At 39.4% G+C, this 288,358-nt stretch overlaps 2 protein-coding genes across 3 annotated transcripts; one reads left to right on the plus strand and one right to left on the minus strand.

Annotated features, from left to right (window-relative positions):
• The first annotated feature begins 15,300 nt into the window (after positions 1–15,300).
• Positions 15,301–192,855, plus strand: uri1 (URI1 prefoldin like chaperone). 2 transcript variants are annotated; one of them, XM_028809670.2, is made up of 11 exons: positions 15,301–15,730; positions 100,047–100,081; positions 129,434–129,512; positions 131,670–131,805; positions 151,472–151,563; positions 151,948–152,008; positions 169,684–169,861; positions 178,114–178,363; positions 179,027–179,169; positions 184,630–184,873; positions 191,748–192,855. In XM_028809670.2, exons 1-11 carry the CDS (start codon positions 15,659–15,661, stop codon positions 191,934–191,936), a joined length of 1,479 nt encoding a protein of 492 aa, XP_028665503.1. In that variant the 5' UTR covers positions 15,301–15,658; the 3' UTR covers positions 191,937–192,855. The 2 variants fall into 2 exon arrangements, with proteins under 2 accessions (XP_028665503.1, XP_051788144.1); XM_051932184.1 differs by lacking the exon at positions 100,047–100,081 and having other exon boundaries at positions 15,302–15,730.
• On the minus strand, positions 70,266–71,581 carry LOC114657782 (zinc finger BED domain-containing protein 4-like). The gene is made up of 2 exons (XM_028809671.2): positions 71,305–71,581; positions 70,266–71,066 (listed from the first exon to the last, which is right to left on the minus strand). Exons 1-2 carry the CDS (start codon positions 71,547–71,549, stop codon positions 70,562–70,564), a joined length of 750 nt encoding a protein of 249 aa, XP_028665504.2. The 5' UTR covers positions 71,550–71,581; the 3' UTR covers positions 70,266–70,561.
• Positions 192,856–288,358: the final 95,503 nt, after the last annotated feature.

Raw genomic sequence — 288,358 nt, forward strand, 5'->3', positions numbered from 1 at the left:
CCAAGGATCAAATGGTGGAAGCTGAAAAAGGAAGACTGCAAGGTTGAGTTTAGGGAGGATGTGAGACAGGCACTGGGTGGCAGTTAAGAGTTACCAGACAGCTGGGAAACTACAGCAGATGTAGTAAGGGTGACAGCAAGAAGGGTGCTTGGTGTGACATCGGGAAAAAGGAAGAAGGAAAAGGAAACCTGGTGGTGGAATGAGGAAATACGGGAGAGTATACAGAGGAAGAGGATGGCAAAGAAGAAGTGGGATAGTCAGAGAGATGCAGAAAGTAGAAAAGAGTAAAAGGAGATAAGGTGCAAGGTGAAGAGAGGGGTGGCGAAGGCTAAAGAAAAGGTGAATGATGAGTTGTATGACAGGTTGGACACTAAGGAGGGAGAAAAGGACCTGTACCGATTGGCTAGACAGAGGGACCAAGCTGGGAAAGATGTGCAGCAGGTTTGGGTGATAAAGGATAAAGAAGGAAACGTACTTACAACCAAGGAGAGTGTGTTGAGCAGATGGAAAGAGTACTCTGAGAGGCTGATGAATGAAGAAAATGAGAGAAAGAAGGGGTTGGAAGATGTGGAGATAGTGTATCAGGAAGTGTAATGGATTAGCAAGGAGGAAGTAAGGACAGCTATGAAGAGGATTAAAAATGGAAAGGCCGTTGGTCCAGATGACATACCTATGGAAGCATGGAGGTGTTTAGGAGAGATGACAGTGGAGTTTTTAACCAGATTGTTTAATAGAATCTTGGAAAGTGAGAGAATGCCTGAGGAGTGGAGAAGAAGTGTACTGGTGCCGATATTTAAGAATAAGGGGGATGTGCAGGACTGCAGTAACTACAGGGGAATAAAACTGATGAGCCACAGCATGAAGTTATGGGAAAGAGTAGTGGAAGCTAGGTTAAGAAGTGAGGTGATGATTAGTGAGCAGCAGTATGGTTTCATGCCAAGAAAGAGCACCACAGATGCAATGTTTGCTTTGAGGATTTTAGAGAAGGCCAGAAGGAGTTGCATTGCGTCTTTGTGGACCTGGAGAAAGCATATGACAGGGTGCCTTGAGAGGAGCTGTGGTATTGTATGAGGAAGTCGGGAGTGGCAGAGAAGTACGGAAGAATTGTACAGGATATGTACGAGGGAAGTGTGACTGTGGTGAGGTCTGCAGTAGGAATGAAGGATGTATTCAAGGTGGAGGTGGGATTGCATCAGGGATCGGCTTTGAGCACTTTCTTGTTTGCAATGGTGATGGACAGGTTGACAGACGAGATTAGACAGGAGTCCCCATGGACTATGATGTTTGCTGATGACATTGTGATCTGTAGCAATAGTAGGGAGCAGGTTGAGGAGACCCTGGAGAGGTGGAGATATGCTCTAGAGAGGAGAGGAATGAAGGTCAGTAGGGATTTCAGTGGAATGGTGAGGATGCAGGGAGTAGAGTTGGCGAAGGTGGATGAGTTTAAATACTTGGGATCAACAGTACAGAGTAATGGAGATTGAGGAAGAGAGGTGAAAAAGAGAGTGCAGGCAGGGTGGAATTGGTGGAGAAGAGTGTCAGGAGTAATTTGTGATAGACGGGTATCAGCAAGAGTGAAAGGGAAGGTCTATAGGACAGTAGTGAGACCAACTATGTTATATGTGTTGGAGACGGTGGCACTGACCAGAAAGCAGGAGACAGAGCTGGAGATAGCAGAGTTAAAGATGCCAAGATTTGCACTGGGTATGACAAGGTTGGATAGGATTAGAAATGAGTACATTAGAGGGTCAGCTCAAGTTGGATGGTTGAGAGACAAAGTCAGAGAGGTGAGATTGCGTTGGTTTGGACATGTGCAGAGGAGAGATGCTGGATATATTGGGAGAAGGATGCTAAGGATAGAGTTGCCAGGGAAGAGGAAAAGAGGAAGGCCTAAGTGAAAGTTTATGGATGTGATGAGAGAGGACATGCAGGTGATGGGTGTAAAAGAGCAAGATGCAGAGGACAGAAAGATATGGAAGAAGATGATCCACTGTGGCAACCCCTAATGGGAGCAACCGAAAGAAGAAGAAGAAGAGTTAGAAATTCAATGATACTGTAGCACAATACATTATTTTCTTATTTTTGGCATCTATATTCACTTGGTTTTGAAATAAGACATATTCACTATAAACTCCAAGGGCTAAAAAAGTGCAGTTCACATATAGTAGCACTAGTCTTTTTCCATTTACAAAATTAGCACTGTAGTAGTAGCTCTTTTACTTTCATACTTAAAACTTTGTTTACCCCATATGTTTTTATTGTGATGGACAGCCAGGGCCCTTACCTGGCTGGGATGCCATCTTAATGGAAGGATCAGGGAGCAGATACGCACAGAGAGCTAGATGGCAGAGCCCCTGAGTTGCCACAGTGCCTATGATTTCCACAGGGCTCCAGAGGGATTGGAGTTTGGCACAGTCCTGTTGGGTTCCGTAGGGGCAGCCAGGGGGAGTGGCAGAGCCCTACTTTGTGAGGGTTCCGCCACATCTGGGAGTACTTCTGAACTTCACTAATGAGCCGCCTAGAGTACTGCATAAAAGCATAAGGTGCAGAATAGAAGGAGCTGCCTGCCTTCATTCAGAGAGCCATAGTTGGGAGGAGGAGGACGAAGCTTGCTGGAAGAGGACTGGAGGCAGAAGGAGGCAGAGAGAGGATGAGAAAGAAGAGAAGTGCTGTGTGTATTTGCCTGTTGGTGCTTTGCTGTAGTGTGTTGTGCAGATGGGAAACAAAGGGAAAGCGTTTTCCCCATCAAAATAAAGCCGTGTGTGTTGTTATACTTGTGCCTAATGTCTGTCTGTGTCAAGTTTGTCGGGCTGGTCCAGGCCACATTATATATATTAAAATATAACAAATGTTTATTGTGTATAGTTCCTTTCACAGAATGCACCATCATAAGTCATAAAATTCAAGGTAAAAAGATAAAAAAATGCAATATTAGATAAGTTAAATATACAGTGTCACTGATTGCTTCTGAATTTGTTCACACCTCAAGGGATTCTTGGAATTGATCCAGAAGTGTACTTCAGGTTTGTAGGCTGATATGTTCCACTGCATCAACTCCTCAATATTAAGAAAGTGAACTGATTGGACACTGTTTGGTTGAAAGCAATGGTATCAAGAGAAATTAGTGAGTAGGGGCTATTTTGGGGAACTGAGAATTGGGAAGCCATCCCAACTTGCAGATACTGTAAGTACTGTATAAAGAAGTAGTTTAGTGGGGTAGTGGATTTTTTCTGAATTTTTTTTTTATTTAACAAACCATTGTAACTACTTTATTTATCCCTCCTTTATATTTTTTTCTGAAGCAAAATACACCAACTCTGATATTCTTTTGGATGCCTTGCCATGGTTGAGCTGTAGAAACACCAGGAGACGGCGCTCTACTGTTACAAAGCTCATACAATAGGGCTTCTACATTTTACTAATGTAATCTTTCATCAAGGCTTAATGATTATTTCTAAAAATATGACAGATTCAAATTTGGATTCCTTTTCATTATTTAAATGGTTATAATCTATTGAAGCTTCTTATTTCAAGCACCATTCCCATGACAGAAGACTCCACTGTTTGTCTTATGCTAAGACTAGTCACCTGACCAGCTTCTATTCTGTTCTGGCCCAGAGGAATTACCTCAATCAACTTGTTCGCCATCTAATTGGGCAGAAATGAAAAACAACCCAATTACCTCAGATAGTTGGCATTTAACTTTCATTTCAACTGGGATGCCAAGATGCAAATGAAAATCTGATGGGTCTAACCAGGTTCAGTAGACAACAGAATTGAGCTCACGTTTAACATGCTGGGCTCTCCCAGGTCACATATTGTTTTGTAAATATCATTTCGCATTAAATGCCTAATCAGAATGTTCTTTGAGGAAATTTTGAAATGTCAAGAAATGTTACTGTTACTTAGCAAATATCTTCTCTAAGTATAATCATTTATTTATCATTTACTGAGCACATCAATTTTAATACAAGGCAGTCAGGTGCAGGATTCTATTCTGACAGTGTCAGACACAAGGAAGGAACACAACCCTGACGGGATACTAATCATACTTTTTATTAATTTAATGTTTGGCAAATCATTTTCTATACTATAAAAGAAGCATGATTTAATATGGAAAAATATTTGTACATTTAGAGTTATATTTAAAATCAAACACAGTTTTTTCCTTGCGTGTTCTTTGCAGTTAAATATTTTAGTAAATTTTGATTTGCTGAAGATGCAGATCAGTTTATGCTTGCTGTATATGTAAGGTTTTTCACAAGTCGGGCCCATCTGCAGTTTTCTTTATAAAATAACATTCAAAGAATTTTTTTATTCTTGACATAGCCTGGCAATGCAATAATTGTGAATATTAAATGAAACAAAAAGAAAATGAACACATTTATATGCATCACCCTCTTCCACAAATCACTGCAAACGTGATATACACATGGCCAAATAGAATGTTGACTTTTCAGATCAATGACTTGCAATCCATTGGCCTCGTGTGAGCTGTGCTGCCAAGTCAATCCTTTAATATTTGAATATAAAAGTACATTTGTTTACTTGATGAAAGGATTCAAATCCATCTGACTCTGTATGCACTGTTCATTAATGTTACATTAGCTTCCAAGTTTTATATCATCTCTAAATTTGGATATAGTGATTTCACCAGTGTTAGCCAAAGATTTTGAATTTGACAATAAACAGTCATCTGCTTATCCATCTGCTGACTTGGTTCTTCCTGGCTGAGGTTGCTGGCATCAGAAGCTCATCTTACTTGATACCTGTGAACATCATTAAAATAGCCTTACTAGTTACTAAGAACAGTCTCTGGGCTATCTGAAACAAAATGTATCCAGTCCTATCCTTCTTTCCCCCTGGTTTGGTGCTTCATAATCCTAGCCCTGGGCATCCACTGTGGCAGATGGCGTTTATTCCAATGAGTGTCTCAATCAGAGCTTAATGCTTGCTTTTAATTTAAAACCTTGATGCGATTTATGTTAATCTTTTCCCATTTAATTTTTTCATTCCAAAACACATGTTATACTTTTCTTAGGAACTTAACAGCGTAAGAATGCATTAGCTCTCCTGTACTTCTCCATTCTCCCATTATCATAATATTACATTCTCAAACTCACTTAATTTAGTTCAAGATCATATGAGCAGGAGCATTTTCTGTCCAGCATTGGGTGCCAAGAAGGAACCAGCCCTAGACAATATGCCAGCCGATTGAAAGGAATACCTATGATGAAAAGTCCCAAAACCGTGTTTTAGAGTGGATAATTAACCTGACATGCCCCTTTTTTGGAAGTTTAGATTCAAACACAGGATTCTCAAGTCATGGTTGCAAGTCATGGATTTGAAAAGGCTAATCAAAATAAAATCATATAATAAAAAACTATTGTGGCATCATGCCATCATCCTCTTTTGTGGTTTGAAAGATTTAACTATTATCTTTCTCACTATTTTACAGCAGCCATTTTACAAACAGAGGAGTATATATTGTCTTGAAATTGATTTTTCTCTGTCATGAATAATCGCTCAGAATTATGACAATATAGTTATGATTTCTTTTTTTTACCTCTAGGCAGGCACATTAGTTCAACAGGCAGTATTGCCGGCACATACTGTTTGACACAAATCTGGACTGGTTTTAGTGTGGAGATATCATAGTCTGACCACAATCCTGTAGATTTAGACTGAGGGTTCCATGATCCTCTCATTCTGTCCAAAGACATGTCATTTGGTTGACTATCAGTGTTTAAGGGGTCTAGGTTATTCGGTGTGTGTACATCTCATTCAAGTTTTACTCCTGTTTCATACCCATTGCTTCTAGGACTCTGGCCCTGAATGGGAGAAAAGGTGCTTAGAGAATTACAGATTTTGTTAATCTGTTCTATACATTATCAATGAACACAAGCATTCCCATTGATAGTTTAACATACAAAGAAAAAAGTAAAGTTAATGAGATGAAAATGTTAAAAACCAATTGGATTTAAATAACGCAGACATATGCCAGGGATGAGTCTTGTGTACAGTTATAAATACTGCTTTTTTGTTTAGATTTTGTGACTAAATGTAATTAACAAAAACAGCAAGCACATTGATTCATGTTGTATACAAACAAAGTATACAAAACGTAATACTCTTGGCATCTGCCCACAGATATTAATTTCATTCTTTCAGCCCTCAAAAACCATCCAACCCAACCACACATTGATGCTCTTATGCTCCTGACACACAGTTGAAGAGCAAATAGAAAAATGGAAGTAGTAAACAAGTAGTTGTAAACTATATAGCATTCTCTAATCCACTTAGTACAATTCAAGACTGCAGGGGCCAGGGCCTGTTCTGGCAGCTTCAGGTACAAGGCAAAAAGCAAGCTTTTATAGACCATTCCGGAGTTAGAGAGCTTCATATTGCTTAGCCTATAAGATTAGTGCTGCATACTCACCAGTTCTGTAGATTTCACCAGATAAAATAATCTATTGGAATGAAAACCATCAGCCACTGTTCTTACAGGTTGTGTACTGATAGATGGAGGCCACCATTAGAAAGCACTGTATTTTCTGATTGTGTGTTCAGAAAAATCTGTAGAAAAAATGTATCAGGTCTGCCTGATTCTGTAAACAAATCTTGTGTACTCTTCAAAATATATGTATTTTTTAGCATATTATATTATAGTATTTGACATGGGCATCATAGTGGCACAGTTCTTTGTGCAACCTCCTTTACACATCCAGTACCATGGATATGATTAACACTATGCTTTGTACTTTCCATATGAAGTATGCACATTTTCCTCAAGTTTTCCCACCCAATTCCCAAAGATGGCCTTTTAGGCTATTGTTGATTCCAAATTAACCCTAAGGGTGTATGAATTTGCCATGTGATGAACTCTCATTCTGTGGAGATGGTCTATCTATTCATCATTAGTTCTATATATCTCAGTTTGAGGCTATCAGGAACTAGACCATATTTTATTTTAGTTAAGGCAGTTTTTTAATCACTCTTTAGTCACAAAGTTTATTTTTTTATTCTCAGAGAGCAATTTGGCATAAGAAACAGATTACTTGCATAAGCTTGTTCATCAACTGTCATCATCTGTTCATTCATTATAGAGTCATGGGGCCTCATGTATAAACTGTGCATACACACAAAAATGTTGCGTACGCCCATTTCCACACTCAAATCGTGATGAATAAAAACTAAACTTGGCGTAAAGCCACTCACATTTTCACACTACCTTAATTCCTGGCGTACGCAAGTTCTCCGCTTGGTTTTGCACACTGGCGGCACCCACCGTCAAAGCAGTGCTTTTGTTCCAGTGTGGTTTCTCTTTCTTTTTTAGATCCACATCCCTGATGTGGCTTTATCAAATACACTGAAATTACCTGCATATTGTTTATTAGTTTAAGGTATCTGATTGTAATTAACCTGTAACAATATAATGGTCCACAGAATGGTCAAACTATTCCAAATACCATAGCTGCTTTAGCATTGTTACTCTCAAGTATTTATCCCATTGTATCTGAGTGTGGAATCACAGCTCTACAGCAGCTGATCGGAAAGAGAATTATCGGTGTACAGCATCAAGCACACGCTGCTTCAGCCTGTTCTATTGAACTGCTCTCATACGACAAACACTTCAGAGCCTTTTCTGTAGGGACCTAGTGGTTCATAAACAGTTTCATCCCAAGAACTATAAACGCACTCGATCAGTCCATCAAGTGCTCCTTGTAGAACTGTTTGTACTTATTAGTACAATTACCTCACTGTAAACTTGCGATACAGTTATAATATTGCACAACCTGAGCAACTTTATAAAGTGCGTATTTACATATGATGACGATATCATTTTTAAGATGAAATGCAGCAAAATATCTTTATTACATTATACAGATAAAATGTTAACATAATTTAAATAATCTATTTTGTTAATAATTAAACATGTGAGGACATTTTGTCGCAGTGCTAGCAACGAGCTGGCGCCCCGTTCAGGGATTGTTCCTGCCTCACGCTGTATTCTTGCTGGGGCTGGCACAACACTGGAAGGATAGATTGATTGAATAATTAAACACGTACTACGAAGATATTTCAATGTTCCTTAAAAGTTTTGAAGAATCTGCGTTCTAAGCTTACAGATGGCTTGACATTTATTAGAGAGCAGAATGTGTGGTGATTGGGTACTTGTAGAAAGAAAAGGAAGGACAGGAATTGGGGTTAGTACGTTTGAAAGAGACAGTACTGCTGCAATAAATTATTTCATCGAAGGTTGCGCATGCTGCAGCAAGCATCTTGCAGGAGGCAGGAACAATCTCTGGACATGGCGCAGCTTGTCACTATCACTGTGCCACCGTGTTCCCATGTTTAATAACATGCTTTAATTCCTATCATCATGAAAATTATATGAAGTATACATCTCAGTAATTAAATTATTCAGACAGCTGTAATATCACGAATGTAATGGATTCTGTGTCCTGTCGGAGAAAGAGAAAGTTTGTTTAAGAAACACGTAGTGATTCACACATATAGAGCACATAGAAGAACAAATACAATACAAAGCATTTAACGTGCTACTTTAGTTATGATGGTATTTGAGAAACTAGTAAATTAAAGATTTTAAGATGAAGTTTATGATGTTCTACTTTAATGACAAATAAACTATGTGATTAAAGTGGAAATTTCGAGATTAAAGTTCCATGCTTTTTCCCCACTGTGTGCCTATTTTTTCTTTCTTTTCTCTGTACCATAATAAGCTTTCATACGACATTCAGACAGTGGGCTACGACTCGCCTTGTCATGGCGACTTTGATATCTGTCAAGTTTTTTTTTTTATTTTGGGCACTTTGCGACTTTGTGAACTTGAACTTTCGAGTATCTCCGACACTCTATTTCACTCAATCAACTGCCTTTGTTGTTTATACCACTGTTTAAACCAACAAATAGTACATTTTTCCTTGCCTCCACTTGGCATTCACTGAAATTCTTCTATTTTCTCCCATGCTTTTGCCATTGTCTTTTCACAGAATGCTGAGCTTAAGGGCAATTTATATTGATTTGCATATTCAAAGAGGGGTAATTCTGAGAGGAGTTGGGGAGTGGCGGCAGGCGCATGCACATGCGTTACTTTTCAGGCTGACCTGGATTTATGGAGTGGAAGAATGTAGAAGTTGGCGTATGCACAGATTTATGCATCTGGATTTTTTTGTGCGTTTGCACATTTCCGCTTTTGTCCGTGTGCCATGTTTTAGTGTGAATTCTACGCACAGCGTTATGCATGAGGCCCATGGGGAGCCAAAAATTATCCCAGCAGAAATGGGCACAAAGCAAGAACCATCCCCAGACTGGGCACACACACACACACACCCATGTTAAACTAACTGGAAGCTTTTCCAGACATGTGAAACGAGTAGAATATGTAAAGTCAGTCATTTTATAACCTGCTTATTCCTGAACAGGGTTGCAGATGCCTGTCCCAGCTAGCATAGCACACAAGGCAGGAACAAACCCTGGACAGGGTGCCAGTCCATCACAGGGCAAACACACTCAAACAAACACACCACAACCACACACTATGGCCAATTTAGTATTGCCAGCCCCCCTAATCTGCATGTCTTTGGACTGTCAGAGGAAACTGGAGCACCCAATGGAAACCCACGCAGACACAGAACATGCAAACTCCATGCAGGAGGAAGTGGGACATGAACCCTTCTCTCCTTACTGTGAGGCAGCAGTTCTACCACTGTGCCACTGTGTCAAACAAAACATAAAGTGCATTCAGTAATTCGGTAAGGATTCACACTGAGGACTGTGCCATCATGCCACCCTATTAATCAGTACTCCATACATTCATCCATTTACTCATCTGATTATTTTATTAAATTCAGAGATGTTGGGGAGCTGGTGCCTAACCCAGCAACACTTCACACAAGGCGGGAACCACCCTAGACTTGACATTAGTCTATTGATGGGTACAAAGCCACATTCATTTGTAATAGACCCATTTTGAGATGCCAGGTAGGCTAATGGGCATGTCTTATACAGACACAAGCAGAATGTACAGACCATCCATCCATCCATCCACTATATCCTAACTACAGGGTCACGCGGGTCTGCTGGAGCCAATTCCAGTCAACACAGGGCGCAAGGCAGGAAACAAACCCCGAGCACGGTGCCAGCCACCGCAGGGCACACACACACACACCAAGCACACACTTGGGACAATTTAGGATCACCAATGCACCTAACCTGCATGTCTTTGGACTGTGGGAGGAAATCCGAGTACCCGGAGGAAACCCACGCAAACACGGGGAGAACATGCAAACTCCATGCAGGGAGGACCCTGGAAGCGAACTGAGGTCTCCTAACTGCGAGGCAGCAGTGCCACCGTGCCGCCCTGTACAGACCATAAAATATTAAAAATATACTGTATATAGGTTTTGTGTCAAACAAGCAAATGCAATGGTTTCATGACAGAGCTCACCAACTCATCAGCTAAACAAGAAGGAAACAGAAATACTTTTCTTATATTGTCTTTTCTACATTTTTTTCTCATCAAATCAATAAAATTCAATACAAATAACACAGCAGGATGCAAGGTATCAAGAAACATATTACAAAGATATCTACAAATATGTAAATATTCTGGAATTATTTTAAAAAACTGAATAAGTTAATTAAATTTTTCACATTTTGTCAGGTTTGTCTACAATGACTACTACGTCTCATGTATTTGATGTATTGAATTACCATATGTACTGGGTATAACATTAAACTACAACTGGCCCTGCAAGCAGTCCTCCAATTTACAGGGAAGTCATGTGGGTTGGTGTCAGGATTGACATTCCAGGCACTGTATAAAAACTTCATGCAGCTCTGAAACGACAGACAGGATTCCTATCTGCTCTCCACGGGAGTAGCTCTGCTGCAGCCACCCACAGGAAGGCTGCTTGCATTGTGAAGGGGATTGGGGAAGGCCCACGGGATCACCATCCCTGGAAGAGTCAAAACCGTCAGAGAGCCAATGGGTTCAGGCTTGTTGGGGATCTGGACTGGTGTGGTGCTGAGGCATCGCCCACTGCACGGCAGCACTCGGGTCCCAATTTGAGGTGGCCCATCTAGGTAGGCGCGTGGAACATCTTGTCTCTCTGGCATAACAATCATCTTCCTTTGCTGTTGGAGGAGCTTGGTAATCTCTGTATTTCAGTGGTAGCATTCTCTGAGGTGAGCAGACCTGGGATTGGCCAGATCTTTGTAGGCGGGTATACATTTTATTGGTGTGGTCGCTCTGATGGCTTTCATACTCAGGGAGTAACTGTTGCTGTGACAGATTGGCTCCATCCAATGGTGTCCGATGTCACTCCTTTCAACGAGTACAGTATATTATGAGACTCAGATTGTATGCTCTGACCACAGTGAGTGATGTCTCGGTGAGGGAGACATCTTATTCACAACTTCACTTATTGGTTAATGGGTGCCCGTGAGGTGACACTCCTCTGGTCATGGGTGACTTCAGTGCAACCACTGCCACTGACACGACTGGCTATGAGGATTGTGTCAATCCCCATGGGTCTAGTGACCATGGTGAAAGTAGCTCCATGTTTCTTGATTATGCAAAAGGTCCAGGGGCTGCAGATGGCTGGATCCTGGTTCCAGCACCCTGAGTTGCAACAGTGGACTTGGTACTCCAATACTGATGGTGCGGTGAAGGACATTGATCAAATCCTCGTAGGCAGACCCCAGAGGCTCTTACAAAACTGCAGGGTCTACAGAAGTACCCAGTTTGTGAATTCTTACCTCAGACTTGCTGTTGCTATCCTGAAGATCCAGCAGGCTACCACCTACTAGGAAAATTAAGATAGACCTGGCAAGATTTCACAATCAGGCTGTTTCACACATCCAGCTTACATAAGAACTGAAGTATTACACACATCTGAATTTGTTCCTGGGAGAGTCGCAGTCAGGGCGGCTGATGGAACGGTCCTTACGGATGACACTGCAGTTGTGACCCGCTGGGCTGGCTGCTTTGAGCAGCTGTTTAAAACTGAACATCCGGCTAGGATGTTAGACATCTCTGGGTCCATGATTCTTGAGGCTGATCCTCCAATTAGCTGTGAACTACTCAGTTTCACTGAGATTGCACATGTGGTGAACCAGCTGAGGGTAGGGAAGGCTGTAGGGATCTGTGGTATCCGGAGTGAACTTCTCCAGGCTGGTGGTAAGGCTGCCCTTCTGGCATTGCAAGAAATCTTTGCTTCCATTTGGGAGACGGGCATCTTTCCAACTGACTGGAAAACGAGACATGTCGTCCCTATATGGAAAAGTAAGGGTGATTGCCTGGATTGCAGCAACTACAGGGGGATAACATTGCTGTTGGTGCTGGGTAAGGTCCTTGCTAGGGTCATCCTCAATAGGATCCGTGATCACTTGCTCACCTATCAGTGACTGGAGCAGTCTGGTTTTACGCCTAAGAAGTCTACCATCGGCCGCATCCTGGCACTGAGGGTTCTCATGAAGCGCAAAAGTGAATATTGGCAGAGTTTCTTTGCAGCTGTTGTTGATTTTCATAAATCATTCGACTCAGTTGATCGAGCTGCCTTGTGGGACATCCTGACACTTTGCAGGACCCCCTCAAAGTTGCTGGCCAGCCTGTACACTGGTACTGTGAGTGCTGTGTAGAGTGGAGGCAGAACCTCTGCATTTTTGCCAGTTGAATCTGGGGTTAATCAGGGATGTGTTCTTGCTCCTACTCTGTTCCATGCTTTGCATGGACTGGGTGTTGGGCAAGGTTGTGGGGTCCAGCAGCTGTGGGGCATCTGTTAGTGAAGAATGATTCACTGATCTTGATTTTGCTGATGATGCTGTGATCAATACATGCTCTAATTGGAGCTCTCGAGAGACTGAGCGATGGATCTGAGTGTCTGGGCTTGCAAGTGTCCTGGATAAAAACCAAGATCCAGGTCTTTAATGACCTCTAAGGCACAGCCATCATTAGTGTGTCTGTATGTTGAGAGAGTGTCAACCTTGTCGAGGGGTTCACTTACCACAGCAGCAACATTCTTCCTATGAAATCAATAGATGGATTGGGAGAGCATGGGGTGTCATGAGGTCGCTGGAAAGGGGTGTGTGGCGCTCCCAATATCTATGCAAAAGGACGAAGGTCCAAGTCTTTAGAGTCCTAGTGCTTCCTGTCTTGCTATATGGTTGCGAGACATGGACCCTATCCAGTGAACTGAGACAAAGACTGGACTTCTTCAGTACTGTGTCCTTCTGAGAATCATTGGGTACCGCTAGTTTGACTTTGTGTTGAATGAGTGGTTGCTCATGGAGTCCTGAATGAGGCACATTTCCTGCACTGAGAGGGAGTGTCAGTTATGGCATTATAGCCATGTGGCGCGATTCCCCAGAGGGTGATCCAACTCACAGGATCCTCATTGTTGAGGACCCGAGTAGCTGGACCAGGCCAAGGGGATCCCCATGTAACACCTGGCTGCAGCAGATAGATGGTAATTTCCGGAAGGTGGAACTGGACCGCGTGTCTGCCTGGGGGGTTGCCAACCAGGATCCTGAGCTGTTTCGTCGTGTGGTGGGTGCGGCAACGTGCTGTACCAGAGCATGCTCCCCAACCTGACCTGACCTATACTCAAGAAAATTTGGTTTCCGATCAGTAAATTTAATGGTATGAATATATTTTCCTGATTATAGTATGTTCATAACAAATTACCATCAGTGAAGTCATTATGTCTATAACCAAAAACCATATGTTCAGTTTTCAATATTAATTAGGTTCATTCCCTTATTATGAAATTTTTTTTATCAATCCAGAAAATTTGAGCATATTGACATTCCTAAAATAGGTGAAATAATGTTATATAGTTTTACAAAATGAACCATGTACATCTGAGTTACATTTCCACTTAATAAAATATATTTTAACTCCGTTATGCTGCACTTTGAACAATATTGCTATTACTTTGTAGGTGAAACAATTGTTAGGTAAAATCCAAATTATGCACATTTAATAATTGTTACACATTGTTCCAAGAAAAAATAGCAAGAGCTTTGCAAAAGTTTCCTTCAACAGTATTTTTATGCATTTGTTTGCATTTCTGGGCATTATAAATTAATGTGTTATTAGAATTTAAAAAGGGAATTGACAAATTCTTCATTCTAGGAACACAAAACGATCCGTAGCACTGAACCAGTTCTGCCAGGTTCTGCAAAAGCTTTCACCCCTTTGCTGTCTGTACTCTGAATTCTGTTTTGCCCCCCTTCTCTCAAATCTGCTCCTAGTAGTATGCAGTACATTTGTTACTACTGTTGTTTTTCATTATTTTTTTACAACTATCAATTTCAACTTATTACTATCCATTCATTTACATATAATTTATTTGTTTATAGTATAGTTTAGTATACTATATAGTATAGTATGTTCCTTACTTGTCTTGCACTTTTCCTATGTTTATGTAGATGCAGCACCCAGGGCAGTCTTAACAGTATCCTAGGCCCTAGGGCAAAGTAGTGTGCTGGGGCTCCTCTTTTGATGGCAAAACAGAAGCAACATAGGCATCAGAAACATTGTAGGCCCCTATGCTCCTGAGGCCCCGGGAAAGTGCCGATTGTGCCAAAACGTTAAGACGGTCTTGGTTGCACTGTGGTTCTCAAGAATGTTATTTCGTGCCAATGTATGCTACTATACTGCGTATGGATGTTTGACAATAAAGCCACTTTACCTGACTTGAAAAAAATAATTAAAAAATCTCACATTTGTAAGAGCTACATGCACCATAGGAGAATATATGCCTTTGTAAATTTTTTAATACACTGCTGATTGATAACATTTCTCTGCCAGACCAAAGTGTATGTTTATTCCTTAAATTTCATACCCTCATTGTATTGCTTTGTACAGAAATACCAACATTGTTTACTTCTCTTATTCATTGATAACTTGACTCGTGTAATTTGAATCTATAAATAACGAGTCAAAATTGCTACTAGGAGTAAAAAGAAACGGTCTTTACTCTTCCGCGATGAACACAAAATCCAGCGACAGTGTCAGAAATGTACCCGTTAGTTCTGTACAGTCACTCGGAGTAAACGGCAACATTGTGTCATTTGACTCACTGGTGTGCAGTTCGAATGAATCAGTCTCCAAAGGATCGACTTCTCAAATTAAAGGATGGTATTGGTTCGAATATTATTGTCCTAAATCGTATTTGTGTTTAACTGGATCGAGCCTGCTTCTTCTCAAGTCAGACTAAGCACGCTGTAAACACTCTCAGCACGTGGCTCCGTGAATTGCCTCAGTCGCACACTTTTACCCAGAGTTCCACAGAACCCAGGAAGAGATGAACATGGCGCAGGTTGCAAGGAGCTTTTAAAAGTCCGTGGAATGAAATATAGCAGCGGGGTTATCGTGCAAGCATTAACAGAATCAAGAAAGAAAGCACGGTGTTACACAATAATGCGAGTGTGAAATGATTTCACTCCCGAGGTCCTGGATAACAACCGGTGCTCCATTGATGAATGACAGGAGACAACAGCGGCTGAGGAATTGCTTCAATTGCATTCATAAACATTTTTTTAGGACTCACAATCCTTGAGTTTCCTATTTCCTCACTCTTTAATTCAGATACCACGCATATTTTGTATGTAGAAAACCAGCGGAAGCATGGCAGAAAAAAAAGAAAGGGAAAACATTCAGCGACAAGATTTTTCTAGGCTCCGAGAAGAACAAGGCAAGGTAAAAGTAGTGGAGATGAAAGGAACCGACGCGGGGCTTCCGCGTGATCGCGCTTATGTCCAGTATTTATTCTAGACGTGCGCCTGTTTTTCAAATGTGTTATTATGAATAAGTGTCTGCAGTGGTATGTATTTGTATCGCTTAAAGTGTGTTTATTCGTTTTACAAGTAAAACTTTTAACGCCTTCTGGAAACTTCCTTATCACGTGTTGCATCTTGTTTACAGCGATAAGATCTGAACATTCGTTGATCACATGCGGACACATATCCTTATTTTGTTGTTTTTTTTATGTACTCCAGCAATATCCATTAGCAATACAGCTATGTTATTTATCATGTGTGGTGCAGAAAGCGTCAAAGGACACGAGGCAACCACAACTGCCATTGTGGCGATTAGGACTAAGCTATTGTCGCCTGCTTTTGGCCGGTATTATTCAGTATTCCAAAGATAAGAAAAATCAACAAATAAGTGATTCAATAGCTTATAGAAATAGACATCCCTGCACATAAAAAGCATGCCTTGTAAACATCCATTACTCGATAATTTGAAAGATCAGTTATTGGGGGTGGGGGGAGGGTTCGGGGGTGTGATGCATGTGATTTATTTAAAGCCATCCAGAGGTTAACATCGTGTTGAAAGTCCATTTTTGAATCACAAGAGTAAATGGTCAATTTCTACTTCGAGAATCGCGTGGATTTATCGTGAAATGTCTGCACGGCCACGTTTCATAAAGAAAAACGTTCTTTTCCGGTTGTTTTGTCTCATTAACATATTAAACGAAGGGAGGGACAGCACGACTTGTTGATAAAGAAAGCCAAAGCTCCGAATGAACTAATGATGAAGTGTTTTTAATAGTTTTTCATAAATTTTTCGTGTTTATCCAGGTATTAATTTATGTTGCATTGTAAAACTAAAAACGCATGTGCATTTTTAAGACTTAAATTACACAGGCCAAGTTTGAAAAGTGATCAAGAAATGGTGCCATCTGATCACCATGTGTCATTTTTGATATTTCTCTGGTGGTCACAATCAGAAACTTGCATGGATTCCCATATTATTCATTTAATAAGCTGTTATTGTCAGGGCACCGCGCTGGTACAGTGGTAAGACATGATTGTATTACCAATTCAGAGGTAGGATTTGAATTCTGTGACAAGGAGTTTGTATAGTCCCCCTGTGTCTGCTTGGGTTTGCTTACTTTATTCTAAAGATGTGCTGGTTAGTTTAGTAGGTAATTCTAGACTGGTCCCAGTGTGCATGGGTTGGGTGTATTTGTCCTGCAATGAACAAGTATCCCGTGCACACCTGCCTTTACTTCAATTGGAAAAACAAATGTAACCAATTGTATCTCAAATGTTGTAAGTCACTTTGGATAAAGGGTTAGCAAAATTAAATGGGTTTTGAGAATGTGTATTTAACTAAAATTTAAAAGGTGAGATGATGGCAACAGAATATTTCCTACTCCTATTCTGACGTACTGCTCATCCACAACTATATCGTCTTTCATTCATGCTGAATGTTAGTCATATTTAATATTTTAATATTTATATTTGCTTAAGTTTCATTTTTGTTGATTAACAGCATGTTTCCTACATTCAGTACAGCTTAAAGAATTTTACACAACCTGTATTTCAGTTTTCGCTTGTCAAAATGTACAGTCATCCTGTTGTGACTCGATGTTATTTGTTTCATTTTATGGCTTTTGTGGGAGTACCTTTGTAACGTGCAGCTATGTATAATGAGAAGAAAAAATAAATAGATCTTTAAAATGAATAAATGGTTAGGTATGTGATAATTGTATTACTCTTCATATTACTGATTTGTGTGCACCTGCATACAGCTGCCTGTGTGTCTCCAGAGTGGTCCTTTTCTGCAACTACTTTGGATCATGAAAAGGACAAGACCAAGTGGTTAGGGATTTGGTGTTTGGTGTTTTGATGTAAAGTACATTTACCAATACATTAATGGAGGCATATTTTAAAACATATAACAAAGCAAATACATTTTGTAGATTTCCGTATGATTAACCTGTGAGTTGTGACTGAAAAGTACTAAATTTACACAGTAGTTATTTTAACCTAACCAGCTACTGTCATCCCTCTTCCTGGATGATTGAAGTTACTGCAAATTTTCCTTCAAACTTGAGAGACAGTCAGCTTTTGGTAAACACGTTCTACAGATATCACATCTCTGCAAACTCATTTGTTTGTCATGGTGAAAGATAGGTGCTAGTCCCTTGTTGTCCAGTAATCAGCAGAGCATGGCCCTGTTAGTGTGTTGAATGTGTGGTAGGTAGTTTTGGTTAATTTTTGGAATGCAGTTGTTACTAGAACCGCTAATTTTTATGGAGCTGATAAATACATTTTGGGAAAAAAAAAGACATTGAATGCTGTATTTAATACAGTTAAGTTCAAGACTTGCTGACAGTCCAACACATATTTGAAAGACATTACAAATAAGCATTGTATCTGCTGTAATTTTGACCAAATTCTTAAAAGAGTTTTGTAATAGAGTACTATAATCTTTTTAACACTTGTATAGAATGTTACATAACCTAAGCTTTTGGGCACAGTTATTCTAGTAACTGAAACTTTTATGCTGACACATTTAATCTCATTTTGTTTTGTTAGGGAGCAAATGAGTTCTGTGGCTGCCCCCTACAATAAACGTGTTTATAAAATTGATACATACCTTTGACTGAGTGAATGTGTGGATGTATGCATTAGGGCTGTCAAATTGAACATCAGTATTCAAATATTATTTGTATTTATTTAAAAAGACAGTTATTCAAAGACAAAAAGCTGGCATTCAATTGTAAAAGAAAGATGTTTTAATCTGTGCAGATTTTAGCATTGGGTTACTCCAGAGGTGCTATGTAAAGATACAGTATTATATTTGTCTTCTTTTGTACTTCACTTTCAGGATAAGCATTTTTGATGATTTTGAGTGGTTAGCTTATCTCCATTAGTAAAACTTACAACCAGACCATTGTTTTTTTTTCTTTCCATACTACTACTTTGTTAAAGAGACTTCTCAGTGTCAGCCAACACACAGTGTCCCACAATTAGTCTCAGTTGTATGTGACTGCTGGAAGCAGCTGCTTGGGATGTTGATGGTACATATAGGTGCCCAAGTACCGTTAGGGTTGTTTTTTTTAATTTTTTTTTTGTTGCCACCATTTGTTCTTGCCATGACTACTAGCTTGGCTGTTACTATAATAATAAGGTTTAAACAAAGCTACATGCTAACATACATGTAACACCCAGAATCATTAACCTAAGTTCAGATTTATTTGAAAATTTGCTTATTCTTAATGGGAATATTTAAACTTCAAAACTAATTTTTTGTCTAATTTGATGGCTCTATTGTGCTTGTTGTTTTTTTTTTTGTCCCTTTTATCCAGTCGTGAAATTTCATTTCTTTCCTGCAGAGAGTAAACCAAACTATAAAATAATTTTAGACTATTGATTTCAAGTTCTGATATAAGTAAATAATGCTGAATTAAGAGATTTTTTTTTGTTACACAGACTTGCCCAAAAGGAACAGAAAGTATGAGCCAAGAATCAAATGCTCTGTTGTTAAAGATAGTAAATCAATTCCCATTTCTTTTAAGAAGCTGTTTATGAGAGGACAATGACTGCTTAGTTCCTTGTGGTGTTTACACCTCTTAATCCAGAATGAAGAAAATTGGGTAGTATAATTCTTTTCTATGGGGTACCTTTAACCTGTAAAAGGAGTGTTAAAAGTCAGAAAATGAATGAATGGTTGAGGCATTCAACTGTATTTTTAAATACCATGGTTGAATAACCAAATTCTGAAGTGGTGAAAATTCATATTCTTAGGATAAAATTAACATAGCATATTACTTTTGGTGTTCATCTTTCGTTATTATTAAGTCAAAGAATACATAAAGTGGCGTGCAAAAGTATTAAATCCCCTTGAAAGTCGTCATCATTTTCTGCATGACAAAGGATTTGTACACACATTTTTCCATTCAGTATTTTTAATGTGCACTCTGAGCACTAAGTCCATGAAGTTTGAAAACATCTGTCATCCTGCATAGTTTTTACACATTTACTGCAGAATGTGGAAACATGATGTGTCATTTGAGACTTTTGTTTACCCTGAATAAGGTCATACATATGCAAAATAATGAGAGTGTTTTAATTCCAGTTGGTACTGTTATCTTTGTATTGAGAGAAAGTCAAAATTGTTACATTAAGGGACTATTGCACCTCTGGCTTTGGGAAACCAACTAGCTGCGGTTATTTTTAAGTTCAGATAAAACATTTACTTAGCACATTTTTTGAAACTCATGAAGGCTGAATGTTGGGGGATTGGTTTGCTCTTCTACCTTATGGTTTCAGAAGCTTATCCAGATAATGTCTGTTAGTGCTTTTAATGTTTTTCTTCTTTTTTCTTTAGGTACTTGTATTTTCCTCTTACAGCCGAAGTGTATGCTTTTCACGTCAATTAGAAAGTCTGTATTGGCCAGGTGTAATTAAATTTGGCTGTGTATATGAGTGCTCATCGGTTGGTTTCAGTCTTATGTTCAGTGTGATCCTGAGCTAGATTAGTGAATTAGAAAATGAATGGGTGAATGAAATATCATATATTTTAAATTGTGCATTTGCTGGATGGTAAGTTTACAGGTAAAATGGAAAAAAGCAAAGTTACAAGCCATGTGCCAAGTTGACTGACTACATATACAGCCATCATTCATAATAATACTTAATACCTTCCAGAAATTAACAAACATTTAAGCGATCCCTTACTCTACTTAACAGGATTCAATTCAGAAGTTTTTGCACATATAGTAATCCCCCGCTCTATTGCGGTTCAGCTATTGCGCCCCCACTATATCGCGGAAAAATTCAATAAGTACATCCTACCTGTAGTGTACTTTGCAGCCAATTCATAACAAGGCATACGGTTTTCAGCAGACAAAGAGTTTTGCGTTACAGCACCCAGATGATTTCTTACAAAGCCTGTTATTGGCTGAAAGAGGAGACTCAACCAATCAGAGCAGATCTGATTCTCTTGTGCTCTGATTAGCTGCTGCTAACATGGTGTAATCTCACAAGAACAGCGAACGTGGGTCCCTGACGAATCGCGTACCTTGCTTGTGGTCCAACTTTTGTGAGCAAACTTTTGTGAGCTTTTCATTTGTTTTAAGCCCTATGATGGCTCCCAAGCGTCCTGCATCTTGTAAGCCTTCTGGTAGCAGTGAGCCTAAGTGCCAGAGGAAGACCTTGACCATACAGGAGAAGGTAAAACTGATGATGATTATTATTATGTTACTCATATATTCTGCCCGACATCCGTGTATAACGTGTATCCAATGTGTGTTTTAATAAGTTTACATGTGTTTAAAGCGTGTGGGAGGGGTATTTTAAGGCTTAAACTATAAAAAAAAGTGGTCTTTCTATATCACAGATTTTCACCTAGCACTGGTGGGTCTGGAACATAACTTCCGCGATAGGCGGGGGATCACTGTATATTCACACATTTTTTAAAATTGTACATTATTTAGGTAAAAAATTACACGTGTGATGTAAACACAGGCCGGTTGTGATATCCAGCAACTTATGGGGGGATCCTGCAAAGTCTTAGGATGTCTTACAGTGCAGCTCCATCAACTGAGTCGAACACTTTATGAAAATTGATAAAGGCTGCAAAGAAACTCTGCTGATGTTCATGTTTGTGCTCGATGAGAACCCTCAGTGCCAGGATGCAGTCGATGGTAGACTTCCATCCATCCATCCATCCATCCATCCATCCATCCATCCATCCATCATCCAACGATGGTAGACTTGTTACGCATAAAACCAGACTGCTCCAGTCGCTGGTAGGGTGAGCAAGTGATCATGGATCCTATTGAGGATGACCCTAGCAAGGACCTTACTTGGCAAAGAGAGCAGTGTTATCCTCCCGTAGTTGCCGCAATCCAGGCAATCACCCTCCCCTTTCCAGGTAGAGACGACAAGTTCTGTTTTCCAGTCAGTTGGAATAATATCCATCTCCGAAATGGAAGCAAAAATTGCTTGCAATGCTAGGAGGACAGCCTTAAAACCAGCCTGGAGAAGTTCACCCCAGATATCACATGGCCGGCCTGTACACTAGTGCTGTGCAGATTGGAGGCAGAACCTATTTGTTTTTCCCAGTTGATTCTGGGTTTCGCCAGGGGGGTGTTCTTGCACCTGCTGTGTTCAGTGCTTGTATGGACTGGGTGTTGGGCAGGGTCATGGGGTCCAGCGGCTGTGGGGCATCTGTGGGTTTGGAAAGAATCACTGATGTTGACTTTGCTGACGATGCTGTGATCCTTGCGGAGTCAATAGAGGCTCTGATCGGGGCTCTCGAGAGACTGAGTGAGAAGTCTGAGTGTTGGGGTTTGCGAGTGTCCTCGATAATAACCAAGCTCCAGGCCTTTAATGACCTCTTGGGCATAGCCATCAGCAGTTTCTGTCTGCAGAAGGAATGTCAACCTTGTCAAGAGGTTTATTTACTTTAGCAGGGACCCTGGTGACTCTTCCTGTGAAGTCAGTAGATGGATTGGGAGAGCATGGGGGGGTCATGAGGTTGTTGGAAAGGGATGTGTGCAGCTCCCAGTATCTTTGCAAAAGGACGAAGGTTCAAAGTCTTTCGAGTCCTGGTGCTTCCTGTCTTGGTATAAGGGTTCGGGTTAGATATGGAGACATGGATGCTATCCAGTGACCTGAGGTGAAGACTGGACTCCTTCTGTACTGTGTCTCTTTGGAGAATCCTTGGGTCCACTGGTTTATCTTTGTGTCAAACAAGTGATTGCTCATGGTGTCATGGTGGTGAATGAGGCAGATTTCCTGTATTGTGAAGGAGTGTCAGTTTCAGCACCACGGCCATGTGGTATGATTCCCCGAGGGTGATCCAGCTCACAGGATCCTCATTTTTGAGGACCCAAGCCAAGGGGACATCCATGTAACACCTTTCTGTGGCAGAGAGATGGTCATTTCTGGGGTGGGACTGAACCCTGTGTCTGCTGGGGGGTTGCCAATCGGGATCCAGAGCCATTTTGTCATTTGGTGGGTGTGGCAATGCTCTGTACCAGTGCATGCTCCCTAACCTGACCTGACCTGTGATGTAGATGTAAGTTTTGGAAGAAATGTACATTTATATTAATTTTATTTAAAATTTGATAGCATACTTATGAGTAAAACATGTTTACTCAAGTGTTGTATAGACAGTTCAGGTGTAATGGTAAATGGTTTAATATGTAGCATTCACTATATTTGAACTGTTATGCTCTGTTCTGTAAAACTACCCATTGTGTTATAAATTTGAGCATGTAGCAATAAGAAGCATGTTACTATTTTGCTGCCTCAGTGTAAAAGGACTCACAACAGTGTAGCTTCATTGTTAGGAGTGTAGGTTACTAGGTAATATTATTTAACCTTAGGCAGCTGTTCATCTCTATTGATTGGTATTGACTAGTGTTTGATAGGCTGCATTAGAAATCGGACAATCTTCATCCTTGTACACTGTCTCGTTACACTTTATGCTATAGTTGGTGTCCAAGCAGTCCTTGAAAACTTCTAAATCAGACCACAAAATGTCTTCTCTTTTATAATTTGTCAGTTTACTTTAAATTGGACTGCACTTGTCTTAATCTGGCAAAATGTGGGTCCCCATATTTGGACTTAAATCTTGGTGGACTTCATGCTGGTGTCCTGCTTGGAGCAAAATATTGTGCAGTCTGCCTTCTGAAAATGTAGTGCCAGTTTGTCATAATTGAGTACATTGAGATCTCCTGAGCTTCATTTAAATTTTTGTCATTTTACTGAAAGGCACCAAGCACAAATCCAAAGCAAATAGTAATGGAATGAGACATAATACTGTCTATTCTGGCTCCATCTTACTTTCCCACCATTAAACAATTAGCTTATTATCAACCTGAGATTTTAAAATTAATGTTACACATTAATGCTTCAATTTTAAGACAGATAAAACTTCTACTTGGTTTGATGTGGATTTGAGCCATTTACTTATTCAGAGAAGAGTTCTTTTTAAAAAAAAAATTGGAACAGAATTTCAGGTCACAGGGCTTCATAAACAACCCATTTAATATAGTTGTAAAGAGTTTGCCATTATAGTAAACAGTTAAAACTGCAGGTGGTAATTTCATAAATGAGGGAGTTAATCACATTATCACTGGCTTATGAGTCTGCGTTTCAAGGCCATTTAGCAATAAAACATCAAAATGCACAAATAGTTTTCATGTACCAGTTTGATAAATATATGTATTTGTGTATGAATTTGTGTCTTGTTTTTCATTTTACTCAGTGTTTGGTAAATGTTTATGGTGCTTTGAGTTTGTCAGTAGATTTATACCTATCAGTATAAACAAATGGCAGTAAAACAGAACAGGTTCAATTTTCCAGTATAATTTCATGAAAAATAATACATTTATGTTCAAGGTCAAAAAGCTTTTATGTGTCACTCAAATAAAATGCTTTTTCTTGCTTGTGCAATTTCTCTTTTGTAACTGATTGACATCTTCATCTTTGGCATTTCATGTTTAACTAAGGTAGACCTTCAGATTGGGAAACAGGTGATAGTCAAATGGGATTGGCTGTACAGAATAGAGTAGGTGTGTCTTCTTTCATATTCAGAGCTTTTCACAATGGCCTTTGCAACCCATGTACTGTAAACAGGGGTATTTTTGTTAAAGTAGTACTCCACCCAAAAACAATACTTTATGTAAATGTTACGTACCCGATGTGCTTCATAGTGACAGCAGAAAAAAAAATGTATTCTCATGTTTTTATGAAGGTGGAGATAAAATTGTTTATTACAGAACATTAATGGTGACCAGTTCTGTCCAATGACAAACACTTTGAGAACATTCATTGAAAAAAAATTAAAACGTTTCACTCAACTCATGTTGCATATTTCATCCATGCATATGGTCAAAACTTTTGCAAAATATTTTTGCTTGTTTGCCATTGGACAGAACCGGTCACCATTACTGTTCTATTATATCATAAACATTTCTGGATAACAGCATTAGATTAAAAGTTTTTCTCACCCATCACTACAAAACACATTAGGTAAGTAGCATTTAAACAAAGTATTGTTTTTGGGTGGAGTATTCAATTAAGCAGATGGGAAATGGTTAACATCTTTTTTCACTGCCATGTACTGGTTTACTGACCCAAACTCCAAAGCACAATCAGTGTAATATTAGCTGATTATGTGAGCTTTTTGCAATCTGTAATCGGTAATGTGAATTTTATATGCATCTTGCAGGCACTGGCTTAGACCTGGAATTCTTTGGTACTGCAGAATCACCATGGTTTTATTGTTAAGATTGCTTTCAGCCTCTTAATGATATCCAGGTTTTATTACAACATCTATATATATATATATATATAATTCACTAAGCCGGGAGACAAGTAGCCACCCATGGAAAGCACGCCGGAAGGGGCGTGGATTCACTAAACCGCCAACAAGTAAGACGCCAATGGCGCACGCAGGAAGGAGCCATGCCCACCAACTCTTAGACCATTGGATACGACGGAAAATCACAGCCACGCCCACCAACTCAGACGCCACGCCTCGGAAAACATGCCGTCATTTCTGTTTGTCAGTGCCACAGTCCACTTGCAGCTCTGAGCCACGTTGACTTTTCATTAGTCAACCTCAGTGGAACCAGAGAGAGACAGAGGCACACACAGGCAATGCCAGAGAGAGACAGAGGCACACACAGGCAGCGCGAGAGAGAGACACGCGCACACACACAGAGGCAACGCCAGAGAGAGACAAGCGCGCACGAGAGCCACGCACACACACAGAGGCAGCGCCAGAGAGAGACAGAGGCACACACAGGCAGCGCAAGAGAGAGCTGCGAAATCCTTTAAAACTGAAGTTAAAACACAATGAAGGAAGCAGTCTTTAAAAACCAATAAGCCCTGTGCCTCTTTTTCATTAGCGTCTCACCTGCTTCAGGCCCTGCAACAGTCGAGACGCTCTCTCTGCAGCTGACCTTCTCTGTGCCTGACGCCACTACTGTCAGTCGCCTGATTAAAAATGGCCTTTTGAAGGGGAGCTATGGACCCGCTATACCACAGGAACACATTGCCTTCGAGCCTGCTCTCGCTCACTCTAACGTACCGGCTTTCTCTCTCTCTCCTCACTCACTCACACACTACACGGGAGAAATGCCCGAAGCACGGGTCTACCTGGAAACCGTTTCAGCCACACTTCCATGCCCCTGGCTACACTGTGAGTGCGATGATTGAAACTCATCAGGGATAAATCGGTTTTTCAAACGCAGTCGTGTAGCAGATTAGCAGGATGTAATAATCCGAGATGAATGCGCGCCTCCGCGCTGAGTGAAAACACAATGTATATTGCTGCAACAAAATGATGAAAGAACGGGCGTATTTTTTTCACACAAGCAGAGTGGGTGGGTGTTAGTTAGTTAGTTAATTAGCAACTCGAAGGATTTCAAGATATAATATACACAAGAGGTAACACTGCAAAAGAGGCCCAAACCAGAAAAGACCGCTGGCAAAAAGTGGCTGACAAATTAAACGCGTGTGCATTGTACTTACTGAAAGCAGCGTTACGGATTTTGCAAATGTTCATTTTTTTCCCTCTGCTTAAAAAACATTGAAAAATCGGCGTGGATTGGTTTGCAGCGTGTAAAACAGTTTGTTTGTCGCGGATAATTTGCTCTCCACACAGGGAGGAACCGGGAAGTGAACCCACAATCTTCCACTGTCTCCTTACTGCAAAGCAGCCGTACTACTACAGCGCCACAAGGCAGTTAAAGAATGCACGGGGCCACATATTAATTTTTTTCCCTGTGCTTAAAAGACATTAAAAAACTGTTTCTCAACTGTGACTCCGGAACAACTCAGCACGCGAAAAGCGGCCATAATCGCAAACAACAATGAAAACTCTACGTGACTCACAGGTAGTGATGGGCCGCTCGATACTAAGGTTTCGACACTGTGTCGAGCTTTCGAAGCACTGCAGATTTTAATACTTCATCGAATAATGACATCTGTGATTTAAGGATTTCACATTTTCTTTCTCAGATGTGCTTACCTATATCATGGCAAAGTACAGGGATAAACCTTTATTTTCTGTCTACTCCGTTTTAATTAACTCTTTTAGGGCTAATTTTTTTTTTGTTTCTTTTCTCCCAGGGCTGAATATTTTTCCAAAAACTAACATTTTTTAAAAAAGAACACAAAGCAATTGTTTAACATCAAATCAACAAAAAATATTTACTTTTGACAAATGTTACTGTCTTGCATGTTGTATGAGCCTGCATACTCAATGATTTCACATACATATCACATACATTTTACACAGCAAAGTCTGATCTCGCTCAAAGCAGCCAATTTCAGTCATTGCCACATTGCACTCCTTACAATATGTGTTGTTTTGATGCCTATTTTTCAATTGTCTGTTGCTGCATTTTCTAACATATATTGTTAGTGTGTACTGTAGAGAGAGACAAGTCACCCATTTGCCATCGTGCCATGCCACTGCCACCAAGTTTTCTGCCTGCATGAAAACCGTATTGTCACCTCTTTTCATCTTCTGAAACTTTATGAACTTTATGTATGGCATTATAGCCTGGCTCACCCCATGGGATTTGCTTCTGTTTATTACAGAAGTGAATAAAACTTTGCAGCAGCACGTACCTAAGCCACCAGGGGACAAAACACGTTTGGACCAATGCTCCCTGAAGTTATATCACCAGTTCTGTCCCATCTCTATTTGTAATGCCACAGCGCGCTTCATCTCGTCTTTCGTTGTGGGTTTCCACTTTGAAAAACGAGAATGCGATGCAAACGCAGCCCGCGATTCAAAAAGAATCTCTGCCTACCTGTTTGTCTCGTCTGACAGTAGCTGAAAAGCAGCATCAGGAGAGAGCAGCCTGAAGTACAGCAGCTGGTGATCTGTCGTGTCCAAAAGCAAGCCATGCCGTCTTGTAAACTCCGGTAGCCAGATCGGCTCTCAACGGATCAATGTATGTGTATTTATCCCATGCGAACCTTGCCATAGATGCATCGGCTGCGCGTAGGCACTCAACTGGCAGCAGATCCGCTGGCGCGGCATCGGCTGGTGTCTGATCAGCTGATGCCTGCTTCTAACTCTCATGCGCAAAACAACGTCTGCCAAGTGTTTTCTTTTCTGCACTTGCTTCGCTGCCTTTTCACATGTCGGTGCCATCTTGCCTTTGTTTACATTTTGCAACTCACGCACACGCAATGTTTATTTGCCGAGTCAACGAGTCTAGCATTCCTCCAAGCACAGAGGGAATGCCTGTGACATGACAGTGAGATTTGTCGCCATTAACAGCTGATTGTCGCCCTCTATCCCTGGATGTCGACTTTTGTCGACATTCGCCTTCAACCCCTCCTGTCGACAAAAGTCGACATCCGCCCTAAAAGAGTTAAGACAGACCAAAGAAAACATTTAAGGCTATTAAATGTGATCTCAAGAAAAGATCAGGGTTAATTATAATACTAATAACAGGAGCGATTATAATGATACAGTGCAAAAGTAAATACTAATTGAAAGAACCGTGAATGCATGAGGTGAGGCGTCTTATTTTGCTTAACTCTTGCTATCGTATAGTGCATTCTGCCTGTCGGTGTTAGGTATATTTATATTTTTTAGACATCACACACTACAAGCTGCTGACGAACCCTTCTCTTCGTTGTCAGTCTGTAGCTACAAAAAAATAAAAGCAATACAACTTTTAACAGACGTCGTTGAAGTGTATCATAAGTTTCTGTAACGTTAAGGAAAATGGCCAGGAGGTGTCACTAGAGAGGTGAGTGTCAAATGCTTCGAAGCTTCGATACGATTTCCGACACAATTGCTTCAAACGTGTTGATGCTTCGCGAGGCTTCACTCCGCCCATCACTACTCACAGGTTACTGAACGAGAAATCAGCAGGCTAGCATGACGGATGGGGCGTAATGGGCGTCCTTCCCCTCTCCTCCGGATTTTTCGAATGTTAATTTTTCCCTGTGCTTAAAAATCATTAAAAAAGCGGCCTGATTATGCGGCGTATGGTACGCCGTGGGTTGGCTAGTTAGCATAATTGTGACAAGAACAGTCCATTCAGCCCAACAAGTTCAACAATCCTATTCACATAAATTTTATATATATATATATATATATATATAATATATATCCATCCATCCATTTTCCAACCTGCTGAATCCGAACACAGGGTCACGGGGGTCTGCTGGAGCCAATCCCAGCCAACACAGGGCACAAGGCAGGGAACCAGTCCCGGGCAGGGTGCCAACCCACCGCAGTGTATATATAATATATATATATAATTCACTAAGACCATGGCAAGCAAGACGCACGCAAGACAGAGCCCCGCCCACCAACAATTCACTAAGCAGCCGACCATGGCACGCAAGACAGACCATGGGATATGCATGACAGAGCCCGCCCGCCCGCCAACTCTAACCCTCCTCCTGAGTCCACCCTCTCTCTCGAGGCATGCACACTGCCTGCTCAAGGGCCAGCACAAAACACCTCACCAAACACCGACTCAGTCGCTTTCGTCTCTTCTACAGTCCACGTGCGCCTCTAAGCCACGTTGACTTGTCATTGTTCTTTTCGATTCTGGCTGCTTTGCTATATATAAAACACCAAGTCGCCCAACCATGGGATACGCATGCACGCAAGACAGAGCCCCGCCCGCCAACTCTAATCCTCCTCCCGCGTCATGGGATACGCACAACAGAGCCCCGCCTGCCAACTCTAACCCTCCTCCCACATCCATTACCTTCACATTGTTTTCTTTTAATTTGTGAACCTGTTCAACAACTATATGGCGACATCGACTTCTCAACTGTGACTCCGGAACAACTCAGTACACGAGCTATATTAAACGTCACCAACGAAGACTCACTACACTTTAATGAACAAGTACTGAAACTTAAGCCTACCGACGAAGTAACTTTCACCAGCATTGACTCCATCGTCACAGACGAACCCGCAGATCGAGTTTCATTCCCCGAAGAATTTCTTAACAGTCTTACTCCCACTGGCATGCCTCCGCATAAACTCAAAATTAAAATAGGTTCAGTTGTCATGCTTCTCAGAAACCTCATGCCAGCAAGAAGTCTCTGTAATGGCACTAGACTGACTGTTACCAGCATTCACCACAATGTACTGGAGTGTAAGACTATCGCAGCTCCTACCTCACAAACTGTCCTTATTCCCCAGATATCCGTGACCCCATCAGATTCAAATTTGCCTTTTACTTTTACACACAGACAATTTCCTGTTAGATTGGCCTTTGCAATGACGATTAATAAGGCACTGGGCCAAACTTTCAAAAAGATATGCCTGTATCTGCCAAAACCAGTTTTCAGTCACGGACAATTGTATGTTGCTCTCTGCAGAGTTCCATCTTTTCATTCACTCACAGTCATATCCTCAAACCTACCCCATTTGGACAACTGTGTCTTTCAGGAAGTGTTCACCCATCAATAAATAATTATGCGGTGTACGGTACGCCGCGGGTTGGCTAGTACAAAATAATGTCAAGTCAAGATTTGAAGCTTCTTAAAGTTCTGCTCTCTACCACACTACTTTGTAATTTATTCCGTGTGTCTGTGGTTCTTTGTGTGAAGAATTGTGTGTCTCAGATTTTGAAATGTTTCCTAAATTTATCCCAGTTCAAATTCATTAGCTCAAATTTTCCTTGGAATTTTGTATGTGGTAATTTTAGGAGTCAAAATTTTGATCACTCGAAAGTGTTCATGTTTAATTGTTAATAAAGAACAGATTCATCTGACACGCAACTAATTCCTGTAGTAACTTGAGCACCATCACTGTATTTTCTTCTGTCATCAATGTTGAATCCTGGCAAGATTTTGGGTCACCATTATAATAATTTTCAAAAAATGTTAAAAAAAAAAAAAAAAAGAATAAATAAGTAAGCTGAGAAATTGAGGGGTTCTTGTCCCCTACAGTCCAATAAATATTTTCTTTACTTTATTTTCACAAATGTAACTCTGAAAGTACTTCTGTCACAGCAGAATGATAACTAGAGCAAGGAAAACAATATGTCAAATTAAATATTGTGTTCCAGCAAAAAAATAAAAAGATTTGAAATTAGTTGGTATGAAAGCCTGCAGTCACTTATACACTTTGGGAGGTGGAGGATTTGCATTGATTATGTTTAAAACTGTTGGCTGAGGAAGTCACACAACATTAATAACAACGTTTACTTATATAGCACATTTTCATATAAATGGTGTAGTTCAAAGTGCTTTACAAGATGTCAAAGAAAAAAGGTACAAGAAAAGAAAAGCAAATAAGATTATGCCAGAATATTAATAAATAATTAACAAACAGCAATTAAATCTATATGATCTTATAAAGCAGATATGTAATTAGTAGAAGGGTAGCATCCTTATATACAATATCATGATGTAAGTCTCTAAAGAGGAGTCCACAGATAAGGCCAGATGGCAGGGAGGACAGGAAAAAACAAAACAACTGCAAGAGGTTCCAAGGCCAGAACAGCCTAGTTCTACCTAACATAAATGTTCTTAAGTCATTCGCCTTTGTTTCCAGGCTTTGTCTGAGTGGATTTGATGAATAATAATAATAATAATAATAATTCATTACATTTATATAGCGCTTTTCTCAGTAGCGCTATCCACACAGGGAGGAACCGGGAAGCGAACCCACAGTCTTCCACAGTCTCCTTACTGCAAAGCAGCAGCACTTCCACTGCGCCACCTGTGAGGACCTCGTGGACAGTTGGGACACCCATCTTTGCAGCATCACAAGTGGCTGCACAGTGCATTGATCAGGTGCTGGTGGAGTAAAACGCCACCACAGAAGAACCAGAAAAGACCACTGAGAAAAGTAGAGATTAGTAAAAATTGCACATCCCTGGACTTTATTTCTAAAACCCTCACTATTTCTGTATTCTGTATCTTAGAAATCACTAAGAGTTCTTTTTTCCTTATTTAGTTTGAGAAGCATGTAAATTGGGGGAAAAAGCAGAATAAGATCCTTGTGGTACATCATATAGAATACTGGCAAAATACCCGCGCTTCGCAGCAGAGAAGTAGTGTGTTAAAGAAGTTATGAAAAAGAAAAGGAAACATTTTAAAAATAACATAACATGATTGTCAATGTAATTGTTGTAGGCTTATTTTAGTATTGAGAGTGAATTTGATGATTGTAAAGAGTTTAATTTATGATTGTAAATATTGTGTATGAGAAATACACATTTTTAGGATGTAAGGATCTCTTTGTAAACGACGTTTACAGTTCTGCCCTCAGGCTGTAAAATGACCAAGCTGTCTGCTGAGCTTACTGTTGAGCATACAATGTACAGTTGGCCATGTGAGAAGCAATCTTGTGTCAAGTCAATGCCGACCTTTTTTAGAGTCTGGCCCTGTGACTTATTTATTGTCATAGCGAAGCAGACCCTTACTGGAAATTGGAGGCGTTTGAATTGGAATGGGAAGTCAGAGGGTATGAGAGGGATGCAAGGAATAAATACAGTCTCCCTCGAGCTAGTTCCAGTGAAGACAGTTGCCTCAATGAGGTTCTTGTGCAGAGATTTGATCTGAAGCCTGGTGCCGTTACAAAGATTTGGTGGTTGTAAGTTTCGTAGTAACATAATTGGTGCGCTGACCTTCAAAAGTAGAGTATGTAGAGGCATGCCCAGAGGATTAAGAGTGTGAAGAAACTCTACCGGATAGTGCACCGCGTCCTCTAGTTCTACAACAGAGTCAATAGACTTGTATGTTTCTGTTTTGGAAGTTAGTTGGTGAAGTAAAATGCTGTTTATATGTGAAGTCATGTAATTTTTTGGTGTTAGAATAGCTCTCTTCCCTCAACCATGAGACGTCCTTTTCATGCAGATTTTGTAGGTTGGGGTAAACATTTGATGCGCGGACAGCGGCCGTGCAGAAAAGGAAGGGGGACTGAGGGCAGCCCATGTGCGTCTCTGCCATGAAATAAATCATCTGTTAACGGAAATGAGAAATGAAACCGGCAAAAGGAGAGATCCGTTCTGAAAATTCCTTACAGCAGGCATGTCAAACTCACTACCATTGGTGGGCCGCTTCGACTGCCATACGTGCATCAGCGGGCCGTACTGTAACAAATACTATTATACTATTATACAAAGTTACTGTAGCATTCTTTCCAATACTGAAAACTTTAAAAAATGTAACACATAAAGTTTAAAGTTTAAAGAAAAGCAATTTATTTCCATGCAGTCTCCATACAACAGTGTAGAATTAGAGTCTTAACCTCTTAGGTAGGTCCTTATTATATTACTAGGCTCACCCGCCTTTTAAGGCGACCGACTTTTATCCTCAATTTGTGTGCGCTCCATGTGTACATCAGGCATGTAAGTGTAGGGAATGAGAACATCAAAGTGCCCATTCATAACATCTCCCGAAAACCTAAGTTTTTTTATCCCCTCGAGTGCCTGTCCAAACTTGGAGTGTAGGACTCCATAATAATATACTTGAAACTCATTGGGGAACAACTCTCCCGCTGCCATTAGCTCAGAAATGGTACCATAAGTTTGAGACTTTGACATTTCAGTGAGATACTGAAGCTCATTTGTAGGCCTGTAAGAGATTACTGACGGCATCATTGTAAATGGCTGAAACCTTGACCAATTACTTAAAACATGTTGTACAATGTCAGCCCGAATCTGTACCGCTAAAGACGGAATTTTCATGCACTAAATAAGCTATAGATGAGAATAAGCAAGCACCATCTCCCCTGATATTTACTACGCGGTGAGGCATTTGTACTCCATCAACATTAATTATTTCCAGAGACATAATTTTGTCTATTTTTCCAGCGCATTGCGCTCACAAAAGCAAGGGAACGATGGGAGCACCAGAACTCTGCTCACATCGCGTCGCTTTGTACCGCAAGTAGTAAGTCTGTGATAAGCGGAATATCGCTACGCTTTCCCGACCGCTTTTATATAGTGTCTTGATGATTGATATTCATTATATTCATTGCTTATATAGGAGCCTTACAGTGTGATATTTATTTCTTTTGTCCCGACACTTGGCATCTCTTGTTAGTAACCAGTTCGTCAAAATCAGGCTTGAAATCTTGTGCAGCTGCAACTTTTATAAGGGATGAAAGGTGCTCGATGGTAAGTCTTGAGCGATGTGGGGTTTTGGTAGCTTTCATTAACAAAAACAATTGCTCAAAATGGTAAGTGCTTCCGAACATTGACAGTACTCTCGATGCCAACTTACGGATCTGCACATACGAGGGTGGCAGGTAAGCATACAAGCCTGGCACACCAACTTCGTTGTATTTTGCCTTCAGAATAGAATCTGACTGCACTTCGATCAATTCCATTTGGATATTCTCAGGCGCTTTCTCAACGTTGTAAGAGAACAGCGCAATGCCCTGTTTGTGTGAACTGAAATCACGAAAATGCTCACTGAATTCATTGCTCAGTAATTCAAGTTGGAAAACAAATCCTCCAAAAATCAAATTTTACTTTACTAAGTTTACTTCAAAGTTTATATTGTAAAATAAGCCGATATGCAAAAAGCCACTTGACCTACAATAATTATACAAACTCAAAATCACAAAAATATGTTAATAAACAACTCACCAACTTCTCGCGTCCACTTCAGATCTTCAGCTGTAGTCCGCACTAACTGTTCGTTACAATACTATCACAAAATTACATGAAACTAGAGCAAAAAACGTGAAAATATGTGGGCTATTACTACTCGTGATGGTCAGTTCTGCCCAGTGGTCAGTCTCAGCAGCCCAGCCAGTAGTGTAGCCTACCAGGGGCGGCTTTAGGCTCGTGGCGGCCCTGGGCAGAGAAAGAATCGGCGGCCCCTTCGTCTGGCAATGTCAATATGGTATCTTATGAAAGCGTTGTGGACACTGCATAGCCGCCTCGTGCTCATGACACGCTTCTATATACGCGTGTCCGTAACTTGAAAACCAAGTGGTGGCCCATGATATTCTCATTACGGCAAAACATTATAATACTACATATAGCTTACTGCTCCGACTCTAGCGACATTTGTAAATACAGCGTACTAATTAACAAGAAACAGAATGTTTTTCGGCCACATTGCCGTCAGCTGTGTCGTTATTTTCTCTTTCTGTTTTATATTCAATATATATTGGCGTGGTGGCCCCTGGGATTTGGCGGCACTGTGCAGGTGCACAGTTTGCACATGCCTAAGGCACCCCTGTTGCAGCCTAGCACTTCAGTTGTGACGCTGCGACTCATTAACTTTGGACAAGGCTCGTGGCTATACTAGCAGACTAACGCACTTTTGTCAGAAGGCAGAAGTAAGAAAAGTCAATAAGTAACACCGAAGATGCAGAACTATTCAATCACAGACGATAGTAATAATTTTGTACAAGTTCAGTGCTAACTAGAATCTGTCATGCGGGCCGTATAGATTTCTGTTGTGGCCCGCGAGTTTGACATGCCTGCCTTACAGCATAATGGTGAGAACCGCCAAAAAGAAGACGCAAGAAATGAAACATGCTTAACATTTGTAAGTACAGTGTAAAGGATAAGCATGGGAAATTTGGGCTTCCTACGTATATTGGAAGTCGCAGAAATAGTGAGGAGGGGGTTCTTCTATCTATATATACAGTTTATGGGATACACCCGTTCAATGGGTGCTGCAATAGGACATGAAACATTCGTAACTTTTGTAAGTACACTGCAAGGAATGAGCATGTGAAATTTCAGCTTCCCACCTATATGGAAAGTGGGAGAAATAGTGATGAGTCAGTGAGGGCTTTGCCTTATATATATATATATATATATATATATATATATATATATATATATATATATATATATATATATATATATATATATATATATATACTAGCAAAATACCTGCGCTTCGCAGCGGAGAAGTAGTGTGTTAAAGAGGTTATGTAAACATATATATACATATACATATCTACATATACACATATCTACAGATACATATATATACATACATATACACATCCACATATATATACATATACAAATTTACATATCTACATATATATATACATATGTACATATATATACATATAAATATATACATATCTGCATATATATATATATATATATATATATATATATATATATATATATACATATATATATACAGTGATCCCTCGCTATATCGCGCTTCGCCTTTCGCAGCTTCACTCTATCGCGGATTTTATATGTAAGCATATTTAAATATATATCGCGGATTTTTTGCTGGTTTATTAATAAAAAACCGGAAAACCTTTTTTACTATTTGGAAGGTGGTGCACTCAGAGGGCTTTAACCAACCCGCCACCGTTTCCCACAGAGCATCAGCCACTCAGGATTTACCCTCCAAGCCTGTAATGACTTCATCTGCTGGTCTGGGGAATCCCCACTTTGCTCTGGGGCCTTGGCCCGTGTGGGGAGGACAGCTCTCTCCTCCGAGAGAGCATAATAAGTCCCCTTCGCTTCCCCCATAGAGACTAGCCCACATCTGTGTGTCCCATCGACACTCTCCCTATTTATTTTATGTGGCCCGGAATTAGACAAAGGGAGCGGAGTCGGTTCCATTCAATAAGGGCGCGCACAAAAAGGCGAGCTTCAAAAGGGTGACCTCAATTGGGTGCGCGTAAATAAAGGCGAGCTTCAAAAGGGTGACCTCAATTGGGCGCAGCGAATAAAGGCAAACGCAACAAAATTATTACAGAAAATTTATTAGATAAAGGCAATGATTGAACGTATAAAAAGGCGAAAGCAAGAATATTAAAACGTCCAATTAATTAATGCACGAACTTCTAACAAACTATTTCTAAAGCTCTCTCTATTTCGTTGTTTTCTGCTCTTACTCATTGTTGTGTTACACTTGAAGCTGTAGATTATGTGCAATGCCACGTAGATATTTTATTATCTACTATTATTATCTATCTATTATTATCTAAATTATCTACGAACGCCTTTATTCGCCACGCTCAATTGAGGTCGCCCTTTTGAGGCTTGCCTTTATTTACGCGCGCCTTTATTCGCCGCGCCCAATTGAGGTTGCCCTTTTGAAGCTCGCCTTTTTGTGCGCGCCCTTATTGAAGGATACCAGCGGAGTCTGCACCGGTTCTCTCCGAAATCTGAGATGAAACCCCCACCCGGAAGCTTGGCCCCGATACTCTCCCACCTGGTCATGATTCAGGTCCGGTCACATTTTCTTCTGGGCTTTACCACTGTAACAAGAATGACCATAAGACATTGAGAAGGTTTGGGGCAGCCCCCCATATAATTTTTCCCGGCTGCAAAATTGATTCAAGAGAACAGACATGTTCACACAACTGAGTCCAAAACAGAACTGATTTAGTTTCAGCAAGATGGCGGCTTTAAAGGGCAGTAAGAGAAGTGATGTCATCAGGACCGGAACCGGAAGTGACGTTATTGGCTGCCCCAGAGCTGGGTGGGATTTCCCTAGAATGGCTCCAGCAGACCCCGCGTGACGCTGTACTTTGCCACCCCCTGGTCCGGCGTGGAATTACATGTACTCAAGCCCTTTAGTTGTCTACTAGGGGGCTCCGCCCCCTGCTCGCTTCGCTCGCCAACCCCTGGTCTTGGGTAACCCGAAATAGATTTGAAAGAGATTATTGTCTGTCCTGGTAATTTTCACATATGTATCATGTTCACCGTTACGACATCTGTAGGTCTATGTAATAATATGTAAATGACAATAGCAGTTTAATTGTTATGTAAGTATAGAATGTCTTTGAGTTTGTGCAGATCTATGCATGAGATATATTGGAGTGTAAAGGTGTAGATGACGTACAAAGGATATCTTCACACACCACATTTGTAGTAAAGACGGCGTGTTGTCCTTGAATGAGTTTTCCTTGGTCTGGAGTTATTATAATGTTGACGTTAATGTCACATGCATGCCGAACTCTTGAGAAGGCTACATAAAGTTGTCCATGTCTAAATACAGGCTCAGAGAGGTAAAGGCCGACTCTGTCCATGGTCTGTCCTTGGGATTTGTTGATTAGGTATACGTTGTTTACTGTTAGTAATATGGATAATTGCACTCACTGTTAAAATTACCTATTTCCGTTAGTTGAACTCTTTTGTTTCTGAGCCGTGGCTCCTTCGCTTGCGGTGCATAGGCGCATGCGCCTTCCGCACTATCTCGGGTTTGACTATGCTGTGTTTTGTGGACGTTTGGGGACTCCGTACTTTCTCTGGTTTGACTGTGGGGCGGGACGCCGAAGCCTCTTCTGTTTGTGTTTTCTGTGAGTACTTATAGTATTGTATTACTGTACAGTAATCCCTCACTTATCGCGCAAGATAGGTTCCAAGGCCGACCGCGATAACTGAATTTCCGCGAAGTAGGGACACCATATTTATTTAATTATTTAACGTGTATTTGGACGTTTTTAAACCCTCCCTGTATTGTTTACAACCCACCCTTTACTCTATTAATAACAGGGACAACTGCTAAGCAATATGAAATTGGTAGATAATATGATAGCAATACCAATAATATAATAGCAATATGAAATCGGTAGATAATATGATAGCAATACCAATAATATAATAGCAATATGAAATCGGTAGATAATATGATAGCAATAATATAATAGCAATATGAAATCGGTAGATAAGTTTACACTTACCGCGTGATGATGGTGATGAATATGCTGCGCAGTAAAAATGATGACGATGAAGGATGATGATGACTTTTACTGCGCAGCCGATGACTGTATTTTACGTCTCTTCAGACGGTGGTGCCATTTCCTGGGGCACCCCCTCCATGGTTTCCGAAGGTGTATCCGTAGTTGTAGGAACTGGCTCTTTTTTGCGAGGCTGAAAAAACATTGTGATCGGCAGTTGCTGCCGCTGCTTCTTTTTCTGGTTGAAGAGCAGCTTGTAGCTGGTCATGACGTCGTTGATCTTGTTGCAAAATTGGACCGATCGAACCATATCGTCGTCCCATTCCTGTGACCGCTCTTGCAGATCCTTAGCTAGTCTGCAGATCTTGGCGAGCCGTTCCAAAGTCAAGCCAGTTGGGGAGACAACTTCTTCTGTTTCTTGCTGCTCTTCTTCTTCTTCTTCACTCGCCGACTTTATCACCTCTTCGAGGTCTTCTTCGGTTAGCGGCTGGGAGTGGCAGTCTAGTAGCTCGTTGACATCATCCGCAGTCATGTCTGCAAAGCCCTCACCTCCAATGATCGCAGCCAACTGCACAGCTTTCTGTACTGCCGAGTGTTGGATTTCGGCAAGTGTAAATCCTTTGTCTTCGTAAACAACCTCGGGCCACAACTTCTTCCAGCTGACGCTAACGGTGGCAGGCTTCATCTCTTGTAATGCCTTCTGGATATTTTGGAGGCACGTAGCAATTGTGTTCTGCCGCCAGTATGCCTTCAAGTTGAAATCGTCATCTTCTTGGGCGGCATCCACGGAAGAAACCAGGTTCGCTAAGGAATTCCTCATGTATAGGGTGTTGAATGCCCTGATAACCCCCTGATCCATAGGCTGAATTAGTGACGTCGTATTGGGCGGCAGGAACTCAATCTGTACCCCCGAATACGACAGATCAGTAGCGTGACCACCAGCGTTATCCATAATGAGAAGGACTTTGAATGGCATGCCCTTCTCTGCTAGATACGCCTTCACTTGCGGGATAAAACACTGGTGGAACCAGTCGGAGGTCAGCATCTTCGTCATCCAGGCTTTTGCATTGTGCATCCAATGTACAGGAAGCAGATTCTTGTTTTTGTTTTTTAAAATTCTTGGGTTTTTCGACTTGTAAATAAACCCTGGCTTTAACAAAAATCCAGCAGCATTGCCACACATCACGAGGGTCACACGATCCTTGTATGCTTTAAAGCCAGAGGCTTTTGCTTCTTCTTTGAACAGGAAAGTTCGCGATGGCATTCTTTTCCAAAACAAGCCCGTCTCATCCATATTAAAAACTTGTTCGGGCCGATATCCACCTTCGGAGGTAATCTTCTTGAACGTTTCATTCACATACGTTTCAGCAGCAATCGTGTCAGCCAAAGCAGCCTCGCCTTGCAGGGAAACACTTTTTAAGCCATAGCGTTTCTGAAACTTTGCAAACCACCCTTTGCTAGCAGAAAATTGCCGTTTCTTACGTGGTGAATCACTGGAGGTCCCTGGTTGCGGATCTTCTACCTCTTCTTCATCTTCTTCGCGGTCGCCACTGTCGTCTTCTGGTTCCTTAGCGGCAAAGGTCTCGTACAGACTCTTAGCCTTTGCTTGGATAATGTTCGAATCCAATGTTATGTTCTTCTTTCGGCAGTCGGCTATCCATACGGCCAAAGCAGATTCCATACGGATGATTGTTTTATTACGAGCCGTAACCACTCTCTTCGCTGACTTTTGAAAGGTGATGGTAGTTGTCTTCCTAATGTTCGCCTCTTCCTTCTTAATGTAGCGAACGGTGGATTCGTTCACGCCATATTGGCGGGCCACAGCCGCGTACATTCTCCCTTCCTTCAACATATCCAGAAGTTTCACCTTCTCAGTGATCGTCATCATTCTTCGTTGTCGCTTAGGCTCAGCACCAATCTTGGAAGAAGTAGCACGTTTGGGAGCCATTGCAGGAGGTGAAAATTGAAGCGAAGTTCAACATACAGTAATCCACAAAAAAATCACACACAGCACACTGTAAAGTAAACCGCTCAGCGATAAAGCTTGAAGCGAATGACAAGGGGAGATACTGTGGGATCTAGGCATCAGTCAAAGCACCAATCACAGGCCCGATTAGAAAGCGGAAAGCTGTGATTTGTCGTCTCCCTCCCATGTGACAATCACAGCCCGTGCTACAACGCACGTAGTCACCAAACTTGTTTTGTTGTTCTTAGACTAGGAAATACTACTACATGTACTATATTTAAAAACCCGCAAAGTCGTGAATCCGCGAGAAGTGAACCGCGAAGTAGTGAGGGATTACTGTAATGTGATTCACATATGCTGTGGATTCCGGATCTTTGGGGCTTCTGTACTATCTCGGGTTTTTGCCTGCGGTGCTTTCGAAGCGCGTTGTAGGCGCCTGCACCTTGCGTACTATGTCGGGTTTGACTATGCTGTGTAATGTGGACGTGTAGGGTTGTGTACTCTCTTGAGAGAGCTACATACTGTTGTACATGTGTAAAGTGCTTAATATTGTATTACTGTAATGTGATTCACATATGTTGTGGAGTCCGGATCTGTGGGGTTTCTGTACTATCTTGTGTTTATGCCTGCGGTGTGTTAGAAGCGCGTGGAACATGCTGTGTAGTGTGGACGTTTAGTTCAGAAGCGCGTTGTAGGCGCCTGCGCCTTTCGAACTTTCCCACGCCTTCCGTACTATCTTTGTGGACCTGTGGGGCCTCCATAGCCTCTTCCGTTTGACTCTGGGGTGCAGCGCAGAATCCTCTTTTTTGTGTGGCTGTGTCATTAGTCGTTAGCTATGGGCGCGTTGTTGCTTCATGTCTTATTTACGTTAGTTGAGCTCTTTCGTTTTTGAGCCATGACTCCTTCGTTCGCGGTGGATCAGACTTCGCTTACGGTTTATGAGACACGCGCTGTAGGCGCCTGCGCACTATGTCTCATGGTCCCATCGCCGTGTACCTGCGTCCATGCCTTCCATTCTCGGTTAGTATTATGGATATATATATATATATATATATATATATATATATATATATATATATAAAATATAGTCATATGAAAAAGTTTGGGAACCTCTCTTAATTCTTTGGATTTTTGTTTCATTGGCTGAGATTTCAAAGTAGCAACTTCCTTTTAATATATGACATGCCTTATGGAAACAGTAGTATTTCAGCAGTGACATTAAGTTTATTGGATTAACAGAAAATATTCAATATTAGGTGCATAAATTTGGGCACCCCAACAGAGATATTACATCAATACTTAGTTGAGCCTCCTTTTGTAAATATAACAGCCTCTAGACGCCTCCTGTAGCCTTTGATGAGTGTCTGGATTCTGGATGGAGGTATTTTTGACCATTCTTCCATACAAAATCTCTCCAGTTCAGTTAAATTTGATGGCTGCTGAGCATGGACACCCTGCTTCAAATCTTCCCATAGATTTTCGATGATATTCAAGTCAGGGGACTGTGACGGCCATTCCAGAACATTGTACTTCTCCCTCTGCATGAATGCGTTTGTAGATTTCAAACTGTGTTTTGGGTCATTGTCTTATTGGAATATCCAACCCCTGTGTAACTTCAACTTTGTGACTAATGCTTGAATATTATCCTGAAGAATTTGTTCGTATTGGGTTGAATTCATCTGACCCTCGACTTTAACAAGGGCCCCAGTCCCTGAACTAGCCACACAGCCCCACAGCATGATGGAACCTTGGACAATAGAAGGTTGGAAAAATGTTGCCTGTTCTGATGTGTCTTGATTTCTGGTGCAACATTCGGATGGTAGAGTCAGAATTTGGCGACAACAACATGAAAGCATCTCTCCATCATGCCTTTTATCAATGAATCAGGGTTATAGTGGTGGTGTAATGGTGTCGGGGATATTTTCTTGGCACATTTTGGGCCCCTTTGTACCACTTGAACATCGTTTAAATGCCACAGCCTACCTGAGTATTGTTGCTGACCATGTCCATCTCTTTATGACCACATACATATAGTAACGGAGCAGGGTAGAGATTCACAAGATTGATCTTGACACTTTAAGAATCTAATGAATTGTTTAATGAAATAGAACGATTAATTGGAAAATCAGTATGTTTACCCTGGCCTAATGTCCATTCCTTTGTGACCACAGTGTACCCATCTTTTGATGGCTACTTCCAGCGGGATAAAGCACCATGTCACAAAGCTCAAATCATCTCAAACTGTTTTTTTGAACATGACAGCAAGTTCACTGTACTCAAATGACCTTCATAATCACTGGATCTCAATCTAATAGAGCACCTTTGGGGTGTGGTGGAACTGGAGATTTACATCATGGATATGCAGCTGACAGATGTGCAGAAACTGCGTAATGCAGTCATGTCAGTATGGACCAAAATCCCTGAGGCATTTCTCCAGCACCTTGTTTAATCTTTGCTACAAAGAATTACAGCAGTTCTTAAAGCAAAAGGGGGTCAAACCCGATACTAGCAAGGTGCACTAATTTAAATATATTTGTAGCTACAGATCCACAAAGAGAGAAAATGAGTCATGTATGTTAAAATAGTTGTTAATTCCAAAGATTTCGACAACCTGCCAGGTGTCATCAGAGAAAAATGATTATACATACAGGAGTTAAAGGTAGTATATAGCTGCTGAAGGGTGGGGGTAGAGGTAGAGGTTGTAAGGGGGTTGGGGCTGGACTAGTAAGGTGGGGTTCGGAAGGTGTTGGTCATGAGGTCTTTTTTTTATTATTTGAATGTTCTTTTTAAGCTTGGATATGCTGGGTTCATGTCCAAGTGTCTGTTAATGGTGCTTTCATTAGAGAGTCTCGATTCAGCCAACTCTCTGGCACTCTTATCCTTGGCTCTGAATTTTACTTTCACAGTGTCCCAGTTAAACGTGTGTCTGGTGGAACTTGCATGTGTGTAAATCAGAGAACGTGGGTCTTTCCTTCTGACGGCATTGCAATGTTCCTGTGTGCGTGTTGTGAGTCTTTTAGATGTTTGTCCCACGTATACCACTGGGCATGCATTGCATGGATTGCTGTAAACTGTGTTTCTTGTCTCTGTGGATGACTTATTGCTTTTAGCATTGAAAAGGACAGTCTGTAAAATATTTGGATGTTGAAAGCTTAGGAGTAAAAAACTATTTTAAGATATGCGACTCATTTTCTCTTTGTACTTTAACAAAGTATTGAGATGAAGTTTTGTTATTGACCAAATACTTATTTTCAACCATAATTTGCAAATAAATTCTTTAAAATCAGAAAATGTGATTTTCTGTTTTTTTTTTTTTCTCATTTTGTCTCTCATAGTTGAGGTACAGTATACCTATGATGAAAATTACAGGCCTCTCTCATCTTTTTAAGTGGGAGAACTTGCACAATTGGTGGCTGACTAAATACTTTTTTGCCCCACTGTATGCCACACTAGTCTAATGGTGGTGAACTAACCCAATTCTGAAAAGGTGGGGGGGGTTGGGTTCCATCCCTTTATAATCAGTTTACTTCGACACATAAACTAACTTACATACATTTCACACATCCCTGGGGATTATTTCTAAACCCATAACAACAAAAAAGACACAAAATCCATTAGCAAGTAAAGTATAACTTCTACCTCTCCTGCACTGCAACTACTATCCCCCTTTCCCATTTTGCTGCTCTTGACTCTTGCAAAATCAGCTGCTTTCTGTCTTTTAGCAGCATAAAGGAAGTAAGTAGACGCTCGTACACAAGATAGAAACTGCCTGTCAACTGACTTGAATGGTAGCAAGTCTGCTAAAGAAGAGGACTTCACCAAGCCGGTAAGTGAAGGCATATTCTGAAATCTAAAAATCAGTTTCCTGCTAGAATTATGCACTAACATTAATCGTCTTGTGAGGATCCATTTAAAATTATTTTTCAGTACTACACCTGTCAACTCCATGCTATATTATATTTGGTTAAATAGTGGCCGTTACTGGTTATCAGAATGTAGTGACAATGCTACTTGGAACAGTTCAACAGTTGCTGCCGTTGGATAGTGACATGCGTTTGGTTACGTACCTCCACCTCGGCAAGCTGAGTCCATTTTTCCCTAATCTGGACCTTGAATGTCTGGAGTTCTGCTGTCAGGGCCTTGATGAAGACTGCCATATGCTGTTGCTCTGACATCTCAGCAGCAAATTTTGATGACTGTGCCACTGTAAGAGGTAAGACAGACCACAGTAAAGAGTTGGGGCACCACCCAATGACCCTGTATAATTGGAAAGCAGTAGATCAAATAAACAAGCAGTAATTGCAAAAAGAACATCTCTTTAGACTGGAGTTCCACAGTGTACTGATTTCAAAATGGCAGAACTTCTGGTCATATGTATTTCCTGTAGGAAGAAGTGGGTCCAGGTGACTAGACATTGGAAGTGACGTCAGAGGTGCTGCAACAGTCAATCCTCCGTGGCTGCATAGGAATAAAAAGAAAAGGGATTATAACACAGTCACAAACGTTGGAGCGTTGTGTGACTACAATCACCAGAGCCCTTGATCCGCCGCCCTATGCACATACATGTAACTATACAGAATATATAAATATACAGTGGAACCTCGGTTTGCGAGAATAATTCGTTCCGGAAACGTGCTCGCAGTTCAAAGCACTCGTATATCAAAGTGAATTTCCCCATAAGAAATAATGGAAACTCAGATGATTCGTTCCACAACCCAAAACTATTCAAATAGAAATGATTAATACAAAATATAAAGTAAAAATGCATAAAACAAATTAACCTACACTTTACCTTTGAAAAGAATCATGGCTGATGTGAGTGAGTTTCTAAACTCTTGTGGGATTCCACTGTCCCAAAGCAATCGCAGTCTCCCAGCGCTGTAGTAGTTCGCTATAAAAGCGAATCCGAAAAGATCGCGGACATGCTATAAGCACCTGCCGTCGATGGGTGATACAAGGAACATTATGAATGCGCAAGGCACAATTCTACTTGGCCACAACCCTGCCTGACTGCTGTGTCTGTGTATAGGAGAGTGGCAGATCCTGCTACAATAAATAACCGCGCTGTTGCTGTTTCAAGCTGAATAAAGCTGGTGTTGCTAAAGTACTGAGACTCAGCTTCGTGTTTTGGGGTGCAAGACGGGGACTCGCACGTCACAGCACACACACACAGTCACAGTGCTGTAGTAAACAGTATACGCTCGTACGGATGTTGACTATATGAGTGAGGCACGCCGACTCAGATGGAGAATAGGAGACGATTGCCCACAATAATGCAGTGAGAGAGAGAGAAAAACCATCAGCTCAGTTGTGATCACATGCCACTCAGCAGACAAAGCGTATACATACTACTTGTATTGCAAGACCTCGCTCATTTATCAAGTCAAAATTTATTAAAAATTTTAGCTCGTCTTGCAAAACACTAGTAAACCAAGTTACTCGCAACAGAGGTTCCACTGTATATGTGTATGTATGTACGTATATATATATGTGTATTTGTGTGTGTGTGTATATATATATATATATATATATATATATATATATATATATATATATATATATATATATATATATATTTATACAGTAATCCCACCTCCATCGCGGGGGTTGCGTTCCAGAACCCCCCGCGAAAGGTGAAAATCCGCGAAGTAGAAACCATATGTTTATATGGCTATTTTTATATTGTCATGCTTGGGTCACAGATTTGCACAGAAACACAGGAGGTTGTAGAGAGACAGGAACTTTATTCAAACACTGCAAACAAACATTTGTCTCTTTTTCAAAAGTTTAAACTGTGCTCCATGACAAGACAGAGATGACAGTTCCGTCTCACAATTAAAAGAATGCAAACATATCTTCCTCTTCAAAGGAGTGCGCGTCAGGAGCACAGAATGTCAGAAAGAGAGAGAAAAGCAACGGCACAAAGCTGTTGAAGGTGGCAGCTCACACCCCCTCTGTCAGGAGGAGAGAAAAGAGAGAGACAGAGACAGAGAAAAACAAACAATCAAAAATCAATACGTGCCCTTCGAGCTTTTAAGTATGCAAAGCACCGTGCAGCATGTCGCTTGACGAAGCAGCTGCACAGAAGGGAGCAACATGAAGATAATCTTTCAGCATTTTTAGACGAGCGTCCATATCGTCTAGGTGTGCGAACAGCCCCCCCTGCTCAATCCCCCTACGTCAGGATCAGAGAATGTCAGCGCAAGAGAGAGAGAGAGAAAAGTAAATTGGGTAGCTTCTCGGCCATCTGCCAGTAGCGTCCCTTGTATGAAATCAACTGGGCAAACCAACTGAGGAAGCATGTACCAGAAATTAAAAGACCCATTGTCCGCAGAAATCCGCGAACCAGCAAAAAATCCACGATATATATTTAGATATGCTTACATATAAAATCCGCGATAGAGTGAAGCCACGAAAGGTGAAGTGCGATATAGCGAGGGATTACTGTGTATATATATATATATATATATATATATATATATATATATATATATATATATATATATATATATATATATATATATATAATAAATAAATAAATAAATAAATGGGTCATACTGTATTCTTTGCTCTTTCTGGTTTCTCTTCTTCAGCATATCGTGATGCTTGGATTTACAGTGTCTCTCTGCAACAAAAAAATGTTATACCCTGAGGCATCTGGAGTTTTCAGTTTCCCTTTTACTTGTCTCCCCTTACTGCCATGGACAGCTCTAGTGTAAAGAACATTAAGTAAACCTTGGCACTGTACATTAAAAATGTAAATAATTATGGGGGTGGTCATGTAACACATCTTTATGTAAGGGGTGGTGAAAATTACCTATGATGCAATAAAGCAAGTGAATGCTGATGGTAAATGCAAGCTGTATGAATAGGTGTTGAATGGATTCTCATTGAAACTGTAATGATACAAGCAATTCTTTGTGGTGTTTCTCAAAGGTGTGCAAATTGTATGTTTGTACAGAAATGCTTTTATATATGTATACATTATGTATATTTTTCTATATGTTGCAACAGGGGCTCTCTGGTTATGTCATGTGCCTCCCTGTTCATGCTTAGTAACCAGTTCTATTTAAACAAATGAATAAGTGGCATTTATTGCCTTTAAGATGTATTTCTTTAGCCTCCTTTGGGCCTTGTTTTTTTGGTTTATTTTCACTCAAGGATTCTAGCTTAGTACTTAAAAAGTCTTTAGCATATAGTGCAGCAACCTCACCTATATGACCACAATTCTAACTAGGTTCCAATCAGTCTGTAAATCTTACCCAAGAAATAACCTTCCCTGCAGGGAGAAGTAAATTGGGATCTCATGAACATTAGAAGTAAGACTGGGTATTATCTTTAGCATTTACAGCTCAGCCTAATAGCGGTTGCATTTTTATCTTTGGGACTGCAGCAGTTTTTATTATAATGTTGCTTCCTCATGGGTTTGAATTATAAGAAATACAGTATCTAACTTTGACAGGCATTTTGTAATTTTTACTTTTGATTAATTTTTTAAAGATATTATATAACTTATTCATTTTATTACATGGTAGGTATAGTACACTTTGCCCATAATGAACAGTTTACAACTTCTCTCATATTATTTATACTACAATAATAAGCCGACAGCTACCTACAGGGAGAAATTTTCTTTTGTAAGCAAGAGTTCTTTGGTGTCCTGTGGGGTGATGTTTTAACTGTGTATTTGTTTTTAATCTCTTACTATTTTGCCCAGAAGCATCATTGTAAAATAAGATGTATTTGCTTTTGATAAATGTTTAATTTCCTTTGTTAATAGAAGCACTGCTGGAGAGACTTTACATGTACAATTAGTAAAAGTGTGCCAAGAGGCTTTAGATTTTTCAGTAGACAATCTTTTTATTGTAATGGTTAAGAAATATATTTTTAGTTAGTTCCTCCTTAAATAACGTGATTGAGTTTATCTTTACTTTAAACTTTCATTGTTTTTCAAACAATCAACTGCCTATGAATATTATCATCAGCATTCTTAGCTCACTAGCCCAGACTCCTGTGTTCTATTGTTGTTCTGCCTACCTTTTGTGTAATGGTTGCTTTTATGACCATGTCCATATGGATTTCCTCTGGGGTACCCTTTGATCAATTTTAGGTGAGCAGCAGTATTCCTTACACCAGGCAAGAGCAGTTTTTGAAGTACAAAATTGGGGAAAAAAGGTTAATCTCAATTCTCTTGAGATTTTTCAAGTAAGGATAACAGAGTTGGAGGTAAGGTAGTTATTTAAGGTGAGGAAAACACATGTTTCAAGGTAACATAGATTTACTCATTTATCATTGTGGTGGAGAATGGTAACAATTTGCATGTTAATTGGGGTTTCCTTACTCTTATTCCAGTGAGTGCCCTTCAGAATTGTAAGAGCTGTTACTAGTTTTGCATCCTTTTGAGATGAAGGTGAACTTCATTTTTAGAATAAAAGAGTGACCCGCTTTTAAGGGCTTGTTGCATCTGAGGAGAAGCTTGCTCCTCTGCCCAGGTTTGTAGTTGCCGAGTTTATAATGAAAGAATCAAATATGGACCTTGTGTGCGTCGTCATCATGAGACAAAACATTTATTAAATCCAGAAACACCTCTATTAATTTTTAAAAAGGAACCCGTTAACAACCAGCACCGTTCACTAAGATAATTTTCTACAGGAAAGACTGTTAATACTGGTTAAATATAATTTCAAGTACAAACAGTGCTGCCTACATAAAAGAATTACAATCCAGCCAAATGTTTACTCACCTGTCACTATGTTGAGAACTATGTGGTGTCTGCTAACAGTGGTTTCATCAAGTACAACATAAATTTTATTGCCGTGAATCTTTCGAAGAATGGTATCCATTTTGTTTGTTGTTCAAAAACATAGGGCAAATGAGTTTGATGAATAGTGCTCTCATTTTCTGGCAGCGCGTCTCTTTGTTTACAATGCTTAATAAAGAAAGGACGCATCTTCGTCATTTTTTTGAGCGGTGTGTCTGATTTCTCCTTGTTTTTGAGATGGGTTTTAGATTTGACGTGGTCATTGCAAGTACTCTTTTTGTCGATGTTGACGGTTCCCCAAGTTCCCCAATAAATTGTTTTTTTGGTGGCAATTGTGGGTATTTGAAATTTAAAACAGTGTATTATAATATGTTCTGTGGTCATACGTAATTTCCGTTTCAAACGCTTATACGTAATTTCCCTTTGAAACGCGAGAAGAATTCTATATATTTAGATGGCACACTCTTGTGAAAGGTAAGAATCCACATTACTAACCGAGAATGGTAAACCGGATGGACGCAGGGACATCTGGCCATGGGCCGTGGACGCAAAAGACGTACTGCGCAGGCTCCCCACAAATCCCACCCCCCCTCCAAGCAACCCCCCCCCCCCAAGCAACGGGAACCGGATGGAATACAACGTAAAATAAGAAATGAGGCACCGCGACCACAGAAAAAAGGAGTCAGACGCCGGCGCCGCAGACAGCGCCGCACGAAGCCCATTGCACACGAAACGGGACACACAAAGAGGAGGATTCAACAAGCCCCTAGCACACAAAAAAAAACAAGCCGCGAGCGCCACACAAAGCCCATTGGACACGAAACAGGACAGACTGCGGACATAGCACACGAAACGTACACAAAAACGACGATTCAGACCCACGACCACACTAACATAAATAAGAAATGACACACAAAGCCCCATTTCTGAAGGAACCGTCCGTATTAAACATACGTCATCTCAACACGTTCACACTATGCAGCATAGGTGGATCTCATTACAATGAGGCACTATTAACCGTTCAACCGCAGAAAAGGCTCCACATTAACAGTAAGTGCGATCCTCCTTATTACTTATCCATATTCCTCACGCTGAAGAACAAACAAGTCATAAATTCACGATCACAGGTACAAAACGATATGGCTCGGAACCAAACACAAACCCACATGAAAAAACAAAATACACATCGGCGCCTACAGCACGCTTCTGAAACTCCGGAAGAAAAAATGTCTCGGCTCCAAAAACGCAAAGCTCAACTAACACAGTTACAGAGACGAGCCCAAATGGACAGACACAATGAACGTAGACGCATGCAGCGCGCGTCTCAAAGTGCTGCATCGAAACATGCATGGGTTCAAAACGAAACACTTCACGTCTCAGACATACAAAAACGGCAGCGAAGAGACAACATAAATAAACGCAGATGTCTACAACGCGCATGTGAAATGCCGGAAAACAAGCAGGCAAGGCTCCAAAAACAGAAAGCTCCACTGACTGACATACAAAAACGGGCAAGGCTCAATACAAACAATGCACGACGTAGACTACAACGGACTTCTCACACAGCACAGGCGAATCGATTACAGCTCCAAAACAGCACGTCCCAAATACTGGACATGCAATGACGCGTCTCTCAAACGGCACAAGCAAAAGATACACGTCACGGACATCAACGCCAGACACCTGCTAAACTCTTGCGCCACTTTGCTCACAACGCGTTCAATAATGAGTCCAGTATTCAGGAAAATTCATTGGGATTAATGAATGTCATTTGCAATCATTGTCATTCACTTAACTTCCCTGAAGAAACAACTGGCAATACAAGTAATGAATTTACACGTTGTTGTCAAAAAGGTCAAATTAGACTGCCTCCTTTACATTCATATCCTGAATATCTACAGAAGCTTCTAACTAACGAAGTACCTGAAAGTAAAAACTTTATGAACTGCATTAGATCCTACAATAGTTCATTTGCTTTTGCATCTACCGGAGTAAATATCAGGCCACCAAAAGGCAATGGCCCATACTGCTTTTGCGGTTCTGTTCAATAAGGGCGTGCACAAATAGGCGACCTTCAAAAGGACGACCTCAATTGGGCGCGGAGAATAAAAGCGCACATAAATAAAAGCGATCTTCAAAGGGGCGACCTCAATTGAGCGCCGAATAAAGGCGCGCGTAAATAAAGGCGAGCTTCAAAAGGACGACCTCAATTGAGCGCCGAATAAATGCGCGCGCAAATAAAGGAGCGCTTCAAAAGGATGACCTTCGGAGCGAATTAAATTAATTGTCCTTGATTATGCTAATAGACCGCATCTCGAATATCTACGTGGCATTGCACATAATCTACAGCTTCAAGTGTAACTTGCTTTCACCTTTTTATACATTCAGTCATTGCCTTAATCTAATTTTCTGTAATTTTGAAAACAAGGAAATATAGAGAGCTTTAGAAATAGTTTGTTAGAAGTAGTTCGTTAGAAGTTCATGCATTAATTAATTGGATGTTTTAATATTCTTGCTTTCACCTTTTTATACGTTCAATCACTGCCTTTATCTAATAAATTTTCTGTAATTTTGTTGCGTTTGCCTTTATTCGCTGCGCCCAATTGACGTCACCCTTTTGAAGCACTCCTTTATTTATGCTCGCAGTTATTCGGCGCTCAATTGAGGTCATCCTTTTGAAGCGCTCCTTTATTTGCGCGCGAATTTATTCGGCGCTCAATTGAGGTCGTCCTTTTGAAGCTCGCCTTTATTTATGTGCGCCTTTATTCGGCACTCAATTGAGGTCGCCCTTTTGAAGATCGCTTTTATTTAAGTGCGGTTTTATTCGCCGCGCCCAGTTGAGATTGCCCTTTTGAAGGTCGCCTTTATGTGCGTGCCCTTATTGACGGATACCGCTTTCGCGTATGTGGACAAATATTACATCGCATTGGAACAGTGCACCCTGAAACAAATCAAGAACGCAAATATGCACAAATCACATCAGCACCTACAACGCGCTTCTGAAACCGCGGAAGAAAAAATGTCTCGGCTCCAAAAACACATGTCACTCCTTATTCAAAATACCGGTCCCAATCACAGAAACATCGGTATCCACTATGAAAATGAACAGTAACACTGCACGTCACATCCGTCTTGTCACACTATTAATTATAGATGAATGTACAATGGCATCCAGTCACTTACTCAACACCATTGATAAACTTCTACAAACGTTGATGAATAATAATATTCCCTTTGGAGGAAAGGTACTTTTATTAGGAGGACATTTTAGACAGTGCTTAACTATTGCTCCACATGCAATGTGCTCAGTTATTGTTCAGTCCACCTTAAAATACGCGGACAATTGGCATTGCGTTGATGAATAATAATATTCCCTTTGGAGGAAAGGTACTTTTATTAGGAGGAGATTTTAGACAGTGCTTAGCTATTGCTCCACATGCCATGCGCTCAGCTATTGTTCAGTCCACCTTAAAATACACGACGACGTCATACATAAACAACAAGAGAGCGAACTACAATACATATACAGGCGCGAGACCTGATTGGTGATAATACGAAGAAACGAACAGTTCGGATATTAACAGTGAGTGCGATACTCCTTATTACTTATCCATATTCCTAATGATAAAGATCAAACAAGTCATCAATTCACGATCACGGGTACAAAAGTAGACGGCTCGAGTAATGGGACCACAAACATGCACCCGCATCAAAAACAAAAAATTCACGTCGGCACCTACAACGCGCTTCTAAAACCACGGAACAAAAAATGTTACGCGGACAATTGGCATTGCTTTCAAAAGATACACTTGGTACAAAACATGCGATGTCCAGATCCCGATTATATAACAGTTGGTTATTACAACTGGGAGATGGTACACTCACCAATACAGATGTACTTCACCTTGAACACTATTAACCCAGCCGGATTACCACAACACAATCTTCACCTTAAAAACGGAACAATAATCATGCTATTAGGAAACCTTAACACTACACAGGGTTTATGCAATGGTACACGTTTAGTCGTCAACACCATGACACACAATGTTATTCAAGCAACAGTTCTTACAGGATCACATGCTAACAATACTGTTCTAATTCCTAGAATTGACCTTACAAGTTCTGACCTGGAATTACCTTTTACACTTAAACGGCGACAGTTCCCCATTAAACCTGCCTTTGCCATGACCATCAACAAATCACAAGGACAAACCATGGACAAGGTTGGCATCTACCTCTCTGAGCCCGTTTTTGGACATGGACAACTTTATGTGGCCTTCTCACGAGTTCGACGTTCATCTGACGTTAAAGTTAAGGTCATAAATACTCCATGCCAAGGAATACTCATTCAAGGACAAGACACCATCTTTACTACTAATGTTGTGTACAAAGAAATTTTCCAATAAACCTTTACACTGTGCCAAACACTTTATTGTTTGCTTCCTATATACGTCATCTACACCTTCACACTATGCTATATCTCATTCATACATCACGCTCATTGTAATTTCCCAACACCAGGGGTTGGCGAGCGAAGCGAGCAGGGGGCGGAGCCCCCTAGTAAAGTTCTATTTGACATGCTTGCATTTAATGACTAAAATTTCTATTTTTTCATTAATGCAAAGATTTTAATTCATAAACAACTGAAATTTATTGAAGTAAATTCATTATATACTGTATTGGGTGTTGAAAATGGTATCAAAGTTCAATACTTCGATTATACTTCAAATTTTGGAAGCCCTAGTATATACCACATGTTAAAAAGCCATGGCTATATTTTGGGATGTCATTTTGCATTTCCAGTTAGATGGTAATGTTGACCAATTTCGTTTGTGCTTTTACTGGTGTCATTAGGTAGAATTGTTGATTTGAGTTTTTTTTTTAAATCTGCACCTCTTGTGGCTCTTCTTTGTCAGGTTTATTAAGGGCAGTCCTTTTTGCAGTGTGTGACACTTTGTGAATGCTAATTTTACAAGTCATATTTTCACAAACAATTCATTGTAAACAGTGATTGGTCTCTGCTCCTCCAGGTTAACAAGAGCACCCCTGCTTTCAAAATCACTGCCTTTTCTTTGAACGCCACCTTCATTAGCATTGAATTGATTTAGAAATGTGACAAATAGTGAACCATCTAATTCAGTGTTTCCTATCCATTGTTGCTTTACGAGTCAGTTTTTCACATGCCAGTGTGTTTGTGACCTATTTTGAGTCCCCCTCCATGAATTTAGCACAATATTTTTGAGTGTGGGTGGGGGTGGAGTTCCTATGCAGTCACCAGGGCATCTGAGTTAAATCAAGCATGATCATCAGTGCTTTTCCTCCTTGGTGAGTCAAATTTGATCGTCAGAGCGGGGTTGGGAAGTTGTCCATAATTGGCTGCTAAACATCTGCGATGCTGCTGCTGTGAATTGAGTGTGATCATTGGACTGTTGGAAGGGGTTTCGTCCAGGCTCAGCTGCAATCCACCTGTGATGACTCCATTGTGAATCAAAATTGAAAGTGTGTGGGGTAGGGGGAGTCAAAAACCCACAATTTAAAGAGAACTTTGATAGTAATATTTCAGGCCTTTTTTTAATGTTACAACTTATTCTTTCTGAGAATAGTTTATAAAATTTTGAGTAGATAAGTCAATCTTCAAATAATAAGTCAATCTTTCAGATAATTTGCTATTCATGTTATTTTAACTTTTAAAGAAATATTTATTTAGCTTTGCACGTGGAGATTTCCAATAATATTTAGCCAGTAAAAACAACATATCAAGGAAAAATTGCATTATAGAGTAATACAGTGATCCCCTGCCTATCGCTGAAGTTACGTTCCAGACCCATCAGCGATAGGTGAAAATCCCCGATATAAAAAGACCATATAAATTAAAGTTTTTTTTTGTTTTTTTTTATAGTTTAAGCCTTAAAATAACCCTCCCACACACTTTAAACACATGTAAACTTATTAAAACACACTTTGTAAACACATATTATATCTGGATGTCGGGCTAAGGATATGAGTAACATCTCTCTATTATAAAACATTTTAATGTCACACAAGACAAGGCAGTGAGACAGAAGGTCAGCTGCAGTACAGGCTTTTAAATGATTGCGGCGCAGAATGACAAGCATTTTGGCAGAAGCAGCACAAAGTCCACTTCTCCTTAGCATGCATTCAGCTCCCCCCCTTCACAACGCAAAGTGGCAGGAGCGTAGCGTGCCTCTGTGGAGCGATCGAGACCAGATCATCTCGGACAAACACTTTGATGACACGCCCTACTTACAAACAATTTAAAACACGTTCACTGACATCGAACCTAGCAGTTGTTGGAATGCTTTTGGCAGACAAACTTCAGGTGCTCCCAGCTCTTAAAACAACAACAAGCAGAACATGCAGCTTGTCAGCAGCAGCTGCAGAAACCCAGCAGATGATCCGAGCACTTCTCCTTAGCGTGCATCAGCTCTCACCATCACCACCCCCCGTTCAGCTCCCCACCTTCACAAAGCGAGCGGCAGAGACGCGAAGTGGCAAAAGGATAGCTGCTGTACAGGCTTTTAAGTGATTGACGCAAAGCATGACAAGCACAACACACAGCAGCAGCAGCAAGACAACAGCTGAACCGATCGCATCTCTTTAGCGTGCGTTCAGACCCCCCCATTCACAACGCAAGCAGCGTTATATGTGCCACGAGAAAGAGATGTAACCATGTCTGGGGCAGGAAATAAAGGACAAATAATTGTTTTTACAAAAGTTTTAAAGTAAAAATGAAAATAATGCATATGTAACAATTCCTATGAAAATAATCTCTTTAAATTGTTTATCTGGTAAACCAAACCTGGGGGTGGGCGAGCGACGCCCCTACTAATAATAATAATATTAATAAATCCGCGATGTAGCGGGGGTGTGATAGCTGAACCGCGATATAGCAGGGGATCACTGTACATGCTAATTCAGTTCTACACAGCAATCATCTAGTCTGTTCTATGCCCATCCATTAGTGTGGTTTGGATCAGCAACTAAGTATGACAAGGACAACAAATAATCAGATCTTCCAAAAGATTATTGACACCAGTCTTTAAACCTTACAGGACCAGTACTATTCCAAAGTCACGAAACATTTAGGGAAAATCATTGCTGAATCCCTCAACCATGCCACAATCTTTTTGAACTTCTCCTATCTGCCAAGCATTATAGACTAAACTATACCAGAACAAACACACATATAATAGTTTCTTTCTACAGGGTATTCAACTCACAAATGGTTAATTTGGCTATCCTTGCTCATTCTGGGCACCACCCCCAATATCTTGCAATATTCTTGTATATAGCTAATGCTTACTCTGATTCAGTATTTATTTCAGTATATCTTTGTGATAAGAGGCCTGTGGCGAAGCGCAATTTTAAATAATCAGGAGTCCCAGAGCCTGCATTCCCAGACTGGGTGCAGGTGCACTTGTGAGTGAGCATGTGCCACTCCAACGTTAATTGGGGTCCTTGGCTGATCGCTCATTCACGTGCAAATGGGTCAGTCAGTTGCCTCATTCACACCTCGGAGTAGGTGGAGGTTAGCCCCTGCACCAGTTTATCTGGTAACAGCTGGTAATAACTTTACTCTGCTTTTTACTGTTTAATCTTTAGTGTATTATGCAAAGTCAATTATAATTATTTAACTCCATTATTTTCATGAAGGTGTTATTGAGTAGTAATATGAAATTCAATTTATTTGCTCTTTTATCTTAATTTTAAGGGTTTTATATTAAAGAACATTTCATTGTAGAGGGATTTATTGGGTTTCATATTAGCTATATTTTAATATAAAAGACCTATTCCTTTTAACATTTTGTTACCACAGTGTTATTGTACAGTAGTCTTAAAAGTTTGTAAGCTTGTCTAATAAGCTTTGCTTTCCGATTGTCTTTTGGACTTCTTTTAAGATGCAAAACACATTTTGTTGGCAGAATTTCTAAAACTCTGAGCCGGTTTACTTTATAATGGGGATAAAAATACTAGTACACATTGACACCATGCACATTCAACAGATAAAGCTACATGGCCGTAAATTGAGCACAAGTTCCAAACATTGAGATAAGACAGACATCTAAACAAATAACAAAAGTTGAATATTTCTAATTTAAAACATTTTAAGTTTGACAGTCAAGAAAAGACTAGTCGGTCCATCAAGCTCATGTCCTTAGCTCATAGCTAGGTTGATATATTATGAGATGAAGTGTGAACTGTTTTTGCACCATACCTGAGTAAAAAATGAGGAAATGTCCTAATGATTTGTTTACACACACAATGGAAGACACATTTCTTTTAAAGCCAAATACATGTTTTTTTTTCCATTTTTTGGTTTTATTTTGGGATACTGAAGATTTTTGATTTCTTATCTATCATGTTTTCTTTTTTTAACCAATGTAAAATTGCATTTGGTCTTATTGGTTGGGTTTTTCAATTTGGATCCCAGTTTATTAAGCCATGGCACCCAGGTAATTTGTGAGCAGTGTCTTGTACTTATTTGTAAATAATATTTTCTTGATAATAATATATTCCATTTCTAGTCCTATCTTGGATTCAGTTATTATTACTATCACTTCTTCTAATCTTTGAAAAGCTCAGTTCTGCTCTTTAACAGGTTTGCTATACTAACTATCCCCATGAATTATCAGTCTTTTCTCATCAAGTTCAGCTTCTCTTTTTTTTATTTAAACTGTTTTCCAAATTGATCCCTCTAGGTGGATTAACATTAACATAGCCCCACATTTGCCAGCTGCATCAAGGCATGTCTTCTGTGTTTTGTTACTTTGTTAAGATGTATGAACATCCATGGGATTTTCTCTCTTGGAGGCACCAGACACTGAGATGTTTTCCCAATGATGTTCCATTGGTGATCATCATCCGTTATATTATTCTATCGGCCAATGATTACTTTTCACCACACCTCGTCTCCTTTGCCAGGTTGTCTCCTTAATCTATAAGCTTCTTTTCTTTTCATGTATTTAGCAGAATGGATCAAGGGTCTATCTCTGGCTGCATTTAAAAGTCTAGCAGTAGAGGAATTATTAATGCTTTTTAAATGCAGCGGTACCATTTCTGTCAACTAGCAGTTAAGGAAATTAGATTATCCTTGAAATCAATGATTTCCATTTGGCCAGTACATCAGTATCTGGTTGTAGATTTAATTTGTGGTTTGTTTAATTGTTAGAACAGGATATGTGTGCCACTGTAATATTTGGAGACTTTTGAGTATAATATTACATTGGTACCAATGCTCTACTCAACCAAAAACATAATTAGAAGTGGCTATACCCTATTAAATACCATACAATTTATTGTATTTTCTAAATAATTTGCATTGAACCTTTTTCCTGTAATTTTTCGGTTGTGTTTTTTTATACTTGTGTGACAAATTGAAGAAATACCACACCTCTCCTCTATTCAAATGAAAGGAAATGTTCTTGAGTCTTATATACAGTGCACTTGACAACATTGTGTCACATTGTACATCTGTTTAGACAGGACTTTATTAACAGCTCAGATAAAGTTCATTATATTATAAATTTAAGTATCATGTTAAGTGTTTTGAGTGTTCCATTTTAGCATATTAAAAGATGGTGAAATAGTGAAAATATGACAGAAGTAGAATCTGATAATATTTTAACTCAGAAGAGTAAGGAAATATGGGTGTCAATATAAATGTTATTCTTCACAAAAAAGTATACTTTTTGACTGACTTTTTGCTTAATATACACCAGATTAAATTTAAATAAACAGCATTAGTTTTAATAGTATTAGTCATAAAACAACCCCCTTTAAGACATCATCTTTCATTAAATATTGTTTAATAAAGCTGTGTACCTAAATTTTATCTCTTTAACTAGCATATTTAAGGAAATGGATGCTCAAGGTAAAGCAAGGTGATATCTGAGCAGCACATGTGATAAGTTCATGGAGCCATAATAAATCATTACATGTGAACCATGCATTAGTTGTGATATGGGCAGCGACTGAGAGTAATTGGGGTGGGGTTGGATGATGCTGAAATGTAAGCAGTCACCAATGTGGTGTTCCTGCTGCATGTAGTACGGTCTATTTTGTTGAACTGAAGAGATGAACAGGTTTTAGCAGTAAAGGTATGAGTTAGCAAATCATCCCAGACTTGGTCTTCATATTCAGAAAAATTCCTCTTCTTTGTAGTTTGTAAGATGAAAATAAGGTGTTAAAGGATAAGTTTAGTGTTTTTCAAGTCAGTTATTTCTTCACAAAAATGGTATATATGTATTTGCCATGCACAATTATGTTCGAAAAGTTTAGTGCTTTCTATAAATTAAAAAAAGTATCTTCCTGCTCTGGTGCTTTACAATAGAGTTTATGCGGCATGGAGGTAAAGTTTACAAACTTAGCAAATATGTTCATTTACCAAGCCAAATCATGTTAAATATTGATCTGTGTTTACGACTTATTTTTGTGATAACAAAACATGGATTTGAAATACTAATTTTATCACATAATACTGGTACTGTTTTTCTCATGGTAAGGATACATTTTCTATTCACTTGTACAAATTCTCATGTTAGTACGGAATAAAATGAAAACAAAACCAACAATGTGACACAAAACGTTTACTGTGATTTTGTCTGTCAGAAAGAAACCGCCCCCTCATGGGATGAAAGGTTGTTGTGCAGGAAGACTAAGCGCTGAGCCTTATCATGCACAGCTGCCTCTTTTTTTTTTTTTTTTTTTTTTTTTTTTAAATTGGTAAATCTCATAATATTTTTTTTTTGTACAGTGTCTTTTTTTTGGGGGGTCAAAAATGACATGTATAAACTATTTTACAATATGTATATAAACATAAGACGTGGATGAATACTCGATAGCTGTTTAGTTTTTTAAAATTGACATATTTGGTAAGTTTTTAAGTTTTTCCTCCTTACCCCATAGACTGCATTGTAAAGCCCCAGTACTGGTAAGAGATTTTCTAAATTTAAAGGAAGTGATTAACTTTCATCTTTAACTTTATGCCTTTTGGTAATCAGTTCATCATCTGCTCACTTAATTATTTACAGTTAACAGACATTTTAAACAACGGTGCCCAAAGTTTTGTGTGCCTCTATATACCTAAATTTTCATAAGGTGGTTGTTTGCAAGTTATGTATCTTTTGCTATAGCATTAAGGTGACTAAAGTACCAGCATTCTGTCTTATCAGCCTTGCATGTACATCTCACCATGGAATATTTTCCTGCTTGTCCATCTAAGATTTGATGTAGAGTGAATTCAAGTCTGTGCAAGTGGAAATCTTTTCTCAATAGTATGTGAAGTGTTCCTGTATTAGCATTTTCCCCTTTTTTTCCCTAATTTGTCAAACTTTCCTGCACAACCGTCTGAAGGCAATCATAGGGAATTGTCAGGCAATTCCAGTCCTCCAGAGATGCATAGTACTTTAACAGTTTTCTGGATCTACCCGTGGATCTCGGGCTGGGCCTGGTACAGCTTCTGTGGGAGGTAGCCAGTGATCTACTTGTAACATCTCAAGAAGCTTTGTCATGGTCCATGTAAGTACCTGTTCTACTCAGTAGTCTACATATACCGTTGAGCGCATTTTCTGTCATGGAAAGACTGCATTCTGTCTTTCCATGAATGCAGTTTTCATTCTGTCTGCATTCCTGTGCAGAAATCATATGTTGTCCACTTGGCTTGAGAAATGTGTCTTTCAGTCACTTTTTCCAATGTTCTTTGCACCTGTTTCATAAACCAGTCTGGGGCAGTGCTTGCAAACTTAACATTATTTTCAGTCATTAATCAGTCCCATGATTAAGTCTTTACTTAATGAAATGGAGATACCTCAGAGCCTCTTGTTCACAAACAGTTTAGTTGCTCTCACATAACCTTGTAGGGAGCCTTTTGGGGTTTTTTTTTTGTATTTTTTGCCTCTGATGTATAGGTGCCAGTTCTCACTTGGAATTCCACTACTCTAATTTGTGAATTGGTTAAATATGAACCAGGGTAGCATCCAAGGCAGAGACAACAGTATCATATACAAAAAGCACAAATAAAGTAATCTGTTTGCCAAATTGGTATACCCTCCAAACCTCAACAGATCTTAATGCTGGTGAAGTCAAACATTACATTTAAATTATTAGCCTGAACTCTACTTCTGCTGTACAGTTATGGGAACCAGGGGACATGTAATAGTAGCCCCGGAACACCATAATCTTGGAGCATTATCTTTCTACTACAAAGCATATATAAACAGGTTTGGCAAACTCATAGACGTTGAGATATGTAGCAAGGAACTAATATTGTGATACAGAGCTGTTTTTGGAACCAAAAACCAGGCCTGCCAAAATTATGAAAAATATTCAGTTATTTTTTTCCTCCAGGAAACACAGACTATACTTAAGTGTACATATTAGGAATTTTGGATGGAAAATGTTGCATCCATCCATCCATTATCCAACCTGCTATATCCCAACTACAGGGTCACGGTGGTCTGCTGGAGCCAATCCCAGCCAAAACAGGGTGCAAGGCAGGAAACAAACCCAGGGCAGGGCGCCAGCCCACCGCAGGGTGTGCACACACACACCAAGCACACAATAGGGACAATTTATAATCGCCAATGCACCTAACCTGCATGTCTTTGTACTGTGAGAGGAAACTGGAGTACGCCGATAGAAGTAAAATGTCAAATGTTTTTAATTTTCTAAAACCGTACCCAACAGTGTAGCTAATATGTTTTTATTATTAATTGCATTCTACAGTGCCTTTGGAAAGTATTCAGACCCCTTCATTTTTGTACACAGAACTGAATCTGGTGTGTGTGCTCTGTCAGGTTGAGAGCACTTCGTTAAGAGTAGTTTTTTTTTTTTTTTTTTTAACTATTTGAATTTTGACTACTCTGCTTTTCACTCTTCCAACCCCTGTTCAGCTTGAAAGATTTAAGTCAGTTTATTTATAGGTATTGTTAAAATAATTATTTTGAAGTTTTATTACACTTCTATATTTTATTCTTTAGAAAGTCCCTGTTATCACTTTGCTGTGTTTAAGCAGATGCCATTCAGCATGATACTCCAGTGATGCTTAAATGATTTACATAAATATTATATATACTTCCATTTCTAATGGAAGATGATCGTTTACTTTTTGCCTAGGAAAAGGACTCCTTTTGTTTTCAAACTGCCATCTACTGGCCCCTTGTGGTAGAGTATGTGATATACAGCCTTTTGAGAAAAGATAAAACAATTATAAAGAACCCAGTTTAGTTGTTATTTTCCTGTTTAATACTTCTTTTATGTATTTATTTTAAATGTGCTTTAATTTTGTAGAATCTAACAGTACCCTTAAATACATCTTACAGTGCAGTATAACTTTTGTTTTCTTTAAAACTGAAAAATATTTAGAGAAGGTGGTAAAGGAGGCTGTCCATTCATGGATTTTTTTTTTTTTTTTTGCTTCTACCCCGTCTAGTTAAGGGTCACAAAATGGCTGAAATACGTATTTTATTTAAATGTGTCATTTTAAGATATTAAGAATCATACAGCACTCTTTAAGATATCCAAGATTATTATCTGGAAAAACCTTTTTTTTTTAGCTTTTGGCCTTTTAACATTTTGAATTAAAAAAAACAAAAAAAAAAACAAATTGTTCAACAAGATAGGAGGGCATGTAGCTGTAGTTGTGAGTCACATTTAATACAACTGTAAACTTCCAACAATACTATACTTATACTATACATTACTATAGAGTGCTTTTGGAGTTGCACTAAATTTGCTTATAATATTCCATTTTTTGATTAACACATTAGTTATAGTTACTCTTTTATATTTTTCAGGAAAATGAAATTAAATGTGTGTTCAGTAGCAATTTCAAACTTAAAAACAAAGTGCAAACTCATTTTGAAAAATGCATCCTTAAGTACTTTTTTAAATCATTTTTTATTTCTGATCAATAATAGGAACAAATTTTTAAAAAATGAACGTTTCAATCATGTTCAAAACAAGCAATGTAAGCCAATGAAAATACCACTGGCTATCCCATCATTCCCTTAAAAAAATCCCACACACCATGTCAAAAAAAAGAAAGTACTTTTGTTTTTATTAATATTTTTTCCTATTCGGTATTGATCTTGACTTTCATCCTTTTCCTTCCTGGTTTTAACCCAGGATATTCCTCAACATTGCATCTTCACACCCAATACTACCAGTTTGCATATAACCATTATGGGATATCACATAATACAGGTGGAATCCTGTTATAGTGAAATTCATTTGACCATAAAAATATTTCGTTATAGTGAAAATTTTATATCGAATATGGGGAAAATGCATATACTTTTGTGACAAGGGTTGCTGGGGATTGCCATGGTTAACGACAGCGATGCAAGGACAGCTCAGTAGCTGCTTTGCTGCATCTGGTAAACAGTAAACCAAGGGCAAAGTAATTGGTTGTCCTCTGTAGGATCAGGCATACCATGTGCTTGTCACACAGGGTTTAGAACATTTAACACCGGGGTTTGACCAGTTGTTCCTTCCTCACACTCTCCTGGTCTGCCTCATTGGTGGTCTGAGCAGCTGGTGGTGGTCTTATCTGAAGATGGGAACTAAAGCAGGACAATAGCCTATGTCTTGGCTCCTATCTCATGTGCTTGAGTGCTGAAGTAACAGCTCTGATTTTTTTAATTAAATCTTGAGCCTTCTCTATACAGTGAAAACTTTGGGAAGTGCTATGAAACTTGAACAATATCCGCACATGACACAACTACCCACGCCGATGCTCGGTGGAGCCCAGACTCCAATTTCAGCTGTACCTGAATGATGTCATGAGACTGCCCAAAACTGAAAATTTCGCATCAGATTGTCACTTTCTTTTGGTCTAACAAGAAAGAAACAAATTGTTAAATGGTTTCCAAGATGCTGCAGAATTGTAAGCGTGGCATGAAGTATTTTTTAGCATCGCATGATTATCTTCGTTGGCCATTTTTGTTCGAAAAAATATTAATTATACTGAAATTTACATTTTGTTAAAATGAAATCTGTTAAACATGATGTTGTATGAATGTTTGTTCAGGCCAACAAAAAGTATATGTTATTTTGAAAATTTTGTGACTTTGGTATTCGCTATAACAGGATTTGACCTGTATTAGATGCCTTGTCTATACATATAAAGGAGAGTTGGTATCCGTGTGGCTGTGTTTGTGGAGGGACGGAGAGTTAAGGCGGGTGTTGGAGTCACGTGATCATCTCCCCTCCCATTCACCTCATTTCATTCACTTCATTTCGCTCCGAGCTGAGCTCCGCAGCTGACGTGGTTAGTCCTTTCTCCTTTACTGATTTACTGTTTAGTAGACGCGGTAGGCCTACTTACTGAATAGTATTTTTTCCTTTAGCGTTTCTTAGTGTTTAGTAGACGCGGTGTGCCGGTGTTGCAGTTTAGTGTTACTTTCTACTTCGTTTTTATACTTTAGTGTTTAATAATAAATAATAATAATTCATTACATTTATATAGCTCTTTTCTCAGTACTCGGAGCGCTAAAATAGTGAGTGATACTTAGCTGATAGCAGTGTAGAAGCAGCACAGCACAACGCAGTCGGTAGGACAGGCGGGTGTGGTAGCGTAGGTGAGTGGCGAGAGGAAGCAGGATTTGGATGTTCCAATACACAGCCATAAACAGTAACGCTTGGTAATTTCAGGCGTGATCGCCCCGAAGCCATAAGCCAGGTTAGTATGAACATCAGATCAGTTCCGGGTCGTAAAGTACTGTAAGATGAAACGGGAGCAGATCAGCATAGCGAATATAATCATGGAGACAGATCATTCCGAGGTGCTAGATCGCCAGGTACAAAGAAATGTTCGTAGGTCTCGTCCCGTGATCCACAGACTCAGCTGTTACCAGTAAAGTTGAGTCCATAAAATCTGTAAATATTAAGCCAAATCCATGCAATTCGAGTCAGCTTTATCCATGAACTATACGTACAATAAACAAAGTAAAACAAGCCTAAGAAAGTGCAGAATTAAGGCGAATTTTGCTGTGTTTGTTGTGAAAGTGTTGTTAACAGGGAGGAGCGGCAACAACAAGCGTGTGCCAGCGTCCCCTCACCTGCTATAATAAAGCAGTTATAATAAAGAAGTTTAGTAGACTTTTAGTTTATCTCATTTAGTGTTCTTCCCGGCGGTGTTGCCGTTTTTTAGTGTTAGTGTCTACTTAGTGTTTGTGTTTAGTGTTATGGAAGGAGTGATCTTACCACTGTCAGATTTTGCAATGAATGAGTTGGTAAATAATGATTATTTATCAACAGATCACATGAGCAAATTCAACAAAATTTTAGCTGCGCATACAATTTTCCAACCTCAAGAGGTTTTGCTAATGTAGACTCCTGACATACCTATAATGCCCATTCCACAAAACACAAAACATATTCAAATATTACCTTCCGCAGCTACTGAACGAGTGACTCACTGGGTGTGTACCTATTATGATGGTGCTGTAATTCATGTCTATGACAGTTTAAATGCTGATAAAAAATTCAACCTCACCGAAAAGCATGAAGGAAACGAAGCTGCTCTGTTTCCTTACAAACCTCCCATAGTTTATGAAGACCCGCAGCAACAATTACATCATACAGATTCTGGTGTATTCTCAGTTGCATTTGCTGTGTGTATTTCTTTAGGTATTGACCCAAGTGATCAAGTTTTTACTATTTCTTCAATGCGAAATCACTTACAAATAATTTTTGTTACTCGACGATTGCTTCCATTCCCTGTTGAAAGTAGCCGACGGGCGACACCAGTTACAAGTATTCAGTGCGTTCAAAGACTTGTACGAAGTACGGCCACTAACACAGTCACTCATAAAAGGGGAGATGACTCGGTGCAGGAAATGGGTATTGAAAGTACCTTGGAAGACATGCAATCAACGAGGCGATTAAACGGATCTCAAGAGCGGTCTTCTAGGTTGGAAAAAAAGCGCTTGGCTGCCAAAACCATATATATATACATATATATATATATATATATATATATATATATATATATATATATATATATATATATATATATATATATATATATATATATATATATATATATATATATATATATATACATCTATATAAATAAAAGTTTAAATGTTCGTTTGTTCAAAACCTTAAATCTCCCAAACTTCTTCACCGATTGCTTTGAAATTTTGACATAACGTTGCATTTGAATACGCGCGTGTTTTTATATACATATTATATAGATGTCACACCTGTGACAGGTAAAAACATGCTTTTTTTTGAAAACACAGCGCCATCTGTTGGACGTAAAAGCAACACACGCTATACTAAACATTTTACGATTCTATTCCAATGTTTCGATCAAATACATTTGTAAGTACGTGAATAAAGGCAGCGACATGTCAGTTTTTGGTGTGCAACTAGAAAGAAGTGATAGGAATGCGGTCATACCTATCGATGAAATCGCACAGTATTAGGCTGGAAGATACATAAGCAGCAATGAAGCTGTATGGCGAATTCTTTCATTTCCCATACATGAACGAAGTCCAGATGTTGTTCACTTAGCAGTACATCTAGAAAATGGACAACGCGTTTATTTCACAGCTGCAAATATGCACCAAATAGCCCTCAATCCACCGGCTACAACGTTAACTGCTTTCTTTACGTTATGTCAAAATGACGTGTTTGCGAAAACACTGCTGTATTCGGAAGTGCCTACGTATTACACATGGAATGGGAGTAGAAAATCATTTGAACAACGCAAACGAGGAGAGCTAGTCAACAGAGAACCTGGCATATTCAAAGAAACTACGATAGGCAGACTGTACACCGTGCATCCCAATCAAGATGAATGCTTCTTTGTTCACATGCTGTTGGTAAATGTGCCCGGTCCAACGTCTTTCCAGCAATTGTGAATTGTCAACGGCGTTACACATGGCATTTTCCGAAATACATGTCAAGCTCTGAATTTATTGGAGATGACCGACACTGGGATGTATACATTAATGACGCGTACAACACGTCACATCCAAATCAAATTCGTGCATTGTTTGCAATCATACTGACCACCTGCTCTCCTTCACCTTCAACACATTTATGGGAGAGATATAAATCGCACATGGCTGAAGATATTTTCCGTCGAATACGCAAGTAAAATTCAAATATAAACATGGATTTCACAGCAGAAATCTACAACTAAGCGGTGATAATGATTGAAGATTTGTGCTTAGAAATCGCGAACAAAGTTCTCAATCAAATGGGAATGCCATCACCGAATCGATCTGCTCCTGCTTCGTTCGATGTAGAATTGCGTTGTGAACAAAATTACAACACGGGTGATCTTTTGTAATATGTGCAATCAAATATTCCTAAGCTAACGCTTCAGCAAAAAGGCATTTACGATCAAATATTGCAATATATATATATATATATATATATATATATATATATACACACACACACATATATACATACACATATACATCTATACTAATAAAAGGCAAAACCCTCACTGACTCACTCATCACTAACTCTCCAGCTTCCTGTGTAGGTAGAAGGCTGAAATTTGGCAGGCTCATTCCTTATAGTTTACTTACAAAAGTTAAGCAGGTTGCATTTCGAAATTCTACACGTAACGGTCATAACGGTCAACAACGTCCGCCATGTTAAACTTTCTTATTTATGGCCCCATCTTCACGAAATTTGGTAGACGGCTTCCCTGCGCTAACCGAAACCGATGTACGTACTTATTTCGGTGGTATGACACCACTGTCGGCCGCCATATTGAACTTTCCAACGGTCTTTGTTACTTAATGGGCCCATCTTCAAGAAATTTGGTACGTGGGTTCCCAATGCTAACTGAATCCTACTTACATACATATATATGTCCATAGCCTGCAGCTCAGTCCACACTCTGAATCCTCCAGGCACTCCTGAGCATAATCTAATTTTGAAGGTTGGGGCACCAATAATGTTACTGAGAAACTTACAGCCACCGAAACTTTGTAATGGCACGAGACATCAGGTCACATGCCTGCAAAAGAACCTAATTGAGGCAACTATTTTCACTGGCGGTGGCTCAGGGGAGAGAGTTTTTATTCCTGGCATCCCCGTTATACCCTCTGATCTCCCATTTCAATTCAAACGCCTCCAATTTCCAGTAAGGCTCTGCTTCACAATGACAATTAATACGTCTCAGGGACAGACCCTACAAAAGGTTGGCATTGATTTGAGGCAAGATTGCTTTTCACATGGCCAACTATACGTTGCATGCTCAAGAGTAAGCTCAGCACACAGCTTGGTCATATTACAACCGGAGGGGCGAACTGACAACGTGGTATACAAAGAGATCCTTAACAAATAATTATTGGTACATTTTCCCTCAGTTTATTATTTAAAATTTTAAAGCAGTACTTCGCCGCTGCGAAGCGCGGGTATTTTGCTAGTATAAGATAAATTTATAAGGGTAGTTATCAGTAGCAGAAATTTTTTTATTTTTTTTTTATATATCATGGCTCTAAAGATCACTAGTTAACACAATCCTTCTAGCAGGCCAAGGTCATTATGAAGGTTGTACTGTAGTTATAGTGAGTGGAGAAACTTGTTTACCTTAATTATCACAAGTGTACCTTACAAATTTGACAAGCAAATGTTTTTATGTGAGTAGAGGTTGTTTGTTAATGTTAGGTTTTCCAAGCAAAATGATCTGTGAATTATGACATGAAGCAGCGCATTTCAAAAAGATGATCAAACAGACTCAATACCTTTAGAAAATTCTTCCAACAGTTTTAAAAAAATCATCTTTATCTGAAGAAATGCATGTTTTAGATGATTAAAAAACATTTTTATCTCCTAAAAACTATGTATTGATGCATATTGTAATTTTTAAGCTTGATTAGTTAACAAAGTTAAGTAAAATTCTTTTGGCCTATTGCTTAGTATCACCTTGTCATGTTCTATAACTTGAATGATATAAATTTAAAGTTTAATTTAGATGTCATGTTCCATATTTTTGAATTCATAAGCATTTTATGCATAACTTGGAAATCAATAGCTTCATTTTAATGTTAAAGAAAGTAAAATCTAATCTCTGTGCTGAGTTCTTGATTCTGTTAGTGCTCTAAATTGTGCTGCAGTACTCTTTTTGACAATGATGACAATATATAATTGAAATTAGGAGAATTGTTATCTAATAGAAATTGACCTTTGCAGTCAGGTTTTCCCTCCCTCCTTTTTACCCTTTTATGGTATGACTCCTTAATTAAAGTGGTTTTATTCACAGACACACACTTGGACCAGTTGGTTTCCTTTAGGTTCTGTAGTGTCCTGCTTATTGGTAGGGAGGCTCACTCCGGGGCTTCATTCTACAGAGCATGATATCATTTTCATATCCCTTCTGAATTAGCTGTGTCATATGAATTTATTAGTCTTTGGTTTTATATGTGCATCTCGTCATTGACAACTGTCGGTGCATTAAACAATAGCTGAGATAAGCTAACAAACCGTGTTAAATATTTTTTTAATTATTTTTTGAAAAGCCATGTTTATCAAGAAAATAATCATAATAATGATTTTGGATATGTGTTTGCTATGTTTATTGAGTTTGTTGTTGTGAAACCACAAAACATTGAATCATATTTTACACAATTTAGACTCTGTTCAGTTCCTGCAGACGTTTGTGCGTCACCTGACTTTTTTCCTTATTTAGCTCTCATATTTTGTGCTAGTTGTACAAGCTACAAGTATAAAGTATGTGAAATATGTACATATAAGTACATATAAAAACTCTAGTTTGAAGGAGTACATTTAATAGTGTTGGTGTATTTATCATTTTATGTTTTACATTTCAACAATTAAACCATTTCTTGCATTGCTAGCTCACTTCAGTAAACATTTTTTTAAATTAAAGCTATCCATTTTAGAAATTTGAGATTGTTTTTTTAAATTTGCCAACGTGATAGCTGCTAACATTGCTATGTGAGTAGGGATGCACCAATACCACTTTTTTGGAAAACGAGTACGAGTACTTGCATTTCAGTACTCGCCGATACCGAGTACTTGCCGATACCGAGTACTTAATAAAAACATGATTTAAATTTACAGGTAACAGCTTTAGTCATATAATTTAACAAAAAAAACAAGGGACTAGTTTGGAATTAAGAACATTTATTTAAAATGAAAAGCATGTTGTATGCAACATATTACAGAATAAATAATTATAAAAAAAAATTTAAACAGTGACAGTGCAACTCAAGTATTTTTTTCAGTTTGTTGTAAACTCTGCCGCTTTGGACAACACAAGGAGCATTAATAAACATCTTTGCTATTTAGTGCACAATATTTGAATAAACTAACAACATCCACCAACATAGAACTGTGGCAATCAGTGCAACTGAGGTAGGTATTAACATCAAGTCTAAGACGACTCACTTAATGGAGCCTATTTAGAAAAAGTGAGTGGCAGGTTTTTTTTTAAGAAAAGTAGCTTTTCTGCATTATCAGCAGTCAGCCTGTTTCTGTTTTCATCTATAATGTGTGACACTGAGCTAAAAAGCCTTTCACTTTCCACACTGCTACATGGGGCTGAGAGGTATTTCTGGGCCATTTTAGCCAAAGTGGGGAACCTGATTTTGTTGACACCCCAGTACTTCAGAGGACTGTCATCACGAGGGCTTGGGGCCTCTCCGAGGTATGTGTCGAGCTCAATGGCAGCACCTGCTGCCAGCGGCTGTGCTACCTGGGGCTGCTCCTTAGCGATTTCTTCAAATACAGTGTCCAGACTGCTGCTAGTGCTGGCCTGGGCCTTGAGGAACAGTTTAGCAGGAGGTTCTGCAGCTTCTGCCCGACTCCCCTCTGCCTCAGCTCTGGACATCATCTGCAGCTCCTGCTTCAGGTGCAGCTTGGCCTCCGGAGCAGTGTTGTTGGAGAAGAAGCGATCTTTATACCTGAACAAAATTCATGAATGTATTAATATGTGGAAAAATAGGACTGATTTTAGTTTCCCCTAAACCACTGTCACAAATGCCAGCCATTTGGCTTTCTGGTAGTAATAAGGGAAATATATTTCATATTATATATATTGCATACATTTGTATTTGTGTATTTTAGTTACAAAAATATAATATAATATTTCAGATGGAAATTAATCTTACATTTAGTACTGTTGTTTATCATTGACTTTACCTTGGGTCAAGTATGGTGGAGATGAAGTACAGTGGGTTGGTCTCGACGTCACTGAAGCGCTTCTTGACAGCTGCCAGTAAGGTTGCTTTCATTGTCTTGACGCCGTGGTCCTCGTCTGTTTCTCTGTTTAGAAGTCTCACTAGCACAGTCACAGCTGGGATGACATCAGAGGCTAGTGCGTCGTAGCTGCTCACTTTTTTAGTTAGTTCCTCAACGGGGGCGAGGATGGCAACAGTCTTCTCCATAAGAGCCCATTGGTGAGCGGTGAGATAGTCAGGGACTGGGAGTTCATGCTCGGACACATACACCCCCAGCACTCGCTTTTGCTCAATGAGGGACTGGAGCATGTAATACGTGCTGTTCCAGCACGTCTGTACGTCCTGCTGCAGTCTCTTTATTGGCTGGTTGAGCTGTCCCTGAATGTCCTCGAGGCGGGAGTAGGCTAAGGCGGAATGTTTAAAATGCCCAACTATTTTCCGCCCCACTGCTATAGCATCAGCTGTGCTCCTCTGTGCTAATAAGCCCTCGTGAACAGCCAGTTGGAGCGTGTGCGTGACACACGGCAGACTTGGGAGCCCTGCGTCATTCATGGCTTTAATCATGTTTTTGGCATTGTCACGAAGCACAACATGTACTGATGTTTTAGGTATACCCCATGTCTGGAGCATTTCCTCAAACACATCCGCTATAGCCTGGCTGGTGTGCAAGCCGCGGAATTGTTTCGCATGTAATATGGCTCGTTGCGGTGTGAAACTCTCGTCTATCCACTGGGAGGTTAGGCTAATTAGCGACACGGGGCTAACACTGCTTGTCCAAATATCCGTGGTGAAACTAAACGCAGAGGAAGCTTGCAGTAGGCTGTGGATATGTTTTTTCACGGAGTCGTGTAGTTTAGGCAGCTCCGTGTCAGTCATGTAGCGGCGGCTTGGGACATCATATCTGGGCTCCAGAACATGGAGGAGACGCAGGAATCCCACATTTTCTACCTCCGAGAGTGGCTGGTCACTCAATGCAATGTACTCGATAATTGCCTGTGTTATTTTCACAGCACGTGGATTGTCTGTGGACATTTTCTCTCGTCTTGCAAAAGTTTGCTGCAGCGTGGGTTGTGTTGGTTTAGAAGCGTGGGTAAACTCCTTGTACTCGTTGTCGTGTTGGGATTTTAGGTGCTTGATTAAATTACTTGTGTTAAATGCGCTACCTTTTGAGCCTCCTCTGGACAATTTCGCTGAGCACAATTTGCAGTCCGCCTTTTGTTTTGTCGTCTTTATTCACTTTGAAATAGTTCCACACGGCTGACATGTCTCGCCTCGCCTTCTCCCCGCTCTGAGCTGCAGCCGGGGCCTGGGGGCGGGCACTTGGCGCCCGTGATTAACCCCTTACACGCCGCTCAAACATAGACATTTCTCAGACCGTGGTATCGGTCCCCGGTATCGGGGGACTTTTAACGAGTACGAGTACTTTAGAAAATGTGGTATCGAGGCCGATACCAGATACCCGTTTTGGTATCGGTGCATCCCTATATCTGAGAGTTGCTTTTGTGATTTGACTGAGCTTCTTTTGTCATAAAAATACATATTGGTTCATCTACAAGCTGATGCTTGTCAGATAGATTTTATTTATTACAAACCAGTTATATGGTGTTTGTTTGAGTCATTGTAAATTTTTACAAGTGTTGGATTTGCCTCCTTTATTTTACATGAAATCCATATAATTTACCATTTCCAGGTTCCCCCATCTATTCATATACATGAATATCAGAATTTAATTTATAATGCCCTTTAATTACATTGAAACCTGACATTTTAACTATACATGTGGAGTAGGAAATTAGGCAATATTAGTAAGTAGACAAAAGAAAAATACTTATTAATTCACTTGTGTAAAAAAATGTAACACACTTACATACTGAATATTAATTCATGGCATCAAGAGTTAACTTGGTCTGGGACAAAGACTACAGATAAAATGTATATAGTCCAAATGTAGAGAGCTTATTATAAGTCCTTATGACACTATTCTTGGAATGTTATTGTTTTTAATCTCTGTTAAAAAAGTACATTCTGATATAATCAGTAAACATGTGAAAGTTGCACATTATCTTCAGAATTGGAGGGGTATCAAATACTGGGCAGGTGACAAAAACAATTCACAAATATCTAGACAAACTTTAGAACTAAATGATGTAGTTTATTTATTTTGAGAAGTGCAGATTGCTACATACAGACCACAGGAACATTGATTATAAATACAAGATGAAGAGTGTTGAAGCAAGCTTTCATCATCCTGGCAATGTGCAGAAAAACTTCAAAAGGCAATTGTTAAGTTATAATGTAAAACTTGAATATGCAGCAAATGAAGGGATATTCTTCTCAGTGAAGGGATATCTTCTGTTCAGTCTGTACAATGTTTCTTAATTTTTTTTTGTTTTGTTTTTGTCCCAACCCAGTCTTGCCATACTTTGTGTGTTTGAGACCCATTCTGTGATGATTGGTAGAATTTGGGTGTCCATCTTGGAGATTCACAGATGATCATTAAAGCAGAGTTCCCCTTTTTGATCTTGGAGATTCACTACTGATCGACAGAGCCAGTTGGGGCTTGGATCCACATTGGAGAATCTACGTGATTATCAGAGCAATTTCTTGCCTAATCAAATCGCGAAACCCAATACAACCCATTCAAATTAAATATAACAGTGACTTGTGACCCACTGGCAGCAAACCCTAACCCATTTTGAATCATAACCCATAGTTTAAGAAACTCTGTGCTAGTGAGAGAGCATCTGAACTACTGTGTGCAAATATGGTCACAATGCTTTTTTTTAATTTTTTTTTTTGTTGATTTTATTGTAATCATTCCATTAATAAGCGGATAAAGATAAATGGAGAAGAAAAAGAAATGGGGAAAGAATAGATAGATTGATAGATAGATAGATAGATAGATAGATAGATAGATAGATAGATAGATAGATACTTTATGCATCCTCAGTGCTTTAAGAGCTTAATCTAAAATGTTATTGATTAGATCCTGCCAGGTTTTGAAAATGTTCTGTACAGATCCTCTAAGTGAGAATTAGATTTTTTCCAGTTTCAAATAGTATAAAACATCAGTTACCCAGTGACTTAAAAGAGGAGAGTTGGGATTCTTCCAGTTGAGCAAGATAAGTCTACGTGCCAATAGTGAAGTGAAGGCAATTACAGTCTGTCCTTCTCCACTTTAAGCCCATCTGGAAGTACACCAAACACAGCTGTTAATGGGTTAGGATGGATTGTGACACCAAGGCTGTCTGAAAGGCATTTAAAGATTTTGGTCTAGAATGATGTTAATTTGGCGCAGGCCCAAAACATGTGGCCCAATGAGGCTGGAACTTGATTGCAGCGTTTGCAGATTGGATCTTGCCCTGAAAACATTTTGGACAATTTTAAACAAGACAGATGTGCTCGATATATTTGAGCTGAATAATTGTATGCTTTGCACATATGGCGCTCAAGTGAATTCTTTGCATTGCTACCTTCCACTCCTTTTCTGAGATATTGAGTAACAAATCCTTTTCCCACTGTCCTCTTGGATCTTTGAAAGGGAGGGACTGTAACATTTTTACATACAGTGATCCCTCGCTATATCGCGCTTCGCCTTTCGCGGCTTCACTCTATCGCGGATTTTATATGTAAGCATATTTAAATATATATCGCGGATTTTTTGCTGGTTCGCGGATTTCTGAGGACAATGGGTCTTTTAGTTTCTGGTACATGCTTCCTCAGTTGGTTTGCCCAGTTGATTTCATACAAGGGACGCTATTGGCAGATGGCTGAGAAGCTACCCAACTTACTTTTCTCTGTCTCTCTTGCGCTGACTTTCTCTGATCCTGACGTAGGGGGTGTGAGCAGGGGGGCTGTTCGCACACCTAGACCATATGGACGCTCGTCTAAAAATGCTGAAAGATTATCTTCACGTTGCTACCTTCTGTGTGCAGCGACATGCTGCACGGTGCTTCATATACTTAAAAGCTCAAAGGGCACGTATTGATTTTTCACTGTTTTGTTTTTCTCTGTGTCTCTCTCTCTCTCACCCTGCTCCTGACGGAGAGGGTGTGAGCTGCCGCCTTCAACAGCTTTGTACCGGCGGTGCTTCGCATACTTAAAAGCCAAACAGCCCTATTGATTTGTTTGCTTTCCTCTCTGTTTCTGACAGTCTGTGCTCCTGATGTGCACTCCTTTGAAGAGGAAGATATGTTTGCATTCTTTTAATTGTGAGACAGAAGTGTCATCTCTGTCTTGTCATGGAGCACAGTTTAAACTTTTGAAAAAGAGACAAATGTTTGCTTGCAGTGTTTGAATAACGTTCCTGTCTCTCTACAACCTCCTGTGTTTCTGCGCAAATCTGTGACCCTAGCATGACAATATAAAAATAACCATATAAACATATGGTTTCTACTTCGCGGATTTTCTTATTTCGCGGGTGGCTCTGGAACGCAACCCCCGCGATGGAGGAGGGATTACTGTATTGCAGAAATGCTGTCCTCAAAACTGAACAATATTTTTTCCAGCATAGAGGGAGGTGGGAGATGAGGAAAACTGGACAAGTTCTGTTTAACAAAGTTTCTAATTTGATGATAGTGAAAGAAATGTGTTACTGGAAAGTTACATTTGGAATGTAATTGTTCGTAGGATGCAAAGATGTTGTCTATGTACAGATCTCCAAGTGATTTAATCCCAAATGATTTCCAGATATTAAAAACTGCATATGTTTGCGAGGGTTGAAAAAGGTGGTTCTCATGCAGAAGTGCCACAGATAAAAGCCTCTCTATATTAAAATGCTTTCTACATTGTTTCCATATTCTGAGTGAGTGAAGCACAATTGGGTTGTTAGTATATTGCCGATAAATTGCATTTATAGGGACACAAAGCAGGGAATATAAAGAAGTACTGCAGGATTTTGTTTCTAATACGGACTAAGCCTGTGTATGTTCATCTATTTGTGTCCATGTCCAGGTTTTTATAGCTTGTATATTTGCTGCCCAGTAATAAAATTGAAAGTTAGGTAGAGCCATGCCACCTTCTGCCTTAGGTCTTTGTAGGGTTGTTCTTTGGATACGTGGATGTTTTAGGTTGCAAATAAATGAGGTTATAGTTGAATCTAATTGCTTAAAGAATGATTTATTAATGTATATTGGAATGTTTTGAAATAAAAAGAGAAGCTTAGGAAGGATATTCATCTTAACAATGTTAATTCTTCCAGCTAGAGTGAGATGAAGGGTTGACCATCTATGCAAGTCTTGCTTAATTTTTTCATACAGACGGTGAAATTTTGTTGATAAAGAGTTTTATGTTTACTTGTGATGTTTATCCCTAGGTATTTAAACTGATCTGCAATGATAAAAGGGAAGGTGTCCAATCTAATATTGTATGCTTGAGAATTCACTGGGACGAGCACACTTTTATTCAAATTAATTCTGAGACCAGAAATCTTTTGAAATTCTGTAAGTACTTTTAGGAATGTAGGCACAGTATTTTGTGGGTTATCTGATATATACAGTACCATATCATCTGCATATAGAGAAATTTTCTGTTCAAGTCCTTCTCTGATAAAGGGGATTATCTGTTAAGCATTTTGATAGTGATCTACCAGTGGTTCAATGGCGATTGCAAAAAGTAGTGGTGACAAGGGGCATCCTTGTCTTGTACCACGTTCTTGTTTATAATAGTCTGAATTAATGTTGTTAAAGTACAAACAGAAGCTTTTGGATTGATATACAGTAGTTTGTGCATGGATCAAATGTTCGGGCCAAACCCAAATTTCTCCAATGTAGTGAAAAGGTAGTTCCATTCAATCATATCAGATGCTTTTTCTGCATCCAGCGATAATAATATCTCTGGGGTGTTTGACTTTGTGGGTGAATATATTACATTAAACAGGTGTCGGCCTTTAATAAATCCAGTTTGATCTTGTGTTACTACCAAAGGCAGCACTTTCTCCATCCTTCTTGCTAGGACTTTGGAGAGTATCTTAACATCATTATTCAGAAGTGAAATTGATCTGTATGATGCACATTGTAATAAGTCCTTATTTTGTTTAGGAAAAACGGTGGTTAATGCTTGGCGAAAAGTTTGAGGTAGAATTTAATTGTCTCTAGCTTCTGTGAATGTTGCTAATTAAAGGGGAGCTAGCTGAGTGCAGAAATTCTTATAAAATTCAACAGGGTAGCCATCTAGGCCTGCTGCTTTTCCACTCTTAAGTGACTTTATAGCATCTAGTAATTCTGATAGTGCCAAAGGTTTATCCAATTCCTCTGCACTAAGAGTATCTATTTGTGGTATATGTTAATGCATCCAGAAATACATTAGATTGTGTTCTGTCTTCTTTAAACTCAGTAGAATATAAGGATTTATAGTAGTCTGTAAATGTGTGCATTATATTTTTATGGTCAATGATTTTGTTTCTGTTTGTGTGGGTTATTGCTGGGATTGCATTGCGAGGTTCTTGCTTGTGGATTTGTTGAGCTAAGAGCTCATTAGCTTTCTCTCCATGTTCATAGTAATGATGTCTTCATTTAAAAATGAGTTGTTCAGTTTCTCTAGTTGTGAAGCGGTTGAGCTCTGAATGCAGAGCCTGCCTTTTCCTATGAAGGGCCTCACTTGGACACCTGGCATGTTCTTGATCTATTCTAGTAATTTCGCTGCTTAGCTCTCATACCTTCTTGGTTTCTAATTTATTTCTGTGGGAAAGATATGAGATAATCTGTCCTCTTAAGAAGGCCTTCAGGGTCTCCCAGAGTATTCCTGCAGAGACCTCTGAGGATGTATTTGTCTCTAGAAAAAAACTGATTTGTTTTGATAAAAATTCTGTACAGTTCTCGTCTGCTAATAAAAGTGGGTTAAGATGCCATCTGCAAGATGAGTATGTAGGGCATAATGATTTTAGCTCCAAGATCAGAGGGACATGGTTGGAAATAACAATAGCATTTTTTTTATGAAATGTCAATTCGGTAGTTTTCTTTATGGTCAGTTTGGAAGTTTATTTATCCTTTTCATAGTATAGTATAACATAGTAAAAACACATAAATAAGATGAAACTGACAGAGATGAGAAGTGTTACTAAAATACATGTATGAATCAGGTGAGCTTTTCATGATGTGATTTAGAAGAAAAAATAGTTGAGGATTTGGATTAGTACAGTACTGTTGATTTTTAAAATTATATTTATGGCCTAAAAATGTAAATTATACCTTGTTCATTATTAATATTATAATAAAATATGTACAGTAATTGGTGGCTGATCAGTTAATTTGCTTATGTCAGATTTCAAGTTATGTGAAACAGGCAAAAGTCATTAAAAATGAAATATTATAAAATAATGCTTTACTGCATTCTACTATTAAATGAATATCCAACCTAAAGTATCCAAGTTCAATGCTTGCTTATGTCTGTTGACATAGTGAATATAGGTAGCTGTGTGCATTGTAAATACAGTCAGTCTTAAAGTGACATTGTTGTAAAAACTTGAATTTGATTACAATTCTTTTTATTTTGCTAATTTTACGTTGTAGATAACAAGTCAGATCAGTTTATATAAAAATGCCTTGTAAAGGCTAATTTTCTTTTTTAGTGCATTTTTGTTAGTATTCACTGTACATAAATTGCTATTGCAGTGACACAAGCAGTAAACGATGGACCCATCTTGGGGACGTATACCAGTATTTACATTAACACAATTATTTATTTAGTAAGCAGACAAGCATGCTTCTTTGAGAAGCAACATTTATTGTTTTGTGTGCGGTTTTGCTTGTTTAACACTTATGTTTGTAGCTGTGTATTTCTGAGTAAGTGTTTGTATTCATGCAAGGGTATCTTACAGTGAACTGGCATTACATCCAATTGTGGTTTCTGTTTTGCACCTGATTTTGGTGTTAGTTTTAAAGACTACTGTAAAAGGAAAATGACTGACAACATGAATATAGTATTTATAATACCATTTTCTTGGTAAAATGCAACTTGTGCTGAAATAAAATGGTTGTGCTGTTGAAGCAGCTGTAACCCAGCAGAGTGGATGACCTGAGTTATCCATTATTTACTTTGGCTCCATAATGGGGTACAAATGCTGATACTGGTACTGAAGTCAAAGTTTTAGTATCAGAAACTATCAAACAAGCATTCATTGGGTTAATAATCACATGCATATACAGAAAAAAACTAAACTAAATCATACATACACAGAAAATTAAGTTTACTCACTTTCAAATGTTTGTGTATATATGCAGATTTATGGACATCTTGCCTTGATTATTGTAATTCCTTATACAGTTAGGTCCATAAATATTTGGACAGAGACAACTTTTTTCTAATTTTGGTTCTGTACATTACCACAATGAATTTTAAATGAAACAACTCAGATGCAGTTGAAGTGCAGACTGTCAGCTTTAATTCAATGGGGTGAAAAAAACGATTGCATAAAAATGTGAGGCAACTAAAGCATTTTTTTAAAACAATCCCTTCATTTCAGGGGCTCAAAAGTAATTGGACAAATTAAATAACTGGAAATAAAATGTTCATTTCTAATACTTAGTTGAAAACCCTTTGCTGGCAATAACAGCCTGAAGTCTTGAACTAATGGACATCACCAGATGCTGGGTTTCCTTCTTTTTAATGCTCTGCCAGGCTTTTACTGCAGCGGCTTTCAGTTGCTGTTTGTTTGTGGGCCTTTCTGTCTGAAGTTTAGTCTTCAACAAGTGAAATGCATGCTCAATTGGGTTAAGATCAGGTGGACTGACTTGGCCATTCAAGAGTTTTCCACTTCTTTGCTTTAATAAACTCCTGGGTTGCTTTGGCTGTACAGTGATCCCTCGCTATATCGCGCTTCGACTTTCGCGGCTTCACTCCATTGCGGATTTTAAATGTAAGCATATCTAAATATATGTCACGGATTTTTTGCTGCTTCGCGGATTTCTGCGGACAGTGGGTCTTTTAATTTATGGTACATGCTTCCTCAGTTGGTTTGCCCAGTTGATTTCATACAAGGGACGCTGTTGGCAGATGGCTGAGAAGCTACCCAACCAGAGCACGTATTACGTATTAAATAAAACTCCTCAATGATATATGATATGCTTCCCACGCAGTGCTTCGCATACTTGAAAGCCCGAAAAGCACATATTGATTTTTGATTGTTTGTTTTTCTCTGTTTCTCTCACTCGCTCTGACATTCTCTGCTCCTGACGGAGGGGGTGTGAGCAAAGGGGCTGTTTGCACACAAGCCTAGAGGATACGGACGCTCCTCTAAAAAATGCTGAAAGACTACCTTCACATTGCTCCCTTCTTACGGCTTCTTTGTCGGGTGGTGCTTTGCATACTTAAAAGCCAAACAGCCCTATTGATTTTTTAATTGTTTGCTTTTCTCTCTGTCTCTCGCTCTCTCTCTGACATTATCTGCTCCTGATGCCCACTCCTTTGAAGAGGAAGATATGTTTGCATTCTCTTAATTGTGAGAGAAACTGTTATCTCTGTCTTGTCATGGAGCACAGTTTAAACTTTTGACTAAAGGGTGTTATTTCATGTCTAGAGGGCTCTAATAATGTTAAAAACGTATTTAGAAGGCCGTAAACAGGATTTCTATGCTCTAACTGCGAAAATATTCAATTTATAAATAAAGAATCCTACTTCATGGAAATTCATTTATCACGGTAGAGTCTAGAACGGATTAACCGTGATAAACGAGGGTTTACTGTATGTTTTGGCTCATTGTCCATCTGTATCATGAAACGCCACCCAATCAATTTGACTGCATTTAGCTGCATTTGAGCAGACAGTATGTCTCTGAACACCTCAGAATTCATTTAGCTGCTTCTGTCCTGTGTCACATCTATACTAATAAAAGGCAAAGCCCTCACTGACTGACTGACTCACTCACTCACTCATCACTAATTCTCCAACTTCCCGTGTAGGTGGAAGGCTAAAATTTGGCAGGCTCGTTCCTTACAGCTTACTTACAAAAGTTAGGCAGGTTTCATTTCGAAATTCTTCGCGTAATGGTCATAACTGGAACCTCTTTTTTTGTCCATATACTCTAATGGAGGAGGCGGAGTCAAGTAGCGCATCATCATGCCTCCTACGTAATCACGTGAACTGAAAACAAGGAAGAGATTTACAGCACGACTCAAACGCGGGAATGAAGGTAAATGACGTTAATTGTTGAGTGTCTTTTAATACTGTGTAAGCATACATATTAACACATGTGCAATTAAACGTGTGCATTTACGGGGTGATTTCTCAGGCTTAAAAGCTTGCCTTTTATGAAAAAGGTAAATGCAAACTGTTTTCATTCTGAAGGGCACAAACCACGTTAGATTTCAGCCGTTAAACGCGCAAAAATGTCGGTACACCAGATAAATAAGCGCAACATATTATCAGTTGTGTTGTATGCTTACAATACATATAGAAATGTGTTAATCGTTAACTGATAGTATGGGATGGTGTTTTTCGACTCGCGCCTTGATTTAAACGATTGCATGTCTTGGTGGGTTTGCGTAGCTTATCGTCAATATCTTTACACCTCTTTTTAAAACTTATTGACTGAGATGGGCTTTCACGAAAAAAGTTAGGGCTTTGCTACAGGATACACCCTCCACAAGTTAAGGAAGTAAAAATAAAGGTATATATTTCTGTTTTATTTAAACCTTTTAAGTTCGTATACATAGCCCCATTTGGCTGTTTTAGTTTTTTTTTTTTTTTCTTTCTTCAGTAATATTTAATCTCCTTAAAGAAAAACAACATATGCATTTTACTTTTTTTGTATCTTAGTAATATTTTAGTGTAAAAGGATAACCAGTATTTAAACCTTTTATGTTACTTTATAAAGTTATTTTACACAATGTTGAAAAATTAATAAGAAAGCTACATATTTTGGCAGCTGCTGCTTTAATTTTCAATGAAATGAAAAAAGCTCTCCAAGAGAAAACCTCAATGAAGAAGAAACAGTTTGCACTATCTAAAAAGGAGAAACCCTCCTTTATAAAGGTTTGCTACAAATGACTTAACTGAAAATAAATGAATAGTTCCTATGTGTATAATACATATTTATCTATTTGACTTATCCCTTTATTCCAGCAACTTGCAACATCTGAGGTACAATTTGTTACATTACTTTTGTTTTTTGCAGCACAGGCAGGTGAAGTGACTTCCTCAGGGTCACACAGTGGTGTCAGTACCAGAATTTGAACTGACAAGCTCCAGGTTTGCTGAAATATTACTGAAGAAAGAAAAAAAATGAAAACAGGCAAATGGGGCTATGCATACAAATGTCCATCCATCCATTATCCAACCCGCTATATCCTAAATACAGGAGCCAATCCCTGCCAACACAGGGCACAATGCAGGAAACAAACCCCGGGCAAGGTGCCAGCCCACCGCAGGGCCCACACACACCCACACACCACGGACAATTTAGAATCGCCAATGCACCTAACCTGCATGTCTTTGGACTGTGGGAGGAAACTGGAGTACCCAGACAGACACGGGGAGAATATTCAAACTCCACGCAGGGAAGCGAACCCGGGTCTCCTAACTGGCACCTTTCACTGCGCCACCATACCGCCCGCGTACAAACTTAAAAGGTTTAAATAAAACAGAAATATATACCTTTATTTTTACTTCCTTAACTTGTGGAGGGTGTATCCTGTAGCAAAGCCCTAAGTTTTTTCATGAAAGCCCCTTTCAGTCAATAAGCCTTAAAAACAGGTGTAAAGCTAAACTTGCAGCACCGCTATTCAATTACACTTGCCTAACGCCTCTCCTAAGGGGAGATACTGTGGGATCTGGGCATCCGTCAAAGCACCAATCACAGGCCCGATTAGAAAGCGGGAAGCTGTGATTTTTCGTCTCCCTCCCATGCAACAATCACAGCCCGTGTTACAACGCACAATGTATGTATGTGTACAGTAATCCCTCCTCCATCATGGGGGTTGCGTTGCAGAGCCACTCGTGAAATAAGAAAATCCGGGAAGTAGAAACCATATGTTTATATGGTTATTTTTATATTGTCATGCTTGGGTCACAGATTTGCGCAGAAACACAGGAGGTTGTAGAGAGACAGGAACGTTATTCAAACACTGCAAACAAACATTTGTCTCTTTTTCAAAAGTTTAAACTGTGCTCCATGACAAGACAGAGATGACAGTTCTGTCTCACAATTAAAAGAATGCAAACATATCTTCCTCTTAAAAGGAAACAGAGAGGAAAGCAAAGAAGTCAATAGGGCTGTTTGTACCGGCGGTGCTTCGCATACTTAAAAGCCAAAGCTGTTGAAGGCGGCAGCTCACACCCCCTCCGTCAGGAGCAGGGAGAGAGAGAAAGAGAGAAAAACAAAGTCAAAAATCAATACGTGCCCTTTGAGCTTTTAAGTATGCGAAGCACCGTGTAGCATGTCGCTTCAGGAAGCAGCTGCACACAGAAGGTAGCAACGTGAAGATAATCTTTCGGCATTTTTAGACAAGCGTCCGTATCATCTAGGTGTGCAAACAGCCCCCCTGCTCACACCCCCTACGTCAGGATCACAGAAAGTCAGCGCAAGAGAGAGAAAGAAAAGTAAGTTGGGTAGCTTCTCAGCCATCTGCCAATAGCATCCCTTGTATGAAATCAACTGGGCAAACCAACTGAGGAAGCATGTACCAAAAATTAAAAGACCCATTGTCCTCAGAAATCCGCGAACCAGCAAAAAATCCGCGATATATATTTAAATATGCTTACATATAAAATCCGCGATAGAGTGAAGCGCGATATAGCGAGGGATCACTGTATATGTATATATGTGTATGTGTGTGTGTGTATGTATGTGTATATATATGTTGATACATATATATATATGTGGATGTGTATATGTATATATATATATGTATATATATGTATATGTAGATATGTATATATATATGTATATGTATATATATGTTTACATAACCTCTTTAACACACTACTTCTCCGCTGCGAAGCGCGGGTATTTTGCTAGTCATCAATAAACACTAGTGTCCCAGTGCCACTGGCAACCATGCACGCCCAAGCCATCACACTGCCTCCACTGTGTTTTACAGATGATGTGGTATGCTTTGGATAATGAGCTGTTCCACGCCTTCTCCATACTTTTTTCTTGCCATCATTCTGGTAGAGGTTGCTTGGTTTCATCTGTCCAAAGAATGTTTTTCCAGGACTGTGCTGGCTTTTTTAGATGTTCTTTAGCAAAGACCAATCTAGCTTTTCTATTCTTGAAGCTTATGAGTGGCTTGCACCTTGCAGTGCACCCTCTGTATTTACTTTCATGCAGTCTTCTCTTTATGGTAGACTTGGATATCGATACGCCTACCCCCAGAGAGTGTTGTTCACTTGGTTAGCTGTTTTGAAGGGGGTTCTCTTCACCATGGAAATGATTCTGCGATCATCCACCACTGTTGTCTTCCGTGGACGTCCAGGTCTTTTTGCGTTGCTGAGTTCACCAGTGCTTGCTTTCTTTCTCAGGATGTACCAAACTGTAGATTTTGCCACTCGTAATATTGTAGCAATTTCTCGGATGGGTTTTTTTCTGTTTTCGCAGCTGAAGGATGGCTTCTTTCACCTGCATGGAGAGCTCCTTTGACCGCATGTTGTCTGTTCACAGCATAATCTTCCACATGCAAGCACCACACCTCAGATCAACTCCAGGCTTTTTATCTGCTTAATTGATAATGACATAACGACGGACTTGCCCACACCTGCCCATGAAATAGCCTTTGAGTCAGTTGTCCATTTACGTTTGAGCCCCTGAAATGAAGGGATTGTGTTTAAAAAAAAAATGCTTTAGTTGCCTCACATTTTTATGCAATCATTTTGTTCACCCCACTGAATTAAAGCTGAAAGTCTGCACTTCAACTGCATCTGAGTTATTTCATTTAAAATTCATTGTGGTAATGTACAGAACCAAAATTAGAAAAAAGTTGTCTCTGTCCAAATATTTATGGACCTAACTGTATGTGGGTCTGCCACAATCTGCTCTGTCGTGCCTTCAGCTGGTTCAGAACGTTGCAGCGAGATTTTTGATTGGGTCGAGAAAAAGGGATCACATCTCCCACATTTATTTAGCCTCTGTCCACTGGCTACCGGTGGGGTGTTACATTGATTTTAAAATCTTGTTGTCTGGTTTTAAAGCCTTGCATGGTCTCGCTCCAAGATATATGTGTGACTTTCTTCACCCCTATGTGCCACCAAGAGCACTGAGGTCATCTGAATGACTGTACCTTGTAGTGCCAAGATCTCGGCTGAAGTCAAAGGGAGACCGAGCTTTTTCAGTTGTTGCACCTAAGCTTTGGAATGGCTTACCTCTTCACATCAGGTCTTCATTCTCTATTGAGGTTTTTTAAAAGATGGCTTAAGACCTACTTGTTTTCTTCTGTCTTTCACTGTGTATAATGGGATTGTGTTGGATGTTATAACTGGTTGTTTTATTAGTCTGCTTTTGCATGATTGTTTGTATTTTGTATATTTTAATGCCTTTTTGTACAGCACTTTGGCGCAACCTCTGTTATTTTAAATGTGCTTTTATAAATAAATAATATAGTCTAATTGTATGTTTTTTAATATGGGATTGTGTACTGGCAACTCTTCAGACTGTTCCTCCTGTGAGCTGATGATTTCTTGTCTAGCTCATGCATAGGACTACAAGGTTACAAAATTCTACATATACCATAACTGATGATAAACTTTATATCACATAAATGTTCCACGGTATTAGCCTGCTGTATCTCTGTCGGTAAATTATTCCAGATTTCTGGTGTATCACAGCATATGGCTATCTCACCACTAAGTTTACTCTTCACTCTTAGAATAATAAGCAATCTATGTAGTGCTTGAGTATCTAAAATTACAACTGGGAATATAGTGGGACGGGCACTCCAAAATATAAGACGGAACAAGGTTACTCACAGCTTTATATACATTTTCTAAAGCACTCAGGTAACCACTGTAACAATTTTAAAACTGGTGAGATATGCTCAGATTATCTTTTACTGGTTAAGATTCTTTCTGCTGCATTCTGAACTAATAGGAATTAATTTATGACTTTCTTTGGCTGTCCAGTTCGGAGTGTAGTCAAATCGGCTAAAAACAAATGTCAATTAATTTCTCATCATCTTGTAATGTTATAAGCAGTCTAACATTTGCAGTATTCTTTTAATTAAAAAATGTAGTTCTAGTAATATGGTCAATATGCTCTGAAGTTTAGGTCAGAGTCCATAATAACACCTCAATTCTTTAATTTTACATTGACTTTAAGTGCCAAGTGATCAAGTCTATTTTTAAGATCATCCATTCTTGCCATTAACCAAGATTTTAGTTTTTTCCTTGTTTGGCTTGAATAATTTCTACTCATCCATTTTGAAATGTAATTAAAAATTGGATCATTATGCACAGAGCTTCAATGTCATTACATTATACAGTCATGAAAAAGCTTGGGAACCCCTTTCAGCTTGCATTATAATTTACTTACAACAAAAAAGATAACAGTGGTATGTCTTTCATTTCTTAGGAACATTTGAGTACTGGGGTTTTTTCCGAACAAACATTTTTAGTGAAGCAGTATTTAGTTGTATGAAATTAAATCAAACTAGCCAGCCCACGGCGTAGCATACGCCGCATAGTTATGTATTGATGGGTGAACACTTCCTGAAAGACACAGTTGTCCAAATGGGGTTGGTTTTGAGGATACGACTGTAGGTGAATGAAAAGATGTTACTCTGGAGAGGGCAACATACAATACAGCGTTTTACACGCTGCATACAGCGATTCACATCGAAGCATAGACACTGCTAAGACCATGGGATACTCCTTTCAAACTGTTTTACATGCTGCATACAGCGATTCACATCCGCGACAAATATGATTCTTCTTAGATGGTGCTGTCACGTCCACCCTTGCTCTCGAAGCATACACACTGCTTGGTCATGTGCCCGCTTGCAAGAGCAACTAACAGAGACCCGCCCACTAACTCTAAGACCCCTTGCAAACTGTTTTACACGCCACATACAGCAATTCACATCCGCGACAAACATGCCTCTTCTTAGATGGTCCTTCCGCATCCACCCTCGTTCTCGAAGCATACACACCGCCTGGTCATGTGCCCGCTTGCAAGAGCAACTCACGGAGACCCGCCCACCAACTCTAAGACCATGGCATGTAAAACAGTTTGCGGTGGTGGACGCAGTTATGCGTCATAACCGAAAAGAATGCAGTGGAACCTCGGTTCACAACCATAATTCGTTCCCAAACTCTGGTTGTAAACCGATTTGGCCGTGAACCGAAGCAATTTCTCCCATAGAATTGTATGTAAATACAATTAATCCGTTCCAGACCATACGAACTGTATGTAAATATATATTTTTGTAAGTTTTTAAGCACAAATACAGTTAATTAAACACAGCGTAATAGTAAACTAAATGTAAAAACATTGAATAACACTGAGAAAACTTTGAACAACAGAGAAAACGAACACTGCAATAGTTTGTGCTATAGCAACAAAAAAATGAACATTTGAAAAAATCTGTAATTTAATAAACCACCAAGAAAAGTAACATTTCAAAAATGCACACTACGAACCGATCGCTGTAAACAGAAGTGAAAACAAAATCAAGCCCAGTGCATTCTTTAACTGTCTTCCTACCTTATGAGTCCAGCCCTCTCTCTCGCTCGCGCTGCCTGTGTGTGTGCGTCTCTCTCTCTCTCGTGCTGCCTGTGTATGTGCGTCTGTCACTCTCTGGCGCTGCCTGTGTGTGTGCGCGCGGCTCTCTCTCTCTCACTGCCTGTGTGTGTGGCTGTGCCTCTCTCTCTCTCTCTGGCGCTGCCTGTGTGTGTGTGGCTGTTCCTCTCTCTCTCTGGCGCTGCCTGTATGTGTTCACGGCTCTCTCTCTCTCTCTCATTGCCTGTGTGTGTGCCTCTGTCTCTCTCTCGCGCTGCCTGTGTGTGTGCGCGGCTCTCTCTCTGGCGCTGCCTGTGTGCGTGCGCGGCTCTCTCTCTCGCTGCCTCTGTGTGTGTGTGCGTCTGTCTCTCTCTGGCGCTGCCTGTGTGTGTGTGTGCGCGCGCACGCGGCTCTCTCTCTGGCGCTGCCTGTGTGTGTGCGCGGCTCTCTCTCGCTGCCTCTGTGTGTGTGTGTGTGTGTGTGTGTGTGTGTGTGCGTCAGTCTCTCTCTAGCGCTGCCTGTGTGTGTGTGTGCGGCTCTCTCTCTCGCTGCCTCTGTGTGTGTGTGTGTGTGTGTGTGTGTGTGTGTGTGTCGCACAGGAAATGCACAGGGAGAGACTGAACCTCGCAAGAGCAACTAACAGAGACCCGCCCACCAACTGTAAGACCATGGAATACCCCTCGCAAACTGTTCTACACGCCGCATACAGCGATTCACATCCGCGACAAACATACTTCTTCAGAGGTACATGTGGAGTGTAGCAGAGACGAACGCGAATGACGCTCTGCTCTGTGAGTTACTGCGTCCGAGTTGGTGGGTGTGGCTCTGCGAGTTGTCGTCGTATCCAATGGTCTTAGAGTTAGTGGACGTGGCTGTCTTGCGTGCTTTCCATGGGTGGCTACTTGTCGGCGGTGCGTGCTTTCCATGGGTGGCTACTTGTCGGCTGCTTAGTGAATTATATATATATACTGTAGATGTGAAAAACTGGCTCTGCAAAAATTTAGGTACCCTTGTAATTTTGCTGATTTGAATGCATGTAACTGCTCAATACTGATTACTTGCAACACCAAATCGGTTGGATTAGCTCGTTAAGCCTTGAACTTCATAGACAGGTGTGTCCAATCATGAGAAAAGGTATTTAAGGTGGTCGATTGCAAGTTGTGCTTCCCTTTGACTCTCCTCTGAAGAGTAACAGCATGGGATCCTCAAAGCAACTCTCATTCAGTTTCATGGTTTATGGGAAAGGTACAAAAAGCTATCTCAGAGGTTTAAACTGTCAGTTTCAACTGTAAGGAATGTAATCAGGAAACGGAAGGCCACAGGCACAGTTGCAGTTAAACCCAGGTCTGGCAGTCCAAGAAAAATACAGGAGCGGCATATGCGCAGGATTGTGAGAATGGTTATAGACAACCCACAGATCACCTCCAAAGACCTGCAAGAACTTGCTGCAGATGGTGTATCTGTACATTGTTCTACAATTCAGCACAATTTGCACAAAGAACATCTGTATGGCAGGGTGATGAGAAAGAAGCCCTTTCTGCACTCACACCACAAACAGAGTCTCTTGTTGTATGCAAATGCTCATTTAGACAAGCCAGATTCATTTTGGAACAAGGTGCTTTGGACTGATGAGACAAAAGTTGAGTTACTTGGTCATAACAAAAAACGCTTTACATGGCAGAAGAAGAACACCGCTTTCCAAGAAAAACACCTGCTACCTACTGTCAAATTTTGTGGAGGTTCCATCATGTTGTGGGGCTGTGTGGCTAGTTCAGGGACTGGCGCCCTTGTTAAAGTCAAGGGTCGGATGAATTCAACCCAATATCAACAAATTCTTCAGGATAATGTTCAAGCATCAGTCACAAAGTTGAAGTTACGCAGGGGTTGGATATTCCAACAAGACAATGACCCAAAACACAGTTCAAAATCTACAAAGGCATTCATGCAGAGGGAGAAGTACAATGTTCTGGAATGTCCGTCACAGTCCCCTGACTTGAATATCTTAAAAAATCTATGGGATGATTTGAAGCAGGCTGTCCATGCTCGGCAGCCATCAAGTTTAACTGACCTGGAGAGGTTTTGTATGGAAGAATGGTCAAAAATACCTCCATCCAGAATCCAGACACTCATCAAAGGCTATAGGAGGCGTCTAGAGGCTGTTATATTTGCAAAAGGAGGCTCAACTAAGTATTGATGTAATATCTCTGTTGGGGTGCCCAAATTTATGCACCTGTCTAATTTTGTTATGATGCATATTGCATATTTTCTGTTACTCCAATAAACTTAATGTCACAGCTGAAATACTACTGTTTCCATAAGGCATGTCATTTATTAAAAGGAAGTTGCTACTTTGAAAGCTCAGCCAATGATAAACAAAAATCCAAAGAATTAAGAGGGGTTCCCAAACTTTTCCATATGACTGTATATAAGTAAAGTTGTCTATCATCTGCATAACTGTATACAGTAATCCCTCGCTATATCGCGCTTCGCCTTTCGCGGCTTCACTCCATCGCGGATTTTATATGTAAGCATATTTAAATATATATCGCGGATTTTTCGCTGCTTCGCGGGTTTCTGAGGACAATGGGTCTTTTAATTTCTGGTACATGCTTCCTCAGTTGGTTTGCCCAGTTGATTTCATACAAGGGACGCTATTGGCAGATGGCTGAGAAGCTACCCAACTTACTTTTCTTTCTCTCTCTCTTGCGCTGACTATCTGTGATCCTGACGTAGGGGGTGTGAGCAAGGGGGCTGTTCGCACACCTAGACGATACGGACGCTCCTCTGAAAATGCTGAAAGATTATCTTCACGTTGCTACCTTCTGTGTGCAGCTTTTAACTATGCTGCACGGTGCTTCGCATACTTAAAAGCTCAAAGGGCACGTATTGATTTTTTAATCTGTCTCTCTCTCTCTCTCTCTCACTCTCACTCTCTCTCTGCTCCTGACGGAGGGGGTGTGAGCTGCCGCCTTCAACAGCTTTGTGCCGCGGTGCTTCGCATACTTACAAGCCAAACAGCACTATTGATTTTTTTGCTCCTTTGAAGAGGAAGATATGTTTGCATTCTTTTAATTGTGAGACTTAACTATCATCTCTGTCTTGTCATTGAGCACAGTTGAAACTTTTGAAAAAGAGACAAATGTTTGTTTGCAGTGTTTGAATAACGTTCCTGTCTCTCTACAACCTCCTGTGTTTCTGCGCAAATCTGTGACCCAAGCATGACAATATAAAAATAACCATATAAACATGGTTTCTACTTCGCGGATTTTCTTATTTCGCGGGTGGCTCTGGAACGCAACCCCCGCGATGGAGGAGGGATTACTGTAGTTCACCTTGTGTTTCCAGATAATCCTACCTTACGGAAGCATGTGGGTTAAAAAAAAACAGTGGGCCTAGAAGAGATTCTTGCCTCATCAATACAGCTAGCAAAGAATTTTCTACCTGTTAAATAAGGTTAAAACCAATTTAAGACACCACCAGAGAAGCCCACTCATTGGCTATGATGTTTTATAAGACTCCTGTGATCTGTGTTGTCAAATGTTGTATTCAAGTTTAAGAGAACAAGTTCATATATATTAGCACTAGGGGGCTTCGCCCCCTGCTCGCTTCGCTCGCCAACCCCTGTGTTTGGTTAATTGGATATAGAATTTTACATTTTTTTTTTTTGGAATTGTTTCAATTTCATTATTTTCACTTTTACTTTAAAGCTTCATTAAAAACAATATTTTTTGGAGACACATTGTGACAACGCAACGTATAACTGCCCGTGAGTGAATATTGTTTCTGTTTCTGTAATAAATATTCCGAGTTTTTCTGTTTGTCCCTGTGATTTATTGATTGTCATAGCAAAAGCTATTCTCACGGAAAACTGTAAACATTTTACTACGAATGGCATATCACGATCTCCTTTAGTGTGTAATGTTATTCGCGGAATATATACATCACCTTTCTTTTTGCATGTTAAAATTCGCATCGCTTCTCTGAGATCATCAATATACACCCGACCGAATTATTTACTCTGTGAATTTTAACTTGTCGTTCCTTTAACTGTTGTGGGACCACAGATTCTCATAGTATATGGTCCATTATTGTGTACATCCACGTTTTGTCCATTGAATGATGCGAATGTGAAAAGACTCTTTTTTTCAGACCTCAATTTGTCCTGGTATTTTTTCAATTACACTTGGTTCTGATGATTAATCACCTTTTGTTTGCGGTAATGCAATCGTTTCTATCTTTGCTTTGATACTGTAGTGACTGACATGATAAAGTGTCACAAATGTTTTACTTGAACAATCGCTGACTTCCTAACCCCAAACACAACTTTCTAGCACCCTCTCCAATGCTCCCCCTTACTGCAACAAATCAATACCCCGCTATCAGTCCTCCGTGCTGTACTCTGCCTTCCCTCAATCGGACCTAACGGTCACTTAAAACCAAAATGCCCTCAACCTGGCTGGGACGCTACAGTAATTTCGACTTTCACTGCTTTCATATTCTGTACCTTTGTCTGCATGTGTATCGCGCCATCGTTTGTTTGAGCCTTTCGAATTTCACTGCTTTTATAATCTCTTATCTGCCTTTTTTTCTCTCCAACGCCTTTGGGTCTCTATTCTCCGTATTGTCCTTATACGCTTTATATGTGCTGAGAGCACATGATTTGTGTGTACTATGTGCTTTTACACAATTGATTTCTTTTTGATGGGTGTGCTCTTATATATTCCGTACTATCTTTGTGGATCTGTGCGGACCCCGTAGTGTCTTACGTTTGACTCTGGGGTGCAGTGCAGTCCTACTCCTCCTACAGCAGTCCTTTAAATAGTCCTTGACCCGGAAGTACTTCTACTCTTCTGTTCATGTGACTCGCCAGCACTTCCGGGTCAGACGGAAAATTAATATTCCTTAATCAACCCGGAAGTACTTCAGGCTTCCGTTGTCGTAATCTATTAGTACTTCCGGGTTAGGTGAGAATTTATTTTCCCACCATCTTCCCACAGCATCCCCTGGCGCACGCATGGTACCTAGCAGGGCTGTGCTGCCAAACTCAAAGTCACATAGTGCCCTGCGGGAATCTGGGGCACTGCTGCAGTCCAGAGAAGCTGCCATCTAATGTTGCTACCTTCCTTCTCAGGGGCGTCCCAGTCGTCCACCACACCTTTTTTTGAATGTTTCAGTTAGAAGAGCATCTTGTGTTAGAGGTTGGTAATGTTGCCTCATCTAAGGCAGAATATTTGGCCCAGGTTAGTAAAGCGAGTTGGCTCAGATGGCTCATAAAGTGGATAGAGTCAGGAGACACAGAGTTAAGAGTGTTGTAGTCATGCTTAGAGTGCATTTGTTATAGATGAGTTCAGTTTTACCTTTGGGTAAGCTTGGAAATATTGAATATGGAAGGACCTTGTTCAACATCTCAGTACCATATTTTCCAGAATATGACTTTTGCATCCTTGTATAACTCACGCATTTAGTCTTTGTCAATAACCAGAACACCTGCATTTATTAACCTGCAATATCCATAAGCCTGCATGTATGAATTATTGTACCAATTGTAGCCATCCTTTTGCTCACTGTAAAAACTATTCATTACTGCACAGCAGAATTAAGTTACACAAATGTTATTTTATAATAAAGTAAAAACATTCTCAGTTTCTTTGATATTTGACTCTGCTAAGTAATTTTGCTATGGGGTGATAGCAGCTCAGCACTGCCATCAACAAGCCAGTTGCGAAACAGTAAACTTCAGAATACTAATTAGTGACCTCATCCACTGCGGTATGTTGTACCAATCAGAAAGCAATTTGAGTGAAGTACCAAGGCTTTAGGAAGATCTTAAGCAAAGCATTGCTTGGTCTCACAGGCCAGTGGAGAGAGTAGCCATAACTTGCGACAGCTGAACATCCAGGGCAGCAGACTCCTACATGACAATCACATGTCACTACATTAAAAACATCTGGGCTCCTGTGGCGGGTGTGTTGCAGACAAGAGCTCTTCATGGCAGTCACACTGTGAGCAACCTCTTGTCACCATTCTTTGTAAATCCTAGAGATGGTTGTGTGTGAAAATCCCAGTAGGTCATCAGTTTCTGAAATACTCAGACCTGGCATAAATGACCATGCCATGCTCAAAGTTACTTAAATCACCTTTCTTTCCTATTCTGATGCTTGGTTTGAGCTTCAGCAGGTCATCTCGACAGTGTCTACATGTCTTGACAATGTCTACATGCCTAAATGCATTGAGTTGCTGCCATGTGATTGGCTGGTTAGATACTTGCATTAACAAGCAGCTGAACGTGTGTACCTAATAGAGTGGCTGGTGAGTGTAATTCGAATGTACTACCAAAAAAAATATATACTTGAAGGCCTAAACTGGTATTAGTATGTGAATGAACATTTTTTTTTCCCTTTAACTAATTTAACATTGTATTACTCCAGTGCAGTGTTGCAGTATTTTATAGAGTTGTTTTTGTGCATCATTCCCAAAGCGATTATGGACTTATTCACATTTCTCAGTGGTTAGCTTGTGGAGTTGGTCATTTTCCCTGATAAACATGCTTCTTTCACAAATCATCATGGGACAGATTTTCATATACCTGCTACTCTGCTGTTTGATGTAACTGCATCATGAAAGTCACTTTTGCACCTAGTATTTCTGATTTACTGCTGTTTGATGTTAGAACTGTTAGACATTCATCAGAGTGTACCTACCTGTACAATAACAGTCTTTTTTACCCCATTAAAGACAATGAAGAAAACTACTATTTTTCTGATTTGCGGTTTGTTGTTATTAGCATCACCTTTTTCAAGAGTCTTTTCACCCAGTTATCTTTGCCAACATGTAGTTTTGCTCATAATCTTTATCTTAGCTGACTTAACATTCATTTCCTGTAGTCCATTCATTTTCCACCAAGCCTGTGGCATAAAGCAGCAACAATCACTAGATAGGATGCCATCCCTTCAAATGGTGAACACACACACACCAGGAGCAAATTTAGTATTGCCAATTCATCTATCCTTAATATATTTGGATTTTGAAACTGGAGCACATGTAGGGAACCCACATGGACGTTGGGCATACATTCAGATTCCTTGCTGGGTGCTGTAGGGACTTGAATGCTGGTCTGTACTGCCATATTTACAAGGGAAAAGGACAATCAGTTTACTTTTGAATGTCAGCTCTTCTCAACCGCACTTCTGTATTAAAGTCGAGTCCAGTACACTGTATTGCTTACCAGCTAACGTTTGTTTTTTAGATTATTTTGTAAGTCCTTCCATCTAGCCATGGCACTAGCTCTAGCTTAAGCTTCATTCATAAGCTACTTTAAACTTTCATGAACTATTACTAACTTAATTTTTTTCCTGTTAAAGATTATCTTTACAGTCTGTTTGTTAGTTACTCTCAAATAAAAGTATTGGAAATCAAGATAATGTGGAGAAAAATAAAATATTGTTACAAATACTAGTTCTTTCATTTGTTTACCGCGGTGAGTAAAAACTCATGCTGTATTATGTATAAAGGAAAGATGGGTAGGGAAAAATAAACATTTCTATGGGTGAAAAATTTGGGGGCAAAAATAAAATATACAAGGGGAACCCAAAAATTCCTGGAATTGGATAATAGCTTTGGAGTAGAATGTAGGTATCAACTATGCCGCTAGGTATCATATACCTAGTCTTGTTAATCAGTCCGTCAAATGACATTGTATTGATTTGATCAAGTGGGTACTGACATTTATTTTAGAATTGTGCATATTTTTATTCCAAGCTGAAAAAAGCACGTCAGGTCATATCGAATATCAAAACAGTGATGATTTCGTTTTTCAACATTGACAGACTTGTTAATAAAGAATTTGTTCTCCATGAAAGAATGTTAAACAGCAGGATAACACTGAACTGCTAGAGTGTGTATTAAATGGAAATGGCACAGGAAAATACCAGTATACATGGTACAGGAATTGTTTCCAGGAATGGAAGAAATACTTGGACAAGTGTATTGCATCTCAAGAGGTGTATTTTGATGGGATTTGTGTTAGCTGTACAACAGTCACCCCCAGGTATTGTCACACCCTCTCCCCCATATGAATCGTGAAATGTGACAATATATAAATAATGACAAAACAAATGTGAATATAAATAGATATATGTGTCACAAAATCTCTTTGTTTCTTATTACTATATGTATTTTTTAAAATCTCTTCATTTAGGTATTTGAGTGGCACCATTTTCATTCATCGGTGGAGTATATTAAACACTCTGAAATAACTTGCAGAAAGACAGTTTGCCTTCCATAATGTTGCATTTATTGGGAAAGCTTTGTTCCGATAAGCTTTTGTAAATGGAATTTTGCAGATTTGTACAGGAAAAAAAAAAAATTTTCCTCTTTGTATTTGTGCATCCTCATCATGGTAATTGCTTTCCGATTGCATCCTAAAAACACTAGACCCTGTCTTGGGGGAAAAAATGTCACTGTGAGATTTTTTTAAACCAACTTGTTATACTTGTAGTATTTTTTGGGTATCATCACAAACTTTTCACAAATATTCAAGTTTTTTTTTTAATGCAGTTGAATTAAATTACAGTAATATTTGTTGTAATTACTGGTATTATGATTTTAATTGTTGTTATTTATTAGGATATTGTGTACTACTAAACAGGTTTTAGAATAGGGTACTGCGAGTCTGCTTATTTGAAAACTGGCACCTAAACTCAGAAACATTTTGTGATCATCAATGCATGGAAAAGGCATTGATGTTAAGCCTATAGGAGTGAGAAAAAAAAAGTTTTGTTTTTCAAAGCTCTGAGTTTGAAAACAGATTGTGGATCTGTTCTCTATGCAATGTAGTACTGTATACGTATATCATCTGATAATATTTTGTTGCAGAGAGAGTGAAAATTATGTTTACAAATTTTTTTGTGAACTTGCACACCCCTCTCATTTATTGCAAAAAAAAAAAAAATAACACCTGGGTTAAATATTTGGAAAACATAGTAATGCAGATGGATAAAAGGAGAAAGTTGTCTAAAAGTTGATCTGGACCTGTCAGGTTTAAATTAAAAAAAAAAAAAAAAAGTAACACCCTGGGGCTGTGGTTCAGAACCCGCTATTAGCACCATATGACAATGAGCAAGTCACTTAACCTGTCTGTTCTCCAACTAGAAAAATAAAAGGAATGTAACCAATTGTATCTTAAATGTTGTAAGTTGCCTTGGATAAATAATGGTATTAATAAAAATAATGCAGAAGGGCTGGGTATCAGCACTGATGTCCCGATTCAGTTCAATTCCGATTCATAATGCCCCGATTTGATTCAATATCAATTTTATTTTGACTGAATTAGCATGCACTGATATATTTGAAGTGGTGGCTTTTTTTTTTTTTTTAATTACTTAACCATGCATACATAGAGAGCATTAATATAATATGACAAATTTCAGTAACACTTTATTTGAAGGGTGTCTAGTGACTTAGTAACATATGCATAAGCATGGAATGATATTTAAGAAGAAATACTTGATTAGTAATGAACAGTTAAAGTTAACATCAGTATTTAGAAGATGTTGAACAAAATACCATTGCTCTTTACAAAAAAACAAAACGTTTTCATAGCGCTACACTCATTCAGAATTCATCATAATTTAAATAACATGTATATCACCACATCAGAGTCCACACATTTTATGGGGCAGCTCCTTGTTTTAATATAGTGCAGTGGCATTTATTTTATCAAACAACTTTATAATCTTGTGAGTAATACAGTATTATAAATAGTCAAATATTGCTTCTGAAATAATTAATGTTATTCAATAAACTGTTTGTGTGTTACGAATCTCCATGTCGACACCCTTCAACTAAACTGATAGTCACAGATAGTCAAATTTATTCCCCTTTTGGACATTTAAAATAATTTTGAATTTGTCGAAATTAAAGATACAGGGGGAAGACTTGTCTTTCTATATAATTCTTCACTTGCTCACTTGTAGTTGAATCAGTCTCGAAAATGTGTCCTCATAGTCCTCAGAAAAACAGCAAGCAATTTAAAACAAGAATCTTTAAGCTGATGCTTGTTGACAATGGCATTGGATGAATGGAACATAAAAGAGAGAACTGACCACTGTGACTGATAACACCACTATTTTGGAACTACTTCAAGTAAGCTGATTTGCACACATGCTCATTGTTGTATTGCATGCTGCTCTGAACAGTCCAACAATTGTCAGCTTGCTTTGCCGGGTGAGGCAAACTTTAACTACCATAGCAGTACAGCTAGCTAGCTGGCCATAGACTTAGAGAAGCAATGTTTATTAGACTTGCCAACACAGAAACTTGTGACTGATCCGGTCACGCAATGGAGCAGCGCATTGGAAATGCTAGAAAGGTTTTTGGAACAACAGCGAATTATCTCAGAAGCTCTGCAGCTATGCAGCGAGGTTGCTCTGGTGTGACTGGCATGGAGTGCACTTGTCTGCAGCACATCTACCACATGTGCCCAGTTGTTTTTTATTGTGTAATTGGCACATAGGAATCTGCTGCCCTGGATGTTCAGCTGTCCACACATCTGATATAAGTTTTGATGATGCTGATTTCCGTTAAAGAGGACATCATTTTATGTGAGATAGTAAAATGCTTTTTTCCCCGTAGAAAGCTCTAACATGTGCATTAGCGCCATATACTGGATCGGACACCAAAAATGAAGATAGGCAACAATCTATATATAGTAATTGAGCAGGATAGAGATTCACAAGATCGATCTTGAGACTTTGAATCAATATTGGATCATTTAAATGAAAAATAACAATTAATTAGAAAATCAGTATTTTTACCCAGGCCTTGCTTATTGTGAAAGGGTTTTTTATTACATCAAATGAAATCTAAAGTTTGATTTCGTCCTTTAATTATATTAATATTATATGCTATCTTTGGCTAGTATTCTAACATAATAATATGGGATGTTCGTTGTATGGTATATCAAAATTTTAATTTCTTTCTTTTACACTGTATTTAATCAATATATTTAATCCTAGTACTTCTACATACTGTTGATTTTTCATTCTGGGTTTTCTGGTGCTTTTTGGTGGTATGTCTTTATTTTTAGCAGTAGGAATGTGCTTACATTTATAGCATTATGTTGTACCATTCTTAAAACTGTTTTACTTAAAGTACTGTAGAATTTCACATTAAAGATCAAGACTGGAAAACTTTTTAAAGTTACACACATATATATTTTATCTAATTTTTTTTAAATAAAAAGTATTTTAAAAAAGTTTTAAAATGCTTTGTTTTTACTTTTGCACTATTGTATATGTTTATTAAAAACAAGATTTTTATTTGCTATTATGTTCTAGAAAGTAATTTACTAAGATCTCTTATAATTTAATGATTGTGAACCGATGGAACATAACTTGTAATTTTTGCCTTTAAGGTAGATTAACGTTTTTCAGTTGATTTTAGATTTATGCTCAAACCACTAATTCATGATTTTTGTCATCTTATTCAGTCAAAAAGTTCTTTTTATGTTTTTGTCATCTTACGTATTACATAATTAACAAGATGTTTTGGTATTGAGATTTTAAAGAAGCAGATTTGTGTAAATATAAGTCCTCTCATTTGCTGATTTGTTATTGTGTAGTTTTTCAAGTGACAGAAATATTTCAACTAGATGGCAGTCTTGTACTGCTAGTAATTTAACCAAATGATTCATTAAATGGATACAGACCACTCTGAAGAGCTTGAAATGTCTATAGCAGGTGACTGTGCAGAAGAATACTACAGCTGCATTCAAGTCATGATTGTTGCATTACTAATTGTGTCACTGTAAATTTTAATTCTACTTTTTATAGTCAAAATGTATAATAATGTGACTACTTTCTGGACTTTTGTTTGCTGTATTTTACTTATTAATTAATTCATATTTACAAGGGAAAATAGGTAAAATAAGGAAAACTTATTCTTTTGTCTTAGTACTTCATGGTTTTGAGTCATTTTTTTTGTACTGGTAATGTTTACTTCATAGTTAAATTTACATTTTTGTTAGATTTGTAACTGAAAAGTAGTGTCTTTTTTAATAACAGGTGGTCACTGGCTGTCAGGAGCAGATACAACACTGGTAAGTCTGAACTGTGTCAATTTTTTTAACTGCAGTATTTATTTAGGCATTTGAGCATATTAACAAATTATTATTTTACTATTTGCAATTAATAAGTCATTGATCCATTATATCCATTGTAGAATCATACTGTTTAATTTTTCTATTAAATTTTTTAAAAGTGAAAAGTGAGTGATTTGTTTTAACAATGTAGATGACTAAATTAAATTACTGATACACAGAGGACAAAATTACTTGCATTATTAATATGTAAAATCTTCTGTTAAAGTCTGTCTCTTGTATGATATGTTTATGTATATATGTATAATTTTTTAAATTATGCCTTTATGTATATTTTATTATGATGATAGACTAATAAAATATCAGCTCTCACCGACTTTAAATTGATCACTGTTTTTATCAGTGATTTCTTCTGTGTACTGTTGTCGAAGTACAGTATGTGTTTTGCGTTTATATTTTTAGTTACATCTCTTGTCTTTACAAATTAAGAAGCGGTGTTCCATGATATTTTAACCTATTTCCCCTAATAAAAACAGCAATGTATTAATCTTTGTATTGAATAAAACAAATGGATTTTTAATGGTTGTGTTTATATGTTTAAATATATATATTTTCATTTAAAAAATAGGAAATCTCTTTGTTCTGACGACACATATTTGTGACATATGGTACAGTGATACACCCAAGATCATCTACAGTGTGTCATGCCAGATTAATTTGTTTAAAGATTATATTTTTTGTTTTGCCAATATATTTCATGCATATGTGATATGTGTGAATAAAGTTACAGCCTTCAAAGCTTAATGAAATCTACACAAATCAACATTTTGGCATAAGGTAATTTTCTCAGACCACACTGTTGCTTTTTTGTTTGTTTTTTTTCCTCACACGTATTCCTTAAACCATTAAAAAAAGGTAATTTCTGTTCAGATTGTTAATTAAACATAGTCTTCAGTAGAGAAGCAATTTACAGCAGTCAAAATCTACCCACGCTTTCTGAATTGTGCCTGCTCCTCACATTATTTACAAGGAAGTCACTACTGATGTTTACTGTCATTGTGGTAATACCTAGAACTGTTGCGAATCATTTTCAAAAACAGTGTGTTTACCTGCATTTAACCAATTTGTTTTATAGGGGCACGAAAGTAATATGTGTCCAATGTCACCCGTGGTTTAGACAGAATCATTTACCAATTGTAAGGAAAATTTAACATTGATTGTCACTTTTATTTATAGATCATTTTACCAAATAATAAAAAATTGTCCCAAATGAGACAACCAGTTTTCCAAGACCAATACTAACAAGGGTAACATTGGAATTTATTTTACATTTTTACGGCTTTTTAATATACTGGCTCCCTGCCCAAGGATTTCTCCATGCTTGATGGTATAGGCTCCAGCCCCCTGCCACCCTGCTTAGGATTAAGTGGGTGTAGAAAATGGTATGATATAGTATGGTATGGTATATAGTAAAATAACTAAAGAATTGATTTTTTGTAGCTCTGCATCTGCCGCATATAGAAAGAGTCCCTCTGGGATATGTCCTAAGATGTCACTCTCCTAATTTTTTCTCCTGCTTATCCAGTGAACATTAATGGGTTTAGTAGCATCTTCTGAATCTTACTTAAGGTTTTTGTACCTCTGATTTTACTCTTTCTGTTTCTGCCTGTAATGCATGGTCATATCTGAGGAGAATGTAGAGCAATCTGATAGTTAATCTCCGTCTTCCTTATTCCTAATTTAGGAATAAGACCCCAGAGTGCTCTAGTTACAGTGGGGCAAAAAAGTATTTAGTCAGCCACCAATTGTGCAAGTTGTGTGAGAGAGTCCTGTAATTTTCATCATAGGTATACCTCAACTATGAGAGACAAAATGAGAAAAAAAAATCCAGAAAATCACATTGTCTGATTTTTAAAGAATTTGCAAATTATGGTGGAAAATAAGTTTTTGGTCACCTACAAACAAGCAAGATTTCTGGCTCTCACAGACCTGTAACTTCTTCTGTAAGAGGCTCCTCTGTCCTCCACTCGTTACCTGTATTAATGGCACCTGTTTGAACTCGTTATCAATATAAAAGACACCTGTCCACAACCTCAAACAGTCACACTCCAAACTCACTATGGCCAAGACCAAAGAGCTGTCAAAGGACACCAGAAACAAAATTGTAGACCTGCACCAGGCTGGGAAGACTGAATCTGCAATAGGTAAGCAGCTTGGTGTGAAGAAATCAACTGTGGGAGCAATTATTAGAAAATGGAAGACATACAAGACCACTGATAATCTCCCTCGATCTGGGGCTCCACGCAAGATCTCACCCCATGGCGTCAAAATGATCACAAGAACGGTGAGCAAAAATCCCAGAACCACAAGGGGGACCTAGTGAATGACCTGCAGAGAGCTGGGACCAAAGTAACAAAGGCTACCATCAGTAACACACTACGCCACCAGGGACTCAAATCCTGCAGTGCCAGACGTGTCCCCCTGCTTAAGCCAGTACATGTGCAGGCCCATCTGAAGTTTGCTAGAGAGCATTTGGATGATCCAGAAGAGGATTGGGAGAGTGTCATATGGTCAAAATAGAACTTTTTGGTAAAAACTCTACTCGTCGTGTTTGGAGGAGAAAGAATGCTGAGTTGCATCCAAAGGACACCATACCTACTGTAAAGCATGGGGGTGGAAACATCATGCTTTGGGGCTGTTTTTCTGCAAAGGGACCAGGACGACTGATCTGTGTAAAGGAAAGGATGAATGGGGCCATGTATCATCAGATTTTGAGTAAAAACCTCCTTCCATCAGCAAGGACATTGAAGATGAAACGTGGTTGGGTCCTTCAGCATGACAATGATCCCAAACACACCGCCTGGGTAATGAAGGAGTGGCTTCGTAAGAAGCATTTCAAGGTCCTGGAGTTGCCTAGCCAGTCTCCAGATCTCAACCCCATAGAAGATCTTTGGAGGGAGTTGAAAGTCTGTGTTGCCCAGCGACAGCCCCAAAACATCACTGCTCTAGAGGACATCTGCATGGAGGAATGGGCCAAAATACCAGCAACAGTGTGTGAAAACCTTGTGAAGACTTACAGAAAACATTTGACCTCTGTCATTGCCATCAAAGGGTATATAACAAAGTATTGAGATGAACTTTTGTTATTGATTAAATACTTTTTTTCCACCATAATTTGCAAATAAATTCTTCAAAAATCAGACAATGTGATTTTCTGGATTTTTTTTTCTCATTTTGTGTCTCATAGTTGAGGTATACCTATGATGAAAATTACAGGACTCTCTCATCTTTTTAAGTGGGAGAACTTGCACAATTGGTGGCTGACTACATACTTTTTTGCCCCACTGTATGGCAGCTACTTCTGTCTTTCTTTCAGAGAAATAATCATTTGTAGGACCAAACCATTATATTAGAACTGGAGTTGCTAATTCTTACTTTAAGTGGTATGGCACAGTTGTATTACCACCTTTTCCTAGAAAGTGGGAATAACTCTTGCTTCTTAGATGCAAAGGACGAGTGGCATGCAGCAGATATTCCAAGTTAAGTGCCCATGAACTCACTCCAGGTGTTTGAAAAGAAAAAAGAGAAGACAACTGGGGCACACACCCTAAGATCCCTGAAATATTAATGTAAATTCTACATATACAGTGGTGTGAAAAACTATTTGCCCCCTTCCTGATTTCTTATTCTTTTGCATGTTTGTCACACAAAATGTTTCTGATCATCAAACACATTTAACCATTAGTCAAATATAACACAAGTAAACACAAAATGCAGTTTGTAAATGGTGGTTTTTATTATTTAGGGAGAAAAAAAAATCCAAACCTACATGGCCCTGTGTGAAAAAGTAATTGCCCCCTGAACCTAATAACTGGTTGGGCCACCCTTAGCAGCAATAACTGCAATCAAGCGTTTGCGATAACTTGCAATGAGTCTATTACAGCGCTCTGGAGGAATTTTGGCCCACTCATCTTTGCAAAATTGTTGTAATTCAGCTTTATTTGAGGGTTTTCTAGCATGAACCGCCTTTTTAAGGTAATGCCATAGCATCTCAATTGGATTCAGGTCAGGACTTTGACTTGGCCACTCCAAAGTCTTCATTTTGTTTTTCTTCAGCCATTCAGAGGTGGATTTGCTGGTGTGTTTTGGGTCATTGTCCTGTTGCAGCACCCAAGATCGCTTCAGCTTGAGTTGACGAACAGATGGCCGGACATTCTCCTTCAGGATTTTTTGGTAGACAGTAGAATTCATGGTTCCATCTATCACAGCAAGCCTTCCAGGTCCTGAAGCAGCAAAACAACCCCAGACCATCACACTACCACCACCATATTTTACTGTTGGTATGATGTTCTTTTTCTGAAATGCTGTGTTCCTTTTACACCAGATGTAACGGGACATTTGCCTTCCAAAAAGTTCAACTTTTGTCTCATCAGTCCACAAGGTATTTTCCCAAAAGTCTTGGCAATCATTGAGATGTTTCTTAGCAAAATTGAGACGAGCCTAATGTTCTTTTTGCTTAACAGTGGTTTGCGTCTTGGAAATCTGCCATGCAGGCCGTTTTTGCCCAGTCTCTTTCTTATGGTGGAGTCGTGAACACTGACCTTAATTGAGGCAAGTGAGGCCTGCAGTTCTTTAGACGTTGTCCTGGGGTCTTTTGTGACCTCTCGGATGAGTCGTCTCTGCGCTCTTGGGGTAATTTTGGTCGGCCAGCCACTCCTGGGAAGGTTCACCACTGTTCCATGTTTTTGCCATTTGTGGATAATGGCTCTCACTGTGGTTCGCTGGAGTCCCAAAGCTTTAGAAATGGCTTTATAACCTTTACCAGACTGATAGATCTCAATTACTTCTGTTCTCATTTGTTCCTGAATTTCTTTGGATCTTGGCATGATGTCTAGCTTTTGAGGTGCTTTTGGTCTACTTCTCTGTGTCAGGCAGCTCCTATTTAAGTGATTTCTTGATTGAAACAGGTGTGGCAGTAATCAGGCCTGGGGGTGGCTACGGAAATTGAACTCAGGTGTGATACACCACAGTTAGGTTATTTTTTAACAAGGGGGCAATTACTTTTTCACACAGGGCCATGTAGGTTTGGATTTTTTTTCTCCCTATATAATAAAAACCATCATTTAAAAACTGCATTTTGTGTTTACTTGTGTTATATTTGACTAATGGTTAAATGTGTTTGATGATCAGAAACATTTTGTGTGACAAACATGCAAAAGAATAAGAAATCAGGAAGGGGGCAAATAGTTTTTCACACCACTGTATATGTAGAGTTAAACAGTTAAAAATCTGTTTTACTCTAACTGAATCAGTTGTCCAAATATTAGAAACTCCTTTCATGTGACCAAGAATGTACTTTTTTTTTCTTTCATTATTTGGAACATATCCCTGGACCTACTTTCTAAAAGTGCAGATCAATAACTGTTTACCATTCCAGTGGTTCTGTCTGCATTTCACACCTAGCAAAATGTTTTTTTTTTAAATAGGTTTAATGATTATTTATTAGAAATGTGAATGGCCCCATACCATGACTAAATGTTTAGAGCAAATGCCCAAAAACTGCTAGAAATATAAATCCAAGTCTCAACACATGCATGTATGACAAAAGGTAACACATAGCCTGATAATGTATAGATACTGTGTAAGCATAAAGGGTACTTGAAAAGTATTTAGGAAGAGATGTTTTTTTTTTATTTGAAGGCACTGTATGTACATTGTAGCACATTATATAAGTGACTCAAAGACAGCAGAATGTTAACAATATTCTACTATCTGAATATATCTTGAACTTGCTATATATTAGGCCTGGGAAAGTTAACACATTAATTTTTGCGATTAATGTGGCCTATTTAACGTGTTAAAAATATTGTTGCATCAATGGCCAGCCAAGAGGCAAATGCCTTGGGCAGTGTTTTGGTCAGGCTGGCGTTTTCATGGTTATTTTTATTTTTTATATTTTTTTAAGTTTTTAGTAAGCATTACGAAACAATAATACAAGTAAGTTAAATGTGTACCTAAATACTTATATACAAGTACTATATTTGTTTACTACCTAAAATTTTAATATAAAGATTTAAAATTTCGAATTATGTGGTTCACAGCGGTATGCCACAAATTTTCTTAATTTATACGTACTGACATAGGCGTAGGGGAGTGGAAGGAAAGGGTATGGGGAGGGGAGCTTATGGCGGCCCTGGTGCAATGCTACAGAAAAGTTACGAAGATAAAAAAAATTATGCTGTCCTTTATTCATGTTTCTGTAAGAACATCGAATCAAAGTCATATCACATAAGTTAGTGGTCCCCCATCTTTTTGACAGCAACGACCACTTTACTAGAAGCAAATTTTTCCAGGGGGTGGGTGGGGGGGGGTGGTTGAGGATTCAGGACAGGTTCGTAGGGCAGTTTTATACACAATTTACATTACATTTCTATTATTATTAAGTTATAATATTGTAATAGAATCAGTGGGAGCCCTGAGCTTGTGTTCCTACAACCGGACGATCCCATTTGGGGATGATGGAATACAGTGACACATGAAGTGTGTTGCTTATGTTCAGTCTACTCCGTAATTTTGTTTTGGTTGCTGTCACTGCAGAAAACACTGCCTTACAAAGATAGGATGTTGGAAATGGAAGCAGACTTTTCAGTGCTTTTGTGGCAACCTCAGGATATTCTGCCTTGACTTTAATCCAAAATGTATGGAGATTTGAAGTTGTCTCAAACATACTTTTAAGGCCATCATCATTTGCAACCTCAAGCAGTTGATCCTCTTCAAGCACAGACAAAGTTGATTCACCTGGCTTATTCACAAATGGGTCACAGATCCATTCCTTCCCATTTCGGGGGTCTTTTGTGGTTGGGAATAATGCTCACACTCTATTGAAAGCTGAGATAGGTGATCATACACCAGCTGGGAGAAAGAAGGCCCTGGCTTGGTATTTTTAGCAACCTCTGCTAACGTTTGAAACATATCAAAAATCCCAATGTTCACTTGTCAGCCCCATAAATCAAGTTTGGCTTTGAATGCAGCCACTTTGTCTGCCATCTTGAACAACGGGTATCTTCTGCCTCTGCCCCACATTCTGCTGCTCCACTGCTGCCTCAGATTTTCCTCCAGCACTCCTCCAGTCTGGCTGGATACTGAGTCTGCAGAGTGGGTAAAGGTGCGGTGCCCTAGTGCCTGAATGCCAGTTCATTTTGTGAGGTTTCTGAACTCTTTTGGGATCCCCCACCCACCCAACGGGAACATCACGCTGAAGTGTGTCCTGAAGCGCGATTGCTTCACAGTAGAGCTGTGAGCCTGCTGTTGCCCTGGACTTAAACAGACATGGTGATCGTACTTCGTGATGCTCTTCAGCGTGTTGTCCCGTTGATGGAGGTCCCAAGAGAGTTTAGAAACCTCACATTTTCTTGAATGAGCGCCGCATTAATAGGAATGTTTCTTGAATGAGCATCACTGAACCACATAAAAACTGTCTTCAAATGCAGCAGTTTACATACGTTTGCAACCCGAGATTTTTCTTCTTTTTTTGCATATAACAAAGACATATGCATTGCATTTGTCATTCCAACAGATTGCACATAACAAACATTAACACTGTTATCGTTTTTTCGTGTCTGCCGTTTCTACAGTGGGTACGGAAAGTATTCAGACCCACTTCAATTTTTCACTCTGTTATATTGCAGCCATTTGCTAAAATCATTTAAATTAATTTTTTTCCTCATTAATGTACACACAGCAACCCATATTGACAGACAAAAAAAAGAATTTTTGAAATTGTTGCAGATTTATTAAAAAAGAAAAACTGAAATATCACATGGTCCTAAGTATTCAGACCCTTTGCTCAGTATTTAGTAGAAGCACCCTTTTGAGCTAATACAGCCATGAGTCTTCTTGGGAAAGATGCAGCAAGTTTTTCACACCTGGATTTGGGGATCCTCTGCCATTCCTCCTTTCAGATCCTCTCCAGTTCTGTCAGGTTGGATGGTAAACGTTGGTGGACAGCCATTTTTAGGTCTCTCCAGAGATGCTCAATTGGGTTTAAGTCAGGGCTTTGGCTGGGCCATTCAAGAACAGTCACAGAGTTGTTGTGAAGCCACTCCTTCGTTATTGTAGCTGTGTCCTTAGGGTCATTGTCTTGTTGGAAGGTAAACCTTCGGCCCAGTCTGAGGTCCTTAGCACTCTGGAGAAGGTTTTTGTCCAGGATATCCCTGTACTTGGCCGCATTCATCTTTCCCTCGATTGCAACCAGTCGTCCTGTCCCTGCAGCTGAAAAACACCCCCACAGCATGATGCTGCCACCGCCATGCTTCACTGTGGGGACTGTATTGGACAAGTGATGAGCAGTGCCTGGTTGTCTCCACACATACCGCTTAGAATTAAGGCCAAAAAGTTCTATCTTGGTCTCATCAGACCAGAGAATCTTATTTCTCACCATCTCAGAGTCCTTCAGGTGTCTTTTAGCAAACTCCATGCGGGCTGTCATGTGTCTTGCACTGAGGAGAGGCTTCTGACAGGCCACTCTGCCATAAAGCCCTGACTGGTGGAGGGCTGCAGTGATGGTTGACTTTCTACAACTTTCTCCCATCTCCTGACTGCATCTCTGGAGCTCAGCCAAAGTGATCTTTGGGTTCTTCTTTACCTCTCTCACCATGGCTCTTCTCCCCCGGTAGCTCAGCTTGGCCGGACAACCAGCTCTAGGAAGGGTTCTGGTCATCCCAAACGTCTTCCATTTAAGGATTATGGAGGCCACTGTGCTCTTGGGAACCTTAAGTGCAGCAGAATTTTTTTTGTAACCTTGGCCAGATCTGTGCCTTGCCACAATTCTGTCTCTGAGCACTTCAGGCAGTTCCTTTGACCTCATGATTCTCATTTGCTCTGACATGCATTGTGAGCTGTAAGGTCTTATATAGACAGGTGTGTGGCTTTCCTAATCAAGTCCAATCAGTATAATCAAACACAGCTGGACTCAAATGAAGGTGATCTCAAGGATGATCAGAAGAAATGGAAGCACCTGAGTTAAATATATGAGTGTCACAGCAAAGGGTCTGAATACTTAGGACCATGTGATATTTCAGTTTTTCTTTTTTTATAAATCTGCAACAATTTCAAAAATTCTTTTTTTTTGTCTGTCAATATGGGGTGCTGTGTGTACATTAATGAGGAAAAAAATTAATTTAAATGATTTTAGCAAATGGCTGCAATATAACAAAGAGTAAAGAATTGAAGGGGGTCTGAATACTTTCCGTACCCACTGTATAGGAGGGTAACAATGAGTTAAATTCCAATGGATGTTTTTCAAACGTTGACAAGCAAAAATCAAAAGGTATCACTGAAAACCACAGAAAACAAAAACAGCAAAAAAAAAACAGTTTGAGGAAAGTTGGAAAAAAGAAACTTTGTTAAAAAAAAAAAAAAAAATTCTGTTTGGGGATCGTTGTGCAAATGTGCACAACTGAGCTGCGACCACAGATCTAACTGCTTTGCTGAATGTATTTCATTGTAACGAGATTTCTATAGACTCGTGTCATATGGGGAAACTGTTGGGACCATAAAAATACTTTGTTGTAATACACTCTCTCACCTCAGTCTCTCTTCTCTCTCTGCGTTGCTGCAAAACCCCGCCCGCCAAGCATTCTGAAAAGTCTGAGTGAGTCTGCGTTGCCGGCAGTTTTCACTCGGCCCGGGTGTCAGATGGCTGCCTCCCGGTAGTGGGCCGCGAACCGAGGGTTGGGGACCCTTGACATAAGTGATAAATAAGTTATCTTTGAGTGGCACTAAAACCAAAGTTAGTCTCCGGTACCTCTGTATTTAACCCACCAGTCTGCCAGGTAGCTTACAGTGCTGATTACCCTAATAAAATGACAAAATTCTATGAAATAGAAGCGTAATGATTATCCCTACTCATGTTTAAATTTGTAGTATCTTCGCTAATTTATGCAAAGAATGCAACACAACTTTTGTTGTTGTTGTTATTGTTTACATCCCTCCTCGGGCGGACATGGAGATAGCGGGTGACATTATCCATTCTGATGTTGCTAAACTGCAAACGCAGCACCCCGAGGCACTTGTGCTAATCGCTGGAGACTTTAACCATGTGACACTGGACAAAACATTATCTGCCTTCTCCCAGTATGTGGATTGTAACACCTGGGGAAATAGGACTATTGCCCTACTGTATGGAAAGGTTAAAGATGCATACAGTACCACCCCGCTGCCTGCGCTTGGGGAAAGCAGATCATAACCTGGTTCTGCTTCAGCCTCACTGTAAAGGGTGAGGGAGCTACCTACAACCACACGCTCATTCAGGAAGTGGTCCCCTGAGGCAGAGCAGGCTCTGAGAGACTGCTTTGGAACTACAGACTGGGATATCCTGCAGGGATCATATAGTGAGAACATTGAGGAGGTTGTTGACTGCACTAGTGACTACATCAACTTCTGTATGGACATTGTACAACCCCAATTCCAATGAAGTTGGGACGTTGTGTAAAATGTAAATAAAAACAGAATACAATGATTTGCAAATCCTTTTCAACCTATATTCAATTGAATACACTACAAAGACAAGATATCGAATGTTCAAACTGATAAACTTTATTGTTGTTTTGCAAATCTTCACTCATTTTGAATTTAATGCCTGCAACACGTTCCAAAAAAGCTGGCACAGGGGCATGTTTACCACTGTGTTATACCTTTACTTTTAACAACACTCAATAAGCGTTTGGGAACTGAGGACACTAATTGTTGAAGCTGTGTAGGTGGAATTCTTTCCCATTCTTGCTTGATGTACAACTTCAGTTGCTCAACAGTCCAGGGTCTCCGTTGTCGTATTTTGTGCTTCATAATGCGCCACACATTTTCAATGGGAGACAGGTCTGGACTGCAGGCAGGCCAGTCTAGTACCCGCACTCTTTTACTACGAAGCCACGCTGTTGTAACACATGCAGAATGTGGCTTCCCATTGTCCTGCTGAAATAAGCAGGGATGTCCCTGAAAAAGACATCGCTTGGATGACAGCATATGTTGCTCCAAAACCTGTATGTATCTTTCAGCATTAATGGTGCCTTCACAGATGTGTAAGTTACCCATGCCATAGGCACTAACACACCCCCCATACCATCACAGATGCTGGCTTTTGAACTTTGCGCTGATAACAATCCGGATGGTCCTTTTCCTCTTTGGCCTGGAGGACACGACGTCCATGATTTCCAAAAACAATTTGAAATGTGGACTTGTCAGACCACAGCACACTTTTCCACTTAGCGTCAGTCCATCTCAGATGAGCTCGGGCCCAGAGAAACCGGCGGCATTTCTGGGTGTTGTTGATATATGGCTTTCGCTTTGCATGGTAGAGTTTTAACTTGCACTTGTAGCTGTAGCGACGAACTGTGTTAACTGACAATGGTTTTCTGAAGTATTCCTGAGCCCACGTGGTAATATCCTTTACAGAATGATGTCGGTTTTTAATGCAGTGCCGCCTGAGGGATCGAAGGTCACGGGCATCCAGTGTTGGTATTTGGCCTTGCCGCTTACGTGCAGAGATTTCTCCAGATTCTCTGAATCTTTTGATGATATTATGGCCAGTAGATGATGAAATCCCTAGATTCCTTGCAATTGTACGCTGAGAAACGTTGTTCTTAAACTGCTGGACTATTTGCCCACACAGTTGTTCACAAAGTGGTGAACCTCGCCCCATCCTTGTTTGTGAACGACTGAGCCTTTTGGGGATGCTCCTTTTACACCCAATCATGACAAACACCTGTTTCCAATTAACCTGTTCACCTGTGGAATGTTCAAAACAGGTGTTTTTTGAACATTCCTCAACTTTCCCAGTCTTTTGCTGCCCCTGTCCCAGCTTTTTTGGAACGTGTTGCAGGCATCAAATTCAAAATGAGTGAAGATTTGCAAAACAACAGTAAAGTTTATCAGTTTAAACATTTGATATCTTGTCTTCATAGTGTATTCAATTGAATACAGGTTGAAAAGGATTTGCAAATCATTGTATTCTGTTTTTATTTACGTTTTCCACAACGTCCCAACTTCATTGGAATTGGGGTTGTAGTTCCAGTAAGAACAGTACGCTGCTATGCTAACAACAAGCCATGGATTACAAGTGACATCAAGGGCCTTTTGAACCAGAAGAAAGGGCTTTTAAAGGCAGTGATCAGCATGAGCTCAAGCTTATGCAGAAGGAACTCCGAGTCCAGCTCAGGGCGGTGAGGAAGCAGTACAGGACAAAGCTGGAGCAGAAGTTGCAGAATAACAGCATGAAGGAAGTGTGGGATGGGATGAAGATCATGGGATGAAGATCATCACTGGCTGCAGCTCGAAGCGGGGTGCAACCATCGAGAGAGACGTGGAGAGAGCAAACCAAATGAACAACTTCTTTAACAGTTTTGACCACCCTAATCCACTCTCACCTCGGAGTACTGCACCCTCCACCCATCCTTCTTCTGACATCAGCATAGGAGAGATTTTCCCCCCACCCATAATTACAGCAGCCCAGGTAAGCAGAGAGCTGAGGAGACTTCGTGCCAGCAAAGCAGTGGGTCCAAATGGAGTATCGCTACGACTGCTGAAGGCCTGTGCGTTGGAGCTGGGGAGTCTTCTCCAGTGCAACGTCAACCTGATCCTGGAACAAGGGAGAGTCCCGAGGCTTTGGAAAACATCTTGCATCACCCCAGTCCCAAAGGTACATCTTGCATCACCCCAGTCCCAAAGGTATCACGTCCTAGTGAGCTGAATGACTTCTGGCCTGACGCTCTGACATCACATGTGATGAAGACCATGGAGCGGCTGCTGCTTCACCACCTGAGGCCACACCCTCGACCCTCTGCAGTTCGCATACCAGGAGAAGGTGGGAGTGTAGGACGCCATCATCTACATGCTACACCGTTCCCTCTCCCACTTGAACAGAGGCAGTGGTGCTGTAAGAATTATGTTTCTGGACTTCTCTAGCGCCTTCAACACCATCCAACCTCTGCTCCTTAGGGACAAGCTGACAGAGATGGGAGTAGATTCATACCTGGTTCAAGGATCGTGGACTATCTTAAAGACAGACCTCAGTATGTGCATCTCGGGAACTGCAGGTCTGTCATTGTGGTCAGCAACACAGGAGTGCCGCAGGGGACTGTACTTTCTCCGGTCCTGTTCAGCCTATATACATCGGACTTCCAATACAACTCGGAGTCTTGCCACGTGCAGAAGTTCACTGATGACACTGCTATCGTGGGCTGCATCAGGAGTGGGCAGGATGAGGAGTATAGGAACCTAATCAAGGACTTTGTTAAATGGTGCCACTCAAACCACCTACACCTGAACACCAGCAAAATCCTGGACCCCGTGATCATCAGAGGTGACTGTGTGCAGAGGGTGCAGACCTATAAATACCTGGGAGTGCAGCTGGATGATAAATTGGACTGGACTGCCAATACTGATGCTCTGTGCAAAAGAAGACAGAGCCGACTATACTTTCTTAGAAGGCTGGCGTCCTTCCAACATCTGCAGTAAAATGGTGCAGATGTTCTATCAGATGGTTGTGGCAAGTGCCCTCTTCTACGCAGTGGTGTGCTGGGGAGGCAGCATAAAGAAGAGGGATGCCTCACACCTGGACAAACTGGTGAGGAAGGCAGGCTCTATTGTAGGCATGGAGCTGAACAGTTTGACATCCGTGGCAGAGCGATGGGCACTGAGCAGGCTCCTGTCAATCATGCAGAATCCACTGCATCCACTAAACAGTGTCATCTCCAGACAGAGGAGCAGCTTCAGTGACAGACTGCTGTCAATGTCCTGCTCCACTGACAGACTGAGGAGATTGTTCCTCCCCCACACTATGTGACTCTTCAGTTCCACCCAGGGGGGTAAATGTTAACATTATACAAAGTCATCGTCTGTTTTACCTGCATTTTTTTATCACTCTTTAATTTAATATTGTTTCTTTATCAGTATGCTGCTACTGGAGTATGTGAATTTCCATTTGGGATTAATCAAATCTGTCTGTCTGTCTGTCTGTCTGTCTGTCTGTCTGTCTGTCTGTCTGTCTGTCTGTCTGTCTGTCTGTCTGTCATCCAAATAATGCACAGTGTCATTTGTTTTAAGTGAAATTGTAGCTACAGGGATCTTTTTTTTAGTGTGCCAGGAGAAATAGTGTAGGTATAGCATTTATTTTCAAACCATTTTTCTGTGGTAGCACACCTTTTGTAACCCTGAAAATGCCAAGACACACCACGATTCTGCCAACCACAAAAACATTTAATCTCTATACTTGCTAAACTGTCTGCAAAATGGTGATCACAAACCTGCTTTTATGTCAGCTTCGCCAGGTAGTCCTGTTTTCCTCAGACAAGTCTCGTATTTGTGGTGTTTTAACACAAATTTTAATGTATGCCCATTTACGAGATGCTTATTCTTTTAATTAAACAATCTTCAGCAGTGCATTCAAAGTCAACAGTCGTTTCAATCATTTAATTTTTACTTATGCTATGCCAATTTGATAATTAATACAATTGCCCTGTTTTCTTATTGCCTTCTTTTCAACTTGCCTTTTAGGAAGGCATTCAAATTCAGATTGTACTTGCTCAAGTATTATTTTGTTAAAAGTTCATGTTTAATTTTAAACTATGCCATTCATTTTTTTAATTCTTTTGTCTTGATTCTACATGAAATTTGTGATTCAGTTTGCATTTACTTCATGATTTCTGTATTCATTTTGTAATTACATTTTTTAATGTTACATTCGATTAATCGTGATTAATTATATACATTCATGCGATTATTTTTTTTCATCAATTCCCAGCCCTAATATTAATATTTATTGATTTTATATGCCATTTAAATAGAAATATCAGATTATTTACAACAGGTTCTTAATCTTACATTACAATTAAAGATTTTTTTTCTGTGCTTTTATTTCACATACAAATGTACCTTTAGTCTTTTTAAAGGAGTAGAACCCCCAATGTATTAGCAGAGCAGTAATATTCTGCAAGGTGTGTAGCAAAAAGTACAGTTTATGGGATAAAATGGACTTTTTGGCTAGGTACAACACATATTAAGAAAATGAATGTGCTTTGTGTCATGCAGTTGCTATCCATTGTTTAACTCTCTATTCCTCATTCAAAAGGCTGGGTAAGGGTTCGGCCATTACAGCCTTTCCTTGATGGCAGTGAAAGTGTATTTATGGCATGTGATAGGCTGCTGTTCTAAAGTACAAATAAGACAGCAGAGTCCATTTTAGTTCTAGGGCATATTAGCGTTTTGGAGAAAATGCAGCTAGATTAAAATTAAAATTTTATATTTTTAAATTTTATATTCTTGATGGTATTGTAGTATAGCACAATGCACAATACTCAGCTTCACTCCAGAGTCTTGGATTTGAATCTGCCCTAACACTGTACATGTGGACTACCTGTGCGTTGTGTGTGTATGTGTTGTAGGGGAGTATTGTGCTCTGTGGTGGATTGGCTCCTGCCTTGTTCCTAGTTCTGCCATTTTGTTGCCTATACGCCAGGGTGTCTATAAAGTTGGATAAACTAAATTACACACAGCAGATGCTGGAGAGAATTTTGTTGTTAATGTTGGTAGATTCTTATTGTCAACATGATATTATGAATTTTTAAAACCTTTTTTAGAGTTATCTGTTGATCTCTGCAGTATTGATTTCCATGACTTTATCATTCTGTCTAGGTAGGTTACAGCATGAGTATTGAATGCATTTTGACATAACACCACAGAACACTTTTTAACAACTGCCAGTTCTAAAAGGATTAACACAGATGTGTTTCTGGAAAGGTACATTCTCATTAAACATTGAAAGAGTTAAAGCTGAATCCATGTGCATCTACAAAGATAAAACATATTCAAATTTTTAGTATTAATTTCACAGTGAAATTGTGCTGTTGAACTTGAAGACCAAAGCAAAGACAGTCTGCTTATTTATTTTTTATTTATATGATTCTGATAATATCCACATTTTAAATGTATTTATTTTATGGACAAGATATAAAAGCTGTATCTTCTGCTTGAACTGATATGACAACTGGTATGTGACTGAGAAGTGTATCGTCGCTTTTCTGCACCCTCCCCTTCAAATAAGTATCAAATTTCACTTCTTTTTCCATTCATTGAAGTTTACTTCAGTCTGCCTTCTGCACCTTGGGGAATGTGGTTTCATTTACAGTGCAATCAATCAACTCAAGGGCACAGATAGTGAAATATAATGAGCAACAGAGTGCCTTTGACAGGCCTAATAAAATATTTTATATAATGTAAGATCTATATAGCTCAGTATGTGTACAATGTAAAATTCATTGTCCTCTTTCTTACTTTACCTGTTTAAAACTTAAGTTTGTTTCTTCATGCTCTAGTGTCTGCTGTGTGTATGAACATAACTGGTACTGTATTAAAAGTTTTAAAAATCATTGTTATAGTTTTGTTTTTTGCATATGATGTTGTTTACAAAGGTTTTAATGTCAGTCAAATAAGTTGACCATATTATCCTATGTAAATTGTATGTAGAATGTGCCCATTACACCTTTTACTGGCATGAATTATACACATAAAAAGTCTGTGCACATCAGCACTTGCTTGGTGTCTTCTTTGTGTGTGTGTGTGTGTTTGTGTGAGATTTTGAAATGTATAGTTACTAAGATATAAATAGTAATGAGATATCCTAATTGGTAAATAGTGTGTTTTAGGCCACTACTTTGAATAGGCTTGTTTGCTGAGCATATTAAGTGTTAATAATGTAATTAGTACGTTATATTAACTATTTCTAAATGGCCCTTTTTTAGGTGCCCAGCACAAATTATGGTTCTGTTCAACTGAAGGATACGTATCTTTCACCACTAGTTAACTGTCTTATAATATAAACATCTGTTTTAAACAAGCTTTTCAGTTAATTCTTCATATTAAAATATAATGATACCTATTTTGTATTACACAATTATTATCCAGTTTAGGTTTATAGAAAGCCAGTGCCTGTCCTAGTATCACTGGATTTAAGGTGGGAAAGAAACCTGGAATAGGTCACCAGACCCAGTGCAGAGCACACTAACTAGCACAAATCAACACTTGCAGTCAGCCAGTTTTGAGCTACTGGTTAACCCATCACTTCTGTGGATGGAAAATTAGAGTACCCTGAGAAAAACTAATGCAAGGTTCCCACATATGACTCTGGATCATTTTTTTGTAGTCTATGATGCGTACAATTTAGTAAATATGTTCTTTTAAAAGGTTCCACAAGTATATTATGAATTGAATTGATTTTATAGTAGTTGTGTCTATGACTGCCATTTGTGGTGAGTTAAAAGTGAAAAGTTTTCTGACACCATATGCATGATTTCTGTATATTGTGGACAAAAAACATATTTATCAGTGGAAAGATTTGAGTATTTAATTATATGTGTCTAGTAAACAGAACTGTTCATGTTTCTAACTTATCAAAGTACTGTTGAAAATGCAATAAAAAGCTAAAAAGTGTATGCTTTTTCATTTTTTTTTTCTCAATTTTTTTTATAACTGACAATTTTTTATCAATTTATATACAGTCAATTCTCGTTATCATTGGGGGTTCCAGCAGAACACTAGCTTGAGGAGAGGACCAGCTAGGAGATAAGGGGACAGGCTGGGTGGTGATCTTTCCAATAGGTTCCCCTATGTAAACTTTATTTTACTTCCTCTTATAGTCAAGCTCGTTTGACTTCTAGGCAAATGTCAGAGGCCACAAGTGTCCACAGACGTATAAGGGGCTGGAGGCTTTAGCCTATACAGACCTCATTGGGCACAAGGTGAAAAACAGCCTTGGCTGGGACCCATCTTCATTGTTGTATCCATTATAGTACTCTCTTTGCACCTCTTCACGATCACACAGGGCCAATTTAGAGTCTCCAGTTAAGTCTTTTGGCATATGGATAAAAAACCTTCACAGACCAGGTGAAAATGTTCAGACTGTGGAAAAAAAGTGTATATATACAGTACTGTGCAAAAGTTTTAGGCAGGTGTGAAAAAAATGCTGTAAACAAAGAATGCTTTCAATAATGGAAGTGTTAATCATTTATTTTCATCAATCAACAAAATGCAGTGAATGAACAAAAGAGAAATCTAAATCAAATCAATATTTGGTGTGACCACCCTTTGCCTTCAAAAAGGCATCAATTCTTCTAGGTACACTTGCACACAGTTTTTGAAGGAACTCGGCTGGTAGGTTGTTCCAAACATCTTGGAGAACTAAACACAGATCTTCTGTGGATGTAGGCTTCCTCACATCCTTCTGTCTCTTCATGTAATCCCAGACACACTCGATGATGTTGAGATCAGGGCTCTGTGGGGGCCATACCATCACTTCCAGGACTTCTTGTTCTTCTTTACGCTGAGGATAGTTCTTAATGACTTTGGCTGTGTGTTTGAGGTCGTTGTCCTGCTGCAGAATAAATTTGGGGCCAATCATACGCCTCCCTGATGGTATTGCATGATGGATAAGTATCTGCCTGTATTTCTCAGCATTGAGAACACCATTAATCCTGACCAAATCTCCAACTCCATTTGCAGAAATGCAGCCCCAAACATTCAAGGAACCTCCACCATGCTTCACTGTTGCCTGCAGACACTCATTATTGTACCGCTCTCCAGCCCTTCGACGAACAAACTGCCTTCTGCTACAGCCAAATATTTCAAATTTTGACTCATCAGTCCAGAGCACCTGCTGCCATTTTTCTGCACCCCAGTTCCTATGTTTTCGTGCATACTTGAGTCACTTGGTCATGTTTCCACGTCAGAGGTATGGCTTTTTGGCTGCAACTCTTCCATGAAGACCACTTCTGGCCAGACTTCTCCGGACAGTAGTTTCTGCCAGTTCTTAGCTGATGGCACTGCTGGACATCTTCCGATTTCGAAGGGTAATAAGCTTGATGTGTCTTTCATCTGCTGTACTAAGTTTCCTTGGCTGACCACTGCGTCTACGATCCTCAACGTTGCCCGTTTCTTTGTGCTTCTTCAAAAGAGCTTGAACAGCACATCTTGAAACCGCAGTCTGCTTTGAAATCTTTGTCTGGGAGAGACCTTGCTGATGCAGTATAACTACCTTGTGTCTTGTTGCTGTGCTCAATCTTGCCATGACATGAAACTGTCTTCCACAACCTCACCTTGGTACCAGAGTTTAGCTGTTCCTCACCCAGTTTTAAGCCTCCTACACAGCTGTTTCTGTTTCAGTTAATGACTGTGTTTCAACCTACGTGTGACATTGATGATCATTAGCACCTATTTGGTATAATTGGTTGATCATACACCTGACTATAATCCTACAAAATCCCTGGCTTTGTGCAAGTGTACCTATAAGAATTGGTGCTGGTTTAAAGGCAAAAGGTAGTAACACCAAATATTGATTTGATTTAGATTTTTCTTTTGTTCGCTCACTTTGCATTTTGTAAACTGATAACAATAAACAATCATTATTTGTATTTCTGAGAGCATTCTTTGTTTACAGCATTTTATCACACCTGCCTAAAACTTTTGCACAGTACTGTATATATATATCTTTAATAACCTATGCTAATGAAATCTAAATTACTTGGAACAAAGTCGAGTTCTAAATGTAGTCCAATATTTCAGATGTATTTTGCTTTAATGCCTTCTACATCATGAGGATTTTTTGGATCTGTTTTTCCTTAGGCAACTACTTTTTTGTGCAACTGGTGCATTTATTAGTATTTGACAGATCACTGAATATTTTAATTTATTCAGTCTTAGCTAAATATACTTGTATAAGCAAGGATAAAAAATGAACTTTTTTTAAATAAATGGATTCTAGTTTTTCCCAGATGGTTTATAATGTATATATAAGCCATTGAATAGTATATGCACAAAATGATAGGAAGATGCTTACTTTAATAGGGCCCATATGAACGCTCTGACCCATATAATCCCTCCCATTCATCCCAAGAGTTCCCCTGTGCATAGAGTGCTCTAGTTTGAACTTTGTTAGCTACATTAACAGCATTACTAACAACAGTTTCTGAATAGTAACATTTTGAGCAGATTTATTTATGTATATAAAGTCAATTGTGAAATACAGTAACATTTAAAATCAGATTTAACAGTTTTTTTCTTTCTGATACTGGATTGCATAATTGATATTATCAGCTGCTTCTTTGCAAACAATTATACTCTGTTTCCTGTCTGAAATTTATAGGAACAATTCATAAACATTACACTGTAAATCATTTTGATTTAAACAGTGTTTATTCCTTGTCTTCAAGGTCCATTTACAGAATTGCAGTTAAACTTTTTTCTATTTACATTAAATTTCAGAAAAGATATTTTTAACAAACGGTTACTAAAACTGTGTATGCATATAGTCCTCTCCACAGTTATTGGCACCCCGGTAAAGAGGAGTAAAAGAAGTTTATGTAAAAAATTATCTTTTGGTGAATTGCTTTAATGTCACAATGAAAAAGGTAAGGGAAAACCAACCTTCAGCTGAACTAAATTTATTTTTGAGAAAAAATAATTTCTCAATAAGGAATAATTATTTGAAAAAACAAAAGCAAATGTGCCAAGATTATTTGCACCTGTGCATTTAATACTTTATATTGCCAATAAAACAGCACTGGGTCTTCTTCTGTAACATCTTGTAAGAATATAGAGCAGGGAATCTGAGACCATTCCTTTTCACAGAATCTGTCTAGGTCATCCTGCATCACAGGTCCTCTCTCTTGTGGTTTTCAATGGGTTTAGGACTGCGGACTGAGGCGTCAATGGCAGAAACTTGATTTTGTGTTCCTTTAACCATTTTTGTGTTGATTTGGACATATTGTGGATCATTGTCCTCCTGGAACATCTAGCAATTAACCAGTTTTTATTTTTTGGCAGAGGCAGTAAAGTTAAATTCAAAAACTCCTGATATTTAAAGGAGTCCATGATGTCATGTACCCTTACAGGGTTCCCAAGACCTTTGGAAGAAAACCAGTCTCATAACATCACAGAATGTACAACATTCTTGACATTGGGGATCAGGTTGTTTTCAGTATATTAGTCCTTTTTATGCCAACCCCACATAGAGTATTTGTTGTCTAACAATATAACATGGTTACAATCAAATAACAGTTGCATTCAGAAAATAAAATGTCAGGCACTTAAGTTTGTGGTTAAATGACAGGAAAGACTTCCTGTCAGCCACCAATTGTGCAAGTTCTCCCACTTAAAAAGATGAGAGAGGCCTGTAATTTTCATCATAGGTATATCTCAACTGTGAGAGACAAAATGAGAAGGAAAAATCCAGAAAATCACATTGTCTGATTTTTGAAGAATTTATTTGCAAATTATGGTGGGGAAAAAAAGTATTTGGTCAATAACAAAAGTTCATCTCAATACTTTGTTATATACCCTTTGTTGGCAATGACAGAGGTCAAGTGTTTTCTCTAAGTCTTCACAAGGTTTTCACACACTGTTGCTTGTATTTTGGCCCATTCCTCCATGCAGATCTCCTCTAGAGCAGTGATGTTTTGGGGCTGGCGCTGGGCAACACGGACTTTCAACTCCCTCCAAAGATTTTCTATGGGGTTGAGATCTGGAGACTGGCTAGGCCTCTCCAGGACCTTGAAATGCTTCTTATGAAGCCACTACATTGTTACCCGGGCGGTGTGTTTGGGATCATTGTCATGCTGAAAGACCCAGCCATGTTTCATCTTCAATGCCCTTGCTGATGGAAGGAGGTTTTCACTCAAAATCTGACGATACTTGGCCCCATTCATTCTTTCCTTTACACGGATCAGTCGTCCTGGTCCCTTTGCGCAGATAAACAGCCCCAAAGCATGATGTTTCCACCCCCGTGCTTTACAGTAGGTATGGTGTTCTTTGGATGCAACTCAGCATTCTTTCTCCTCCAAACACGACGAGTAGAGCTTTTACCAAAAGTTCTATTTTGGTTTCATCTGACCATATGACATTCTCCCAATCCTCTTCTGGATCATCCAAATGCTCTCTAGCAAACATCAGATGGGCCTGCAAATGTACTGGTTTAAGCAGGGGGATACATCTGGCACTGCAGGATTTGAGTCCGTGGCTGCGTAGTGTGTTACTGATGGTAGCCTTTGTTACTTTGGTCCCAGCTCTCTGTAGGTCATTCACTAGGTCCCCCCGTGTGGTTCTGGGATTTTTGCTCACTGTTCTTGTGATCATTTTGACCCCATGGGGTGAGATCTTGCGTGGAGCCCCAGATCGATGGAGATTATCAGTAGTCTTGTATGTCTTCCATTTTCTAATAATTGCTCCCACAGTTGATTTCTTCACACCAAGCTGCTTACCTATTGCAGATTCAGTCTTCCCAGCCTGGTGCAGGTCTAAAGTTTTGTTTCTGGTGTCCTTTGACAGCTCTTTGGTCTTCGCCATAGTGGAGTTTGGAGTGCGACTGTTTGAGGTTGTGGACAGGTGTCTTTTATATTGATAACGAGTTCATACAGGTGCCATTAATACAGGTAACGAGTGGAGGACAGAGGAGCCTCTTACAGAAGAAGTTACAGGTCTGTGAGAGCCAGAAATCTTGCTTGTTTGTAGGTGACCAAGTACTTATTTTCCACCATAATTTGCAAATAAATTATTTAAAAATCAGACGTGATTTTCTGGATTTTTTTTCTCATTTTGTCTCTCATAGTCGAGGTATACCTATGATGAAAATTATAGGCCTCTCTCATCTTTTTAAGTGGGAGAACTTTCACAATTGTTGGCTGACTAAATACTTTTTTGCCCCACTGTATGTACAGGGTAAGCCAAAATGAAGTACCACATTTCTCAAGGTCATTGCATGAGGTAGAGGCAGCGAACTGGGCTGAGTTGGGGTTCCTTTGATAGGTGATCCCTTGTAGTTTTCAGTCAGCAACATGCCTTGGTCTGGTGTGCACCGTGTTTTCGCTTTCAAAGCATTTTAAAAAAAACAGCAAATCCATCATCACTACGCAATGTGCCTTCTGAACACACTTCAGCATTCCTCATAACAGTGACATCCTAAAATACATATATGTGTGCGTGTGTTTGTATGTTTGTAGCAATGCAGTAGTAGTAGTACACCATGAACTAAAATGAAGAGACTTAACATTAACCGGTAATTTGCTTCATGATTTCTACTTCAAAGAAGATATTTACAATTGCCTACTAATACACATAAAATTTCTTTTTGCTGCCAAAATGCTTAAAAGTACAACATTTTGTTCAAATATTATTGAAGCCCATGCAGACGACACCAGTTTAACAGATATGTGAGTGACAATGTTAAAACAGTGACATATTGAAACTAATTTTAGGTTTTAGTTTCAAATGTTTAGCTATGCCTTTGTTATTGTTATTTTATTATTATTATGGTTTAAAGGTTCAGTTACAGCTACATTTTCTCCAGTGGAACTGAGTATCTGGATGAAGCAAATTGTTTGTCAGACCATGAAATGAGAAATGCATCAGTGCATACCATACTGTACATGTAAAACTGTATTCTTCTTCATTGTGTAATAGTCTCAATTTAGTGTGCTGTGTATGCTTCTCATTTACATTTATATTTAGTAATTTAACAGAGTCTTTTATCCAAAGCAACTTACAAAACGGTAAATGTAGTTGAGTAAGCAGTATTATGTGCTTACCTCTACATGAAGTTTAATAGATTTAGAAGGAGGGATATTTAGCACTCCGAACCAAAAATTTTGGCACTTTTGGTAACCTTTTTGCCTGACAGTTACAATGGAAGATGTATAGAAGCTGAGATCAGGATTTGCAAATAGTCAATTTGTGAAGCAGCTGCATGTCTTCCCCATTCAGCTTAACAAGTCTGTACCATTTCTTCACTATAAGACTAATGACAACAGTTGCATTAAGCTTACTTTTTTGTCAGTCAGGTGGTGAGATGTAGTCAAGTTTAATAGTTAAAAGCTACTCAATTTTTGGGTCGTATGTTATTTTTATGCCTGATTGTGATAGCACCCTGTGTGCCAGAAATATGAAAGACAGATGTGACGTAACTGACTGCATCATATACACCAGCAATGATTGCAAATGGTCTTTACTGAAATTTTAAATTTCTTGTGGGTTTGAGTCACTGCCATGTCTTTTAGTAGTCACTTGTGGTCATTGGAGAGAAGACAGGACTGGTAAGAGGAAGATTTAGGGGGCTTTTATTATAGCTTCACAATGTCTAAGGCTTTGTTCGAGCACTTGTGTCGATACCTGTTTGTAAGTCTATAAGCTTGAGGTGTGTCATTGCCGTAAGAAAATGTGTACCAATTTGTAATAACAGAGAATTCAGTTTTAAGGATTCGGACACAGGAACATGGAAGTTGTGTTTGTCTGCATCAGGTTTATTACCACACAGGAAATTGGTAGAAATCTGAATGGACAACGATGTAGCATATTTAAAATTTTGTGAATTGAGTAATTAAATTGAGTTTTAGAGGTTGTAACATAATGAAATTTTTATACTTAGTTATGTCATGGGGTAAACTATTTTGAGTAAATATAGTAAGAACATTGAAAATAAGTTAATGGATTAAATAAAACAAAAAAAACAACTATAGGTATATAGTAGGAAATATTTTGCTTGGATATTACGAAAGACAAGGACAAGTTGTAGGCAAGGTGTAGTAGTTTATGAATACTTAAATCAGTTTTTGAGGCATTCTGTCTTGCACTCTGGAGTAATACAGCCTACTTTTTCAGTGAAGTAACACGCACATCCACAATTCATAAAGGATTCTGTCCATTGCAGTCTGTCTAACCAGTAGTGCAGTACATCTGAAAAAACTGTAGTCCTGGAAGTTATTCTAGAACAAGATGTACAAGCATGAAAGGTGATTGTGTTTCTCTTGTGCTCGTAATTAAACAATTTATCCTAGTATGCTATCAAAATGTTTGACCCTTATTCAATGCTACAGCAATATTACAGGGCTGCATACTCCCCAATGTCCCCTGTGTCAATTACTTTACTGGAAATGACTTTTAGGTTGGTCCATATGCAGATGAGATATTGCATACTCTGTTAACAAGTTTCCAACTATGTTCCGTATTTTAAGTATAAATTTTGCACATTCATTTGGAAGATTTCCTTTACAAAGAGAACACATAGACACATGGAAGTTATGTGGTAGACGGTAGGACTTTAGGAACTTAAAAAACTAGACTTATTTGGGAAGAATTGAGTGGATAGAACTGGTTAGCTTTGTTGTTCAGAATGGCCTGCTCTCGCCTAGATTATTCTAATGTTCTGAATATATCTATATTACTAAACAACAGTTAATTTATGCACGGCGGACGCACCGAAGCGCACTGCGGCGCGGCACCCCAGAGTCAAACGCAGCGGCTTCCCAGAGTCAGTAGGTGGCGCCCAAACAACATGGATAAAAACAATGAACGAAGGCGCCCACACAAAGAAACCGCTTTAGTTCAAATAGGGTTATTGAATTAAATGGAAACTTTACCATGCCTACGACCTATTAACTAGACCTGAGGTAAAGCATGCACGCCAGGTTGTACAGCCGCCTGGACGCGACCACCCACACCACCGCATATACGACAACACAGCCATAAAAAAACAAAAACGAGAATGCATGAAGAAAAACAATAACAGAAGCGCGTTGAAATGAACTGTCCCAGGATGCACCCACACTCCATGATATTTCATCACGACTTGCTCTAATCCACTGTGCCAGTAATATAAATCACATAACGGTCACAGACTCAAACCCAGCGGCTTCCCAGACTCAGTGGCTGGCACACGAACACCACAACCTGTAAACTAAACTTGCTGTGCTCCACTCTGCCAGCGGTCGGTGTCTGCAAAGGCAACGGAATCGCGTCTCCACAAAACAAAACCGCTTTAGTACAGATATGCTTATTTAATTAAATGACATTTCCTCAGATGCACCCACCCTCCATGATATGTCATCCATCCAAATATCGGACAGAACAGAAACTGATTGCCATTCTTGGATTTACGATTCTCTAGAGAATCGTGGGCTTACTTGTTACTATTCTAATTCAGAGCAGTTTTTAACACATAAAGGTCTGTTGTGCCATAAAGGTTTTTTTGTCAAATTTCTACTAATGTAATTCTTTTCATGTTGCTTTTGGAAAACATGCTTCGAAATATTAATGATAATATTTCTGTTAACTTGTCAATAGGTTCCAACATAATGTCTGCATGAATTTTTAAGAAGGAATGTTTTGTGGCTTCAAAAGTAAATGAATAAAGTACAGTGGAACCTCGAGATACGATCACCTCTGTATACGAGAAATTCAAGATACGAGGAAAGTATGAGCGAAAAATTCAGATCTAAATACGAGCATTGGCTCGCGTAACGAGCCACGGGCCAGGCTGTGGGTATAGCTCGCGGCTTAGCGAGGGGGCGTGGTAGCTGGAGCGAGCCGCAGGGCGATCTGCAGTGTGGGCATTTCTCACCTAAGTGCACAGGTGGGAAACTGCCCACATCCATGATTGTTCCTGTGGCTGATGGGCTGCAGCTGCCATGTCCTCCCCGCATATATAGAGAAACGCGAGCTGGTTAAGGGGGAGAAGAAGTAAAAGAAAAGAGCGGAGAGAGAACGGAGGTTGCGGGAGGAGGCAGGAAGCAGCAGGAAGTCGGTGCGGGAGAGCAAGCAAGTGCAGGCTCGCGTGTAGCTGAACAGGCGAGCCAAACAGCTGAAGCAGGACGGTGTAGAGAAGGTCAGCTGCATTAAGAGTGTCTCGCCTGTTGCAGAGCCCGATGGGAGAAGCAGGTGAGATGCTGATGCTAACAGAGAAGAAGCACCGGGGATTGTCATCTGTTTTTTAAAGACTGCTTCCTGTTGACGTTTTAACCTCGTGTTAAAGGATTGTTATTCTTGTGTATTTTAAACCTCCACTTCACAACTGTTTTAAGGATTATTTATTTAAAGATTTATTGAATGCTCTACTGCACTTTGGACACCTGTTTTGATTCTTTTAATAATCAGTTATATTATTTACCAGTGTTATTTATTAAAGGTAGACTACAGTATATATTATTTATCAGTGTTATTTGTTAGGAAAATTGATTTTTATGTTAATATTTTTGGGGTGTGGAACGAATTAACTGGATTTCCATTATTTTCAATGGGGAAGTTTGTTCTGGATACGAGAAATTCGCTATACAAGCTCAGTGCTGGAACGAATTAAACTCGTATCTAGAGGTTCCACTCTATTTAATACAGAATCTTCCGGATAGCAAGAGCAGTGCTATAAAATCATTTTATAGATTTCCTTACCTTCATCACTGAGCTTATACATGTGTTCAGGATTGACTCCTGTTTTGCACATAATGCTGCTGGTATGGGCCTCCCCTTGCTACCGTGTTTCCCCAAAAATAAGACCTACCCCGAAAATAAGCCCTAGCATGATTTTTCAGGATGCTCGTGAAATAAGCCCTTGTTACGATCCCGTTCAAGCGCCTTTGGATGAGTGATAAATGCCTGCCGCTACCGTATGTACACAGATGAAAAGGAAATAATACTGGTATTACCGTTGTGAAGGGGGGGGGGGCTAAACGCACGCTAAGGAGACACGGTCGGATCAGCCGCTGTCTTAACTGCTGTCATACTGCTTGTCAATCATTTAAAAGCCTGTGCAGCAGCTGTCCTTTTGTCTCACTGCCTTGTGTTGCAGGTCGTTAAAGTGTCTCTGAGAAAATCATGTATCGTCTCCTTCCAAGATTTTTTTTTTTTATGGAGAGAAATGTAAATTTTTGTTCATGGAAAAACAAGACATCCCCTGAAAATCAATCTTTTGGAGGAAAAATTTAATATAAGATCCTGTCTTATTTTCAGAGAAACACTGTATTACCGTGCAGTAGATTAGGCAGATGCAAAAACTGGAAGGATGGTATATTGCACGTACTATACATGTATTTTCCACTTTTTTTGAATAGGAATGAGGGAGAATTCTGCATTAGGCAGAAAAGTAAGTACAATAAATGAATAAATAAAAAAATAAAATTAAGTGGTCATGTAGTCTGTGCATGTGTATATCTTTGTGTGCGTCTATGGTATGTACAATATCAACATACTGTGTCATATTTGCTTTGTTTTGGGTTTGTTATGTGGTTACAGCTCTTCATTACCCATATTTACTTCAGATGGAAGATGTTGCTTTACAACAAAAATGAGATTAAAAAATTAATTAAAGAACAATTCAAAACTGAATTTGTACCTGAGTAATTGGGATCAGTCAAAGAGTGCAGACAGAAGTCTTGCTGTATCATTGTGGGAGGCTAGATGTTAGATTATAAGGGCCAGGTGCTAGTTAATACAATCAAATACAATAAAAGTAAAACTGGTAGAGGGAAGAAGCTGCTGCAGCATGGGAACAACTAGCCTTTCAGCAAAGATGACACGCACCTCATAAACCTTTACAATTAGCAGATTTTTGAAAGTACAGTCGATTCCGCTTAATTGGGCCACCGGTCAATTGGGGCAGCCGCTTATTTGGGCCAAATCTCAAGAAACGAAAACCAAACTAATAAACTAATACATAATTTATACGCTTAATTGGGACAGTAGCAGACACGTGCTGCCAGTCAGTCATCTATCGTCGCCCGTCGAAGAAGCATGAGAAAGTTCGGCTAGTACAATCTTAGAGTGGAGTAGCACGCGTCTGCTTAATAGTCTACCGTCACCACTACCGTACCGTATTCAGTTACCCCTACACCGCCTTGTGTGTATAACGTATGAGTAAACTTCTTTTTTGTCGATTTTATTTAAAAAAAAAATTATAGTCGGGTTACAGTGTTATTTTATGCAGGAAGGCAATGAAGGGAGCCCTAAATATCTGTGCTAATTTTGTAGAAGTGCAAACTTACAAAAACAAAAGACAGCCTACACTTGATGCATTTTTGCAGAATTGAATTGTATGTACATACCTAATTATTTTACTTTAGAATATTTTTTTTTTCTTCACAGTTTATATTTTCTTACAATTTATATTTTGGTTCAATAATTTATTAAACTATGTACCTACATAGTATTTTATTTTAGAATTTATTATTATTTTTTCTTCACAGTTTATATTTTTTCTTGTAATTTATATTTCAGTTCAATAATTTATTAAAATATTGAAAGAAAATTATTGTTTAATTTTATGTGGAATTTGCTTAATTGGGGCAGCCACTTAATTGGGCCAAAATTTCCTAGTCCTAATGTGTCCCAATTAAGCGGAATCGACTGTATTTTGAATATACATTATTAATTAATTAAAAATGTTGAAAATCATAGTTAAATTGTTGACTTCTATAAATTAATTTTTCTATTTTCTACATTTTGTTAATGTTTTTTCTTTGTTATGTCCATTATTTGTTACTGATTTAACAGGATGAAAGTGGAAAGTGACTATGATGCTTTACAGCAAAGACTGTGTTCATTGCCTGATAAGCTGTCATATGATATTATGGTAGGTTTTCATTCAAATTATTTCCTTTATGTTAGGATCTTTATTTTAATCAGATTTGCCTTTCTTTCATTATTTCTGTTTTACCAAGAAATTGATGCTATACATTCATTACTTGGCTCTTTCACTTCTGTTTATTAAATAGTCACAGATCCCCTACTGATACAGTATATGTTTATGAAAAAATAATGTATGCTTAAACATAATTAAAAAATGATGTGCCCATTATGGTCTCATCACTCTTTTTGCAGTGCTACTCTAAGTACATCGTTAAAAAAAATCTCATGAAGATACTAATGCTAAAGACATTGTTTAAAGAAAAGTCAAACTGACTGAAGTTGGATCTTGGTTTTCCATGAATTTCTGACATACTGCACTTTGGGGTTGGGTATAGCTTGATGGTAATATATTTGTTTGTCTTGTTGGTTTTGCCTGCACAGATTGCATGCAGGTCAAATACTGTGATAGTTGGTCATTTGTACCTAGAGCCAGGGTCATGAGTCCAACCCCTAGGGATCTGCACTGGCAATCGGAAGGTTGCCGGTTCGAATCCTGTAAATGCCAATATGGACTCTGCTCTGTTGGGCCCTTAAGCAAGGCCCTTAACCTGCAATTGCTAAGCGCTTTGAGTAGTGAGAAAACTGCTATATAAATGCAAAAAATTATTTAAAAATTATTAACCATCAGCAAAAGGAATACTGGTGCTCATCATGCTCTCATTGAATTACTTTTATAGTCAATATTGATAAATCACACACATGCACATGCACAGGGTTTCTGTCTAGAAGTAATACTACTGAACTGTGCTTTCTTAGTTGAGAATAATGAACAGGTGTCTGTTTTATTCCAGTACACAGTCACCTGTGTGGATGGAAAGAATGGGAAAATATGCATGTTAATGTTTTTAACTGATACCAATCTTTATTTCTTTGTTGAAAAGGTTTAGTACATGGACAGTGACATGAATCAGTTTTCACACTAATTTTGAAAATATCTTCACTTGGTTCAACAACTGATCTTTTTCAGTTTTATTCTTCCCTAGGGTAACCCATCCTTCTAAATTATTTAGCAGTGGAGAATGTCTAGTAACCTTTGTTTTTCAAAGCTTGTTGCTACAATAATGAAGGTCCCGGTAGTTTAAATTTGTTAAAAAATGTGCAGATTTATGATATCCATTGAGTCCACCAATAGTCAGCAAGCTTATTTAAAGATAATTACAGACATTAAATTTGGCATGCACAGACCTAATAATTAACTTTGGTTTTCCATATCAGATCATGAATGGACAATCTTCACCAAAGCTGTTAAAATACTTTTTAAAAACATTGCAGCTTTAGTAACACAACTTGCACCAGTTGTTTGTGGGGCAGTGTGTTGTGGATAAATATATAATATTAAGTGTGTAGGTAATGTTAATTAGATAGTTAGTCACTAATATGCTTTTGGGTTAATCAGGTTTTGGTTGAAACCGCCATCTCCTATTTTTGTCCCCCAGTTCTGGGTGTATGAATAATCAATAAATACAGTTGGCATTTTTTATATGTACTGCTGAACTAATCTGTTAGTTATGGTTACATTTTATTTTTTGCATTTTTCTTTTACTCACTTTTAGGTCCAATTAGCTGTAGCTTCTACTGCAGTGGTGCTGGACTATGTTCACATGATGGTATTATTTGTAGTATATGCAAATGAGACAGGTGTGCTATTGATGACAAATTTCAGAAACATTAATAATGGCTTTTGTCTAACTTTTTTCCTGACCCCATTTTATTTAATATAAGGTCATAGTCTTGTAACATTAGGTATCAAATGTGGAAGGGGAGTAACTATATATCTAAGGAAGCAGTCTAAGAAGTTTTAAATTAATTTGATTATACTATGATAAACTAATGCTTAAAAAGTATTTATTTATAATTTACAACTATTCTCTCAGTTCACTGCACACTGCAAAGAATTTTGGCTGTTCCTATCTAAAAGCAATATGATCTTGACCACAAAAGACTTTAGAGATAAAATAAACAGTTACCGCTTGTCTGCAAATTTGTTCAAATAGCATTTAGACTTTGCAAATAACCTAGCAATCTGATTGCTAATTAGTTTCTGAATTTATAATCTTTTATTTTTACTATTTCTTTAACCTTAAGTTTTTTTCCCTGACAGGTGCCTTTTGGTTCGCTTGCATTTATGCCAGGAAAACTTGTCCATACAAATGAGGTTACTGTTTTATTGGGAGACAACTGGTTTGCAAAATGCTCTGCAAAACAGGCAGTTAATCTGGTGGAACATAGAAAGACACGTGAGTGGAATTCCATAATGTTTTAAAAAATATTTATTTATTTATTTATTTTCACTAACACTTGGCTTTTGCAGAGAAATGTTCTGTAATGAAAACTCATTTAAGGCTACTGAAAAAAGTCTGCATAAACAAACACCTTACAGAATGTGTACATAGAGAAGTCATTGGCATGCAATTTATCCAGTATAAAGGTGTGTTTTCCATTCCTTAAGAAAAAACTACATCCAATGGATTTCAATGTAGGAAGATAGGGAAAAAAACTGGTAACTAATTCCAGGAGAAAAAGAGTTAAAAAAAAAAAAAAAAAAAAGTTATGGTAACTGTGGTGGTGATCTCCTCTTGAATGAAAGGAATTGTGTCCTGTTTCTATAGACAATACACTGTTATTGTGCTGTCTAATTAAGCACAGTACAGTTATACTTACATAAAATACAAGATATACATTATTGTAACAGTAAGTGTTGTTATACACTGTTAGGATTTGTTAGTTCCTGTTGTACTAACCTAGGGATAGGGTTTATTTCACAGTTAAGTGACTCATCCCATCCCGATTATATATTAAAGCATATGTGGAAAACATACATATGGTTGTTTGGTTTTATCTAGTCAGATAAATTAAGCTGTGAGAGTAAAAGTTAGTCTTGCACATTGTGGCTAGTAATGATAATATATTGTTAAATAAATTGTTCAGCAGCCAACTACTCATGATTTAGTGCAATAAGAATATATATTTTATTCTGTAATTTGGGCACCTCTTTTCAAATTAAATGCTTTACTAAATCTTTTAACTGAAAAGAAATATTAAAGAAATACAGAAAAATTAATGACAGGATTATTTCCACCTAATATGTCATTTGGTAATTTTTGAATGACAAAAGTAGAAGTGTGTGGTATGTATCATCTACGATAATAGCTCGATTGTTGTTTTAACTTAGTATGTTTTTTGGTGTGTAAAGCGAACTTGTAGGCGTGGTCTTCTATGGAGCCCCATAGGTGTCAGGAAAAAAACCCCAAAAAAATTACTTAATTTGTTTGAAAGGATTATTTTTATTTCCGTAAGCAGCATATGCTCATCAGGCGAGTTTTATTTTGCACGTTATTGGGTGTCCTTGATTCTAAAGTACATTTTTTAAAACACTCACACTGATCCCTACCTCCTTGCCCCGCTCCATCCTGCCCCTATGGCTGCAGAAGTTGGAGCAGGTGACAAAACAAGGGAGGGAGTGAAAAACAAAAAAAGTCTTTTAGCAGCTATTTAAAAAAAACAAAAAAAAACAGAACTTCAGAGAAGACGAATCTCTGCATACTGCCTTTGAAAAAGAGATCAAGAGCTACTTGTTGATACTTGAGGTGGACAGTGATGTAGATCCGTTTGAGTGGTGGAAAACACAAGAAGTACATTTGCTCAAATTGGGGAAATTTTGCAAAAAAGTACCTGTGCATCTCTGCTTCAAACAGCCTTTCTGAGAGGACTTTCAGCACAGGAGAAAATGTAATAAGATGAAACTGTACTGCTCAGAAGCCACAACAGATGCTGTTGACAGACTGGTGTTTCTGTCACAAAACCTGAGGTTTCCTCAGTAGAATTTTAGTTGTTTTTTTTTCTGATGTCTTTGTACAATATTAGGCAGCACTTGAAGTTAGTAATTTGTTAAAAATGTAATAGGTTTGGGGTTTTTTTGTGTCTTTGCACAATATATGACAGAACTTTCTTTAGGTGTTTTTTTTTTTGCTGTACAGTATTTCACAGAACTTCTGGATGTTTACACAATAGTACAGTATATTAGATTTTTGTTCTTGCTTGTATGCTGCACACTTAACCTTACAGCAGAGCAGTTAGTTTATCCAGACTGTAATTTTCATGCCCTGTGGTTCAATTATTATTAGTATTTTACTTCCTTTGGATTAATATCATGTTTACATTAAGGGTAGGTGTCTCTTTAAAATGCTCTCATTATAGTAGTTTTATTTGTTTTAGTACAATTTTTTGTGTAAATCCTGTAGGTCACTTTGAAATGGTTTACTCATACTTAAACTGTTTCATCTCAGTAATACTTTGACTGATGATTTTAATGTTTTTGTGTTATTTTACTTCAGTTGTAAGTACATAAATAAGACCTGTTTTCCTTAACTGTTTCCATTAATCTCAATTATAAGCTACAATAAATATCATATTAACAAGACCAAGCTAGATCATTAAGACTTTTACAGAGACGCTTTTAAAGGATGCAAAATATCGCCTAATTATTGTTGTTGTCAAAACTCTCAGAAAATATTGAGATATAATCTGGTGTCTTTGTTGAGTTCCTGATATACCAAGTTGGCATAGCCTTTTATGAACATATTGAGTTTGGATGTCCATTTAATTTAACAGTTCTTGCCCTGACTTGCTCTGAGCTATTGACTTGTACAACTGAATTGAATTTACTGTTACTGTTGGTGATTTCTAAATGCTGTGCATTTTTGTAAAATGCCCACTGCTTTACCAAGCCATAGACAACAGACCCATTTCGTGCTATGCAGCTGCCCAGATAGGCGAATTTGTTGGCTTCCTTCAAAGGGGTTTGTTTCATGGCAAATGGATGGGTGCTTATGTTGGTTCCCATTCTCATTATCTTGGTTTTGTCACTACTCACAACCAAACCCAGTGGTGTAGCCCAGCTGACAAAGTTGTAAGTCATAGTTTGCAGCATCACGTCATCCTTGGCTAGCAGGGCTATGTCATTGGCAAAATCGAAATCAAACAATACACAGTTCGTTTCAATTTAAGGCCTGTACTATACTAGTGGGAGTTAGATTTACAATCAAAATCATTGTCTTAGGCCAAAAATAAGTGCTTAATTTTTTTTTATACTGGCATTGCCTTTGAATCTCTGTTAATTCTGTGCAGTGTTTACATGAGTGTTTCTCTGTGTGTGCTTCGGTTTCTTCTTCCAGATTACAAAGATGTCTGTTTTAGGTTTATTGGTAACTTTAGATTGACCCTGTATGAGCGATTACGCTCTTTAGTGAACTTAGACTTGGTTCCTTCCTCATTCACCTTGCTGCTGAGGTAGGCAGCTGACTTCATTACAATTAATTGAATGAAGCGGGTTAGAAAATAGTAGGATTGCTAAAGAAACACTTTCCACATAAAGTATGGAAAAGCCAAGCAAAATGACACCTTTTATTGGCTAACTAAAAAGATTACAATATGCAAGCTTTCGAGGCAACTCAGGCCCCTTCTTCAGGCAAGGGGCCTGAGTTGCCTCGAAAGCTTGCATATTGTAATCTTTTTAGTTAGCCAATAAAAGGTGTCATTTTGCTTGGCTTTTCTCTACATTCATAATGGCTAACATGGTACAACACCCTAGTACTACACATAAAGTATGTAAACTTTTAAAAGCAATCAAACTTACATGAACATCTCTTTTTCCCTTTTTTATCTCCTTGGATCCCCTTTAATTTGCATAGCAAGGTAAAAGGGTAAAACAGTGCATCTACTTCCAAACCTGTAAAAGTAGGATTTTACCTGAAATCCAATTTTAGGTGTTAAACCACTATGTTACTACTTTATTCTGTATCTTATTGTTGTGCTGTAATAACAATTTTTTCTTGTTTTCTCAAGCTTTGTAGCTTTGTGTTTTCAAGTGTCTAGTTTACTGTTTAGTTGTTTGTTTGTAAGAGTGTTATACCAGTAAGCCCGCGATTCTCGAAAGAATCGCAAATCCAAGAATGGCAATCACTTTCTGTTCCCAAACACATTTATACTAAAGCGGTTTGTTTGTGTGGACGCCTTCGTTCATTGTGTTTATCCATACGGGCTTGCTTAATGACGTCCTTGCTTGTGGTGTTTCTGAAGCGCGTTGTAGGAGCCTCCGTGTATTGTTTTAATCCATGCGGTCTCGTCTTTGTTGTTCTGTGGCTGTGTCGTTAGGTAGATGTCGTGTACTGTTAGGAATCATAATCCAGCTCGAACGTAAACATCAACTATGTATTGTTGAGTTAGCTTTCCTGCATTGATTAATGAATTAAACTCGTGTCTTACTGAGAGTCTGTAGGAAAAATATTCTTTCATTGATACACGTGATCTTTTCTGTGCTTGATTTTTTTTATATCTGCAAATGCCAGCACTCCATCCTTCCTGGCTAGTTGGAAACAGAATGGGGTATGTCAAAGTATCAAGTTTAGGAAAACAAATGTCCACGCGTTGGAATTATAGGTTGGTTGGTTCCATCAGGATGTAAATGCATGACAATATCGCAGTGAAACGGAGGCTCACCGTCTTTACTTTGAAACACAATTGCCACTTCATTAACGATGGGAACATTAAATCGTTTCGGATCCTGTTCTTTGTCCTTTATTAGCACTAAGGCAATTTTAGTTGGTGCCACATCCTCCGCCTCGGTTTTTGTATTGGCTTCTTTTTTAACCTCATGTAGCATTTTTATAGAGTTAGCTAAGGGTGATTATTTATGACTTCAGCTGTGTTTCTCATTATCAGCTCTGTGCATTGCTTGTTTTCAGGCAGGTTCATTCGTTGATAAACTGTGTCATCTAGATCTAACACATAGATTTGTGCAAATCTGCGGTCGTGATTTGGCTCAGGGTTCACAGTTCCAATCTGATGCAATATTTGTCCACATACGCGAAAGCAGTATGGGCCATTCCCAGGTGGTGGCTTGATATTAACCCCGGTAGATGCAAAAGCAAATGAACTATTGTAGGATCTAATGCATTCCATAAAGCTTTTACTTTCGGGTACATTGTTAGTCAAAAACAATGACTGCAAATGACACTCATTAATCCCAATGAATTTTCATGAACAGTGGACTCATTATAGAATGCGTTCTCAGCTACCTGGCGGAATGGTTCAGCGTCTGTCCGTCGTTCCTGTCTTTGGCTTTTTCTTCGTTGGAATACTGAACGTGTTAAACCTTTTAAACGACTTTGTAGCCTTTCTGCCGTTTCTTTTTGGATCCGTGCCTCTCTTGCATCTGGTGTTGCAGAAGCGCGTTGTAGGCGCCTTCGTTCATTGTTTTTATCCTTTCGGGCTCGTTTTTGTATTTCCGTTAGTTGAGCTGTTTCTTTTTGGAGCCGTGACTTCTTTGTTTCTGGTGTTTGTGAAGCGCGTTGTAGGAGCCTCCGTTTATTGTTTTTATCCATGCGGTCTCGTTTTTGTTTCTCTGTGGCTGTGTTGTTAGGTACAACTCTTACTTTTAATACTGAATTTCCGTTATGGCGGAGCCTCCGTTTATTGTTTTTATCCATGTGGTCCCGTTTTTGTTTCTCTGTGGCTGTGTTGTTAGGTACAACTCTTACTTTTAATACTGAATTTCCGTTATGGCACAGTGGATTAGAGCAGGTTTAGTTCACAGGTTGTGTTGTTTGGGCGCCACCTACTGACTCTGAAAAGCCGCTGGGTTTGACCTTGAGGTGCAGTGCGCATGCGGTGTGTCCGCCATCCGTGCATAAATTAAGCTGTGGTTTAGTAATACAGATATGCTCAATAACAATTATTGTAGAATGATTCTAAATAAAAATGTTATGGATTAAATGTGGATGCACTACAAATCTCCAAAATTATTTGATTCATGGTTGTTCTTTAAATGTTCAACCATACAGACACATTATTTAAAGATTTTGTTAATTTTTGTATTTTTATTTGAAACAGAAAACAAAAGTTTGAAGCATGCAGTGAAAATAAATGGAAAGAGGGACTGAACTTAAATTCTTAATTTAAAATAATAATATCTGAGATAGAGAGAGAGAGGTTAGGAGCATGCGCTGATACAGCTCATGTGCTGCAGAATAAACCTTAAAAAAAAAAAAAAATATATATATATATATATATATATATACTAGCCATGTGCGCCCACCTACGTTGCGCGTGTTAAAGTTGTCTGTGAAGGGCTCCCTGTTTAAACGCGGCTGCCAGTCGTGAACTGGGCCCTTCGTCGCACAGCATTATGATTTTTTATAAGGGAAACAAAATTACAAAACAAAACCCTTGGACATTGATTCGATAGGAACGGCCTACTCAGAATCACTGCCCAAATAGTAAATATGTGGTGGTGAAGGAGCATTTCTGCTTCTCTCCGTTCACAGTCCGTCTCGTTTTCATGACGCTGTCGTTTCCTCTCACGATCTCTTCTCAACCTTTCTCCAATCTCGCAGGTTGCTTTGTGGCAATCCAAAGAGTAAGGAAGAACCAGTGCTTCTTTCTTGAACTCCAAACGCCGACTGATGGAAAATCACAGAAGTGCGTCTGACTTATATACTCTGACTGCCGACTCCAAGAGGTGGGTGAACATTCGATTTGGACGAAGTGCTGCCAACGACGGTCGATAGAAACACAAAAAACCACAGTCTCGACAATGAAGCAGGTGTCGATGCCAGATCTAAACACAAAGAGTGGTATCGACAGTGTTTGTAAACAAAAGTAACAACCAAGGTGTTGTGTATTCAGCCAGTACAAACAGCACAAAGTCTCCTTTAGTTCAGTCCTCTTTAATCACCACACTCCAACCTCATCCAACGATCCTCCCCCTCACTTCCTCTCCTCCTCCATCACTACTGTCCTCTACTGAACACAGCAGGAACACCACACAAGGCAGTGAATTCGCGGACAAACAAAGATCAAGATCCAAATGAAGATTATATATAAATATATATATATATATATATATATATATACACATATATACAGTGCATCCGGAAAGTATTCACAGCGCATCACTTTTTCCACATTTTGTTATGTTACAGACTTATTCCAAAATGGATTCAATTCATTTTTTCCCTCAGAATTCTATACACAACACCCCATAATGACAACGTGAAAAAAGTTTACTTGAGATTTTTGCAAATTTATTAAAAATAAAAAAAATTGAGAAAGCACATGTACATAAGTATTCACAGCCTTTGCCATGAAGCTCAAAATTGAGCTCACGAGCATCCTGTTTCCCCTGATCATCCTTGAGATGTTTCTGCAGCTTAATTGGAGTCCACCTGTGGTAAATTCAGTTGATTGGACGTGATTTGGAAAGGCACAAAACCTGTCTATATAAGGTCCCACAGTTGGCAGTTCATGTCAGAGCACAAACCAAGCATGAAGTCAAAGGACAGGATTGTCTCGAGGCACAAATCTGGGGAAGGTTACAGAAAAATTTCTGCTGCTTTGAAGGTCCCAATGAGCACAGTGGCCTCCATCATCCGTAAGTGGAAGAAGTTCGAAACCACCAGGACTCTTCCTAGAGCTGGCCGGCCATCTAAACTGAGCGATCGGTGGAGAAGGGCCTTAGTCAGGGAGGTGACCAAGAACCCGATGGTCACTCTGTCAGAGCTCCAGAGGTCCTCTGTGGAGAGAGGAGAACCTTCCAGAAGGACAACCATCTCTGCAGCAATCCACCAATCAGGCCTGTATGATAGAGTGGCCAGACGGAAGCCACTCCTTAGTAAAAGGCACATGGCAGCCTGCCTGGAGTTTGCCAAAAGGCACCTGAAGTACTCTCAGACCATGAGAAAGAAAATTCTCTGGTCTGATGAGACAAAGATTGAACTCTTTGGTGTGAATGCCAGGCGTCATGTTTGGAGGAAACCAGGCACCGCTCATCACCAGGCCAATACCATCCCTACAGTGAAGCATGGTGGTGGCAGCATCATGCTGTGGGGATGTTTTTCAGCGGCAGGGACTGGGAGACTAGTCAGGATAAAGGGAAAGATGACTGCAGCAATGTACAGAGACATCCTGGATGAAAACCTGCTCCAGAACGCTCTTGACCTCAGACTGGGGCGACGGTTCATCTGGAAAGATCTTAAAATAGCTGTGCACCGACGCTTCCCATCCAACCTGATGGAGCTTGAGAGGTGCTGCAAAGAAGAATGGGCAAAACTGGCCAAGGATAGGTGTACCACGCTTGTGGCATCATATTCAAAATGACTTGAGGCTGTAATTGCTGCCAAAGGTGCATTGACAAAGTATTGAGCAAAGGCTGTGAATACTTATGTACATGTGATTTCTCATTTTTTTTATTTTTAATAAATTTGCAAAAACCTCAAGTAAACTTTTTTCACGTTGTCATTATGGGGTGTTGTGTGTAGTATTCTGAGGAAAAAATTAATCCATTTTGGAATAAGGCTGTAACATAACAAAATGTGGAAAAAGTGATGCTCTGTGAATACTTTCCGGATGCACTGTATATATAATATATATTTCTGAATCTTTTGACTTTTAGAAAATATACCTTTTTGTTGTTTAAGGATTAAAAATAACATGATAAAAAGTTTGGATCTACAATGTAGTGAACCTATGCATATTGCTCTAAATCTCAAAATAAATTGCACAGCTCTGAAAATGTGCAAATTCCCCCTGTTAAAGCTTTGCTTTGTTAAGCCGCTACTTGCTATTAACAAATTTACTGATACACCTGAGGGTTTAAATGATGTGCAAGTATCATCAAAATCTGTCACAGAAATGAGAAGTGGCTGTGAATTCACCTGCAATGACCCCATTGGTTTTACGTTTTGTGCAAATTGTTTGTGGGAGATTTGTCAGGGGCTGTCAGTAAAACACAAACAAAGCAAGCATACAGACCAATGGAGACTGTAATTCCTGTTTAAAGTGTTTATAAAACATGCTAAGGTTTTTAATTAATTTTTTTTCAGTATACAGATTTGATCTCTGAGTGCAGTCCAAATGTAAAACATCTTTTTTTAATGTTTACTTTCCATATGTTATGTGCATATTTTTTATCAATATTTCAAAAACCTCTCAAAACTAAAATGCTGTTTGGCTTTGCTTTTTTCAGCATTCTGAAATTGTTTTTTGTAATGCTCAAGGGCTTGCATTTTTCACTCTATGTAGAGAAAAGCTAATCTTGGAACCTGCTAAAAGTCAACAAATTCATCATCTTTCATTTACATTGTCCAGATTGTATATTGGTAGAGTTTTAATAAATATACTGTTTAGTATTTGTAATGGCATTCTCAAAAAATAATGCTATTGATCTGACCTCATACCTAAAATAATATTCTTTTAGATGTAAACTTGGTTAGACACATTATCTGATTCGGTTTACTCAAGCAAAAACATTCCATAACCTTAACCTTTTCCCTGACCCTCCTGCTTTTAACAACTGCCGACATAGTTTTCTGCTGTTATGTGATCATGCTTGGATGAAATCTGTCAAACAGCTCCTTGAGTTATTAGGCTGTCTGCGTCTGACCTTTCCGCAATCAAAGATATATGACTTAAGGGCTCAGATTTGCCATGGCAACGGGTCCAATTTGCTGCCGTGAGAAAAGGTCTAATTGTTGCAGAAATTTAATGATCTAGAGCGACATCAGGGCTGTGAGATTTTATGAACTGTTTACGCTATAATTTTCCTTTGTTAATGCATTCAAGCTTAACCTGTTAAATGCCAGTTGCTTCATATCTACCAGTTAAATTTATATGTAAAATTCTTGGTTAAAGATAGTAAATAGTAAGAGTAAACAAAAGGCAGGTGCATCATATTAAATTTATTGTGAAAATAAGGTTATTACAGTTTATGAAGGGCATTTTCTGAATTGTAGAAGCTATGAAGGTATATTTCAAATGTTCTAATGGATAAGTTTAAATTATAGTAAAAGTCTTTTCACAGAGTAATTGTAGGAGAAATCCATTGTTGATTTAAGTATTATTAAACAGTGACAGCATACTGTCTACTGGATGGGTGAACCTTGCAGTGAGGAATTAATTCTAAAAATCACTTTCAGTGTCACAGTACGATTTTAAAAGCTGATGTACATTCTTTAAGTAGTCAATCAGCATGACTGCATGAGCCATGCCAAGAAGTTCATGTTTACACAAAGGGAATAGTAAGTATATGTTTGCAACATTTTGGTTAGCTGTAGAAATTGCTTTATTAGATACTGTTTTGGTGTGAATACAGGGAGAATATGCTTGCTTCCCAAAGTGGGAGTCCCACTACAGATCAAACTTGTGACCCAACTGGTTTGATGTGTCAATTTTTTTGTAAACCAGCAAGTAAACTAAATGTGAAAAAATGACTTCGCATATCATCTTTTAAATTCAGCAAAAAGGTTTACACAATCTCTCTAAAAGTAACACCATTATATATTCATTTGCATATTATGACAGGAAATCAAGCATTACAAAGAGGAAAGAAGCAAGGAATCTCATATAAGTTCTGAGATCTTCTCTTAGGGTTTTCATGGCAATCAAGGTTTAGGTGTATGATTATTTATGAATTATGATTGCCTGTCTAAAATAATTCCTTCAAGCATGGACAAGTCAAAAGATTCACAGATGGAAGGAAGATTATTTAGTGGTGATCCCAAAGAATGAAAGAAAAGAATGAAGAGAAAGAAACAAAGCACTGGTACAGTAAACTTAGAAATTCACACATTTAAAGTTTTATTGTTTGTTTTCTGTTGATCCCTTTCCTGCATATGTACTTGAGCAGCACACTAAAAATGTATGCTTGCAGCATGATGGTTATCTATATAAATTGCTTTATTGGATACTATTTTTGTAGGGAATAGCTGCTAATTTCAAAGCTGTCATGTGAATGTTTTGTATACTTTAGATGCAGTATATTTTAAATACTTTTTTGTGGACTGATCTGTTGCAATTTTTTATAGTAGTTTGTTAAATTATCTATCTATAGATCCATCCATCCATCATCCAACCTGCTTTATCCTAACTACAGGGTCACAGGGTTCTGCTGGAGCCAAACCCAAGCCAACACAGGACGCAAGGCAGGAAACAAACCCCAGGCAGTGCGCGTGCACATACCCACACACCAAGCACACACTAGGGACAATTTAGAATATTGCCAATACACCTAACCTGCATGTCTGTGGACTATGAGAGGAAACCCACGCAGACACGGGGAGAACATGCAAACTTCATGCAAGGAGGACCCTGCTACCCACTGTGCCACCATGCCGCCCTCCATCTATAGATCTTTTTACTAAATCCTCTTAATCCACTTTAGAGTGGGGGGAGCTAAAATCTTTACAAGCAGCATTGAATGGAAGATGGAAGCTAAAATAGAATGGGTCACCAATACAATTATGATATTCGAATGATTTCTGTAAAAAAGCTTTTCTCCAGGATTACATCTTGCCTGAAGAAGGGGCCTGAGTTGCCTCGAAAGCTTGCGTATTGTAATCTTTTTAGTTAGCCAATAAAAGGTGTCATTTTGCTTGACTTTTCACTACAACCAGGATTAGACAAAACCCAAAGAAATATAATGTAGGACACCAAAGTAGCCTGTACAGTTTTTTTTTTGTTTTTTTTAATTAAAGACTAGCGATGCATCATCATAAAAACAAATTATAATATTTACTATTATATTTAACAACAGTATAATGTCTCGCATATTAAATTCATTTGTAGATTTTTGGAACCTTTTTTGTTAAGTAAGTCAGGAATTATTATATCAACATTAAGAAAGTAAATTGATGGTACTTTGAAATGAAATTTTAGTTTAAAAAAGCTGCTGCATTGATTGCTTTGTCAAGTTTATAACTATAGTAATAGAATAGATGTTAGTATATTGGTTAAAACTCCACTGCTTGCTGGAACCTTGATTTGATTCTCCCCATATCCACATAGGTTTTCTTGGGCTACTCCAATTTCCTACCTCCTTATCACAAAGACATACATGTTAATTGGCAACCCTAACGTAATATCTTATGAGTGAGTAGTTTTGTGCGTGCCCTGAAAAGGATTGGCTCTTGTTTAAATTTGGTTCTTAATTGGTGCCCAATGCCCCTATGTTCAATTGCAGCACCCTGTGGAATTGTAAAGGACCTAAAAAACTCTCAGAATTGATTGATGTGTAATTATAACTATAATGATAAACAATAATATACCTTTAGCGATAAACTGTAACTCTCTCAGGCAATGTTTATGCCTTTACAGTTTTGTCACTTTTCATTCTAAGCCATTCCAGTGGGATTGTGATCAATCAAGCAGACTTTCTTCGTCTTTCTTTTACAATTTCCACTATTCAGAGAGCATTTACTATGAAAAGTAGCATAAGTTTGCTGAACTAATCAGAATGAGAAATTAATAGTCATGTATGCTGATTAGTACTGGGTGTGACATTAAACTGCATCCGGCCCTGCAGGCGGTCCTCCAACTTGCAGGGAAATCATGGGGGTTGGTGGCAGGATTGGCAGTCCAGCCACCATAAAAAAAACCTCAGAGTTCTGAGACAACAGAAAAGACTCCTTTTGCTCTCCGCGGAAGTAGCTCTGCTGCAGCCACCCATAGGAAGACTGCTCACATCATGAAAGGGATGGGGGAAAGCCCTTGGGAGCCCCATTCCCGGAAGAGTGGAAACCGTTGGAGAGCCAATGGGGTCAGGTCTGTTGGGGATTGGAACTGGTCTGGTGCTGAGGCATCGCCCGCTGCACGGCAGCACTCTGGTCCCAATTTGAGGCGGCCCATACGGGTGGACAAATGGAACGTCTTGTCTCTCCGGCAAGATGATCATCTTACTCTGCTGTTGGAGGAGCTATGTAAATTCCACATTTCAGTGTCGGCACTCTCTGAGGTGCGCAGACCGGGGACTGGCCAGATCTCTGTAGGTGGATACACCTTTTTTGGTCTGGTTGGTCTGATGGCTGTCATACCTGGGGAGAAGCTGTTGCTGTAGTGGATTGGCTTCTTCCGATGCTGTTCGATATCACTCCTTTCAACGAGCGTATTACAAGTCTCAGATTACGGCACTCCCTGGGTGCCTTGTCTGTTATCTCGGTGTATGCTCCGACCGTAGTGACTGATATCTCGGTGAGGGAGACATTTTATTCGCAGCTTCGCTCGGTGGTTGATGGGTGCCCGCGGGGTCATGGGTGATTTCAATGCAGCCATTGGCACTGACAGGGCTGGCTATGAGGATTGTCTTGGTCCCCATGGGTCTGGGGACTGTGGTGAAAGTGGCTCCATGTTCCTTGACTTTGCAAAAGGTCAGGGGCTGCAAATCGTTGGATGCTGGTTCCAGTGCTCAGAACTGTATCGTTGGACTTGGTACTCCAATACTGGTGGTGCGGTGAAGGAGATTGATCACATCCTCATGGGCGGATGCTGGAGGTTTTTGCAAAACTGCAGGGTCTACAGAAGGTGCCCAGTTTGAATTCTGGCCACAGACTTGTTATTGCTACTCTTAGGGCTCATTTATACTTCACGCTCAGAACGCGTACGCGCCCGCATCATGGCCACCAGGCGTTCTGAGCGTTCATTTGATGCGTCCTCTGAGCAGGTCCTCAGAAATTAACGTGACGTGTGCGCGAGTTGCAGTACCAGCAAAAAGTCAGGGGGCGCAGTGTGCTAAAAGTTGAAATGTGACGTCAGAGTCTCTGTTTACTATCTACATGTGACAGAAAGCCGCTTTGCGGATCCTACGAGATCGGTGTGCGCGCTTCGATATTTGATAAATGGTTCAATGTGGTGAAGCAAAATGCCGACATACAGATGTATTCATGGTGCTTTTATATTCAAGCGTCGCTTATTCCCTATCGTAATGACACGATACATTTTAAAATTCTCACATACCGTCTTCTGTGCTATTTTTTTTTCCTAGGGTTTCCTCTGCTCCTGACAGCAGCGAATCACCAGCAATAGATCGCCACACTGAGCACATTAAATGTATGATATTCCAACTCTCTTTAAATTTAGAATCCTTAGATTTATACTTTATCACTTTCATGATGGAAAGCATTAAAGTATGTATATTACATTTTACAGATAAATCAGTAATTTCGTTTAAGTAATGAATACTGTTAATAATTACACACATGGGGTGACACAGTGGTGGAGCGTTAGCGCTGCTGTCTTGCAGGGAGTCACGTCGCTGATATTCCCTGCCTGGAGTTTACACATTTTCCTGCTGGGTTTCCTCAGTGTGCTCCAGTTTCCTTCCAAAGATATGCAGATTTGGGGACTTGGTGCCGCTAAAATGACGCTAGTGTATGTGTGTGCTTGTATTCACCTTGCAATGAGCCGAGGCATCGTCCAGGGATTGTTTCTCACTCGTGCCCAATGCTTGCTGGAATGGACACATCCCTGGATTTAATCAATAAACATCCTTTTCAGAGATATTGCGGTACGGTGTCATCGGAATGTAATGGGTGTTCTAGGCAATTCACAACACAGAGAAGCCGAACATGTTCTCACCGTGATATCATTTCGCACTGCCACCTGACAGATTCCTCCAGATTTACATAAAGTACGCGCGCAAGTATAAACACTTCAATGCTTGCGTAGCAGGAGCGTCCTCTGCAGCATGCGTCGCGTGAAGTATAACTCCGGCCTTAGGATCCAGACTCCAAGACCAGGCTGTTTCTAATGAGTTTGCACGCATTTTGTGCGAGGAACTTGCAGATTTGGGTACGACTGCCGATCCTAATGTGATGTGGGAGACCTTCCGTGACAAGACCCTGAAGGTTGTGTTGGTGTTACCAGTGTTCCCAGAAGGAGGTGTTTCATGTCGCGGGGCACCCTGGATATCATCAAAAGGATTAGTTCTTCAAAGTTGATCCTCTGGCTAGGACGTTGGATATCTCTGGGTTCACGGTTCTTGAGGCCAATCCTCCATTTAGCTGTGAACCACCTAATCTCACTGAGATTGCACAGTAGGTGAACCAGCTGAGGTGTGGGAGGGGGGTTTGGGGGAGGCTGCAGGGATCTGTGGTATCCAGGGTGAACTTCTCCAGGCTGGTGGTAAGGCTGTCCTCCTGGTATTGCAAGCAATCTTTGCTTCCATTTGGGAGACTGGCATCATTCCAACTGACTGGAACATGGGACTTGTCGGCCCTATCTGGAAAGGAAAGGGAAGGGTGATTGCCTGGATTGAAGCAACTACAAGGGGAAAACACTGCTCCCTGTGCCAGGTAAGGTCCTTGCTAGGGTCATCCTCAATAGGATCCGTGATCACTTGCTTACTTACCAGCGACCGGAACAGTCTGGTTTTACGCCTAAGAAGTCTACCATCGACCGCATCCTGGCACTGAGGGTTCTCATGGACCGCAAACATGAATATCGGCAGAGTTTCTTTGCAGCCTTTGTCAATTTTCTCAAAGCGTTCAACTCAGTTGATCGAGCTGACCTGTGGGACATCCTGACGGTTCACGGGATCCCCTCGAGGTTGTTGGATATCATGACCGGCCTGTACACTGGTACTGTGAGTGCTGTGCAGAGTGGAGACAGAACCTCTGCGTTTTTCCCCAGTTGATTCTGAGGTTCATCAGGGGTGTGTACTTGCTCCTACTCTGTTCAGTGCTTGCATGGACTGGGTGTTGGGCAAGGTCGTGGGGTCCAGCGGCTGTGGGGCATCTGTTGGTGAAGAAAGATTCACAGATCTTAACTTTGCTGATGATGCTCTGATCTTCGCGGAGTCAATGGAGGCTCTGATCAGGGCGCTCGAGAGACCAAGCGAGGAGTCCGAGTGTCTGGGCTTCCAAGTGTCCTGGATAAAAAACCAAGATCCAGGCCTTTAATGACCTCTTGGGCACAGCCGTCAGCAGTGTGTCTGTTTGCGGAGAGAGTGTCGACCTTGTCGAGAGGTTTACTTACCTTGGCAGTGACATTCATGTCTCTGGTGACTCTTCCTATGAAGTCAGTAGATGGATTGGGAGAGCATGGGGGGTCATGAGGTCACTGGAAATGGGTGTGTGGCGCTCCCGATATCTATGCAAAAGGACGAAGGCCCAAGTCTTTATAGAGTCCTGGTGCTTCTTGTCTTGCTATATGTTTGCGAGACATGGACACTATCCAGTGACCTGAGATGAAGACTGAACTCCTTTGGTACTGTTTCTCTCCAGAAAATCCTTGGGTACCATTGGTTTGACTTTGTGTTGAATGAGCGGTTATTCATGGAGTCCCGAATTAGGCACATTGCCTGCATTGTGGGGGAGCGTCAGTTACGGCACTACAGCCATGTGGCGCATTTCCCTGAGGGTGATCCGGCTCGTAAGATTCTCATTGCTGGGGACCCGAGTGGCTGGACCAGGCCAAGGGGTCGTGCACATAATACCTGGTTGCAGCAGATAGAGGGTCATTTCCGGAGGGTGGGACTGGACCGTGTGTCTTCCTAGGGGGTTGCCGACCGGGATCCTGAGTTGTTTCGTCATGTAGTGGGTGCAGCAATGCACTGTACCAGTGCATGCTCCTCGACTTGACTTGACTATGCTGATTATCTTCTCAGTTGTACTAGTTGAATACAAATATTTGTATGCTACAGATGGCATAGTTTAAAAGTCCAGATTGTGTTTGGGCCTGTTGTATATTTCTAGACTGGGATAGTTTTAGTATGAATGTTTTGTACATTTTTTCATGCATTTAAATTCAGAAGTTCGTATTTCTTCAGATACTTAGAAAGACTGTTGATTATATATGTTATCTGATATTATTTCTCCATGAGTGAATAAGGGTGTACTCACACTGGTAATTCATTCCATGCCCGAGCACGTTTGTCCACATGTAACCCCACAAAGTCTAGTTCATTTGACTTGTGTGATCGGTCCATGCTGGGCCAACCATACCGTGACCTGGCCCGCTTAGAAGAGGTGGGTGTGAGCACGGTTCAGTAGTATGCGGGAACAATGTGATCGCTAAACGTGCCCAAGCATGGAAAACAGACTTGACGTCAATTATGCTACCAGTCAGAAAGTTCAATTCTCATTTCATTCAATACTATTTGAGTTAAAAACAGGGTACACATGAACATGAATTGTAGTTGGTAAGAAAAGCTGCAAATTCCTCTCAACATCATTTGTCTCCATAAAAAATCTTCTTGTGCGTGCAGCACGGTTAACAGGAAAATGCTGAGCTGCACACTCAATAAATTATCTGTAAGACTGTAGAGCGTTATCCTGCCCTACGCAATTCCAAAATTACCACAAAATAGGTAAAACCAATTTGACATGCATGCTGTCACTTTGTGTTCGAATCTTGGTTTGGCTTTACACAAAGTCGCATGATCATGACGAAAGCGTGCCCAGACCCAGAACGCTAAGGGCAGTGTGAGTGTTGGGTAACATTTTTCATTTTTGGGGTGGGGGGTATGCGCAGGGCACATTCAGGGGGGACAGTCGCATATGGACATGGTATAGAACAAACATGCTTAGTGTGAGTACACCTTAACTGTGGCTATGTATGTATCTCACTTATTTTCTGGCATCTTCTTCCTTGTAGATTATTGCTACTTATGCTGGTGTTGCAAACAACACTAAAACACAGGTTTTGAACATTAAGGGTCGGTGATGATTCACTGATTTGTAAATTTTGTCTAAATTATGCATGTTATAATTTGTTATAAGTGGAGTCTTGTCCTTTAGTTTAATTTAAGGTTCAGTACAGTATTCCTAACTAGATACTTTTCAGGATCTGTTTGTAATCGTTAGATATAAAATGACCTATGACTATGTTTCAAGAATACTTCAAGAAGTGATCAAATGACAACACCTGTGCAACAGGACATGTGTCACTTTTCTGTGAAGTACAGTTAAGCAGTATGGCCTGAATACTACTAATTGGGAAGTCACCAGAGAGCTCCATTCCTACTTTAGACAAAGCATGATGGTAGCAGCAGAATGATGTATGTTCACTTCAATTGCCACTGATTCTTTTTTTACTGCTACTGTACATCTTTAGTAGTGAACATTGTGTTTGTATCCTTCTGGTGTTGACTCCTAGAGTAACACCCAGTCCATTGTCGATTAAAAACAAAATAAACCAATGATCAATTTTCTTGAAGTTTTTTTTTTTTCCACAACTTGAGTATAATCATCACCCATCCATTTTGAAAGTCTCTTTTTACAGGATTAAACTAGTAGTCGGGCCTATACCAGACACTAGTTCATCACAGGAAATACATAGAGCCACAGTAACATCTAGCCAATTTACCATCAACAGCTAACCTAGCATGCACATCTTTTATAGCTGGGCAATATCCTGGTAGTAATTTACCCAAATGTAGGAAGAACATGCAGTCATATACTGTGAGCAAGCATTTAAGTCCACATTCCAGAAGCTTTGTATTTTAGACTGTTTGAGTAGTTCTCTGTGCTGATTCGTACTGCATCAGATCAACAGATCAGATCAGTTATAAAAGGACTTAAATTCATATTTGTACATATTACCAGGAAGAGTGTGATAGTCGTGTTGCGCTAATGGAAACAATGTATAGTATGCTTAGTGGTTATGATATAAATAAGAGTATGAGAAGGTCTTCAACCTTCTTTCCACTGTAATCCTTATTGCTTGATAGTAACTCATTGGGAGAATGTGTTGTCTTTATATGTACTCAAACCCCTTCATAGTCTTAGCCACTTGTCTTTTCATGAACATTTTAAGCTTCAACAAACTTGAACATTAATTTTAGAAGAAGTAAAAATACCCCAGCAGCCGTTGTGTTATAGTCACATTATTTGTTTATTTACTTGTATTTATTGAACACAAGTGACTTACAGATCATAATACTGTTTTCATTGTTTCTAATAATTGAAGAAAGTAGTGGGATTGTACCCGCTTTGTTTTACATTCCAATATAAGTTAACTTAGTTGTGATGATTTTATACTTTATTTTCTTTTGCTTTCAGGACGTCATTTATGCTTACTTAAATATTAGAAGCAAGATGAGCTTTTAGATTGTCTAGATTTTTTATTTGCCCATGTTTCATTTGAATATAATATGTAAGCTAAGTAGGGAGTAAGAAGAAAAACGATATGGTTGGAATTTTAATTACTTTTTTTTAGAGATTGTTTCTCTTTTCTAGCTCAGTGAAAGAATGATTTAAAAAATGTTGCTGGTCTTAATGTAATAGGGATTTGTATTTCTTTGCATTATCCCACTTAAAAATAGATTATTACAATGATTTTGACTTTTTGAAGTCTCCTCTTTGCCAACTCAGGGTTACATTCTATTACGTATGGTAATGGTTGCTATTCATAACTGTGAATAAAACCTGCACAATTCATTAGGTTTTTATACGTAAGTTTGAAGTTGTATTTTGAAAAACATACTAAAGCAATAAAGTGGAGAAGATGTTAAAGTGTGCAGTTTGACAGAAAGAATAGGTAAATTTATGTTTTGTACATTGTGCATGACTTCTTACATATATTTACTATATAAGATATGTAAAATAAGCATGTGTAATAGGAACATGCTCAAATGATTTGCTCTAAATCTGTTTCTTTTAACTAACATTTTAGTTTCACATCTTAAATATATGCAGGTGTGATTCAGTGTGAAACTGAAATAGGACAATAGTTATAGATGGAACTGGCATGTGATTATAAATATAAGGGAATAACACCATATAAGTACAATATTTCAGTAAATGTACACCTGTCTCTGAGATAAATACATGATGGTAATTACTTGTCTAACCTAAATCTCTTTCCACCAGATGTTGCTAAAATAATGTGAGACACAGACAAATTACTTGATGCAGTTTAGGCAGCACATAAATGTAGACATTTTAATCATCTTTTCCTTGACCCTTTTAGAAGTCATTGCATTTGAATGAAGTATGCAAAATCTAATTGTAAAGGTGCTGCGATCAGGCAATTTTTTTTTCTTACTTTATTCTGCTACAGATATAAAAGATTATAATATGGTGTAACCTTTCTTGGTAATATGCTATTTACTTTATACTTTATTTATTTTTTCAGATGTCAAGAATATTTTGGAGGACTTGCACAAAGTAGTTAAGAATTTTGAAGCCAGAGTTGGATTAACTGAAAATTTAGAGAAACTCTCCACAGTAAGATGCATAAAGAGTCAATAACTCATTACTTTAAGACTGACATCTGCATCCATTAGAGTAATCAACATTTTCCTGAAATGTCATATTTGAATAACTTTCAAATATTTAATATATGTCCTGTTTTAAAAGACTGATACGCTTGCACAGTTTAATAATATTCTTTCCTAAGTTACTTCAAAGTGAAATGCCTTTAATGGGCATATTATGTTTAAAACATATTTAATTGTACAATGTGATTTCTTTTACTTTTCAATATGTAATGGAAGCCAGTTTTTTTTTTTTTTTTTGCTGTTTATGTCACTTGAAATTTAAATAAACTAATCTTTTGTAAGGCGCATAGTGTTCCCCCAGTGACTTTTATAACCTGTTCTTCTTAATTAGGGAAAAGAAGGCTTTGTGGACATTAGAGAAGAGGTTGAAAACGAAGAAATCTTTACCAAAGGTAATTGTTACATGCTTGCTGGCATCTCTTCATTACTTTCATAAAGCTAACTGGCTAGGAATGCAATTAACAGTAAAATTTCAATTTGTGGCTACAGTTGTAAGTTATTCACAAGTGTATAACAAAATAAAGCAAAGAGCTCTGATTGGAATTTATTACTTTGTGCCCTGTGTAATTTCAATTATGTATGTCAATTTTGAAAATCAGCAGACATGTACTAATAAGTTATTAGGTAATTTTTAAAGCGTTTTCACATGCCGTATTCCGAATATGTTCAGTAACATGGGAATTTTTTGAGCAGCATCAAATATTTACTGAGTCTGTCTTGTTAGTTTTGAAAGCCTGCCTTGGTAAAGGTGGACGATGAATGTTTTAAACCAAACAGATTAACCAAACTTTCAAATGACCTTTCCACTGCTTTCCCAATGTTGAACTTTATGCATATTCACTCCCTTGATGCCTGTTGTATATGATACCTTGAAGCATTATGTGAGATATGTTATTTAGCTGAAGTAGATGTGTGGATATCTATAAGAGTGTATATCTTTGTTTAAAGAAATATTTGTCCTAAGTGGAACCTATAATTATAGGTACATTTTATTAATAAACTGTCAATGTGAGGTCTGAATCTTTTTCATCCATTTAAATGGTAATGCATGATTCAACAATTTTGAATGTTTGTATTCTATTTGTGTTTGTATTTTCGGAAGCTATTACATTGTTGGAAGTAAGAAATATGCCTCTCTAACTATTATATCTATTTAAAACTGTTGGATGTTTTTCGCTTTTTCATTAAGTTTAAAAAAAACTAAAAACACAAGGTTTTATATAATTTAAGTACACTCCTAAGTATTTCAGTGCAGGAATAAATACATTTTGGTGTAGTAGTCTTATTTAAAGATTACAAAGAAAAAGTGAAAAGAAGCATGGTAATATTTGTATAATCAGAGATTTGTAAGCTAGGTAGATACATTTGTATCTGTTGAGTATGATCAGCTTTCAGTATAATGCTTACTTTATGTAGGTAAAGGTTACCACACAATGCAAAAACTTTTGACTAGATATCTACTGGCTGAATGTGATTTTTTTTTTTTTTTCTGAACTGAAATAGTAGTTTGTAGGAGATGAGTAACTAGCATTTTACCTTGATATAGGTAATGTAAAAATGAATTTTGTAATAATTTCCCCACAGAGTAGTAATTGTTTGAAGTGATGATCTGGTATTGCAGAACATTTTTGTGGTCTGTAGGGCATTAGTTGAAGACTCACCCAAACAACGTGAGTGTCTCATGGCATTTCTCTGTGAAGTGTAATTCACAGTAGATTGTTGGCAGTCTTAAGTGGAAGCAATTGAGGTTGAAGCATATTTTTGGACCAACTGAGCAATTAATTCTATCTAAGGTTTATTTCTTTACCTTATCTGACTTTCAAGGTTTGGGGACACTTTACTCTGAACACAGAATAAAAAGGTTATGAGTTGCAAAATGTGTAGGTCTGACCTTGTATGGCATATCGCTGATGCACAAACATTTCAACAGGAAACATACCGTTATGGAGGAGTAAGACTTGCCGTTATCCCAGTGAGTTGAATGTCACTTCAGCGTTATGTGATACATATATATGAACGTAAATGTTTGCTAGGCTAGGCATAATGACATGACTTTCGGTTTGAAATGAGGAATAAATTGAGTAATAGTCCAGCTCTCTACAAGGCACTAGCAATTAAAAGGCTCGAACAGGGGTCGGCAACCTTTTTAAAGGAAAGAGCCATTTTATCCTAAATGTTTGACCTGGAATTTAAACCCAACCACAGAGGATGCACAAACCAGTATGTACGTCAGGGAGTAAGGCCAGGTGGATCGGGGATGGATTCAAATTGTTTTGTCATGGTGTGGATGGGAGGAGAAATAGGGTAGGGGTTATTCTGAAGGAATAGTATGTCAACAGTGTTTTGGAGGTGTAAAGAGTGTCAGACAGAGTGATGATTATGAAGCTGGATATTGAAGGTGTAATGATGACTGTTACTAGTGCATATGCCCCGCAAGTTGGCTTTGTGATGTATGAGAGAGAAAGCTTCTGGAGTGAGTTGGATGAAGTGATGGACAGTGTACCCAAGGGACAGAGAGTGCTGATTGGAGCGAATTTCAATGGACATGTTGGTCGAGGGAACAGAGTGGATGAGGAGGTGATGGGTAGGTATGATGTCAAGGAGAGGAATGAAGAAGGTCTGATAATAGTGGATTTTGCAAAAATATGGCTGTGGTGAATACGTATTTTAAGAAGGAGGAGGAACATAGGGTGACGTACAAGAACAGAGGAAAATGTACACAGGTAGATTACATCCTATGCAGAAGGGTCAATCTAAAGGAGACTGAATACTGCAAAGTGGTGGCAGGGGAAAGTGTAGCTAGGCAGCATAGGATGGTGGCCTATAGGATGATGTTGGAGATCAAGAAGAAGGGGAGAGTGAAGGCAGAGCCAAGGATGAAATGTTGGAAGTTGTAAAAGGAAGACTGCAAGGTCGAGTTCAGTGAGGTGGTAAGACAGGCACTGGGTAGCAGTGAAGAGTTGCCAGATAGCTGGGCAACTACAGCAGAAGTAATTGGACACTAAGGAGGGAGAAAATAACCTGTAACGATTGGCTAAACAGAGGTACTGAGCTGGGAATGATCTGCAGCAGGTTAGGGTGATAAAGGATAAAGATGGAAATGTACTCACAAGCGTGGAGGGTGTGTTGAGCTGATGGAAAGAGTACTTTGAGTGGCTGATGAATGAAGAGAATGAGAAAGAGAGAGAGAGAAGGTTGGATGATGTAGTGATAGTGAATCAGGAAGTGCAACAGATTAGCAAGGAGGAAGCAAGAACAGCTATGAAGAGGATGAAGAATGGAAAGGCTGTTGGTCCAGTTGACATACCTGTGGAAGCATGGAGGTGTTTAGGAGAGATGGCAGTGGAGTTTTTAAACAGATTGCATTCAACATTCTTGGAAAGTGAGTGGATGCCTGATTAGTAGAGAACAAATGTACTGGTACAGATTTTTAAGAATAAGGGGGATATGCAGAGCAGTTGTAACTACAGGGGGATAAAATTGATGAGCCACATCATGAAGTTATGGGAAAGAGTAGTGGAAGCTAGGTTAACAAGGGAGATGATGATTAGTGAGCAGCAGTATGGTTTCATGCCTGGAAAGAGCACCACAGATGGCGATGTTTGCTCTGAGGGTGTTGATGGAGAAGTATACAGAAGGAGTTGCATTGTGCCTTTGTGGACCTGGAATAATCTTATGACAAGGTGCCTCGAGAGGAGTTGTGGTATTATATGAGGAAGTCGGGAGTGGCAGAGAGGTATGTAAGAGTTATACAGGATATGTATAAGGGAAGTGTCAGTGGTGAAATCTGCAATAGGAGTGACAGATGCATTCAACGTGGAGGTGGAAATTACATCAGGGATCAGCTGTGAGCCCTTTCTTATTTGCAATGTTGATGGACAGGTTGACAGATGAGATTAGACAGGAGTCCCTGTGGACTATGATGTTTACTGATGACATTGTGATCTGTAGCGAGAGTAGGGAGCAGATTGAGGAGACCCTGGAGAGGTGAAGATACACTCTAGAGAGGAGAGGGATGAAGGTCAGTAGGAAGAAGACAGAATACATGTGTGTAGGTGAAATTGAGGTCAGTGGAATGATGAGGATGCAGGGAGTAGAGTTGGTGAAGCCGAATGAGTTTAAATACATGGGATCAGCAGTACAGAGTAATGGGGATTGTGGAAGAGAGGTGAAAAAGAGAGTATAGGCAGGGTGGAATGGGTGGACGAGAGTGTCAGGAGTAATTTGTGACAGGTGGGTATGAGCAAGAGTGAAAGGGAAGGTCTGTAGGATGATAGTGGGACCAGCTATGTTATATGGGTTGGAGACAGTGGAGCTAACAAAAAAACAGGAGACAGAGCTGAAGGTGGCAGAGTTAAAGATGTTAAGATTTGTATTGAGCGTGACAAGGATGGACAGGATTAGAAATGAGTACATTAGAGGGTTAGTTAAGGTTGGACAGCTTGGAGGCAAAGTTAGAGAGGTGAGATTGCGTTGGTTTGGACATGTGCAGAGGAGGGATGCTTGGTATATTGGGAAAAGGATGCTAAGGATAGAGCTGCCAGGCAAGATGAAAAGAGGAAGGCATAAGAGAAGGTTTATGGATGTGGTGAGAGGGGTCATGAAGATGATGTATGTAACAGAGCAAGATGCAGAGGACATGAAGATTTAGAAAAAGCTTTGGCAACCCCTAACAGAAGCAACCAAAAGAAAAAGTAGTTTGACCCAAGATTTACAAAGAGCCACAATGGGTGGAGAAGGTTTGAGATACGATTTTTTTAATGTGATATGGGTATATATGCATTTAACACAAAAACAAAACTTCGATTACTTATCTCTCTATTATAAAAAAAAAAAATTCTGGAAAGCAAAAGCAAGGCTAAGATACGTGATCTTCTCGGAAGACATTTAAAAGACCCGCGAGACAAAAGAGACTTGCCACGGTGCGGCTCGCGGGGACCGTAAATATGAGACTTGGTGCCAAGAGATTGTCCCAGGGCCGTCTCGCGGGGACGTGGAACATGAGATTCTTGCAAGACACGCCCTACTTACAAAAGATATCATATATGAGCACACCCATCAAAAAAAAACTCGGTCGTGTAAAAGCACATAGTACACACAGATCATGTGCTCTCAGCACATATAAAGCGTATAAGGACAATACGGAGAATAGAGACCCAAAGGCGTTGGAAAGAAAAGAAGGCAGATTGTGAAAGTGTGGAATTCAAAAGGCTCAAACAAACTATGGCGCGATACACATTCAGAGAAAGGTACAGAATATGAAAGCAGTAAAATTCGAAAGTATTGTAGCGTCCCAGCCAGGTTGAGGGCTTTTTGGTTTGAAGTGACTGTTAGATCCGATTGAGGGAGGGCGGAGTACAGCACGGCAGACTGATAGCGGGGTATTGATTGATGCAGTAAGGGGGGGCGTTGGAGAGGGTGCTAGAAAGTTGTGTTTGGGGTTAGGAAGTCGGCGATTGTTCAAGTAAAACTTTTGTAACACTTTATCATGTCAGTCGCTACAGTATCAAAGAAAATATCACATTTCCGCAAACAAAAGGTGATTAATCATCAGAACCAGGTGTAATTGAAAAAATTGCAGGACAAATCGAGGTCAGAAATAAAAGGCAGAGTAGACAAAAAAGTCTTTTCGCATTCACATCATTCAATGCATAAAACGTGGATTTACACAATAATGGACCATACGCTATGAGAATCTGTGGTCCCGGAAAAGTTTAAGCAATGACAAGTTAAGTTTCAAAGAATACACAATTCGGTCGGGTGTATATTGATAATCACGGAGGAGCAATGCAAATTTTAACAGGCAAAAAGAAAGGTAATGTATATATTCTGCGAATAACATTACACACCAAAGGAGATCGTGATATGCCATTTGTATTAAAATGTTTACAGTTTACCATGAGAATAGCTTTTACTATGACAATCAATAAATCACAGGGACAAACATTAGAAAAATTAATTTATTACAGAAACAGAAACAATATTCACTCATGGGCAGTTATACGTTGCGTTATCACAATGTGTCTCCAAAAAATATTGTTTTTAATGAAGTGCAAATAATGAAATTGAAACAATTCCAAAGAAAAAAGAAATTTAAAATTGTATATCCGATTAACCAAACACAGGAGTTGGTGAAGCCCCCTAGTAGGAAATAAAGAAAAACAATTTAATGAAACTTCTGACACTGCATTTTCGCAGAGTTGTTTCATGTTCAGTGAGTAATTGGAAGTCTTCAATTTTAAACAGGATTCCAAGCTTACATCATTAAGCTGACATCTTAGCTTGCATTTGATATCAATAATGTTTGAGAAAGTCTGCTCACAAGAATAAGCAGACCCAAAAATCATCAAAATTCCAAACACTACTATTTTGAGTTGATTATAATAGTCTAGAAGGCTGTTCCATGTTTCGAAAATCAGTTGGTCCTCCTTTCAACAGTTGGAAAATTCCATCCATGTATAATTCATGGCAAAGTTGCCTTTTCTGTTTCCAGGTTTGCTAGTTCCACTTGTAAAGATACACATTTTGAGGACCACAAATCTTTGCTTTTCAAGTCTGTTAGTTGTAGTTTAAACTGAGCTCTGTCAACTGTTGGAAACAGCGAAAATGTATATGATTGAAATTTGCACACGTGGTTTTGTCAAAAACGAAAGAATCGACTTTTCATCTCTGAAATCTTTGAAGCGACCATAAATTAATTATGCATTTTTGCAATAGTTGCCAGAAAGAACTTGCTATCAGTGACACTTCCAGTAGTTTCTAGGTGTTTGTTTTTAAAGTTTCGAAATGAAACATTTCCATTCTTCAAGTCTTCTGCAAACAAAAGTAGTTTTGTTTGAAGAGGTTAACAAAGCCTTTATTTTTACCCATCATTACTGGGTGCTCCATCTGTAGCAATAGATACCAGTTTTTTGATGTTGATTTCCCTAACAGTCAAAAGTTCCAAAATTGATGCAGACATATCTTCACCTCCAGTTTGTCCTGGAGGTGTCAAAGCCAATAATTCTTCATGAAACCATTATTGAAAACATACTGTCCCTGAAGGCTAATTTGTGCAATTTCCTTCACGTGACGACTCGTCACATGCCAAAGAAAATGCGCATTCTGGTTTTATTTCGTTACTCTGTTGATCTGTCACATTCTTACCCATCTTAATGATTCTGTCGTGAACGGTATTTTGCGGTTAGTGGAGTGTTCTTTAATTTTTTTAATAATATTTTCTTTACTTTTGAAGTCAGAGTAGAGATGTTCGGCCAAATTTAAAAAGCACTTTTTTATTTTTTATACATATTCTACATCTGTTAAATGATTTCTGTGCTTTGCAATCTAACAAGAAACAGCAAAACTTGCTGATTGTGGCACATTTTGCTTTAAATTCTGCCCCCATTTTTTCTTTCTTCTCCAAATTAATTTTATTATTTTTTTGCGAATGTGTCGCGCTTTGTTAAAAAGTGACATTCGAGGTTTGATTTTATGTTATTGGATAACAATTCATTGCAAATTATATATGTCAGAATACTCAGAGGTTTGCATCTCAGTTTTAAATCACTCTGATGTGTAACCGCACAAAGGTGACCACAACAACAACAACAACATATATTTATATAACACATTTTCATAAAAATGATGTAGATCAAAGAGCTTTACAAAATGAAGAAAGAAAAATATAAAAACAAGGTTAGGCAATACTAAGTAACAAAAAATAAAGTAAGGTCCGATGGCCAGGAGGACAGAAAAACCAAAAAAAAAAAAAACTCCACAGGGCTGGGGAAAAAAAAAAAAAAAAATTTGTAGGAGTTCTGAGGCCACAAGACCATCCAGCCCCCATTAATATGACAACACTCTTCAGTTCAGTAGTGATAGTCTTCACCCTCTCTCCACCTAAACCCCCCCCCCCCAACTCTGTTCAGCTCAATAGTCGTCTGTCCTTCACTCTCCTCTTTAACTGTGCTGAGAGAGCAGTGCAAAATGTACTCACCACTCTGAACTCAAGTGGCTTTTAATACATAAATAGGATAAAATATAATAATGTTTACGAAGACCTAGGAAGGCATGGTGACGATTAACCACAAAAAGCATATGAAAGAATTAAGAGTCCAATAAACGTTAAAGTGTACATCCAATCTCGGGAGCTGAAAAAAACTCTGGAGAGCATATGATTTGACCAAGCACGTAATCTCATCAAACAGAATGATTTTGAGGAAGATGTAGATGATGCGCTTAACACTAGAATTACCAGAGCCTACGAAAAAACCTGTAAATCTCTTTGCACCTCTCTGTCAGCGTCTTTTGTCTTCTAAATGTGTTGATAAGCCCAAGCAGCAAGCAGCCTGCTATACCATCCCCCCCACTGCCTCAGAACGAGCAAGAAGTCCTCCCAGTTCCTGCCTTGATTGATTATCTGGGAATGAGCTACCCAGAATTGTAAGGGGAAATAATTTGATGTGTGTTTTGTGTCTACAACAATCTGTGTAAACACATCGTTAACACAGAAACGTTTTTCATGTTTCAGTAATAAATAACAAAATGTAGACATGAACTGTGTAATGTGTGAAGGCTGATGGCCAAATATCAAATAAACACTTTCACAAAAGGTGCAAGTACAATACAACAGCTTCCATGGTGCTGTGGTTAAAGCTGCCGACTTGTAATTCGGAGGTCGTGAGTTCGAAACCACCTCCCCCACAAATTTGCTGATTTGAGTAGTGAGCTGCTCTTATTGTTAATATTGCACAATAAAAACTTATATTTGATTTGTGTCTGTAACATCTGGTGTAAATTTATAGTACTTGTAAAAGTTACCGTTTTTTTTTTTTTTCCACCTTTATTCTCTCAGTCACGATCACAATACAACATCGACCCCCCTAGATCTGACACAGTTACATTTTATCTGAAACTGGGAATAACTGTAGATGTGAGTGGTGTTTTGAGACAATGGAACTGGAAATTCTCTGATCTGGATGGATCAAAGCTGACAAGCAAACACTGCTGAATCTGCCCTCTTCGTATCTCACCATCGCTTTAATTTTTTTATTCAGTTTTATTGAGTGTTCCTGCTCACGCTGAATTAGTATGCACCTTTCTAGGCATGGAGATGGACAGTTTGACATCCATGGCAGAGCGACGGGCGCTCAAAAGGCTCCTATCAATTATGGAGAATTCAATGCATCCACTAAACAGTGTCATCTCCAGACAGAAGAGCAGCTTCAGCGACAGACTGCTGTCACTGTCCTGCTCCACTGACAGACTGAGGAGATCGTTCCTCCCCCAAACTATGTGACTCTTCAGTTCCACCCGGGGGGGTAAACGTTAACATTATTCAAAGTTATTGTGTGTTTTTACCTGCATTTTTATTACTCTTTAATTTAATATTGTTTTTGTATCAGTTTGCTGCTGCTGGAGTATGTGAATTTCCCCTTGGGATTAATAAAGTATCTTTCTTTCTTTCTTTCTTTCTTTCTTTCTTTCTTTCTTTCTTTCTTTCTTTCTTTCTTTCTTTCTTTCTTTCTTTCTTTCTTTCTTTCTTTCTTTCTTTCTTTCTTCTTCTTTCTTTCTTTCTTTCTTTCTTTCTTTCTTTCTTTCTTTCTTTCTTTCTTTCTTTCTTTCTTTCTTTCTTTCTTTTCTGACATTTTGAAGAAATCATTTTATGACCTGAATAGTACCAATTGGAAAACATTGTCGCACTAATGCAATATTATTTGAAAACGAACAGCGTCGGAATGGGTGTGAATTTATACTGGCCCTGTTAGTTAGAGTCAGATCAGAAGGGGGAGGGGGTCGAGGGAAAGTGTGAAAGTAACTGAGAGAATAAGAGTGAAAAAAAGCTAACTTTTAGAAGTGCCATACATTTACATCTGATCTGACGCTGTTCGTTTTCAAATAATATTTCAAATACTATTCAGATCATAAAATGATTTCTTAAAAATGTCACATATATTTGTCTTTCTTTTTTTTTCCGGAGCTGCGTTCACATCGTGCACCAGAAGGCATGAGCTTATTCAGTGCGGCAGGAACATGCAAGTGGCCGGTTGCTTGTGCTATAACACACTTGACTTGGCAGCGATCATCGCACATGTACTGTGCAAGGCATGCACAGGGGCCACTGAGAAAAGAAAAGTGTTCATGGCTCACCTTGCAGAGGAGCTTCGTTGTCACTTCTTACAAGAAAAGGCGATGGATAAAGCTAAAGAGGATGCAACATCGACAAGCTTCTGTTCCAACACTGCTGCTTCCCCAGCCCTTTTCAGTGTAATAGTAACCACAGTACAAAAATAAGTGAGTACATTGCAACAGGTACACATGTCGTAAATGTAGAAAGGACGATCCTTGGGTGTGTGGGAACTGTTAACATTTGAATCTGATGATTGCATATAGCGTGAAACTGACCTCTCTGCACTATTCTTTCCTCTGCATGTCCTGGAGTACAAAAGAAGTAGTACCATGCACACAAAAGTGGACACTGGCAAGATCGGAAAAAAAAACGCGGTCACTGATTACATACAAATGCAAGAAGGCATGCAAATGAATATGAATAATGTTGCACAATGTTTTCCGAAATGTACTATACAGGTCATAAAATGAGTTATTCCAAATATCATATATACCTGTGCCTCTGTTTTTTTTTTTTTTTTTTTTCTCCTCTCAATGCGGCCTTGACGTCATGGACCATAAGGTGCATACTAATTCAGCGTGAGCAGGAACACTCAATAAAACTGAGAAAATAAAAACATTAAAGTGACGGTGAGATATGAAGAGGGCAGATTCACCAGCATTTGTGTGCCAGCTTTTATCCCTCCAGATCTGAGAACTTCCAGTTCCTTTGTCTCAAAACACCACTCAACATCTACAATTATTCCCAGTTTCAGATAAAAATTAACCGCGTCAGATCTGGGGTTGGGGGTGGATGTTGTATCGTGATCGTGACTGAGAGAATAAAAGTGGGGAAAAAAGCGCTAACTTTTACAAGTACTATAAATTTACACCGGCTGTTACAGACACAAATCAAATGTATGTTTTTATTGTATAATATTAACAATAAGAGCAGCTCACTACTCAAAATGGTAAATTTGCAGACGAACCGGTTTCAAACTCTTGACCTCCGGGTTACAAGTCAGCAGATCTTACCACTACACCATGGAAGCTGTCGTATTGTACTTGCACCTTTTGTGAAAGTGTTTGTTTGATAGTTGGCCATCAGCCTTCACACATTATACAGTTCATGTCTACATTATCTATATATATATATATATATATATATATATATATATATATATATATATAATTCACTAAGTCCATGGCAAGCAAGACGCACGCAAGACCAAGCCCCACCCACCAACAATTCACTAAGCAGCCAACCATGGCACACGCACTACAGAGCCAACAATTCGCGCAAAAGCATTTGCCAAGAATGTTTTCATTAATCAAGAACGAAAGTCGGAGGTTCAAAGAAGATCACATACCGTCATAGTTCCGACCATAAACGATGCCGACTGGCGATCCGGCGGCGTTATTCCCATGACCCACCGGGCAGCCATTACTCCCACTGGCATTTGTCCACATAAAGTCAAACTTAAAATTGGTTCAGTCGTCATGCTTCTCAGAAACCTCATGCCAGCAAGAAGTCTCTGTAAAGGCACTAGATTGACTGTTATCAGCATTCACCGCAATGTACTGGAATGTAAAACAATCGCAGCTGCTACCTCACAAACTGTCCTTATTCCCCAGATTTCCCTGACCCCATCAGATTCAAATTTGCCTTTTACGTTTACACGCAGACAATTTCCTGTTAGATTGGCCTTTGCAATGACAATTAATAAGGCGCAGGGACAAACTTTCAAAAAGATATGCCTGTATCTGCCCAAAACAGTTTTCCGTCACGGACAATTGTATGTTGCTCTCTCCAGAGTTCCATCTTTTCATTCACTTACAGCACACAGGCGCGCGCGCAAGAGAGAGAGAATCCCTGACCCCATCAGATTTAAATTTGCCTTTTACGTTTACACGCAGACAATTTCATGTTAGATTGGCCTTTGCAATGACAATTAATAAGGCACAGGGACAAACTTTATAAACGATATGCCTGTATCTGCCAAACCCAGTTTTCAGTCACGGACAATTGTATGTTGCTCTCTCCAGAGTTCCATCTTTTCATTCACTCACAGTTGTATCCTCAAACCCACCCCATTTGGACAACTGTGTCTTTCAGGAAGTTTTCACCCATCAATACATAATTGTGCAGCATATGCTACGCCGTGGGTTGGCTAGTGTTATTTATTACTGAAACGTGAAAAACGTTTGTTTTAATGATACGTTTACATAGATTGTTGTAGACACAAAACACACATCAAATTATTTCCCCTTACAATTCTGGGTAGCTCATTCCCACAATCAAGGCAGGAACTGGGAGGACTTCTTGCTCGTTCTGAGGCGGTAGGGGGATGGTATAGCAGGCTGCTTGCTGCTTGGGCTTATCGACACATTTAGAAGACAAAAGATGCTGCCGGAGAGGTGCGAAGGGATTTAAGGTGGGCTGGATTTACGAGTTTTTTCGTTGACTCTGGTAATTCTAGTATTAAGAGGTTAAACACAACAGAGGTGCGTGACGGATCGCCTGATTCTCACATAGCTGAAGAAATATCTAAATGAAATAAAAAAATTAAACCATAAGTAAATTATTTATCTTTACAAAAGTATTATCAAATAATATGTTAAGACATGAAAATGTGACTGTGTCTATCGTTCTGGGAAGACCCATAGCCACGCTGTCAAAGAGCCTCATGTGGCTCGCGAGCCAACCCTTGCTCTAGAACATGCGACAGAGTTTTATAATAAGTGTCTAAAAAATAATGTGCCATTACCCACTAGTTAATACATGTTCAGATTTTCACTTGCTATATTTTTTTTTGTTTTCATGCCACAGTCACTCTGCTAAATTATGGTGCTGCATTACATGCTTGCATTCATATGTAACGTTAGTGTATATGTGCTTTCAAAAAAATGGCTGTAAAGAAAATTAAGTACCAGTCCAAGCTAAAAACTTTTTTTTAGTGTTGTTTGCAATGGAAATCAAAAACTCTGCAAGAGTGAAGCAGTGAATCTAACCGTTCATCAACTGCGACTGAAAGGCATACCTCTCATTCTGAGTCAAAAGGTAGGAGCAAGTTGGAAAAGTGAAAGTTCCAGACTAGTTAGCTATCTGCGGTAAAGTGAGGTCTACAGCTGATTGGCTTCTTTTAAGTAAACAATCACCAGACTTTCGTCTTCAGGTTGGGGGCATGGTAGCGGGTGTACGAGTGGTTCCCATGTGGACGGCCCTGCACTTAGTGTACAGGTGCAGGATTGCCCGTGACCTTAATTGCTGCTGGGAGCTGCTGATTGCCTCAGTTGTGCCATATCCCCACTTTAAAAGGGAAGCATGAGTGTAGGAATGGAAAAAGGGAAGAATCTAAAGAATCAAGAGGAAAAGGCCATAAGTTAAAAGATGGATAGAAACAAAAGGCAGTGAGCGGATGAAAGCCAGAGAAGACCAATAGCTGGGAGGAAGTCCCTTGGAGTGTGCGGATGGCGCTTGGGGGCTGATGCCCACTCCAACTGAGTGACCTGGGAACTGGAATGACGGAGCACTGCTTTATTGTAGCGGTCTCGCTGAAGGGAGGCATCATGGTTGCAGGGGAGTGAGAGGCTGAGAGGCATTCTGAGGGTGGTGCCATTGACCACAAGGATGCAAGCCTGGCAGCAAGAGTCAAAGGCTTGATGAGATACCTTGTCGGGAGCCAGAGACAGCTACAGGGGCCCAGATTATTTATTTATTTATGGAACATTTTGAGCACTGCACTTTTTGAACACTGTTTTGTTAGTGCTTTTATTAAAAACAAACAGAACACTTTTTCACCATCCCCTTGTTTAGTGTGTTTGTCCTCATCTGCACAGCTCATCCTGGTCATGACTATCGATGGTGTCGAGTTCAAGAAGCTCCCAAAATAGAAGGTGTATGATCTGACCCACACCGTTACACTATCGGACTTCAACTGGATTTTATTTGGTTTGGAGGAAGACGCAATAATGTGCAAGTGCTGCTGCAAGCCTAGTGTAACCAGTACAACAGATTTTGTTGCAGGATCACTCAGTTTCAACTGTAACAATCTAACAGCACTCTTCTGAAAGCATATTATATGTGGCAGGTCACAAAAGTGTGTTCGCTTCCCAGGTCCACCCTGCGTGGAGTTTGCATGTTCTCTCCGTGTCTGTGTGGGTTTCCTCCGGGTACTCCGGTTTCCTCCCACAGTCCAAAGACATGCAGGTTAGGTGCATTGGCAATCCAAAATTGTCCATAGTGTGTGTGTGTGTGCGCGCATGTGCCCTGCAGTGGGCTGGCGCCCTGCCCGGGGTTTGTTTCCTGCCTTGCGCCCGGTGTTGGCTGGGATTGGTTCCAGCAGACCCCCTGAACCTGTAGTTAGGATATAGCGGGTTGGATAATGGATGGATGGATGTTTCATGCGATTCTGAATACATAAGCCAAATTGCCAGTTTAGTTAATTTATTGAAATCTGTGTTTTTTTTTAAGGAAAGTGTGTGTGTGTATGTGTGTTTGTGTGCATGCATGCATGCAATGCACAACCAGAGCCAGAAATGTATTGTGTTTTATTTCAATTTTTTCAGTTTATTTTCAAAGTATTATTATATAAATGTTGTATATAAATCTATGTTTTGTTTAAAATATCTACAGGTAGGTCATATAAAAAATAATTTCTGAGAATTTTCTACAAATCTGTTTATTTGGCGAAAAGTTCCATTTCATGAACTTTGTATTTAATTACAAATGATTTTTTAAAACAATCCAAATAATTGATTAATCGACAAAATAATCGCCAGATTAATTGATTATCAGAATAATCATTAGTTGCAGCCCTACTCTGCACATTTACAGTAAATATTAGAATTTTTGCCCTTTCTTCAATGTATATTTACTCCAAATCTGTTCAGTTAGACAGTGTCAGTAAACAGCAGTTTTCAAGTCATGACACAAATTTTTCAATTGAATCCAAGACTGGGCAGTGGCTGGAATGTTGTCTTTTTTCAAAGCCATTCCTTAGTAGCTTTGATCATTGTCCTGATCAAAAAATTAATGTTCACTTTGAATGCAAATCTCTGTTAGACTAAAACAGGTTTCCCAAGGATATCTATGTGTTTGGCTCCTAGCTTGGTGGCAACTAGCTTTCCAGTTCCTTTTGTTGAAAGTGTCCTCATCTCTTTTTTTATTTTGTTGGTATCAGATATGAATGGTCACTTTCATATATGATAGTGAATTCCTATTCAGTTTGAGTCTCCTGTATCTGATTTGAGTTTAAATAATCAGGTCAGATTTTCACTCGAGTTTGGCTTGATTACATCATGTTTTGTGCATTATGCAACATGTTACAACAGTCATGCAGGACAAAGCCAACAAACTGAACAGTGATGCAGCAAGGAAACAAAATGTTTATTAGATTTCTGAGCTATACTGACTCACTGTATTTAAAGAAAAGGCTCTGATATTTAAATGTGGAAAACTGAAGAGCATTTGCAGAAAAAACAAGGAAGATCCATGTTCATGGCCTCATCATTATGTCACAACACAACTGAGGCATATATATTACACAAGCTGAATATGTATGTAAACTATTAAGCCACATTTAGACTGTGCAAAGTAAACACTATAGACATTGGATTGGTTTTATTCCCCAATTCTGATTGAGGCATCAAGACCTGGTAGTGCAATTGCAGCTTTAATGTTTTTTTTCAGAAGTAGCTTACTTATAAACACTGTCCCACAGAGGCGGAATATGTAAAGTGTTGAAGAAATTGTTGATGTCTATATAGTCTTTCCTATTTCAGCTAAAGATAATCTACAAGTCAAATCAGTACTGTAGCTGGCCTCTGGGTCACTTATTTGATATTTGCCTTTCTTGTCCAGTTTGGTAGGATAGTCTGATTATGGATGTGTCTGAGATGTTCCCTTTTTCCATTTTGCAACGGTCAGTCTCACAGTACTCTTAGGAAGGTTCAAAGCTTTGCCAATCGTTTTATATCTTTTTCCAGATTATTTCCTCCTACCCACTTCATTTTGAAATTCCACAGGTAACTTCTTGGCCTTAATGACAGCAGAACTGATTAGACCTTATCTCTGAACATTTTAAGCCATGCTTAGATTTATTTAAGCAAATTAGTGTAACTAAATAATAAAAAAAAATACTCTGTGAGCACTTTGAAAATTATAATATTCTTGTCTCTTTTTCAGCTGCTTGCAGTTCTACACAGCAGTGAATAAGTATTTTTTTCAGCAGTTGAATCTGTTGCAGATAAGATGGTCATAATAGTCAGCCTGTTGGACTTTTTCTGAATTTCACTTTTAAAGTCTACTTAGATTTCTTTGTTTTCCGTTATTTTGGCTGACACAATTCAAAGCATAATCCATGCAGTTTTTTTAATCTTCAGTTTTACAAAGTACTTTTCTTGTAAACGAATATATTGTATTCTTATCCGAATTCTTGTTAGACATACTGCTGTAAAGTTAAATGAAAAAAAAAGTCTTGTGTATGTTGTACATTATGCCATTTACATTTTTGCATGCAAAAGTATTATATTACTTGCAAATCAATGTCAAAATTTGTTTTCTAGATCAACATTTGAGTAAACCATACAAATTAATCACCATTTCCTTATATTATTTTAAGAAGCTTGCTTTTCTTTAAATTTGCAATATAATTCAATATTAGTTTAATTTCTGTTCTGGAATTGTTTAGATATTTGTCAGCTGTGCTGCTTGTCAGGTGTGTGACCTCATTTCCCCTTTCTGCAAATTACTATTTTTAAGGCTTTGGTAGCACATTTCAGATGTTAAAGATGACTTCCTTTTTCTTTCACAATTCCATTTTCTACCTCTAATGAGCTTTATGCTAATCTGCACAGCTTTAGTAAAAGCGTCAGTAAAACAAATTGGGGGAACAAAGTATATGTCTGCTTTGGCTTTCAGTGTTATGCATTTCACGTTGCTTACGTTAGGAAACAGGTTTGCTGTCAGTATTTAAAACAGTGATGTGTTTTTATTGTTGGGCAGAGAATGCTTTATATTGCATATTATAAAACAATTTTTTAACTTGTGTATAACTAACTACACCATCAGAGAACATGACAAAGATGGAACATATGTTCAGTTATTTTCAGGTCAGTATTTATTTAATCGGGTCATCCTTAAGCAAAAGGATTAATTTTAGGACCAAGAGCACCTATACGTAGAGAAATGGTACATTGTCAAAATGGAAACCAGCATACTTTCTAAGTCAGCATTGTGAAGCTTAGGAACAGGGATTCAGTTTTTCCATGGTCTCTTAGTTTTATGGTAAGGAAGGAATGATGCCCTTACAGTTTTTCTTATGAGCTAGAGTATCAGTTTATGGTTTCAACAGCAGGGAATCAAAAGCTCGGGAAGGATCCGACCCCAGTTTTACAAAAGCTGTTTATAAAACACCACAAGGATAACTGGAAAAAGAAAATGAAGGTCTTGTCCGTTTTAATGTATATATGAATAGGAATGCCTTAGATCATGTTGGTTGCCACTCACTTGAGTTTAGAGTTTAGAAGACACATATAGCCTGTTATTGGGAGCCTTTACAGCCTTGAAAATGATTAGGGAATAAGACTGTTAGAAAAGAGGATCAACCAACACCACAGATTGATCGGTGAGGATATCCTTCATGCTAATTTGACTTCAATGAAAATTTTTTTGAATACATTTGATTATTTTCATGTGTTTTATTTGCTGTTTTTTACTTCTTTGTTACTGTCTTGTTTAATGGCAACAAGTAATTACTGATTGTTATGATTGCTATAGCTTATCCCATGACTTGTTGAACAGTGGCATTCTTAAATACTATTTGGTTTATTTTATGAAATATATCCTAATGGTAAATTGTTTACTTAAGGTTAATTAATGTGAAGTTACATTTTCTTTTTACACTGTATAGTTGTCAAGAACTGTTTGATTAATATAACTCTTAATTTCAAGCAATTTTTGTAATTATTTTCTCAGGCAAGCATAGAACTGCCCACAAGCCATTTTCAAAACCTAAAGTACAAGAAGTTTTTGAGTCTGACATTGAAAATGGAAAAGGATCAAAATCGTCAAGTGGTATTCTTTCTGAAGAAGAGCTGTGGGCCAGACTTGATGAGCTTGAGGCAGAAGAAGAGATGCTTGATGAACATGAGAGGTGAATACATATGCACCCAGAACAGGCTCATCAGAAATTTTAGGATACTTCAGAAAAGTCAGGAAAAGAAATTAAAAACATACAGTAGAAGACAAAAAACATCCTAGCACTCCTTTTTCATGAGGGTTAGCGTGTCTTACATACCCTAGAAAAACTATATGAATTAGTTATCAGTCCACAGTGCATCCAGAAGCTAAAGAGCAATAAGTGTGTATTCATTGGAGCACACAAGTGACTGATTAGGTTGAATAGCTTATAAACAGAGCCCAATCGGAGCTGCAGCCTCATAATGACTAGAGAAATAATTTAAAATCAAAGCATTCAAAAATAATAACAACAATAATTGCCTCTCTCTGATGCCAGTCTAAATGTTTAAAAACTATTGTATGTTCCAGTTTGTGTTATAAGCAATGACTTTGTAAATGGGAAGCACTGTGTTTATATTTGTTGGCATGTTTAGAACCAAAATCCTTTCTTGTTTTCTTATATATGTGTGGACTAAACTATTTTTAGGTTAGGCTGATGCTTGCATACTGTGGTAGTGAATGTTTTGGCTTTATTACATTAACCTAAATGTGATATATGGAATAATTAATTGGAGAATATTGGAAGATGGGAGATATTCAGGTATCTTATTATGTGGAGTGAGTTGAACAAACCATTGTGGATTTAATTTTCTAAAAGTGATGTTAAACAGCCTGTGTTGCAATTGTGGCACATATTCACTTACACCCCTAAACCTAATTTTTTGGGCAAGTTTAAACTAGCTAACTAGCTATTGAACTTATCAGGCATCACTTTTAAGTTGTAGGAAAAAACTGGAGTACTCCAGAATAATACAACTCATAATCAGGAGGAACATGCACACTTTACACAGACATTTGTCAGATTGAGATTCAAATCCAAGTCTACACTTTACTGAAGAAAACTATCCTCTTGGAAATCCAGAAGGCCACTTTATATTACTGAATAGGTCAACTTGCAGAATATTCATAGAATGAATAACAATCATTTTAATGCATGTTGAAGAACTGTGTGCTCCATTTATCATTATTTTATTTAAATTAAAATAGCCAGTGCACACATTGGTCATTATCTCTGATTTTTTTTTTTTATGTCAAATGAATCACTGCTGTGTTTTTCGTTACATTTGATGCACATTTGCCATGCTATATTATCACATTTCTTGTGTTTTTGTGGTCTGGATATTTGTGCTTTTGGACTATCAGTATTTCTTGTCCGTATTGTATGCTTAAAGCATACCAAGTTTTTATTATAATTGTGATATTATGAATTCTGTTCATTAAATATTCTATTCCAATAAAAAAAAAAAAAAAACCAAAGACGTCCTGCAGACAGATGGAGTGATGGTGAGGGTAAAAATAAAGTAAAATAATGTTTTAATGGTGGGGTTTTTAATATATCTAAGGTGGAAATTTCAATATCCATCTTTTCCTTTAGGGGGAGTAGAAGAACTTCTTTTAATAAGATTCCATAGTTAGTATATCTCTAAATATTAAGAACTGCTTCTGTTAACATTAAATAAGGAAAAATGAGTTATAATTGTAAACATTTCCATAATTAAAAAAACTGTAATTAAATTGGATTCATTATTAAATATTGGCAAATATGAATTTTCGCCTGCATATGCAGAAGCATTTTAAAGAATATTTTGTGCCAGAAAGCAAACTAACTTGTTTTAGGAAAGATCACTTTACTCTAAAATTTAAAGATGCATTTTTGTTGTTTAAAGCAACTTTTGAGCTAGGTGTTTCATAGCTGAGTTTTACTACCAGGATGTAATCATTTTCAATCAATCAGTGTGTATTTTATTAATTTATTTCGTAATTTCCAGCTGTTGCTGGCTATACTTAAAATCCTATTTTTAAATTTGTTTTGAAATGTATATTGTGTTTGGGTTTACCAGTTTCAGTGTGTTGAGAAATAGGTGTTACTTGACCACATTTCAGAATATTTTCACTCATTTCCCCGAATCCTTTTTATTTTTTTAGTAATCATTTTCAATCAATCAGTATGTATTTTATTAATTTATTTCGTAATTTCCAGCTGTTGCTGGCTATACTTAAAATCCTATTTTTAAATTTGTTTTGAAATGTATATTGTGTTTGGGTTTACCAGTTTCAGTGTGTTGAGAAATAGGTGTTACTTGACCACATTTCAGAATATTTTCACTCATTTCCCCGAATCCTTTTTATTTTTTTATTTTATACAAGAAAAAAGGAGTTGCAAAATCTAGAAATGTGGAATGAAAGATGTCAAAATAAAAATTTTAAGCGCTTACCTGAATGATAGTTTTATAATTACTTTTGAATGGAAAATTTACTTCAACATTTTGGTAGACTTCTGTTGCATTAAAGCTGTTGTAAGGATATGTTTAGGTTGGATATTTGTTTTCCTTGTAAAGTAATAAGGTCGCCCTTTCATCCATCTGTCCATCTTCATAACTGGGTTATTCTGGACAGGGTTATGAGGCAGCTGGAGTCATTGCAAGTAGTCTTTGGGTACAAGGCAGGAACAACACTAGACAGGGTGTCAGCCCATCACAGGGATAAAACACGAACACACTAGGGCCAGTTTGGCAATGTCAGTCCACCTAACCTGCAGTGTGGAAGGAGCCAGAGCACCTGTAGGAAACAAACAGGGAGAACATGCAAACTGCATCCAGAGAGCACCTGGGAAGCAAACCCTGGTCTCCTTACTGTGAGGCAGCAGTGCTGCCAATGCACTACAGTGCTACCAAAGTCATTCTTAGAATTTAAAATATAACACTTCATCACAATAGGATGCCATTTAATATATCTGTTTGATTGGTTGTTTTAGATGGAAATGAAACATTTTTTTTTCTCTTGAGATATAAGGAATCTACAAACCTAATTGAGATTAAGCAGTTCTTAATCAGAACCCTACAGTTCGGTAGTTCTTTGACTTTTTCCACAGTCTCACTTTTAACTCGCTGTATTACCAGAGGTAGATTGGTAAAAATTCTGTATATGGACTTTCATCTTATTCAGCTTATACTTTTATGTCTACAGGTTTTTTGTTTTAAACAAAGCCTTTCACTGATTTACTAGCACATTTTTTTCATCAGATATTCATTTTCTATAACCTTATTTTCCAGTAACACTCTAGAAAATGTACTTTTAACTGTGGTCAGTTTCAAGATTTGTTTTTCAAGATTCACTGTAATTTACCCTGAATATAAACCGCTCATGATAATGCAGGTGGCTGGTTTTTTTTTTTTTGTTACAAAATAGTGCTTGGGCTCCACATATGATTCTGTACCCTAATGCCTTTTTTGTGAAATTACACAGGACTCATTTTGTCATTTACCTAAGCCATAATGTTAGTATGAATATCATGACAACCCATTTCCAAGGCATAACCTTATTTGGTGCAGCTGGGATTAGCTCTAACTTGGTGCTTCCCTTAACTGAGTAATTGTATCCAGAGGTGTGTGTTTGCTTTATGACAGTATTTTTTTCAGAGAGCCAGTCAGGTGTTCGAGGATAAGTTCGGTATTTTTCCCAAGTCCAATTTATTTCTTCACAAACATGGTATATATGCAATTTCCATGCAGATTGTGTCTTAAAGTTAAGGATTTTCTATAAATTATATAAAAAAAAATATTTTGCCTACACTGCCATTTTGTAATGGAGGCTTATGATGGGACGTGGGGTACCTACAATGAAAACATATGAACTTATTTTCCATTTTTCAAGCCAAGAAAGTTGTCAAGTATTGATCCGACTCTTGCAATTACACACATTTTGTAAAATAGCTTCTGAATGTCATTTCTTAACAAAAAGCTCCAATACTATGAGATTCTATCATTTTTAAAAGAACAACTGTGCATGCTACCACAGAGCTTGTCATCTTCTGTAATGACCTTTCACTAAGCTCAAAGGGGCATAGTTTCCCATCAAAAGATGAAATCAAAGTAAACTGTTTGTGCAACGTGATTGGCTTAGTTTTGATTTACTTCTGTATTTATGTTAGAACTGACATAAGCAAATAAAAAAAATATCCTTACCTTGAGAAAAATAGTACCACAGAAATATGCAACAAAATGATTATTTTCAGATCAGTTTTGTTGTCACAAACATGCGTTGGAATAGAACTTACATAAGCAAATAAAAAAAATACCCTTACCTTGAGAAAAATAGTACCACAGCAATATGCAATAAAATGATTATTTTCAGATCCGTTTTGTTGTCACAAACATGCGTTGGAAATGGGGAAGGTATGTTTTCTGTTATTGAAACTCAAAGAGGACTTTAATGGTTTATGCTTTTGTTTTTCATTGGTTTCATTGTAAAACGCCAGTGCTGGCAGTGTATTTTTTGAAATCTATAGAAAATGCTTAACTTTAGAACACAGTTTTGCATGTCAAATGCATATCATATTTGTGAAGTTTGGATACCAAATGTATCCTTTAAGGTGTATGTGTTTCTGTATATGGGGAATTAAAAGGTTTTTCATTGTCCTTTTGTTCTTAGATAGATGTGTAACACTGATGACAATTCTGCTGACTTTCAGGTCATGAATTCATACTTCTAGTCACTCCATATCTACCTGCCTTGTCAGTCTTTTATTCTTTTCAGTTGGGGTTACATTTTAGTACTGTGTAAAAAGCCGAGACATTATTACTAAATCAGTTTATAGTTAGTTTTGTTCATGTGTGTTTTTCTAATAAAGATAAATGAAACCTGTTACAAACATTTGTATATCTTGACAGTAAAGCTCTGGACTCTGTGGTGGGTTACAGTGCTTTATACTGATCTTTTATTGTTTGTTCCACTCACTTTTCATTTTAACCTGAAAAAGATAGTTAAGCTTGGGGAACTTCAATAAAGGGCTCAGATACAGTTGAAATCATTAGTAGGTTTAATTAAGTTTGACATAAATGTATTAAACTTATAGTAGACAGTAAAAGGACTCGAATGTATTAGCAGAACATTTTATGGTCAAGGTCTCAGTTTTTATACATTTGAACAAAATGTATGTATTCTTGTTGCTCATGATACTTTTTTTGATAATAAGCAAAACAAATGCACTTGATGCCATCCATCTTACTAACCGAAGGTTGTAAACCGGATATAAGTTCTGGGCACATCGAGGCGCACACACACTGCGGCACTGCAACGTTACAGTATTACAGTACGGAAACCCCAGACGTCCACACTACACGGCGTAAACCGGATATGGACGCAGGGCTGAACTTGCTGTGCTCCACTCACGCACACTGCCGCATTGCAACGAGCCCGCCACCTGTAAACTAGACTTGCTCTAATCCACTGTGCCAGTAATGTAGATCACATAACGGTCATTCAGTTTGGCGCCCGCCCCAGAGTCAAACGCAGCGGCGTCCACAGAAAAAACAAAAAAAACAAGAGGATTCAGAGCATATGTGAATCACATTACAGTATTACGGTACGGAAGCCCCAGACGTCCAAACTACACGGAGTAAACCGGATATGGGCGCAGGGCTGAACTTGCTGTGCTACACTCTGCCAGCAGTTGGTGTCATCAAAGGCAACAGAATCACGTGTCCACAAAACGAGACCGCTTTACTACAGATATGCGTATGTAATTAAATGACTTTTCCCCAGACGCACCCACCCTCCATGATATGTCATCCATCCAGATATCGGACGGAACAGAAACTGATTGCCATTCTTGGATTTCCGATTCGCTGGCGAATCGTGGGCTTACTAGTAAAGAATATTCAAAAATTGCTTATTCACAAAATATAAGTTTAGTAAAACTTTTCTTCATCAGATGAGGTCAGATCAGGTCAGGTTGGGGAGCATGCACTGGTACAGCACATTGCCGCACCCACCGTATGATGAAACAGCAGACACACAGTCCAGTCCCACCCTCCGGAAATGACCCTCTATCTACCGCAGCCAAGTGTTATGTTTAGGGATGCACCGATACCACTTTTTTGTAAAACGAGTACGAGTACAAGTACTTGCATTTCAGTACTCGCCGATACCGAGTACTTGCCGATACCGAGTACTTAATAAAAACATGATTTAAATTTACAGGTAACAGCTTTAGTCATATAATTTAACAAAAAAAACAAGAAACTCTCGTCTATCCACTGGGAGGTTAGGCTAATTAGCGACACGGGGCTAACACTGCTTGTCCAAATATCCGTGGTGAAACTAAACGCAGAGGAGGCTTGCAGTAGGCTGTGGATATGTTTTTTCACAGAGTCGTGTAGTTTAGGCAGCTCCGTGTCAGTCATGTAGCGGCGGCTTGGGACATCATATCTGTGCTCCAGAACATGAAGGAGACGCAGGAATCCCACATTTTCTACCTCCGAGAGTGGCTGGTCAGTCAATGCAATGTACTCGATAATTGCCTGTGTTATTTTCACAGCACGTGGATTGTCTCTGGACATTTTCTCTCGTCTTGCAAGAGTTTGCTGCAGCGTGGGTTGTGTTGGTTTAGAAGCGTGGGTAAACTCTTTGTACTCGTTGTCGTGTTGGGATTTTAGGTGCTTGATTAAATTACTTGTGTTAAATGCGCTACCTTTTGAGCCTCCTCTGGACAATTTCGCTGAGCACAATTTGCAGTCCGCCTTTGTTTTGTCGTCTTCATTCACTTTGAAATAGTTCCACACGGCTGACATGTCTCGCCTCGCCTTCTCCCCGCTCTGAGCTGCAGCCGGGTCCTGGGGGCGGGCACTCGGCGCCTGTGATTAACCCCTTACACGCCGCTCAAACATAGACATTTCTCAGACCGTGGTATCGGTCCCTGGTATCGGGGGACTTTTAACGAGTACGAGTACTTTAGAAAATGTGGTATCGAGGCCGATACCAGATACCCGTTTCGGTATCGGTGCATCCCTAGTTATGTTGGTGTCCCCTTGGCCTGGTCCAGCCACTCCGGTCCTCAACAATGAGAATCACCCTTGGGGAATCGTGCCACATGGCCGTAGTGCCGAAACTGACGCTCCCTCACAATGCAGGTAATTTACCTCATTTGGGACTCCGCGACACAAAGTCAAAGCAGTGGTACCCAAGGATTCTCTGAAGAGACACAGTACCGAAGGAGTCCAGTCTTTGTCTCAGGTTGCTGGATAGTGTCCATGTCTCGCAACCATATTGCAAGACAGGGAGCACAAGGACTCTAAAAGACTTGGACCTTAGTCCTTTTGCTTAGATAACGGGAGCACCACACACCCCTTTCCAGCAACCTCATGAACTCCCTATGTTCTCCCAGTCCGTCTACTGACTTCATAGGAAGAGTCGCCAGAGACATGAATGTCACTGCCGAAGTAAGTAAACCTCTCGACAAGGTTAACACTCTCTCCGTAGACAGGTGGTTGTGCCTAAGAGGTCATTAAAGGCCTGGATCTTGGTTTTTATCCAGGACACTTGCAAGCCCAGACACTCAGACTCCTTAGTCTCTCGAGGGCCCCAATCAGAGCTTCCATTGACACGGCGAAGATCACTGCATCGTCAGCAAAGTCAACAACAGTGAATCTTTCTTCACCAACAAATGCCACACAGCCGCTTTTCCCAATGACCTTGCCCAACACCCAGTCTATGCAAGCATTGAACAGAGAAGGAGCAAGAACACACCCCTGATGAACTAAAATATCCCAAAACATAACACTCTACCTGATGTCCACTTGATAACACTGTTGTTTGACATTCTAACATAAGCAGTAGTCCTGTGCTGATGAGGTTAGTTTGATTTGTTTAAACAGAAGTAAGCCAAGCTATTATGGCATCCAACAAAAGTATGCCAATTCTACTAGAAACATATACTTAAGCTTATGAACATGCTTGTTTTCATCTGAATTATCTTAAAGTAGCTGTACAATGGCAAATTTTGTAAAGCTTAAAAAGTATTAATTTTGAGCAGAGTTTACATAAGTTAATTGGTTAATGGCAATATACTCTAGAAATTAATTCTGCAACTGGTATTAGTTTATAAGCAATGAAATCCATTTATGCTGCATTTGTATAAAGTATAAATTTTATTGTGACACACAATAAATTAAAGTTGGTTTTACTTATAATAGATGCAGAAAAACCTTAAAATATTCACCTTTTGAGTAAAGTTAATTTCAGTTAGATGTGTAATAGCACTATACCCCAAGAATCATTTTCTGAGGACAGTGTTTGGAAGCATCTTTTCCAGTACAGCTTCATTGTTTACAGTTTTGTTATGTTTTACTTAAGTTATCTTTTTTTTAAAATAATTTTCCAATTTAGAATATCTTTCAATGGGAATATAAACACGGAAGAAACAACGTCTTCATCTGAAGAAGAGAAAGAAGATCACATTAGGCAATTAACCCATGTACTTCATAATAAAGAAGACTTCCATGTCACTAATGAAGACTCTGGGCTGAGGGATTGTCAGTTAAATGGTACTGATCAACAACATATCGATGAAGATGATAATGAAGAGGAAAACAATATTCCAACAATATACTTTTCTCATACTGTAGAGCCAAAGAGAGTAAGTTTGATACTTTTCTGTGCCTTTTAAAAACATTTTTATTTTACAGGGAAATTTTCTTGAACCATTAATCATTGCATTTACATAGGAAACCAAACTGTTTTTTACAGATACTTTAGAATGTTTGAAATTTTATAAAGAAAGAGAGAAAATTCATTACAAGCAGTAGGATGTTAACATTTTGTTAATGAAAAGATTACAAAAATACTTTACATTTTTGTGAGAAATCTGAAATTGTAGCCTTTTGGTTTTGGATAGTTAGATTTTAATTTTGCTTAAGTGTACATATCCTCAACATATCCTGGAGAATGACAGTAAAGTAAATCCAATAGAATGTGATAATAGTTTCATTAAAGTAAATTAGGTTGTAATACATATGTGAAAGGTCAATCCTATTTTCTGTTGTGTTGGGCTATATTAATAATTTGTTTTGGAAAAAAATGGCTGTACAGTATATCCTTGCGCTAAAATAATGAGAGGAAAGTTATGAGACTTCGCTTAGCAAAGTGTTTGTGAAAAGGTTATTTTTGGTCATCATTTTGCTGTTTAATGTTCTCTAGACTTCAAAAAGACATTTAATATTTGTAATAGCGTTAGTTTTTTTTTATATAAAAATGATGGAGAAACATTTTAGTCACAATTGTTTCTCAATTTCCCTTGCAGGTTAGAATAAACACAGGAAAGAACACAACTCTCAAATTCAGTGAAAAGAAAGAAGAAGCCAAGCGAAAGAGGAAAAACAGTAATGGAAATGGGCACAATGTTCATGAACTTCCAAAAATTAAAAACCCTGCTGACATTTATCGGTAATCTTTTTAAATGTAGCTTATTAAAGAAACGTATTTTTGTAATCTGTTACTGAAATCTGTTTTATGTGCTTTCTTTCAGTGTACCGTGAATATGGTTTCTTTGCAAAATTAGACTAATGATTATTCTTCCTCTTATTAGGCAGTGCAGTCTTGTGGCTGTGACTTTCTTTTGGTATCATTGCCATGAAGTATGGTTTGTTAAGAAGTTACATAGGTTGTTACCCTTCAGTTTTCTAAGAAAACAGCATATGATGATGCCAGTATGTCTCTCAGTGCCAAGGTGTCTCATGTAGAGACACTAGGTTATAGTATTGAAGATAAAAACTGCTTTTATATTAAGTCGTTTTATATGTGAGAATTCCCCAAATGGTGTGGGCAGAAGTTATTACAGATAGGGTGCCCTGGTCATCACAGCTCAAAGTGTTACTGCTGTGTCTCTCATCAGGACAAGTGAGGTGATATTGATGATCTTTTATTGTGAGTAATATGGAGGAATAATCTATACTTTAAAAATTATATAAAAAAGTTGAAAGCTTGCTAAAATCATTAATTATTAATATAGAACTTTTAGAATAATTTCAAATATATTTATTTGAATTTTACTTAAAATGTGTGAATTTTGATCAATGCTTGATTGTAGAACCATATCTCAAGCTTTTTTTAAATTTTCTTTACACACCAGAAGTATATATTTTTGGTTAATTAAAGTACGAAAAAATGCCATCATGTGTTATTATATATATTGCTGTATTTTTATGCTGTAATTCAAATTTTACAGAAATATATTTTAAAAAATTAGCAGTGCGCCATGACATAGTCAGTAATGCTGATGCATCATTAATTCATTGTTTTGGGTTCCTATGTCGCGGTTGGCAATTGCCATGTAGACTTTGCACATTCTTCCCTTGTCTGTTACCTGTTTTCCTCTGAGTATTCTGTATTTTCTCCTGCATTCCACAGCACATGCTGGTTAGGTTAATTGGCAGTTCCATATTGGCTTTGTAGATGTGTACATGAATAGACTCTGTGGTGGATTGTCATCCTGTACACGGCTGTTTTTTCTTCTCTGAGGTGGATTGGCACCCTGCACATGGCTGTTTTTTCTACTTTGTGGACAATTCTGCTCAGACATTCCCATTCTACACATGATCCAGAATTGAATTAGGAAGGCTTGAGAGTGTTTTGTTATGTTAAATTTATCACATAACTTGGATAATTGACAGTTACTTGAACGCAGATAATGCTTATGAAATATAAGATGATAATGTTGTTTTCACACCAAAAATGTTAAATCATGGTGGAGTTTGAAACAAGTTCCAGTAGTGTAAAGTGAAACAGGTGTTGACCTTGGATGTCAGGTTCTAAACTTGTTTAATGTAATGTGTACCTTCAAGCCATGTCACCTCTTTTCTGTGGTGCCTTGATGGCATATGATTAAATTGGCAGGGGTTTTGTGGTGGAAGCTTACTTGAAAGCACTTGCAATTTTGTTTTGAATGCATCGACATTGCTCATTATATCAATAAATTTGTATTTTGTTCCTGGCAGCAAACCAACAGTCAGTGGTTCAAACCACAGTAGTTCTCCAGGTCTGGGAAAAATGCTGAATACAGAAGCCACTGGTCATTCTTAATTTTAGTATATTCAAAATATTTAGATAATTTTAATTTCAGACAACGTCTCTGTAAAACTCAAACTGAAATTTATCTCTGCTGAGCCATCCTACATCAGTCTGCAGTGAAGAGTTAATTTCATTTGCCTCTTCCAAGTCTGTGCTGTGTTTTGCCAGTGCACCTTTTAGATTTAATATCTTTCCGCGCAGTGTTTGCTGATGATTTATATGGTGATTATAAGAAAAATTAGAGTTTTTACATTTTTCATAGTGTTGCTGTGTTTACACAGTGCAATGCATCCAAAAGTTGTTGGTCAAATAATTAAATTATAAAGAAAAACACTTGTATGCAGCTGTGTCCTTTTACAGTTGATTCTTGGGGTCTTTTGCGTAGCTTGACATTGACTTCTTACAGGACTCCTTAACAACAAAAGTCAATGTCAATTTATTTATATAGCACATTTAAAACGACATAGGAATGCTGTGGCCAAAGTGCTTTACAATAAAAGAAGAAAAAAACATATAAATAACATAAATAGAAATAAAATAAATTAACATAAATAATAAATAGAAGTAAGATTACATAATCACAATGAGGAAACCATCAGTATTACTGAAGGTCACGGAATGCAAGTGAATAGAAATGAGTCTTTAATCTTTTTTTGAACAGTTAAATTGTAGACGACTCCTTTATGTAATGAGGTAAAGAGTTCCACAGGTGAGGAGCAGCAGCTGCAAAAGCCCTGTCCCTCTCCCTTCGTTTTACACTTGGTACGAGGGACAACAAGAGACAGCTGACCAGAAGATCTAAGCACTGTAGATGTCTGGCGTAAAGCACACAATTCAGATAAATAGACAGGAGCAAGCCCATGTAAAGATTTAAAAACTAGCAACAAGATTTTAAAATTAATTCGAAAACTAACAGGCAGCCAGTGTAAAGAAGCTAATATTGGAAAAACAGAATCAGACTTTTTTGCCTCAACCAGAAAGCAAGCAGCAGCATTCTGGACCAACTGTAACCTGTGTATCAGGGATTTGCTAATCCCAGAATACAGCAAGTTGCAGTAATCAAGGCGAGAAAAGATAAAAGCATGAGTAGCTTTCTCAAGATCCCTAGAAGATAAAAAAGGCTTGATCTTACCTAAAAGATGAAGCTGGAAAAAGCAAATCTTGACTACAGAATTAATCTGTTTCTCAAAAGAGAGGTTACTGTCAAAGATAACACCAAGATTGCGGACTTGAGGTTTGCAAAAGACAGAGAAAGAGCCGAGAAGTCCAAGAACGATTTGGGCTTTAGCTAATGGACCCACTATAAGCACTTCCATTTTATTTTGATTCCAATCAAGAAAATTATCAGCCATCCAGGATCTTAGTTCAAAAAGACAGTTGTGCAGTTGATTCATTGCAGAGTTGCAGACGGGAATATAAACTTGTGTATCATCAGCATAGCAGTGAAAAGAAATGTTAAATTTCTTATAGGGTGAAGGTATATAGAGAATAAAATAGGACCTAAAATGGATCCCTGTGGAACACCACATTTAAGAGGAGCAGTAGACGAAAAAGAGGAGTTTAAAGTCACTGAAAAGTGTCTACCAATTAGATATGACCTGAACCAGTTAAGAGCAGCCCCTTTAAGCCCAACAAGATGTTCAAGCCGCAACAGCAATATCTCATGGTCAATAGTGTCAAAGGCAGCGGACAGGTCAAGGAGGACAAGGACTGCAGTGCCACCTAAGTCAGTAATAATAGAGATGTCATTGAATACTTTCAGGGGGGCCGTCTCAACACCATGATAACGCCTAAAGCCAGATTGGTAGATATCAAATAAATTATTGAAGTTAAGGTGATCAACCAATTGATTATAAAAGTCATTAATGGAAGCTGCGATTTCAGTTTTGTTCTTGTAATCTACAAATTAACAACCAACATCCTGACTTATGTTCACTCCATTGCTGAAATGCTTTTTTTGTGTAACCAGTACTTTAACAATATGATGATTGACATTTTCCCTCTTGTATTAGGTCTTTAGAGGACTGACTGCTATTCTGGTTGCTGATATTTTAATCTTTTCATTTTTCCTTTTACCTAATTCACTTTAAGAAAGAAAGTACATCAACACCAAGTAAACACTTTGCATTTACTTTTGAAACATTCCATGTCCCATTTTTTGTAGATGTTAGTATTTAAGACTAGATTCGCATACTTTGACTACAAAAGCACAAAAGATAATAATTCCGTCATTCCTTGTAATGATAAGTTTTCAGTCACTTTGCTTCACTCAATTTACCTGAACATTTTACATTAAATTATTTTTAACAGTTTCAGAAGTAATGGTATTAGCACATTAGCTGGAGTAATACAAGCTTAACAGTATATGAATCCCTTTTGCTTTCATAGTTTGTTATTAATTTTAAACTCTAGCAGTTCCAAACATAAACATCTCTTTTTCTATTTTTGTTTTGTCCTTAATTTAATTAGCTTTTAAATTTTAAAATATTTATTTTGTATTGAATTAGTAAGACACTTGTGTATAAGAACACTTCAATATCTGGATCCGGATAGTGTTCATTATTAGATGCTGGTAAAGGGGGAGGGAAACCCAAGAGAAAATATTTTCCTTCTCCCTGGTTCCCAGCCGACAGATGATCGAAAAGCCAATATTGGCAGGTGTCTGTCATTAGGGAGCTTACATTTCTGTATCCATACCTCTCAAAGGAGGCCACTTGACTGAGAAGAGGATTTTACTAACAATTTCCTCTAAGGAGATGACACTACTGGTTTTGTGCATGTTTTTCTGTGTCTGCGATTTAGAAAATTGTGTTGCGTGTAAAGATGTGAAAAGAGAGCTTGCAGCAGTGAGCTGTTTCTTGTGTATTAGACTGCACTTTTGCAGCTTTTGCAAGGAAATTCATTTATCACCACTGAGCTTAATTAGACTAATCATAAAAATGAAAAGCAAGGTCATTTATACATTCCAGACAATAAGTATATAATCCATGTGAATATGAAAACATCTGATTCAACAATATATGTATAGATTACTTTTATTAAAAGTCTTCAGTGTAGTATTTGAAAAATATTGCTTTCTAAAAACTGTTTATACATAAATATATATGTCTAAATAGACTTACAATATGTACTTGTTTGTATCCTTTCTGTTGTACTTTTTATTTTTAGTGAAAATATATTTTAATGAATTTGCAAAAAATATAAATTGTACAGTTTATTTGCACATAGAACTTTATATCTGTAAATTTACAGTACCTTGTGCATTATTCAAAAATCAGAGTTTGTTGTTTTCATATATATTAAATATGGATAATTTCACTTGTAGCTCCAGTTTATGTCTCCTATTTTTGATAAAGGGTGCCAAATGCCTAATTTTCGATTTGTCACAAGTCCATGTTATTTGACTTTCTTTGTTTGTTGTTTATGTAGACTGCTTTTTTTGATCAGATTATTTTCCTACTAAAAAGTTTGTTTCCCCGCTTCATCTTCTGGTAGTATGTATGGTTTTATAGGTAATTATTTTTATTTAAACCAGTTATATCTGATGTCACAATCTTAAAGAAGTTTCATCATGAAAAGTATTTTCACATTTATACTTCATGTGTTTGGTCTGAGTGAACATAAGTGACACTAAACACCAGATATCTGGGCAGCCCTTTAGAGAAGCAAAGGCATTTTATTAACTCCTTGTGGAAATTTTTTATACAAAAATTTGCGTTCCCCTCAGACCACCTGTTGTCTCAAAAATCCTGCAATATCTTTTTAATTTGACACATCCGGTTACAATAACATTTGCTTGCACTACGTAGGTTGACCTGTCTATTCTTTGACTTTCAGGGTATTTGTAGATGTTGTGAATGGCGAGATGGTTCCCAGGAAATCCATTCTAAAGTCAAGAAGCCGTGAGAACAGTGTGTGCAGTGACACAAGCGAGAGTAGTGCGGCAGAGTTTGATGATCGCCGTGGTTTCCTCCGTAGTTTAAGCCATGATGAAGCCACCTACAGTGACGCAAGTGAAGGTATCCTGGAGGAAGAAGAAAGCTCTCCCAGCCGACCTCAGCCACTCCCTGGAGCCTTTGAAGTATGTCTTTATTAGCTTTTTTATTTGTTTTCCTTTAATGTTTACATTGAAGTTCTAATAAGCACTACCAAATTCTTGAGTATATACATTTTTGATTCTTCTTTACATTTTAGTGAATAAACCACGGTTGGGTTGTTTTCAGTTTGTTAGTGCAAGACTCATTTAATGTGTACATTGCACGCATTTCTGGTAAGAATTTTTAAAATGGTTAAAAGTTAAGTGAATAAAATAAATATAAAGGAACGCATGTACCCAGTTGTGTTTATGGTTGTGTGTCAAAGGTGCATCTTTAATAATTCTGTACTAATGATATAGAAAACGTTTCTCTCAAAAGTATATGTAGAATATTTACAGTATGTAACTTGTATAACCTTATAATGCTGTTCGACACATGCTTGTCACACATCTGCTATTGTATGCAAATGCCCAGCCACATGGCCATACACTTGATGTTTACTCTGGTGAGAGACAGGGTCACCTTACAGTACCACTTTGAATTGAAGAAAAAAAACTCTTGACAGCTATCTTGTGAATGTGATGGTATGTGTGGTTCTCAACAGAGTTGTGTCTTCTCATTTATTAGTTCTACTAGGATACTTCGGTGCTTTCTTGAACTGGGGATGCCTAGAGAGAAAGACAGTATATTTCATGTAAATGCAAACAGTGAATTGTTAAAGGATGTCACTACTTATCATGGGCTGTCCATAACAAACTCCCATTTTTGAAAAAAAAAGTTTATTTATATTAGCAAAAGTTAAAAGTCTTTGACATAGTCCTTGAGGTAATCTGGATAGGACCGAGTTGTCAGTGGTTGAGGAGAAGATATAAGTGGTTGATCTGGCTGGGGATCCAGTGAGCCAAAGGAGGCGAACAGACATCCTCTAGGCAGTCCTGGTCTAAATTGCTCTCTATATCAGCACTGACTGGAGGAGGCACCTTGTGGATGCGACTTTCGTGCCACTGTGTTCTATCAGAGAGCTAGAAAGTATCAAGGCTGAGTTGTTTAAGAACCTGTAGAGGTGAAGACCAGAAGGACTGTAGCTTGTGCTCACGATGGGAACGACTAACTCTTACCCAGTCAAGTGCCCAGAATTTTGGAACTCTCACACAATACTTCTGATCATAGTGTGCCTTCATTGTTTACTGGCATTCATACACTGTATTTCACTGAGGCTATGGCTTAGTGTGGGCAGCCTGGGGCCGCAAATGATCCAGAGGAAGCTCACATCCTAAAATCAAACCTGCAGGTGAGCTGCCTGTAGTGGAGTGTTTGTTGCTCTGGAATGTAAAAGAGTATGGAGAAGAGCATTTGAGAATGTGCAGCCCTTAACCATCCATCCATCCATTATCCAACCCTGCTATATCCTAACTACAGGGTCACGGGGGTCTGCTGGAGCCAATCCCAGCCAACACAGGGCACAAGGCAGGAAACAAACACCGGGCAGGGCGCCAGCCCACCACAGGGCGCATACACACACACACACACCAAGCACACACTAGCGCCAATTTAGGATCGCCAATGCACCTAACCTGCATGTCTTTGGACTGAGGGAGGAAACCAGAGTACCTGGAGGAAACCCACACAGACACGGAGAGAATATGCAAACTCCACACAGGGAGGACCTGGGAAGCAAACCCGGGTCTCCTAACTGCAAGGCAGCAGCGCTACCACTGCGCTACCTTGCCACCCAGCCCTTAACCCTTTAACCGCCAACTCCCTAAATATTCCCCACGCCAGGCAAAATCTGAACAATTTTCGTTTTTTTACTTTTTTACATTTTTTTTACATTTTTTACATTTATTCAAGCAGTATTGACCACTAAATGTTGTGCAAGTTCTAGAAATGGGCAAACACATAATAAAACACAAAATGTACCTTTTCTCAGGCTTCCACAACAATAAACTTTCATCAGCTGTAACTGACGGTCCTGACATGTAGGGCAACTGAAATGCTTCAAATAAATGGTCAATCAAAGGACATAGCTTGAACAAGCGGTCGCGGTTTGGATCTTCTTATCTGGCTCATTTCTGTTGTCATTCAAATGAAAGAATTTCAGCAGCAAAGAGAATCGGTTATGTGTCATGATAGCTGCAAAAATAGGTGTTGCATACATAGGATCTGTAGACCAGTACATCTCAATATCTGGTTTTCTGATTATTCCCATCAACATCAAAATCCCAATGAATTTTTTCATTTCGTTTTCATCAGTGTCTACCCAAGCACGAACACGGGAATGTGGAGGTAAATTGGGATTTTTCTCAATAAACTGTGCTGCATACAGATTTGTCTGATGAGCAAAATGTCTGATCAAATCAGGTGACACAAACAGCTCATAAAACTGCTCAGCAGTGTAATTGTTTACATCAACAATAAAGCCACACGTTGCCTCAAACGGATGCAGAAAAGGTAGTTCACCTCGGGCAGCAGTCCAGTTGAGATGCTGGGGATACACCCACTCATCGCCATCATCCGATGCGCCGTCATTCACAGTATCATGCAGCGCACGTTGTTGATCATCATTGCCGCTAAAATCTTCTTCAGAACTGCTACAATCATGATCAGAATTATTGTCCAAAATCGCCTGCAAAACCTCACTTGAAGTCAGTTTACGTTTCGCCATATTCACAGCTTTCACTTTCGAATCACATCACGTGATCGGCCAATACAAGCGCAGAGTTGTAGAAATACAACGTAGTTATAATACCCGCGCTAAAATGTCAGTTATACTACGCGCCAGGCATTCACATAACCACAGGCAAATGTGCCGGATAATTCCGGCAGTAAGGCGTCAGCAATAAAGCTACGATGCCGGATATATCCGGCAGAGGGCGGTTAAGGGGTTAACCAAGTGAGCCCTAATGTCGTTTTTAAAAGTCTGATTCAGTCTTTCTACTCCCCCATTTTCCTAGGGATAATATATAGCTGCCCAAATGTGACAAATGTTCCAGGTGACTAGGAAAGAAGAGAATTCTGCTGATACGAACTGGGGCCCATTTTTGGTGGTGATAACAGACGGCAGACCCCAATGGGCGAACAGGGAATCCAAGAAATCAGTCACTGCACGTGTTGTAACAGACCCTGTAGGCAGCACTTTACGCCACTTGGAGTGTAAGTCGTAGACCACAATGAGAAAGTGTTGGTGGTACAGAACTCCATGGAACTCTCCACAAATTTTTAGCTGCAGGTGTTCCCAAGGCCTCTCTGGCCACACTATAGGCTGTAGGGGGGCCAGAGTGGGAGAACCAATCTTCCTACTAACAAGGCAGGTAGTGCAGTCACAAACAAGATGTTCAATATATATGTCTGTACCAGGCCACCACACCACATTGTGGCAGTGCTGTTTAACTCGCACAATGCTTAAATGGCCTTAATGAGCCATGGTCAGGATGCATGATTGGAGAGAGCTAGGAACAACTGTACTAGTCCCATGGGCTACACAAAATTTGTTCCAACAGGACAGTTTATCATGTATTCTGTACAAATGAAATTGAGTGAATGAAAATCTGCAGCTGGGAGAGAACAGGGTCATGTTCATAGTCTTGTTGAAGCTCCTGTAAGGAGACAGTTGCTCGAAGTAAAGAGTGGAGCATTTGAAGAAGTTCTGGGTCATTCATGTCAGTTCTTGGGTCTGAGGTGGGTAAGGGGCAAGTACGAGACAGCAGGTCTGCCACAACATTTTCACGACTAGGAGTGAACTATAATGTAAAATTATACTGCTGCAGTCTTTCTGACCAGCAGTAAATTCTATGGGACTTGTGCCCAGTGCCAGATGTTGACAATAGGGTTGTCAGTCAGTGGCTAATGGTCAATGTATTTTGTGAATGTGTGCCCATAAAGAAACATGTGCCATCGTTCATAAGCCCAGACATGAGTTAGAGCTTCATGCTCACCCACAGAGTACTTTTGTTCCGCTGCACTCAGAGCCTGGGAGGCAAAGGCAATGGGTCGTTCAGTACTATTCTGTAGCTGGGAGGACACGGCTCCTAGCGCTACATTGGAAGCATCGCACATAACAAAAGTTGGGGTAGAGACATCAAAGTGAGCAAAGACAGGTGAAGATGTGAGCTGTACCTTCAAAAGACAAACAGCTTCTGAGCAGGCAGGAGTCCAGGACCAAGGGACATCCTTCTTCAGCAGGTGACGCAGTGGGGCTGTGGTGTTAGAGTATTGTGGAAGAAATCTGAGATAGTAGATGGTAGTTCCAAGAGTGAGGCCATCTGAGCTGCATTTGTGGATACGCAGGATTGCTTCCACATGAGATTGTAGTGGAGAGATGCCATCTGCAGTCAGACTAAATCCCACAAACTCTATGCAAGGCATTGAAAAAACACATTTATCGCCATTCAGTGTGAGGTAATGAGTGGCTAATACCTTGAACACTCACTGCTATCCAAATAGATGACCACCCCAGGGATACCGACAATGATAGTAGACATTGCCTTCTGAAAACAGCTTGGGGAAGAGCTAAGGCCAAACAGAACCCTAGCGTAATGAAACATCCTATTGTGGGTGATGAAGGCAGTCAAATCTCCGCTTTCAGTGTGGAGAGGAATCTGCAGGTACCCCTGGCAAAGGTCCAATTTGAAAAATACCTTTAAGCCATGGTGAGCACCTCAGCAGTGGGTATTTACCTGATAATACTGCCTTGTTCACGGCCCTGAGGTCAATGCACAGGCATAACCCAGCTGTTTTATTTTTTTCTCTATTACTAGGTTTGAGACCCAAGGTGAGGCATTAACTGGTTAAATGATGCTCACCTCCAACAGGTTGCACAGTTCCCCAATTGCACCCTCCTGGAGGGCAAGAGGAATTCAGCAGAGGGGTTGGATAATGGGGCGTATGGAAGGATTGAGCAATGGTTGGTGGTTAAAAGCTGAGATACAACCCAGCTATGTGAAAAGAGCTGGCCATTACTGAAGCCATGGTGAGCTGACAGTGAAGACAGCAGACCCCTCCGTGTCCAGGAGTATAAATCCCAGAGCTGTAAATAAGTTCAGGCCTAACAAGTTGGCACCATGGCATGCAACATGAAATGTGAAGTCAGGCAAGTACTTTTGGCCATAGCGCATATATAGGCAAGGGAGAGTTTGCCAGCTATTCCAATTTTAGCACTGCCATGACCACACTGAACAACAGAAGGAGCATTGAGAGTTTGGTGAAAGAAAAATTGGCAAATGTCCAGTTAAGCAGAGACATCGCCACCCTAGTGTCCAACAACAGAGGAAGACGCACATTGCAGTTAGATAAATTGCATATTTTAAAGGTGGGAGCTGTGGAGCTCCTTGAGTGAATGGTTGTCCAAGTAAAAGGAAACTGTTCTGTTTGTACAGAGGAAGCGGGAGCCGAGCAACAGACCTTAGCAAAGTGGTTAAGCTTCCCGCAGTTTTGGCACCTGTGTCCCTCTGCGGGGCAGCTCGGAGTTCAAGGCTTATGACCAGTAGAGCCACAGTACTGCTGCACTGTCTACAAACGGACTGCAACCACCACATATAGTGAATATCTGAGCTGTCCCGAAGGTAAAGCACCTAAAGCGCCTCCTCGCTGGCAGCTCAGGACGTTTCATTAACCTTTCATGTGGCAGGCTGGTGCTGAGCTGGAGAAACTGCAAGTCTGGCTATGAGTTTGAAGGCTGATTCAATTTGAAATTCCGTGTCGATTGCGTTTGCAAGTGTCGTACCATCTGGTGCCATCAGTAATCTTTCACAAACTTTAGGGTTACTGGCATGTTCCGCAAGCTGGTCCCTTATAAATTCGTCATGTAACTCAACAAACTTGCAAAAGCCGACTAAACCCCGCAAATCAGCCACGAACAGATGAATTGATACCCCCGGCTGCTGATGGCGCTAGCGGAATGGAATTCGTCAGGCGATGACACATTGAGGTGTATAAATGCGAGATGCCAGAAGACTCACCGATGCGGAATATCCAGCTGCAGTTCCAAGGGTTTTAAAGATGCATTGGCCTTCTGTGCAGGCAATGTACAAGTATGGCTGTTTTACGAGCATCGCTCACTTCGTCCCAACCAACACCTGTATAATAAGTCTCAAAAGATTCAAGGATTTTGGCAAGTCCATGGCACTGGAGGATAGCCTGGCAGTGCAATGAATGGAGGAGGTGGGGGGAATGAAAGCTCCATTTTCGTCGCCAGTTATATTGCTCTAATGAAGACAGCACAATGCTCAGTTTGCATGCAATAACCCTTCAGTAGTCCCCTTTTTTAAATCTACGCACACTTTTTCAAGTATGCAAAGACAGCACAAAACACGAAGTTATGCAGATATAACATGTACATTCAGATGAGTTCCTTCTGTCTTATCTAGCCCCTCACATCAAGTCATGGTTATGTAGTCTATATGGTTTGTTAATTTCATTGCCAATCGTAAATTATCCCAGTGTGGGTGTGAATGGTCTCTCTCATACATTAGTGCCCTGTCCAAAGTTGGTTTCTACCTTATGCATAATTCTATAGGATAGGTCCCTTCTACCTGCCACTCTGAATTGGATTATGGAACTTTGGAAAGGTTATATGTTTGTATAAAAAGTCAAATTTCAAAACTAATGTGTGAATTTAAGTTTATATTAGCAGATGTCAAAAGGATAAACATTTCTGATTTGTTAAAAAAAACATAATTGCATAGATTGTGCAATATAAATAAATGTTGTTGTTGTAGATGTCCCAGATGCTCTGTAAAGGAGAAAGTAATTCAAAATCTTTCTGTTGAAAATAAGTATAGAATTCTTTGTCAAATTAGTTTGTCATCATTATGGGTTAATGTCTAGATCTTTATACTTGGTAGGCACAGACCATATTTGTGATATGAGGATTATATATTACACATATTTTACCATTTGGGGTTTTTTCCCATTATACAGGCATTTTCTGGAACAGTTGTAGAGAAAGATCCAGTTCTTCCCTCCACCATTCCTCACTTGACCATCACCCCTCCAGGCCTCCCTACTATTCCTGAGAGAAAAGCTGAGGAACTTTTACCAGAGAAGCCAAAAGAGCCATCTAAAAGGGTCTCCAAGTTTAAAGCTGCCAGGATGCAGCAACAAAAGTGACTTGAATTTTTTTAAATTGGGATGGCATGTAATTTTCATACATTTTTACTTATGCCTAGTTTCTGGCAGTAATACATTAGGACATTTGTTTGCAAAGATCAGGCTTCTAATAATTTAGAATATTCAGAAGGTAGTATAAAGTGTACAAATCCACAATAATCAGTTTATCAGTTTTTAAAATAGAAAGTCTGATTCATGTCTTTTTTCTTATGCTCTTGTAAATGTGTTTTACATACAGCGTCCTTGAATACTGTAATAAATATGTATGGGAACATATGGGACCTTTAAAGATGTGATTTTGCCTTAAGTTTAAGCAGCCTCTTTAGTTTTCTTTATGCGTAGTTTAAAAATGCATATTTTGCCAATATTTGTGACACAGCAATTCAGAAATTATATTTGTTTGCAAAAATCAAGCAATTTGCTCGGTAATATTTTCTGCTGGACATCTGAATGAAAAATGTTAATTTGTGTACATCATTTAAACATACTGTGTCCATTTAAATTCTTTATCCAGAGATGCATTGGTTGCAAAATAAAAATACAGCAATATTAGCTTCAAATAGTTCACTTATTTAAGCTTGGTTTTCCTTCCTGGTTACGTTTTTAGCTATTTTTGACAAACTTAATTAAATAGCCATTATATTTGATTTTTCTTTCCTTATTTTCCTGTTTACTTTAAAAAGAAGTCTTTCTGTGAAAGTGTGCTTATCTGTTTTTTGGAGGACATTATATACATCTTGCTGTTCTTGATGGCAAAAATGTTGCTTAATGTATTTAAGAAAACTGTTCCTTCAGAAATATAATGAGATTAAGTACATAAAAAATAAAATGATTTTTCATGGGTTAAGTTGTTTTTCTTCCATTGTCATCTATATTTTAACCTAACAAAATCTTATACCACAAGGTTTGTCTTGTTAAAATGCATTAAATTTATTTTCATCCGTGGATTTGTCATTTCTTTGGAGTGAAATGCGTTGCACTCCATTTGTTATCGTTATGTGAGTAATATTTTATCTCCATTATAAAAGTTTAATTATCTTCAGAATGACCTGAACATATTTAAACTATATGTGACCTTTGTTGAACGGACCTAACCCGACTGATGCAGTACCTTGTGAGTATACTTTATAGAAAAGCTTACTTTAAGCCACAATATCCTTTGAGTCAAAGTTAATTTGACTAATAAGTTTAAATGTATGTTAATAAGATAGATCTGATGTTGGACTAGCAAAGCCTCCTTTTTTTTTTTTTTTTTTTATAAACACCAGTTATTACAATTTTTTTATATGGGATTTTTTTCTGATTGTGATTATGTAATCTATCTAGTATTATTGAGTAATTTGTATTGAATAATTTTAACAGGTTAGGTTTGAAATAAATATTTATGGGCACCCGTGGAACTTTTGAAATATAATGTTGTCCTAATTTAAACCTTTTTTAGGTTGACAATGAAAACATAAATACAAGTGTATGCATGTGTATATCTGTACTGCACCGTATGAACACTCTCGATATTTTTCTCTTTCTGTACTTTCTATGGACCTGAGCTGTTTTTCTAACAAAAAAAAAAAAATGGCTATAGGCAGTGGATGCATGAGGAATGACAGAGTCCAGATTTTATTTTTTTCAGCCAAGATCTGAAGGCACAGGCTTGCACCCCATAAACAGATACTATACACGTGAAGTTAAAGTGTAATGTTTATTTAGGAAAATCTCCTCTTTTATCTGGATACTGTATCAGGTGATATATGCAAGAAGCACGCATTAGAGCATTCATGCAGTTTTTGGTTTGCATGAGCTTATCGTTGGAGCTACTTGATGATGAAAAAGGTAAGGTTTGTCTCCTAAGATCACATCTGGGAATTTTTGCATGACAGAAGAGTGAAACAAGGGTACTAATAGTTTGCAAGGTAGTGATGAAAATACTATTATTATTATTGAGTAAGCATGTGTGTGCCTTTTATTGGTACTATATTATTGTTTTTGTTGTGAGAACAGCAATTAAGAATTCCATTGTACTCTGTGCTCAATGTACACTCAGCTTAACATCATTTTAAATTTTTACTAGGAAAGAGTTGACACAGAGGTGAAGGTAACAATAGATCTAAGCAAAACCAAGCAGAGTAAATTATATGCAATCATGAATTTTATTTTCATTATTTAAGAATTTGTTTATTGGCTATTTCTTCTAATTTCTTATGTAATTGGTAATAAAGATGCTTTGCTCCTAGCTCCTTGTCAACTTCACCAAATAAGTCAAGGTTTTCAAAAAAGCAATAAACAAACATGCAAGGGTTGGGTCATGAGAAAAGCTTTCAGCTGAGGCACAGACAGCTGATCATAGTTGAGAATTTGTCTTTTTACATAGCCAGCTTTGTGTGGCAGTATTGAAGTGTCTTCATTGTGTACTACGTTCTTAAATTTCATTAGATGTTTATATATGTATTAAGAATGGCATGTCTTGTATCCATTCAGAGACCCCAGTGAAATTCCTCCCTCTCTGTCCATAAAGTAATTGCCATCCCTTCAAATTCTAAACTGTTTTCTGTTGTCAGCAGCACAGTATAATTTATTTGAGCAGAATGAGCCAAATTCTAATTTCTAATAATGCATACTCCAGATGTTCCTGAATAACCAGGACTGTGGTTATGTGTACTTTAACTATTTTAGCCTTTCCAGGGTGTTCTGACAGAGTCTCCTGGTATGTCACAGAAAAAGGTGGCTATTCACAGTGCCTTCAGAAAGTATTCAGACCCCTTCATTTTTAATACACTTTGTTATGTTGCAGCCTTATGCTAAAATATTTTAAATTATTTTTTCCTGACCAAGCAATGCATAATACCTGAGGAGAACACAAAAAAGGATGTTAGAAATTTTTTTTTTGCAACTTTATTAAAAACCAGTAATGGCACACTGCACAATAACGTGCAGTGAGTACACTTGACTTGAGCATTCATAGTTTTCATACTCTTTCTCTGTATGTTTGGCATTCGTTTGCTCAGAGGTTGATGTGCTTGGTGTTTCCTGAGCAGCTCTTCTTTTCTCCACCCTAGCGACCCGCTTCTTCTCTTCTTTTATCTGCATCTTTTTGTGTTAAAATTGATTAAGTCAGTGTTTGTGTTGCAATTACTTAGTACGTTTTCTTTAATTTTTCACTTCAGCTGGCACTTAAGTCTTCAGTCTGTCTCAAGAATCATTTAAGAGGTAGGGGAAGTGACGGCGAAGGTGGTAGTGATGAGAACAGCGCCTGTATGCATGCGCCGCACAGCTGCCCTGCTGGCCACTGCCGAGAGGGGATTCTACAATAAAATAAAAATAGTAATAAAAATCATCACCCCGAAAGTGGACAGTAGAGGTCACATAGTATATGTGTACGAAATTTTAGGTCAAATGGTTTGCGAGCTATAGGTGATTTAAAATTCTGGACAGACAAACGAAGAGCCATGGTAGTGTATTATATATAAAGATAAACTGAAATACAACATTTACTGGTGTCTTCTTGTGTTTGAAGCGCCAGTGTTTGCACACCTGGATTTGGGGATCTTCTGTCATTCTCCTCTGCCGATCCTCTCAAGCCTGTGTCAGGTTGGAAGGAGATTGTCAGTGAGCAGCTATTTTCAGGTCTCTCAATTCCTTACTGATTGGGTTCAAGTTTTTGCTCTGGCTGGTCCACCCAACAACATTTCACAAGGTTGTCTCTTAATTTCTCTGTTATCTTTGTTTTGTGCTTAGGGTCATTGTCCTGTTGGAAGATACATCTTCAGTCCTGTCTGAGATCCAGAGTGCACTGGAATAGGTTTTCTTGAAGGTTCTCTCTGTACTTTAGTCTGTTCAGCTTTCCCCCCAACCCTACCTAGTCTCCCAGTCCCTGCTGTGGAAAAACAATTCTGAAGTATGGTGCTGCCACCTCCATGCCTCACTGTTGGAATGATATTGAAAAAGTGATAAGCAGTGCCTGGAAATAAGACCAAATAGTTCAAGCTTGGTTGTTTCATCAGAACAGAGAATTTTGCTTCTAATAGTGTGAGAGCCCTTCAGGTGCCATTTTGCAAACCCCAAGCAGGCTTTCATTTGTTTGTCCACTCTGCCATAAAGCCCCAAGTTAGTGGAGTGTTGCAGGGGTGGCTGCTGTTCTGGAAGTTCAGTCTCCACACAGGCTGTCTGAAGCTCAACCAGAGTGGGTTTTGGATCACCCCTTTTACTAAAGCCCCTCTCCCCCAGAGGCTCAGTTTGGTCAGGTGGCCAGTTCTAGGAGGAGTTGTGGTTGTTCCAAATTTCCTCCAATTAAGAATTATGGAGGCCACTATGCCTTTGGAAACCTTCAGTGCTGCAGAGATTTTTTTTAGCCTTTTCAAGATCTGTGCCACTACACAATGCTATCTAAGCTCTGCAGGTGATTCCTTCGACTGTAACTCTTGGTTTTCACTCTGATACACAATCCGCTGTGAGACCTTCCATAGGCAGATGTGTGCTTTCCCTAATCATGTCCAGTCAATTTAATTGATCACAGGTGGACCCGAAACAATTTCTAGAAACCGCTCAGTGATGATTGATAGACTGGGAAGCACCCAAGCCAAATTTCAAGTGTCATTGCAAAGGGTTTGCATACTTGTGTCCCTGTGATATTTCTTTTAATATAAATACATTTTTTAAAATTCCTAAAATGTTGTTTTCACTTTGTCTTTCTAGTGTATTGAGTGTTGCGTAAGGCTGCAACATACTGAAGGCAGTATAAAATTAACCTTGAGATGTTACCTCCACTTGTATATAATTCTCGTTAGAAAAGTTAACATTTTACTGTTTTTACTAACAACATCAACAGTCTCATAAATTGAATGGTTCAGCACAATGTTTCCATGGCCAGACTGTAGTTGCTACCCATGACATCATCTAACTGTATGCCTAAGCTTTCCTCTCAGTGACTGTTTTAGCAATTTTAGACACCCGATATTGCTTAGTGAAATATAGATGGTCACTGACAAACAATTTCTGGGTGGCTGTCATCTTTGACTTCATGAACTCCCTCACTGCTGTTGTCCACCAACCTCCAACCAACGCTTTAGTAGCCATCCAGAGGTATGGGAAGATGTTCTGAGTTCTGCCAGCGTAAAGTTGTGTTCAAACAGCTAGTCCAGGATGGAGGCAAACAATCCCACCAAAAATTAATTGGAGTCTGGTGAGATTGGCGATGGAGATTGCAGGTGCTCCCCGCTATGAAAAAAGGCACGCAAAGCTTGGCTACGGACATTGTTCTTCTTAAAGAATATCCTTGTGAGTGAACCATGATTCTATCAAAGGACATAACTGGACTTAGAAGAAGGAAGGGGTACATTAAACTGGAAAAGACTACAAAAGGCCTGGAAGTTTATGAATCCACTGTAAGACAAACTGTCTATGAATGGAGGAAATTCAGTACGGTTGCTGATGTCTGCTAGGAGTGGGAGTCCTGCAAAGATCACAACAACAGTATACAGTGCATCCAGAAAGTATTCACTTTTTTCACATTTTGTTATGTTACACCCTTATTCCAAAATGGATTAAATTCATTTTTTTCCTCAGAATTCTACACACAACACCCCATAATGACAATGTGAAAAAAGTTTACTTGAGGTTTTTGCAAATTTATTAAAAATAAAAAAACGGAGAAATCACATGTACATAAGTATTCACAGCCTTTGCTCAATACTTTGTCGATGCACCTTTGGCAGCAATTACAGCCTCAAGTCTTTTTGAATATGATGCCACAAGCTTGGCACACCTATACATGACCAGTTTCGCCCATTCCTCTTTGTAGCACCTCTCAAGCTCCATCAGGTTGGATGGGAAGCGTCGGTGCACAGCCATTTTAAGATCTCTCCAGAGATGTTCAATCGGATTCAAGTCTGGGCTCTGGCTGGGCCACTCAAGGACATTCACAGAGTTGTCCTGAAGCCACTCCTTTCATATCTTGGCTGTGTGCTTAGGATCGTTGTCCTGCTGAAAGATGAACCGTCTCCCCAGTCTGAGGTCAAGCGCGCTCTGGAGCAGGTTTTCATCTAGGATGTGTCTGTACATTGCTGCAGTCATCTTTCCCTTTATCCTGACTAGTCTCCCAGTTCCTGCCGCTGAAAAACATCCCCACAGCATGATGCTGCCACCACCATGCTTCACTGTAGGGATGATATTGGCCTGGTGATGAGCGGTGCCTGGTTTCCTCCAAACGTGACGCCTGGCATTCACACCAGAGAGTTCAATCTTTGTCTCATCAGACCAGAGAATTTTCTTTCTCATGGTCTGAGAGTACTTCAGGTGCCTTTTGGCAAACTCCAGGCGGGCTGCCATGTGCCTTTTACTAAGGAGTGGCTTCCGTCTGGCCACTCTACCATACAGGCCTGATTGGTGGATTGCTGCAGAGATGGTTGTCCTTCTGGAAGGTTCTCCTCTCTCCATAGAGGACCTCTGGAGCTCTGACAGAGTGACCATCGGGTTCTTGGTGACCTCCCTGACTAAGGTCCTTCTCCCCCAATCGCTCAGTTTAGATGGCTGGCCAGCTCTAGGAAGAGTCCTGGTGGTTTCGAACTTCTTCCACTTACGGATGATGGAGGCCACTGTGCTCATTGGGACCTTCAAAGCAGCAGAAAGTTTTCTTTAACCTTCCCCAGATTTGTGCCTCGAGACAATCCTGTCTCGGAGGTCTACAGACAATTCCTTTGACTTCATGCTTGGTTTGTGTTCTGACATGAACTGTCAACTGTGGGACCTTATATGGACAGGTGTGTGCCTTTCCAAATCATGGCCAACCAACTGAATTTACCACAGGTGGACTCCAATTAAGCTGCAGAAACATCTCAAGGATGATCAGGGGAAACAGGATGCACCTGAGCTCAATTTTGAGCTTCATGGCAAAGGCTGTGAATACTTATGTACATGTGATTTCTTAGTTTTTTTATTTTTAATAAATTTGCAAAAACCTCAAGTAAACTTTTTTCACGTTGTCATTATGGGGTGTTGTGTGTAGAATTCTGAGGAAAAAATTAATTTAATCCACTTTGGAATAAGGCTGTAACATAACAAAATGTGGAAAAAGTGATGCGCTGTGAATACTTTCCGGATGCACTGTATAATGTATGGCATGCAGTTCTGAAGGATGTGGAAAATAACAAAGGACTTGCAGAGATCTCTAAAATTGCTAAAGTCTATGTTTATACAGTATGTCCAAACCATGAATCCACTGCTGGTCTGCTGGAGCCAATCCCAGCCAGTGAACCCAGGTCCCCTTACTGCGAAGCAGCAGCGATACAACTGCGCCACTGTGCTGCCCGCAAAATGTCTGCTTTTTTTAATATGTTGTAATATACCTTAAACAGGAAACCTAAAGTCTTATGGGATTGACTTCTTGAACAGAAGATCCACCTCTCCTTCTTCATTGGTCAAGAGTCCTGTCTTCAATTCAAAACGTGACTCTCATAAGACTTTAGGTTGTTTGCCGTTGTACTGCACTGACCACCATTGAATTCTGCTATGACATAAACTTCTTTCTCTCCATTCTGCTTGAAAACATGAGATGATAGGCTAAGTAATACATAAATGAAATTTTTTTAAAAAAGTAATTTTTAGGTGGAGTATTCCTTTAAATCATTTTTAATGTTTGTTGTTACATTAACAGTCACAGGTGTCAAGTTCTTTGCCCTCTAGTAGAAGGCGCTGTAGCCCTCTCAGACCTTTTTCCTGCGCCTGTGCTGTACCCTATTTTGGTTCCATTTCTTACCTCCCAATGGATACAGATAATCTATTTAGCAAAATTTATGAAGTTTCTTCTTTGGCTTTTTAATCGATACATATCAGCAAAATTTTAAAAGCGAAAAAGAAAAGCTCTTTCAAATGAATAGACATCACAGTGTAGCCATTATTAGTAGTATTTGAAAGATAAATTACAAGAAAAAAATGAAATTTTTGGTGCCTGCCGGAGTAGCTTTTTATTTTGCTATATTCTTTTATGAGCCTTATTTCATGTTACAATAGCAGAGACTTTATTTTTTTTTTTTACTCTCGTCTTTACTGTCTGTGGCTGTATGGTTTTTCCTTTGAATAAAGCTATGGATGATTTAGTTGTTCAGATTGCTTGGTGTCTGACTATGCATTAGGCCATTTCTTTTCAGGACCCCTTAATCCATAGAAGGATCCCGGACTGGTGTAGTCTACCATGGCAAGAGCAAATGCAACACAGGACCCAGTCCTGGAAGGGACACCATTTGAACACATAACACACTCATTTGCAACTGGCTATTGTCCTAACAGTTGTTTGGCATTTGTTGATTTCCTGATATTGTTTCTTCTAACATCAGGTTCATGGCAGGATTCGACCCTCAGCAAGTTCTTAGCCCATTCACAGGTCACTGGAACATTGACATAGTCGCTTAGAGCAGGCCAATTTAGAGTTTCCAAGATGCCTAACGTGTAAGAATTTGGAAAGAGAGAGTTCCAGAACTCGACGAGAGAATGGAAAATCCACACAGGCAGTGTGGATACTTTTTGCCTACTAGAGGACCACTAAAGACATCTTTGCTACTTGTGATGAGGGCTTGTGACGAGGCACATCATGGTGCTGTTAGATGTTCACAAGATTTTGTGTTTATAACTATTTATGGATGGAGAGAAGTACTAGGGTGTTTTACCGTGTTAGCCATTATGAAAAGCCAAGCAAAATGACACCTTTTATTGGCTAAAAAGATTATAATATGCAAGCTTTCGAAGCAACTCAGGCCCCTTCGGAGAGAATAAATAGTTAAGAGTAGGTGTACTTACCTGGGGGTGTGGTGCAGTGTGTCGTGTTGCTATGGTGGTAGCAGGGGAGCGCACGTAAACACTGAGCCTCTCCTAGGGCGTGCATGGCATTTGTGAAACCAGCAGTTCAGTGTCTAGAGAGTGGATGCCATCTGCCTGGTGTTTATTGGCCGCATGCCGGAGGTGGCACAGTATAAATTACCAGCAAAAAGTGTAGTTGCAAGTGGCTGCATGAAGGGGTTGGGGGGGGGGGGGGGGGATTGGGTTTGACTGCAGGACTAATTGAAGAAGTGCTGTTCTTATGACATTCTAATTATGGCACAGTTGAGTTAGGAGAGGATGTCTTTTGGGAAGTATAGGGTTGGGACGAGAGGGGTGTGTGCGGTTTTGGTACCTGTTCTGTGAGTAGGTTGAGAGTGCGCAGGGAAGGTGTAATGGCCGACCTCTTACCCAGCTGGCAGCTACACCTCCAAGACCTGTGGCCTGGATGAATTACTGAGATGAATCTTATATCAAGCCGTACCTCTAACAAATGAAATTTTCCCTTTAATCGACGGTTTACACAAGCGCGCAAAAACAGGTATGTTAAATAAGTGAATATATTAAATGAAAAACAAAACACTACTGCACATTCCCAACATAGAAAAAATATATACTGTGGTGGGTTGGCACCCTGCCCGGGATTGGTTCCTGCCTTGTGCCCTGTGTTGGCTGGGATTGGCTCCAGCAGACCCCCGTGACCCTGTGTTCGGATTCAGCGGGTTGGATAATGGATGGATGGATGGAAAAAATATATATGTATATCCCTCCACCAAAGCAGCAACGTGACAACACCATATATATATAGATATACACAATAACAAACCCTCCCTTGCCCCTGTAACATATAACAAACAACACGAATAACAACAATGAATGAATACGGAATGAATGATCATGAACTTGAGTCCGAGTATACAACTGTCCTAAAGGCGGATGACTGGTCAACAGATATGTGATGTGTTTGTATTTCCCGGAACAAATGGAACAACCTCACTGTGAATCCTCAGCGTGTGGTGAATGATGTAGTCCCCAGGGTCCCTGGCGATGAGGGAATTGAAGTAAGTCCGGCGGAATGAAAACAAACTGGATACAAAGCGCGATGTGGAAAACAGCAGTAAAACTTGGTTCATAGTTGTAAAGTGAAATCTCCGTCTTTCTCCTCTCCTTCCCTCTCTGTTCCCTCCTGATTGTTTAAATAGTTGAGAGCCGGATGTAACTGATTATGATTGAAAACAGGTGCTTTCCATCTTGGGGCTGTGATCTGTTCCCATCATCCGTCCCCCCTGTATTTACGGGGACGACATTCACTGACGCACACATAAACAGCAAACGGGACGATGGAAACAAAACGCACTCAGCACAAACATTGACAACACTATTACTTCTACAGTGCATCCGGAAAGTATTCACAGCGCATCACTTTTTCCACATTTTCTTATGTTACAGCCTTATTCCAAAATGGATTCAATTCATTTTTTTCCTCAGAATTCTACACACAACACCCCCTAATGACAAAGTGAAAAACGTTTACTTGAGATTTTTGCAAATTTATTAAAAATAAAAAAATTGAGAACGCACAAGTACATAAGTATTCACAGCCTTTGCTATGAAGCTCAAAATTGAGCTCAGGTGCATCCTGTTTCCCCTGATTATCCTTGAGATGTTTCTTCAGCTTCATTGGAGTCCACCTGTGGTAAATTCAGTTGATTGGACATGATTTGGAAAGGCACACACCTGTCTATAAGGTCCCACAGTTGACAGTTCATGTCAGAACACAAACCAAGCATGAAGTCAAAGGAATTGTCTGTAGATCTCCAAGACAGGATTGTCTCGAGGCACATATCGGGGGAAGGTTACAGAAACATTCCTGCTGCTTTGAAGGTCCCAATGAGCACAGTGGCCTCCATCATCCGTAAGTGGAAGAAGTTCGAAACCACCAGGACTCTTCCTAGAGCTGGCCGGTCATCTAAACTGAGCGATCGGGGGAGAAAGGCCTTAGTCAGGGAGGTGACCAAGAACCCGATGGTCATTCTGTCAGAGCTCCAGAGGTCCTCTGTGGAGAGAGAAGAACCTTCCAGAAGGACAACCATCTCTGCAGCAATCCACCAATCAGGCCTGTATGGTAGAGTGGCCAGACGGAAGCCACTCCTTAGTAAAAGGCACATGGCAGCCCGCCTGGAGTTTGCCAAAAGGCACCTGAAGGACTCTCGGACCATGAGAAGGAAAATTATCTGGTCTGATGAGACAAAGATTGAACTCTTTGGTGTGAATGCCAGGCGTCACATTTGGGGGAAACCTGGCACCATCCCTACAGTGAAGCATGGTGGTGGCAGCGTCATGCTGTGGGGATGTTTTTCAGTGGCAGGAACTGGGAGACTAGTCAGGATAACGGGAAAGATGACTGCAGCAATGTACAGACACATCCTGGATGAAAACCTGCTCCAGAGCGCTCTTGACCTCAGACTGGGGCGACAGTTCATCTTTCAGCAGGACAACGACCCTAAGCACACAGCCAAGATATCAAAGGAGTGGCTTCAGGACAACTCTGTGAATGTCCTTGAGTGGCCCAGCCAGAGCCCAGACTTGAATCCGACTGAACATTTCTGGAGAGATCTTAAAATGGCTGTGCACCGACACTTCCCATCCAACCTGATGGAGCTTGAGAGGTGCTGCAAAGAGGAATGGGCGAAACTGGCCAAGGATAGGTGTGCCAAGCTTGTGGCACCATATTCAACAAGATTTGAGGCTGTAATTGCTGCCAAAGGTGCATCGACAAAGTATTGAGCAAAGGCTGTGAGTACTTATGTACATGTGCTTTCTCAGTTTTTTTATTTTTAATAAATTTGCAAAAACCTCAAGTAAACTTTTTTCATGTTGTCATTATGGGGTGTTGTGTGCAGAATTCTGAGGAAAAAAATGAATTTAATCCATTTTGGAATAAGGCTGTAACATAAGAAAATGTGGAAAAAGTGATGCGCTGTGAATACTTTCTGGATGCACTGTATGTAGCCCCGCTGCAAAGGTTGTGAGTGCAAATCTGATTTCAGTAGTGCTATGCAGAAGGGAATAGTGGATGTTTGAGAGCCTATGTTTCCAGATTTGCACTGGACCTACTGAGTAGATTGCGAGTGTGCAAGGGAACTTGTGAATGGCAGTCAATTCCAGTAGTGCTGTCCAGAAGACAGTAGCGGATGTCGTAAGATCTAGCAACACAGAGAACACGAAAGAAAGGAAGGCATTGGGAAATGCTTTTGATCAGACCTCCTAGAATAATGAAGCAGTGGAGATTGGCAGCAGATCAAGAGAAAGTACTGATGTGGTTTTATGTCAGTTACAAGGAAGGACGGTCAGATATATGTCACGTTTGGGATTTTTAAGAAATCTTATTGTCTTTTATTGTATAATGCATGAGAGCTGAAATGAACAATATTTATATAAAATAAGTACACACTGATGTTTTTGAGTGGCAAACATTGTATTTGTTTTAATAAAATGCAGTTATTTGTTTTTGCGCTACTATTGCAGTTGTCTGAGTACTTCATTATCTCACTGGAGTTCAGTCATGAACTACATGACATAGGACATCACAAAGCTGCAGCAAAACAGATCAACGCTAGCAGTGCATTTCTGCATCATTAAAGTTGGCTGAATTCTGTCACCAAGTCAGATTCATACAAGCTGCCTTGAATTGATGGTACCATCAACGACACAAGCACCTTCAGCAGATTCAGCTCTTCGGATCTGCATAGCCTCTACTGGCAAATCAGTTTAGCTCCTGAGCCACGTGAGAGAACCACCTTTTTCACCAGGCACAAACTTTGGCATTTCACTGTCTGACTTTTTGGATTGTGCGGTAACCCTTCCTTCAAATGCCTCAGGAAGCAATTTCTGTGTGGACTTCCACCTAGTTTGTGCGTGATCTAAGTTGATGACCTGTTGTTGCACACCTCCAGCTTTGAATGAGCTCTCATTCTCCTGAAGGGATTGTTCATTACTATGTGGGCTGCCGGACTTAAGCAGGACTCAATGAAGTGTTACCTTTTACAGAGAGAGGCCAAGCTTTTAGGGACATGTGGTCAGAGCAACACAAGTAGCCCCAAAACCCAAGAAGATTGCCACTGTGCATTATAGGTTGTGAACCATTAATGTACAGAAGCTCTGCATTTTGCAGGGTTTGGCTATCAGCGGTTTGCAAGGAAACATGTGGACACAACAGCACCACTACAGTACATGCAATGACCAACAGTGGTGGTGAGTACCAGTGGATGCAAGAATGCAAAATGAAGATGGGGAGCAAGAGATGGTCTGCCTGAACAGACCTGGCCGAAATTATTGTTAAGATTAGACGTGAGTTCCTGGCAGTGTTGTTTGGTCTGCAACACTTCTAGCCCTTACTCTATGGATGCCAGTTCTTTCTGTGCATGAGCCATGTCTCTTTCATTTGCCTTCTGAATCTCAAAGAATTTAAGGGACAGTTGATGGACGGGATAGAAGCGCTGTTGGGTTTAGGGTTAGGGTTACTATTAGCTGAAATTGCTACTCAAATGCGGATGCCCTCTCCTAAAGACCCTGCTTCCCTGAAAACTATAATCTGTGCCTGAGCTGATCAACATCAGGCCACCATTTAAAGAGTGGAAACTTAAAGACATAACAATGCACAGGTTTAGCATGACTGAATTCCAGCAAGCATAGGAGGATGGCCCAGAGTTGGTTGTAGTTCAAGGATGACTTGTAGCAGGGAAGGTACTCTCATCACAACTGAGCAATTTGAAACTGTGGAATGAGTTGCTCTGTAGGAGCAGGGAAATCCTGACTCCAGAATGTTCCCTTCTGCAACACATGGAATTGCTATGTCCTCATGGTCATGGATTTTTCTACAATCATTTTCATGTTATGTATCGGCCTGAGTTTATGTGCTTTTCCTGTTTTATTGTTGTTTTTGTTACTTTTTATTGGTGGTTATGGATCGCCCTTTTAGGTAAACTCCTTGTTTTTTCTTTATTTTTGCACTTTTGAGCATGTTTGTTATTTTTTTTCAATATTGAAAAATAAAACATGAATTTCTAAAAATTCTTTTTGAGACTTTCTCTCTCCTGTGTGATGTTTTTATAACATTTGGGATTTTCATCATGTTTTTGAAGTTTAAAATTAAGCTCTCCATTGTTAGGTCTATGTAGGCCGCAGCCTGCGTGTGGCAGTCACCTTGGAGTGAGCCTCTTCTGGGTAGGCCAAATGAAGATCCTGGCGTGTTTTATGGCAATTTTGGTGGCTCAAGTCACTTGTCATCATATTTGTGACACCATCTCACAACAGATCAGAGCTCGGGCACCTGCACAAAGAGGCTCACTAAGGAGATGTTGTACTATTTTAAGAACCTCAAGACACAGCTGATGAAGAAGGTATTTCCAGTTCCTCTGAATCAACAAGACTCTCACTGTTCTGCTACCTCCTCCAAATGAGTCTTTAACAGGATGCTGGTGACCCAGCCTTCCATCCAAATGTCACAGCATTAAAAAAACTGGGACCTACATTTCCTTGGGGTGCAGTAGGCTCTTTGCTGTGCTGTCCAAAAGTCTGTCAGCTTCATACATGCCATGAAGATATTCAGGAAGGGGCCGCGTACTCCTGCAACCCTGACCTTTTAGACAAATACTGAAGCTGACAATAGGTAAAATCCAGGGACCAGTACAGGCAACAGAGACTGGACATTGACCATGCTAACCTGAGACCACCAGAAGGATGCTAGCAACTGGCAAAAGAGGGTTTACCAATAGTCACTGCCCACAACAAAGAGGGGAACTCTCCCAAAAACTGGCTAACAACTGGCACAGTCCATGCAACATCCCAGTCTGATTGTCTGTGGTAGTTTGTAGGGGAAGGTTATGATGCTGCACTCTGGCGGTGCATGTGATTGGCCCCTTCCCACCAAAGAGAGAGTTGACATCCTTGCTGGACCATCAATGCCTTCACCAATTGCTGCTGTGGCCTCATCACTGGCCACATGACCACAGTGGAAGAGACCATCTTGCAGGTTTGAAGTGTTTGTGTGCTGTTAAAAAGAATTGGAAGTGATCTTTGAGAAAAACAACCACTTAGATGGGGAGCTGTGTAATGGGGCAGACAATAGCAGCAACAGAGAGGCAAGAATTGGGAACAGGAGCAGTGCCAATGTTGTAAGATATAGCGGTCTGAACTGGCAAACCATTTTTCAGATGAGCAGCTTCAGAGTCAACTGTGGTAAGAGCCTATGAAAGGGTGAAGCCATTCTAGCCACACTGTCACCATCTTAGTATTGTATGTGTAATATTCATGTATAGTTAGGCATGTGCTTTGGTGCTTTCATACATGCAGACTCTTATTTCTGACATTTATTTTGCATTTTACATTCTAATTTATAAGTTGATTTTCATTACTGTCTTGATGTTTCTTTTTCACACAACACTTTAGTTTTGATCACATGACTGCGACTGTCACACCTTTGACATCGCTACGCATTCCATGAACACTGATGGCACTTTCAGGTAATCCATCGGTGACTGCAAGTCTCAACTTCTTTTGTTTTAGTTAGCTTTGAATCTAATAGGTCCTAGCTTCAGCGTTTCGGTTTGTGGTTTTGAACTTTGTCCCCTTTTTGACTTTCATTTTCTCCTCTGGTTTTGGTTGCTTATTATCATTCAGCCTCCTGGCTTTTGAACCATGCTTTTACATTTTGATCAGCGTTCTGATCATCTTTTCAGCTCGCAATAATCATCAGGCACTCTGCATGTCCATTATGGTGGTCCACAAACAAATGCAAAGAGTGGATGTTTGTAGAACAATTTCTCCACAAGGCTTTTTTTTTGTCCATTAGGGATAGCTTGCTTATGTGTGACATTTTGACCTGACTATGAAACATTTAAAAGTCACTCCATTCTGAACATTTTATTGTATTGTCTTTATATATAATCTTCATTTGGATCTTGATCTTTGTTTGTCCGCGAATTCCACGCATGCGTAGACCCCTTCCAGTTTAGTACGTTGTTGTTACTCACGGATGTCAACAATGTGCCGGAATAACGTTTGGGGTGGTAGACAGTGTTACGCTGGTTAGCTCCTGAGGCCTGGTTAGAGAATGAGAATGCTGAAGATAAAAGGTACGTGCCTACGTAACATATAAATGAAAGAAAGACAGTGGGTAAAATGAATGATAATGTAACAGCACGTGCTGCGTGTCTTACAGTTGTACCGTGGCTTGCTCACATGTCAGTGAAGTGATCCCTATTTATGCTTTAAAGAGCCTGGATACCTATGTGTCCCCCTTTTATAACCATTGCTCCGTGTATATTGCCTTACTCTTTGAATTGCCACAAAGCAACCTACGAGATTGGAGAAAGGTTGAAAAGAGATCATGAGAGGAAACGACAGCGTCGTGAAAACGAGATGGACTGTGAACGGAGAGAAGCAGAAATGCTCCTACACCACCACATACTATTCGGACAGTGATTCCAAGTAGGCCGTTCCTATCGAATCAATGTCCAAGGGTTTTCTTTTGTAATTTTGTTTCCCTTATAAAAAATCATAATGCTGTGCAATGAAGGTCCCAGTTCATGACTGGCAGCCGCGTTTAAACAGGGAGCCCTTCACAGACAACTTTAACACGCGCAACGTAGTTGGGCACACATGGCTAGTTACTATATATGTTCTGTTGCATGTAGTTCTTAACTGGCTAAGTGATTAGTAAGTAAACAACAAAGAAACTGAAACAGAATATTCTAGTACTAGAATATAGGGTGGGCCACATCTAATTATGCAATTTTCATTACGCTATAACTTATTAAGTTTATTACATAGAGAATTCACAGCACCTGCCCTGCACATAGAGACGGTTATCAGTTGAACAGTTGCATAATTAGATCTGGACCACCCTGTACTGCTACTATAAGAGATGCCCCTTCGGTCTCAGCTTTCAAATCCCAGCTGAAGACTCACTACTTCAGTTTAGCGTATCCTGACTAGAGCTGCTGATTAACTGTACAGACTGCATCTCTGTTGTTAATCATCAGCACTAAAACATAAGTAACATCCATCCATCCATCCATTTTCCAACCCGCTGAATCCGAACACAGGGTCACGGGGGTCTGCTGGAGCCAATCCCAGCCAACACAGGGCACAAGGCAGGGAACCAATCCTGGGCAGGGTGCCAACCCACCGCAGAACATAAGTAACATGATAGTTATAATTCGATACTAACCCTTCATCTATTCTGTTTCTTCTCTCGGTACTCAAATGTGGCACTTTGTGTCACTGCCCTACTTCCAAGTTGCTTTGCCTGCCTAAGGTAAAGTCATTTTTGATGGAGAATGGCAGGAATCATCAGGTAGAATGGTTATTTCATTGGATTGGCTGGCCCTTCGCTGTCTCAGCTGTGGAATGGCCAATAGAGGAAGGCAGCTTGATGGTCGAGGTCTCCAGGACTCTGAGCAAATCCAAATCATATTATGTAACATCATCTACTGTTGAATTCTGCTCTGTACTTGCCCAGTTAGCTCTGTTTTGGACTCAGATGTTCCTTAATCTGTTAAGTTGGAGGATCTGGTAACAGAAAGAACAACATCCTTCTTTGGTGTCATTATGGATAAAAGGCAAAGAAAGGTCTTGGTTGTTTCTCAAGAAACCACCAGAACAGTGGAGAAATGATCCAATCTTTAACACACTTTGTGAACTATCGGCACGAAAGACAGTAGTGAACATCACAGTTGAAAGAGGAATAAGTCTCATTGAAAGGTTCAATGACATACTGACAAAGGACGAGGAACAGAAACACATTATTTTTCAACTGGTAGCAAACCATCACAAGAACTTTCCAACTTCATCAAAAACAGTGAAAATGTATAGACATTGTGGCCACCAGGGGCCGCACCAGCTCCCCAAACCCAACACAGATAGACACTAGGCACAAGTCCAGCACAACATACGTTTATTTTACAAGGAGAGAAAAGCCAAGCAAAATGACACCTTTTATTGGCTAACTAGAAAGATTACAATATGCAAGCTTTCGAGGCAACTCAGGCCCCTTCTTCAGGCTAACACGGTACAACACCCTAGTTTTACAAGGAGGAAACACTTTCCTGTCATTTCCCACCAGCAATCAACAGTTCAATAAACACAGCACAATAAAACATCAGTATACAGCACTTTATCTTCTCTCTTTCACTTCCTCTCTGTCTCCTTCCACCTCCACTTCTCCTCTCGTCAGCTCATTAGTGAGGTCTGGAATCTCTCCCAGGTGTACCAAACTCCAACTCCCATGGAGCCCTTTGGGAATCTGAGGTGCCACTGCAAACCAGGGGTGCTGCCATCTAGTGCTTCGGGAGAGGCAGTACCTTGTATACACCAGTCCTTCCATTACTGCAGCTTCCCAGCCAGGAAAGGGCCCTGGCCGTCTGTTACAAATGTGGAACAGTTGTCTGCTGTTCAGTTCAGATGATATAAAATTTGCTAATCTGAGTGACCTCTAAATGTTGTTTATCTTCATTAAATTTTTGTGTGATTGTTATAAATATGATAATGAATAAAACTAGAGAGACCTTGAATCTATTAGTTTTTTATTTGGAACACCCCAATGTCCATAACAGCGTGGTATACTGAGCAGTCCTTGTAAAGACAAACAGCTAATTAATAAAATGAATAAAAATCCATCTGGTCACTGCTGGGCTAGAACCGTATTTTTCTACAGTGTTTTACGTTAGCAGTAGAGGATTACTGTGTAATTCCACTACAGAACGTCACCCAAAAAGATCTCGACAGAGATGACAAAGCGCACTCTTCTTCCATGGATGCAGTGAAATATCTCTGTGGGCCTTGAAGAATTCCAAACAAAGCATCTCTAAGAAGACAGAAACCAGGCAAAGACTCCGTATCATTACTGCTTTTTAGTTTTAGTTTCATGGCTAATACTGCTTATAACCTCGAGTTGAAAATAGTAAACCCATTTGTGCCAGGCAAATCTTAAGTTTTATAAGATTCTAACTACATATTTAATAGAAAAGCTGAACTTGGGAGAAATTAAGCTTTATTAGACTGATGACCCCGACTCTCTTGTCTCACTGACACAATGTCTTACTTGTGTTTCTGAATGGATCAGTAGTAATTTTCTAAATGAGAAATCAGAAATCTTAGTGATTGGCAAAAATGGGTATAATGAGGGTATTAGAAATAAACTTGATCCATTAGGCTTAAAAGTTAAGACAGAGGTAAAGAATTTAGGGGTAATTATTGACTCTGACCTGAATTTTAAATCACATATTAATCAGATTACTAGGACAACATTTTTTCACTTAAGAAATATAGCAAAAGTTAGACCTCTCATAACTTTGCAAGATGTTGAAAAATTAGTTCACGCTTTTGTTTTTAGTCGACTAGATTACTGTAACGCTCTCCTCTCAGGACTACCCAAAAAAGACGTAAATCGATTGCAACTAGTGCAGAATGCAGCTGCTAGAATCTTAACTAGGAAAAGAAAATCTGAGCACATCTCTCCAGTTCTGATGTCACTACACTGGTTACCTGTGTCATTTAGAACTGACTTTAAAATACTGCTTATGTTTTACAAAGCCTTAAATAATCTCGCTCCATCTTATATTTCAGAAAGTCTTACACCTTGCACTCCAAATCGTAACCTTAGATCTTCAAATGAGTGTCTGCTTAGAATTCCAAGATCTAAACTTAAAAGAAGTGGTGAGGCGGCCTTCTGCTGTTATGCACCTAAAATCTGGAATAGCCTGCCAATAGGAATTCGCCAGGCTAATACAGTGGAGCACTTTAAAACACTGCTGAAAACACATTACTTTAACATGGCCTTCTCATAACTTCATTTTAGTTTAATCCTGATCCTCTGTATATTCAATTAATTATCATTATTATTCATGGTGCCTCCAAAGTCCGTACCAACCCCTACTTTCTCTGCTGTTCTTTTTCCGTTTTTCTGTGGTGGCGATCAGAGCCACCACCACCTAATCAAAGCACCGTGATGTCCCTACACTGATGGATTGAAGGCCAGAGGTCCACATGACTGTCATCATCAAATTCTACCACATGAAGCCTGAAACCATGAGGACTGATTGAGATCATTGATGTTACGTAGAATGCCTAGAGGGGGCTAGGCGGTCTCGTGGCCTTGGAACCCCTGCAGATTTTTTTTTCTCCAGCCCTCTGGAGCTTTTTTGTTGTTTCTTTCCTCCCTGGCCTTCAGACCTGACTTTATTCTTTGTTAATTAGTATTGCCTAATTTTTATATTTTTTTTGTTTTTCTTTCTTCATCTTGTAAAGCACTTTGAGCTACATCATTTGTATGAAGATGTGCTATATAAATAAATGTTGTTGTTGTTGCAGCTGCCTGCTGCCAGGTACACAGCAGTTACAAACTGTGTGATGTCACCTGCACGCACAAACCCCCTCACTGGTGGGCTGTGGGAGATAACACATCAGTATAATCCAATACTTTGAGAAATTTGTAAAGCAGACAAAGATGTACCTATTTAACCAACTAAAAGGCCACCATTCCTATAAAAGTATTTGAAAAATCACCTCAAATGAATAACGCTTCCTTGAGTAACAAGAGTTAAAAAGGGGAAATGTAATCAGTAAGTTGGTGCCATCTTATTAGAAAGAAAACTGGGCCATCATAGATCTGTGTTGTTTGCTTATTGTCCTTTGTCTGTATATGCATGCATATATAACACTTGTGTTTAGATGAATTTATTTTTTTTGTTTGTTTTTTAAATGAAGCCTGGTTTTGTGATTTGTAAAAGTAAATAGCCAGTCTCCTGCAGGGCACATAAAAAGTTTAATATAGTCCTTAGCATGCATGTGTGTGTGTGCTTGGCTCATAATTTGAACTTTAACATTTTTTCACAAACTACCGATAGATAGATAGATAGATAGATAGATAGATAGATAGATAGATAGATAGATAGATAGATAGATAGATAGATAGATAGATAGATAGATAGATAGATACTTTATTAATCCCAAGATACACTGAAGTTAACAAATCTGGTTACTTAAACCACTGCAAACATTTGAGCACATGCTAATAAATAGCAGTGAAGAGTCATTTTTGACTGGAATGCCCACCTACCATCCTTAAGAGCCTGCTAATTTAAAGCCAGAGCTCATCCCAGTAGTATTTGGTGCCAACAGGGCACTAGTCCATCAGCGGGCAAACTTAGACATAAACACCCACTGTGTTATTCAAGTTGTAAACAACAGTTGCTTTACAATTAGTTCTCATTGTTATCTTTTAATCTGTTAAAGAATGCGGCGTGTCAACAGAAGTGTCAAAGGCACAAAAAAAAAATAAAGTTTTTTTTGCATATTTCCTACTTACTGTCTGGAATATTTTTTCTTTAAATAGCTTTGTTAATGTGTCAGCTGCCAGATTTAAATAGTTATGGCTACAGCAAAACTATTGTTGTAGTAACACAAGAGCAGAAAATGTATTTTAAATATGAGAACGAAAAAGTAGATTCTCATAGATCATAATTACCAGCTTTAAGATTTCCCTTTGTTCTTTTGAATTAAACTTGTGATGAGGGCAAAATTCTGTGTTATACTGAATCCTTAAGCTAAAAAATCTCTCTTAAAAATAGCATTCTATTACTGGAGACGCACAGGAAAAACTCCAGTTTGTGTTCTAATGGCTCTTAAAGACATTCACATGACATTATCAGATATCTATATTAGGAAAGAAAGCTCCAATTTGGTTATAGAAATGTTGTAAATGCATTTTAAAACCTTGCATTTTAGCATTGCCTTATTTTAATGAATATAAGGTTCTCTCTAAAAGGTTGCTGGTGACACTAAGTGGATCTGAAATTTAAATCTCTGCTCCAGTAGCTACACCACCACCATCTGAAGTCTGAACAAGTTTCTGCCCGTAGAACATAAGAAATGTGACAGACAGAAGGAGGCAATTCAGTACACAACTGGTTAACAAGTGTCATGCATGTGCATCAGAAGACCTCTTTACAGGCTCTGTCGAGGTATGTAATAATAAGTTGCATTTATAAAGCGACTTTCAGAAACCCAAGGTCGCTTTACATATAGATGGAAAAAAAAGATCACACAGATTCAAAAATACGTCAAAGAGGAAAGTTTTGAGTCGAGATTTAAAGGTAGAGAAAGACGAGCAATCTCGGAGAGACTGAGGAAGAGAGTGCCAGAGTTGAGGGTCCATAACACTGAAGGACCTGGCTCCTGGGGTGGAGAGTCTGGTGTATGGGACAGTAAGGAGGTTACTGCTTGAGGACATGAGCGAGCAACAAGGAGTGTATGGAGCTGAGTGAGGTAGAGAAGGGCAAGGTTATGTAGGACTTTGAAGGTGAGAAGCAGAATCTTGAATTTAATCCTTGATGAAACCGGTAACCAGTGAAGTTGAGAGAGAGCAGGAGAGATGTGAGCAAAACGCTATGTATGCGTGAGGACTCTGGGTGTGGATTTCTGAATGTACTGTAGCTTCTGTATAGATTTTGCATGGAGGCCGATGAAGAGGGAATTACGGTAATTGATATGAGACATCATGAAACAATGAACCAGAGTTTGAGCATCATTAAAGGACAGAAATGGACTGAGTCGAGCAATGTTACGGAGGTGATAGAATGAAACTTTGCACAGAGACATAATGTGTAACTCAAAATTAAGTGATGAATCAAACAAAACACCAAGATTTCTGACAACAGGAGCAGGTTTGACAAGTGTACCATCAACAGAAAAAGAGAAGTGATATGCCTTAGAAAGTAGGGAGTTTGGGCCTACCAGTAACACTTCAGTTTTATTGGCATTAAGTTTGAGAAAGTTATTTTCCATCCATAGCTTAAGATCAGTGATGCAGTCAGTGAGTATGCTGGGAGGTGAATCTGTAGGGGAGTCTGTACTAAGATATAACTGTATATCGTCTGCATAACAGTGGAAGTTAAGGCCATGTCTGTGAATAATCTGACCCAAAGGAAGGATATAAAGTAGAAAGAGAGGGGATGAGAGGGAACGTTATTGCTAACACTGCCATCCCCTTCTTTCCTCACAGCATTGAAAAACTGCCCAGTGAAGGGAACTGACTTCATCCCTTCTTGTTCAGCCTTCATAAGAACCCAAACCTCTCAGAAGGAGGCGCCATTTCTGACACGAGCCAGATGCAGCACTGCACAGGTAGCAATGGGTGATGGAAATATGATTATTTGTGTTTATTTATGTGTGATCACTCAAATGCTTTTAATTAACTTGCAATTCAGGGAGTTTACCAACAGATGCCCCACAGCTGCTGGACCCCACAACCTTGCCCAACACCCAGTCCATACAAGCATTGAACAGAGTAGGAGTAAGGACACACCCCTGATGAACCCCAGAATCAACTGGGAAAAATGCAGAGGTTCTGCCTCCACTCTGCACAGCACTCACAGTACCAGTGTACAGACCGGTCATAATATCCAGCAACCTCGAGGGGATCCCGTGAACCCTCATGATGTCCCACAGGGCAGCTCGATCAACTGAGTCAAACGTTTTATTAAAATCTATAAAGGCTGTAAAGAAACTCTGCTGATATTTGCGTTTGCGCTCCATGAGAACACTCAGTGCCAGGATGCGGTCGATGGTAGACTTCTTAGGCATAAAACCAGACTGTTCTGGTCGCTGGTAGGTGAGCAAGTGATCACAGATCCTATTGAGGACGACCCTAGAAAGGACCTTACCCGGCACTTAGAGCAATTTTATCCCCCTGTAGTTGCTGCAATCCAGGCAATCACCCTTTCCCTTTCTAGATAGGAACGGCAAGTCCCGTTTTCCAGTCAGTTGGGATGATGCCTATCTCCCAAATGGAAGCAAAGATTGCTTGCAGTACCAGAAGGAAAGCCTTACCACCAGCCTGGAGAAGTTCACCCCGCATACCACAGATCCCTGCAGCCTTTCCCCCACCTCAGCTGGTTCACCACCTGTGCAATCTCAGTGAGATTGGGTTGTTCACAGGTAACTGGATAATCAGCCTCAAGAATTGTGAACTCAGAGATATCCAACGTCCTAGGTAGAGGATCAGCTTTGAACAACTGCTCAAAGTAGCCAGCCCAGTGGGTCACAACTACAGTGTCATCCGTAAGGAATGTTCCATCAGCTGCCCTGACTGCGACTCTCCAAGGAACAGATTCAGATGTGCGTAATGCTTCGATTCCTCTGTAAGCAGGACGTGGGTCGCTAGACCACAGATGGTGTGGCACTGCTCACAGATTCCTCTAACAAATTCCTCTTTATCTGCCCTCAGAGCCTTCGCAGCCATCCTTCTCAGTTCCCTGTACAGACCAGAGTTCCCATTGAGCCGTGCGCTGCGACTCCTCTCAATGATATCCAGGATGCCCTGTGAGATGAAACACCTCCTTCTGTGAACACCAGTAACACCAACACAACCCTCAGCAACCTCTAGGGTCTTGTCACGGAAGGTCTCCCACATCACATTAGGATCGGCAGTCGTACTCAAATCTGCAAATTCCTCACACAAACTGCGTGCAGACTCCCTAGAAACAGTCTGGTCTTGGTCATGACCATATCCAGGACTTCAATACCAGTTCTTGAAAGGAAACAAATTATTTACTTTTTTATTATATGACCATTGTTATTTGTCTCTTTATGAGTCTGTTGTCACTACGATAATAATCCTCTTTTTTGGGTTCCAGTATGGTCCAAGTACGTTAACATTTTTCTAATGTGTGTCCTCAGATTAAAAAGTTTAAGAACCTCTGCTCTAGGCCAGTGAGACAAAACACAGTTCCTTGCTAATTTTAGATTCAATATATAAACTACAAAGTTATAGTAAAAAATCTTAGGAGGTAAAATACCACTGTATCGATAATCAAAGCGTAAAGAGACAACTTTTAGGTCCTATTGTAAATAATTCATCGGCAAAGAAATAATAGAAATTTACATTTTTTTTTTAAGTCAAAACAGTTTACTTGCATTGTCATTCTCTTTCTAGCCAATTTTAATAAATAATCTCAAAAAGGTATCATGTTAATGCTATTTTACTATGAGAGATGAAAGTAATATTATGGCTAAAATCAAGTAATAATAATAGTAATTAAAAATCAAGCACTGTTATCTGTTACTGAAAATCTGCAAGGAGGAAAATGTCACTCCCAAGTCTGTTTATTTTTCATTATTTATTTTTATTTTATTATTCGTTCTTGGTTTTCTTAAACTCACATAATGAGGCTGAAATGTAAACTGTTCCTCTAATTAAAAGAAACGAATACAGTAGTTTGCTTTAATAGCATTATCTGTAGGCCGTAAATTTGTTTATCTCAGGCTTCGGAGCCTGAGGTTAGATTATTAAAATGTATTTTGAACATTCAGTCAAATATTTACACAGTAATTCACAAGTGCAGGAATAGCAGCTATATACTGTACTTTTTTGATCAACTGTACTGTGTAATTTACATAAGACCTCTGGTGTAGAAAGACATAATTTGACCGATGATTATTCTCGATATTCCCATTCTGAAAGGCATACATGTTACGCTAATTGCTAAATCTAAATTTGCTTTGTATGAGTGAGTGTGCCCTGCGATAAACTGGTGTTGGCTTCTGTGATTTTAAGATCTGGCAACCTGATGACCCTAAATTGAATATGAAAATTGTGGAAAATACATTAAAGTGCGGCTCTTATAGGAAATTTTGAATTCAAGAATATTGATATTCTCATCATTATTATTCATTTCACATTCCCCAAAAAGAGCCGATCATTTTAGTGCACAGAATGTTTTCATCATTTTAATTATTTAATATTAGTCTATATGATCCTCCCAAACACGACTAGCAGACACTGGGTTATTTTGAATGGGCTGAAGTTTTGATCTGTTCTTTCACCTGAGGCTGTAAAGTAAGTTACCATTTACTAGCTATGATAGGTCCTCCATAGGACGAAAGCCGTGGTGACTGTCAGTTAAAATTCATTTAAGACCCGGCTGATGGAGCTTCATTCTGAAAGCTGAAAGCTGGAATTTAGAGACGCACTTTGAAAAGAAGCACAGAGATCTGTTAGGCTCCCATTTAAGGGCAGGAAAGATAGCTGGAGTAAAACACGGCTATTTGTGGAGCATAAATATTTTCAATAGTGCTACTACAAGTTTATGAGGTATTTTATAGAAAAACTTGCATATTCTTTTGCTTTATATGATGATGCTTGTATTTTTAGTAGTAAAATGTGGTATGAAAGTAGAATGATACAGCTGTCTTTGTTGGTGCCATGCATTTTTCTTTTCACATTTTTAAATAAGAAACAACTCCGATATTTCCCCTTATATTAATCTCTGAAGATTGTCACATCATTTACTACAAAAAATACATGTAAAGAAATTCATATCAAAACCCGTGGAATAGTAACCAGTAAGCTGGCAAGAATTCACATTCAGCTTTTAGCCCACACGTGTAAGGCTTAATGTTCTCCTTGCACAAAATGTTAGAGTGAAATGTAGTAAGGGAAAGATCAAACTGGTTGGGTGTCTCACAGGTCTAATGTTTTAGGCTCAAATCCCAGCTTAGACATTGCCAGTGTGGAATCTGTATGCATTTTTCTCCAATAGCTGTGGATATCCCAGAGATGTTTAACTGGAAACCATTTATTGGCCCAGTGTGAGTATATCTATGAATGGGGCACACTGTTGGTTCCTCTGTTTAATGCTGACAGGATAGTCTCAGACCCCAGCAACCCTCAAACAGATTACTAAATCTTACAGATTGCTAACAACTCATTACTTTAACATGGCTTTCTCATAGCTTCGTCTTAGTTCAATCCTGATGCTCTGTATATTCAATTAATTATCATTATCATTCATGGTGGCTCCAAAATCCATACTAACCCCTACTTTCTCTTCTGTTCTTTTTCCGGTTTTCTGTGGTGGCGATCACCTAATCAAAGCTCCGTGATGTCCCTACATTGATGGATTAAAGGCCAGAAGTCCACATGACCGTCATCATCAAGTTCTTCCATGAGAGCCCTGAATACAATGAGGACTGATTGAGGTCATTTATGTTAGTGTAGAATGCCTAGAGGGGGCTGGGCGGTCTCATGGCATTGGAACCCCTGCAGATTTTATTTTTTTCTCCAGCCGTCTGGAGTTTTTTTTTGTTTTTTTCTGTCTTCCCTGGCCATCGGACCTTACTTTTATTCAATGTTAATTAGTATTGCCTAATTTTATTTTTATATTTTGTCTTTTTTCTTTTTCTTCATCCTCTAAAGCACTTTGTATGAAAATGTGCTATATAAATAAATTTTGTTGTGAGGCTCTGGCTGTTGAGAGGAGTATTGTAACGTAGTACTTACTGTATCCCTTCTAATTAAAATATTTCAAAATTTCCCACAGAAAGAGTGAACTTGTAGTGAGCTGCATCTTGTATTACGGAACAATTTGATTTTTGTATAATATTATACACATTATTGTGTAACTGAGAGCTCCAAGTAGAATGCTAAACTATACTGAACATGCAGCTCAGCTATTTGCTAACCATAGCAGACAATTCTGTATATCATGGATCAACACTTCAAAGTGTGGTGAGGAGGCAGGAGATTTCACAACTGTCCTTCTATAAATACAGGCAATGGGGCACACAGATCGTGTGTCTTTTTATGGTAAGAAAGCAATGCCTCTAGATCAGTGTTTCCCAACCTCAGTCCTGTGGCCCCCCTGTCACTGCAGGTTTTTGTTCCAACCAGTTTATGTTTTTAATTGGACTCTGAAGTTCTGTGTTTTGAGAACAATATAGAAATTAGAAAACCAAGTTTGGTAAAAAAAAAAAAAAAAAATATATATATATATATATATATATATATATATATATATTATCCATCCATCCATTTTCCAACCCACTGAATCCGAACACAGGGTCACGGGGGTCTGCTGGAGCCAATCCCAGGGCACAAGGCAGGAACCAATCCCAGGCAGGGTGCCAACCCACCACAGGACACTCACAAACACACCCACACACCAAGCACACACTAGGGCCAGTTTAGAATCACCAATCCACCATGTGTTTGGACTGTGGGAGGAAACCCACGCGGACACGGGGAGAACATGCAAACTCCACGCAGGGAGGACCCAGGAAGCGAACCCAGGTCTCCCAACTGCGAGGCAGCAGCGCTACCCACTGCGCCACCGTGCCGCCCTATATATATATATATATATATATATATATATATATATATATATATATATATATATTAATTATAATACACATACAGTGGAACCTCGGTTAGCGAGTAACATGGTTTACGAGTGTTTTACAAGATGAGCAAAAATTTTTAATAAATTTTGACTTGATAAATGAGCAAAGCCTTGCAATAGGAGTGGTACGTATACGCTTTGTCTGCTGAGCGTCATGTGATCACAACTGAGGCTGATGGTTCTTCTCTCTCTTTCTCTCGCTGTGGGATTGTGGGCAATCATCTCCTAATCTCCGTCTGAGTCAGTGTGCCTCACTCATATAGTCAACATCCGTACGAGCTTATACTGTTTACTGCAGCATTGGCATTGTGACTGTGTGTGTGCACGTGTGTGTGCTCGTGCGCCTGTGTGCTGTGACGTGCGAGTCCCCATCTTGCACCCTAAAACACAAAGCTGAGTCTCCGGTACTTTAGCAACACCAGCTTCATTCAGCTTGAAACCGCAACAGCGCGCTTATTTATTGTAGCGGGATCTGCCGCTCTCCAATACACAGACACAGCAGTCAGGCAGGGCCCTGCGCATTTATAATGTTTCTTGTTCCTTCTATCACCCATCGACGGAGGCGCTTATAGCATGTCTGCGATCTTTTCGGATTCGCTTTTACGGCGAACTGCTACAGCGCTGGGAGACTGCGATTGCTTTGGGATGCTCTTCCGCGTGTCGTCCCGTTTGGTGCAATCCCACAAGAGTTTAGAAACTCACTCACACCATCCATGATTCTTTTCAAAGGTAAAGTGCAGGTTCATTTGTTTTATGTATTTTTACTTTATATTTTGTATTAATCATTTTTACATGAATAGTTTTGGGTTGGGGAACAAATCATCTGTTTCCATTATTTCTAATGGGGAAATTCACTTTGATATACGAGTGCTTTGGACTACGAGCACGTTTCTGGAACGAATTATGCTCGCAAACCGAGGTTCCACTGTATATTAAAATGTACCAAGCAGGGAATAATGTATTTTTTTCTTTTTAACAATATTTTCATCTTGATTTTCATTCTACTTTTCTAGGTGTTCTAATTAGTGGGTCTGACGCTAAAGTAGTTGCAGCCTTTCATGATTCTGTGTTGTGTGCCTGGGTGTCTGCTCTGCTCATTTTTAATTGTCATTCATAAGATACAACGAAGGGGGAAAAGCTGCACAGAGAAAGGGCAACATATCATGAAATAAACAAAAGAGAGTTAAGCATTTCAATCTACAGCAAAAGCAGAAATATGTCAAAGTGTCTTATAAATGTAAAAATCATGCTGCTGTGCTTTTCTGAATGTACAATAAGAGAAAAAAAATACCAGCTAATTAAATGAGGTTGGGAAACACTGACCTAGACTTAGACCAAGGGTGGCAAACTCCAGTCCTGGAGTGCCGCAGTGGCTGCAGGTTTTAATTCTAACCATCTTCTTCATTTGTTTTTGCTGCTAATTCACTTCTTTTGCCTTAATTTTAATTAACTTGATTCAGGCCCCTTAGTTGTTTCTTTTTCTTTAATTAGCTGCCAAACAATAATGAGACACAAAACAAGGTGCCACATGACCAGCTCACCCGTGCCCATCACACAATATCTGAAAATAAACAAAGGTGAAGGTCTCAGTAAGGTTGCTCTCTCAAGTCCCCAAAACATTATGACAATGTTCTTCAAAAAAACAGAAAATCAACAGTTAAGGAAATGTCTGCTGTGTCATAATTAGAGCAACAACAAGCCATAGAATTAAATAACGAGTTTAATTAACAGCAAAAATTGGCTTCTCATTAAGAAACTGGTTGGAGTGAAATTAGTTGGAGTTTGATGCCCCAATTTAGCTGGTCAACTGTTGACTTGTTTCACATTTGATTTCTGTTTGGCTATCATTTAATGAAGAAAATAATTAATTCAGAGCAGTGAATCCTTAAAAACAGGGCTATTAAAATGAAGGGAAAAAGAAGTTAATTAGCAGTGAAAACTAGTCACTGATTAGGAAAAGAGTGAGAATGAAAACCTGCAGCCACTGCGGCACTCCAGGACTGGAGTTTGCCACCCCTGACTCAGAGTGAATTAATGCAGTCATTTATAATCAAGGTATTCCTTTCCTATTATTTTTTTAAAGAGTTAAATATTGTTATTTGATACATTCAGGTTGTCTGATGGATGGTGTAGTGATGTATTATTTCTTGCTATTCCTTTCTTGTTTGCTGCCAGTGTGACGTTTCTGTGTTTGCTCTTTCCTGGGTGCTCCTGTTTCCCTCCCACACCCCAGTGACATGTGTGTTGGGCTATCAAGTGATGGCCATATGTGGGTGAGTGTTGAACTTGAAGACGAGTTCTTGCCTTGTGTCTAGTCCTGCAGGCATTGGATTCCTGTTCCCCACCACCCTGACATCTTTAAACAGCTCTGAAAATGAACAGTCAGGACGGTCTGCTGGGTGGGAAGGAGGGCTGCTTCTGCATGATAACTGGTTTAAGTTAGCAGGTAATTGGGTAATGAGACCGAGTGGTTAAAATGTGTTAGGCACTCTCCTCGCCTCATAAATGCGTTCCATTCTGAGCAGCAAACATGAATTAAAATCATCTGTGTTGAGCTGATTTGAAGCACTTCTCTGGTACAGCGGGCCGCACTTAAACCACACTAACCTCACGGTATCCGACTTTGCCAATGCCTGCTGTGTCTTTTCAAATCTGATGCTGTAATTCATTTGTAAAGTTTAAATTTATAAATATCTCCTGGTTGCTTATGTGCTCTGCACTCTCCGCATATAGTAATAGGGGGCAAATGTGAAGTTTTTTTGTATACATTTCTAATGCAATGAAGATGAAGCATGCCTTGGTAATTATCCTATTTCCTTTGGCTGATATTTAAGTAACTGAATGATCATCAAAAAAGTAGGTCACTTTATTTGCATTCATTACAGTATTTTTGCTTTATTAAACAGCAACTTATTATCAACAAATGCTGCTTTTTTAGAGCCACATTATCCAAAAATAGCAATGTATCTCAGTGCCAGTCTTACTGCTGAAAAGTCATTTTTAGTTAAAGTAAATAAGTCATTTATTGGGTGGCATGGTGTGGGTAACAGTGAAGCCTCAGGAATCCATTGTTCCGGGGTTCAAATCCAGTGTCTAGTCTGTGTGGAGACTGCATGTTCTACCAGTTTCTGAGTCAGGTTTTCTTCTTGTTTTTCCTACCATATCCCTAAAGACGTCTGCTTTACGTTGATTGCAGACTTTAAACTGGTCCTGCATGTCTTAGTGGGCCTTACAATGGATTGGCGCCTCATCCAGGGCTGGTGAATGCCTTGTGTAGGATGCTGCTGGGAGCACCTCCAGTCGTCATGACTCTCAGCTGGGTTAAGCAGGTTTGAGCATGTTATGTAAATCTTTAATTAGAAAATTACAAATTAGAATAACAGCGATTTACCATTTTATTTCACATATTTTTGATTTTATTGTGTTTAGATTATATCTGTAGTTAATAGCATTTTTTGATACTGTATCATTGTTCATTATATAAAGTGCCTTTCATAGGGAGCAACTTCACAAGGCACTTGGGAAACCCAAGAATGATGCAATACAAGTAAATTACAAGAAAAATCACCCGAAAGCTACAAAGACATGAAAAAAAAGCCTGCAAGGGTTGAGGCATCAATTCAAAATAAAAATCAATGAAGTAAATGCATGTAGGAGTCAATTGGCAATAAGAATTGATAAATAAAGGAGCCGAGATGAGCTTCACAACAGTAGGTAGAAATGAGTCACTTAAAATAAATAAAATACATAAATAGCAGATCTCAGATATAAAGAGGGAAGAAGAGCTTTTAGGGAGACTTAAGGAGAGAGAGAGAGAGAGTAGGAGCTCAAAAGAGCATTCAGCAAGGCACAGGGCCTTGGAATAAGAAACAAAAATCAGCATCAGAAAGGCTGGAGGGCCTTCAAGCAGTGATGGCAGACATTTAGATATGATTGAGTTTACAACTTTGGGGGGAATCTGACTTGGACAATAAGCCAGGGTAGCTGAGCATTTTTAAGGAACAGGTGCTTAGTCCCAGTCGTATAACACATTATATATAAATTGTAGCGGTTTGCTGGGGCCCTTGGATGCCTCAATCATGGAAGGACGTGGAAGAAAGCTTATTCCGGACACTATCTCCCCCAGAACACTAGAGGGCAGCCCCCCTGGCTTGCAGTGGCACCACGGGTTTGGAGCATGGAATCTCAACCCTACTGGAGCCCATGACCACCGGAAGTGCTGCCGGAAGAAGCTCATTGGACACCTGGAGTGCTTCCAGGTGTCCTATAAAATGAGCCAGCCGCCACGACTCAAGGAGCCAGAGTCAGGAGGAGGTGGACGAAGCTTGCCAGGAGAAGAGTGGAGGCAGAGAAAGAGAAGAGAAGAAAAGAAAAGGACTGGGCTTTGGCACTGTTTATTTGTGTTGTGCTGCTGTGGGGAGCAAAAAAAGTGCTTCCCCATGGGAATAAATATGTGCTGTGTGGCAAACTAATATCTCTGTTTATTTGTGTCAGGGTTAGGGCGGCTGGAGCTCCCCTGGGCTTCATAATATATATTTTACTAGGGGGTTCGCCCCCTGCTCGCTTCGCTCACCAACCCCCCTGGCTTGTGCTATGCGCCAGCCGCTTTGTGTCTCTGCCGCTTATTTTTGTGATTAGGGGGGCTGAATGCACCCCAAGGAAACGCAGTCACTCCTCTGAAACCCCCTCTTAAACGGTGATACAATGGGAAACAAATACAGTTTTTTTTTTACCTCCTCTTTGCTTGATCAGCTGCTGGATTTCTGCTGCTGCTCTTGTGCCGCTTGATCTGCTTCTCATACGGCGCTTTGAACATTTAAATGCCTGTACAGCAGCTGTCCTACTCTTTGTCTTTTATTTCTGGCCCTGGGCATGGTTAAATCACTTGGCACAAAGTCCCGTCTCACGAGACGTGAGTTCTTGATATTTTTTAGTTTATGATTTAAAAACGGAATAAGAATCTGAAAATCTAACAGCATCACATTAAAGTTCGATAAATTCTGAAAAGAGTGATACCAAAGATATATATGTAGGTTTTAAAATAAGCCTGATTTAAAGCATGTCAAAAAACGTGACATAAAATCGTTGCACTTTTAGCCTTAGGATTATATATGTATAGAGTAAATATATATACATACTGTATATATACATACATATATATATATATATATATATATATATATATATATATATATATATATATATATAGTGATATAAGGCACTTTATTGGCACCAACCTGACACAGACTAACACCAGAGGCACGGGTAAAATACACAAAAGAATTTATTTTCTTCAGCCGTGGGACACGTTCTTCCCCACTGCCCCACTGGCCTTACGCAGTCCCCAAAAACACCACCAAAGAAAAACACCCAAAACACACTCTTCTTTTCCTCCACTCCTCCATAGGGCAGCTTTGTTGTTGTTGTTGTTGTTGTTGTTGTTGTTGTTGTTGTTGTTGTTGTTGTTGTCCTCGTCCTCGTCCTCCTCCTGACTCTGGCGCCCTGAGTAGTGGCTGCAGGCTCTTCTTATAACCCACCCAGAAGTGCAGCAGGTGCTCGTTGACCTATTTCCTGCTGCACTTCCGGGTGTGGCTGCACTTCCACCCAGACGGGCTCGTTAAGCCGTGCAGCTCTATGCAGCTCCCCCTGGCGGAGGCCACAGAGCCCAAGCAGGATGAGCTCCCGTGTTCCACAAAAGTGTCCCCAACGCAACCCAGGGGGGCTGCCAACAAAGGTTTCTGAGGGATGTAGCGTGGCTCCCATGGCTGCTCCCCCGGATCCAGTGACAAAGGGGCATCCCGGCACCACAGTGGTCCAGTGGGGCTCAGCGGCACATCCCGCAAGGGCTGGTCCTCTCCAGGATGGGGAGTTGGCATTCTCCAGTCCATGGCTCTGTCCTGTGGAGACAAAATAAACAAACTGGGAGGTGTTGTCCCGGCACCTTCACAGACAATCACTCGAGCCGTGGCCACAGCAGTTGCACTCGAAGCAACGCCGACCCCCTCTCAAACGACCTCTGTGGGAACGAAAGCAGGATGGGAATTCCTGCCCCTTCGTCCACTCAGCTGAGGGCACCTGGCATCTCTGCCCCTTCGCAGCACAGCCCTCCACTGTCTGTGAACAGACGGGCTCACGCTGCACTCTGTTCAGAGGCCCCTTCTTCCGAGGTCTCCTCTTGTTCTGGGGTGCACTGACGGTCTGAGTCCCTTATGGGAAGAAGCGGGACCCCTTACCGTCTGTGCCCCTTTAGATGCCCGTGAGACCGACGCCGGCATGCGGGCTGTGATTGTTTGGCAGCTGGCACTTCTCAGCCGACTGCTGACATGCATCTTAGTCAGTCCTGCCCCAGGCGTGTGGAACCAATCAATACTGTGGCCCTTTTGCTCGCCCCTCTCATATGCTCTACGGTACAGGCATCACTCACCTGTACTGCCGTGTCAGTACAGCCAGAGAATAGAGCGTTGCGCCTCCTCAGCCATTGTGTTATAGCCCTTTGGGGCACGCCAACCTTCCTCTCCAGCCGCTCTAGCGTCTCGTGGATCAGTCCCAGGGCCTGAAATAAAGGCTGCACGGGTTGGAGGAGTTCCTTTAGCTCCCATAAAGCCAAATACAGGTTAGCCTCGTTGGCTGGCAGTGGACTCTGACTCACCTTGTTCCACTTTGCCAACCGTGAGTCCTGCAGCTCCTGCTCCTTTTCCAGCGGCGCCCTTGGGTTTTCATCGGCTTTGGGGTGGAGGTTCGTCGCTCCCGCTTGTACTTCTTTGTTTGCGGGAAGACACCCATCTTCCACCCCCTTACCTGCCACGAGGAAACGGCTTCACTCCTCCACTTTCCTCTGTTCACCAGGGAAGGCTGCGTCGGGGAGATCATCCGGGCGCTCATCCTCCGCTGGTTGTCCTGCGAAACAAATGTGGGCCAGACCTATCTCTTCTGCATTCAATACTTCGACAATGAGTACCTACCAGCTTACCATCCAATACTGACTAACACTAACCTTGGCATGCACCCCTGTTAAGAAAGAGTCAACATTATTTGGTTAATGTGGGAGTGGCCACAATGCTTTGGCTCATCCATGTATGTATTAGGATACATATGTACTTAGGTAGCACCTTCTAGGCTCTGGCAAGATAAACACTTCCACACTAGGACAAGTGGGGGTGCTGTCGCTAACTACTTCTTCTTTTTCGTCTGCAGCTCAGAATGTAAAACACCAGAGGAACCCTGACCAAGTCTCCTGACTATAGTCAGTCCATTCACTGCAAGTGAGTGTTCATCTAGAGACCTGCTTACAAGAGAGAGGGGGCTACTGTACTCCAACAAACCTACTAAACTAAGAGCACGGCAGTGGCCATTAGTTTGTTGCGATTTACTTTTCTTTGGCCACTATGAAACAGATCTTACCAGGCTGGTACCCCAACACATGATCTATATTCTGTCTAGTTCTGTGACAATATACTGTATATTTTTAGTAGAACATTAAACAAATTTTGACTAGAACAAGCCATTCAGTCTAGCAAGCTTGCCAATCCTACCTACCAAATTTCTTCAAAATAACATCCAGTTGAGATTTGAAAGTTGTTAAAGTCTTTCTCTCCACCACACCATTTAATTTGTTCCATATGTCTATGGTTATCCTTGGGAAGAAAAACTTCTGAATATTTGTTTGAAATTCACTTTTAACAAACTATCAACTGTGCCCCAATATTCTTGTTGAAGAATGTATTGTAAAGTTATAGTTGGGATCCACAGTACTAACTTCCTTAATAAATTCAAACTCTTAGATCGTGTCACCTGTTAATCTCAGTTTGCCTGAACTGAAAATGTTCAACTCCTTCAGTCCTTATTTAAAGTTCAAACTTTGGCATCCTAGTCATTTTTCTCTGGACTTTCTCTAGCACTGATATGTCTTTTTTGTAAAGTGGAGACCAGAACTCTCCAGAGTACTCCAGGTAAGGTCCCACTAGTCTGTTATGAAGCTTAAGCATAAACTACTTTGAGTTGTACTCCACACGTGATGTGTAATCTAACATTCTGTTAGCTCTCTCGATCGCTTCTGTAGTCTGTCTGGATGTAGATAGTCAAGACTCCACTATAATTCCACTATGACTGAGGTCCTTCTCATAAGAGGTTCTTTCAATTTTCACACCTCCCATTCTTTATTCTAATCTAACATTTATACTTCCTACATGTTGTGACCGGGTACAGAAATGAAAGGTCTAGCAAAAGGAAAAGATGGGACACAAACCAGGTTGTTCCATTTAATATGTTAGTCCAAACAAAAAAATCACACCTTTAGATGGTAAAATAAATAGCCACTTGGGCACAATAACAAGTCAACAAGCTCCAGGTTATCAAAAATAAGGGTCATTCCTTGAAGGACAATCCGGCGAGATTGCTCTTAGTAGGAAATGATGCCACCTTCTGAGCAGCGGGACTTCTTATAGTGCACAAACTGAAAGGAGCAGGGTTAAGTACCCTCAATGGATGGTTTCTCCGTGCTGTGGGAAGAGAAGGAGATCCTCCAACACGCATGTGTGACAATGTAATACTTTCCATTTACCTACATTAAATTTCATCTGCCATAAATCTGCCAAAGCCGTTATGTTGTTAATCTGTAATGAATCAGCTAATTCTACATTATCTGCCCTTCCTTCTAGGTTAATATCATTTGCAGACTAGAACAGCTGGTTGTTTATATACTGAACTTATTGCATATATAATACCTGCAGATTCAATGGATTGGCATCCTGTCCAGGGTCGCTTTCTGTCTTGCATCTAGTTCTGTCTGAACAGTCTCCGGCTTACTAAATAGGTTTAAGCAGGTCATACTAGCTATACTAGCTGTGTAAGCCCATGGTGCAAAAAGCCCAGGGTCCTAGAAACTACTGAAATCATCAGTAGAGATGTCAGGTAATTGAAAGGAACTACTCTGGGGATCTCTCTCCTAGGAGGTTTCATTTTGCCAACGTGCTCGCCTCGCTTGTGTATTAGTGCCTAAGCAAGTGTTTCTTTCTTCTGAGGTTTTGTTTTGCCGAAGTGCTCGCCTCTCTTGTGTATTAGCGGAGGGAGGAAAAGTAAAAGGGATACCGATTTGCTGATGTGCTCGTCTCACTTGTGTATTAGGAGCTAAGCAAGTTTCTACCTTTTCTCAGCAGTTTCACTGTGGTGACAGAGTTGCTTTCTATGAGCTTCATGCTGTATCCTTGCACTTCCAGGCCCTTCTTTGAGCTTCATGCTGTAGCCTCGCACTTCAGGGCTGGACAGACAGGCACACACACTTCCACGTGGAGACATTTATATATATGATATATTTGATATATAGTACCTGCCAAATAATACAAAGAGTACACAACACATATTTCACCCTAACTGGGACTCATCAGGTATACACGCTTTTGCATCCCCTTTTGGGGATCAGAGCCCAAGGCAAAGCCTCAGACATTGTGCCACATCTGCTGGTTCGCTTTCTTGACAGGGTGTAGAACGGAGTATTACATGCATAGATCTGATCACAATCTGACATTTGGCACTGACGGCCAAGGTTTAATCCCTGCAAGGGGACGCAAAAGTGCGTACACCTGATGAGCCCCAATTAGGGCGAAATACATGTCGTGTACTCGTTGTATTATTTGGCAGGTAATAAATATCATGTCTATGATCTGCTTCTCGCAACTGGGAGAGTGTGGTGGAAATCTGCCAACTGGCCGACCAACCACAAGCATTACTTGGTAGGTGACCACCCAAATATCAGATTGTGATCAGACTTATGCATATATACAGTATATTTACACACATTATATGTTATGATATACATCAGGTAACCTGTTGTGTTTTCTATTAAATAAAAATAAGTTGTATATTTAAACACATGATGCTGGATTATGGTGATGTGTTGATCACACATGAAAGTAAGAATCTCACTGTACTCTGCATTTGACCATACTACTACAACTGTATACTCAAATATAGTACACTATAGTAAACATTTCATTCTCAAATACCTGTAAAGCAGTAATTTGGGGTCACAATGAATAATACTAATACACCCCATTAGTTCTGCAATGAAGATTTACATCAAATAAATTCAGCTGTCCTGTAATACTTTCACATTAGCTGGAGTGCACAAAATTACTTCAGAAGCAGTTTTGCTATTTTGCCAGTAGGTGGTAGCAAGGAGCAAGAGCAGCATCTCCAACAGAAGGCTGCCAGTCAGTGATTATAATTTATGATCCATTTCTATTATAGGTGGGGTGTGCAGAGATAGTTACAGTAATAATTACCAGGACTGAAGTGTTTCCTAGGCAACCAATTTTTTGCTTCATTCATGCTCTTGCTGTGAGTGTGCCTGTAAAGCATGACATTGCTGGATTGGGAGGGTTGCTGCCCTGCTGCTGCACCAGGTTTAGGTTCGTAACTGCATCATAAGGTGCACTGAGGCATAAAAGGCTCAGGCTGGGATAAAAGCACACCCAGATGATATCAATTGGCCTTTCACTCTGTTGTTTTACTTTTAAGTAATGCAGTTTTAAAAAAATTTTAAGTGCAGTTTTTTTCCTGCTTGTTACCGAGGCTGACACTTGTAACTTTTACCTTCTTGTGCCTAATTGGAGTGGGTGAGACTGAGCAGTCCAGTAAAATGAAAAGCTATTACTCCTGTAATGGACTGCGTCCAGCTTCTAAATGAGGGCATTCCCCATTAAACTTTGCAGAAAAACTGTGAATAATGTAAATAATAGGATTATCTTGTGTCCTTACTTCCTTTTCCTGTAGCTGCTTAATTTATATAACACAATTCAAGGACTGATTGTGCAATTTAAATCTTTTATTTTATGAAAGACACTATAAAAAAACATCAGTAAGCATGCAGGATGTCGGATCCCTACATACATTTTATTTTCTTTGTAAAGTCTTCCAAATGTGTCTGTTATGTTCAAGTCAGTCCTCTCATTCCCAAATAAAGAGAAGTTCCAGTATGGCTCACCATAAGTAAAGCTGTGCCAGTGTGTTAAAGAAAAAGGTTCCCAACAATAACTCAGATCACCTTTTTTTAAAAGCAGCATGTTTGTTTTCAACATGTGGAAGTTGGCACCAAATGGCAAAGCTGATAGTAACCTAAGGTCCTAAGAAAATGCTGCCACACTGTAATCATATGACAAGCCTCAACAGAAAAGGGGGCATAAGGGGGTCCTGTGTCAAGGAGACAAGGTAATGTCCATGTCGAAAGCTCTTCATTCTGTCCTCAGAATGCACTTCTAATGCAGCAAATGGCAGGCCCCCAATTCTCCGGCGCTGAAAATCTATCCTTGGTTCAGCAACAAGTTGCCGACTCCGATTTGTGCAGCTTTCGCAGACGTGACCGAAGTTGCTTTCCATGTTACAGTAACTAACCCAGTTGCCAAGTAGTGTTTACATTTTCCTTGCCAAGCTCAGTTTAAGACCTTGAAGTGTTTCTGTTTTTTTTTTTTTTTGCATTCTGCTAAAAACCAGAAAAGAGCAGCCTACGCTACTAACTCTTGGAAGAGCTTTGGTGCTTTGCATTTGTTTACTCTGCAGAGTACATCTTAGCCAGTTTCTATTGTCTTCACATTCTGATTCAAAAGATGCCACTTAGACAGGGGAATCTGGACTTGGACTAATGGAGGGGGTCTTTGTACTGGTGACTTATCCGTCCTCTATACTCAGAGGGGCAGAAGTCTGAACTCAACAGGCCATTATTGACCTGGACTACTATATTCCTTGAATGCTGATTATTACTTACATTTTGTACACTTTTTCCTACTTGTGGTGTGGCAGCCCAATAACATGATGTTCACAAACACAACTGTACCACAAATTAATAAATAAAGAATAAATAAAGAAATATTGGGCTTGGAGTATTCCTGGATAAGTTTCAGTCTTTATTATCATTACCGTCTTCTGCCACCAGCGATGCTAAGGTAAGTTTCTTTCAGAACATCTGAAACATCACTACTGACACACACACTCTATTCTCCACTTTCACTTCCCTTCTTAATTCTCCTCCACCACTTCTTTAATCTCCTTGACTGCTGCGGACTTTGCTAAATTCTTCCAGGAAAGATTAGCTGCTATCAGCAGTCATCATCACTGCCAGTCATCATGCCACCTCCTCCCAAGCATCACTCAGCATTCTTCACATTCTCTCCACTCTCTGCCACTGATGGTTCCAACTTCCTCTCCATTCACCCCACTTCCTGCCAACTTGGCCCCATCCCCTTGCATCTCCTTTAGGCCATCTCTCCCTCCCTCGGTTTTGTAATTACACACATCATTAACACCTCACTCAACTCAGGTACCTTTCCTACCATGTTCAAACATGCTCTGATAACCCCACTCTTCAAAAAAGCAACACTTGATCCATCCCAAGTTAGCAATTATGAGCCTGTCTCTCATCTTTCATTATTTTATAAAACACTTGAACAGGCTGTGTCTAGCCAAGTCTCTTCTTTCAATGCATATAATGTGTTGCTTGATCCCAACCAGTCCATCTTCAAAAGAAATTTACTGTACAGAGACAGCTCTACTGACTACGATCGACCAGCTACAATTAGCTGCCAACATGTCATGAGTTCTCATCCTACACTAACAGCAACATTTGTTTATACCGGGGATAGCACATTTTTCAAACAACAATGTAGCTCAAAGGGCTTTACAAAATGACAAACAGAAAATTACCAGAAAAGAAAAACAATTAAGATTAGGCAATAATTTTAAAGAATTAAGTAAAAACAAAAAAGGTAAGGTCAGATTGTCAGAAGGAGAAACAAAAACAAAACACAAAATCTGTAAGGGTTCCAAGGCCAACAGACCGTCAGGCCTCCAATGGGTATTTTATCTAACATAACTATTCCTAAATCAAGCCTGTTAGTTTTCATGCTTCGCATGATAGAAATTTGATGAAGTTGGTCTCATGGATGGCTGAGACACCAATCTTCATTCCATCATCTCAGAGGGCTGCAAGGTGCCGTGATCAGGAGGTGGAGACGCAGATCACCATGACAGAAGAACCGGATTAAACAGCAGAGAATAGTAGGGGTTTGTACAGATTGCGGATCTCTGAAGAATCTGACACTTCTATGCCCATGCTGTCTACTAGGAATACATCTGAAATGTAGCCATGAAAAAGCCTTATTAAAATAATGGGTTTTCAGGAGTTTTTTTTTAAATATTCCACCGTATCAGCGTGGTGAATTTCTCTTATTAAAGTATTCTAGATTTTAGGTGCATAATAGCAAAATGCTGCCTTACCACTTCTTTTAAGCTTGGCTCTTGGCATTATAACTGACCACCGTTCAAAGATCTGAGGTTACGACTTGGAGTGTAGGGTGACAGGCATTCTAAAATATGGGACAGAGCAAGTTTGTTCAAGATTTTATAAACGATTAGTAGTATTTTAAAGTTAATTCTGACTTTGAACGCAAAACTGGTGAGATATGCTCAGATTTTCTTTTTTTACTTAAGATTCTGGCTGCTACATTCTGCAGTAATTGCAAGCGATTGATGTCTTTCTTAGGTAGTCCTGTTAAGAGTGCATTACAGTAATCTAGTCATCTAAAAATGTGGATTAATTTTTCAGTGTCTTGTAATGTTTTAAGAGGTCTAACGTTTGCTATATTCCTGAAGTGAAAAAATGCAGCCCTAGTAATCAGGTTAATATGCAATTTAAAGTTTAGGTCACGGTCAATAATTACCCTAAATTCTTTACCTCTGCCTTGACTTTTAAACCTAAGGGATCAAGTTTATTTCTAATGCCATTGCTATATCCATGTTTGCCAATCACTAAGGTTTCTGTTTTTTCCTTATTTAGTCTGAGAAAGTTACTACTCATCCATTTGGAAATACTGCTAAGACACTGGATCAGAAAGCCAAGAGCAATAGGGTCATCAGACAGTATAGATAAATAAAATTGTGTGTCATCTGCATAACTGTGGTAGCTCACCTTGTGCTCTGAGATAATCAGACCTAATGGAAGCATGTAGATTGAAAAGAGCAGCAAACCCAGAATTGATCCTTGTGGTACATCATATACAATATCTTGGGTCTTTGAAGTACAATTGCCACAATTAACAAAGAGTTTTGTACCTTTTAAGTAAGACTGAAACCAAATTAAGATGCTGTCAGAGAGGCCCACCCAATGCCTTAAGTGATTTATAAGAATACTGTGGTCTATGGTGTGTCACACATGTGCGCATGGGAAACAGCTAAAGGGCCTAAATAATAGTAATTCTATGCCAAACAAGGGGGCGGCGGAGAGTGCTAACTGTTTCTCTCAGTCTCCTGCAGATCATTCTCTGGAAATCCCGCTTCGTTCCGGCGCCAATGATGATGTCATTTCAGGCCATGAAGACATCACTGCCGATTATGGTGCCGATGACGTAATTTCCCATTCTATCTGTTAAAACCGCCATCTTGTCTCAATGCAAGCCAGTTCTGTTTTGGACTCTGTTCTATGAACATCGCTAATTTAAAAAATTAAACTTTTGTAGCCGGGAAAACAATACTTGCCCTAAAACTTCATGATGTCTGTGACTTGTTTATGTGACAGGTGTTAGATGCTGTACTCAAGTCTAAGGGAAAAAGAACAGATATATGGCCTCTGCCCGCATTAACCCACAAATAACTTACTACTTTAACCAGTGCAGTTTCTGTACTATGCTTGTTCAAGTAATCATTAAGCTGCTTAATAATTGCCTTTTCTAGAATTTTACTTACGAAAGACAGGTTAGAAATTGGACTAAAATTGTCAAAGACAGAGGAGTCAAGATTATTTTTCTTGATCCTACTAGATCTCTCCTCTGTCTTTGACACAGTCAAGCATGAAATCTTTCTTGCTAGCCTTGGCATGACAGACGCTGCTTTCATATGATTTGAGTCTTACAATTTGGACAGGTCACACTGTTTGTTCTGATGAGGAGAGATGTCGAGAAGTGATCAGACATGCACTAGGGATCCCCAAGGATCAGTGCTGGGGCCTCTACTCTTCTCTCTCAACGCCACCTCACTGGGCTCCATTATCCAATCCCATTGCTTCTCATATCAATGCTACGCTGACAATTCACAGCTCTACGTGTTGTTCTGTCTTGAGAACAAAATGGTATTGGGCAAAGTCTCTGTATGTCTTATTGATATTTTAATCTTGATGAAGGACCACCATCTACAACTTAACTTGGTAAGGGCAGAACTTCTATTTATCCTTGTCAACCAGTTTGTTCAACTTCCCATCTCTGTACAGTTTGGCTTATTTTCATCTGCAAAGTGAGTATGCAACCTTGAAATGGTGATTGATGAGCAGCTATCTTTCTCTGCCCCCATTTCCACTATTTCTCATTCATAATGATTCACTCTGATTAACACCTGCAAAATCAGACTTTATCTGCCTAAGTATGCAGCACAACTTCTGGTCCAGGCTTTTGGTCAACACGTCTGGACTACTGCAACTCACTCATAAATAAATATGATAAATATATGGGCTTGTTTGTTTAGCTAATAGCTAAGCTGTCCCAATATCTCATCCAGATACTTCTTAAAGGTTGTGAAGGTTTCTGCTTCAACTACATGGCTCAGTAGTTTGTTCAGATTTGCAAACCTCTTTGCATAAAGAAGTTATTTCTGGCTTTAGTCCTATATGTACTTCACTTTAATGGGATGAACCTGGTCGCCCTCTTTTGCACAGCTTCATGTGCTGCTATGTCTTTATTGTAGAGTGGTGGCCAGAGCTGCACACAATACTCCAGATATATTCTCATTAGTTCATTATATAGTCTAATTCTTGTTTTACAGTATAGTTCTTATGATATAACCTTAACATGTTATGATATAATATTTTGATATAACATTTTATTTGCCTTTTTAATCACTTCTCCACATTAATTAGAAGATGAAAATGTTGTGTCAACATAAACTCCTAAATCCTTTGCAGAGGTTGCTTCTCATAGAACAGTTTCTCCCATATTATTTTAATAATTGATGTTCCTTTTGCCCACATATAGCACTTTGCACTTTTGTATAGCAAACTGCATTTTCCAAGAGTTCACCCGGTTCTGAAGCTTTCCGAGTCTTTTGTTGCCTCCTCAATGTCTGCCATTTCTTCATTTCTCCGATTTTAGTATCATCTGCGAATTTCACATGTTTTCTAGCTACACCAAAGCCATAGTCATTGATATAAATCAGAAAAAGTAACAAACCGTGGGCAGACCCCTGAGGGACTCCAGTGATGACCTCACTCCATGTGGAGCACTGTCTTATCTGTACTTTGAAACTCCTAAGTAAATTATGTTATATGCTTTGTTTTTGTCAACTATTTTTTTTGTTAAAAAAATAACAATAATTATGATTGGTTTGTCAAGATTTTCTTCTCATAAACCCATGCTGGATGTTATTTACTATGTTATTTTCATATAGGTATTTTTCTAATTTATTTCTTATTATAGTTTCCATAATTTTGCTAGGCAGAGAAGTAACACTTATTGGTCTGTAATTAAGATCAACCTTGAACATAATGGAGAATAGATTTGCCTCAAAGCAAGTCTTTCTTACTTTTAGCATGACCGAATATAAAGTGTGTGTGCACATACTGTATATATTTGTTTTGCAGCACATGCAAGTGTCATTTTTCAACCAGGATATGTTGCCTGACTTGTGTTTATTTTCTCTTTCTGTGCCTTCTTTCTTATCCATCCATCCATTATCCAACCCGCTATATCCTAACTACAGGGTCACGGGGGTCTGCTGGAGCCAATCCCGGCCAACACAGGGTGCAAGGCAGGAAACAAACCCTGGGCAGGGTGCCAGCCCACCGCAGACTTTCTTATTATTGTTCAGATATTTATTGCATTTATGTATATTTTGTTACTTTTGATCTGTTTATTATTCTGTAGCGATGTATTGATGTGTTCTCCTGTATTTTGTGGGTGGTACCCCCAAAGAGGCGGGGTCACCATGACATCATGGCTGAAGGACTGCCCTCAGCCATATAGTTGGAGGCTGGGGATTGACATTTGGTGTGTTAATGTTACATTAGATTAGATCTTTTTTTTTTTGTCACAGACACTGCAAGAGCATAGTGAAATTCTTGTGTCACAATTATGGGAGGGGGTGCAGGAAAGTATATACAGGTAATACATCAAATAGATGATGTATAAGTAAATAGGTAGAAAACACATGATTTGCAGAGAAATGGCCTAATGATGTAGTTCAAAACAAAACTCTATAGACATATAGATTGCACAGTGTGAACGAGCCCCGGACACAGACAGGCAGACATGGTACGTTGCACCGCCACACGTTTATTTACACTATATACAACAAAGTTCTGTGCCACACAAACAAACCCCAAGACTCCCCCAAAGTCCAGGCTTTTCTCACAGCCTTCTCTATCTCTCTCTCTCTTCAGGCCTCTCCTTGCCTCCTCCCAGTCCTCGTCCTTCTCCTCACCCGACTCCAGTCCTTAATGAGGGGAAGCGGCTCCTTAAATAGGCAGGTGGCTGATGACCACACCCTGCCACCTGCCACAGTACTCCCCCACAAGCTGAGGCCCCTAGGGGCCAGTGGCCCATCCCGCAAGGGCAGGTCTTCCTTGGCAGTAGACCGCCACGCTTCAATTCAGGGCCCGGTCCTGAAAAATAAAAATAAAAACAGGGGGCAGAGACGTTGCCCTGACGCCGCCACTCGGCGCCCTTCCACCGTATATGGGCCAACGTTCCCCCCTCCGACCGGCACCCCGGTGCTTGTGTCCTTGGCCTCCCCTTCCGAGACCACCGTGTCCCCTGCCATGGGACCGCCAATGGGACCGCACATGCTCCTGTCCCATCAGTCTGCTGCGGGGTTTCCCTCTGCCTCGGCAGAGGGCGGCCCTTCTCGGGACGTGTGCACCCAGCAACACGTCCCTCCGTATCGGAGGAGTCGGCTTTCCTTCTCCTATTCCTCCTCTTTCTTTGGGACACTGTGACAGTTCGGCTCTGCCTACAACAGAAGGACAGATCCTGTCCCGCCTGCATCCGTACAGGGCCGGTTCTACTCACCGTCCCCGCTGTACCTCTCCGGTCGGAAGATCCAGCGTCGCGTTGTTCCGTCTGTGCCAGCAGCGCCTGTCCTGAAACGACTGCCTTCCCCTCCGGCTTCAGCGTCTCCGCTTGGAGGGCACATAACTCTGGTGGCGGCGATCCGGCGAGCAGGAGGCATATCTGCAACCTCCGCAAAACCGCTGCCAAGGAGAGAAAGTCAGTCGACGGTGAGCTAACCTGTCGATCAGTGTCACTCGCTGACTGCTTCCTATGGGCCTTTCACTCTGGCCCAATCGGGTTTCTCGCTGGCATGAGATGGACATTCCCTGGTCCCGCCTCCATCCATTTGCTGGCGGGCACACAGGACACGCTATCCAATCCCATGCCTGTCACAAGGAGGGACTTCCGGTCCGTGGCCATCTCGTCTCCCCTCCTAATACGGGAACGAACCTCCGGACGGCTCCGCGCCTGCTGCGGCTGAGTAAGCAGCAGCCTCTCCTTCCCAGCAGCACCCTTTGCTGCCGCCGCGTCGTCCAACCTCCCCTGGGGAACATGGCCCTTTGGCGGACCGGTAGCGGACCGAGGTACGAGTCCTTCTTGTGAGGTTGTGCGCAGGCCGCCCCTGCAGCCCGTGGGTGGGCTCCCCTGCTGTGCCGGGCCGTCCACAGACTTCTTACTTATTGCAGGTCCCCGCCTTGAATCAGACGGAGCATCCTGCGCGACTACGCCACTGTGAACGAGCCCCGGACACAGACAGGCAGACATGATACGTTTCACCACCACACGTTTATTTACACTATATAAAACAAAGTTCTGTGCCACACAAACAAACCCCAAGACTCCCCCAAAGTCCAGGCTTTTCTCACAGCCTTCTCTCTCTCTCTCTCTCTCTCTTCAGGCCTCTCCTTGCCTCCTCCCAGACCTCATCCTTCTCCTCACCCGACTCCAGTCCTTAATGAGGGGAGGCGGCTCCTTAAATAGGCAGGAGGCTGATGACCACACCCTGCCACCTGCCACAACAGTTTAGCAGTAATAAAGAGTACAGATGACAGTACACATGTAGAGTAAAGCAGAATTACACATAAATCAGCAGGGAGGTAGAGTACAGAACAGGTTCAATGAGTTTATGACTTGGGCGAAGAAGCTTTCCCTGAAGCAGTCAGAGCAGGTGGTGTGGACCTGGCAGTGTTTACCAGGCCAGGGCCACCTAGTTCCTTACTAAATGTGTGACAGATATTCATTCATGAACACTGGTGCTGGATGGTCCATTGATCTGTGACACAGAAAGTTTAACAAGAACTAAACTAAAAATGGTGTGTACAGTGATCCCTCGCTATATCGCGCTTCGCCTTTCGCGGCTTCACTCTATCGCGAATTTTATATGTAAGCATATTTAAATATATATCGCGGATATTTTGCTGGTTCGCGGATTTCTGAGGACAATGGGTCTTTTAATTTCTGGTACATGCTTCCTCAGTTGGTTTGCCCAGTTGATTTCATACAAGGGACGCTATTGGCAGATGGCTGAGAAGCTACCCGGCTTACTTTTCTTTCTCTCTCTCTTGCGCTGACTATCTGTGATCCTGACGTAGGCGGTGTGAGCAGGGGGGCTGTTCGCACACCTAGACGATACGGACGCTCGCCTAAAAATGCTGAAAGATTATCTTCACGTTGCTACCTTCTGTGTGCAGCTTTTAAGTATGCTGCATGGTGCTTCGCATACTTAAAAGCTCAAAGGGCACGTATTGATTTTTGACTTTGTCTCTCTCTCCCTGCTCCTGACGGAGGGGGTGTGAGCTGCCGCCTTCAACAGCTTTGTACCGGCGGTGCTTCGCATACTTAAGCCAAACAGCCCTATTGATTTGTTTGCTTTCCTCTCTGTTTCCTTTGAAGAGGAAGATATGTTTGCATTCTTTTAATTGTGAGACAGAACTGTCATCTCTGTCTTGTCATGGAGCACAGTTTAAACTTTTGAAAAAGAGACAAATGTTTGTTTGCAGTGTTTGAATAACGTTCCTGTCTCTCTACAACCTCCTGTGTTTCTGCGCAAATCTGTGACCCAAGCATGACAATATAAAAATAACCATATAAACATATGGTTTCTACTTCGCGGATTTTCATATTTCGCGGGTGGCTCTGGAACGCAACCCCGCGATGGAGGAGGGATTACTGTATTCAAATTTACAGGTGAGAAAGTCTGGAACTCTTAATCAAAAGACCAGTGCCTGCTTTGCAGTAATGGTGTCTAAAGGAAAGAGCTCATATCGTATATATGAGAAAACGTGCAGAGAAGTTCAGAAGTAAGAAGATATGCTGTTAAAATACAACATTCATGAAGGTAATAGAATTTCAAAAGCATGAGGCAGAGAACAATCACCATACATGTGGAGAAATGTAGCCGGAAAATTGAATGGAATATGTCTGACAAAGAGTATCAGAAGCCAAAATGTATATGAGGTGTGTGCTGGAATGAAGGCGTGGGCTGGTGTGCTAGTGTATGATTTCTAACCTGGCCTGGTGGCCGCCATATTAAAAGGCCAAGAAGAAAGGCAGGCGGTTCCCTTCTTTTGCCAGGAGGTTGGTTGGAGGGGCCAATCTCAGAGTGAATATGCAGGCGTCTCAGCAGGAATGGACCAAAGATCCTTACCCAGACAGGAGGCCTGTGTAACAGAGCATACAGAACCCAAACAGATACCTGCAAGGTACACTGGGAATTATTGTCCCATGAAGCAGCCCTGGTTCCGTGGATGCTGCAGGGTTCTGTGATCCCTGCTTAAGAGAGCTTCTGCCTGGCTCAGAAGTGCTTCCTAAAGGCAATGCTCTGATACCATCTTCCATAAAAGGAGCCACTCAGCCTCACTCAGGTGAGTTGGAGTTGTGTGGGAAGTGGACAAAATTTGCCTGAGGGGAGTGAAGGAAGAGGAGAGAAGAGAAGAGAGAAAAAATTAGAGAACTGTAATGTAATTGTGCAAACCTTGTTATGAAGCCTGTTTGGAGGTATTGCTGAAATAAGTCATTTAGTTGCACCTGGGACTTGTGTTTGAAGAGTTCTGTCTGGGGTTGGGGTTGTGCAGCACCCCCTACAGACCACAGGTGTAAGATATTAACAATGTACAATGTTAAACTGAATTTGTTGGTGATTTAGATTTTCAAGGCCTGAGGAATAACTTTAAAGGCATTTCCGAACAACAAAGGAGGTGTAGAGTGAAGGTCATAGGACCATAGGATCAAAATTAAATAAATAAAGAGGAGCTGGTAAGAAGGATCTGACCTGCCAAAGGCTCAGGTTCTTGGAAAGAAGTACAGTCATACTTTTCTCCTATTCTCAGGTATATATTTTGTCCCTCTCTTCCATGTGGAATAGACTGAAGCATGACTCATCTGTGAAGATAATCTGATGGCACTGCTGAGGAATCCATTGAAGCCTCTGTCTGGCCCCAAGACATCTGGTGTGACATTTAAGAGGTGTAAGCAGACATCCTTTGAAAGGTTATAGTATGGCACCTGTCCTTCACTGCCCTGCCACTGATGTGTCTGCCAGCAGTTTCTAAAGCAGCACTGGTGGAAAATATGAAATAATTTCTGTGATGTGTTGGTCCTGCTGAGATATAATCCCTCAAGGGTAACCAGATCTTGGATGGCCATGTGTCCTACCAGTCCAGTGTCTGGCAAAATTGCCACATGACATCTCTTCCTGCAGCCTCCTGGTGACCCACTCCCATCCTTCTGGTGACATTTGAGACATTATGGAATGCACAGAAAACTAACTAAGTGTGGCCATTTTAAAATGTGATCAAGTTAAAATGCCCCCCTTCGCTACTGGATTGCTGGTTAGTGGGCCAAAATAGAATAAAATCTTTTTGTGCAAGTACATGAGAGAGAATTTTTTCATTTCATAAATGATTTATTTTTCCTTTAGTGTCTAAATATACCATATATATACTGCTCAAAAAAATTAAAAGAACACTTTTTATCAGAGTATAGCATCAAGTCAATGAAACTTCTGGGATATTGATCTGGTCAGTTAAGTAGCAGAGGGGGTTGTTAATCAGGTTGACTAGAGGGGCAACAATGAGATGACCCCCAAAACAGGTTTAACAGGTGGAGGCCACTGACATTTTTCCCTCCTCATCTTTTCTGACTGTTCTTTCACTAGTTTAGAATTTGGCTATGGTCAGTGTCACTACTGGTAGCATGAGGCGATACCTGGACCCTACAGAGATTGCACAGGTGGTTTAATTTCTCCAGGATGGTACATAAATACGTGCCATTGCCAGAAGGTTTGCTGTGTCTCCCAGCACAGTCTCAAGGACATGGAGGAGATTCCAGGAGACAGGCAGTTACTCTAGGAGAGCTGGACAGGGCCATAGAAGGTCCTTAACTCATCAGCAGGACCGGTATCTGCTCCTTTGGGCAAGGAGGAACATGATGAACACTGCCAGAGCCCTACAAAATGACCTCCAGCAGGACACTGGTGTGAATGTCTCTCAGCAAACAATCAGAAACAGACATCATGAGGGTGACCTGAGGGCCTGACATCCTCTAGTGGGCCCTGTGCTTACTGCCCAGCACCGTGGAGCTCAATTGTTATTTACCATAGAATACCAGAATTGGCAGGTCCACCACTGGCGCCCTGTGCTTTTCACAGATGAGAGCAAGTTCACCCTGAGCACATGTGACAGACGTGAAAGGGTCTGGAGAAGCCGTGGAGAACGTTATGCTGCCTGTAACATCGTTCAACATGACCGGTTTGGTGGTAGGTCAGTGATGGTCTGGGGAGGCATATCCATGGAGGGACACACAGATCTCTACAGGCTAGACAACAGCACTTTGACTGCCTTTAGGTATTGGGGTTAAATCCTTGGACCCATTGTCAGACCCTATGCTGGTGCAGTGGGTCCTGAGTTCCTCCTGGTGCATGACAATGCCCATCCTCATGTGGTGAGAGTATGCAGGCAGTTCCTTGAGGATGAAGGAATTGATACCATTGACTGGCCCCTACAATCACCTGACCTAAATCCAATAGAACACCTCTGGGACATTGTTTCGATCCATCCGACTCCGCCAGGTTGCACCTCAGATTGCCCAGGAGCTCAGTGATGCCCTGTCCCAGATCTGGGAGGAGATCCCCTAGGACGCCATCCGTCGTCTCATTAGGAGCATGCCCCGATGTTGTCAGGCATGCATACAAGCACATGGGGGCCATACAAACTACTGAGTATGATTTGGAGTTGCTGCAATGAAATTTTGGCAAAATGGACTAGCCTGATTTTCGGGGTGTCTTTGAATTCAGCCCTCTGTATTTTGATAATTTTCATTTCCATCAAACGATGTGGCATCCTTTCATTCCTAACACATTACCCAGTCCATATCAGTAGAGATATCCAGCGGGATTTTTTTTCCCATTGAGATCTGATGTGTTTTCAAAGTGTTCCTTTAATTTTTTTGAGCAGTTAATATACACACACACACGCACACATTTATTTATTTATTTAAATCTAGTAAGCAGTTTTCTACAGAGGAATAGATTAAATTTAACTAATCCTTACATTGCAACTACTTGATTGATGATTGGCAGATGTGAAAGAAGCTCAAAGGCTATGCTGATACCAAGATATGTAAAAAATGATAGTTCGGCCAATGAATTCAAGTGAGTGACAGCCAACAAGCCCAAAGGAAACCTTCCATGCTGCATGCTTCAATTCAAACACTTTGTGCTCTGGTGAACATGTAAGCTCGCTGACCGTGTAAGTGACTCCCTCACACTTACCTATCACAGAATGCTTTTTAGTAGGAAAGTGTCATTGCTCTTTATTAGGATTTGCTTCTCTGTGCTCTTGGTCTAGGTGGTCATTTGGGAATGGTGAGAAAGCTTTGACTCTAAGAAAGACCCTGCTATAAAGGGGTCCATGAGTGACTTCCGCATTTCACTATTGACCCCCATATTTCAGCACTCGCTCTCAGTAGTCTGAACATAGCAGCTCTTTATTTTGAGTCCTTATACTGTTGCTGTGCCAAGCTGTTAGCACTGTGCCTCCTTAACCAAAGGCATAGTGTTTAGGTACCGGCAATGAAACAGTCACATATACACTCATCATTCCTGCTATAAGACATCTAAAGATAAATGTGTAACCATGGTAAATTAGTACACATTCTGAACACATTAACTGTGAAAATTATTGTCGGTAATAACCTCATAGTTTGCTAATGCCATTCTGCCCAGATCTTCCTGCATTGTATATATGTGGCCTTAACGTGCTATACCTCCAAGATGAAAGATTTACAGCAAGAATTACAAAGCCCATTCTTTTCTAAAGACACACATTCTTGTTCAGGCTTTGTCTTTACTAATCCCCTCATCGTCTTTACTTCATGCTTTTCTGATGTTCTTTTCAGTTTTTATTTCTGTATGTACAATGCATGGTATTGAAAATAATGTTCACAGTGAAAGGTGCTATATAAATGATGGATTTATTGGCCCAAAAAGTGACATTTTAAACATTTTGGATGAATTTTAGGATTTATTTCTTCAATCTAGAATGTCTTGTTCTTTTGTCTTGATAATCCAAACTGCTTGTCAAAACTTTTAAACTGTACTGTAAATAAAGTGGATCAGTAACAAGTAATGACTATTTTACTGTCTCTATTGGATTTAAACTTAACCTGTCCAAGGTGACACAGTGGTTAGTGTTGCTGCCCCGCGGTCCTCAAGAGCTCAGTTTCAATCCTGGCTGTTATGATTTCTCATTATTTTTTTTTTTTTTCTAGTATTTGGTTTTACATATTTTTCTCATTTTATCACTTAATTTTGGGGTTTGAAGTATGAAGAATTTGATTATGTTTTCCACTTTTCATTTTTCTTTGACTTAAAAACTTAAAAATTATATCATGCTACCATTTTGTTTTTTATGGGCACTTTAATTTTTGCGGCATTTAATGGACTACCACATGAAAACTACAACTTGTGAAGCATAACATCACTGTAACTGATGGTACAAAGGCCGCCATTGTGCACTGCCAGGTTGTCAAAGATTCTGGATACAAAGCAAAAACTTTTGCAGTGGTTAGTTAGTGTGGTTAATAGATTTAAGGGTTTAAAATCTTTACCTGTTTCCTTGCCTTGATTTTTATTCATGCATACTGGGCTCTCTGCATACTTTATTGTGTTGTAGATTGAATTTTATATAGATAAATTTGCCATTTTTGCCCAGCAATCTACACCCAATAATGACAAAGTGAAAACCTGTTTTCAGAAAGGCTTGCAAATGTATTAAAAATCAAAAACTGAAATCTGTTATTCATATAAATATTCAGATCCTTAATTTAGTAGTTTGTAGGAACCCCTTTGGTAGCAATTACAGCTTTGAATCTCTCTAGGTGAGTCTCTACAGGCTTTGCACACCATGATTTGGGCAGTTTATCCCACTCTTTCACACTGACCTTCACAAACCAGTGGGAAAAATCAGTAAACTTGAGATTTCTCCACAGATGTTCTATGGGGGTTTGAGTCTGGGCTTGGGAGGACCATTCAGGGACGGTCAGAGTCCCAAAGCCACTCTAGTGCTGTCTTGGCTGTATGCTTCAGGTTATTGTTGTACCACCCCAGCCTTAGCAGGTTTTATTTAAGGACCACTCTTGTATTTGGCTACATAAGCACCCCTATGGCATGATCCTGTCACCTCCATGTTTCATGGCAGAGATGGTATTAGGCAGATGATGAGCAGTGGTGGCTTCTGTGTGGTTGTGTTTGTGAGTCGGCAGTGTAAAAGGCCACTACTTCATTCAGGATTGCTTCCTGCCTTGAGCCCAATGCCCTTGGACTCTGTCCTCTTCCTTCCTCCACCATGACCCTGAAAGATATTAGTAGGGTTTAAGAAAGAATGATTAGACAGCCACACTTCTAAGAACGCTTAATGAATGTCTTTAATGATTATTATTTTTTTCCCCTTGTAAAGTAATAAAAATGTTTATTTTCCTCACAACCAGGTTACACAATTAGTTTGACTCGGCTAACTTGAAATGCCACATTATTCTCTTTAGTGATCCACCCATTTCTGATTCTTTGATGTCTATTATGTTTATTTCGGTTGTTTTTCCACCTGAACTGTCATCCTGGATCATTACAGCTAAGAATTAAAATGAAATCCATTTTAAAAATGCTGCTTTTGCTGTTCTCTTACATGCCACTGACATAGTACAATAACCTTTACTGCACAAGCTGAAAATGCATGTGCTTCTGGAGAATCAATTGATATCACACAGCTCACTGCAAGGATGTCAATACATTTATCTGGAATTTAAGACAAAGCAAAATGTAAAAATCTATGAGGGCATGCAATGAGGCTGGAAAGAAAAAATTATTTTGGATCAAATATAAATAAATAAATGTGTGTGTACTGTGAGTACAGTGTACAATTATATACAGAGCCCTCCATAATGTTTGGGACAAAGACTCATTTTTCCTTGATGTACCCCTCTACTCCACAGTTTAAAATTACAAATCAAACAATTCAGACGTAATTAAAGTGCTCATTGTAGACTTTCATTTGAGGGTATCTTTATATATAATCTTCATTTGGATCTTGATCTTTGTTTGTCCGCGAATTCACTGCCTTGTGTGGTGTTCCTGCTGTGTTCAGTAGAGGGCAGTAGTGATGGAGGAGGAGAGGAAGTGAGGGGGAGGATCGTTGGATGAGGTTGGAGTGTGGTGATTAAAGAGGACTGAACTAAAGGAGACTACGTGCTGTTTGTACTGGCTGAATACACAACACCTTGGTTGTTAGTTTTGTTTACAAACACTGTCGATAGCACTCTTTGTGTTTAGATCTGGCGTCTACACCACTCTTTGTGTTTAGATCTGGCGTCGACACTGTGCTTTGTGTTTAGATCTGGCGTCGACACCTGCTTCATTGTCGAGACTGTGTTTTTTTGTGTTTCTATCGACCGTCGTTGGCAGCACTTCGTCCAAATTGAATGTTCACCCACTTCTTGGAGTCGGCAGTCAGAGTATATAAGTCAGACGCACTTCTGTGATTTTCCATCAGTCGGCGTTTGAAGTTCAAGAAAGAAGCATTGGTTCTTCCTTACTCTTTGGATTGCCACAAAGCAACCTGTGAGATTGGAGAAAGGTTGAGAAGAGATCGTGAGAGGAAACGACAGCGTCATGAAAACGAGACGGACTGTGAACAGAGAGAAGCAGAAATGCTCCTCCATCACCACATAATTACTATTCGGACAGTAATTCCGAGTAGGCCGTTCCTATCGAATCAATGTCCAAGGGTTTTGTAATTTTGTTTCCCTTATAAAAAATCATAATGCTGTGCGACGAAGGGCCCAGTTCACGACTGGCAGCCGTGTTTTAAACAGGGAGCCCTTCACAGACAACTTTAACATGCGTAACGTAGTTGGGCGCACATGGCTAGTTTACATATATTTTGGCTAAACCATGTAGAAATGATAAAAAATTTTTCTACATGGTCCTCCAGTTTCAGGAAACCATAATGTTTGGCATAACTGGTGTCACAGGTGTTTGTGATTACTCAGATGGGATACATTTCGTCATTAGTGCAGACATAAAATACCTCGGCTTTGCTTCTACCCTTTGTTGTGTGTAGTTGCCATTGTTCAACATGAGGACAAGATCCGTGCCAATGAAAGTCAAAGCTGCCATTATGAAGCTGAAAATCAAAAATAAAACCATTAGAGACATCTGTAAACCTTAGGATTACCAAAATCAACATTCTGAAATATCATTAAGAAGAAGGAATGCACTGGTGAGCTCAGAAAATGCAAAGGCTGAAATGGTAGGCTGAGGAAGACCTCCACTGCCGATGACAAAAGAATCCAAACTATGGTAAAGGAAAAGCCTCAAGCACTTGTCCGGTAGATCAGGAACAGTCTTCAGGAGGCAGAGGTGGATGTGCCAGAGACTACTATCAGCAGAAGACTTCATGAACAGCAATGCAGAGGCCACACTGCAAGATGCAAACCACTAGTAAGCCACAAAAAAACTCAATTGCCAGATTAAAGTTTGCCAAGATGTACTTAAAAGAGCCTGCAGAATTCTTGTGGACAGATAAGACAAAGATGGACCTCTATCAGAGTGATGGCAAGAACAAAGTGTGGAGAACTGCCAAAGATCCAAAGCATACCATTTGTTATGGCTGCCACTGGTACTGGCACACTTCTGTTCATTGATGAAGGTTTAAGGTTTAAGGTTTCTTTATTTATTCATGTTTACACAAGAAAACATGAAATTTGCCTTCTCAGTTGCATTTAATAACAGAAAGAATGAAATAAAACAGACAAATAGAAACAAGAAAGGTTAAGGTAAGGCAGTTAGATAATACATATTTACACCAAAAAAAAATATATATATCGAAACCTTAATCATTATCTCCGATATTTCTTATTGAAAAGTCATATGGCACTAGGAAGAAAGGAGTTTCTGGAGCGATTTGTGTGGGTTTTCAAAGCGACTGTCCTTCCTGATTTACTGAACTTTAGTTCTACATGTAATGGATGTCTGTCATCAGTTGAGATGATTTCCAGTTTCTTTAGCATTGCCCTCTGACACACACTAGTCAAATCATCTACATCAGCCCCAATAACTTTAGCTGCATACTTCGTAATCTGCTGGAGCTTTTTTGAGTTTTGGTTTGTCAGACTATTAAACCAGGCAATGAAACTGAAAGTAATCACAGACTGGATCATACTGCGATAAAAGGACAACATGAGGTCCTTGTCTACTTTAAATAGTTTAAGTTTATGGAGGAGAAATAAGCGCTGGTTGCATTTACAGAATAATTTTTTTGTATTTGTATTCCAGTTAAGATTGATTGATGATGTAATCCTCAGGTGTTAAGGAAGTTCCACCAAATTCATTGGATGGCGCTTCATCCTACAACAAGGTAATGATCCCAAACATACTGCCAAGGCAAAACATGAGGTTTTCAAAGCTAAAAAATGGAAAATTCTTGAATGGCCAAGCCAGTCGCCCGATTTCAGCCTAATTAAGCATGCCTTCCATATACTGAAGAGAAAATCTAAGGGGACAAGCGCGTGAAGCAAGCAGGAGTAGGAGATGGCTGCATTAGATTCTTGGCAGAGCATCTCCAGAGAAATACTCAGCACTTGATGATGATGTCTATGAATCACAGACATCATTGCATTCAAGGGATATGCAACAACGTTCTAAATATGACTGCTTTAATATACCTGCCATTGCTATGTCAGAAACATTATGGTGCCCTGAAATGGAGGGACCATGTAGAAAGCGTGTTGTGACCAAAATGTTTGCAAATACCATTAAATGAAAGTCATTTTAACTCACGTCTAAATTGTTTGATTTCAAATTTCAAGCTGTGGGAAGCTGAGGGGGGAAACCAAGGAAAAATATGTCTTTGTCCCAAACATTATGGAGGGCACTGTATACATTGTAAGAAGAAACACCATAAGACATTGCGAAGGGTTGGGGCAGCCACCCATATAATTTTTCCCGGCTGCAAAACTGTTGCAAAATCATAGACATGTTGACACAATCGAGTCCAAAACAGAACTGATTCATTATACACAAGATGGCAGCTTTAATGGTCAGTAGAGGAAGTGATGTCATCAGGACCGGAACCGGAAGTGGCATCGTTGGCTGCCCCAGAACCGGGTGGAATTTCCCTAGAATGGTCTGCAAAAGATCAAGAGGGAGAATTAGTGCACTTCGCCACCCCCTGGTCCAGCATGGAATTACATATACTCAAACCCTTTAGCTGTCTCCTAAACACGCGTGTGTGACAACATACATTACATTTCCTGTATGAACTGTGTATTTGTGGTTAATAAATAAGGAGCTAAGAAGTTACAAAGGGAAAAACTGCTCTATAAGGAATGTACGGCTAAAAATTCCATCACTAACCATTGGACATATGAGAGCATGACAGCAATGGTTAAAATGGACATTAGGAAAGATAAAAGGCAGTTGGAGAAAAATATTTCAGGAATGGAGAAGGTTGAGCCAAATAGACTCCTTCAATATTTTAGCAGAAAAAGGGTAGGCAAGGAGGACGTGAAGAGTTTTAGGAATGGTAAAAGCGAGCTAGCATATACAGATAGGAAAATAGCGATTGTTTTGAGCTTATATTCTTTGGAAGTTAATACATAAGAAGTCGATAACTTCCCAAAATTAACTAGGACTACAAAAGAGGTACTTAGTCATTTGGAAAATGTAAAGGGAAATGTACTGCTCAGAGTAAATAGACTGAAATCTAACCAATCACCAGGACTGATTAAATGAATCCTTGAGCACTTAAGGAAGTTAATAGGTAAATATATAAATCCTTGACACATATTTTTTGAAGATCTCTACACAATGGGGAAATTCTTAAAGACTGGAGGCGATCATATATTATCCTGTTGAATAAAGATGATAATCTCACAGATCTAAGTAGCTACAGGCCAGTAAGTGTAACATACTGTATATTACACGTAAATTAATTGAGGCAAATATATAGGAATTGAACAGATTATGTTTAGAACAAAGGGGTTAGAGGACAGTCACTATGAGTTCAGATGAGGGGGGGATCATATCACATTAATATGCTGGAATTCTCTAAGAAAGCAACAGAATATGATCAAGAGCTGCATATAATATTTTTTATCTTGATTTTCTGAAGATCTTTGATAAGGTACCACATGTAAGGTTAGTAATCAAACTTAAAGTAGTGGGAATTCAGGGCATGGCCTGTAGGTGGGTGAAGAATTGGCTCAAGTACAGGAGGCAAAGGGGTATAGTGAATAGAACATTTTCAGAATTAGGTGATGTTAAAATTGTTTTTTAAGACTTAAACTTAAAAAGCTTCAGTAAATACTTATGCCATAAAACAAACATATCTTTATTTTTTTTTAAATTGACCTCGTTTTCAAAACGGTGTTTTCCACTGGATCTGATATTTTGCAACAATGGGCCAGGCGACAGCAGATGATTAGGACAAGGCCAATGGCTTTCACCTGTTTTGCAAGATGTTTGACATGGTGTTCAGCACCGGCTCGGTGTCACAAAATGGGTCACATGTTTTCCCACCATTGCAGAGCCAGATTTTGCTCTTCAGTGTTGCTGGACCCCTGACATCATTGCTGCAACATCTGCTACGTTGGGCCCCACTTCCCTGGTCTTCACAACAGGTAAGGTGAGGACACAGCTGAAGAGGTTACACCCTGGAAAGGCAGCTGGCCAGGATGGTGTGTGTCCCCAGCTGCTGAAGGAGTGTGCAGATCAACTTGCTGAGCCTCTGCAGATATTGTTCAACTTGAGTCTTCAAGGTGAGAGGGTCCCAGCTCTGTGGAAACATTGTGCTGGTTCCCAAAGCTGGGCAACCAACTGAAATAAATGATTACAGACCAGTTGCCCTCACATCTCACATCATGAAGACATTGGAGAGCCTGCTTCCACGTAGCCTCAGAGCACAAGTCCAGCATGCATTAGATCCCCTACAGTTTGCATAGCAGGAGCACATTGGTGTTGAGTATGCTGTCCTCTACATGCTACACCAGACTCGATCCTTTTTGGATGAACTGAGTAGATATGTGAGGATGTTATCTCAAACTTTATAATGCACTGGTGAGGTATCATCTGGAGTACTGTGTGCAGTTTTGGTCTCCAGGCTTCAAAAAGAACATAGCAGCACTAGAAAAGGTCCAGAGAAGAGCGACTAGGCTGATTCCAGGGCTACAGGGGTTGAATTATGAGGAAGGATTAAAAGAGCTGAGCCTATACAGTTTAAGCAAAAGAAGATTAAGAGGTGACATGATTGAAGTCTTTAAAATTATGAAGGGAATCATAATGGACTGAGACTGTTATTTTAAAATGAGTTCATCAAGAACACAGGGACACAGTTGGAAACTTGTTAAGGGTAAATTTCACACAAACATTAGGAAGTTTTTCTTTACACAAAGAACGATAGACACTTGGAATAAGCTGCCAAGTAGTGTGGTAGACAGTAAAACTTTAGGGACTTTCAAAACTCAACTTGATGCTTTTTTAGAAGAAATAAGTGGATAGGACTGGCGAGCTTTGTTGGGCTGTATCATCTGTTCTCATCTAGGTTGTTCTAATGTTCTACTGATTATGTTTTTTTATTTTTTTGAGTGCATTCAACACCATCCAATCCTTCATTCTTAAGGATAAACTGGAAAGGATAGGTGTGGATTCCACCTTCACCTAATAGGATTCATAACTACCTGCAATCTGTTAAACTGGGGAACTGTGTCTCTGGGATGGTAGTGAGCAACTTGGGGCTCCACAAGGGTCTGTTTTGGCTCCATTCCTGTTGACATTATACATAGCAGACATTAAATATGTCAGACTTTTGCCACATACAGAAGTACTCTGATGATACTGCTATTGTTTTGTGTATAAGGAATAGGCAGGAAGTTGGAATATGGGGAGCTGATTGGAGCTTTCAGTGACTGGAGCAGTAAGAGTTGCCTGGTTCTGAACACAATAAAGACCAAAAAGATGATTATGGATTTCCGCAGGTCCAAGCTCCCCCTTCAGCCTGTTAACATCCAAGGGGAAGGCGATGAGGTGGTGTAGACTTATAAATATCTAGGTGTCCACGTTGATGACAGATTGGACTGGTCTATGAACACAGATTTCTTCTACAGGAAGGTGTAGAGCAGGCTGTTTTTCCAAGAAGACTCAGATCATTCAATGTATGTGGTGAAATCTGACAGTTGTTGCCAGTGTCCTCTTCATTGCTGCCTTGTGTTGGGGAGGCAGCATGATAGGTAAGAACATGGTACTGGGTAGGACTGTGGACTCACTGGGAATTGTGGTGGAAAGGTGTATGCGGATCAAGGTACAGGCCATCCTTGACAATAGCAGCCACCCTGTCTACAATAATTCGGCAGGTAACAGAAGTAAACACAGCAGTCGTCTCCTCTCACTACGCTGTAGAACAGAAAACTTCAGAAGATGTTGCTGCAAGATTTTATAACTCTGTTGTCAACATGAGTAATTCATGAACCGGTCACCACTCCATTATTTATGTATTTGTGTTCTGTTCTCCTTGCCTTTTTAATAATTTGTAGCAATTTTTATTGATGTGCTTGAGCTACAGGACTCCTGAATTTCCCTGAGGGATAAATAAAGTATCTATCTATCTATCTATCTATCTATCTATCTATCTATCTATCTATCTATCTATCTATCTATCTATCTATCTATCTATCTATCTATCTATCTATCTATCTATCTATCTATCTATCGCCATGGACGTCTGGGGTCTTTGCCTGGCCGGGACACCTCCAAGCTGGAAGGACTGGGGAACAAGCATGGCCAGAGCGTTACCTCCCCCGGAGTTCTAGATGGCAACCCCTCTGGGTTGCAGTGGTGTCTAGGACTCCCGCAGGGCTTCATGGGAGTTGGAGTTTGGTGCAGCCCTGTTGGGATCCGTGGGCACCGCCAGGGGGTGCTACAGCTGCTCCTGAGCCTGTAAGGACAATCCTTTCATCACACCCGGAATTGCTGCCGGAAGTAGGTCATCAAGCACCTGAAGCACTTCCGGGTACAGTATAGAAGCAGCCAGCAGACACTACTTGGGGATCAAGAGTCGTGTGGAAGGGGACAAAGCTAGCCGAGGTGGAGTGGAGGAGAAAGAGAGAAGAAGAAGAGAAAAATATTGTGAAGTATTTGTTCGTTGGGACTGTGTTTGACCCATGGGATCAGTGTGCCTGTCTGTGTTGGGTTGGGTGGCTGGTATGCCCCCTAGAGTTAGATAGATAGATAGATAGATAGATAGATAGATAGATAGATAGATAGATAGATATCACTTCTGGACTATCTATCTATCTATCTATCTATCTATCTATCTATCTATCTATCTATCTATCTATCTATCTATCTATCTATCTATCTATCTATCTATCTATCTATCTATCTATCTAATTTCAGAAATGAATTCTGCAGACCTAAATCTACAAAGCACACCATTTCTTTTGTGTGTGAGGATTTTGGTGCAGATCAGTGTAATGAGCAAAACAATAAAAGAGATGTTCAGATTTCAAGAATGTCTTTGTTACATTTGAAATCAGTGTGTAACATGGCTGTTAATCCTTGTCAAAGCATTGCAAACTCCTTCATGAAACTTCCACCATGACACCCTGCATCTCCTCAGGGAAACTGCTCCATGAAACTCTCCTAAAACAAATTGCTATGTACACAACCCAAACCATTTTGCTTTTGCCCAAACTCTGGTGAGCTCAAGATTCTCCAGCAGAAGAGTCTGCTAAGGCTTGTGACCAAGAGGATGTGAGAAGGTTAAGTGTCCTGATTTTGCAAAGCTATCATTCTCTCCACCTCACCCTTTTCAACAGCTTTATTGACCTGCTTTTGTGTAGTCGGTTGGTTGCACAATGTCAATAGCCTTCAGGATTTTTTTATATTCAGGACAGAATAAAACTGCGGATGGCACAGCAGCCATCTAATCTCTAGAGCCAACCACATTCATTCTTTTCAAAATAATTTCGAATGTGAATGTCCAAAACTGATAACATGTGCCATTAGCTTTTGGAGGTAAATTAAACATTCTTCTCATTACAAGCCTCTACTTGATACTTTTACTTAGAGAAATTCATGAAACCACAGACACAACACTTTGGAACTATGACATTTGTTATTTTTTGTCGTTGTGAACTACAAATCATTTTCAGGCCTACCCATTTATGTTTGTGTATTGCTGGGAAGAAGGATGCCAGCTCTTAGCAAGCCTGCGCTGGGCTGTGGAAAACTGACAATTTAACTACTGGCAGTAAATTAAGAGCCCACCTCTCTCCTCCTCTTTGTGGAAACAAAATTTGACTAATATTAGATTTGGCCTTTTCCTGCTGCTACTCTTGCTAATTGATTTACAAAAAAAAAAAAATGTTTTTCAATTGTGTCATATCCACATGGCATTTAAAAAGTCTGCAGAACCTAAGCTGAATATTTGATGTATCATAATAATGTGAGTTCTCTGTGTGTCGGTGATAATTTAAATTTACCATCTCCAAAGCACCAATATACTGTACAGGACCTCACACATGTAGACTGTAACGGCATCCCATAATTCTACTTACATCCATGAATGGAGCTTATTTCAATAGAAACAGGTGCCAGACAGACACCAACCCTGGATGGCACTCATGGAGCGAGTGCGTTCAGATAGAGCCAGGGAGCCTAAACTGTAGGCAAGCACACAGAGTTTGGCTTTTTGCACTTTCCAATTTCCCGTTTGGAACTTTCTTTATTAAGCAAGAAAAACATTTAATAAAAAAGTACTTTTCAAGTAATGTTTAATTAAAATGAAAAAAATCTGTGGGTGTGTTACATACATAGTGCCACAGATTGCTTTAATTCGGTCTCAACAGTTCTTCGGTCTCCTTTGCCCCTCACATTGTCAGCCCACTTACAGACCTTGTTCCAAATCCTAGCAGTAAGTTTACCTGTCATTGAACACATAGTTCTCCTAATTATTCCAAATTTCCTCCATTCCTTTAAAAGCCTAACTAAGCCTTATGTTTAGTTATATGGGTGTTGCTGTCCTGTCTGGTCTTATTAATTTTTAGACAGTTTACATTTGCTTTTAAGAGTTTACTAGCTGTGCTATCTGTCTGAAATAGACCTCAGTATTAATATTTGCAGAACACTGGAATGTATTAATAAAATACATTGCATTTGTCATTCCAATAGGTGGCATACCACAAACATCTTAATACATAATTCGCCTGCCTCCTCACTCACTCACTTACTCACGTCCGTCCGAAGTCGAATGCGCAGTCTCCTTCTGCGCAGCTCCCGAAAAACCTTACGAGACCAACATCCAACCCCAACATCGCGGCAGGAGCCAGCCGCAAAAATTCAAAGAGAAATGCGACTTCGATTAAAGCTCTAGAGCACTGAAAGGCAATTTCGACTACAGCTCGAGGCCTAATTACACATTCTGATTCAATTACGCATTCATTCAATACACCTATATCAGGTTTGTGGTGCTTATACTTACTACTATTCTATATTGTACTGGAACATTCATCATTCAATATTATACTATAGGCCTGGAAAATTCATCAACTAACAGTACAAGCCTGTACAGTAATGAGTAAAGCGGACTACAATCATTACAGAACAACTTCTTCGTTACTTATCATTTGTTCTTCATACACTGCTGACACAAACTCATGCCCGTTTCATCTTACATTGTCGAAACGGGCTCTTTGTCTAGTTTGTAATAAAATACATTACAAATGTTTGTGATGCACCATCTATTGGAATGAGAGAGACATAGCAACCAGATGGTTACACAGATACACAGACACTTGTCCTTTATTATGGTGAATATTTTTTACAGGTTGGCACCCTGCCCGGGATTGGTTCCTGCCTTGTGCCCTGTGTTGGCTGGGATTGGCTCCAGCAGACCCCCATGACCCTGTGTTCGGATTCAGCGGGTTGGAAAATGGATGGATGGATGGATATTTTTTATTGTTATTCTACTGATGCTTCTTTGGTTTCTTTTTTCATAAGGTTTTTGTATGGCCATGGCTGTCATGTTTCAACTAGTCTTTCTCCTCTGGCTGGGGTTCAAAGTCATATTTCTTGTTTGCTTTGCCCATTTTTGTCCTATTTATTTACTGTATGTGAATGTTTATTTTGTTTATTATGTGCATTATTCTTTGTTTTTGTCTGTGACTACAAAATGCCTTGGTTATGTCCCATGTGTTTTATGAGTGGTCCCCTCTACCTGTTAGCCACCACCAGGAACTGCCCTCCACCCTATAAATCCAGAGGGTGTCCCACAGTTCCTGGCAGTTTATTTCAAATGCGCTAGGGAGTGGAGTGTTTACTTGTGTCTGTATTGTGCTTATTTTGGGCTTATTATGATTACCTGGATAATTTGAACCTTTGCTCTGTCGTTTGGCCATTCTTTAATATTTGTATTAGGACTTTGCTTGCCTTTGGTGGCACAGTGGTAGCGTTGCTGCCTCGCAGTAAGGAGACCTGGGTTTGCTTCCTGGGTCCTCCCTGCGTGGAGTTTGCATGTTCTCCCCTTGTCTGCGTGGGTTTCCTCCGGGTGCTCCCACAGTCCAAAGACATGCAGGTTAGGTGCATTGGCGATCCTAAATTGTCCCTAGTGTGTGCTTGGTGTGTGGTTGTGTATGTGTGTGTGTGTGTGCCCTGTGGTGCGCTGGCGCCCTTCCCGGGGGTTTGTTCCTGCCTTGCCCCCTGTGCTGGCAGAGATTGGCTCCAGCAGACCCCCATGACGCTGTGTTAGGATATAGCGGGTTGGACAATGACTGACTGACTGTGCTTGCCTTGGATTGCCGTGCCTTTAGGCAACTGCTTTTTGTGCTCCACAGAGGTTCTTGGGATACTGAGCATTTTTTGTTAAAATAAATCTTTTATTTTATTAAGATTCTTTCAGGCCCTTTTGTTTCTCGTCCAGGATTTGACACTAATCCCCCCTAGTGTGCAATTTTAGAAGTCTTTGTGTCTTGTTTTAGTGCTCCCAGTTCATAACAATGCTTAGGTGAATATGTTGTCATTATGCAGATGGTTGGTCATGTGACATGTGTAAAAACACATTTTAAACATTTATTTTGGTTTATTGTTTTTATTGTGTAGGTTTCATTGTGAGGTTTTTAGATATTAAAATGTTTTATTTAGTTCCTATTCTGTTGTATTGTTTTTTTTACATTGCATAATAGCATGTGTCACATGACCACAATTGTCATTAAATCACAGGATGCAATGGTATAAATATGGTTGTGATTTCAGTGCACATTATCACTCAAGTGATAAACATCTTGACTGTCAAATCTAGGAACAGTTAGCCTCTTTCATGAGCAGATCTTAGCATCAGCTTTTGTTTTGATCTTCCTTTATGCCTTTGATTTCTGTTTTTTTTTTACACTTGTGTTTTGGATGTCTAATCTTTCAACTTATTTTGACTCTGACCTAGGTTATCCTTTTTACAATAATTTTTGACTCAAGTTATTATTTCCTGGTCAATCACCATTTTTGGAAAAAATCCTCAAACACCTTGTGTCTCATAACAATATGGAGGTCACACAATATACTCTGTCAGCAACGCCCGCTTATATAAGAGTGCAGCATGTAGTACTCTGCATCCAAGCTTTTCGTTTCACTATAAAGACTAAAGTTATAATTGGAGTTATTGTTCCGGAAAATGGCTGCGTGAAGGGATCTGTAAAGGATCAGGAGACATAAGCAGCAAATAACATGGTCAAAATGATAAAAAAAATGTCAGAAAAACCAGGAAGGCAAAAAGAAACTAAAACAACTAGCCAGAAATACAACCAGAACTCAAAGTAAACACACAGAAAGTCTTTAAGCCCCCAAAAAATCTTTACGTAAACCAACTCTAACAATGTAAAAAATTGTTTTAGAAATATCCAGAATCTTGGACTCCAGGATGTGCATGTCACAGCCTTAAATACATTTTGAAAAAAGAAGTCAAGATGTGCCACTTCCTGGTGTCACGTGATCGTATGCACAAAATGACCACTGGTGAATCATGGCCAAACAGATAATGGTGGAAAAATAATAATAGAATTGATATCAAATCACAAAATAAATAATAGCTGTGTATTACAACAGTCCTAAAACTAATATTTCTTGAAAACACTTGAGCACATCATTGGAGTGTGAGGCAAATAAAAATGACTTTAGCATTGCTGTTGTGAGCTTGGCTTTTGGTTTTATGTTTCTAACTGTGCCGTACGATGAAAGTTACGTAATGAAGGTCACATGACATACAGTGTCATCAGGTCCTACCTATATAAGATGGTGGCATGCTTTTATGAGCATCCAAGTTTCAGAATAATTAAAAAAAAACTTTTCATTTTCATGCATGCATTCTTTGGCTTGTCTCACAGTAAAACATTTTTATATGTGTATTTTGAATTTGTGTTTTTTGTTAAAGGAGAATTCATTATGAAGGTTTTTATCTCTGTGTTGATTGTTTTGACAATTTATTATTATTTTTGTTTTATTGAGTTCTTGGTTTACACACCGCTAGTATCATGTGTTCACGGTCATCGCTTTTGCGACATACTCGGACCTGGGGTATAAATATGGTGGTATTTCTCTTGTATATTATCCCTTGATTGGAGAAAGAAAACATATTCTTCTTGTTGGTTAATGTTTTTTTCTTCAAAGTAGGCTTACCAACAGATATTGTTTTTGGTTTTGAACTCCTTTTTTGTCTTCAACTACGCTCCTTATTTTGCCTCTTGGTTTTGGTTGCCTTCTGACCCAGATTTCCCTTTTCAACTACAATTTTTACCTTACGTTGCCATCTCCTGATTAGTGATAAGCTAACTCTCTGAGGTTACCTTCACCATGAGTTTGATGAAATCACAGAAATGTTTGGGATCTTTGGAAACTTTGCAAAATATGTTGAAGTCAATGGAGAAAGACAAACTGAACTAGTATCGACTAAATTATAATGGTGCAATGGTCTTTTTGGAGTCCCTGAGGGCCGGAGAAGCCCCTACCAACTATGCTGGACTGATCAATGTGGCCAAAAATGTGATCTGAGCTGTGATGCAGGAGTGCTAACCAGTGTACAGCTGTGCCTAAAAGAACAAAAGGTGTAGACAGAATTAATACCACAAACTAAATACAACAAATGGCTACATACTAGCAAATAAGGAAATGAAATATTTAACATTACACTCACACAGTTGTCTTCTTAAGGCACACGTTCGTAGGGCCACGAGGCGGCAGCCTCAAACTGGCTCATTCCAATATTTGAAGTCATAATTCCGTAGCTGGAACATCTTTTTTGTTTGCCATGTATCTGTGTAGTTGCAAGAAGAAACAAATACATTGTAAACAGTAATACATAATAAATCTTTCATTATTATTATTTCACAGGGTCTCCTCTGTTTTTTGAGGAGTGGAGAGCTCCTTTAAGGTTATTTTGAGATCCTAGCTAGGCACATGGCTAATTATGTATCAAATAAGGCATGAGGTACTGCACAGGGATCTATGTTATATATCCAGTGGTAGTACTCATTATTGTCAGCTAATGTACCCTTCAAATGAAAACACTGCATTTTTTACATTTCTTATTTAAACACATGGAGATGGAAATTCAACTAGAGTACTGATCAGGTCCTGACTGCAAAGATCTTACAGAAAAAAAAGCAGCAGGCATGTGTGAAAGTTCTGCCCATTAAAGCATCATGGGGAGCTGGGAAAAATATTCCTCTAAGCCTGCTACACAGCGAATTTCCAGGAAAATGTTTGGAGAACAAAGTCACCAGCGAATACAGTATATTCACTGCAAAAAATAATTTGATGAATTTTACCAATCAGCACTACTATTAATCGGTTCAGGTGCTCACAATACCCCTGTGACACATCTGTATCATAACAGTTAAGGAGTCTGATTTTGTTAGTTCTGGCTTTTGACCTTCACTCTGCCTTTGATTCAACCAAAGATTTTTGCTCAGTGTTTAGTTTGCCCTTTTGATTCTGTGTGCTCCCATTGTCTTATTTCTTCTCCTGGCTGTACTCTCTCATTTATTTATTTTTTATTTTATATATACTATTTTCCTTAAAGTGTGCATAACAGCTGTTAAAAATACAGAAGAGCTCCTTGTAAAGCAAATGCCCTCAATTGGCCTCCAATGTTTCTGTTCTGTTCACACTTTTATTTCAAGGCCACCTAGCGGTCATTTTAAGTATTGACGTGGTCAAGTTGTTCAGTTCACCTTTCTTAAGAAGGCAGTTTATGACACCAGTTCTTTCACATTAAGCCTTGGCGTAGATATGCCTGTGTAAGTTTCTCTTTTAAATAATTATTTTGTATATGTAATTAAGATGTTTATCTGTTACAGTTAATTTATTAATAATGTATTTCTTTATTGATTGATTGTTTGGCATGAGCTTTGTACTGAAAACACCCTTTGTATTGTGTTTTGTAGTTTTACAATCAAGAATGAAAGACTTATCAGTAAAAGCCTCACTCTGAGCAAGAAACAACTTTACTGGAGTTATTGTTCACTATCTGTCTAGCTTTGCACGGACACACAATCGCAAGGGCAGAATAGTTTCTTCTCTACTGCTCCCAGCTCAAGGTACAGTTCACAAATGTGGGTTGCAAGATCCCACCTGTTCTGAAAGAGTGTCTTTGTTGCTTTCTGTCAGGATGGCGTAGTTTATCTACATTTGTGCCATTTCCCCATGGCGTCTCTGTCTCACGTGCCTCTGAAATGTTTGCTTTCAGGACATCCTGTATTGCAGTAAAGATTGATGCTCATTCTGTTCCAATTTCCACCTCACTTTCCCTCAACTATCCTCGTCAGCAGCCATTGGAGCTCTTGGGTTTCATTCATTCACAGTTCCTATTCCCCATCATGTTCCATTCCTTGAAACTGGCAACCTTTTGCTAGCTTGGGCAACCTACTGTATACCTTCTATAAATGCACACGCCAATAGCAGAACAATCTATACCATCAAGACTGTTAAACTTTATCTGAATTAATATGTTAACTGTTCAACAACAAATCCACTTGCGTCAGTCTAAAAAGCTAGAATTCAGTTGTCAGTGATGAGCCTAATGGTATTACAATGCCAGCAGCACCAGCTGGGTAAATCACTGCATGCCATCCTATTTTACTCTACATATAAATGGCTGGATATTAATAGAAATGAATCTGAAGTTTTAAACATGTTTCATGCTGTGGTCAGAACATGGGAATGTGGACCAGGTGGTGCTTTGGGATTTACCCCTCAGAGTCCGGGGGTCAAACCTAGATTAACCGTCAAAAGAGCCGCTTAGTTTCAAAGCCGCCACAGCTATGCTGCCGCACACTTTTGCACATTTATACACAATTGTCTTTGTTTGCCAAATAGCAGGAAAGTTGATTTGTGGTGGCAGAGCTTTATGCTGATCTGTGTGCTCATTTGTATTTACTTTTACTTTTTTTTTTAAACCACTTGGTTAAAAACCAAAGAAAAGTTAAAACAAAATCTCATTGAGTTAAAACTCTGTTGAACTGCTGATAACATTTTGCGTGGCTACAAAGTACATTTTATAGCAGATAACGCAGTTGAACAGAAAGTTTGGAGACTTCCTTCTTTTTATAATTACAGAATCCGGTCCCTTTGAGACTCAGAAAGGGGATGAAGCTTATAGGATTTCAGAAATCTATGATGGGCAAGATAGATGTCTGCCACACACTTCTGTTTGGCTTAGATATACCCTTTGTTTTCAGTTTTTGTTTTCTTTTCTAAATATATAAGCCTTTTGCTGAGTGAAAGTTAGAAGTTAATCAGTGAGTTTTTGAAATGTTTTAAATATCACTTGACACATGACAACAAAAGGGCTTCTTAGAACTTTACAGAACAGTTTGCATTTAGTTGAAGGGGTGGTATGGTGGCACTGTGGTTACCACCCTTGCCTCACAGCTTCACCATCCTGGGTTTGAATCCTTCACCCCAAACATTGTCCATTTGGAGTCGGCACATTCTCATCATCTTAAAGACATGCAGGTTATGTTAATCAGACTCTAAACTGGCACCAGTATGATGTCCAGGACTGTTTCCTGCCTTGAGCCAAACGCTACTTGGACAATCCCCAACCTCTGCGCTTGATTAAGCAGGTTTGACTATTCAGTATGGTTTATAGTTCACTGGTTAGCACCGCTGCCTCTGGACTCTGGGACTCCATTTCAATTCTTAGCCTGTCCCACTATGCTTGAATACATTAAGATGAGTGACAGTAAAATGCTTCTGTGAGAGTTGTGCCACTGTTTACAGAAAAACGTTGGTTTATGATGGATGGACGGTTGAAGAGAAATTTTGCAGTTCCTATACTGACATAGAGGGGCTTGCTGGTGCAGCCCTACAATCAGAGCCATCTAAACGTATAGGCACAATGAGCACTGGCTGGGGACCCCAGGAGCATAGAGGGGCCCACCAGGTCTCTGATGCCTATGTATGTTTCTGTTTTGGGATCAAAACAGGGGCCCCAGTGCACTACTTTGCCTGGCCACCTATGATGTTGTTAAGATGGCCCTGCCAACAGTACTGGGTTCAAATTGAAACCCAAATTCTTTGCTTGCTTGGTCTTGTGTAAGGCTGCATGGTGACTATAAAATGACCCTCTATTAGTAAATGTGCCCCGTGCCAATTGAATGTGGACCAACTCTCTCCCAACACCACATCACATCCAGATATTCTTTCATTGTATGCATGAAAACTGTGCAAAGGCACTTTCATTTTCCGATTTTTTGGTGAATATGCTTGCATATTATAATAAATCTATCTTTTGTGCATTCTTTGATGTTTTATTTTTCTTGCTGCAAGCAATTGATACACATCAATGCAGTTATTTTGCTGAAAGATAGAAGCACTGCCTTTCTAGGCAGCATACCTGGTTTCTTTTTTTCATAATTCTCACTTAGTATTTTTTTTTTTTCTCCTATAATTAATACGTTTAGAAACCGGCAAGACCCAATTGCCTAAATTCCCAGGCTATTATCTGGGTCATATTTTCGTCTTTCTCCTCATCTTGTTTACATCTCCAGTATATCTCAATTTCTAGTACTAAAGATTCCCATCACCACAGGCCGACTCTGAGAAGTGAGAGATAAGGGTAAGCCGCTTTCCAACGAAGTCAGAGCACAAAAGGAAAAAAAAATGAAGGGTCTGCAAAAATGTAAAAATGAAAAAAAAATCTAATGAAAATAACACAATGCAACATCTTATTATTTTACCTTACAACCACCAGGGGCCTTAATCCCGGTTTGTAGCCTAAAGAACAGGTAACTTTAAATATAAAAAGAAACTGAGGAAGTCTGAAGCCCCGCGCCTACACTTGGTGTAACTGGTGCAAATCAACACTTTTTTTTAACGTTTTTAGTGACAGCGCGCTTCTCGACATGACCCTTAGTGTCGCCGTGTTATCGCATTCCCGTCTCGGCCCATTCCCGAGCGGTCGGGGTGTCCTGCGTCGTTCCGATCACCTCCCTTCAAAACAATTTCCCCAGAATTAAAAGATTAGATTTCACGAGCCCCGGGCCGTTGTATCAGTTACTGAATTTAAAGAAATCCTGTTCTAATTAAGCAGAGCTGATCAGATGAGGCAGAGGCGGCGGCGGCGCCGCCACTTAACAGCCTGCAATAAAACGTAAGGAAGGAAAGTCGCTAAATGAGTAATTGGCATGTGTTGCAAAGTCTCACACGACAACGCAGTTGGAGACCCCCCAAAATGGCTCAAGGAGATACCTCACGTGTGCACAAGATGCAATCTGCCTATATGGAGATAGAAAAACAGGAGAAGCGGCGTTCTCGAGAGCTCTCGTCGTTATCACCTGCAGTCATCGCTTAAGGGAAAATCCAGCGGGAGCTTTCAGGTTCTTCTTTTTTTCCTTTCTTTCTTTATTTCCCTCTGCATTCATAAATGTGACTCCAGCTGTAGGTGTTGGTTAAAAAGTATGCCAAAGTTCAAGTGCGGCCCCGACAAGAAGAGAACGCTCGACTTCCAGCGGCTCACTAATTGCTGTGCTACTCCATTGATTAGTTCATCAGACGTGAGTGAGGACAGCTTATAAGGTGAGCACACTGCACGGACACGGAGACATTGCATCACATTACATTACATGTCCGTTTATTTGCCCGGTAGACGGTTTATAAGCTGAGTACTCTATAGAGCACATTGCACGGACACAGAGACATTGCATCACATTATATTACATGTCCGTTTATTTGCCTGGCAGACGCTTTTATCCGAAGCGACTTCCAAAAGACGTCAACATAAACATAAGTCTGTGGGACTGTTTGGGAACAAGTGTTACAGGAGAAGGCTATAAAAATGATCACCATAAGTGAAGAGCTTTAGGAACAAAGTACAAGTTAGCTTCAATTAAACAGTTAGAAAACCGAATCTAAAACTTAGAAATTCACCAAACAAGAGTCTTCATAAACATGCTGAGAGACACAGAATTTTGAATGGAGATGAACAGCACAGTCCACCAACCAGGAGCTACTGGATCAGGGGGGTAAGTATGGGGTTTCGGAAGCTGAATCTCTCCATAATGTAATCTTAAAGGGAGATATCACCCTGACCCCCACTTTGGATCTTATTTCAGGGGGAACCCTTGAGGAATGGCTTATTGCTTGCCCACCCAGTTGTTTCCTGGCTCTCACACTTTGCAAGTTCTGGCTTCGCCAATGGGGTGGATTGAGATTTGGTATTGGGCAGAGGTGGCATCACCAATGCCATTCATCAGCAGACCTCAGTAGGTGAGAAAGAGCATAGGACCATATGTGTCCAAATGTGTATGTGGAGTTTAAGGGGTGGCTAGGGTGGTCTGGCCCCACCAATCAATACACTTTGTCATTAAAATATTTTGCAAGTGAGAAGTATTTTTTTTTCCTTATTTTTTAACACCACAGTTAATGTACATATGTTATGAACACCCCACACAAAGGCACAGTCTTGGTTCTAATGCCACAATAAGGAGTCCAGGGGTGGCACCCATGAGTTCCATGTGTGGGTTTGTGCTGGTTTCCTCCCACAGTCCAAACACATACTGGTTAAAGGCTATGTCACATTAGTTAACTGATTTGAAAGTTTAAGCGTTTTCTGTTATTTATTTGCTTCATCAAAGAGACAGGTATCACATTTTTGTTAATTATTTTGTCATGGGGTGAGTGTGATGTTATACGGAGATTTGCTCAGACTGCCACACTTCTGTTTGTACAGACAGCCATAAATTCCGGGAACCTACTGTGTCAATCGCACATGCTCAATTGGTCTGTTTTGCTTTTGGAAGTAGCTAATGAGATGTGTAAAAGAGGACAATACAGTAGACAAAATGTACAAGCTGAAGTGACCTCTGTCAAGCTAAATCTGAAACAATAAAGCAGTCTGTAATTTAAACTGTACAGAATATTCCTCTGTCTGTTATAAGGATACGTGACATGCAAGAAAGAGTTACTTTGTACAGGACAGATTATGCTATTCATTGACCCGTCTATTCACCATCTATATTCCGATTATCCAGGGCAGGGGGTAGCTGGAGCCCATACTAACAAGCAATGGACACATGCAAGAAAAGACCCTGAGAAGTAATATCAGACAGAAACTGTCAAATGGATGATTGATGACCTTAAACCCCACTCCAAATTATGATTTAAGAAAGATGATGTGTGAAAATATGATTTATGAAAATATAACATTACATTCCTTTCCATATACATTCCTTATTCCTTGAATATTTTGATATGAATGATGGGCACCATTCAAATTATTTTAATAAGTGCTCAAAGGTGCACACTTGCTTGGCTATGTATTTACAAGCAAGAGAAGCGTATTTTTTAAATGAGGCTCCTATTATTAGTTTTGAATCTGGTGTGCTTACAATGACGTTACGTGTCAGGACAGGAGCATAAGTTTCATAATTTTCATAATTCATAATTTGGGGATATCGTATAAATTTCATAATTTATCATTCGGGGTGGGGGTACATTTCATAATTCATATTTTTGGGAAGGGACTAAATTTCATGCATACCATTTCACAATTCATATTTTCATAAATTGTGTTTCATAAATCATAATTTGGGGGTGGGGTTTAAGGTTTTCAATCATCCATTTGATGGTTTCTGTCTTATATTTCTACTCCCCTGGACAGAGCGCACCCCATCGCAGGGTGAACACACATAGGTGACAGGCAAGAAAGTGTGTGCCTGTCCTTAAAAAAGCCAGAGAAACATTCTGTACAATTTCACATATAGATTAGTTTGTAGTTTCATAATTAGTTTGAGAGTCACTTCAGTCTGTACATTGGCGATATTCAACTGTATTGTCCTCTTTTATATGTCTGACAAAATGGAGTGATTCAGCATGAATGATTAACATGGCAGTGCGTGTGAGCAAATCTCCACCACGTGGCACACTCGCACTATGACAAAATATTTTAAAAACAAAAATTAAATATCTCTCTTCTGTTTTTTTTATTTACTTCATCAAAAACACTAACTTTCCAATCCCTTAACTAAGTTGCACCTGAATATTACGCCATGAATTTTCTAAGAACATACCTATTTTGTCACCATTAAAATACTGTATATTGACAAACTTTAAAAGCAACATTTTCTGTCATTAAATATAATGAACAGTAGTTGTGTACTTTTCCAAAATTTCAAAGCTTTTAATGTGTTAAGTGACACTTTATATTGTAAATTTAAATAACGATCAATTAGCCATATTTGAATGTGATGTAAATATGTAGCAGTACAGTTGAGACTAAAAAAATAAAAATTATTTTTATGGTTGTTCAGCCCCACCCAGCCCCAAAGTCAAACTCCACCCATGGTGGTAGCTCATTGGCTATTTGTACACAAACTCAATGGCTTTTAACTTAATATGTGGCATTAAATGAAGTCAATGCAGTGATGCAAAAAAATGAGTGACATGTACTCTTCTTGGCTGGCCAAACACCAAATATGCCAGTGCATTTTGAACCATCTGTAGCAGCTTGGTGACACATGCTGGAACTCCTGCCAGTAGCGAGATGCAGAGCCCAGATGTGACAAGACCAAAGCCTGGATTAGTGCTACATACTATCAGATATGGCCAGATCTTATTGATGATGTGTAGAGTGAATCTGCACAATGAAAGACTGTAGTAACATGGTCACTGAAGGACAGCTGGTCATCGATCATATTGATTTGGCGGGTGTTCGCAAAAACGAGTCAAGCTGAACAGACAGACAAGCTGGGATAAAAAGAAGATTCTTTTTATCCCAGCAGATTCTGCAGATTGTGTTCCTTCGTTCAGGTTGTAATATCCGTGAGACACGCAGAGAATTCCATCTGATATTGTGTGGTCATTTGTACAGAACAACAGATACAACTGTGTATCATTGACATAGATCTGAAATGAGAAACCATGGGACTGGATGCTAGGGCCTACTAGTGAGGAGATATATATAGAGATGAAGAGAGGGCCCAGCACTGATCCTTGAGGCACTCCCTTGCTTGCCAGGTACACCTTTGACATCTCTTCTTGCACGAACACATGGTAGCCAAGAAGTAATAATAATAATTCATTACATTTATATAGTGCTTTTCTCAGTACTCAGGCCTCGGGCCACCTAAGTCCCAGTCATGCCAAGGTCAGAGAGGGTGGCAAGGAGGATCTGGTGGTTGACCGCGTCAAAGGCAGAGGAGAAATCTAGCAGGATGAGAACAGATGACATTTTGGTAGCTCTAGCCTGCCATAACATGTTGATAAAGGAAAGTAGAATCGTCTAGGTGAAATGGCCATTCTTGAAGCCTAAATGATTAAGATCAAGCAGTCAGCTCTTAGTGTTGGTAGAGACAAGCGCTGACACACACACAGACACCCAGACACACACACACAATCTGGACATTGATCTGAAATGTAATCTAAGGGCATTAGTAACATAATTAAAGGGGGAAGAACAAGGTGGCCATTCATTTAGAGAAGGCGGCCTATGAAATATTTGGGATATTTTCGTATTAAAAACCAGAACAGTATCACCAGTTCAGTATGCACTAAACTGCTTAAGCTTATGCTAAAAATAATTGAACTGTATAGCATAAAGCGAACTAGCCTTCAGGTTAAAGACTGAATAGAAGGAAGGAGAAATCTTAAGTAAGCAATTTCAAAGAATGTAGTTCCTAATCAACATTTGTGCTGTAATACGTGGAGAGCAAGAGTCATTGCCAGAAGTTCAAAAGGCAAACGTATGGTATAAGATCAGGCTTTAAATTGGACCAGCGTGTACTGTATAAGCTATGACACTAAGAGTGATTTGAACACATTCAGATATTGGACTATCCATTGAAGATAAATACAACAGTAGGCCTTTGTAGGTGCTGTAGAAACTTCTTTTGACTGAGGAAAGAGAATTGCTAAAGTGAAATTAGACAGTGAATTGCATTTATTTGCATTTGTAATGCATCATACATGTTCACATTAGCAGGTTACAAAGCATTAGCAGTACGTTATGTATTAGGGTGGCAAAGTGGGTAAAATTGCTGTCTAACAGCAATTTAGTTCCCTTCACCATTGCAATCTTTGTAAGTTGGCCTGCTGTCTTCAAGTATTTGTTGGTTTTCTCTTTTTTTTTTTTTTGCCCCAATTTCTTTTCACTTTCTAAAAGTGCTCATGTTAAGTTTTCTCAGCATATTTAAAGCATGTGTTCTCTTCAATGCTTTATTGCTTCCTGCTGGCATTGATCGTGCCCCTCTAGATAGTCCTTTCTTCAACCCAACAGGGAAATTTAGCTTTTACAAATGCTCAAGAAGTTCTCTCTCTAACACCGAATTGGTTGAAGATGGTTCACAAACTCAGCATGAGAAATGGAGAATTAGTAAAGTTCCCAAACACTTGCTAGTTACTTTGCAGCAATACACTACAGTCGTGTACTTACTGGTGCAGCGTGGTGTCTGGATGGCAAGAGTTTACCAGAATGGGACAGAGCCTGGCTGATTGACATCACTTTAGCATATATGAAATTTCTAAAACTGATTTTTTTTTTTCGGTCTGTTCCAACTTATTTTCCGCTATTTCCTGGGTGATATCATTTACATTGGTGTTAGTTGCTTGTCTGTGGAGGCGTTACCGCTGTGCATGCTCCAGTCTTTGACACAGCTGCACCATTTTATTTAAGGGCAAGGTTTCTAGAACGGAAGACTGACAGCCACTCTGCCGCTGACATGACTTCCGTTTTCCGTCCTCCTGGACCCGCCCTTTCCTGCCAAGTCACCACATAACCCTGAAAAAGCCATGTTGGCTTGAGTTCGTTAATCTGAAAAGATGCATCCGCAACTTATTTTGTGTTACTGATTCTTGTAATTATACGGTGTCATTAAAGTGGTGCCCCAACTCTTAACGTTGCCTGCTGGTCACACTCAGAGACAGAAGAAAAGATGCAGTACATACCAGTTCAGGAGCAAAATGGCTGCGGGGGCCACATACAGTATGCCCTGTAGTTTTGGAGTGTGACCAGATGAACATTAGTCACAAGGACCAGTCACAAGAAAGAGTGAGCTGTGGCCCAGATGTAAGAGTAGAATATTCCTCCAGGATAGTTGTGAATAGATATCCAAGCTATTGGCAGGGACATCTGACCCTGTCCTTGTAAAGTGAATGAGTCCAGGGAAATGTCAGAGGAACACCACGGACTGTGCTGGAGAGCAGCCTTGGAGACCTGGACCTTTATGGGTAGCTGGTGGCTTGGTAGTGCAGGAACTCCAGGAGACGCCAAAAGAAGGGGAGAGAATTGCTAAACCATTCAGCTATACCTAACCAGTGAAGGATAACTGAGTTGAGAGGCAGAAGCTAAGTGGGGAGAACACTCAACTGGTAGAAGAAAGAGATACCAGGGTATGGCAAAAAAGATGGAAAGATGTCCTATGAAAAAGTTGTGGTTTAGTTTGCAAGTGAGGGAGTTGCCTCACCGGATAGGCAGGTGGTCACGGCCTGTACAGGCAGAATAGGTGAATTCTAATAAACTGAAAGTGATTTGCTAACAGGAGTTCAACCCAAGATTAGAACTCTGCTTGGAACTAAACTGGTGTCCCTCCTTTAGCTCAATTGCAACAATCTTTGTTGCTAGGTTTATTAAATTTGTTCTGAATTGCAACCAACACAAAGCAACAGCTACTCCCCTATAGTGGCGTCTGAATTAGTAAATTAACTTAAACCTGCTTTAAACACTTGGTACCACACTTGGGTAACTCACTCAGGAAGGCCTCTGAATACAGCAGAAATAACATCAGCGTTATGTTCTTAAGGTATGCATTTATAACATGAATATTTAATACTACTCGTCTGTCATCTAGAGCTATTACTTTGTTAGTATGTTTGTTTTAATACAAGTGTCATTTTATTTATAATAAAATCAAATTTAAAATCTTTATCAGCAGAAATCAAATGCTTAGAAGGTCACAGGAAGAATATAAGTTATGTCAGAATTTAAATTTCTAATTCTGTTTAGAATGAAAACTTTTAACTTTAGTGGTCATTAGTTGATGTCTTTTGTAATGATTTAAGTCAGTGTCACATTAGGTGACTTCTAGTCATGGGGCGTGTCAGACTTGCCAACCGTAGCTGCTGATCAGTTTAAAATGACTAAAAAATAAAATATTTATTTTAAGTAAAAACAACTTTATTTACCTTAGTTATAAATGCATTAAAAAGCAAAAAAGTAATTTTTCTTCAACCACAAATGTTCGTGGTTATATGTGACTAAATAAAATTGCTAGGTGTGCATAAATTAATTGATTGATTGATTTTTGAAACTTGTTTAGTATGGGGGGGAATAACAATGTTGTTTTTTGTTTTTATATTTTATGATGAAAGTAGCTATTCTATTAATTGATTGAATGAATTAATTTATGTGCGCCCCAAGATTTAGTCACATATAACCACAAAAATTGTAGTTAAGGAAAATACATTTTTTGCTTTTTAGTGCATTTATAACTAAAGTAAAAAAAAATCATTTTTACTTAAATTTTTTTATATAAAATCGTTTTTACTTAAATTTTTTAATATATTTTTTTTACTTTTGAGCATTTTGCAAATGATTTTTCTTGTAATCATTTTTCATGTATGGGAAGCTTCTTTAAAAGTATTCCATAATACATCTTCTTTGCAGAATTATTTGAATACTAAAAAGAATTATATTTTGGTCTCTGTTTTTCTGTTCATGCTCTTATGGAATTAGTGCTCGGTCGCTGCGAAAAAGTGCGATAAGCGAAATTACAAAATCAACCGGAATGTTCAAGCAAATTCTAGAAAAAAACCCGATCTAAATCCGACAAGTAGTTCTCTTATGAAACGTGGACAGAAGACAGATGTTGGATTTTATATATAGAGCGATATTGTGTGATGGGCACAGGTGAGCTGGTCATGTGGCAGCTTGTTTTGTGTCTCATTATTGTTTGTCTGCTAATTAAAGAAAAAGAAACAACTAAGGGGCTGGAGTTGAGTTCATTAAAACTAAGGCAAAAGAAATTAATTAGCAGCAAAAACTGGTCACTAATGAAGAAGATGGTTAGAATGAAAACCTGCAGCCACCCCTGGCATATGGGGACCAACTGACTTGAGTGTCCATTTGAGTCTCAAAAGATGGCCACTCAGTATATGACCCATTCCTGTATGTTTATTAAGAAGTGCAATATCAAATATGTGTTTTGTGTATTTAGAGGAAACATATTTACATAATGTGTGCATATATACTGTATTTGTAAAATGTTAACAGCTGTTTCACTCTTTGTGGAATATCTGGTTTTACCATATGCCTTATGCATTTGTGCTTTGAATTATATAATTTAATCATTTGATTTTTTTGTACAATCTACTTTAATTAATTGTGTTTGCCAGCTGACCTGCTTTTTTGCTCATCAGGTCACATTAAATTACCTTTAAGTGATATGTTGGATTTTTGTTGGGCTTATAAAAAAGAGTTATGCTTTTTGCCGCTTGCAATTTATATTTGAACAACTGAGCCTTAGTTGCTATCTGAATGAAAAAAACAGCAATTTGAAAGCATTTTTTGGGTTTTTGGGAAAATTAAGTAAACAAGTAATATTCCTTTATGGGCTCAAGAAGCATTTATGTTTGTCACTGTCTGAATGTTGAGATCAAATGAAACTTTTGTACTCTCAGCCGACCTTTGACCAAAATTAAATACATGTTTCAGCCCTTGGCCACATATCTTCAATGATTTCTTTGTTTTTGGGCCAGGCACTGTCCCAGTGATGGAATGCGCTTACATTCTCTCATACAGATGTGGTATGCTCAGAGTGCTTTGGTGCAGAAAACAAATGCCGTCCCACAGTTACAATTCAACATAATGCCTCCCCATAAATTACACTTTATTTCACTTTGACTGTATGACATTTATTATTAATTAATATACAGTATATAGAAAACATCCATATATAACGAAGCATATTGGACTTTGAAAATGCACAATAACAGAAAAACATGAAGTACAGTACACAGTTTAGAGTGCTGGCCTTACAGACATAAAGAGGAAGCTTTTGCTGTGGTCTGAATTTGTTTGGATGTTTGTGTATTGAAAAAAAAATCATTAAAGATCATATTCATCTACATATGAACTGACACCTTTTACTGTTAAATAAAGCAAAACAAATTTAATACTTTTCTTGTTAGTTTCACAGTACAAGACTGCAATTCTAAAAATAGTTTGAATAGTGAGTGCTTTTCATGAGTGTACTTACAATCTAACCTCTCTCTTTAGCCCTTCTACTGCTCTAAAACCATCATCCATCTCTCTTAAAGATTTTGCTTCCTTCTTCACAGCCAAAGTCACTAACCTCCAAAAACTGTTAATTTCCAACTTGCTCTGTAACCACCTATACACTGGACTAATGTTGCTTTGTTACTAAAGTTTGACTTCTCGTATCAATACCAGCTTTCAGGCCTCGGTACTGGTGCCAGTTGCTCGGGTCCCTGGTGCATTGTGATGTTCTACACATTGATATCTTCTTGATAGCCGTGAAGTTCTGGTTGCAACAAAGTATGTAGTTTCATTGGATTCATTTGTTCAACTGCAATAGCAAAGGGAATAGGGAAGTAGAGGTAGGGGATTGAGAAGAAAGCAGATATTTACTTCTGCTAACGAAAATCCTGAAAAGCTGGTACCATACCATTTTGAAATGTATTTTTTTTTTGTTACTTTTCCAATACTGGTATACCGTACAACCCAACACTATACCCTATTCTTTAATCTATTCTTCAGTCAAACTCTCCTTCCTTGGTCCCATAGCGTCTCTTCTCATTTTAATGTCCCACTGACCTTTGGTATCCTTTTTACTGATTTCAGAAGTTTCATGTGATCCCCATTCTCAATAAACCCACTCTCAGCTCATCTGCCATTGAGAATTACCATCCTGTTTCCATTTTTTCATTTACAGTATGTCCAAGAATCTAAAACACACAAACTCTTTTCTTATCTTTCTAACAACAATCTACTAGACTTTCTTCAGCATGGCTTCTACAAGGGTCACTCTATTGTGAAAGAATGAGTCTCAACACATGAAAAAGGTTTGGGGCAGCCACCCTTATATTGGCCCTGGCTGCAACAGGCTATTCAAATAAACATTGAAGTGCTCTGTTTGAGTTCCAAGACTGAACTGATTTAGTAGTGACAAGATGGCGTCTTTAAAGGCCAGAACTGGAAGTGACGTCAGTCTGGTCGGCGGAAGTGACGTCATTGATGTTGAATCAGGTAGGTTTTCCCATATTTGGCCTGCAGAGACAACAGAAGTAGGTTTAGCACACCCCGCCACTCCCTGGCCTGGCGGGTAATTACCTCCACTTGGTCCATTCCACTTCCTCCTAATCGCACGTCTGTGATACTATTAAGATTGCATTACTTTCATTCACAAATACTCTTAGATCTACTTCTCTATCCCCTGCCTTTATCCTTCTTGATCCTTTATCAGATTTTGGTACTTTTAACTAGGTCTTGCTTGTTTTTTCCCTCAATAAACTCAGAACCTGTAGTTCTGCTTTGTACTGGTTTCAGTTCTACCTTTCTAACCAACTTTTGTGCATCATTGTCTAACTTCTTGTATTCTCCACAGCAACTCTTCACAGGCACGCCTCAAGGATCAGTGGTGAGCCCATTTCTCTTTACCCTTTACATTCACTGCTTAGACAATGTTATTTCTTCTCCTGGCTTCTCCTATCACCTCTGTACTGATGATGCACAGATCTTCCTCTCATTTCCCTCTTTATAACCTATAGATTTCATCCCAGATCTTCAGCTGTCTCTCCTCCATCTCATCATGGATGAATGTTCATCACCTTAACCTAGCTTTCAGAGTCCGAGATCCTGTATTTGCCTTCTGATTCTCCTTCCTCAGATTTGTCTTTAAGCATGGCTCTTGAAGATGTCAACCTTTCACTCTGAGCCAGGAATCTTGGTGTGACTATGGACTTCATTCATTTAATATTTCTTCAGTGACCCAATCATGTCATTTTGTTTCTTCATGCTATTCAGAGGATCCAACCCTTCCTCACTGAATATGTCAAGAAACATGTTTGGGTTATAGTATCTCTCTTCTGGCAGGGCTTTCTTCAAAAGAACCAACCTGTCCATCTCCTCCAATTGAATCAGCTCAACTGCTGTTCTCTGTTCCTTGTTTTACTCCTCTACTTCGGTCTCTTCACTGCCATCCTGTTGCTTCAAGGATCCTATTCAAAATTCGTGTCTCAACTTCTCTGAATGGTTCTACGACTCTGTATCTCCTGTCTTTGGTATCTCCTTATGTCCTTTCAAGAAGTCTCAATTCTGTTTTTGCCTGTCAGCTGATTGTCCTTCCACTTACTGCACATGCCAAGAATGGATCATGCTTTCAATTTTATGCTACAAGGATGTGTAATGATCTCCCTTTGGAAATTTGAACTACAGCCAAATTACTCATGTTTAGGTGTTGTGAAAGAATCAACCGGACACACAACGAAATTTGGGGCAGCCACCCGTATAGTTTCCCTGGCTGCAAAAGGCTTTAAAGTAGAGTACAATGTGTACTGGTTAGAGTCTAAAACAGAACTGTTTAAGTATGGAGGATGAGGGGTTTTTAAAGCTGGTTCACAGGAAGTGACATCCTCGGGGCCGGGACAGGAAGTGACATCCTCGGGGCCAGGGCAGGAAGTGACGTCCTCGGGGCCAGACAGGAAGTGACGTCCTTGGGGCCGGGACAGGAAGGATTTCTCGTGTTTGGTCTGCAGAGAGAAAACAGAGAGGTTCAGTGCACCCCACCGCCCCTTGGCCTGGCGTGGAATTATCATTTCCTGGTCCCTTTGGTTGACTCCCAAGTGCATGTGTGTGACAGTGTCTTATGAAAACTCACCTTTTCATTCGTTATTTTGGCACTACTCAATGTCTCTTCTACACGATTGCTTGCTGACAAAGTGTTTAGGATACTGTTTCTTGTCTTACTTTAACTACAGCTATAATGTAGTAGTAGTAGTACTCCTTCATGCTTGCTTTTTTATCTTTCCTCTAGGACAATCACGTCTGCTAAATTAGTAATACAGTAATCCCTCCTCCATCGCGGGGGTTGCGTTCCAGAACCCCCCCGCGAAAGGTGAAAATCTGCGAAGTAGAAACCATATGTTCATATGGTTCTTTTTATACATTTTAATCCCTTATAAACTCTCCCACACTATTATAAACATTTCCCGCACAATTATACAGCATAAACACTTTGCATTCTCTTAGATATTAGGTAAGATTCGTTGAAATTATGTATGTAAACACAGTTTATATACAGTAAAACCTAAATATTATTTTAAAGATATCGAGCGTCTCCGATATCACATATGTTACAGCCATTATGACAGACAGGCCACCAGCAATAAATACGTACAATGCAAGAAAAATTGTATACAGTAAAATGTGTGTACAGTGACACTAAACTATGTACATGTAATAAGTACTGTACGTAGATAATTAATTATGGTTACTCACCAACAATGACACGACGACTTGTCCGATAACGATGAGTTTCATTTTTCTGCACAACAAAGAAGAGCGTTACAGCTCTTCTAAAGGAGCCTCTTCAGGTGACTGTGTAGCACCGCCGTCATTCTTCTTCCATCAGTCTTCAATCCAAATCCCTAAAGCAGATTCCATCCAGACTACTGCCTTATCACATCCACTTGCAACTCGTTTTGCGCCCTGGTTAAAGGACACTGCGGCTATAGATCTTATATGCTTTTCCTCCTTTTTAAATAAAAAGAATCGTGGACTCATTGATGCCGTAATGGTGTCCTGCAGCGGTGTAGCTGTTCCCTTCCTTCAACATATCCAAAACTTTTACCTTTTCTGCAATCATTTGCATCTTCTGTTGGCTCTTGGACATGGCCCCAGAAGCAGTAGCAGGAGCACGTTAATGCTGAATGAGTGAGATGAGACTTCCTGGTTAATGCAGCACTCCGTCGCTGAGCCAATCAGCACACAGGAACTTTAACTGTGCTGTCTGATTAGGTAGCTTCTCAGTCATCCGCCAATAGCATCTCTTGTATGAAATCAACTGGGCAGACCAACTGAGGAAGCATGTACCAGAAGTAAAAAGACCCATTGTCCGCAGAAACTCACGAAGCAGCGAAAAATCCGCATTATAGATTTAGATATGCTTACATATAAAATCCGTGATAGAGTGAAGCCGCGAAAGTCGAAGCGCGATATAGCGAGGGATTACTGTAATAATAATTAAACAGTTGGCATATAGGCTGACAATGGCCATAGAGTTGAGTGTCAGTCTCGGGGGCAATAGGGAGTACAAATGGATTTATGCTCCTCATTGTGTACTGGTCACTATGCATTATTCAACAGTAGCTGACTGAGTAATCCCAACCTGTTGTAAATCTCAGTTTTGTGCTTTGATTATTCTTTTTCATTGATATTTATCTTCTGGTGACATTATTATGGTGCCATTCTGACTTCTGCTCTGTTCATGTTCTAGAGTACTGTAGTTCACAACAATGGCATTGCCAGTCACATTCTGTGATGGTGATGCTACAGGTCATGTCACAATTGTTAACATTATTTAAGGTGGTGTTGTGATAGCCACACTATCCAAGTATATGAATTAAACTTCATAAACAAAAAGTCATGTATTTATTGAGGTGAAAGATCTTTATGCAGTCATAACATTTTGCAAAGGTCTGTTTTTTAACAACTTTTGGCAATGTTTTGTTTCACGTTATCGTCTCTGGTTCTGCCACTTGCCTGTCTTCCAACCATCCTTCTCTCAAGTCCCTTTTTGGTTCCTCATTTCCCAGCCCATAAATTAATTTTGTTCTTCGGGACAAGCCCATCAACCTGCTTATAACACAACCCTTGAATTTAATGTGTTATCCTGTCTTCCTTATTACAGCGTGCAGAACAAAAGCCTTGATTAGCTCATGAATAGTGATATTTGGTAAAATCAGAACATTGAACAAGCCATTCTAAATGAAGTCATACAATTTAGATTTTAAAGCAGAAGTAAAAAGAGAATCTTAGACTTAAATATAATACATTGTTATAATTTCACATTGATATCAAAGAACAAACCTAAACCACCACAAAGTCTTGTTCTCCTACTGTTGTGACTGGTTTGCTCTTTTCATAAAAGAAGAAAAAATGAAAACCGATGATCTTTAATTTTCTTGAGAATGAGGTAGAGGTTTTTTTCAAATGGCATAGAGAGAGTACTCAGAACTGGAGCATTAGTTATCAAAAATGTAAATAATTTACCTGAATAAATTAGTTTTGCCACTTTAGGAAATGAGCCTTTTACTTGATCATAAAAAGTGTAGGCAATAATCAAGCTTGCACCTAGATCTGAAATTAGATTATCACCAAAACCATACGAATGTGCCCCCATGGCGTCACATTCATGCAAGGATGTATGACATGCATTGCATCTCATTATGGTTTGGCTGCTGGTTAAGGAAAAAAGAAACAATTCTAAATCTTAAAAGCAAGTCCAATAAAATTAGGGAAACGGAAGCTTGTTCTATGTGGAGCAGTAACTTGTTACAAAGAAAGAGAATGTGACTGGAATAAAAACCTGCAGCCACTGCGGCCTTTCAGGGTCTAATTTTGATACCTATTATAGACTTTAAGCATTACATCTTGTCACAAAGATGAGTCACAGACATTGTGAAGGTTTGGGGCAGCCACCCATATATTATTTCCAGAAGGCAAAATTGAACAGAGATGTTCACAAGTTTGAGTCCAAAATAGCACTGATAGTATGGAGGTAAGATGGCGGCTTTAATGGACAGTAAAGGAAATGACGTCATCGGGGCTGGAACTAACGTCATCATTGGCACTAGAACTGGAAGTGACGTCATCATTAGGCGGCGTAAAAAAAAAAAAAAAAAAATGGAAGTGACATCATCGGGACCGGAAGAGACATCATCAGTGGTGCTGGAACCCTGCGGGATTTCAAGTGAATGGTCTGCAAGAGATTGAGAGAGACAGTCAGCGCAACCCACCGCCCCCTGGTCTGGCGTAGAATTACTATCATTTAGGCCCTTCAGCTGTCTCCCAATCGCACGTGTGTGACAATCTCCTAATTTGGACTGAAGAGTTTTTAATATAAATTTTAATGTGTTTTTTCATTCTGGCAGGATGAAAACATTAAATCTGTAGTGTTATTTGAGCATTTTATATGTAACATCATTTAGTTAATATTTACATTAACTATTTAGCTTTGGTCATTTCATTCTTTATTTTGACTTTAATTGACAATTTATTGTTTATGTAATGCTTTGAGTACCATCACGACCAATTCACTTGTGCTATTGACGTCACTTAATAGAACACTATAAATATGGCAGAGTTCATATCACTCTCTATTCCTCTCTGGATAGCAAACTCAAAAAACTTGAGTTTCATCTGAAGTAGGCCTTAGTCTCAGGTTTTTGAACACTCTTTTAAACTTCAGCTTTGATCTTTGCGTTGCCCTTTGGTTTTGTTGCCTTGATATCTTTGCCCTGACATTTTTGACATCTGTCTGCTCTTTTTGACCACGTCTCTAGTGTGTGTGTTTATATCCCCTGGTCCAAATTATTTTCCCACAGAAATTCTGAGATGGTGCATTTCATAACAGCAGTGTAAACCATTACACCACATGTTTATAGTTTAACATACAATAAGCTGATTTTTAAAAGTACTACATGAGACAAAGTTGCTATACAGGGCTACAGTGACCAATCCTTTTAAAAAAGAACTGATTAAAATTGTCAACTTTTACTGTTCTTTCCTGTTTTGGAACTTCATTTGAAACCCTTCAGTCTTGAGCTGTTTTCACATTACACAACTTCTTGTCGTTCAGTATGTCAGGCTTGCTGACTGCAGATGCTGAATTGGTCACCAGACCTTGTCAACTTACATGACTGAAAATCACTGGCCATGCCACATTTAGTGACTGCAGGCTAAGCTTCCAACACAGTCATGCTTCCCCTTTTCTGTGACAACAGATAACATGTTCCCTGATGGGGCCAACTGCAATATCGCAGCTAGGGTTCATACTTTTTTTGTGTCTTTTGAATGTTTGATTATTTCTTTTGTTTATGATTTATAGGATTCTTTACATTTTATGTATCTGTATGTAAGCCTGTGTTATGTTTCATGTGTTTTTCCCCAAGAGATGGGGCCACTACCAGTCTCCGTCAGTTCCTGGCAGTTCATCCCAAATGATTTTTGGTGAGTGTTAATTTATATATCCTTCTTAAGTTAGTGTACATTGTTTAATTATCTTTTGTATACTATTTATTCATGTTTTTCTTTGCATGTAACTAATTCTTTGACATATTGTAAAGCACTTTGAGCTACATCCTTTGTATAAAAATATGCTATAGAAATAAATGTTCTGTGCTTATTGTGAATTATTGGCTTTCCTTCCTGTTTGCTCTGTCTTTTTTTGGCGACTTCATTTTACCTCTTTGTTCTCTAGGAATCTTCAATGGAGCTTTTTTTTTTTTTTTTTTTGGAAGAATAACTCGTTTGTAAAGATTCTACAAGGTCCTTTTTGTATGTAGCAGGAGTTTTTGACAAGATTTTCCCCTCTAGTAGACATTTCTGGAAGTGCTTTTAGGACTTATGACTGCACACAACATCAGTGCTGCACAAAGGGTTAAAAAGTATTGGTCTTAATCTCACTTTTTTCCATTCTGTCGCAATACTTAAAAAAAAAAAAAAAAAAAAAAAAGAGAAGCTCATCTGCCTTATGGCTCATGTTCTGTTTGTGAGGTCCAAAACTCCCGTGTTCCTTCCTCGTTGCTGCATTATATGAATTGTAGATCTGGATGAGCATTCATTGGTTGTCAGCTCCAATGCACACAGAGCCCGCCTCTACCCAGTCATGTGATGTGAAATCAGACAGGCCAGACAATGTCAAGAGGTGATCAACCAGTTCATTAACACCTCAATCACTTCTTCTAGACAGTAATATCTAATAGGAATCGGCACTTCAGATCATTTTATCAAGTAATTTTCCAACATTAAAGTTCAAGAGGAAACATTAAAATGAATAGCGTGGTAGAACAATCATTCCAGCATTTTTGTATTTTTCACCATATCTGTAGTTTTTCACTGCCATCTTCTTAATTGCTTTGAACATACATGATAAAAATGTTAAGCAACTAACAGTTTTCTTTGACTTTCTCATATATTATAATTTTTATTAATTTAAAAAACGTAATCCTCTGGATAGGCTCATTATAACACTTACTAAAGTCTGTGCTAATGATTTCACCTTCTTTGGTTCGTAAAACAGCACATACTTTAGGCCTAGATCACCTTCCCAGGAGCTCTGTGCTCTGCAATGAACCTTAAAAACAGAGCACTGACAACCTTTTTCTGATGTATTAGTGAAGTCTGTTATTAGTTAAAAATTAATATTACCTTTTTACATTTTGAAACATGTGACATGATGAAATATCACTGTTGCCTAGAAATGAAAAAAGTGGCAGTTATTTTCTTTTTCAAAAATCAATAGTTTAGGATGCTGCTTTGTCTTATCTCCTATGGGGTCAAAAGAAAATGGCTAAAGGAAGTATGAAAAACTAATGCTGATATTTAAAATGCATTTATAAGGAATATAACTTTTCTAGGTTAATATGGCAGATCAATGAGATTTTCAGTTTAAAAGTAAGTATTTTACACCACATATTAAAATGTTTGTGATCTTAACACTGACTCTGGCTCTTAATACATCAAAAAGGGGACTTTATAGTGGAAGTCCTCAGAAAATTTATAAGCAATCATCTGTGATATTTTATTACTGTCCGAGTTTTCTCCACCATAGGTAAGTTAAGAGTTTGAGATGTAAAACTAAGTTCATGAGTCGAGATTACACTCCTGTCCCTTGCCCTTTGTCACTGGCTTGCCAGTGATAATCCAAAATCCAGACATGAAATCGAAATCTGCCATTTAATTCTACTTTTAAAAGAGATATGGTACAGTTGCAAAGGCTGCAGGCCCTGTTTCTTTCTCATGATGAATGGCCCTATTGCTATTTTAAATTATTTTGTACAGATCTCATTTAGGCCTTTGAAGAAGAGATTCAGCATGTTTATTCATTTCAAATTCACATTGCCTTCAATATCTATGCCTACGCCTGCAAAGTTTGCTACCCCCCTCCCTCCCTCCCTCCCTCTCTCGACTAAAAATTGCAATTTGCACAATATACATAAATTGATATATGCAGAATTTTTGATAGGCTGCATAAATTATAAACTGCTATTAAACATCATTATTTTCTTAACCAAGAAAGAAAGAAAAATAAAGATGCACATACAGTACAGACAGAAAGCGCTGGATATATCTGAACTCTATGAGATTTATAGGAATATTTTTAGAGCTGTCTCAATTCAAAGGCATAATCAGATAAGGTTAAAGATTACATTTCCCTAATAAATTATATGTCCGGAGACAAAGTTTATATTGCTTTGCTGACACATTTTGTATCTAGTGTTAACAGTGACAAGTGTTTTTAAACCTGTGATTCCTGATTATAGGGAAAATAACATGCTATTTTGGAAACAAAGAGCCAATCAACAGTAACACCTAACTAATTAATGCAGTATAAAAATACTTACTTTGTTGTGACTAATACAGGAGTCAGACTATCAAAGGCGGCATTGTTTCCAGCCTGACAAAGTTATTTTTAATTAACATTTGTACTGTAAACAGCCGCAAAACTGATTTGGTTTTAAAATGTTGTGCTGATCTGTCATAGCCTTGGAGATTTGATCCATAATTGCAGTGTACTAGGGAGTTTATTACCAGTGAAATATACAGCTAGCAAATTGAAGCTTAGGGTTAGTGTTATATATAAGAAAGTATATATGTAGCTAAATTATTTAATGTGGTGACATTTTTGGTGATGGAGCAGAATAGCAAATATTCACCAAATTACAAAAAAATGAAAACCTTAAGCATGACATTTAACCTGATTTTGCCATTGCTGTGGCTGGCAAATGACAAGCAAAGACAGATAAAAAAATTTAGAGGTCACTCATTTAAGGGAAATGGACAGACTTACTGTATACTAAAGAGCGACTTGCAACAGAAGACTTGTCCTTATGGAATCTCCCAGCACTCAGAATCATAGAAAATGTGTAATATATAAAAGTAACAAATACAAATCTGGTGGAGTATTCTTTTAAGTTAATTTTGTTTTGTTTTCCTTGGACAAAGTATTGTATGGCGTTTTCTCTCTCTCTCTGCCTTTAAGTTTTTAAAGTCCATTAGATTTATAATTCCTTTAAATTGTCAGTTGGAAAAAAATTTTTTTTACAAATCTGGATTTGATTCATTCAGTTTTTGGAATTTCTGTTATGCTTAGTTCAACTGGCACATTCTGGATCCTCTCTGCATGGAGTTTGCATGTTCTCCCTGTGTCTGTGTGGTTTCCTACCACAGTCCAAAGATATTCAGGTTAGGTGAATCGGCGATATCCTAAAATTGGCCTCTGTGTGCGTGTGTTCGCAATACGATGGACCGGCGCCCTGTCCAGGGTTTGTTCCTGCTTTGTGCCCTATGCTAGCTGAGATGAGTTCCAGAAGACCCCCACAACCCTGTTCAGGACAAAGTGGGTTTGAAAATGACTGACTGGCTAGTTCAACTGGTTTGTTAATTTTATTGTTATTTTAACCATGTTATTTTGTATTCTGCTTTTTCTATAGTCAACAATATTTTGTAACTGTCATTATGTTACTGTAAGGGTTTGTTCCCTGTCTTATGTTTCTTTTTTGTGCCATCTTTATTTTAAAGTATTTTCATTTCTCTGTGGTGGGTTGGCTCCAGCAGACCCCCGTGACCCTGTGTTAGGATATAGCGGGTTGGATAATGGATGGATGGATGGATGGATTTTTCATTTCTATTGTGATTATCTATTTTTATTATTATTATATTTTTATTATTTAGAAAGAGCACCACAGATGCAATGTTTGCTCTGAGGATATTGATGGAGAAGTATAGAGAAGGCCAGAAGGAGCTGCATTGCGTCTTTGTGGACCTGGAGAAAGCATATGACAGGGTGCCTCGAGAGGAGATGTGGTATTGTATGAAGAAGTCGGGAGTAAAGTGGCAGAGAAGTACGTAAGAGTTGTACAGGATATGTACGAGGGAAGTGTGACAGTGGTGAGGTCTGCAGTAGGAGTGATGGATGCATTCAAGGTGGAGGTGGGATTGCATCAGGGATCAGCTCTGAGCCCTTTCTTATTTGCAATGGTGATGGACAGGTTGACAGACGAGATTAGACAGGAGTCCCCGTGAACTATGATGTTTACAGATGACATTGTGATGTGTAGCAATAGTAGGGAGCAGGTTGAGTAGACCCTGGAGAGGTGGAGATATGCTGTAGAGAGGATAGGAATGAAGGTCACTAGGAACAAGACAGAATACATGTGTGTAAATGAGAGGGAGGTCAGTGGAATGGTGAGGATGCAGGGAGTAGATTTGGCGAAGGTGGATGAGTTTAAATACTTAAGGATCAACAGTACAGAGTAATGGGGATTGTGCAAGAGAGGTGAAAAAGAGAGTGCAGGCAAGGTGGAATGGGTAGAAAAGATTGTCAGGAGTGATTTGTGACAAACGGGTAATAAGCAAGAGTGAAAGGGAAGGTCTACAGGATGGTAGTGAGACCAGCTATGTTATATGGGTTGGAGGTGGTGGCACTGACCAGAAAGCAGGAGATAGAGCTGGAGGTAGCAGAGTTAAAGATGCTAAGATTTGCATTGGGTGTGATGAGGATGGATAGGATTAGAAATGAGTACATTAGAGGGTCCGCTCAAGTTGGACGGTGTGGAGAGGAGAGATGCTGGGTATATTGGGAGAAGGATGCTAAGGATAGAGCTGCCAGGGAAGAGGAAAAGAGGAAGGCCTAAGAGAAGGTTTATGGATGTGGTGAGAGAGGACATGCAGGTGATGGTTATAAGAGAACAAGATGCAGAGGACAGAAAGATATGGAAGGAGATGATCCGCTGTGGCAACCCCTAACGGGAGCAGCCGAAAGAAGAAGAAAGAAAGACTATATATATATATATATATATATATATATATATATATATATTGTGCTTGTATTTTTTCTTATGTTCCTTATGTTTTGTGAGTGGGGACCCCCTAGTGAAGGGACCACCTTGATTTTACTGCTGAAGGACCACTTTCAGCCTTTATATTCTGGAGCCTGATCCTTCAGTGGTTCATTAATGTTTGGGGAGTTGTGTTCTATTGTGAGGGTTGATTTCAAAATTTGATTTTTTTTTCTTCTGTTATGTGATTTGGATTTAGGATTTCGTATTGGGACTTGTTAGCATTGGTTTGGCTTTTTAGGCAAGTCCTTATTAGCAATTTTTTGTTAATCTTTGGTTTATATAAATATATTTTCTTTTATTACGATTCTTTGTGAACTTCTTTTTCAAGCCAAAGGTTTTTAGTTTGTTTTTTATACCCTTTGAGGATAATTTTGATATATTTAGGAACATTTACAGTTAACTGAAATGTAAAAGCTTTTTTTTCTTTTTTGGGGGGGTCTGGACAGGCCCAAAGTCTGCCAGTGGATTTGGGAGTCAGGCTGTCTAGGGTGAGGTGTCTTCTGGGTAGTCTGTAAAAGGCCCTACCCTGACCTCTTTTAGAGGTTTCATACAATTCTTCTATTTTGTGTGCTGCTCCATCATAACAGTTTACTGCTTGATCAGAGGTTGCTGGTCATGTGATATGAACATCATGTGACATACTTGTCATTATGCCTCACCTATTTAAGAAGGCAGTATGCATGTTTTGCCGTTTGAGCATTGCATCAACACAGTATACAGTACCTGCAGAGCTGGGATATCCTGAAAGGAGTTTCCTCCAAGACAAAATTGGCGAGGCCTCCAAAAAGAAGCTATGGAGCAGGCCAGAACCACACCTTGTCAGCCCAGCAGAGGCAATCTTTACTTCAGCAGACCCCTAAGGCTACCTGGTGGCTTCACCTGGGATAGGCCCCAAAAATGAGGAGCTGGCAAAACAACTGTAAATATCTTAAAATGAAAGCAAAAGTCACAACAAGGAGAAGGAGGAATTGTATGAATGGGGCAAATGAAGACTCTTCATAAAAAGAAGATTTATTGATAAAACAGCAAAATATACAATGGAATGCTCCAAATTCAATAAGAGAAGCAAAGGAGTTGCCTAAAAGGCAATGCTAAAAGTCCCAACACACAATCCAGTAATTTGAATTCTTTAATTAAAAGTTAGATATCAACAACAACCAGAAAAATCCAATAATAAACAGCAACACTTATAAAATCCAGCATTAATAATAATAATTCTTTGCATTTATATAACGCTTTTCTCACTACTCAAAGCGCTCAGCAATTGCAGGTTAAGGGCCTTGCTGAAGGGCCCAACAAAGCAGAGTCCCTTTTGGCATTTACGGGATTCGAACCGGCAACCTTCCGATTGCCAGTGCATATCCCTAGCCTCAGAGCCATTAAACGAAGGATCCCCACTCCCAAGCCTTTGCAGTCAGTTTAAATAGCCTGAGGGAGGGACTAGGAGTGGTGATGTCAGAGTAGTCCTGCCTCTTGGAGCTCCACCACACAAAAATACAAGGAACATAGCTATATTTCAGGTGACAGTAGATACTTTAAACATCACATATGAAACCATCCATCCATCCACTATCCAACCCGCTATATCCTAACTACAGGGTCACGGGGGTCTGCTGGAGCCAATCCCAGCCAACGCAGGGCACAAGGCAGGAAACAAACCCTGGGCAGGGTGCCAGCCCAACACAGACATATGAAACCAACAGAAAAAAAACCAAAGGTCATCAAAATTACCACTAGCAATAAAACATGAAGCACATGATTTCAACCAAATACATGACGGTGGAAATCAAAAGGGTAAGTGTGAGGACCTTTGTATGCATATTGCTTTTGATGACTGGTTTAATTCTTTGATCCTTGTGTTCTTTTTTTGAAACATGTAATAATGCATGGAAGCCAATATTAGAGTATCCAGATTGTGGTTTTGGTTAATCCACTGATTGGAACTGTTGTCAAATTGATCTGCTTTGGCCAACTTATAGAAACAAAATTGTATTCTGTGTACAGAGAAGGATACATTTGCTGGCTAGCTGAAATATCATGTGACCCCCCCCGATAGTCCTTGTTTCTTGCACTCTAATTCAAAACACTTTTCCAGTTTATTTTTCAATACAATACGCACCCACCAGAGGGAAAAAACTGCACATTTTACTGGCCACACTATGGGTTGTCTCTTTTATAGATGCTTTGTAACTGGAGTCCTCAGGGTTTTACTGTATTATAGCTGGATGTTAGGGACACGTATTCAAGGTAAAATACATGTTACAGTATGCTGTATATTAAATTTATCTGTACTGTATGTGTGAGCATAGTGTACATGAGATTCAGTGTTTTCATGCAAATTATGAGATCATGTTGCCGTAATGACATGAAAGAATGCTTTGATCACTTACATACCATCTACCCTTTTAATATTTTCTCTTTCCAGTTAATGTTTAATTCCCTTTTGTTTTATTTTCAGTTAATTAATATTATTTCTTAATATTTCATGCATTACTAGTAGATAGTTTAATGCAAAACATGCTTGTGAGAGAAGCAAACCTTCATTTCACATTATTACTCGATGCACATCCGTGTTAAAACATTTCTCTGTTCATTTGTCTTGTTCTTTTGTTTACCAGTTTGTCCTATTGAATCGATTTTTCTTAATAAATTTATACATTCAAGGTGCTGTTCTAGAATATTATACCTTATACATATATTTAGATAAAATTTTCAGTGAATTAACTATGAATGAATTTGTGAATGTTTGTTTTAAATTAAGTAAAAAGAATTAAATACACAGAATCGGCCCTTTCTTCAGCTCATATAAATAATATTAATGCAAAACACACATATACTAACACCTCATTACTTTGTGAATTTATTTGTCAGCATGCCCTAAATGTGTGAATTGGTAATATGCCAGAAAGAAACCATTTTGACAAGGAACCTTTAATCTTACACAGAGATAAATTTCATTGTTATTTTATTATTCACTTTATGCATTCTGGCGGAAAGCTGAGATTTTTGTTTGTTTTTCTCCTTCAGATCATTTATGATCGCAATATTACTAACCGTTTTTACGAACTTCAGTAATATTAAACCTGAGTGTGTATTGAATATCAATTGTTTATTAGTACTAATCAATGAACAGTTATAATAAAAGGTCTTTTTGGTTTGGGAAGATTATATAAATAAAATGAAGTGTAA

The sequence above is a fragment of the Erpetoichthys calabaricus genome, chromosome 9 (genome assembly GCF_900747795.2).
Source record: "Erpetoichthys calabaricus chromosome 9, fErpCal1.3, whole genome shotgun sequence".
NCBI classification, from domain to species: domain Eukaryota; kingdom Metazoa; phylum Chordata; class Cladistia; order Polypteriformes; family Polypteridae; genus Erpetoichthys; species Erpetoichthys calabaricus.

Excerpts from the sequence above, each read along its gene's own strand:
- LOC114657782 (XM_028809671.2), bottom strand. The coding sequence starts at position 71,549 with ATGGAGAAGACTGTTGCCATCCTCGCCCCCGTTGAGGAACTAACTAAA. Across the intron at positions 71,067-71,304 it reads TCCACCATACTTGACCCAAG|GTATAAAGATCGCTTCTTCT; the intron begins GTAAAGTCAATG and ends AATTTTGTTCAG.
- uri1 (XM_028809670.2), top strand. The coding sequence starts at position 15,659 with ATGGCAGAAAAAAAAGAAAGGGAAAACATTCAGCGACAAGATTTTTCT. Across the intron at positions 129,513-131,669 it reads AGCTGTCATATGATATTATG|GTGCCTTTTGGTTCGCTTGC; the intron begins GTAGGTTTTCAT and ends TTTCCCTGACAG. Across the intron at positions 179,170-184,629 it reads AACCCTGCTGACATTTATCG|GGTATTTGTAGATGTTGTGA; the intron begins GTAATCTTTTTA and ends TTTGACTTTCAG.